General features: G+C 46.0%; 4 protein-coding genes across 10 annotated transcripts; 3 read left to right on the forward strand and 1 right to left on the reverse strand.

Moving 5' to 3' along the window:
- Positions 1-16555: 16555 nt before the first annotated feature.
- Positions 16556-27085, forward strand: CHRNA2 (cholinergic receptor nicotinic alpha 2 subunit). Its single transcript, XM_058549828.1, has 6 exons — positions 16556-16628; positions 17635-17786; positions 18250-18294; positions 21801-21910; positions 24704-25715; positions 26883-27085. The coding sequence occupies exons 1-6, from the start codon at positions 16556-16558 to the stop codon at positions 27006-27008; spliced, it is 1518 nt and encodes a 505-aa protein (XP_058405811.1). The 3' UTR covers positions 27009-27085.
- A 2110-nt stretch (positions 27086-29195) lies between these two features.
- Positions 29196-156776, reverse strand: PTK2B (protein tyrosine kinase 2 beta). 3 transcript variants are annotated; one of them, XM_058550457.1, is made up of 31 exons: positions 156645-156776; positions 92794-93034; positions 66269-66447; positions 65683-65770; positions 64382-64461; positions 56338-56400; positions 56105-56159; positions 55537-55677; positions 55076-55150; positions 54359-54460; positions 53487-53604; positions 52837-52876; positions 52363-52409; positions 51393-51443; positions 50821-50918; positions 49946-50030; positions 49616-49716; positions 49230-49345; positions 47602-47702; positions 47325-47414; positions 46231-46435; positions 42565-42673; positions 41208-41273; positions 39558-39683; positions 35125-35271; positions 34869-34904; positions 34469-34493; positions 32934-32980; positions 32129-32266; positions 31772-31852; positions 29196-30113 (listed from the first exon to the last, which is right to left on the reverse strand). In XM_058550457.1, exons 2-31 carry the CDS (start codon positions 92995-92997, stop codon positions 29898-29900), a joined length of 3030 nt encoding a protein of 1009 aa, XP_058406440.1. In that variant the 5' UTR covers positions 92998-93034; positions 156645-156776; the 3' UTR covers positions 29196-29897. The 3 variants fall into 3 exon arrangements, with proteins under 3 accessions (XP_058406440.1, XP_058406441.1, XP_058406443.1); XM_058550458.1 differs by lacking the exon at positions 156645-156776 and adding an exon at positions 155025-156000; XM_058550460.1 differs by lacking the exon at positions 39558-39683 and having other exon boundaries at positions 156645-156775.
- Positions 156777-168625: 11849 nt separating this feature from the next.
- TRIM35 (tripartite motif containing 35) lies at positions 168626-195288 on the forward strand. Its single transcript, XM_058550468.1, has 6 exons — positions 168626-169128; positions 183412-183507; positions 187041-187271; positions 190262-190284; positions 191137-191255; positions 192858-195288. Exons 1-6 carry the CDS (start codon positions 168694-168696, stop codon positions 193433-193435), a joined length of 1482 nt encoding a protein of 493 aa, XP_058406451.1. The 5' UTR covers positions 168626-168693; the 3' UTR covers positions 193436-195288.
- Positions 195289-219680: 24392 nt separating this feature from the next.
- STMN4 (stathmin 4) lies at positions 219681-243888 on the forward strand. Of its 5 annotated transcripts, XM_058550471.1 has the most exons (8): positions 219681-219807; positions 236572-236662; positions 237750-237845; positions 238538-238618; positions 239052-239260; positions 240103-240294; positions 240988-241041; positions 243283-243338. In XM_058550471.1, the coding sequence occupies exons 2-7, from the start codon at positions 236650-236652 to the stop codon at positions 241006-241008; spliced, it is 612 nt and encodes a 203-aa protein (XP_058406454.1). In that variant the 5' UTR covers positions 219681-219807; positions 236572-236649; the 3' UTR covers positions 241009-241041; positions 243283-243338. The 5 variants fall into 5 exon arrangements, with proteins under 5 accessions (XP_058406454.1, XP_058406452.1, XP_058406456.1 ...); XM_058550469.1 differs by lacking the exon at positions 240988-241041 and having other exon boundaries at positions 243283-243888; XM_058550473.1 differs by lacking the exon at positions 238538-238618.
- Positions 243889-288358: the final 44470 nt, after the last annotated feature.

Genomic DNA, 288358 nt, shown 5'->3' on the forward strand with positions numbered 1-288358 from the left:
CTCCTAATTTCCTGTGTTAAATCTCTTTTTAAAATAACTAGAGTGATTTCTGTTGCCTGCCTAATGCAGTATCATTTATGAATACGTACGTATGTTTGTGAAAGTAGCAAAGTGAGAGCAAGGACACACAGAACTGGATTTTATAAATCCCCCTTCGAGAAGGAAAATAAGAAACTTAAAATATAAGCCTCCACGTTAAGATGGGAATCATCTTTGGTTAAGTGGAGACTATGACGCTATCACATGGACCTTCATTTATTTAGGGACAATAAAACTAGGAGATTCACCTGGTCTGGAATATTTTATAATACTTGTGAGTTACAGAGCTTCCTGGCTGAGTCGCTCAGGCAAAGATCAGAGGTCTAAATTGCATTTTACTGTGCTCTGCTCCTTCTCCTGGGTCACATCTTCCCTGTGTTTTCTGCCACCCAAGGTACAGGAAGATAAGAGCTCACTGAGCTGGGCTGTGAAAACTGGGTGTCTTTTTGAAACGTAAATCCTAACCCTTATGTCTGCTAATTTAAATATTTATAGAATATGTTCCAGATGATAGCATGGAATTATAAAACACAGCTAATGTAGTAGTGAAAATTCAGAAATTACACCTCACGTCGATCACTAAATTTGTAATGAACTTACAATGAAGTCATTAGTTTTGGATTTCCTGCCACCACCCACTCTTTCCCACCTCCTGCTTGATGTTGGTTTTCCAACCCTGTTTTAAATCTTTGTTTAATTCCTAGTGGTTGAGAGAGGAGTTCGCACTGCTGCTTCTCTCGCTGTAGGTGTTTGGATCAAGCTTCAGGTTGTCTCTGGCAGTTTTCTAAATCCACATTCCACCTGAAGCTTTGACTTTCTTTAATACAACAAATAAATTTCTTTAATTCGTTCAATAAATGTATATTAAGCAGCTGTTACGTGCCGGTGCTTTCTAGGCACTTGGGATTTGTTGGTAAATAAAATAGACAAAAATAAGGACCACCAAGAAGCTTCCATTTTAGTGAAATGATGAATTTAAGGAGTTGCCACTTGCTTCTGGGGCCATGAGAGGAATGAGGCTGGGAATATTTTTGGTGGCTACTTGCCATTTTTCTTATTTACCGTGTTTTTTGGCTGCCCAACATCTATAACCTCTTCCTACATTTGGAAAGTTCTGCCCTGCAGTGGGCGTCTGTCAGTCAGAGATGCACAGTGTCCTTCAAATGTCTCTCTACTTTGATCTTTCTTACATTGAAACACCACGTTTCCCAGCCTCCCTTAATACTGGTTACATATATGGGCTCTGCCAATCAATATTCTTGCCTGAGATTTGAGTATGGGAATGAGCAACCTGAAGCAACAGCTATGTGAGCTGGAACTTTCTTCCAGTTATGGCAGGAGCAAAAGCATCTAGCTTTTCTGGGGATGCTGAGATGGACCTTCTCCAGTCTCATCCTGGGTGTACTTGGTGTGGATGGGGTGGCAGGGTGGTGGCTTCTTTAAAATTGTACCATGGCATAGATTGCTGTCACTGCATTGCCCTTGGCTGTGTAGTCTCCAAGCCTGCTTCTCTGGTCTTCTCTGAGATTCTGTGAGTTATCAATATCCTATAGTAAGCCCCTTTCCGCTTCTATAATGGAGAGGAAGTTCTGTGGTTGCAGATAAGAACCCTGTAAGATGTATCTATCTTATGAATCTGAGTAGAAGGAAGAGCTGCTTTGACTATATAATCCGAAAATGCCATATGCTCACTTTCCAGCCCGCCGTGAAGCTAGGGTGAAGGCCTGTGAGCTAGGCTCAGCAATCAGATGCATCCAGCCCAGACTTTATGACAGGAGCTGGTGAGGGGAACAGGGACAGAGGAGAAGGGTTTTGATAGGTAGTTTCGGGGCAACAGCAGCATCCAGGGTCCCCAGCTGGCGGGGATGGTGCAGGCCCTCTGGCCTTCAGCATTCAGCGACAGCAGCAGCAGCAGCAGCAGCAGCAACAGCAGTGTCCTCACCAGTCTGGGTTGGTGATATGATTTCACTGTTCACCTTCACTACTGCTTGTTTTCCAAGCTTGGTTCTCCAGGCTCCCAAGGGGCCTCACCAATACCCTGTCATTAACTATATTCTCTGTTTAAATCAGCCAGCGTAGGCACCTCTCACTCCTCATCAATTGCCAAAACTCTTCTAATGTGCCTTCTGGAAACTTCTGGAACTCACTATGCCCTCTGGAACTTCAGATTCATCATCAGCAAAATCCATTGTTTCCCAAACCTCTTTTCTATTCTCTTCTCCTTCTTGCTCTGTTTGAAGTCTGGCTCTCCCCTCAGGCACCTGCTTCTGCTCTTCTTCACTCCTCCCCTTGTACCTCTGGGCGGGGAGTGGGATAGATGTCCTTTTTAGTCCCCATCACTGCTCCCAGATCCTCCCTGAAGACTCACAACGGTAATATCGCCTCATCAGACTGTACCACTCTCCACCCAACAACTCTACAACTCATCTCTAGTCTGCTCTCTCTTCTCATCTCTCAGAAGACTCTACGACAAATTCCTTTCTCTACTCAGTCTCCCGTGCCTTCTCCCCCATCCTCACTCTCAGCCAGTGTCTTTGCTTCTTACTTCATTGAGAAAATCAGAGCAATCAGAAAACTGTCACCAACTCCCACTCCTCCACTGACCCACCTACAAGTACCTGTGGCTATTTCTACTCCACCTTCTCTCCAATTACACTGATCAGCCGCCTTTGCTCCTGTCTAAGGCCAATTATTCCACTGAGGTGTTAGATTTGGTACCTTGTAAGCACAAGGACAATCTCCTCCACCTTCATCAATAGTTATCTCCTCTATTGGATCATTCCATTCATGTGTCAACCATTATGGACTGAATATTTGTGTTCCCCCAAATTCATATGTTGAAGCCCTACCCCACAATGTGATGGCATTTGGAGATGGGCTTTTGGGAGATGATTAGAGTTAGATGAGGTCATAAGATGGGGCCCCTATGATGGGATTAGTGTCCTTATAAGAAGAGATACCAGAGCGCTTGCTCTCTTGCTCTGCACATGCACAAAGAAGAGGTCGTGTGAGCACACAGCAAGATGGTGACTGCCTACAGGCCAAGAGAAGAGGCCTTAGAATGAAACCTACCTTGATGGCACCTTGATCTTGGACTTCTCAGACTCCAGAACTGTGAGAAATAAATGTCTATTGTTTAAGCCCCCCAGTCTGTGGTATTTTGTTATAGCAGCTCGAGCTGACTAGGACACCAACAGTCTGTAACTTCACTCATTAAAAAAATAAATAAATGTATTGAATGTATTGAACCCAGATTTCCCTCCAGCTACTGTCTCGTTTCCCTCTTTTAAAGCAAAAGTCTGTCAAAGAATTGTTTCTACTCATTCTCTGTAAGCCCTCTTGGCCCATTCTCCCTTGAACTCTATTGCATCATGCTTTTGTCTTTACCATCTTGCTGAAAATTCTCTTGCCAACATCATGAAAAACCTCTACATTGCTAAATCCATAGGTCATTCTAAGTCCTCATAGTACCTGACTTAGCAGCAGTGTTTGGCCCAGTTGCTCATTCCTCTTCCTTAAGACACTATCTGTACTCAGCTTCTGGAACCCCCTCTTGCTTAATTCACCTCATCTTCCTTTGGCTGCCCCTGTTTGGTTTCCTTTGCCAGTTCCTCCTCATTTCCTGAGTCTAAATTAAAATCAGTCCTTGGGCCTCTTCTCTACTTTGTCTACAATCATTCTCTTGGTTATCTCAACCAGTCTTCTCTTCCCTAAACTATTCCTCCTGGAGTCTTCCTCATATGTGACCCTCTGGCCAGTCAGTTGCATGCAAGCCATGTGGGGGCTCACCAAGGGAGTCTCAGCAGGCAGCTGTGTGCAGGCCATATGGGGCTCTGGTTTCCATGTCAAAACAGCTGCAGAAAAGTGATTGCCAGGCTGAGGCTGCAAGGTCCCCTGGCCTGTGCCAGAAATTGCAGGAAACCTCTCTCTCATCTTCCTGCAATGTCCCTCCAGTGCTCTCTACTGAGAAAGCTTAGCACTGTGCACCCTTTAAAGGAGAAATGCTTAAAGAATCATATATTGAAGGTACAGTCAAAGATAAGAGGCGATGCGTGGATAACCAACCAGATGGCTAAAACCCAAGCTCAAATTTTGATTCTGTGATTTGCCTGATTATTGCATCAGTTTAATTCACAGCAAGACTCATCATGTACCAGATAAGCCAAACGTTCTTCATGCCCCACCCTAACCACCCCTCACTGCCTCTAGACATGAACCAGGGTCAGGTCCCCACATGCCCCAGCAGGCAGGTTCCAGGGACAAAACTGGGAGGAGACACAAACACACCTCAAACCTGCAAGATTCTGCTCATGTCCACAATCTGGTGAACATGCATAGAAATGGATTCTCGAGGTACTAGACCAAGGACAGAAAGTTGAAATAAGATTTGGCTGACTGACGGGGGTACATTTTCTAAAGATTTTGGTTTAGTCTACAAGTGTGAAAAGCTGGGAGTGTGTATTAGTGAGGGTTCTCCAGAGAAACAGAACCAATAGGAGATATACAGCTACATATGTAAGAGGAGATTTATTGTAGGTATTGGCTCAGCGGTTATGGAGGCTGAGAAGTCCCACAATCTGCTATCTGCAAGCTGGAGAACCAGGAAAGCCAGTGGTATTATTCACTTAGAATTGAGAGTCTGAAGGTCTGAAAATTGGGGGTGGGGGACAATGGTATAAGTCTTGATCTAAGTCTGAAAGCCAGAGAACCAGGAGCGCTGATGTCCATAGGCAGGAGAGGAGGTCCCAGCTCCAGCAGAGAGAGTGGATTTGTCCTTCCTCTACCTTTTTGTTCTATTCAGGCCCTGAACTGAGTGGATGGTGCCCACCCACATTGGTGAGGGAGATCCTCTTTACTCAGTCTATTGAATCAAATGATAATCTCTTCTAGAGAATCCCTCACAGACACACTCAGAAAGAACGTTTCACCAGCTATCTGGGCATCCCTTAGCCCGGTCAAGTTGACATATAAAGCTACCCATCACAGAGTGGTAGTAACAGTTTATTCAATTGGTAGTGCATGAAAGGGACTATGAGATAGCAGAAATTAGTGCAGCAGAATGGAAGACTAGGGGAGATAGGAACATTGGAATGGACTTTTTATGTATGACCTGCCACCTTCCACCTAATATGAGAAAGCTCACGAGTCTCTCCCTTCTCCAAGGCCTTGAGAAATACATTGGTGTGGGAGGACTATCATCTTGATTACAGGAGTGTGTGGGAAGTGGTTTGGACATTGGGTTCCAAGATTTGAGTTGAGAAAACTTCTCAGTACATGACACATCATTATCAGTCTTGGGAGGAAGAACCAAAAGGAAGCCTCCATAACAAAATATAAATAAAATCAATGCCGTGTCTCTGGGGGAAACACAAGAATCAGGACCACCATCAAAGAACAGAACAATGCAGGAATGGTAATTTTGATTACCACCAAACTCTGCCTAAGATGGACGGGTCTTGTAGAATGTCAATGGATTGTTGTAAACTTAATGAGGTGACACCAATTACAGATGCTGTTCCCAATGTGATCCCTACTGCTACCACTGCCAAATGCCCAGCTCCCCAGCAGCAGTGACAAACCCTGAGCTCCGGATAGGGTGCCTGAGCCCAGAGGCTCAAATTATTCACCTAGTGGCAAGCTGATTACATTAAACTCCTTCCACGATGGAGGAGGTAGCAATTCGTCTTTTATAGAATAGATGCTTCTTCTGGAGAGTGGGTAGAGGGGAAAACTATAAATACCAACTCTAACCTAATGATCTTTTACGACAATGAGGGCTGTGCCTGCCTATGTTTTTCTTCCTTACTTTGTTATTTTGTTTTATTTTCTGCCCATCCCATTACTTTATATGCAGTGTGCTTTTGATGAATATTATGATTTACTCCATAGGAAACAGAATTTCAAGATGACAATGTGTCAGGATTAGAGCAAGAATGGGTATTGCCCAGAGAGGCTAAGCTTGGAGCCTGATGCAGGAGATGATGAGACTTAGGGCTATGTCCCTTTGGGGTTAGCATGAGCACTTTTATTTCTGTGAGGAATGGTTGCCTTGTGTTAGTGTTCTGTGTTTTCTTACACTCTGTATTTGTCCAGTTGGCATCCATTACTCACAGGGCCAAACTAATGACCAAAGCTGTTTACATCTCCCCTGTGACCCATCTTTCACGTACATATAAAAATCATATTACAAACCCTCCAGCCAATCCCAAGTCAAGACCTCCAACCACATCCTTTATCTCTCTCTCACACACACCAAGCCAATATTCTCCCTGCACTAAGTCTCCCCAGGGCTGGGTACCAGACAGCTAGAGACCATCCATATACCCATAGCCTGCCAAAACTATTCAAACCATCCAATCCTAAGCTGCTTACCCCATCTCGTCTTGTCTTTCCTACAGAAACTCTAATAAATACTCTGGGCCATACTTTCTCCTTTGCCCTTTCTGCCCCTTTGCTGGCTTTGGTGCTTCTCCGTGTGGCCCTGCATGGCATATCATGACTCTTGATTCTAGGGATCTGTGAATATAAACTTCTTCCTTCATGACAATCATTCCCATGTCTGCATGTCTTACCACACCTGATTAAAACAAATTCCGGGTACAAATTTTAGAACAGTTAGGTGTAAGCATTATTTTTCAACGTATAATTATGGAAAATTGGGTGTGCATTGATGTTAGGAGCCAAAAAACTAGATTTTGGGGAGCCTTCCAGTATTTAAACTTCTTTCAAGTATTTTGGGAACGTTCCCACCTTGAAGGTGGCAGAGCTTGCCTTCCACATAGAAGTTCAAAACACCAGATTCCTGCTTCCTCAGTCCTTCTTGTATCTAGTTCATGGACACATGGTTAGTCAGATGCGTCCGTCCTGACCTTTGTCTCAGGAGCTGGTGACACAAAGAAGCAGGGATAGAGGAGAGTTAATTCTGGCAGGAGTGGCAGCAGCAGCAGGAGTGGCTGGTTTCCAGGGACAGCAGTGACCGCAGTACCAGTGACAGACAGCGCAAGGTTTTCACCCAGTTCTGCAGCATCAGGGCCCACCATCAGGTGATGGGTCATCATTTTGCCTCAGTCTGGCTGATGTGTCCCTTGTTGTCACCTGTGTTCCACGCAGGTTCTCCAGCTTTCTAAGTGCTTCTGTGAACCATCCATTGTCCTTTAATAAAATAATTTTCTGCTTGAAAATTAATCAATAGGTTTTTATTGCTTGCAACCAAGAACGCTGATTGATACAAGCTATGATTATTCTCTTTCTTTCCTTTTTTCTTTTTTTTCCTCTTCTTCCTTCCTTCCTTCTTTTTTCTCTCTTCCTTCCTTCCGTCTTCCTGTCTTTTCCTTGGAAGAATGTATGCATTTAATACTTATATAACAAACTTATATACTTATATAAACTTATATAATGTTTATATTATGTGTACTTATATACTTACATCAGCAAACGTATACACACACATACACACACATACATAGAGACGTATATACGTGTATACATGCACATAAATATATATTAATGTGAAAGTAAATATGGTGAAATGTTAACCTTTGTTAATTTGTTAAATATGGATAGTAGGAATATGGGTATTTTCTGATTTTTTTGTATTTTATGTCTTCTAATTTTCTGAAAAGATAATATTAGCAATCATATACACATGTATAAATACATATATGTTTATATGTGTGTATATGTATATAGTACTATTCCACTATTTTAAGTCCTTTATTTATGCTAATTCATTTACTCCTCATAACAAACCTATGAAGGAGGAACCATTATTCACAACCTCCTTTTATTTCTGAGGAAACAGAGAGTTTAAGAGAGCTGCCCCAAATCACGCAGCTTTTAAGGAGCAGAGCCGGAAATCAAATCCTGGCAGTCATGTCCAGGGCCCTTTGCTTTGAACAAAATAAGGGATGAGATAGCAAGTGGCTTAAGAGGGAGGCAGAACCCAAAGGAAGTGTTTAGGATGGAGGATGAGTTTATTTAGGGCTGAGGAGAAGGAACAAGTGAGAGGGAGAGGTGAAGATGTGAGAAAGGCTGGGGATGTTGAATAGATGGGTGCTGTCAAGATCACAGGTCATGGTTTGCCATGCACAGGAGGAGGAACAGGACTCCTGGTCCGATACCAGAGAGGAGGAAGCAAGGGGTTGGTTTATGGTTCGGAGGAGGGTGACCTTGCTTCTCTGCGAAATTGAAGGCAAGGTCAGTGGCAAGGAGGCTGAGGAGGTGACAAGCAAGCTGCAGACAAACCAGGTGGCAGCATGAGTGACGTGGTGTTCCTGCAGGAGGCTGGCTGGGGGAGAGGAGGTTCCTCCAGGGAAGAAGGGGAAGGAGAGAGCTGTAGGCTGGCTGTCCAGTGGCTCTGTTCTTGGTCCTATTTTATTTAAAACTCCACCGCTTTATCAACAGACAGACCCAGGCCCAGGAGATTCCCCAGCTGTGGGTGAGGTCAGGGGGCCCAGGCAGGGATCCTGAAGCACAGTGTCCTTCAGAGTAAAGAGCAAAGCATCCTAGTAACCGGACAGAGGAAAAGCAAGTCTGTTGTCTGTCTCGACTGGACACAGAGTGAATAGTCACAGGCTCCTCCCCCTCCCCTCCAGAGAGTGTGTGTGTGTGTGTGTGTGTGTGTGTGTGTGAGAGAGAGAGAGAGAGAGAGAGAGGAGAGAGAGGGAAAGAGAGAGAGAGAGAGAGAGACACAGAGAGAGAGAGAGTGAGAGAATGAGAACGTGAGTTTGTGTGCTTGCAAAGCCAGTGGTCCCTCCTGTGGACTGGCTCGGCTTTTACCTTCAGAAGCCTCTGTGCCAGGCTCTCCATGACGCCCTCCTCAGTAACACCTGCATGAAGCCTGTCTGGCTGCCAGAGCTGGAAGCCCAGGCAAACGGACCTGCCTGCAGAAGTTGTCCAGGCTCCCCAGGAAGCCAACCTGACTCTCAGAGTCAGGTGTCCCTCACCCGCCAAGGTGTGTCCGGACCCAGCATCTTTTTGACCATGAAATGAAGTCACCCAGCCTTGCTCTGCACCTGCCTCTGTGTTTCAGGGGGACTTTTATCAGCTGCCCAGGACCTCCAAGCCAAGCTGGTTGTCTGATTTTTTGAACGGCCTGTTTTCTTCTGTGACAGGCAGGTAAGAGAAAGGTGCCCCTAAGGCTTGTGTTGGGGACATTGGGGTGTGGGGACATTGTGAGGTTGAGGTCAAAGGGGTACTAGCCAATTAACAGCTTCTGGGTACTCAGGAGGGGGGTATGTCAGAATGCTGGAAGTCACTTGCTCCTAGAAAAATTTTAGTCTTCTGATTGTCCCTGCTGGGGCTGTTCAGAGCCCAATGACAGTCAACTTCTCCCACTGGTGAGAGTATCTCAGTCTCAGGAGTTATCAGCTTTACTATATTGAATCTGCTTCTATGTCTTTATTGTTACCATGACTCTTTTGTCACTTATTTACTCTTTAGTAAATATTATATATCTTTTCATGAAGACTAACACACTGACTTGGTAAGTAGCAAGTTCTTCATGGCTGGGGTTTTTCTGAGGCTGGAATTTGTGGAGAGGATTCTTACATCAGCTGGTGTGGCAATCCAGATGACCTTTAAGATTCCACCCAACCTTGAGATGTTAAGCTTCTGCAGTTGATCAGTTTATTGACCAGAGCAGATATAAAAGCTGAAATATGCTCTCTCTCCCCTAAGCACCACTACTGAAATTATTTGGAAGGAAAAACAGTATCATTTCCTCTAATCAGGGGGCTTTCTTTGGGTATTGACAATTGTGGGAGAGTTGGGACTTCCATGCTTGGTAAGCGGGTGGTAGATGGCAGAGAGGGGCTGCTGGGATCTAAGCAGGCTTTCTGGAGAAGGTGGTGATTGTGGAAAGAATATAATGTGGTCTGGTGGGTGAGAAGTTGAAAACCAGCTACAGTAGGAAGATGGGCAAAGAAGCAAGCCCAAATTACCTTGACGTCAATGGGATCAGGATTCAGGAGTTAGGTGAGAGAGGCTGAGGTGGGTTGGGGTTGGGGGGTGGTCTGGACATCCTCGTACATCAGAAGTGATCCAAGCTCAGTGGGGATGCTGGTATCTAAACCCTTCACACAGGAAATATTGTTTGTAGGTTTCTCTGTGTACCCCATTCCCCCAGACGCACTTTACAAATAGGGACATCAACCCACAGCCACCCCCTTCCCCAAACCTGCCAACACAGCCACTTAGAGGATCAAAGGGTCCAGGGCTCTTTCCCTTTTACTATCTTTCTAACGAGAGGTGGAAGGTTACTCTAATTACTGACAATTACCTGGAACAATTTCTCCTTTGGTTTCCAGTGACAAATTAATGAAATTATCATAGTGGGCTAATTACAAGGGATGTCAATTTGAGGCATCTTGCAGCAATACATCCTCTAGAGCAGGCTGAATCTCATTTGCACATTCTTCCAGAGGGTCCAGGATGTCTCGCATTAGATCTTTATATGATGCAATTTCAGCATGTGTGGATTTCTATTTCTTTTTTCCTAGTCTCACTAATGGGGAAAAAAATCTTTCTTTTATTTAATGCACTTGGTTGGAAGGTGAAACAGATCATATAGCCTTGGGATTTGTGGCCATAGTATTGGTTGGAAGGAGGAGTGAGTGAATCTGCACACAGATGAACCTCCTAGAACCTTGGGTCTAGGTGAGCCTGGCTTTGGGGTGGGGCACGTTTCCCTTCTCACCAGCCATCTGCCACTGACCTCGGTTCTGATAGTTGCTTAGCAAGGACAGTTGTGGTGCTAGGATCTGTAGAACACATCAAGCACTGGCGGAGGTGGCTCTACAAAATTGCCCTCCTGGCTAGTGCTCCTGGGTGGCATTTTACCACATTATGCTTTAGAAGCTGAAGACCTGACCTTGAGTCCCCACTTTATCACTTTTCAACTATGTGATCCTGAGCAAATCAGTTAACTTTTCTGAACATCAGTCTTTTTTTTATTTACATAAAAGGGATAATAATATCTCTTCCCCATACCCTCCTAGGGGTGGTATGAGGCCCAAATGAGGTCAAAGGTGCAAATTTCCTTGTAAACCTTAAAACTACACAAATGCAAATTGTTCTTCAGAAGATCTTCTAACAGTTATCATAAAGGAGACGCTGGAATCCTCCTTCTTGCACCTGCTTGGCTCTGTTTTCTCTCAGCCAGCTGAAAACAAAGCAGTGAATCTTCATGCACATGTGATGGTAGAGATGAACGTCTCTTCATTTTAACAAGCAAACAAAACTTTTAGATGGGGGTGGCAGTGGGGGTCAGGTAATATTTAAGTCACTGACATCCCCAGGTAAATTAGGAGGGCACGGGACACGCGAGGATCCTAAGTCCTCCAAGGCAGAGGATGAAGGAGAGAAAAGGAACCAGAAAAACAGCCCTGTGATTGTCAGGTTTTGAGTGAGTGCAGAGACAGGGAAAAGAACTCCACCCACTCTGCAGTTGCCCCTGGGTTTTAATGAAATTTAGTCTTTGGTGGCAACACCAGGATCTCAGTTCAACTCATTCAGCTCAACTCAATGCAACTCAACTCAAGCATCTCTCAGGTGCTTACACAGAATCAGACTCAGCGAAGGACTTCCCAATGTGAGGAGTTGTAAAAAGCTTGGAAGGGACCGTCTGGGAGCTTGGGGCCTCTCTGCATGGCTTTCAAACCAATGGGATGGAATGAATTGAGTCAAACTGCACAGCAGGGGTGAATGGGCAGGTGAGAGTCTAGAATTTTTCTTCCTTCTGCTCCTCTCTACCGTGGACCCCACACGGCCGGGCACGCTCAGTTCTCTGTGCCTGATGCCTGGCACACTGTTAGCTCTGTAACAGATGAGGAAGTGGAAAGATGAATGAATAAACAAAAGAATAAACAGTTGGATTATGGGAACTAATGTTTGACAGTCTTGCCCTCTAAACTAAGCCATAAGCCTTGATTTCCATGGACTCTTCCAGAACCCTCTTCCTCCCCGGGCACCTTTCACAGGTGGCCCTACATACCTGGAACCCACAAAGTGAACCCCTGCTAAGTGCAAGGGGTGGTGCTTGGGACTGGAGATAAAAGACGAATAAGACACAGTCCCCACCTCAAAGAGCTCACAATAGGGACTTCTGCTTTTCTCCAAAAGACCCTGTCAACCTTTGTCCCAACTTGGGAGCCCGCATGAGGAGTTCAGTCCTGGGATCCTATTTCCTGGTCTCATTTTTGCCTCAACCCTAAGGTGATTCCTTATGAACACAGCTGACTTTTTTTTAGATGAGTTTTGGATATTTATTACCTGTTTTATTCCAAGTATTTTTTAATGTGTTAGAGTACACGTAATTTACCATTTTAACCATTTTTAGGTGTACTGTTCAGTGGCATTAAGTACATTCACTTTGTTGTGCTGCCACCACCATCCATCTTCAGAGATTTGCATCTTCCCCAACTGAAACCCTGTCCCCGTTAAACAATAACTCCCCACTCTCCCCTTCCCTCAACCCCAGGCAACCACCATGCGACTTTCTGGCTCTATGAATTTGACTACTCTAGGTAGTCAAATAAGTGAATCATACAATATTTGTCCTTTGGTGTCTGGCTTATTGCACTTAGCATAATGTCTTCAAGGTTCATCTATGTCCATAGACGTATCAGAATTCCATTCCTTTTTGGGGTTGAATAATATTCCATTGTATGTCTAGATCACATTTGTTTATCCATTTTTCCATCGATGGACATTTGGTTTGCATCCACCTTTTATACAGTTGACTTTGGTTACTTGCACTCCACTCAGATGGAGGAATGGAGTCTCAGATCTACACGCATTTTGGGAGATGAGAGGCCCCTCCATCATGAGATAGGGGAGGGCATGTAAAACACACAGCAGACGTCACTGCCCAATTAAAAATACTTTATCATATTTAATACATACTTATGATAGGAAATTTGAAAAATGTAGAAAAATGTCAAAAAGAAGTAAGAATTACCTTTAATTGCTGCATCCAGAGATAACCCAGGTGATCTACATGTGCGTAGAAAAGATGATCAGAAAAGAGCAAGATGGTTGTTTTAGTTCATGGGCTGCTATGACAAAAATACCACAGACACGTGGCTTACAAATAACAGAAATTTATTTCTCGCAATCTGGGAAGTCCAAGATCAAGGTGCTGGCAGATTCGACATCTGCTGAGGTCCCTCTTCCTGTTCACAGCCAGCACCTTCTCGCCGTGTCCTCACATGGTGGAAGGGGTGAGGGAGTTCTCTGGGGCCTCTTTTATAAAGGCACTAATCCCATTAGCGGTGGCTCCACTCTCATGACCTAATTACCTCCCAAAGGCCTCGCCTCCTAATACCATTAGGGGAAAGGGCTTCAAGATATGAATTTGGGTGGGGGCACAAACATTCAGTCTACAGCACTGGTAATAACAGCTTTCTCCGGAAATAGATTAGCTGTGCTTGTTTCTGCTGTGATGGGTCTGCTTTAGGGAAGCCCCCAGGAGCCAGGGCCCTGCACTTGTGAGGGCCAGAGCCCCCAGACCTGGCCGCTGCAGCTCACCTGTGCCCCAGGAGCTGTCGAGACCCAGGCAGCGGCAGACGCTGCACAAACATTATGCACGATGTGCAGGGAGATGTTAGCTCACGTGTATATAAAGCTGCACTCGCATCTGAGAGCTCTGCCAATGGTGCTCCAGCGTTTGTTTTTTGCACAGAAGCACCTCCAGAAGGGGGTTGTGTATGGGGTGCTATCTACGGAGGAAGCTTCCTACTGCCAGGATTCCCTGCTCTACCCCCCTGGGAACCCCAGGGACCGCTTCTGGGAGAGCTGTGGGCTGTTCTGTCTCGGTGCTCATTAGATGTTCCAAAACAGCCGCCTTCTGGGCACCATTGGCCTACTCTACTTGCTAGCTAGGGTTTTTGGGGCCGGGAAGGAATGAAGAACCCCTGAGAGAGCTAGGACTGCTAAGTGAGGAAACCCGGGGCAGGGGTGAGGTGTGGTGTGGCGTCCAGGGTAAGGGTGGCTCGCTGTCAGGGACCATATTCTCCTGAGTGAACAGGAGATGAATGTAATTGTCAATCTCTAACGAGTCTTTGAGTTGAAACTTTCTGAGAAAATTGATCCAGGAGGACCTTCTTCCCCCAAACACAGTCTGGAAAAGCCTGTTATAATAAATATGTTCTAGAACTTCCAACACATTGAAATTCACGTCAAACCCCTCCCACACCCGCTCTTCCTCCAGTTGGCACAAACCATCAATGTGCAACGCCATCGGGTCTTTGTGCCTGATAACCACAGCAGCCACTGGCTCCCTTACCCCACCATCTGCAGTTCTCAGGAGCTTTCGTGGGCATGATTCCATTTGCTCCTTGCCCCTGTCCTGAGAGGTGGGCAGGGCAGAGTGAGCTATCCTTATCTTACAGATGAGACAAAATCCCAGCAGGGCTGAGTGCCCTGCACAAATCTGCTCAGTAAGTGGTGGGGCCAGGGCTCGAAGCCACATTCACAAGCTCCTCTCCACACAGAGGGCAGGAGGGGGTGGAGTGACCACCTGGGGAGACGTGGAGCACAGGTGACGGAATTGCTGCTGGAAGAGCTGGGACACAGTGGCCTAGGGGGTGAGAATGCACCGGAGAGAAGAGGTTTCACAACTCCATCAGCGATAGTAATGATTCCCCCATGTGCTTGGTGGTTATGTTTTTAGAGCACTTGCACTTATATTTTTTTCTTTTTAAATTGTGATAAAATATACATAACATAAAATTTACTGTTACAGATGCTTAGTACATTCACGATGTTGTGCAAGCATCACCACTGTCTAGTTCCAGGATATCGTCATTGCCCAGCTGGACGCCCTGTGCCCCATCTCTGCACTGAGAGTCAGTGTTACATCTCGACGACATGGCCGGTGCCTGACACGTAGGCGTCAGCTGATACAAACACTGTGTGCCTGAACACAGACCTCCCCATCTCCGAATAGGGAGGGTTGTCAAAAAAAACCCAAAAGCTAATGTATGTAAACTTTTTAGAGTAATATTTAGTGTATTATTAAAGTGACACACATTTTAAATCACATTCGCTCTATATTAATACATTAACTTAACAATATGGCTTTTTCCTGACCCTTCCCATTTACGAAACATTCAACACTTCACTCATATCTTGACATCGTGTCTTTCTCATCACTAGAACCAGTTTTGGAATCAGCTGTCCATGTCTGGCCTATATCATTATCATTGTCCCTACAGTCTAAAGAGAGTTGGCTATTTCTTATTAATCGAGAAGGTCTTTATTTTTTTTTTTTTTTTTTTTTTATTTTTATTTATTTTTTTTTTTGTGAGGAGATCAGCCCTGAGCTAACATCCGCCAATCCTCCTCCTTTTTTGCTGAGGAAGACGGCCCTGGGCTAACATCGGTGCCCATCTTCCTCCACTTTATATGGGACGCCGCCACAGCATGGCTTACCAAGCAGTGCGTCGGTGCGCGCCCGGGATCCGAACCAGCGAACCCCGGGCCGCCGCAGCGGAGCGCGCGCACTTAACCGCTTGCGCCACCGGGCCGGCCCCGGTCTTTATTTTTTTAATAAGCTTTTTTGAGATATAATCCACATACCATAAAATTCACCTTCTTAAAATATACAATTTGGTGAATTTTATTATCTTCAGAGTTGTGCAACCATTACCACTAATTAATTATCCACCGCTATCTAATTGCAGAACAGTTTCATCACCCCAAAAAGAAACCCATGCCATTAGCAGTCACTCCCTTTTCTCCCTTCCCCCTAGACCCCTCAAACCACTAATCTGCTTTCTGTCTCCAAAGATTTACCTATTCTGGATATTTCATATACATGGAATCATATAGTATGTAGTTTTTTGCATCTGGCATCTTTCACTTTGCCTAATGTCTTCAAGGTGCATCCATATTGCAGCATGTATCAGCACTTCATTCCTTTTCATGGCTGCATAGTATTCCATTGTATGGACATACCATGTTTTATTTATCTGTTTACCAGTTGATTGGGATTTGGGTGCTTCCACCTTTTGGCTATCGTGACTAGTACCCATAATCTTTTATTGACCATCTTTTGTGGTACGTTTATCCCCATTTTACAGATGAGACACTGAGGCCAAAGCAAGGGGGACTTCAATCTCGTCGTATGCTCTCCCCTATCCAGCAGGTCAGGGCTTATCTTAGGGTGCAGTAGCTGGTTGACCCTAGAAAAAGAGGTAGATGCTGGTTCTTCAATGAAGCCAGGGAGAGGTCAAGAGTCCTCAACTCCTGGGAGGCCTATTTGTTCACCTTTCACACCTCTGTAGTATGTGAAGAACAAAGGTACATCGTGTCAAGGATGCACAACCCTAAGAACACTTTCCTGGGTTTGCTCAGGTTCGGCAGTGAGAGGGAGCCACTCGAAATCCAGCGGGACCTCTGCTGTGCCAGCTCCTTGAGGCCCTGCTGGAGAAACAGCTGGAGGTTCAACCCACAGCAGAGCCTGGCCTGCCCTCCTTCTGATGTCCAGGGGCAGCCAGACCCCTCTTCTGAAACCATGGACCTCTCCCACTCTGCACACCTGCCCGTGACGAGGCTCGGCCTGTGGTTGCTCCATCTGATCCCAGCAGGTGAGTGGGTGTGATCACTAGGACGTCACCTCACCCCGTGAGCTCACTGCCGCACGGGGGAAGCTTCTGCAGGGGGGCTCGTGGCAATAGCCCAGGCTGCAGGGGACTCGTTCCACAGTGAGAAGGTGGAGGGGCACTCACAACTCTGACACTGGCAGCTGGTCACCCTGAACCTCCCCGAGCTCAGTGTTTCTCATTGCAAAACGCCAAAGGTCCTGTGAACCTCCAGGGCTACTGTGGGGACCACACGAATGACAGTTTGTGGGATACAGTAGCACTGGGGATACAATAGGCACTCAATACACCGCAACTATTGCTACGGATGTGCTTGTCTGGGTTTAGAGCAGTGGTTCTCGACTTGCTCGGGCAGCAGAACACTGAAGAGGTGAAGCTGTTTGCAGAACATGGTGAAAACAGACATGAATGATTCCATCAGACAATTTTGGGATGCTGCCTAACTAACAGGAAGGAGCAAATGCCAGTGGGTTAAGAAAAAATAGGGGAGATGCCTGAAATGGCAGAGGATTTTGTGGTTAGCTAGTGGTTCACTGACCAGTGGATGGGAATGGCAGGCCATCGTAATGCATGAAGCCCTGCTCCCTGCAGTTCACCCCACAGGGTCCAGGGGTCTGCCCCATCTTGCTGTCCCCCTCGGGGCTCCTCAGTTCACAGCGGAATCTTGTCTCCAGGTCTGACTTTGTCCCCACCCCCATGCCTCTGCACCGTCTCCAGCACTTATTTCCATGCCTCCTTACCTCGTGGTTGCAGAGTCCTTGACATCTCTTGAGCTCCAACCATGTGCTGGTTGCTTTGTTAAGCTCTAACATACATTATTATATTTAATTCTCAACAATGTTTGAGATAGATTCTGGATTAGTGTCCCCATTGTATAGATGAGGAAACTGAGGCTGAGTGAGGTTGAGTGGCTCTGATTTGATGGGAGAGGGGGCCCAGCCCCCACCACGATGGACTCCCGGAGACCTCACTCTTCCCTCCTGTCCCACAGCATTGGCGCAGCAAGCCTCCCAGACCCAAGCCGAGGACCGCCTCTTCAAACACCTCTTCAGGGGCTACAACCGCTGGGCGCGCCCAGTGCCCAACACCTCGGACGTGGTGATTGTGCGCTTCGGGCTGTCCATCGCCCAGCTCATCGATGTGGTGCGCCTGTCCTGCCATCCTCTACCCCCTCGGAATCAGCCCCAGACTGCGGGTCCCTTTCCCGGGATGCTCCCTCCCTCCCCAGCACCAGCCCTTCTCCCTCTGGGCCCCACAGCCCACCACATTAGAGCATCATCCTTTGGAGCCCAGGGGTGCCACAACTCCCTCCCACTCTCTCAGCTCTGGAGCCCCTCCTGAGAAGGCATTGATTGGCAGCAGTGGGTTTTCTAGATGACCTGCTTGTTCCACTTGACACCAGCCCAGAGGGCCCAAGTGGCCTGTGCGATCCTGAAGAATCTGGTGGCAGTGTCAGGAAGGGGTGCTGGGTGGGCTGAGCTTACAGTATAGTGTAAGAGGTTCTCCCGGTGAGTGGGGGGCTGGAGTCAGCCCATCCCACTCCCCCCTGTTTTCTGGGGCCGGTTCCAGCACTCTACTGTTCTGACTCTCTCCTGCTACTCCCCAGGATGAGAAGAACCAAATGATGACCACCAACGTTTGGCTAAAGCAGGTGAGGGCCCTCCCCCGAGCCGAGGCAGGAGCGAGGGTGGGAACCTACTGACCCCAGGCCCTCCCAGGACTCTCTCACTGACACAGGAGTTTGAATTCACAGGTTACCTAAGAGTTGCCGCTTGGGACGTTCCCAAAGCCAGCGGGGTGCAGACTGCTTCTCGTAAGGGGCTGAGCTCTCGTGTGGACAGGTTCCGAGCCCAGCGCTTGCGAACGTCAGCTGCGGGAGCCAAGGGGTCCCCTTTCTGGTGGTGGGCATTTCCTATGTCCCTGCTACCATTGCAGATCAGCTCGTTGAGTGGTCACTGAGAACCCCTGGGAGGTTTCATTCTGCTCATTTTACAGCTGAGGAAAGCAAGAAGCAGAGTGCTAGAAAAGGGGGCCCAGGTGTGCCCCACTTGGATGCCCAGTCTCCTTCTATGGGAGAACATTGAGTATTCCATGTCCATGCTGCCTAACGAACTACTCCCAAATCTACCAGCTTAAAGCAACAGTTGATTATATCTCATAGTTTTATGGCCCGGAGTTTGGGTGATTTCTTCTGCTTTGCCTGGTGACTATGGGGGTTACTTGCTGGTATTCGGTGGTGGATGGTCTGCTCTGGAGGGTCTAAGATGGTTTCATTCATGTCCATCCCTCAGTAGGGATATCTGAAAGGTTCTGGAAGCCAGACCCAGCTGGGCCCTTCTCTTTCTCCAGGCACTCTCAGGGTCTCTCTGTGTGTCCTCTCCAGAAGGGGAGTCGAACTCCTCACTTGGAGGCTCAGGGACTCCAGAGCAAGGGTCCTAAAAGACAGGAAATGAAACTTCTGGTCTCTTAAGGCTTGGAAACTGGCCCAGCACCAATCATGGCAAAGAATGTGTGGCCCTCTTTGATTTGCCACTCTTGAGGGCAGAACACGGGGCACAGGCTTCACTAGAGCCTGAATATATTCTCTCTCCCTCTTCATCCCCTCATGCTCAGCCCGGCCCCTTCCTCAGGCCTCAAAGTGGAGGTGATGGGAGAATATGAGAAAGAGGACCTAGCCCTCTGCCTACTTTCCTCCCACTACTTCCTCTCCCTGGCCCCCCCGGCAACCTAACCATCCTCTGTCTCAGAGATTGGCATGCAGAATACCACAACAATCAGAATTTTGATTGACATCTCTATTTTGAGTTTTTTGAATGAAAGCCAGGTGTGCCATTCCTGGCCCCATAGGTCCTGGAGGGTGTGGGGCTGTATGCTGGCTGTTCAGTTTTTATAACTGGATGCTTAGGCCTAAGGCATGGAGCAGACACCTCTGACACTGTTCACCCTGGAGCCGTTAGGGAGTCACAGGGCTCATCTTTACAGATGTGCAAACTGAGGCCCAGAGCAGTAATGGGACTTGGGAAGCCACATAGTCCTGCAGTGAGGGGCCAGACCTAGAATCTGGGTTGCCATAATTGTCCCCAGGGGCCAGTCACCTCAGCTTCAGGGGCTGGGGCAGGGAGGAGAAGAAGGAGCCCTGGAGCAGGAGGCAGGCCAACCAGTGCTGCCTCTGACTAGCCTGTGATGCTGTGCAAATTACTTAACCTCTCAGAGCCTCACTTTCCTCATCTGGAAAATGGGGATACTACAATCTATTGCCCACACTAGCAACCTGTTGCCAATTAATATAACCCAACTTGGTGGAGATGTACCCCAAATTTTGGTTGAACCTGAAAACTTGACAGATGATGGACTGGGGGAAGAGGATAAATTTATGAAGACCAATCCCTTTCAAAATTGTTCAAAGTCAATGTTCTGAGAAATCCTGACAATTTTACAAATGCTTTTATCTTTCTTATTTTGCAAGTCTGGCTCCTCTGTCCACCTAAGCCTTCCTGCAAATGAGCAGTCAACAGCACTGCTAGGCCAGCAGCTTCCCAAGCATGGTTTGGCTACCAATGGCAGTTTTGTGAGATGATTTTAGTTGGCTCATAAACGTTTTTGTAATAGTCACATATTTATATTTTAGTAGATGTTTTCAAATGATGTTGGTTTTCCAGTAATATCAGTGATATAAAATTTAAAAATGTATGTAAATTTAAAAACAGTGATCCAATTTAAAGGAAAATACTAAGTAAATGATAATACAGTGCACATATATCGGCAAAAATTATAAAACTGGAACTTGAGTGCTTGCTGTTAGTGAACACCGAGCTGGAGCAACGCGTTTCCTCTCCTGTGCCTGCTTCCTGGAAATGCTCCTGGTTCCCTTCACTCCTTCCTGGATCCCTCCCCAGCTTGATGTGTTTGTGTAAATGTTACACAGTGATCCTTAGAGTGGAAAAGGTATCATGCATGGAGTCTTTTGCACAAAAGGAAAATGGCCCCTGGAATTCAGGCAGGCTTGGAGTACGGGAGGCCAGGGTCCAAACCCCAAGGCTGCCACTTACTGGCAGCATACCCTCCGAGCCTCCCTTTCCTCACCCTAACCTGGAAGATTGTTGTGAAGATTAAAACGAATGACCTAAAGGGCCTGCAACAAAGCTGGCTTTCTAAATGGTAGTGGCTATTATTTCAATTATTAGAAGCCCCTGTGAGGCAAAGGACAGCCTGTGTGTCGACAGCATCATTATCTGTTGGGGGTAGTTGTTCCTTTTAGGTCCAGAAGAGACATGGGAAGTCCTCCTGGAATTAGGACCAGACACTTTAGAGGGAGGAGCCATTTTTTCATTGCTTGGATACACACTTAGTACTGAGCATTTACCAGGGGCTTGGTGCTAGAGATGCAGAGTGAAATAGATGTTGTCCCTCACTGCAGGGAACTTACAGAGGCATTAAATAAATAAATATGCAAATCCACGTATAATCACCACTTGTGATAATGCCATAGAGGAAAACTTCAGAGAGTGAATAATACTCACCCGGTTTTGGGGAGAAAACAGATTCTCTTGGACCTGCTGGTGGAAGCCCAACTGGGCCCAGAGCATCCCCTCCCTGCTGGGACTACTAGGGGGCGCTCTGGAGCACAGTGTGAAAGTCACTGGCTGACTCTCTTTTCTCAGCTGTATAACTCTGACGGGTTGTTTTAGCTCTCTGATCCTCAGTTTCCTTATCTGCTAAATGGGGAAATATCTCCATTGGCTCGGCATTCCCAACCTAGCTCTCCCACTGAGGCTCTTCCTAGACAAAGGGTGTAAAAAAACTTTGTAAACTGTGATGCACTAAGAAATGTTGTTACTACAAATGAGTGAGGTGGCCTGCGGGGGTCGTCCAGCTAGGGAGCCCAGAATGAGGACCAGAGGCAGGACTAGGGTGACCTATTGCCTGGGTTTTCCCCGGGACTTCGAGTACTGGAGGTTGGTCGTCTTAGCCTGGACTCCCAATTCCCAGCTCAGAACCCCACCCTGGCATCCTGGCCCTTTCAGTTCTGTGGGGCTGGGTGAGGAGCTCTGGGTGCTCCTGAGTCCGGCTGCTAGGGGATCCCCAGGCTGTGCTAGGTTTGCCCCGATGCCCCCTCCCTGGGCAAGGCCATGACATGACTCCCCTCCCCACACACAGGAGTGGAGCGACTACAAGCTGCGCTGGAACCCGGCCGATTTCGGCAACATCACATCCCTCCGGGTCCCTTCAGAGATGATCTGGATCCCCGACATTGTCCTCTATAACAAGTAGGAAGTGGCTGGGGTCCTAGATGCCCCTGGGAGGGCCCCTGCCAGGGGCGGGGAGAGTGAGGCTGGGCTGGGTTGGACTTGCAAGGTCGGCCCCCTGTGTCTCAGCTTCGTTGCCTCCCTCTCAGCTCCTGCTTTGCTAATCCTCGCCCCCTCCACCTTTTCTCCACCTTTTCTCTTGATTCCTCTCTTTCTTTCACTTTGTTCTCTCACTTATACATCATAATTTATTGAGCATCTACTATATATCAGTGCCTGGCGCTGTGCTAGTGGGACACAGATTTGCCAACACTGAGTATTATTTGAAAAATGTGGTTGGTGCAGGCTCTGAAAACAGTGCCTAAGGGCTGGAGTTTTGCAGGATGGCAGTGTTGTAGAAACAGGTAAGCAGCATCCCGGGGAGCAAACTCACTTGCTATGGGTCTTTGAAAAAAATCATATTAATTAGAGTTGCCTTGTATTCGAGACCAAAAAGGACCAGTCTTTGAGCATAATGACTAGCAGCTAATAAAAGGCAGGGAGTCTAGAGAGAGCAGCAGTGGACAAAAGAAAAAAAATGTTGTGTTTTTTGATAGAAGATATAGAGATCTATAGTTTCATTTGTGTGTTTGGTATCAGGTAGTTCTTCACATAGAACTCAAGAACTTAAAATTAAAAGATGTTTGGCACTACGTTCTTCTAAAAATTCTTTCTAAAGTGGGGCTCTAAGGAGCACTAGTTCCTGGAGATATATATAGCCATGAAAAATGGACCTGTGGTCCAATACTTTTGGATAACATTGTATGTCATCCTTCTTCCTCCCAGCCCCAGTCCTTTGGAGAATGTGAGGACACAAGAGCATTTTAAATGTTAGAAGTTGTGCAGCCAAGAAACCCACTTAGCCCAGCACTTCCCAATTCATTTGACCCAAGTTTGGAAAAGCTATTTTTAAACCATAAAATAAAGGAACAAAGATCCACTTCTGGAGTTTTGGTGTTTCTAAAGGGATCAGAGGGAAAGAGCAATGATTCCTTCGCGCTGCCCAGTCCTGTTCAGGCCCAAAGCCCTCTCATCGAGCCACTGCAGACACACACTCAGCACGGATTACCTGGAAGGTCTGAGGCTGCAGGGGCCTAGTGTTTGCTGCTGCAGCTGGACTCACAGACCCCTCACCCCGTATCTCTGTGCCGGGAGCCGGCATCCAGGATCCTTCTAGTGGCTACTTCCCGTGCATCTGGCAGAGGTCAGGAGCAAAGTCTTAGCCTCGGATATGACCTGGAGTTTTAGGATTGCCAATGCCAATATGGCTCTGGCAGTGTTACTTCATTATAACAGGAAATTCTTTTGATAGGACAAAGTTCCAAACCAAATTCTTGCAGCCATTTAAGGACGAGTCTGCTCCACCCAGACACTCCACTCCCAAGTTAATAGTTAATAAAGATCTGGGCAAGTTAGCTTTCCTTCCTCACAATGGGGCGCATGCTGCCATCTGGTGGTGATTATGTGTGATGACAAAAATGCCTTTTTAAAAAAATTTAACCTTTTCACCTGATCTGTTAATTATTCTCAAAGTTCCCGTTTCCAACCTGCCTATATCCCTGGCCTGGAACTTCTCCACGGGGAAGAAGTCTCTCTCCCTGTGTATTCTTCTGGCTTCCTGCCTTTAGGATTGACCGTGGGAACTGGAGGGGGAGGGACGGCAAAGGCGCTGAGCCCACTGCGCCATCTCCCAGGGGGAATCTGGGACTCAGGCTCCCAGGAAGCCCCTCGTAACTGGTCACATCTGTTCCCGTGTCCCCAGCGCCCCTACGGGCCCTTAAACGCCTAGGTTCCACGAGGCCGCCAGCCTCACCTCCCCCCACTCCCCGCCCCGCCCCCACGCCCACCCCCACTACCCGCCCTTCCCCGCCAGCTCCCGGAGCCCGAGCACACTCTGTGAGTTTTGTCCCTCTGCTCCTCTGTTGCTTATTCCTCCTGACGTTCTGGGAGTATGCTCTCCACACCAGCTGTCCACCAAATCCTACCGTCGGGTCAAGGCCTTGCCCAATGGAAACTTTCATGGTGACCTTGCTCACTCCAGCCAGAAGGGAGTCCCCTCATAGTTCTTGGGGACCATTCAGTGCTGTTGCCAAACTGCCTCCCTTGCTTCTACGGTTTCGGGGCTGCCTCTCACTTCCTCATGGTTCCTTAAAGGCAGGCATGACTCTCACATTCCGTCCCCTCACAGCTCCTGTAGAGGCCCCCATGGATGCACTGGCTCAGAAATGCGTGCTAACTGGATGCAGTCGAGGAGGATCTTCCTTCCCCAGCAAAGATGTTAGGTCTCATCTGAGCAAGGAACTAAATAGCCCAGGTGGAAAAGACATGACCCCCAGCTCAGGGGCTTAGTCACCATCTGCTAGGAGGAGAAAATACACTCATAAATAATCACCCTAAAATATTACATGAATACAAACAGAAAACCAAACTACGTATACCCCATGATCACAAATATGTAAAAATGTTATATATACGATCCATATGACAATCAAATATATATGATATATATATAACATCAAAACGTTAGTAGTGGTTATTTTTTAAATTCTTGGTACATTCCTATATTCTTCAAAATTCCTACTTTTGTACTTAAAAAGATGGTGTCTGAGAAGACAACTCAGGTAGCTGTAAATGACTGCGCTGGGAGAATCTTACACACTTGCATAAAACCCAGCAACTTGGCTGGGTCTGGCTTTGTTATCGCCGCTTGTGGCGAGCAGCTTGGTTTGGGCAGGTGGGACATGCAGGGCCCTCCAACTCCTCTCCTCTCCGCAGTGCAGATGGGGAGTTCGTGGTGACCCATATGACCAAGGCTCACCTCTTCTCCACGGGCACCGTGCACTGGGTGCCCCCGGCCATCTACAAGAGCTCCTGCAGCATCGACGTCACCTTCTTCCCCTTCGACCAGCAGAATTGCAAGATGAAGTTCGGCTCCTGGTCGTATGACAAGGCCAAGATCGACCTGGAGCAGATGGAGCAGACGGTGGACCTGAAGGACTACTGGGAGAGTGGCGAGTGGGCCATCATCAACGCCACGGGCACCTACAACAGCAAGAAGTACGACTGCTGCGCCGAGATCTACCCCGATGTCACCTACTACTTTGTCATCCGGCGCCTGCCCCTCTTCTACACCATCAACCTCATCATCCCCTGCCTGCTGATCTCCTGCCTCACCATGCTCGTCTTCTACCTGCCCTCCGACTGTGGCGAGAAGATCACCTTATGCATCTCAGTGCTGCTCTCACTCACCGTCTTCCTGCTGCTCATCACCGAGATCATCCCCTCCACCTCCCTGGTCATCCCGCTCATTGGAGAATACCTGCTCTTCACCATGATCTTCGTCACCCTCTCCATCATCATCACGGTCTTTGTCCTCAATGTCCACCACCGCTCCCCCAGCACCCACAGTATGCCCCACTGGGTGCGGGTGGCCTTTCTGGGCTGTGTGCCTCGGTGGCTTCTGATGAACCAGCCCCTGCCACCCTTGGAGCTCCATGATCCCCCAGATCTGAAGCTCAGCCCCTCCTATTGGCTGGAGACCAATGTGAATGCAGAGGAGAGGGGGGATGAAGAGGAAGAGGAAGACAGATGGGTGTGTGCAGGTCATTCATCCCCCTCCCTGGGTGTCCTCTGCAGCCATGGTGGTATCCACCAAGGGGCCTCAGGGCCTAAAGTAGAGGCCCAGTTGCAGGAGGGTGGGCTTCTGCTGTCACCCCGCATACAGAAGGCACTGGAAGGCGTGCACTATATTGCTGATCACCTGCGGTCCGAGGATGCTGACTCTTCGGTGAGTTGGGGCTAGGTGAGGGGCCCCTCCCCTGGGTGACTCTATCAGCCTAGTAGGGATCCATCTCACCCCAGGCTCTTAGCTTGGGCCTACCCAGTCTCCTCTGTGAGGGCCCATTTCCCTCAGTCATGGCCCTTGGGAGTCTGGCATAAATGGTGAGGGAGAACATCTAGTTGGTAGCTCTTAAAACATTTATTGGCAGGGGGCAGAATAGCAGGCAAGAAAGCCCCAGCTAAGCCTAACTGGGAGACAGCAGGACAGAGAGGGGGATCTCAGACTCGGAGCTTCCCATGCCATCCTCATGGCAGCCATTTCTCACATTAGCCTCTAGGCAGTGGGGAGGGGCAGAGGAACGTGGAGGGAATATCACCAGGAGAGACCAAATAAACCAGGCTGCTACCTCGTCGGCCTTCCTCCTTCCACATGATGGTCTCCTCCTCCTCCTCCTCCTTGTTCGTGGGCTCTGGGCATTTTGTGAATGTCACTATTCACTCACGAACCCTGAGGAATCTTGGTTGTACTAGGTGGGCTCCTCTCCCCGGCCCCTGCTGTGTCCGGCATTGTTAGGTGAGCAGGCCCCTGCCCAGGATCACAGAGTCCCTCTGATCAACCTTGAGAAGGATGAAAGCCTGGGAGGTTGAGTAGATAAGAAAAATTAATCATTATCTAATCCGGGAGCAGCTAGGAGTCCAGAGCCACTAGCCTGGGCTGTGAGCCCAAATGCCCCTCCCCACCCCGCCAACCTTCCCTGGGCCTCGCCTACCCTCACCTACCTTCCCCTCTCCATCTCCTGCAGTGGGTGGGGAGGCAACACGGGGCCAGCAAAGTCTTCACCATTTGTAACTGCCGGGTGTTGCATGTAAATCACTGCAGGTCCGCTGGGAGGGTCCATGCCTCTGGGTGGTTCTAGAACCTCCTTGTGTCCCTCTAACCTCCCTTTCCTGGAACTTGAGAGCCTGTGGAAAGGCTGGGACAGGATGGGAATCATTAGGAGAGGTTTTGTTTGAATTTTAGGACAACCCTGCTCCGCACCCTCTACCTTAGTTTCCCAAGGCGTCAGGGGGCCACTGCTGCCCCAGTGAGGGCCTTACAGGGGCTGCACATGGGGGGGACACTTCCCCTTTTCTAAGGCCTGGTCTCTGTCACTGAGCCCATTTCCACCCACAGGTGAAGGAAGACTGGAAGTACGTGGCCATGGTCATCGATAGGATATTCCTCTGGTTGTTTATCATCATCTGCTTCCTGGGAACCGGTGGCCTCTTTCTTCCTCCGTTCCGGGCTGGAATGATCTGATTTCACATCTTTGCTTTGGCCCAAAGGTGGCACTGCTGACTATCTTTACCCGCTGCCGCCCCTGGAGTACGCCTTTGGGGTCAGCACCATCTGACGGTAGGCATCTCTCCGGGGAGTCCTTGCTCTGGCCCCATCATCCAAGACTTCTTGGAACAATTCACTTGACGTGAGTGTACTCTGTGCTGAGAATCTGCTGGGCACAGAGCCCTGTTTTGGACACTGGGGAGCTAGGAAAAGAAGGAACTTGCTCTGCGGAAGGTTGCAATATGGTGGTGACAATGTGAAGCTGTGTAAGATTCTCCCAGAGGAGCGACGCAGAGTCTGAATGACAGGAGGACAAAGCATGGGGAGCTGAGGACCAAGCATGGGGAGCATAGGGGTGGGGCCAGGTGAAGAGGCACAGACCTCAAGGGAGCGGGGGATGGGGAAGGTGGGCAAGGGTGCCAAAGGGGCAGAAGGGCTGTGAACAACATTTTGGATTCAGGAATGAGCCCAAAGTGTCAGGGAGAACAGCCAGGCTGAGGTGGGGCTCCAGAAGGGGGGCAGTGGGAGGAAGTTGGAAAGGCAGGTGGGGTGTCTTTAAACCAGGTGGAGAGAGGGGTTCAGAGTGTGAGCTGCCTGGTCTAACAGTGAAGTGTTAGAGGCTCTTCCAGAAGGGGAGGAAGGGGGAGGCAGGGCTGCAGGTGGGGCCGAGGTGGGATGTGTGGCTGGATGTTGGGCCATCCAACCTGCCTGGAAGCTCTTGTGAACCTCTGGCTTCCCCTTCCCTTTAGCCCCTCACCCTTCCCTGCTGCAAACTGGCTCAGCACCTGCTGGCCCCAAGAGGTTTGGCAGCGCCGAGCATCCCTGTCTGCAGGGGCTCCATCTGTCCTCAATGTGCGTGGACAAGCCGGAAAGACATCCCTGGCCGTTCTTGACCCACTTCTTTCTCGCGGCTTGCTGCCTCCCTCCCTCCGCAGGGCAAGAGGTGGCCGGCATTCAGGATGATTTTCCTGAGTGGCTGAGGAGAATGAGTTGGGTTGCTTTGGACCCTGAGACTGCTGTGTACATGCAAACACTGCAGGACCTCCTCCCTTCCCAGCCTGCCCTCTCTGTCCTTCCCAAAGCCCCACGACGTCTTCTGATCGCTCTGTGCAAGCCTGTTCTCGCACCCTGGAATTCAGCAATCCAAGGCTGTCAGCCGCCTGCGGGAGCCTAGAGGAGCTGCCACCCCACATCTCGCTGTCAAGCCTCTCCCCAGCTCTGTCCAGCCCCCTGGAGGGCGGAACCTCAGCAGCTAACGGATACAGGCACTGGGTTCTCCGGACAGAATGGAGACCTTGGACAGGAAGTCAAGTAGGGTGAGCTTCCAGTTTCCCTTCGGACTTTGAGTTTCCTTCCTTCCAACCCCCCACTCGCCTCTCCCTGACCCCGGAGAAACCCAAGAAACCCCAGCCCAGGCCTCCACTCCTCAGTTCTCTCCCAAGACCCCCACTCAGTGGCCCATTCTGGTTTCTGGCTCCTCTCTGCTCCTGCGAAGAGTCCCCTGCCTGCGCTCTCCTCCCTCCGGGCTCTCCCGGACTGGATCTCCTGGTGCAGTGACGTTCGCTCATGTTATTCCATCTCCCATCCGTCTTGCATGTGAGTAAAGAGATTAAATAAAGCTGAAGCTGCTGCTCCTTCAGCTGTGGGCCTCCTCAGCATCCCCGGACCACCCAAGCCCCCCAGAGCCCTGGTTGTTTGGAGCCAGCTGGGAGAGAACCACTGGCATTCCTCACGTGGCCGTGAATGGGGCTGCCCTGTCCCCCACTGGAAAATCACTCTTGGGTTAGGTGCCAGGGCAAAGGGCCAGAGCACACACTGCCCAGTGTCACACATGCAGCCCTGGGGTTGAGCCGCGGCGTCACCCTTGATCTGTGCCCAACAGGAGCACAATTGATTTCTTCCAGAGCTGTGGCTGGAGGTCACCGTTCCCCAAAGAGCAGGTCAAACCAACAAAACAATCAAACCACAAAGCAAATGGTACGATTTTAATTCATCCACAAGTCAAATAGAAAGAACATAAAAGAGTATTCTGCACAAACATGAGAGAGAGGGAGGGACGGGATGAGAAAGGGGGAGAGAAAAGGAGGAGTAAGAAAAGGCAGAGAAGGAAGGAAATGGGGCAAGTAAGGGAAGAAAGAGAAGAGGGGCGAGGGAGAGAGCGGATTGTGGTCCAAGTCCTGTTTTGGCCTCGTCTCTCCCCTTCTCCCCGACACTTGACTTGTTGACCACACAGCGTCCTGTGCTGGGACTCCCAATGGCTTGTTCCTGGATTGTGTCCCAGGTCCCCGCTCAGGGGGGCACATGGCTGTCAGTCCAGACCAAACTCACATTAAATAAATTCCAATATACACTGTACAAGAAAGCAAGGTCCATCCCTCATCTCACCAGCTGCCCACTCCCAAAAGAAAGCCCCTCCCCGGCCCCTCTGTGCATGGCGGGGGGTGGGGGTTGACCTGGACCTCCATGGGTGCAAGAGGAAGGAGAAGGAACAGCTTCATTCCCAAATTGGTCTGCCATGTCCATGCATAAAGCCATCGTGGCCACTAGGGGCGCCAGTGTGACCCCCAAGGGGCCAGGCAGGTATGAAGAGGGAGAGGCCAGGTGGCAGCAGCACCCGCTCTGAGACCTCTTTGTCACCGCCTGGTGTCTACAGCCCTGAATCCCGTCTGTCCAGCTGCAGCCTGAGCAGCAGAGTCTGGGGGTCGGGTGGGGAGAGGGGGTCGTGCAAAGTGGCAAGGGAAGAAGGACTCCCCTCTGCCTTCCCCCTGAGAAGACCCACATGACCGAAGGCAAGGCAGGGGCTGGGGCAGGGGAGGTACACGACAGGCGGGGCGGAAGACGCAGGCAGGTAGTGCCCGCCCTCCATCACTCTGCAGGCGGGTGGGCCAGGTTGGCCAGAACCTTGGCCTGGTCCACGGCATCGAGCAGGTTCTTGGCGTCCACAGCTAGGGTGTGGGAGGCTGTGAGCATCTGCCGCTTGCACTCCTCGCTCAGGGAGGTCACGGCATTTTGCTGGGCCAGTCGCATCTTATTGATGAGCTCTGCCAGGTCCTTGTTGAGCAGTTTCTGGGTCCCCTCAATCTGTAGAAAGAGTGCACAGGAGAGGCTGGGAGCCTGAGGGGCTGCAAAGTCTAGACCTGGAGGATGAGGAAGCCACGAAATTGTCCACCTGGGCATTGGCCGAAGCAGTCAGAAGTTCTCAAGGGGGCAGGTCAGAGCTAGGCCTGGACTGAGCCTAAGGCCCCATGCAGGTTGGAGCCAGGTCAGCAAGGGCAGGAATTGCAGACATTTCGGACCCCAGCCCAGTCTGATCCAGCCCCACAGACCCTCCTCCTTTCACTGCAACATCCCCTTGCGCTGGCCCAACGTGAGAGTGACTAGTCAGGGGTCCAGTGTGTTTATTCATTTGTTAGCTGTCTACTGTCATATCAGGAGATCGAGACGGTGGTTTGGGTAGAGCTGTAGGGTTTTGTGTACTGCTGTATCCTCAGGCCTAGTGCACCACTCAGCACATACTCTGAGCTCAAGTGAAATGAATGACTGGGCCATCACGCCAAGGGCAAGGGGCGCTCACGCCAGACAGGATGGCCGGCCTGGGGCTCCTCTGTGGGCTGCTGCTACCACCCACAGGGAGGCCAAGAAATGCCCAGACTCTCCTGTATCGTCCTGTCTTGAGCAGTCACAGATAGTGGGGACAGTGGTGGGGTGTGGTGGTCACCTGTGCCACATCACTGGCCACTGGGAGACAGTAGATCAAACTACAGCCTGGCAGGGGTTGTGGGGTTCTACGACTGGTTTCCAGACAGACAACCAACAAATGTGCAGAGGCACCATATCAGTTTCGTATTGCTGCGGTATCAAATTACCACACACGTAGTGGCTTACAACAACACAGATTTATTCTCTTACTGTTCTGGAGGTCAGAGGGGTCCTATGGGGCTAAAGTCAAGGGACAGCTGGGCTGCATGCCTTCTGCAGGCTCTAGGGGAGATTCTGTTCCCCGCCTTTTCCAGCTTCTAAAGGCTGCTGCCTTCCTCGGTCTGCGGGTCCTTCCAGCAATGGCATCATTCCAACCTCTGCTTCTGTCATCACGTCTCCTTCTCTGACTCTTAAAAGACCTCTGCCTCTGGCTCCCTCTTACAAGGACCCTTGTGACTACATTGGACCCAATCAGATAATCCAGCATAATCTCCCCATCTCAAGATCCTTAACTTAATCACATCTGCAAAGTCCCCTTTGTCATGTAAGGTAACACAGTCACATGTTCTGGGGATTAGGACGTGGATATCTTAGGGGGGCATAATTCTGCCCACCACAGGTACCATCTCCCTATAGGGCACCAAGACTCCCATTTTGGTTTACAGTGATAGTTTGTTTCTCACTTAAATAAATAAAATGAGATCAAATGATCAGTTAAAGAAACCTTAACAGCTATTTAGATAACACTCTCACCTTAACCTCAGGATGGCGGGCAACTAGATAAAAGAGCGCAGGAGGTGGGGGAAGGTGTGTCCTCCTTTGCATATCATCAGGAATTGAGAAGTCACTAAACCAGGACATCAGCCTCTTGTGGTACCTGCTCAGATATGCTGTCAGAGCCAACTGCTTAAGGCCCAGCAGGCAGAGATGAGGCTGCCCAGTGGCCCTCATGAGCCTCCTGTGTGGAACACAGCTGGGGCAGGTGGAGGTGACGGGGAGAAGTCACAGCCGATGGCACTGTCTGGCGTGGAGACACTCACCTCTGTCCGTGAAGATGATGGCAAGGAGGGCAGGAGATCGTCCACACTCCCGATGAGCTTCCGCAGGGTCAGGCCCACGTTCTGGGAGAAAAAGGGGCAGGGTGACTGTCACCTTTTTTTTTTTTTTTTTTTTTGAGAAAGTCATGTTTCCCTTGAGAAGAGCCCTCCTGGGATGGTACCTGCCTTCCGAGGCTACCTGGCACTAAATTCCCTTTGACCACCTTGCTGTAGTGGGGGTCTTCCTGGGAAAGGCACCTACTGGGCAGACAAGGAAGCTCAGCCCCTCCCCCCTTCCATCCAGGGCAGGGATGAGCAGCCTGCACCTCCTTGCCCGCGGCTCCCGCCGCCGGTTCTCACCTTCACCACCACCACGTAGCCCTCGGGAGGCAGCTGGCTGAGCTCATTCTTGAGGTCTAGCACAGCCCGCACCAGCTCCATGACATTGAGGTACACCAGGTCGTCAGTCCGATCCAGGTTGGCTGTGGGCTGGATGGACTGCGGGGAGAAGCAGATGGCCGGAGAGGAGGGTTGTGAGTCAGGGGGACACTACCATCCTTTCCCGGGCAGGCACTACCGGCACCAGCTCAGCCCCCAGCCCAATGTGAAGACTCTTCTCTGCACAACAGTGCCCTGTCATGGGGAGGCACCCCTTCAGCTCCAGGGCAGTGGTTCTCACGTTAGAATCTGCCAGGGAGCCTTAAAGAAGACGGGGGGCCGGCTTCACACCAGACCAACTGAACCATCGCCTGGGCACAGGGGCCAGGAGGTTTGGAAAGCTCCTCAGATTATTCTAATGGACAGCCAAGGTTGAGAACAGGGTGAGGAAAACCAGACCTGTCTCAGGCTGCTGGAGGCACAGGGTGGATGCTGGACACCAAGAGGAAGGGGAACCACACCTTCTGCTCCTAGGGCTGGACCAACGAGCTTTCCTCCAGGTCGGGGAGGGGCACGGAGGATGAGAGACTGGGCTTCCCCTTGCTTTTTCCTGGATTAGCTGTGTGGCCTCAGACCAGGCACTTCCCTCTCTGGGCCTCAGCTCTATGATGAGGACACTGGACTGGATTATCTCTGAGGGCCTCTACAATCTTTGCAGTCCATGGTCTGCCGTCTTGTGGAGCTCTGATTCCAATGTATTACCAGCTTTGGCAGAGCCAACACATACCTGCGCGCCCAGCCGCGGTGGCTTCTGTGGGGGTCCCGTGAACTCCGCTGCAAGGGGGAGGGAGAGTGAGTGGGGGAAGTTCTCAGCACCCTGGCCCTTCCCTTTGTACCTGCTGACAACCAAGTCAACCCCCTCTCCTCTACTGCCAGGAGACCCAGGGAAATTCAACCCAAATCCCAGGAAGAAGGTGGGGAAAATAAACTCTGGTGCCCCTGGTCCCCGTGTCATCAGGGACAAGCACTGCGGTCCATCTTACAGAAAGAAAAAGCCAGAATCGCAGCAGAGATGGAGTGACTGGTGGGTGCCCCAGCCCCTGCAGGTCTGTGCTCCCTGCCTTGGTGCCCCGGACCCTGGAGACAGCACACACTCTGGGCTTGACAGTCTGTGGGGAAGAACTTCCCTCTGGCAAGGCAGCGGGTGGCTGTGGACCCCCAACCATGGTGCCACAGCAGCCAATGGGGTAGATCTGCGAGGATTGCCCAGTAGTTTGCTTTGGGCCTTTGGGGGTTAAGGGGGTGAAACGGCAGCAGAAGCACACTATTCACCCCCTACTTTGATAGGCAAAGACACCATAAGCCCTGTGGGGCTGCAGGGAGAGTGAGCCCCAGAGTGGAAGTCAGGAGACCAGTTCTACTCTCACCTCCACCTCCAAAGAGCTGTGTGACCCGAGGAAGCTCACTTACACTCCCTGGGCCTTACTTTTCATCTGTCAAATAAGAGGGTTAGCTCAGAAGGGAACTGGAGCCAGTGTGCCTGTGCTCAAATCTGAGCTTTGCTGATTACTAGCTGTGTGACTTTGGATAAGTTACTTAACCTTTCTGTGCCTTGGTTTCGTGTCCTTTGTAAAATGGGCATAATAATAGATTGTACCCATCTCATAGAGATGCTGCAAGATTGAGTTGACGTTTGTGAGCAACTTGGGCCCGGGCGTGTCTTGGGTTAAGTTCTCTGTGAGTGCTGTCATTGCCGTCGGTCGCTGTCACCATCACCATCACCATCACCACCACCAGCCCCAGTCCTCCAGGATAATGATGATGAGCCTGGCTCATGGCTGGCTCATCCCTCCCCCCCTTCAGCTGAGGCTTCTGGAAAGATCCTGTGGGCTCAGCTGCCCCTCTTTCTCTCTTCCCTCCCTCGGGCCTGGGGAAGATGAGCATCAACTGGGAGAGGCGGGTGGAGCTGCTTTATTTTTCTCCATAAAGAGTCTCCGACAGAGTGAGTGGGAGATAGGAAGGAAGAAAGAACCACCAACTCTTCCAAATAAATGCAAGAAGGAGATAAACTGGGAAGAGGACTGAGGACAGAGAGAGATGAGAACAGGCACGAGGCAGGGAGAGGGTGGGGGCGACAGATGGAGTGGAAGGGTAGATAGCAACTCCAGAACGGAACCTCTCCTCACACTCTGAATTCAAACCAGGCAGACATTTCCTAAAACTGCAAATAGACTCTGCTGCTCTGCAATAGGCAGTGGGCAAGTGGCTCGACACCAGATGTGAGAGGAAACTCCCACCAAAGGGCAGGGCGTGAACACTTACTGTAGCCGGCCTCCTTCTCTGGGGTCTGGCAGGAAGAAAAGAGAACACGTCACTAACGTGGCTCTGGGGACAACGCACTCCCCCTTGACTGTTCCCCACCCTCCAACTGTGCATGGAGAGGTTTAGAGCTCACAGGCGCAGGGGGCTCCGGGGAGCTCCTGGCCAAGTGTGACCCCAGGGCTGGGTCCCTCCTTTCTAAGACGCCGAGGGGGTCCTGTGGCAGAAGAAGGCGGTGCTGAGGGTGTAGATCAGGTGAGAGCTCAGGAAAGAGGCCTTGTGGGGATCAGAGGAAGGGGGAAGACGCGCTCCCAAGGCAGGAAGGAGGAGATGGGCAGGCCCAGGGTGCTGGAGCCGGGGTTCCCCGGCCTTCACTCTGAGGCAGACTCTCCCAGTGACTTACCAATGGGGACTTATCGTTCATGTAGACCATCGGGTCCTGCAGAGGAGGAAACCAGAGCACAGGACTTAGGATTCTGGAACTAACAACCCGGAATGACGGAGAGCATTCACTCTAGTCAGCTGGGGAGGCGGCAGAGGACACCAGCCGACATGATGACACGGACCTCTCTACCATCAAGCGTTTTTTTATCAAAATGTGTCCAGCAGCGCTGCAGAGAACGGGGTCCCTTCCCACCCAGGGCTCAGTGGCTGCTCACCAAGGATTTCTCCTCCTGCCTCAGCCACTGGGAATCTTCCACCATCTGCTTCTGCTGCTTGTCCAGGATCTGCCGCATCTTGACCCTCTCGGCCTCCCACAGCTGCTGGGCCTCTTCGCGGCTGCTGGGTCGGATGAAGTCCCCCTCCTGAGAGGACAGCGGGGAGAGGGGACGATGCAATGAGCCCAGTCCCCAGACTCAGGAGGGACAATCCTCCGAAGAGCCACAAGCTTTGGCCTCGCGGCTGCTTTTCTCTTGCAAAGTTGTTCTTACATCCACAGCCATATATGTGGACAGTTATTATGGGGCCCGTCAGCCTGAAGCACAGGCCTGCGTAATGGTGTAATGCCAAACCCGAGGACACGTTGGTTACCATGCACTATATCCAAACGGTTACACAATCTGTTAACATGGTTTTATTTTCAAATTACTGCCCTAATGTTATTTTCTCAGTTGGCATTTGTCATGGTTGCTGTCACTTAATAAATTTAGAAAAGCGAAACTAGCCCTCTGGAAAGCCTGGGGACTCATCTCCACCCAATCACCACGGCGGCAGGTCTGGAGGCTTCGAGAAGCAGTGGTGCTGCCTCTAGCCCCACGGTGTGCAGTCCCGCAAAGCTGTCCACGTGGGGCAGAGCCTGAGAGAAGGAGCAACAGCATGCACCCGTGTGGTCCTGCCTTTTTATTAAAACATACTCTTCATTGAGATAGCAGCTTGGGTTATTCAGCCAAAGGTTAAAAGAAATACAGGAGCTAAGAGAAAAAGTGGATAACAAAATTTCCAGAAATATAGACCTATAGACAGGCCATAAATGCTTCCTCCCCCCCTCCCTTTATTAATCTAACTCTTGTTTTAACTATCTGTGGGGCTTTGGACTTGTTGCTGGTTTTACCCGCTGTGTCTTAAACAGAAGGTGCTGCATGTTGTCTCTTACTTCCTTTCCTTCAACCTTCCCCAGGGTTCGTTTATTTAATTACCTGCTCAGTCCCTTCAAACTGTTTTCCTCTTTTCTGCTGCACACGATCGCCTTGGCTGCCTGGACTCATGAGTGTTCTTGGCATTTTTTGGATTGTGTAAAACTTAGGGTGGCCTTTGCCAGGGGTGGGACCTTCCTAGGACCTCCAGGCGAGCATGGCCCTCAAATCCCTTCCTAGGAAGCGACCACTTTACATATGTCACTTGCATCAAATGCTAAAAATTACTCTCTGTCTACTTTAACAAGACATAATCTCTGCCAAGTCTCTAAAAAGATTTTCCCCACTAAACTCTCTAAAACACACTTGGATATAACAGCACAGTTTAAAAATAGTTACATTGGGATGTTTTCCTTAGTGCTCATTGAGCTTCAATTACCTCTTTCAATTTCTAACTATACTTCTCTCCACAAGTTAGATTTCTTGCTGAAATGTTCTTTGTTCCTTAATCTAGGCAACAGCTATTTATTAAGAAACTACTATGTGGCAGCTGGCTGCTGGGAGGGCAGTGACGGTAACGTGTGCAATGTCCCTGTTCTCATGGGGCTAAGTAAACAATAGCTAGCCTGGGTTTTCTCAATCTCAGCACTATTAACATTTGGGGCCGGATAATTCTTTATTGGGGGAAGATTTCCTGTACATTGTAGGATGCTTAGAAGCAACTCCACCCACTAGAGGCCTATAGCACCCCTCCCCAGTTATAACAAAAATGTGTCCAGTCACCGCCAAATGCCCCCTCGGAGGCAAAATCACCTCAGTTGAGAGCTACTGAGTTAGACCTTATTTTCAGAAAACAAATTTCAGAAAGTAAGAGTATTTTATAATTATAGAATTGATAAAAAATAAATAAGATTTATTTCACAGAGACTGATGCTCCAAAATGAGGGAATTTTAAGGCTATAAATGTCCCCAGTTAAATGCCGACACCTGCAAACACTATGGTACCACCATCCCAGGCTCCTGACAAATGGTGACAAATGGAAACTAGCATCAAGCATTCTGAATAGTGAGTTAGGGACCTCCAGGTATAAGAAAAATGTATGGACTGAGGAAGACTAAAGTCAATCCCCGTGGGAGGAGTGACCAGACTCAAGAAGACACTACGTACTTTTGTAAATTCCCACCACCCAATGCTTTGTATGCCCCAGGTCTGATCACCACCTTACCAAATATTTCAACATGTCTTGGGAGATTTGTTCCTATGTCTTCCAATTTCACAATAAAACTCAATGAGAAAATGAGATTAAAAACAATTGAATGTCTTTAAGGCTTACTTGTCTGAAATGTACCTCAGATATTCTTATCAGGCGATGGTTACTTACATTGCTGGTCGCTCTTAAAAGGAATCATGTCTTAGTGGCTTTCTAAAATGACTCTCACAAGCTGTGACACTTTCCATCCTTTGTCTACCCGCCATCCTGCCGGCCTTACTTCCACCTGCACAAGCACCCTTCCTCATTCTAGCCAAGCAGCTCCTGCACCTGCCCTGTGGTTTCCCATCACTCAATCTTGGCTCCTACCGATGCCTCTTCCTCTTTCATCCCCTACATCCCAGTTTCTTCCCGTTCAAATCTTCCCCATCCTTCGAGGCCCAGCTGGAAAGAGTTGTTCTCCTCTCTGAATTCTCACTGCACTTTTGCCGTATCTCTGTGTGCTGCTCACAGCTTTCTGGCTTGCACTACAGCTAAGTGTGCACCTGGTCTGTTCCTTCCAGCCACCTGTAAGCTCACCGAAGGCAGAACCGCCTTGTTCTCCCTTCAGCACCGAGGACAGCGCCCAGCAGAGTGTCTCTGCAAAACGTACAATTTATTGAATTTTATTATTTTAAACCTCAATTGTGAGGTCCTCAAGAGGGAGATTGCTGCCATCCTGACTCTGGTGTGGAATCTCACAGGTTCCCAGATGAGTCAGGCAATAGACTCAGTCAGTAGAAAAATTGTTTTTCTGGGAATATCATCTCTGATTTTTGTTAAATGCTTTCAAATGCTTTGCAGGGAGCCTATTACACCTTTTCAGCATTTTACCGGAAGAGGCTTTCTCAATGTTTCTCATGTATACCATATAATGGAGTTATTTTTAATTTTTTATTTATTTATTTAAAGAAATGCTCATTATGTTCTTTTAGGTAGAGTTTCCTTATGGCAAGTACTTCTAAACCCCTGACACAAAAGGTCTTTTTCCTGCTGCACAGTCTGTCCTTATGGAACTGAACAAAATCCTTATGGTGACACAGGGATTAGACAAAGGCAATGCCACCCTTCAAATGTGCAAAATAGCTTCTTTCTAAAAGGACACATTTTAAAGCAAAACTCACTAAAACTCAATTAGTTATGAATAAAGAATCAAGGGCAGGAGGGTAGAGGAACTGATCACAGCCTAGATTATAGTCTATGCTTAAAAATGTAGTTTTATTATTGTTAAGTATATGCTAAGATATAAATTGGTTAAATGAATGTAAAAGAGAAAAATGAGCTAGGTCAGGGAAAAATTTATTCCACAATAGATCTTGCTGCCTAGAATTGTAAGTTATCTAACTCATTTCAAAATTTTACTAAATTAAGAATAATGATACAGAAAATATCAACATACTTGCCTACATTTTCTAAATCTATTGTCATAAACGTAGTTTTTCCAAAAATGTTTAGATATCATGTATATTGAACCTGAAGTATCTCGCATCAATACAGAGTTAAAGCTAGAATAACAAGGGTTTCAGTCTGTTTTGTCACGTATCAAGACTCAGTTTAGTAAAATACATCGTGTTCATAGCAATTGACCACATGGGCTATTTACATTGAAGGAGAAACAGGTGGCAACAAGTGACAAGTGGGCAAGCAAAGGCACTTTTTTTTTTTACAAGACTTGACAATCAGAAATTAGTCCATGAAGTACTCAGGGCCTCATCAGCAATTCAAAACACAGAGGGGACAGGGGAGGGTGGCTTAGCTCCACTCTAGCCCCTAAGCCCCTTCTTGTACAGTAGCAACTTTTACAAAAGCAGCAGGAGTGGCAGCCACAAGGAAGCCTTTCCTTTGACTGAAGAGAGATTTAGCAACCAAAGCAATCAGGCAGGAAGGGCAGAACAGGGCAGAACGTCCAGGAACTTTTATTCTCTGGCACCATTAGGCTTGGCTGCCCTCTGCCCACAAGCCTCTACACTACCCCTAGGGCTCAGGAAGGGGGCAGATTTTACATCATTCACCACAGCACCAGAATATGGACAGGGGAAGGTCTGGATCCAGCTGGTGTCCTCAGGAGCAGAGCCTGGCTTGGCCCCCAGCCTCTGATGTGTTTGCAAAGGAGAGGGAGTCAGAGAGCCCCTCAGTGACCTGACTAGTTCATGGAAACATGGAGGGTGCCTCCTGAGCCTGAGGACATGGGGTGCCAGGTGTCCCCGGCACCTCCCTCCAGCAGCCTCCTCAGTCCAGGCTGGGACCCAGCATGCAGAGCTCTCTTACCCGCATGCTGTGGCGCTTGAAGACATTGTGCCGGTGGAGAGGTGGGGTGTGCAGCGAGTTTACAGGAGATGGATACTCCATAGGGCTGGTGAGCGTAGGTGAGCTGGCACACAGACCCTCAGGGACCTATTCAGGAGAAGCACAGAAGCACCAGGCACAGGGACAAGGCAAGAAGGTGGACAATTAGCTGCTACAAACACAAGCACAAAGAAGTGATACATGAGAACCATGGAAGAAACAGGACTTGCTCTCCAGGAGCTAAAAAAGAACTTGGTACGAGGGGCCGGCCCCCTGGCGTAGTGGTTAAGTGCGCGCGTTCCACTGCTGGTGGCCGGGGTTCGGATCCTGGGCGTGCACTGATGCACTGCTTGTCAGGCCATGCTCTGGCGGTGTCCCATATAAAGTGGAGGAAGATGGGCACAGATTTAGCCTAGGGCCAGTCTTCCTCAGCAAAAAGAGGAGGCTTGGCGTGGATGTTAGCTCAGGGCTGATCTTCCTTCACACACACAAAAAAAAGAACTTGGTATGAGCATTTCATTGGCCTTGTTTGAGAGACATGGTGGAGCTACATAAACGGCTCTTAGCTAGGAGTCAGTGTAGCCAGTGTGGGCTCTTATTCATCTAACAGCCCTCCCCGTGATGCTCTGCATACGATGGGTCCACACGTGTTACAGACCTACTGAGAACATGTCTCCTCCCTCAGGACTCTTCAGAAAAGAATTACATTTCATAGTCATGTTACAGACTGACACATTGATTAGTCTACAGATATGTGTGTGTGTATTTTTAAATCAGTATTTTAAATATCACAAAAGGGTATGTTTTTTGGGGGGGGCATTGCTTTTATCTTCTGCATCAAGATTTTTTCTTCACATGAAGAGGAATTACCTGTTAGTTCTTGGTTGGGCTTGTTTTGGTACCGGGGTGTTTCCTTGAGAAATCTATGACCATGGGACACCACCTTTCTATAAGGAGCACCAAATAAATAGACATTGTTCCTATTGGTTGACATGCTCCCTTACTGAGCAGCAACTCTGAGCTGAGCGGTGTAAGAGAAGAAAAGAGAGCGACCTGGGCTCCCTATGACTGAGATGCAAGAGAGCGACACAGGACAGAGACATTCTGAGAGCGGGACCCAAAGCTTGGAAGCTCCCGTGCTTGGTCACGATGGAGGTGAGAGGAAAGCTCAGGTGGAACCCTGCTCTCTCTTCACTGGCCAGCTCGATTTTGGCCAGGGCTCTGTGGGAAGCCCCAAGGAGCAACTCCATTCTCTGGGGAATGTCAACTGTCCCCAACTGCCTGGGATTCCTTCTCAGAAGGCTCCGCTCAGGACAGGAGGCCAAGGAGGCCTTGGACACGAAGAGGTAGCTGTAGGTAGGCACAAGGAGCAGCAAACACTTGGACACATGGACTGGACTTAAGGCACATCTTAGCTGAGGACAGCTTGGTAGAATTGCATTTTGATTCTTTTGATCTCTAGGTACTCTGAGTTCAAGTTCTTTTCTGGATACCAAAGAAGAGCCAACACAGGTCATCTCCATTACCTGAGTAGGTGATTGCTGCTCCTCAAAGGGACAAGAAGGGAAGTGCAGGAAGGACCTAGATGAGGAATGGCCCCAAACTTTCCCAGCCCTCTGGTTACATGTTTACCTGGAATTGCAGCGTGGGAGCCAGAAGGTTGGTTTGTGGAGGGGGTCTATACTTGGGCCGGCTGGGCTGGAGACAGAACACAGAGATGACTCAGGCCGTGTCTCTCTCCTTGAGCGAGCATAGCTCACCAAGGGGAATATCAGGTCGGAGACAGGTCAGGCTTGTTCAGAATGAAGGGGAGATGAGGGGCAAAGTTATCATTAAAATCATTTGCATCCCATTACAAGCACCCATTACATGCTGAATGGTGATAAGGTACAAAGAGGCCAGCCTCTCTGCCCTCCTGGGGGCATCGTAACTGGAGGGGTTACCAATCCCTGTGTGTGTGACCTCTCTGGGTGTGGGAGCACCTGCCATCAGCAGTCGAGAGCCACAGACATCCAGAGACAGGAGGTCACTGAGGGCTCAGGCACTCCCAGCATCTTCATGGAGGAGATGAAGCCTGAGATGGGCCCAGAGTGAGGGGAGGAGCGGGGCATGCCAGGCCAGGGGGACAGTGAGAAAAGGCCCTGGACCAGATAGGGCTTTGTTAGGAACTGAATATTTGTGTCCCTCCAAATTCAAATGTTGAAGTCCCAACCCCCAGTGTGATGGTATTTGCAGGGACAGCCTTAGGGAGGTAATTAGGGTTAGATGAGGTCATGAGGGTGGGGCCCCTAAGATGGGATTAGTGTCCTTATTAGAAGAAGAGAGACCAGAACTCTCACTCTCTCTGCCATGTGAGGACACAGCAAGAAGGTGGCTATCCGCAAGCCAGGAAGAGAGCCCTCATCAGATACCACGTCTGCTGGCACCTTGATCTTGGGCTTCCCAGCCTCCACAACTGTCTGTTGTTTAATTCACCCAGTCTATGGTGTTTTGTTATGGCAGCCCAAGCTGACTAAAACAGGCATGGTCCCTCAAAACCCACTCACTCAATGGTGTGGCAGCAGTGGCAGCAGGGCACTGGCTCCTAAGCCCAGAGATGGCATGGAGATATGGACACAGAGGCTGGATCTAAGGGGCCCGAGGACACTCCCCATTCGTGTGCTCTGAGGGGGATCTAATCTGTCCCAAAAAACACCAGAAATAAAAGTGCTCTGGTCTCTTGAGGGAAAGGTTTCCAGGGTGATTCCCTGCCCCAACCGCCCCGCAGGTGCCTGCTGTCTTGCCGTCTCAGATTCCACCTGCCAGGGCACTGCTGTGGCGGGGGCAGAGTTCAGTGATGATGGGCGGTTGGGCTGAAGGGCTGAGAGGACTGTGGGGGCACATCCTGCCTATGCTGTGAGGGGGAGTTACCTAGTCAGGCCAGAGTGAGCCAGATGGGGACCCAGCTCTGCTGTGACTCACGGACTGACGAGGCCAGGGCTTGGCTTACCTTGGGTGGGGGTTCCTGGAAGGCTGTGGGCTCCAAGATTTTGGGAGGTCGGTAGTGAGCATTCCTCTCCTGCTCTGCATCGATGTCTTTCTCCATCTGATAAATGTCACTGCCAAAGAGTCAGGTCAGATAAGGAGAGGAAAACAAGGTCAAAAATACTCCTGGGGGGGTGGCCTGGTGGTGTAGTGGTTAAGTTTGCGTGCTCTGCTTTGGTGGCCCATGGTTTGTAGGTTTGGATCCCAGCTGTGGACCCACACACACCACTCATCAAGCCATGCTGTGGTGGCATCCCACATACAAAATAAAGGAAGACTGACATAGGTGTTAGCTCAGTGACAATCTTCCTCAAGCAAAAAGAGGAAGATTGGCAACAGATGTTAGCTCAGGGCCAATCTTCCTCACCAAAAAAAAAAAAAAAAACAAAAAAACTCCTGGGGGCTCCTCTCTGCATTTCACCAAAGCCCTGAGAGGCCCAGAGAAGGACCGCCAAATCCCATTTCCATCTGCTCTGCAGAGTGGACTGGCGAGATCCGTCTGAGATAGGTTGGGATATGGACCCTGAGGCTGCCCCCACACTGAGGTTGGGAGGGTCACAGGAATGGATCCATGGTGGGAAGAAGTCCTTGGAGAGCCAGTCCTTGCCCAAAAGGGCAGTGGAAGCGTCTCCAGCTCACCTCCCAATGCCTCTTGTCCTCCTGTGCCTGCTATTGGCATTGATCGCTCACGTAGATTTCTGATGACCCAGACAACTTCGTGACCAAGGCCTGCGTTCTCCTGTTTTTCATTAAACCTCCTACCAATGCATTCCTGGTGTGTGCTCATGGGAAAATGCTGTGATTCACTCCCAGGTCAGCTATGGGCATGCTTCTTGCCTTTCTTACCCAATCCAGTGGTTCCCAACCTGGGAATCACAGACCCCAGAGGACTCTGGAGTGATTGCAGGGGGTCCATGACTCCATATGTTCATACGTGCACCAAGCATTGTCTATAGACCAAGTATTACATACTATGGAAATAAATTTCTAGGCCCAAGATGGAGCTGCTCCTGCCCGGGTGCCACGTCAGCAAACTGAAACTCAGAGAACTTTTGTGTCCCTCTAAAGGCTCTGCTTGACCAGAAACGCAGTCTGTCCAGTCGGCCAATCCCCAACGCCAAGCCGACTCTAGGTTTTACACTTGCTTTCTTGCTCCTTATTCATTTTCTATTTTTCTCTTCCTTGCTCCTTATTCGTTATCCTATAAGAGCTTCCCGCCTTCTACTCCATTGTGCAGTTCTCTGGACCCTTGGGAATGGAGACTACCCGCTCCATGGAGTGTTAAATAAAATTTGTTTGTATCACATAAATTGTCTTATTTAATTATTTTTAAGAGTACTACTGAATATATAATATTTGGTATTGTGTTTTCAGATATGTATACATTATACTGTGTGTAATAAAAAATTCATTATACAGCTTACTACATCTTGTCAATCAATAGATTCCAAAAGTGTAACTATTGTTACATGGAGGAATTCTCAAAATTTGACATTAAAAGGGCCCTTCTTACCCCAAAAGATTGGGAAAGACTCATCAACTCCTTTCTTAACTCTAGTGGAGGACTGTCAGGCTGTGGCTTGAGGGAGATATCCTGGGGTCACCGGGGTCTTTGGGATCCTTCAGATCACACCAGAAAAGCCTGCCCCTAACTCCATCCATGTGAGGGATCAGCCTGGTACCTCTAAGGGGGCACACCTCTCAGCCCCAGGAGAGGCCCCCTGTCACAGCTCCCCATGGTTCTCAACCCCCAGAGTGAAGTAAGACCCCTACCCTCATCATCCCAGAGCTTTTGCCCTCTCAAGTTACATCTTTCGAATACTTTTCTCCTGGAACCCTTTGGCTTCTCTAATCTCCCTTATAAGGGACCAACAGATGAGTCTAGAATTAATTGGGAGTGTCGGTGAAGGGATAGACAGGAACAGAGAGGCTTTTCAAGCTGGAGGTCTTGCAGACCATGCTGGAGCCCTTGCTCCTACAAATACAGTGTCCTTCCCTCTGTCCCAGCCTGAGCCTTCCCAGCAACCTCTCTGGGAGGCCTCCTCCCAAGGCAGTTTCCAGTGGCTGTTTTCTTGCCCTAAAAAAAGGCCCACATGTTGACTACAGTGTTTAAAGCTGCCGTATTTAACTGAGCACTAGATTTCCTAGAGCAGGATCAGCAACTTACGGCCCACAGGCCAAATCAGCCCCCACCTGTTTTTGTACGGCCCCAAACTAAAAATGGTTTTTAGTTTATAAATAAAAATATTTATAAATAAAAAGAAGAAAATATTTTATGATGTGAAAATTAGATGAAATTCAAATTTAAGTGACCACAAATAAAGTTTTATTGAAACCCAGCTACAGGGCCGGCTCTGTGGCTTGATGGTTAAGCGCGCACGCTCCGCTGCTGGCGGCCCTGGTTCGGATCCCAGGCACACACCGACACACCGCTTGTTGGGCCATGCTGAGGCCGCGTCCCACATACGGCAACTAGAAGGATGTGCAACTGTAACATACAACTATCTACTGGGGTTTTGGGGAAAAAAAAGGAGGAGGATTGGCAATAGGTGTTAGCTCAGGCTGATCTTCCTCACCAAAAAAAAATAAATAAATAAAAGATAAACAATCAATAAAAAAAAAAAGAAACCCAGCCACACCCACTCATTTATTTATTGTCTATGGCTGCTTTCGAGTTCCAGCGGCCGAGCTGAATAGTTTCAATGGAGACTGTACGGCTGGCAAAGCCCAAAATACTTACTATCTGGCCCTTTACAGAAAATGTTTGCTGACCCCTGCCCTAAAGGACACCAAAAGAAGTCAGACCACCCAAAGAGGAGCTGATGGCAGGCAGGCCATCAAGGAAATGGGGGACCCTCTAAAACATGCTCGGACAGCACCCATCATCTGGGGACTTCTCAGTCCCCAGGGAATAAGGGCTCTTGGGCAGCTGAGGCGGATCAGCCCCCCAGGCCACCGATGCTCCATTCAGAAGGGAGAGGTGACCCTGGGTCATTGTCTTAACAGTCAAAAATCTCTCCCTTCCCTGCTCTCTGAGAAGAATGACCTGAGGTGGCAGGAGAGGCAAAAGGGTGCTGTTGGGACAGCCGGTCGCACGCCCCAGGCCAGGCGCTGTAAGGTGCCCCCGACACTCTGCAAAGAGCATGCACTTCAGTGACAGGTGGGCTCAGTCTTTCTGTTCAAACCCCAAACATATTTTCCGAGCTCATACTAGGAGCAAGGCACTGTGCTCGGTGTTGAGGGATGCCAAGATGAGGGAGGCTCACCCATGCCCGCCGTGTCCCTGAGCTCACACCTGACAGTGAACTCAGTTTCAGCGTCTGTCTCTGACGGAGCTGCTGGGCCTCTGTAACACGTGTGGCCCGCGCTCCTGCTGCAAGGACCGGCTGACTCCACTGGGACATGTGCTCTGAGTCGGTCAGAGGGCAGGTCCCGTGGCAAGTCCCAGCCCCGCCCGTCACTGCCTCCTGCGAGGCTCCGCCTCTGAACCTGAATTCTCTTCTCTGGAGGCGGGAACAAGGACACCACCACGTCTTGTCTAGGGAAGTACGTTGTAAACCTCTAGGCGCAGAGGAGCCTCGCTCTCAGGGGGCCCTGTGCCCGCAGCCCCCACCCCTCGCTCCAGGCTCACCTGAGGCTGCACACGAGCTCTGTGAAGCGGGGCCGCTCACTGGGGTCATAGTCCCAGCAGCGGGTCATGAGGGTGTAGAGGACAGGCGGGCAGAGGTCGGGCTTGGGCAGCCGATCTCCCTTCTCGAGCACCCCAATGACATCCTTGTTCTCCAGCCAGAAGAAGGGCTGCTTCCCAAAGCTCAGGATCTCCCACATGCACACGGCTGAGGGCAGGAGGGGAGGGTCAGGACCCGCGCTGGGGGGGACTCGCACCTGGAGAGGCCAGTCCGCCCTCCCCAGGAACAACCCAGTGGCAATCAGCACTCGGTCCCTGCCGGGAGGGAGTCCCGTGTTCCCTGTCTCCCCCTCTAGCATCCCTGGGGTCTTGCCCACCTTGGTGGTCCACCGAGGGACCAATCACCTGCACTGTAAGTGAACTAAGCCCCCTCCCCAGAACCTCTCCACATGGAGCTATTAGGGCTCTGTGGGATGAGGAGGTGGTAGTCGAAGGCACTGGGATCACCAGTGCCTTCTCTTAGGAGGGAGTGAAGCCTCCATCAGAAAGCCAGGTTGGAAGCCCAGCACCAACACTTGCTGCCTATGTGATCATGGGCAAGCCCCTGCCTCGCCTGAGCCTCAGTTTCCTTATCTGGAAAATGGGAGTAATAATGACGAGATTTGACTGGGGCAGCCTGGAGAACTGAGAGGGATAATCCACACTGCTGGGTGCCCGGTCAGGGGCTGTCTGTCTATCCCTTGGTTTTGTTCTCACCTCTCCCCGTACCTCCTTCTCAGAGCAAACCTCAGCGTTTCATTTGAGGGTCCCCTCCCGGGTGTCCGCACATAGTCCTTGGGACTGGTTGGTGGAGGACACGTTTGTCTCAAGAGCCTTTTCCAGGAAGATTAGCCAAGACTGCCCAGGCTAGTCCTTAGTCCGTATCACCGCCAACCCACCACTGGTTTCCCTACTGTGGGACTTCTCCGTGGCTGCAGCAAACAGAACCCTTGCAAGCCGGGGTGGGGGTCCAGACCCTGCCCCTGAACCCCCCGTTAGCCCAGTCATGGAGGCGAGAATTGGAACCCTTTTCCACACCCTCCTGAAACTCCACTCACCAAACATCCAGACGTCGCTGGCCGTTGTGAAGCGGCGGAAGTTAATGGACTCGGGGGACATCCATTTGATGGGGAGCCGCGTCACAGAGGCTTGGGGTGGGCAAAGAGGTTTACAGGAGATATTTAGGGAAGAAAGATCCAGAATTATCCAGAAATACAGCCTATTCTCCAGAAACCCAACGACCTGCGGACCCTTGACCAGAGGCTTTATTCTGGGATTTTGGCTTCAGCGACCCCTCCAGGGGCAAAGCAGAGGCTGGAACACTGACCCCCTCACCTTTGTAATACTCCTCATCCTCAATGTACCGGGAGAGGCCAAAGTCCCCCAGCTTCACACAATTAGCGGAGGCCACCAGGATGTTTCGGACAGCGATGTCCCTGGAAGAAGGATGCAAAGACAAGGGAGAGGTGGTTCAGAATGCTTCCGAGAGACAGACAGACAGACAGACAGGTGGACAGAGAGATGAAGAAGAGTGCTGGCCAGGGACCAGTCTCTGGAGCAGAGGTGGGCAGCTTCTGTCGGTTAGCAGTTCCCTGACCTGGCGAGTGGTCCTGCCGCAGCCCAGCTCAGGCGGAGCCTAGGCCTGCCCTGCAGCCCGCCACACACGAGGCCCTTTGTCGGCTCCCAGCACACGCTGAGCTTTCTCTCCATCGGCAAGTCCGCAGCACTGTGTAGGCTTTGTGGTGCCACAGCCGCTGCAGCATGTAGCTGACTCCCTGGAGCACTAGGACAGCCAGGAGCAGCGCGTGGGTCACGAGAGAGAGACCCGCAGACCCCTGGTTCAGAGGAGGAGCCCGGGGCACGGGAGCCGAAGGAGCCTGCTCAGCACGTTACGGGCGGGGAACGAGGTGGGCCCAGGCAGCCTAACTTCAGAGCTGAGCTCTCACCCTCCTGGGGGGCATGCGCTGACTTGGTTTACCTCGTGTTCCTGGCTTCACTTCTAACCCCGAGTGGTTTGTCTGCTTGCTTCTCACAGGCAGGCTCCACTCTATCATTTGTCTTTATTATTGAAAAGAGGACTTCAGAGCAGGACAACTTCACACAAGCCGACAGAAGAACAAATCTATTGTCCCACCACCTTTGCCCCCAGACCATTTACTGCCTGCGTCTCACCCTCCTGCTAGGAGGAAAGCTCCACAGGAAAGGGATTTTGTCTGTTTTGATTGTGACTTTCTCCCAGAGCCCAGGACAGTGCCTGGAGGCACCAGATAGGACGTCCATACTATTTGTTGAATGAGTGAACGAATGAATGAATGAATGTTTACATCCCCCAACGTTGCTTTGCATGGATCATCCACAAGGCTACATATGGGATGTCAGTGGTGTTAGTTTGAAGAATTCACCCGCTCACCCCAGTGCTCTGAGAGCACCCCCTCTGTCTCCCCCAGGGGACCATGTCCCCCGTGGCAGGGACCTGCTTTGGAACAAAGCCAGGTGAAGGGGCCAGCTCCACAGCCAGAGGGAGTATGGACTTGGCAGCCCACGGCATGCTGGGGACCAGGGCAGGGGCAGTTGCACAGGCTGGAAAGGCTCAGACCCCAGGATCTTCCCGGCATGGCCCTAGCCCCGTCCCTCTTGCCTGGGCCTGTGTCACCAAATGCGCGAGCCAGAGGAGAGCAAGTGGGGAAGCCATCTCCTGGAACCCACAGGGAAGCAGGCTAGAATGCATTGAGTTACGATCAGACACCCAGGACTTGAGATTCGCTCTTAATAACAATCCTGTTAAGTACATAACACTATTTCCACTTCTCAGATGAAGAAACGTTTCCTAGAAAGCACTCTAGTTGTCACATTGGGTAGGACCAAAGTGGGGTTTCAACACTGGTCTGTGAGGCTCCAAAACCCCGCTTTACCCCCGACCTCTCCAGGATCAGGTCACGGGGCCCAGCTCCTCCCCAGCCCACCTGTGGACACAGTTGATGCTCTCCAGGTAGGCCATGGCCTTGCAGACCTGCAGCGAGTACAGGACGAGAGTGAGCACCTTCAGGGCGTTCTTGTTTCGCTCCAGGTAGTGGCCCAGCTGCGGGAAGGGGAACGTGCCATCAGGACCCCAGCTCGGTCTCAGCCGCCAGCCCTTCCCTGGGGCGCAGGGGTGGGAGGGAAACCCAGGCTGGTGAGACATTCCAGCAATTTCCTCTACAAACGGTCTCTGGGTTGTTTCAGCTGAAGACAGAAATCAGGAAGCTGCGAGTTAAGCGCCCCTCCACTCTAAATGCTTCCCACCCGGAGGCCCTGCTCAACAGTGGCCCAGCTGTCATCGCAGGGTTCCTCTTCTGTCACCTCAGCTCACCTCCCCGAAGGGATACAATTCCATGATGATCCAGGTGGGCTCCTCTTCAATGATGCCGATCAGCTTCACAATATGCGGGTGATCGAGATTCTTCATGATCACTGAAATTGGGGGCAAGAGGGATGGGCGGGGGGCTCTGAGGTCCAATATGGGACACGCGCGTTGTTGTCCCAACTGGGAGAAACGGAGAGTGACACCCCTCCTCCGGATGTGGGTCCCAGAGCTGTTCACGGCCTCCTCCTGGGTTCCAGGCCCCCCGTCTTAGAGGCCTGTGAGCCTCAGGGGTCCTTTCCAGCTCCCGGGGCCGTGGCCTCCTCAGGGGATACCCACCTGCTTCACTCATGAACTTCTCCTTGGTGTCGGGAGCGCAGTCCTTCTTGCAGGTCTTGACAGCCACACCGATTTTCTCCCCTTTCTGCAACGAGAGTGTGTTCAGGGCCCTCGGTCCGGCCCAGTGCTCAAACGAGAGCGTCCCCTTCCGGGCATCACATGGTCCTCCCACAGGCTTGGCTGCCAGCCGAGGGAGGACAGGTGACATCCGGGCTCCTGGTCTCTGCACAGCACATTCCTCCCCCTTCCTTCCTCTTTCCTCCTCTCCCCATTTCTACCCCGTCCCCCCACTTCTCCCCTCTCCCTTTCTTCTTGATCAGGGTCGGGACTGGAAAAGACTTGCAAGAGGCCCCTGGCTGTCCAGATGAGGACGCTGAGGTTGAGAGGCCACGTGGTCTGCCCAATGTTAGGGGCTTGTGTGGAGCAGGTGCAGGGCCATCATCAGACGCGGCTCCAGGTCTTTTCCTCTCTTTGTGGTTGGTCTTTACATTTTTGCTGCCTCCTTCCTTTGGCTCTGCCTTTTCCCCAGGCCTGGCAGAAGCACCACCACACAGGCAAACCTTGTCCTGCACCATCGGCGGCCTCGAGACTAACTCTGGCCTCAGATCTGGCCCTTCCTTTTGTCAGAACTGCATTCTCCCACCAAGAGTCGGTCACCCCCCTCCAGGTGCCACCTCTATTTCGACCCCGGTATTTCTCTCCTTCTTGGAAGTGACTCCCATTTCTGTTGCTCCCTTGGTATTTCATAAATACTGCAAATGCCAAGTGGATGAAATCCACACATCATGGCGGCTCCCTCCACCCCTAGAAAATTCAAGCTCTTCTCTCATCCTACAGAGAAGAAGGGGAGTGTCAGGAAAGAGTCTGGAACTTACATGATTTGTGTAGACACCTTCGTAGACCTCCCCAAAAAAGCCTTCGCCAAGAATACAATTCAGAACCACATCTTCCCTGGTGATGCCATACTGTGGGCCTGCGCAGATGGAGAAAACAGACAGTCCTAGAGCTCTGAGACTGGTTGGCATCCCCTCAGGAATCTGGGTGTTTGCAAGCCCTAATGCCAAGCTCTGTTCCCCTCTTGACCAGGTGTTACCAGACTCCCCAACAGCACCTCAGCCAAGATACAGGCGCTGGACTGGGAAAGGGGGTCTAGAACATTCCATTGTCTCAGACCCAGGGAAGAGCCATTGCCCTGTTCCCTCTGAAGGCTCAGTCCCATGTCCATGCTCTTAAGATCCCCACACACCACAGGCACACAAGAGGTCAACAGTGTGGGCATACAAAGAATGATCTCGGCTTTCATATCAAAGGTGCCTCATTCAGGTTTGTCCCTGTATCAGGCACACATGGGAGAAGACGAAGGAAGGAAAGAAAGTCCCCCTGCATCTGCACAATGTCACTTCACAGAGCCCTGGCTGTGGTCAACATGGTGGGGTCAAGGACCTACCTCCCGGCCTTCGCAGGGTCTCGTCGGGAATCTCTGCGTAGATGTCTGATTCTGCAATGACAGAAAGAGAACGTCCCATGGGCAAGATGCCCTCAGCGGGCTCCACCAGGGACAGGTATGTGGCTCTCACGTGCAAGCCAGTGGAACCAAGGCTGACATCCCTGGAAGCGGAGAGGGGGCAGCCAGGTGAGAGAACAGCCTCCTGTTCCAGGCTTCAGAGTGGCCACAGAGCCTAGGGTACCTCAGCTTGAGTCCCTGCTCACTACTGCTTGGTTGTGTTATTTAGAGCAAATTGGTTAGTCTCCTTTAATCTCAGTTTCCCTTTCTGTGAAATGAATGTTTCTGGAGAATGTAGTAAAGGTCGAATAAAATAATACCTGTTACATATTTAACACTGGTTTGGACTGAGTGTTTACGTCGCCCCCAATTTCATATGTTGAAACCCTGACCCCCACCCTGTCCAGTGTGATGGCATTAAGAGGCGGGACCTTTGGGAGGCGATTAGGTTTAGATGCTGTCACGAAGGTGGAGCCCTCATGATGGGATTAGTGTCCTCATAAGTAGAGGAAGAGAGACCAGAGCTCTCCATCTCTCCACCACATGAGGACATAGAGAAGGCGGCCATCTGCAAGCCAGGAAGAGGGTCCTCACCAGGACCTGACCATGCTGGCACCTTGATCTTAGATTTTCAGTCTCCACAACTGTGAGAAATAAATGTCTGTTGTTTAAGCCATCCAGCCTGCGGTGATTTGTTATGGCAGCCCGAGCTGACTGAGACAAACACGGTGTCACGTACTAACTGCTCAATACATGTTAGCTATTAGGAGTAACGATATTTTAAGCTATCATTGAGAAGTCAGAGGGAAAGTTCATTTTTCTGTAACTTTGAGGGAATCCTTGACGACGTCACAAGAGCAGGTGGAGGAGAGTCTCTGGGTGTGGGGAGAAGATGGCAGACGGGCAGGCTTACCTATGCTACAGCTTTCTGAGAGGTGGGACTGCCGAGTCTCCAGGTTTCTGTAGGAGGAGATGGGAGGGCAGGAGCCAAGTGAGCTCAGAGCCTGGCAATGCTCCCCCAGGATCCACAGCCTCGGCCCACTCTCTCCCACCCACAGCTGTGCTGTGCCGCTGTCTGCCTGGAGAAGCAGCCTGTCCTGATGGCAATAACATGGAAGCATGTCCCAGGCTGCCAGCGGGCAGGAGGGAGGGGACAGCAACAATCCCCCCTAAGATGATGCCAGTGGCACAAATTCCCTGCAAGAATTTACTGGGAGAAATTTACTGGTGAAAAATTGTCACTTGTGAAATGCTGGGGTTCCAGCGTTCTCCCCTGGGGCCCAGAAACCAGAAACCATGGGGGTGGAGGCTCCCTGTTTGTTCTGCCTTCTCGGGGCAGACACAGCTTGAGTGCAGGGCCTGTTCCCTGCCTTCTGGTTGTACTCACAGCACGGGGATCTGGGGCAGGCTGTTTCGCTTCTCACCATCTGGGGAGAGGGGAGGAAGAGGGGGGGCTGGGACACAGGGTCCTGGAGGGATGGCTGACCTCGCTGCTCCTATGAGCCAACACAAGGGAGCCCCCTCCCCACCATTCGGTGCTCAGTGACGGTCAGAGTGGAGCTGGGTCGGCTTTGGCCTGAACTGGAATCCTCCTTCTAGAAGAAATTCTCAGGCTTCCTCCTGCCACTTCCACATGTTCCAGCCCTCTGGAACCCTACTTCCCAGAAGCTCCCTCCCTCCTGATCTCATCCCCCAAGCAGACACACCAACACAGGAGGGACCAGCCACGTTCTAGCAACAGCTTTGATCTTCCTGGGGCTACAAACACCTCTCCCCCAGGAGCCGGCACCCATGCCGCCCCTCAGCCAGCAGGGCCAGGGTTGGACAGACAGGGCCAAGGCCTGGAGCTGAGGACCCAGGATGGGACCACAGGGAGCATCATGTCAGGAGGGGCTGGGTGACACCTCCCCATACTTCCAAAGCCTCTTCATTCATATATTGGTCAATGGCTTAGCTTCTCCCACTCTGCCTTGGGGGCGCGGCTCAGCTGTGCCGCCATCTGCCCATCAAGCCATTTGCCTTTGAGTGGCAACGCACCTTTCTTGGGATGGATGATGAGAGAGCCTTTGTGCTCCCCCTGCAGCCGGCAGTAACCATCTACGAGGTCAGCCATGTTCTCCGCCTCTGCCAGAGAGGAGGTTTTGATGGACAAGGACTGCAGAGAAGAGACCAGGCAAGGATGAGACCCCAGGGCCTTGGCTAGAGTCTACCCCAAAGGACTGGAGAAGACATGGCATATTCGGAAGGAGCAGGACTCTGCCACCCACCACATCCTATGGGTTCCCTGCCATGGGGCTCGGCTTGCATCCTCCATAGCCACCAGAGGGCGCTCTTGTCATCCCTCCCACTGACCGCCCTAAACTCTAGGCAGGCCAGTTCCAGGTCTGACTTATTTTGGTCACCGAATGCACAATGCTTTGTACCTAATAGAGGCTCAATACGTAAGAGCAGAAACTGAGAAAAGGGAAGAGGGAGAGAGAAAGTCAGGGAACAGATAGATGAAAGGAGAGATAGACAATCTGTCTGCAGTCTGAGGTCTCTCTGATTCTTCCGCCTATAAAAAGCTCTGGGTCCCTGAGGTCTTTATTCTGAATCATTGCTCACCTATTCAGAGTTAGGCCTCTGATTTGTACCTTGATTTCTGGTCACCTTAACCCTCCAAGAATCTTCCCCAAGAACTTCTATCTTAACAATTTTTTTAGATAGCTTTTCCTCCTGACATGTTTTCCTTATAATTTATCATCACCCTGGTACCTTGTCTAAGAACTAGGTGCAGTTTTCTTAACAAGATCCCAGAAGCCAGGGAACCCCTGGCTTCCTGCCCACTCTGGCCAGGCTGGCCTGAGCGAGAACTCCCAACCTGCAGTTGTACCCCTTGTTTCAGAGGTCAGGTACCCAGAGATGCTTACCTGGGGGGCACCTTCGATGCCCAACTGCAGTACCGCCTGGCCCTCCTCCAGGGGCAGGCACCTGATGGACTTGATCTGCTTGAACTCGGCCAGGCAGGTGGGCTGTGGGAAAGGAGGGGTCCCTTCAGACCATCCCACTCCTGGGATTAGGCCATGCAGATTGGTCAGTACGGGGGGTATAATCAGGAACTGGGAACTGGGAGTCTCTCAAGGGGAGGAAAAGGGAATCAGACTACTAAGGCTAGAAGGATCATCTAGTCCAAGCATCTCACTTTGCAGAAAGGAAAATGAGTCTGGAGAGAGCCAGGACTTGCCCAAGGTCATATGCCAAGTTGGTGGTAGAGCCAGGACTGGACCCAGGTCTTCTAAGTCCCAGGGGAACGATCACCCCATTTTGCCAGTGAAAGTGCAACTCTTTTATCTGAGCCAGAAGAGCAATAATAGTGTCCTTCCTTCTTCTCCTCCCCCCAAACCACCCCTCCCCTGAAACAACCCCCGTCCCTCAGCCCCTGTGCAGAGGATAGTCACAGAGAAGTAAAGAACCATCTGCCCCCACGCTGTTACCCCAAACACTTTCTACAGCTACTCATACCAAGGGCTTCTGCTCTCAGCTATGGGGCAGGAAGAACTGATGGGGCAGGCCCCGGTGGGAGGCAGGAGAGAGGGAGGACAGCTCTGCCTGGGGCTGGGCGGGGCCTGCCCCCAGTATCCCTCTACCTTTGCATCTTGGCTTGTCAGCTGGCGGATGCCTTTAGGGCCGATGACCAGGTCCACAGTAATGTTCCAACCTTGCTGGAATAAAAGGAGAGAGGGAACTGTGGCCCCAGCTCTGCCTTGCCCATACTTCAGAAATTTGCAAAAAAGCTCACTAGGTTAGACACTGTCTCCTGGGCCCTCCAGCTCCTTCTATCCTTAACCCCCACCATACAGATTACCCCCTGCCCAACACCCTGCCCACTCTGTCCCGCTCCCAGAGTTGGAGCCAAGATTTCAGTTCCCTTCCTCGGGCCAGTAGATTAATGTTAGTTGCATTTTAGGGCACGTCCATGAGGCCCTGCTGCTTGAGAACCTACAAGCAAGCTAAGCTCCTTCCCGGCCCCCCAAGGAGGCCTTCTAGCCCCCTTTCCTGAGAGGCCAGGGCTTCAGGTCAGGGGAGAACAAAGAGGGCACGCCATTACAATGAGTTCACAGCGGAAGGTCTCCTGGTCGATGCTGGCGAAGCCCGCGAGGGTGTTGAAGAACTTCATGACGCACTCCTCCTCCCGGAGCGAGGCATACTGCTGGAAGGTCTGCTGGATCATCTTCCGGAACTGTTTAGGCTGCGGGGAGATGGCAGTGGTGGCGGGCCCTGCTCCTCCGAGCTCTGAGTCCTCCCCTTAGGATCTCACTGAAAGCCCGCCCACTGCTGTAGGACGGTCTCCAGGCCTCAATCTGTTACTTAAAGCTGCAAACTGTGGTCTCAAGGGAGGCTCCCCATAGCCCTGGGAGGGAGGCAGGGGAGGGAACACCCCCAGTGCTCAGGCCACAAAGCTAATTGGCCTCCAATGTGGTACAGAGCCAGGTTCCCTGACTCCCAGCCACAGGAAGGGCCCACTGGATGCATTCAATGGTCCAATGTCTGGATGGCCCAAAGCAGCACAGACACCCTGGCTTCCCCGAGTACCCTAGCCCCATTCCTTTAGCTCCAGTCCTGGGGACCAGCACGAAGGGGCTCTTTCTGGGCCCCTCACCCACTGGTTTCCTCACCTTTAAGTTCTCCTGCATCTGCTTTGGGAAAAACAGGTCCAGCCCCACTTCCTTCCTGGAAGAAGGAGAAAAAAAGCAGCATTTGACTCCCCCTCACTCCCAACCCTGGACTTCTGGCCAATCGGGGAGAGGCGAGAGGGATTGAGGACCAGGAGACGGGTCCTGCCTGGTCTGGTCTGGGCTGAGCAGGAAAAGCCAGGCAGCAGGAGAAGCAGGGCGGTCCCAGCACTTACTCCAGGAGCTCGAAGTTGGACTTTTTGTCAAGTGCGTTGTGGGGCATGTCCTTGAAGAACCGCCTGGAGAGAGAGAAGTCATGGAGAGGCTGATGGCTGGAGAAGGAGGCCATCAGAGGCGGATCACCCAATGCCCACACATTGGCCTAGAAGCCCCCTTCCTCTGCTAGATGTGGGAACCATGGGGAGGGAGAAAGTTAGGGGAGTTAAAAAATTCAATATTTAGAAAACTGTGAAGAAAAGGAAAACCAACAAATTTCATTCCTAGAAAAGACTCCAGCCCTGTGCTCTCAGAGGCCCAGCTCTGGGACTTAGACAGAGGAGGAGATGGTGGTTCTATCAGCGGCCTCTAAAAACAAACGACCCAAGGCAGCCAACGCTCAACCTATCAGCTTCAGAACACCCCCCTCAACCTTCAGGCTCTGGGTGCCCTTTGTGATTTCTTTTCCCCTCATTTGCTGTCTCTGAAATATTACATATGTGTTTGTTGGTGTGTTCATTTAAATAATTGTTAAATGTAGTACGTACAAAAACTTTAGAACTTATGGAATGGAAGAAAATTAAAAATAATCCATAATCCTAACACCAGGGGTGACATCTATTAATTTTTTAATACATATTCTTCAAATCCCATTTCCCCTTAAAATGTGTGCCTTGATGGATATTTTTATGTATTATTTATTTACAGCAACCATTGTTCAAGCAGAGACTAAATAGCCAACGTCTCCACTTGTGTCATCCTCCCTTCCCTGCCTGGATCACTGTGTCTAGTAATTTCTTTGACTGTTACAGACATTGTCCCACTCTTGATCTTACATTAGAGTAACTCAGTGTTCCTTTAGCTCAGGTATCCTTTAATGCATCCAGGAACAGCTTTGTGCTACTGACACTATAAGCAGATAGGCAAGTAACTTATGATTCAAAAGTTACTATGAATTTAGACAATTCACCTGTGATTAGAAAATAGTAAGAGTAGGTCCTCATCACACACTTTATTTTAAATATTTATTCTAGATGGATTAAAGGGGTAAATGTAAACAATAAAATCATTTTAAAACTAAAAGAAAATCTAGGGAAATATTCCCAAATCAAGAGATTGGAAAGAACATCTAAAGCATGAAATCATAGAAGAAATTCCCTAGAAAAAAACACATAATGTTATATCCTTAATAAGTTTTAATAAGTGGTGTTTTTGAATATATTGTCAGGCAAGGTAAGTAGTTATCTTTTCATAATTATGGTCTCAATTTTAGAAGAAAAAATGCATTGGAAAAAATCAGACTGGATCTCCCAGGTTAATGGAGGTTATCTCTGGTTAGTGGAATTCCGAGTGATTTTAGTCATTTTTTCCCCTTTCCTACATGTTCCAAATATTCCACATTGAACAGGTATTACCCTTTTCACTTGCAAAAAATTTAAGGCCATGAGGTTAGTCAAATCATCGTAACACAGAGGTTTTCTGGCTCACCACCTGCTGAGGTGGCCCCTCCATACCTGCACACCTCCTTGGTGGGAAGTTCTTCTTTCCCTTCCCTTCCTCTCGCTAGGCTCCTGCAGCCATGGAGACTAAGCTTAGTCCCTTTCTTAGATGTCATATATTTGAAGGCAATTATTTTATCATCACTTCTCTCGTCATTATGGTCCCCTCTCTTCTCCCAACGCCCCCTCCGCCACACCAGCTCAGCATCCTCAATTACAGGTACTTCAGCTGCTTCACTCAGACAAGAAAAAGTGAAGCACAGCCAGAATGAGAAAGAAAAGAACAGCTATGTGGTGAGACGGGCACAAGAAGACAAGTGGTTCTTTCTGGTTGGGGCGTGTTGAGCTGTTTCAAATGCCAGTGGTTGGAATGGAGGGAAAGCGAAACATAAAAAGTCTCTTATATAAAATTTCTCTTATAGAATCAAGAATGAGCACATTAAAATGAGTATTAAGGACTAACAATATTTAATGATGGCTCAGTAAATATTGTTGAATTATATTTTACAATATTGAAATGTATTTCTAGCCTATTTCCTTCCAAGAAAAGATGCAAGGATACAAAGGTTTAAAACATATTTAAATAAAACAGGGCTAGAAAGAAATCAGGCAATGAGATAAATGAGATAAAGAATATGCCAAACCTGTGGTTTGGGGCTTGGTTGTCCTGGCAGCCAGGGTAGAAGACCTCATTAAGTGCATAATTCATCAAGAGAAAACATTTACCATAACATAGAGATTTCATTTTTTAAATTAAAAAGTTTGAAAACCAATGATTAAAAGAAAACTAATAATTGCAATATTCATTTTACCAAAAAAATGAGAAGCCAATTTTATATGGTTTTCTTTCTCCTGTCACAATTTTGGTAAATACCAATGTATAATGTTAAGGCACAATTCAGTAAATGTGATTGTTGGAGGGCCTAACTAAATGCGGTTGGAGTATATGGCCTTCCAATGGTGTAATTCAGTGGTTTTCAACCAAAGGCAATTTGTCATTCTTTCCCCAGCCTGGAAACATTTGGCAGCCTCTGGAGATCTTTTGGTTGTCAGACCTGGTTGGGAGGAGGGGTGGTCCTAACCAGCATCTAGTGTGTAGAGGTCAGGGTCTGAGATGCCGCTAAATATTGTACAATGCACAGGATGGCCCCTACAACAAAGAATTATCCAGCCCCAAATGTCCCTATTGTTGAGGTTGAGAACCCCTGGGGGCTTGATCCAAGGACAGAACTTAGGAAATTAAGAAAAGTGGCTCTCCCTAACCCCACTTCTCACTACTGGGTGTCTGACAGAGCAGGACCCCAGATGCTACCTGAGAAGGAGTATTCAGGCTGGTTAAGGACAGATCTGCACTTCGGAAACCAGACAACAGGTAAGCAGGGATGACATTCAGTTATAGGACATCAGAAGCCTATCCAGGATTCTCCCCTGAATGGAAGATCTTCCTCCTACTACTTCTACCTGAAGAGTGCTTGCAGTGAAGATCCAGAGTTTCCACATGGTCAGTCATGGCAGCTTTAGAAAGTTTACTGAGCCAGTGTTACCTGCTTGCCCTCCCATTCATAGAAAGCCTCAGAACATGCCTGTGCAGTGTGGATTACAGACAACGTGGCCATTCGCAATTCCTGCTAGGTTGAGTGAGCTGCAAAATGTACTCCTAGGTGACTGAACAAATTGGCTTGCTGTATGCAATTATTTCTTTCTAACAGAATAAGTGTTGGCAAATGTCTACCAGGGAAGAGGATTTTAGATCTTTCAGGGTTATCCGTTCATCTAAGTGTGTACGGGGCTCTCATTATGTGCCAGGCGAAGGCAACACCAATCCCAACTTCAAGGATTTGATAGGATTTCAGAATCCAGTGTGTGGAGCCAATCAGTGTAGGACAGAGCGATGCCTCAGTACAGTGGACCCATGTAGGGCAGGGCAGGTGGGGTAGGCATGGGGAAGGGAAGGCTTCAAGATGGAGAGACCCTTGCATTGGTTCCGCAGCAAGAGCCTATGGCCACACTGCTTATTATCAACGCTTCACAGACGTGCTCTGAGGTTTTCGACAAATCGAGAGGGTGAGCAGGCAACACTGGCTCAATAAACTTTCTAAAGCAGTCAGAATAAAGAAGAGTTTACCATGCTGAAAAGGGGAATGAGAAGAGTGTGCCAGACAGACGGGATGCATTACCCACTGAAGGGGTGAGATCTGCTTCCCAGCCTCAGACTACAGCAGTCTCTTAATATCACTTCTGGTTTATGATAATTGTTGAATGAATGAATGAGCTTTGAGACTAGGGATGGCTGAAAGAATTCTGAGGACGAGGTTATTTAAATAAGTCTTAGTAAAAAAAAATTGGGGTTGGCTAAAGAGAATGGTAAACAACTTGGAAATGAACACTGAGGAATTAAAAGACATGAAAAATGATAGCAATTTTAGAATGATTAAAGAGGTGGTGAATGGAAAATGTTTTATTAGGAGAAAGGAAACTCGGGTAATATACCTAGGTCTTCTCAGTCTCTTGAAATCCAGCTTGCCCAACTCACTCCCTAAATCGCTGATTGCCCTTCTCTCATGCATTGAAGATCAGTTATTGTGTTACTTTTGGCAAAGGTGCCTAATCACTCAAGCGTGTCATGATCTGTGTGTTTCTAACGTTTGGAGCAGTTGAACATATTGGGATGTCCAGAGAACCCGTCACCACTGCTTATCAGACGTACTGCTCTCTCCAGAGATTGAGCTTCACAATCTTCTGTGCTGAGCGTCATCTCAGCTGCTGTCAACAAGCTCCCTATGATCCCCAACCTGCCCCAGCTCTCATCATTGAATGAGGCTGCACCTGTTAAGAGCACTGTCTCGTGCCTGGCTGGTCCTCCCCAGCCCAGGTCTGCCATTTTGACTGACACCAGGTGGACGGGGGTGCCTATGGGCAGGCACAAGCCCATGACTGATACCCAGGTAAGGACAGCAGAAAGCAAAGAAGTATCTACGCAAAATCCAACTGGTTGTGTTTTTCCTCTAAAACGCAATAGAAATATTAACTCATCACCAACATTTATAAATTAACTATGAGACAAAACGCCTTTTGAAGCAAGCTGAGGGCTCTTTCTCTAAGCTTTACTTATTATCAGTTACTACTTAACTACTATTGGGTTACATGTTCACTCTGAGTTTTTAGGTCAGAGTGTTCTGGGGCTCTGCTGGGGGTGGGCAATGGTCCTGGACGTCTCAGGTGAAGGGGAGGCTATTTGGTTCCTCATACTGGGCAGGTACTAATTTCTAGAATGTAGGCCATGAATTTCACATTTTTAACTTATAGAAGGACATGCAGATAAAATAGTATATTTGGCATTTATAAAGCCCCTCCAAAAAATCAATAAAAAATTAATTAGGTATGATTGCAATAATATGACATTCTGGAAAAGGCAAAACTATGAAGACAGTAAAAAGATCAGTGGTCGCCAGGGGTTGAGGGGAGGGAGGGATGAGTAGGCGGAGCACAGAGGATTTTTAGGGCAGTGAAACTACTCTGTATGATATTGTAATGGTGGATACATGTCATTATACACTTGTCAAAACCCACAGAATGTACAACACCGACAGTGAACTCTAAAGTAAACTATGGACTCTGGGTGATAATGATGTGTCAATGCAGGGTCATCGACTGTAACACGTGTACCACTCTGGCAGGGATGTTGATGGTGGGGGAGGCTGTGCATGTGTGGGGGCAGGGGGTCTATGGGAAATCTCTGTACCTTCCACTCAATTTTGCTATGACCCTAAAACTGCTATAGAAAATAAAGTCTATTAAAAATAAATAAATAAAAATACTAAATAAGGATATAGAGAAAAAAATAATTAGTACAAATAATGAGTAACTATTGAATAGTTCTGTCTCTATCATTTTTCTAAGTACATTAAATACATTAACTCATTTATTCCTCATAACAATCCTATAAGTTGCTACTATTATTATCATTCCCATTTTACAGATGAAGGCACTGAGACACAGAGAAGTTAAGTGACTTGCCCAGTAAATGGAAGATCCGGCTAGAGCTCGAGGCAGCCCAGTCAGACCCTCTGCTGTTCATCGTTATGCCCAATTGCGCCTCCAATCACTCATGAATTGAGTCCATTGAGGATTCATCTCGCTAACTTCATATCTTGTGCATATATCATACTTCTTTTAGCCAGGAAAGAATACATTTTTTTTTTTCTGGAGACACCATGTATTTGTAGGCAGGTGACAGAGTCAATGATGTTAATAGAACATGGGACTTTTGCCCATGATCTGCAGGTAGCCTGCACTCTGGAACCTTTTTAGGAAAAAAATCACAGCCCTGGAAAATTGTGCATTATTGCTTGATTTTCAGAAATGTGTCTGTCTCTTTTGCTGAGAAATAGTCATAATTTGACTTTAAAATAGTCCATGATAATGTGTAGCTTTGTAGTCAACTTTAAAAATTATAGGTTTGAAAATCTTCTATTAAGCTTACAAAATAGGTGTTTTCCAATTCCTCTCCCTAATATCACATAACCTGTACCTCAAAGGTCAACCCGTAAGGAAAGGAACATTTATCTGACTCTGTTCCACAGACTTGGGAGACGTGAAACGACATGTCTCTGTCATAAAACAAGCATAGGTTTTGGAATAATCCCGAGGTGGTAAGAGAGCAGACACACTCTTGACGAGACTATAAACGGAGCCAGCCAGGGCAGCTCATCGGGTCCTCCAGCGCATTTAGCACAGTGCCTGGTGCCAAATAACAAAAGTTGTCATTATTATGATCAATAATTGTTTGGGAATCATTTGAGGAAATAAGAACATGAAATAGAATGCCAAAGGGTCGTCTCTATGCCGCTATTTTACTGTTTAGTGATGCTATTTTGACAGGTGACTTAAATGAGTGGAGTTTCAAAGTGATACTAGAGTCCCAGGTCTGACATCCACGAATAAAGAGGTGAAGGGAAGCTTTCGAGCTGTCTAATGCCAGAGGGTGGGTGAGACTGTGGGATTCGTGTGACGCAGGCTATTGGAGCTGCGGTGGTTGTGGAAGGCATGAGAGGTCACGTGTAATCAGGTAATCTTCACAGGCAGCCCCCGTTCCACCAGCACGGAACTCCCAGGACCCCCCTGACTGCGGCGAGGTGGTCTGTCCTCCAGCTGCATCGGGGCTGCAGACATCCTCTGCGCGCAGGACCCCAGTGTTCCCTGGCTGAGACAGAGTCACCAAACGGAAATGCAACGAGGAGCCCCCCAAGGCTGTCCTTGACCTATTCTGTCACAAATGAGATAAAAGTGGGACCTCCCTTCCCATCCCATGGCCCTCCCTGGGGACCCCTCAGCACTCTCTCTGAGACCCAGGAATTCTGGGAGCCAGAACTCCTCAGTGGCCTCCAACCCTGCAGAACAACAGCAGAGTTCTACTCTCTATAACTTTAAGGTCACAGACAGGGTCAGGACTCACCCGGAACCACCTTTCCAGCAAACCAGAAGTAACCCTTCCCAAAGGTTTCCTTGACAACAGTCCTGAAAGTCCTTCCATCAACTCACATGAGGCTTCCTGCATCCAAATCACCTGGGGGGCTTGTCAAAAATGCATATCCTGAAGTCCCACCAGACCTACTAACCCCGTTTCCAAAGGAGGGGCTAGGGAATCTCTAGTTTAATAAACTCCTAGGTGATTATGATTTGCAACCAGATTTTGGAACCACTGCTCTAAGACACAGAAGGGGTACAGAAAAGGTGATTGGAGGGTGCAATGGGCCAACAGATGTTGAGGGATGGTGAAACTGAATGGTGCTGCTTTGGTTAAGAAAGTGCTAGAACACAGGTTTAACATCACCCTCCTCTGCCTCAAATGCTCCCAACAGCCAAGAACAGGCTTATTTCTTAGACTGTCACTCAAAGTCTTCCACCATCAGCTCCAAATTACCTCCCCAAGCTCATCTCCCACTATCCTCCAGTCTGTTTTTTGTCTTCCACTGAGCCCGGAATGCATGCTCTCTGGCTTATCTGCTGATGGAAATTTTTCTCCTTTCTGGAGCAGTTCAAATCCCCTCTTTCTGATACCCTTAGGCAGGATTAATGGCTCCTATATGTACGTCCGTTTGGCACATTTTCATTTTGCCTTGTATTATGATCAATTGTAGACACATCTGTCACCTCCCAAACACTGTAAGTTTGAGGGCATCTCTGGATGATCTACTAATTCTAGACGTATTTATTAGTGCCTACGGGAATTGGAGATGCAGCAGTGAAGAGTAGAGATGGAAATCCCAACATTCGAATATCTTCCAGAACCTCACCTAGAGTTCAAAGAAACATTTACTGAATCCCTTCAACAACAGAGAGATGGAAGAAACAAGCAGCCTGGAGGCAGGAGTGTGGCAGCCACAGGAAGACAGGGCATACCAACCAGAGAGGGAGCTGGCACTTCTATCATCAGGGCCTTCCCCTCTCTTGGTCACCATTTATCCCCTACTGGTTCTCACACCCACTCTTGCTTCCCACCCTGCAGGAAAGTCGGAGCAGGCCAAGAGCCCAGCACAGGAGGGGAGGCCTCGAGGCCACATACCTGAGCTCCAGACAGCCCAGCTGCAGGGCCATGCCCTCGCTGACCTTGCTGGCGTATCGTTGCATGTAGTCATTCCGAAGCTGGTGGGGAGGAAGGCCATGGTTCAGATTCACCCCTCATTGCCCGTTTCCCTGAGCAGAGGCCCCAGGAGATGGTGGGTGCCTCGAACACCATCCTGCCGCCCTGAGCTGTCTCTCAGGCACCCCGCCGTGCACAAACGCGGCACATGGGGAGCCGAAGAGCAGAAGAGGGAGGCTCACTCTCACTCTGCCTCTGCCTCCTCCAGAACCCCAGGCAGTGCTGGTCATGCCTCCACAGGCCGTGGCCTTCGGGTTTTTGAGGTGCTTTCAGACACGTTCTCTCATGGCTCCATGAAGCAGAAGTCCAGAATCCCCTCCCCAATGCCTCGTTTTGGAGATAAGGACACAGATTTTTGGGAGGGGTCAGGAATTTATCCAAAGCCTTGAGGGGAAGTAGTGACAGATATCATCCACTGTACAAGACAAGTCTGGCTTGGTCTCCAGCAAACCAGGAGGGACATACAGGAGGGAGCTAAGACCAGACAGAAATAATGATGGCGGCTCACACTGACCCGGCATTCCCTCTGGGCCAGGTCCTGTGCACTCTACATGCATTGTAGCCAGCGGTGTGTTGGAGCAGATCAAAACAGCTCATGAATGCCAGTTATTAAATTTTCCAAAATTTTGCGAGCTCATTGATGTCATATTGTTAGTTTGAAATAGGCCCTGGTGGGAGTATTTACACCATGGAAATTGGCAAGTGCTGCAAATCAGGGATCTTTTCTTCAGAGAGCCGGTTTACCAGCACACTACTAACGATATCATATGGTCCTCACAACAACCCTATAAAGTAGGTATTATTATTATTATCCCCATTTTATAGAAGAAGAAACAGCTTCATGCAGGTAAATGACGTCCCTGGGGATACCACGTTAGTAAAAGGCAGAGCTGGGCTAGAAACCAGGTATGTCAGATGGCAGAGCCCGTGTGCTACCACCACCACCTTCTCTTTGGACCTGCTCTGCCTGCCTCACCAGCCAGGTCTCCTCGGCAGTAAATAGCCACCTGGAAAGTCTGAGAGGAGCTGTGCATATGGGGTGGGGTTAGCAAACACTTAATTATCTGTGAGAAGCAGGGTTGCACAGCTGACCAGGGACCAAAGAATGTCCCCCAGAGAAGTTTCCTGGACTGGGATCTCCAAAATCTGGGCTTTGTCTTTCCATCTTCCTAGGAGAGGATGTGTAACATGACCCTGGGGACAGGGAGATAAAGTACTTTTACCTGTTGGTAAAAATAAAGCAGTGTGGTCCTATCTTCTTTCAGGCTCTCCATGAAGTCCTCTGGCAAGTAGCGGATTTGAAGGTCATACCTGGGACAGGAAATTCAGACTCTCTGGTTGACACAGGGAAGCTGGTCATGCAAAGGGCTGCCCATGGGGCTCCTGGCCGTCCATTCAGGACTTGCTCCTTCTTTCCCTCCTCTGTGGTTGGGTGGAGGATCATGGAGGACAGAGGGTGGCCAACAGGAGGTGATCAGTGCTAGTCCTGACCCTCCATCTCTTCCCCCTCATGGCAACTGTTTTCCTTAGGTTCACAGAGCAGTCTTTGGCCTGCCTCTCCACCTTCCCACCCTTCTGTTCCTCCTTCTCCACAGCACCAACAGCCTCCTAACTGGGGGTGTCCCTGGATATCTGTCCTGTGAGCCCATGTTAGGCCTTGGCAAATACATGCATTGGATGCCTAAAATGCCAATCAGATTTTCTAGAATATTATCAGAGGTTGGGAAATACTCCAAGGAAGGACCCCCCAGGGCCTCCCCACTCCGCACTCATCTCCCCCCATTTAAGAGCCCAGGGCTCCTCTCCTACCTCCACTCGGCTTCCACGTGTAGACACTCATACTTGTGCTGCACCTCACCCACCGTCATCTGTGGGTGCAGCCAGTGGATCTCATCCGACTTCATGTGCTTCAGCCTCAGCCCGTAGCACTCAGCCAGCTGGATGTTGGGCCCAATCCGCCCGCTCAGCAGGATGGAGGCAATGACCTCCTACGGAGAAGAAGAGAGAGAGGACTCAGAGGTGCCCCCTTCTAGGCTCCCATAGTCATCATGAAACCCCCGAAAGTGTGATTCTCTAGGGTGGGATTCCATCCTAATGTTTTATTTACCTCTGATTCTCTAGCACTTAGTGCAAGTCAGTACACAGTGGGCTCTATCTGCTGAACGAAGAAATTTGCAAAACGAGACAGAGACAGAGGAACTGAGGGGGAGAGCAGAAGTGAAGGAGAAAATGCAGCAAGGCAAAGAGCATGAATTCTATGCTTCTGCATTTTATTCCCACCAAACCAATGAATAATTACTGAGCATCTGTCATGTAAAAGGCACCCTCTGAATGGTTTCCAATTCAGCCAGTGTTACTGAGGGTCTGTAGGATGCACTCTGCATGCATTATTTCATTGAATCTGTACACACAGGGGAGTAGGTGTTTTCTCCCCTTTTGGCTGATGAGGAAACTGATGTAGGTTACACAGCTCATGGAATTAAGCTGGGATTTTCAACTCTGGGCCAGTGGACTCTGAGGATTTTTACTAGGCCAAGCTGCTTTGTGGGATGGTGGAGCTGGGCAAGACAGAAGGACAGGACACACATTAAGGGATTAATTGGTGCAGTTCCCACATAAGAAACACGGCCACAGGAAATAGAGTGTTGACAAGAAATTAGGTGTCCTCCTTATTCCTGCTTTCTTCTTGACCAGAAGTCAGCCTGCCCCACAGCCTGATGCCATGGCTTTCTGGCCTAGAGCCAGAGCTGGATTAAGAGGAGGTCCATTGGGTAGCTGCCTGGAAGCCCATTTATAAGGCTCTGCCTGGTCTTGAGTCACATCAGTTCCAGTCTAACTCATGTTTCTCATGCAGTTCCATACATAACTAGTGAATCGAGCCCACTCCTGGTGGAGCAGAGAGTACCCTCAAAGGCAAATTAAAAAAGTCTCAGGCACTCACCAATGTCTGTTGAATATCTTTGCAATGTGCGTGCCACCAAGCCTACGTACAACCAGCCTAAAGACTGAACAATGCATAGCGGGTTGCTGTCTGACCAGGAAGACGAGTGACACTGGATTATTCAGAGTTTATGTTTTTGTAACATGGCTCCCCAGAAATGATTGTCTAATTGAGTAAATCAAATGTAACCAATTCCTTAATTGGAACAAAAACAAGAGGTATACCATTTTTCTTAGAAGAAAATCAGTTGCTTCTTATTTTCACGAATAAAATTTCAAACTAATATTTAAACAGTACTGTTTTGAAAAAACACCAAATTATTCATCTGCTTGGGCACCCACATGTCTTGGTCCAGCTCTGCCTCCTGCCAGCTCTGTTCAGCTCCGTGGAGTTGTGAAGCTAAAAGACCCTAAGCCCGAAAAATCCCTCCACCGTTAGGAAAGCAAACGCCCATCTGAGCAGTCAACTATTGCTCTGTGAGATAGATGGGGAAACCGAAGCACAGAATGCACGTATTAACGGTTATAACAAATCAGCACAGGAATCAGAACTGTGACCCATCCTGGGATGGGGAAGAATGCTGTGATCAATGGTATCTACAGTGAGAGGGACACAAATAAGAAGAGCTCAAGCCTGTGAAGTTGACCATTTTGTCATTTTTCCCACCCATTTTCCCTGCCACTGACCCTCTGTACTGCTCTGGCCACTCGGTCATCCTGTTGTAATATTCAGAGCCCCCATGTCACTCCTGAGCCTCACCTAGAGTCCCAGCCTTTGGTGTTTTTAAACTTAGAGCCTTCCCTGACCCAGCTGAAACTTATCAGCCCTATGTCTAATTTCCCCAGGGCTGGGACCCTGGAAATTATTGAAAATTTCAAACTATATGAAGTAAACAGAAGTCAATAGAATAGTATAATAAACCTGTGTGTACACGTCACCCAGCTTCAATAATTACCAATTCTGCCATTCTTACTTCATCTATACCACCACCTATTCCCAACCCATCCCTGAACTATTAGCACTTTTTACAGTTCTTCTTTTAAGGTAAAATTTATTTACAATAAAATGCACAAATTTTAGCTATACAGTTTTGACACATGAATACAACTGTGTAACCCACATAACAATTAAGACATAGAACTTTTCCAGACTCCCAGAAAGTTCCCTCATATCCTTTCTCAGTCAACCCTCATGGCCCATTCCCAGCCCCAGTTCCAAGCAACCATTTTTAACTCCCACTTTAAATTAGTTTTGCCTATTCTAGAACTTCACATAACTGGAATCACTCAGTATATATTCTTTTGTGTCTGGCTTTTTGCATTCAACATAATGTCTGGGATTCATCTATGTTGTTGCATGTGTATATATGTATATATATCAGTAACTTGTTCCTTTTTATTGATGAGTAATACTCTACTCTATAAATAAACCACAATATGTTTATTCATTCCCCTGTTGCTAGATACCTGGGCTATTTTTCATTTTTGGCTATTGTAAGTAAAATTACTATGAACATTAATGTACAAGTCTTTTTGTGTACATATGTTGTCATTTCCTTTGGATAAATACCTAGGAGTGGAATTATTGGGTTAAAGGTAGATGTATGTTTAACTTGATAAGAAACTGCCAAGATTATTCCATTTTATATTTCTACTGTTATATATGAGATGTCTTTACACCACATCTTCACCAACATTTGGTGTTATGTCTTTTTAATATTAGCCATTTTTGTGGGTATGAATAGTATCTCATTGTGCTTTTAATTTTCATCTCCCTGATGACTAATGATGTTGAGCATGTTTTCACCTGCTTATTGGCCATTCAGATATCTTTCTTTATGAAGTGTTTGTTCAAATCCTTTGCCCATTTTTTTTTGTGTTATCTTCTTATTATTGAGTTGTAGGAGATCTTCATATATTCTAGAAAAAAGTACTTTGTATATGTTTTATGAATATTTTCCCCAGGTGTGTACTGTGCCTATTAATCATTCCTTATCAGTGTTTTTTGATAAAGTATAGTTTATCAAAATTTTCTTTAATGGTTAGTGCTTTCTGCATCCTATCTAAGAAATCTTTGCCTGCCTCCAAGTTGTGAAGATACTCTCCTGTTTTCTTTTATAAGCTTTACAGTTTTAACTTTTACTTTTAGGTCTGTGATCCATCTTGAATTAATTTTTGTATATGGCGTAAGGCAGGGATCAAGATTAATTGTTTTCTCGTATAGAAGTATAGCTGCTCGGCATTGGTTGTTGATTTTCCTTTCCCAATTGAATTGTTTTGCTGCCTTTGTCAAAAATCAATTGGCCATATAAGTTAGGTCTATTTCTGGACTCTCATTTCTGTTCTATTGATCTTTGTCCATACTATGCCAATACCACACTGTCTGCATTTCTATAGCTTTAGAGGTGATCTTGACGTCAAACAGCATAAGCCCTCCACCATTTTCCTCCCAAGGTTATTGTGCTATTCTAGGTCTTTGCATTTCCACATAGATTTTTGAATCAGCTTGCCACTTTCTATTTTAAAAGTCTGCTGAATTATATTTGAGACTGTATTAAATCTATAGTTTAGTGAGGGAGAATTGACATCTTGACAGCATCGAGTCCTCCAATCATCAAACATGGTATATCTTTCCATTTATTTTGCTCTTCTTTAATTTCTTTTGGCAATGTTTTATAGTTTCCAGTGTATAGGTTTTGTAGGTCTTTTGTTAAGTTTATTCTTAAGCAGTTTATGTATTTTGGTGTTCTGCAAATTAAGATTTTCTAAAAATTACCTTTCTATTTTGGGGCTGTCCCCTCTGTGGCTCCCTTCTTTCCAGGATTTTCCCCAATCTTCTGGCTGCTCTGCTCTCTCCAAGTTCTGTCCTCTGACACCTCAAGCCAGTAAGGCTGCAGCTTTCTGCTCTTCCTGCCCCTCTCAGATGGGAAAGTGCCCTCAGGCAAAAAGTCACAAATTTACAAATCTCATTAGTTGCAGTTCGCCTCTCAAGAACAGATTTCCCTCTAGTTCCTGCTTGCTATGGTCACTCTGCAGGGCTTTCAAGATAATTTGCTTTTTTGTTTTGTCTAGATTTTATTATTGTTTTCTGCAGGAAGATTAATCCAGCCAAGCTATTCCACCATTTTTGAAATTTCTGCGCTATTTTAACAAAAAAAATCTGTATTCTTTGCAAACTGGAGAGGGTTGGGTAGCAGAGATCTCCCTTTAAGACACAGACAGCCATAATGCAGCATAGCAATAGCCCGAAGTACAAGCTCTGGTGTGAGACTTCTATAGTGAACACTCCATCCATCGACCACTACTTAGCTAGATGTCTTTAGACAACATATGTAAGCTCTCTGGATTCAGTTTTCTCATCTATAACATAGACAAAATGACAGTACCTATTTTGAATGATTTTACAAGGATTAAACTAGATAAAACTCCATAGGACAGAATATGGCACAAGGTAAATACTCGAAAAACGAAAAACGTTAGCGTTATTTTGACACAGCAATCTCTTGTAGAGTCTGGTGTTTTGTAAAAACAAGCAAAGATTGGAAAAACAAAACAAAACTGTGGGTTCCTCTTCTTCTACCTTTTTATCTCCTTTTCTTCTTCCTTCCCCTGGAGGTTGTAGTTTGGCCAGGGATCAAAGTAGTGAAGCTGAGGTGTTGGCAGTGGCTGCAAAGCCAGGAGCAGAGCAAAGGAGGAGACGGGGCCATGGTGGAGATGTCTGGAGTAGTTAGGAGATTGGTTACACACAGGGGGATTGAGCAAAGGAGTAAATATTCTGAGGATAATGGGAAATGGGTTTCTTATTGTTGGAGAAAGTACTTGAAATATGGAGAGGGGAAGGCTAGAGAGCACCCTCAGGTGAGGGATTGGAACTGGAAGTATTGGGGAGAACTCATGGTTCAAGAGAGAGCGAGAGATTAGGATCAATGACATTCGGGTAATTACTTGCATACCTAGCACAGAGTCTTTTCAAATATCCTTCTCACTAAAAGGATCAGGGCTCTTTGGAGAAATGGCTGATTCCAGGGCTGAAACACAGAAAGCACAAGATAAGCCTAGAATATCTTTTTTTGCTAGAGAAAATGGAAGTGTTTAGAGAATGTTGGGGATATATAACAAGGAATCAGGATCAGCTTAAAGGCGCTGGAGTGGGCCAATCTGGGATAATCTAAGCATTAAAATATATAATGATAGGAATGGATTACATCCCACTGGATAGAATCTAAGACAGAGAGAGAAATAAATAAGTGGGGGAAAAGGAAATGTTCTTTCTTATAGCAGAATGCCAACTAGTAAATGTAGAAGAAGGGATGGAAAAAGAAAATCACCATTTGGCCACAAACTCAGTGTTGGTTCATTCAAGTACAGTTCATAAATGGATGATAAAGCTGGAGGGTGGAGGTCTGATGATGAATAGGATACTGACATGGTCTCAGTGTATCTCACCTCAGACACTAATCAAATACAAAGGAAAACCTGGCAGACACAAATGACCAGGTCCTCAAGGTAACCTCACCAGAGTTAGAACAGGTAAACAGAGCATGTCTCCCACCTTGAGGCACTGAGAAGAGCACAGCATCATTTCTGAGATATTCCTGCCAAGAGTTCATGGCTGAGTCTAGTCATGAGACCCAGACAGATAGAATAAAAGGCCTGTACTCTTTAAGATTGAGGAACATTTCCAGATTGGAGGAGACCAAAGAGATATGACAACTAAATGCAATGTCTATTCCTGGACCAGATAGGAGAAAGAGATATTATAGGGACAGTTGGTGAAATTTGAATGGTCTCTATGGTTTGGATGGTAGTATAGTAGCAATGTTGACTTCCTGATTTAGATGGTCACAGTATAGTTCCATAGGAGAGGGTCTTTGTGTGGGAGAAATAAACACTGGAGTATTTTTGGCAATGGAGCAGTATTGCAATAACTTGCTTTAAAATAATTCAGAAAAAGAATAACGATAATGGGCATAATGTGTGTGTGTGCGTGTTTAGGAAGAGCTAGAGCTACTAAACATGGCAAATGATACATTTGAACAATAGAGGAATCTGGGTGAAGGTGATATGGAAGTTCTTTGTACTGTTCTTTCAACTTTTTTATAAGTTTGAAATAATTTCACAATAGAGAGAGAGAGAGAGACTCTGGTGAGGGAGATTCCTAGCCATGTGAGAGGTAAAAAGGCACCATATCAAATGGATGAATGCAGATTTTCATCAGGCTAGACAGCGCCTTGCAGCTTCTCTTCTACTCAGAGTCTCTGCCAGGGGCCAGACTGAAACCAGCTCTTTGTTCTGTGGTTGGTGAAACTCTCCAGGGCAACATTTGTGCAAAAAGCTTGTGCAAATATTTTTCTATCTTTCCTTCTAAAAAGCAACCAACTTCTGCTGTAGGGGTGGTGAGGTAAGGTTAACTCTAGATCCTTGGGGTGGAAATTCGTGAAGAGACTCTTCATCCAACAGATTTTCATAGGAAGATTGATTTCAACTTCAGGTTAGGAAGAACTTGGGGGTTTTCTAAGCATGAAATGCACTATTTGGGAGGCTGCCTGGTGCTGAGCAGATTTTTACCAGGGGGGCATTCTTCCTGGAAGCGCAAACCTGAGGCTCCTGGGGAGAGGGAGCTTTACTAAATGGTACCTCCACCCACCTCCGCTGCTGGTTACTGATGAAAGTATGTTGAATAATAAAGAATCCATCTGGTCTTTGTCCTTACTTCTGGGGAGGGAGCCTCTGAACCTTTGGGATTTCCTAAGTGATAGGAGTGTCTTTGTTATTCATGGTGGGCCCCTCTGACCACACCTGAGTTTATGCTAATAAGGTGACTCAAGGTGGCCCCTGGATAGTTTCAGGAGGGGGCTGGCCACACCAGAAAGAAGACCAACCATGTGATTAGAGGTTTGGAGCATTGAGCCACATGATATCAGCTTGGCCTCCAGGGAGAGAAGGAGGGCTGGAGATGGAGTCAAATTATGTGGCTAATGATTTAATCAATCAAACAATCAATTAATCTATCATGCCTACATAATGAAACCCAAAAAACACACTCTAGACACCAATGCTCAGGTGAGGTTCCTGGTTGGTAATGCACATCAATGTGGCTGGAGAGTGATGTGTTCTGAGGACACAGAAACTTCATGTTTGGGACCGACCCTCCCAGAGCTCACCCTATGCAACTCCTCATTTAGCTGGGTCTGATTTGTATCCTTTACGATAAAACTGTAATCATGAGTACAGCACTTTCCTGAGTTCTATGAGTTGTTCTAGCAAATTATCGAACCTGAGGGGGTAGCAGGAACCCCTAAATTTATAGCCAGTTGGTCAGAAGTGTGGGTGGCCTGGGAACCCCGGAGCTTGCGACTGAGGAGAGGTGTCTTGTGGGGGACTGTGTCCTCAACCTGTGAAGTCTGTGCTAAGTCCAGAATTGCATTGTGTCAGAACTGCATTGCAAAGTGTGCCAATCCTTCACGCATATCTGGGGAGAAATAAGGTTGACAACCACAGGTGACATAGAAACTTTGGAGTCACACAAACCCAGTTCTGACACTGGGTTTGTGTGACTCCAAACACACAACCCATCCTTCTAACAGGATGACAAGCTCCCGAAGCCATTGTCTCCTTTCCACTGTTCTCTACCCTGGTCCTATGAAGCTGCAGAACGGTTCCTTCATTCAAACCATCAGCAACTATCTAGGTCATACCCACTCTGCAAAGCACAGTCTGGAGCCCCAGTATACACACACACAGCCCTCACTCAAGGAGCTTCTATTTAGTCGGTGGCAGGAAGAAGGTGCCTTAAATTGAGGGGACACAGAGTAGGTTGGGGAATCAGTTTAAAAGAGGAAAAAACTTTGAGGTTTGACAAGATCTCCCTGTGAAGGCTTTTGTATCAGCCCCGCCTCCCTCACCCTTCGCGGTCTTTTCACTAATAATCACACAGCTTCTCAAGCAAATGGTGGGAGCCGCGAAACCAGCCCTCTGCCCGTCGCTCAGGAATTGTCATCAGTGAGTCAATATTTCTCTCTCTATTAATAAAACACTTGTTAAAAACAGCAGTATAAGATGTACTCACTAACCTGCCATATGTAACATAATAGAAAAAAAAGCTGTCTTAATTTTATCACTTGCTGTTTAGATAAGTCCAGGATTCTTTTTGGCTACAGGAAAACCTTTCCTTCCGCCCACATGAGGGCTACTGAAAAGCAGGCCCTCAGACTGCCCATGGCTCTCAGTTTCTAAGGCTTTCTTGCAATTTCTATGGCTTCTCTTCCTGCTTGGCTCACAATGATTTACTTGCTTTATCATGCAGTGTGAAGACCCCAAACTGCCTTTGCCTCTCTCCCTATTCTCGGGTGTTTCCTCTGACAGGTCAGAAACAAAGAAGGGGTAGGACTCAATGCTTGTCCCATGCCCAGGATAATTTATTTCCAGAAAGAAAAAGGTCACTCAAGCAATTAATTACTCAAACCACTTTCTCCTTTATTGGTACTCGGCACATTTTCTTTTTCCCATTTGAAATTGATTTTTATATATAGTGTGAGATATGGCTTAAAATTAGTTTGTTTTCATGAGGATATCTAACATTAGCTGACTATATTGGGGCTGTTTCTTGTCTCTGTGTCTGTTCCGTTGGTCTAATAGGCTATCCTGGTACCTCAGCCACATTTTATAACTTCTTTAGTCATCTCTGTTGTCTGACGATTTTCTCAGGCTTGCCTGTTTTTTTTTTTTTTAATACAACACTTAATCTGTTTGGTTTTTTCTTGAGCTTATTAAACATACTTCATGTTAGTGGCTGGGTTTTTGACAACATGACAGCTGAGTCCCCAGCCCTCCATCAGAATTGCCCACGTCTCGCATAAGGTCATATCCCTTTCTGAGGGCAGCCTGCCCCCAGTGACTGGTCACTTTAGGGGTTTAAAGTCCCGTCCTTTCATCCCAATTTCAGACAGCTCTGCTGGGCCATCCCAGCTCCAGCGCTCCTGTGGTGTGGCGGCATCACGCCCAGCCTCTCGCTCTGCCCAGTCCTGCCTCCATCAGGCCCCCGGCAAGTTTCATGAGTGGTTCACCCACACACTTCCTGCCTGCAAACCTCCACCTGAGGCTCTGGCCCTCAAATTGCTTTCCAAGCTTGATTTAACTCACTCTCCTTACTCTTTGCTCCATGAAGACAAAGTGCTCCTTTTTAAAAAGATGATTGAATTTAAAATTTTAAGAAATTAAAGCCTTAGTTCAGAAAAGTCTTGCCTCAATTCTATTTTGAGATCGAGGGCAAATTCAAACAGGTGATTTTTGTTGAAAAACCCCATTGGTTCCTCATTTTCTATAAGCTAGGATAAGAGCCAAACTCCCCAGCACGAGGCACAAAAGGCCCTCAGGAATTTTCCCCCATGGGTTCTTTCCAGCCTCCTCTCCCACTCTCAAGGGGATGTGCTGTAAGCTCCAGCCTCCCAGAATTCCTCTTTCTTCTCCAAGCACAGCACGCTCTTCCTGCCTGGAGGATGCCTGGTGCCCCTCTCCCTCTTCCCTCCCCTCCCAGTGAGCTGCCAGTTATCCTCTAAGGCCCAGGCAGCACTGTGAGGTCCTCTGGGAAGCCCTCCCTGACTTGCCTTGACAGGGCTTGTTTCCTCCTAGTAAGATACTGTTCTGGGTTGAATTGTTTTTTATGGTTGAATCCCGCCCAAAAAGATAGGTTGAAATCCTAACTGTCAGTACCTTAGAATGTGACCTTATTCGGAAATAGGGCCTTTATAGACTAATCAAGTTAAAATGAGGTCATTAGGATGGGCCCTAACCCAATATGACTGTTGTCCTTACAAAAAGGGGAGATTTGGACATAGAGGGAGACATGCACACAGGGAGGATGCTGTGTGAAGACGGAGGATCTGAGTGATATGCCTACCAGCCAAGGAGCACCAAAGATTGCCACAAACCACCAGAAGCCAGGAAGAGGCGAGGAAGGATCCTTCTCCCACAGGTTTCAGATGGAACACGGCTCTGCTAACATCTTGATCTCGAACTTCTAGCCTCCAGAACTGTGAGACAATGAATTTCTGTTGTTTTGAGCCACCTTATTTGTGGTACTTTATGTCAGCCCTAGGAAACTAATACAGACACTTACCAATTAGAACTAAAATAACTGTCCATGTTTGTCTTTCTAACTTTTCAAGTCCAAGGTCAGAAGCCAAACCTTACATACTATAATACTATCCCTGACTCCAAGCCCAGTGCCTGGCACAGAGTGGGTCCTCAAATATCCGAGGAATGAACGAATGAGTAAATGAATAGGCACTAGCTCTCTGGATAACAAGTCAGGATTATGAAGGATGGTGACCCGCAGTCAAAAATCTTCAAGAGATCAGGAGTGTGGTGATTCATGATAGAGGCTTTGGAGTCAACTGGATCTGGCCACAGCTCCGTGGTGTTGGGTAGGTCATCTAACCCCCATTTCCTCATCTGTGAAATGGGGGAAAATACTCCTTCCATTATGGGATTTTTGGTGGAATTAGATAACATGTAGTATAAATAAAAAGAGCAGATATTACATTATAAGTACATGGCACTGCCCCCCTCCATCTTCTAAGGAGGTTTTTCTGTGCATCACTTAACTTTTGAACTTCTGTGGCATGAACTTGGTAATGCGGGAGGTTGAAGCAAAAAGATCTTGATCCAGTTGGATTTGACTTACCCCGGAAGAAGCGAAGAGTGACCAAGGGAAGAAAAAGAATGAATCTTGAAATGAGCAATGGAGGGGGAGAAAGATAAAAGCCTTCATGGGCTGGATTTCAGGAATTTTTGAAAATGCAAGTAAAGATATTTCCAGATAGCAGCCAAGCCAACTTGATATTAAGAAATGGATATGAGCATTTTAAGAAATATTGCTATCTATCTTAAAGTGATCCCCCAATGATGTTTTTGCACCCCAAAGAGATTACAGCAAAGATTTAAATTGATTTTCAATTCTTTTTAGATGATGGATTAATATTTTTTGGAATGTGACCCCACTGAGTCTGGCTTCAGGAAAAAGCAAGCTGGCCAGCTTTATGTGGGTTATAGATACCTAAAGAGCTGAGCATAATAGTTGGCACAGAGTAGGTGCTCAATAAATGGTGGCCATTATCATGATGGGCAGGCAAGGGAGAATGGTCAAGGGTCAAGGGTCAAACCAACCTGGGTAGTTGGATTAATTAACTCCAGAAGTCTATAATTGAGACAAAAATTTGAAAGCCTGAAATGGAGTCCAAGGGTCGCTGGGCCAGAGACTCCTCAGACTCTCCCCGCTGGAGTGGGAACTGGTGCCGTGGGAGACCCCCTGCCATGGGAGTAACTGACTAAGTGTGGCTAAGGGAAGAGGAGGGAGCCATGGTTGCCAGTAACTTCCAGCAGCTGTTTAGTTCTGCAGAAGGAGTACAGGTGGTGGAAGAAAGCAGTCTCTGGAAAAGGGATCTGAGACTGTTTCCAAGCTGAAGACAGGCCTAGCAGCAGCAGGCAAGCGAAGCGTGATAAATGAGCCTTGTGGGACGTCAGGTTGTGGCCATGAAGTTGGCTGGGAAGAAATAATGCAGAGAAAAGTGACTTCCTTCCGCTTGGGCCAGAAGGCCATGAAGGGTTTCATGTTCCCAGGGCGAAAGCTCACTGCAGCAGGCTCCTTCCTTTTTCCCTCTGCTACAAGTGGAGACAGGAAGTAAAACTCTGAAAAAGTGCAAACACATGTTGCAAAGGCGACAAGAGGCCTTCTCTTTAAATGACTTGAACAGAACATAAGAGGTGTTTCTGAAATATAAAAATATTTTGTTAAAAATAAGACTATTCTGTCAACTGTTCGGATTTACTAACAAACCACAAGGAAGGGCTCTTGATGCCAAGCTGAGATTTAGGAGGAAAGAACATTACAGATCAGTTAGGAAAGTACCAGGTGGACTTCATGTACTTTGAAAAAGTACCCCTACTAAAATACCTCTTAAAGTGATGACTTTCTGATTCATTTGTGTGACATGTAGCGACCGCCTCAGGGAGGGAGGGGTGAGTCATGCGAGTCACTTCAACATGACTGATGAAGTTTTATTTCTCACATAGGGTGACGGGTTAGGGGGCTTCATTTCACTATAGTGCTCCATAACTCTCATCAGCGAGTCTCAACGGCACCGTTGGCACGTGGGGCTGGACAATTCTTTGTTGTGTGGGACCATTCAACACCCACGGCTGCAGCCCACTGAATGCCTTGCCCCGAGCCCCAGTCAACCTGTCAATGATAACGTGACAGCCAAAAAGGAGGCCCCTACACATTTCCAAATGCCACCTTCCAGGAGGTGTGGAACAGCCCCTGGGAGAAATGCTGACTCATCTATTCAGTACCTATTTTCTTCTGTGTACACCAAAAGTTACATGAGAAAGCCTCTCAATGCTTCCTGTCCATGCATTCAACAATGACAGACTGAGCATCCCTCGTATCAGGTCCCATTCTAGGTGCTGTGGACACAGCACATGAGACAGAGTCCCTGCCCCGGGGGAGCTCCCATCATAGTGCAAAGACAGATACCAAAGGAATACATGTGTTATACGAGGAACCTGAAAAGCGCTCACACCTTTGACTAGTTCTTTGCCTGGGAGCATGCTATGGACTGAATGTTTGCGTCATCCCCAAATTTATACATTAAAGCACTAATCCTCAATGTGATGGTGTCTGGAGGTGGGGCCTTTGAGAGGTAATTAGGTCCTGAGGGTGGAGCCCTCATGAAGGATCTTAGTGCCCTTTTATAAGAAGAGACCAGAGAGAGATAAGCTCTCTCTCCACCATGTGAGAACACAGCCGGAAAGTGGCCGTCTGCAAAACAGGAAGGGGGCCTTCACTAGAACTCAACCATGCTGGCTGATGGTGGACTTCCAGCCTAAAGAACCGTGAGAAATAAATTTCTGTTGTTTAAGACACCTGTCTGTGGTATTTTGTTATGGCAGCCAGAGCTGACTAGGACAAAGCATAAATGGAAGAAATGATTCAAAATACAGAAATATCCTGTGTACAAAGAAACCTATTGTAGCAATTTTTAAAATAGCAAAATCCCCACAACAAGCAACCAATCCAAATAGCTTGAAAAGGGCTGTGAAAATGATGGTAGCATCACACAGAGTTTACACGCTAGTTTTTAAAATTGTATAAAAAGCTTGAAATAACTTTTGGAAAATGCTTTTATTATAATAAGTGGGAGGTATAGGATATATGATCTTTATTAAATATGACAGTGACAGAAGCAGAAACAAACAAATCCAGAATGAAATAGATCAGCATGTTCATAGTGTCGTCTTGGGGTAGTGCAATTATATAAATATGTTTTTATTCTTTCGGGTTTCCTGTGTTTGAACTTTTGTACATAAGTGGTTTTGTACGTATGTAGTAGTTAAGAATGGCCACAGGAGTCAGAAACTGTTTCATCTCTGATTCGCTTTGTGACTTTGGGCAAATTAACTTCTCTCTTTGGTTTCCCCATTTGTGAAATGTAAATATTTTCCCATCTCATAGGGTTCTTGTGAGGATTAAATGAGATAATGCAAGTAAAGAGGTTAGCGTACTGCCTTGTGCACAGTAGTGCTAAATAAAATGCTATTATTATTATTGAATGAACATATGTTCATTTTATATATTGTTAGATTTGATTTGCTAAAATTTTGTTGAGGATTTTTGCATCTATGCTTCTGAGAGATATTGGTCTGTAGTATTCCTTTCATGTCATATATTCAGTTTAAAATTGTAAAAAATCTCTTCAAAAATAAATGTTTAAGTTTAGCTGTTATGATACACTTGGTTTTGCAGATTAGGCATAAAAAATCATGGTTAAATGACAGGAGCAGACATCATTTTCCAACTTGAGACAAATGATGTAGCTTCTGCCTATGTGCTTGGCTCGTGTGCTACCAAGAGGACACTTCATACCCTACTTATAGGCTCAGCTTTTAAGAGATGAATAAACTCTCTGTAAAATATAAAACTCTACAATTAAAATCCTGACTATTTGACAAAGGAGCTAAGAACATACAATGGAGAAAGGAAAGTCTCTTCAATAAATGGTGTTTGGAAAACTGGACAGCCACATGCAAAAGAATGAAAGTGGACCATCTGCTATCGCCATTCACAAAAATTAACTCAAAATGGATCGAAGACCTGAAGGTGAGACCTGAAACTATAAAACTCATAGAAGAAAATATAGGCAACACACTATTTGACATTGGTCATAAAGGAATCTTTTCAGAGGACGTGCCTACCCAGACTAGAGAAACTAAAGAAAAAATAAGCAAGTGGGACTTTATCAGATTAAAGAGCTTCTACAAGACAAACGAAACCAGAATCAAGATGAACAGACAACCCACCAGCTGGGAGAAAATATTTGCAAAACATATATCTGACAAGGGGTTAATCTCCATAATATATAAAGAACTCACACAACTGAACAACAAAAAAAACAAACAACCCGGCCAAAAAATGGGCAGAAGAAATGAACAGATACTTCTCCAAAGAAGATATACAGATGGCCAATAGGCACATGAAAAGATGTTCAACATCACTAATCATCAGGGAAATGCAAATCAAAACAACACTAAGATATCACCTCTCACCTGTTAGAATGGCTATAATCACCAAGACAAAAAACAACAAATGTTGGAGAGGAAGTGGAGAAACAGGAACCCTCACACACAGCTGGTGGGAATGCAAACTGGTGCAGCCTCTATGGAAAACGGTATGGAGATTCCTCAAAGAATTAAAAATAGAAATACCCTATGATCCAGCTATCCCACTATTGGGAATCTATCCAGCGAACATGAAATCAACAATCCAAAGAGGCTTATGCACCCCTATGTTCATTGCAGCATTATTCACTATAGCCAAGAAGTGAAAGCAACCTAAGCATCCCTCGACTGACGATTGGATCAAGAAGATGTGGTATATATATACAATGGAATACTACTCAGCCATAAAAAAAGACAAAATCGTCCCATTTGCAACAACATGGATGGGCCTGGAGCGTATTATGTTAAATGAAATAAGCCAGAAACAGAAAGACAAACACTGTATGATCTCACTCATATGTGGAATATAAACCAACACATGGACAGAGAAAACTGTATTGTGGTTACCAGGGGCAATGGGGGTAGGAGGTGGGCACAAGGGGTGAAGGGAGACATATGTATGGTGATGGACAAACAAAAATGTACAACCAAAAATTTCACAATGTTATAAACTACTAAAACATCAATTAAAAAAAAAATCCTGACTAGACAGTAAATGTCACAGGGCCAGAGAGAAAAGAATGGCCAAAATTCACTCAGGTCTCAATAAAAGTTAAGTTGAACAGATACTTTGCCTTCTAGATCCTAGAAGCTCATATGTGAAAGATGTAGCCATAAAAATAAAATCTACAACTCTACAGATGCTCAAATGTTCACATGTTTATTAAGCTCATAAAACTTAGACTGGAATTTTAGAGCTTTAAGTAAATTCAGAGATCACTTAAGTTGACTCTGTTTTTAAATAAAGAAACTGAGACCCAGGAAGGTCAAGTGACTTTCCCAGGGATATACAGGGAATTCTATTTTAGACCAGCGGAATTCTATTAACCCTCCTACACTTCGTCTTCTATGAATGCCAATCTTCCTTCCATCAACTTCCTATTTGGTCTTTATGTCAAGTGATCTAGGAGATTACCAGTCTCCTTTGAATACTCTCTAGGCCTCAGTTCATTCACTTGTTCATTCATTCATTCTACAAACATCTACTGAGTACCCACTTTGTGTTAGGCTCTCTGTAGGCACTAGGGATATAATGGTGGACAAGACAAGAGCCCCCGCTCTCCAGGAGGCCACCTCTGCTTAGAGACTGACGAGAGGCAGTTACTATACAGCCTGTTGAGTGCTGGGATGAGGGAAATTGGAGTCCTATGGCGCCACCTCCAACCACCTGCTGCCCCTCTACAGACCTTCTCTTCCCTTCTGCCCCATCCAGCCTTCTGTCACCCTTTCATAGACTCTTACAGACTCTGAGTATCTTGTGAGTTCTCAGACCTATAACATGGTGGGGTTCCCTACCATCCAGGTGACTGCTGATAATCCTTTCCAGAAAGTGTGAGCCAGATGAGTTTCTTGCAGGCAGAGGTGGGTCCTTCGGGGCAGTGACTGGTCCCAGCACCCCTGAGATTGTGATTTAGTGAATTTGGGATGGGACTTGGAAGCCTAGTATTTTAAAAACTCCCCAGTGACTCAGATCATCTGCCTCATCTGGGAAGACTGATGTACTCGTTATATGAACCAATCTGCCTGCCCTATTCGTAGCACCTCTTGGGCATTTACTGCCACAGACCCAGGACCCCACCCCTGTACACACCAGGTTAATCAGAAACTCTCTCTCCCCTGCCGGAATTTGGAATTGAGACATGGAATTCTAGCCAGTCTCTGTTGTCTTTATAACTGGAATCTATCCATCCACCCATCCATCCACCCATCATTAAATAACTACTCATTAATGTATTCAGCAAATTGGGGAAACAAAAGCAAAGTCCCTCTCTCATGGAGCTTACTTTCCACTGGGGGGGCAAACAATAAATAAGCATACTAGCATCTCAGGTTCTGACAAGTGCTAAGACAAACAAAGCAGGTAAGGGCACCAGAATGACAGGGGGCTGCTGTGTTACATGGAGTGGCCAGCAAAGTCCTCTCTGATTAAGGGGCATTTGAATAGATCCCCGGAGGAAGTAAGGGAGAGGGGTAGCATTATGGGGGAAGAGCCTTCTGGGCAAAGGGACAAGATTTCACAGAGGCGCTAAGGTGGGCATCTGCAAGGCCCCAAGGCCCCAATGTGCTTGGTGCACTTGAGTGACTGTGAAGAGGCCAGTGGGGCCAAAGTGGAGGGGGCATGGAAAAAACAATGGGAGAAAAGGCAAGAGAAGGACAGGCCAGCACTTGGCAAACTTTTTCTATAAAGGGCCAGGTAGTAAATATTTTAGACTCTGCGGGCCATATGGCTTCTGTCACAACTACTCAACTCTGCTCTTGTAGCTAAAAACAGCCATAGACAATACATAAACAAGTGCATGTGGCTGTGTTCCAATAAAACTATTTACAAAATGAGTGGTGGGCCATATATGACTTGTAGGCCATTGCTTGCTGACTCCTGTTGTAGGCCAAGGTAAAGACTTTGGATTTTATTTTGAGTGAGACAGGTAGCCATTGGAGAGTTTAAAGTAGAGCAGTGATGTGATCAAGCTGTACCGCAAATATATCCCTCTAGCTGACCTACGTTTTGAAAATTCACCATGGCCGCTCCCTGTAGAATGGACCACAGAGGAATAAGGGCAGAAGCAGTTAGGAGGCAAATGCGTTATTCCAGGTCAGAGATGCTGATGGCCTGGACCAGGGAAGAGGCAGTGGAGGTGGTGAGAAGGAAGTGGTCAGAATCCAGACATGTTCTGATGGTAGGGCTGACAAGATTTCCTGATGGATTGAATACAGAGTGTGAGAGAAGGAAAGACTTCAGGAATGACTCTGAGGTCTATAGCCTGAGACACAATTAACTGAAGGAACAGAGGTGCAAATAATGGAGCCGGGGAAGACTGGAGGAGAACAGAGTTTTAGGAGAGAATTACAAATTCAATTCTTCACATGGAAGTTGGACGTCCAGGGGAGATGGCACGCAGGCAGGTGGATCTGTGAGCTGGAGTTGTGGGAGGAGATCAGAGCCAGCGTTACATATTTGAGCACTACTGGTTAAAATCAGAATTTCAAGCCATGTGACTGGATGAGATCACCTGATGAGGGACAAGGGACCAGCCTATGGTGACATAGCCTGACAGCGTCACAGGAAACATCATGCCAGGGCACAGGCAGGCCACAGGCTGCCCAGCAACGGAGAATCCCTGAAGCAGTGGGGAGAAGTGGTAGACTTTCATCAGCCCGGGCCCCGTGGACATTTCCTGACACTTAGCCTTGCCTCAGTGTGGGTGTGCATATGTGTGCAAAGTGCTCACGCTCACTTGCATTCTGTATACATGGGTCTGTGTACGCCTGAATGGGGGTACCAGTGCCAGACACTGTGATCCTAACTGACGCTGTAGTGAGTTGAATGGTGGCACCAAAGAGATATGTCCATGTGTCAACCGCCGGAACCTGTGACTGTGACCTATTTGGAAAAGGGGTCTTTACAGATATAATTAAGTTACAGATCTGAAGATGGGATCATTCAGGACTATCTGGGTGGCTCCTAAAGCCAATGACAAGTGTCCTTATAAAAGACACACAGAGGAGAGACACATAGAGAGAAGAGGAGAAGGGGATGTGGAGACAGAGGAAGAGCCTGGAGTGATGCAGCCCCGAGCCAAGGAAGCCTGGAGCCACCAGAAGCCGGAAGAAGTGAGGAGCGTTGTACTCTAGAGCCTTCGGAGGGAGCTCAGTCCTGCCAACCCCTTGATATGGGACTTCCGGCCTCCAGAACCGTGCGAGAATACATTCCTGTTGTTTTAAGCCACCAGGTTGGTGGTAATTGTTACAGCCACCCTAGGAAACAAATACAATAGCTAGACAGGTTCAGAGTTCTCAACACACCTACGGGATAATTTTTAAAAAGTGATTGAAGAACAAAATAATAAAAGTTAGCACAACTTATCACTCTGACAGCACTCACTTTGACGTGATAAAAGCTTCTATCGAACAAGGACGTTCAGCAATACAACTGCCAGATTAAAAATAGAAACGTAAGCACAGGCACCTGACTGCTCATTTGTCGATGTCATGAATCTAGGCACACAGATAAATAGAGAGTGGCCCAGAACACAGCGCGTCTGCCTTGTATTGGCCTCTGCAGGAATCTGGGGGTGGGTGGGCCGGCCTGGTGAGCGCACAGAGGAAATGGGGAGGGGTGTGGAGAGGAGGAGGTCCCTGTGAATGTCCTCCTTTTTATGTCACTGTGAGTGTCTCTGTGGTATTGGCTTGTGGTTTCCTGGCTGAAACCTTTCTTCTCAGGTTTTTAGGGACTTTTCTCATGTATGGGGGGCTGGCCTTGTATGGCTTCATTTGTTGTCTTTAGGGTAATCTTTCTTTTAGAAACAGCAATTTCCCAGGACAGGCAATCATGCCTTCCCTTCCTCTTGCACCTCAACTTTGTGGTCTTGCCCTTAGAGACATCTGAAGGAGGGCAGTAGGGATTGTTCTGGAAACAACCTGAGCCAATGAACTGCGGGCTGTAGACTGCTCCTTTGACCACAAGGAGCTGCTGGCCCCATGTCTCAGTCAGCTCTGGCTGCTATGACAGAATACCACAGACTGGGCAGCCTAAACAACAATCATTTATTTCTCACAGTTCTAGGGGCTGAGAAGTCCAAGATCAAGGGGCTGGTACATTCGGTTCTTAATGAGGGCTCTCTTCCTGGTTTGCAGACAGCAGTCTTCTCTCTGTGTCCTCACATGGCAGGGGAGAGAGCTCTGGTCTCTTCCTCTTCTTATAAGGACACTAATCCCACCATGGGAGTCCCACTCTCATGACCTCATCTAAACCTAATCACCTCCCAAAGGCCCCCACCTCCTAAAACCATCACACTGGGGATTAGGGCTTCAACATGTGGATTTGGGGGGACACAAACATTCAGTCTGTAGCACCCTGTGTCTGGATAAGTGATAAGTTTAAACTCAAAACTAACTTGGATGAACGTCTGACGAGTATAGGGCAGGGACAATGGGTCACAATATCTGAAATCTGCTTCTTTGGGAATATTCTGGAATGTATTATTTGTATTGAATGTATTCTGGAATATATCAGGACTGGACTCTTCCCTCCTCATACACCAGGTAAGCAGCACCTGTGTGCTACCCCTGCAGCCTGGAAGCCCTGCTGTGAGGGGAAGGGACACAGCTGGACAGGGCGGGAAGGGCGCAGGATGGTTCAGTCTCTGTCCCTCCTGGGGCTGTAAATGTGGATTCTGAGTGGGGCAATGCTTCGGGGCAAAACAAAGATGAATCTTGAATGCGGCTTTTCAGCATGACTGAGGCTGGCTGAAGGAGAGGGTTTGGATGTGCGGGCCCTGCTGGCACCCTCGGAACCATACCCTATCACAGACAAGTGCCTGCTTTTCTGTTTAAGGCCCTCCTATGTGAGACACAGATGGTCCGATGATGGACAAAGATGGGCCCATGCAGAGACTGGGTCATCTGGGGGCAGCCAGAGAGAGAAAACACCATGAGCTAGCAAGTCAGTGTGCCAGGCAGAGAAAGCAGTGCATACGGCACTTAGAAGTAGGTGACCATATAATTTCCCTCCGAATCACAATGCTCTTGAGATTGGCAGGGGCACTGCTAATAGTCATCCCTGGACAGCGTGTGTAACTAGCACTGTCTGAGACAACACGGCATGTGGTCAACCTACCCAGAAGAGAGCGAGAGAAGAGGAGAAGGAGAAAGGAGAAGGGAGGGAGAGAGCAGGAGAGGGAGAGAGGGAGAATGGGAATGAAGGAGGGCCTGTGACAGGCAGAGAGACGCCCTGTGTGGGCACGTCTGGGTGGCACTCTGCTAGTTGTTTACAAAGTGTTATCTTAACCTCTTTCCCAGACAAGCAAATTAGCATGTTAGAGAAATATATAACGATATAAGCCTCCGCTTGCTACAGAGATTCAGAGCTCCCAAGCAAACACAATTTCCTATGAATATCAAACAAAAGGGAAATGGAAAATCAAGAAGAGCAAAATACATTTCTCATTCGGCGTGTTGCTCAATTCTCTCCAACGTCTGTCTAATCTCTGTTGGATCCTAAGCACAAGGGCCAGGGCTTATTCACATAGCTTTCAGCAGCACAGAGAAATCATCATAAGGCTATTACACTCACACAGAACGAAGTGGAGAAGAAAGAGGAAACATGAGATCAGCAAGTACGCATGGAGCAACTATGTTTTGGAAATGTGCTACTACCTTGACTCTGCCAGGGTGATCCTCAGTTGCTTCTATTTGACCAGACACAGCTACATGGGGGTGTCAGAATTTCAGGAATGTTCTCATGGAAGGGCCAGTGCTTGGCAAGTTTGAAAGGACTGGAAGCTTTTTGGGGACAGAGAGGATGGTGAAAGAAGATACAGAGCTGGAAGTAGAAAAATCCATCAAAAGATGAAGCTCAGCTAGGGAAGGAGAGTACAAGAAGAGGTCAGGAAGAAGAAGGTGGGAGGGGCCACTCCAGGAGGGTCTCAGGCAGGGGAGCTGCATCTGGACCTACATGACTGGACACAGCGTCCACAAACAGGCCCTGAATAGTAAAGCTGTTGCTTGATGTTTGAACCCAGCTCTTTTGAATTCTGTGCTCTCACAGAACCTCTTTCTTCCTGTCAGAGCACTTGCCTCTGTTTGTAAAGGTTCATTCATTAGTGTTAGTCAATGTGAGGCTCACTCTTGGCTTGGAAGCCCCACGACAGCAGGGAGCGCTTCTGTGTTTTGGGGTACGATGACACCAACAGGCCATAACCAGCATGGTACCAGGTACATGGGGGCATGCAACAAATATTTGTGGATGGATGATGACGTTATTCAGGACTGTCATTAATGATCTCACCCACAGCCATGGCTTCAACCACCACCCAGCGGCTGACAACACTCAAATGTCTACCTCCAGCCCAGTTCTCTCTTCCAGAATCATGTATCAAACAGTCTACTCGGCATTTTCACATGAAAATGTTAGAGGATCTCGATTGCCCTTGACAGCTTCCAAATTGAACTTGTGAACTCCCCACTCCCCAACTTGTTCTCCTCAAGTGCTCTTCATCTTAGGGAGTAGGACCTTGTCCACCTGAACCAGGGCTGCCGTCCTTGACACCTCTTTCTTGTTTATTCTTGCATCTCCTGTCCATCAGCAAAACCTTTCATTTCCATCTCCTAAATTCTCTGGATTACACTCACTTCTCTCCATAGACCATGGTGGTTAAGAACACAGGCTCTGGAGGTGGGTTGACTGGGTTCGAAAACAGACTCCACCACTTACTAGCAATTTGTTTAACTCCTCTGCACCTTGTTTTCTTATATATAAAATGGCAATAATAATAGTATGTGCTTCATAGGGTTCTTTTGAGAAGTCAATAGGATAATGTATATAATGTGTTTTCACAAGTGCTAGCTGCTATCATCACCACTACCATCACCACCACCATCAGCAGCAGCATCACCATCACCACCATCATTCACCCTATCATCACTATCAACACCACCATCATCATCACCATTATCATCATCACCATCCCTACCACCAGCATCATCACCATCAACATCAGCAGCAGCAGCAGCAGCACCATCATCACCATCTCCATGACTACAATCCTAATCTAAGCTACCATCATCTCTCAGCTGGATCACTGCAATAGTCACCTAACATCTCCCCACATCTATTCTTGCCTTTCTCCAATCTGTTTTCCACTATGTAACCCAAGTGATCTTTTAAAAATGCAGTTTCCTGTCATTCACATGTTTAAACTATATCATGGCTTCCCACAAGAGATGGGGTAAAATCCAAAATTTTTAACATGGTTTAAACAGCCAGCCTTGGGAGGGGCCAGTCGGGTGGCGTAGTGGTTAAGTTCACATGCTCCGCTTTGGCGGCTCGGGGTTCGCAGGTTTGGATCCCAGCGCAGACCTTCATACTGCTTATCAAGCCATGCTGTGGCAGCATCCCATATATAAAGTAGAGGAAGATGAGCATGGATGTTAGCCCAGGGCCAATCTTCCTCAGCTAAAAGAGGAGGATTGACAACAGATGTTAGCTTACGGTTAATCTTCTTCACAATAAATAAATAAATAGCCAACCCTGGGCATCCTTTAGCCTCAAATCTGCCATGTGCCATCCCACTTCAGGACCTTCACATGTGCTGTTCCTTCTGCTGGTAACACTGCTCCTCTTGCCTTCTCCTCTTTCCCTCCCTTCATGATCAAAACGTCTCTGAAATGTTGGTTATACTCACTACCTCCACTCTCCAACCAACTGTACAATGGCTTCTGCCCCCATCTCTCCACCGAAACTGCCCAGTAAAAGGTCATCATGGCACCTGTTGCTGAAGTCAATGAATCTATTTTTAGCCTGATCTGACTTAACCTTTCTGAGTGTGTGACACTGCTAACCACTCTTCCCTCAAAGTTTCCTCTGTCTTTATCTCCCCTGCCTGTGCTCTCGGCTCTTTTCATCTTTCTCTGGCTGATTCTCCTTTTTCCTTCACTTGCCCCTCTTTCTCTATCGGCCTCTGAGAAGTTGATTTCCCAGGGCTTCCTAATTGGAACTCTCTTTCTCTTGCTCTACTCATTCTCTGTGGGTGATCCTATCCTTTCGCGTAGTATCCATTGCGTCATGACTCCCAAATCCTCATCGCTAGGTCTTTTCTCCCTCCTGAGCTCCAGGCCCACGTTCCTCTATGGGGTGTTTCATGCACACTTCAAAGACAACACACGTGAAGCCAAAATCTCAGAACACCCTTCCTTTCTCTGCTGGGATCCGATGAATGGTACTAACACCCATTCAGTTGCCCAAGCAAAGGCTTGAGTCATCCTTGTCTCCTTCCTTTCTCTTCCTCCTACATCTAGTTAATCATCAGGTTCTGTTGACGCTGCCTCCTCAGATGCACTCAGAGCTGTCCCCAATGCCACTCCTCTAGTTCAACCCTCATCAGTTCCTGCCAGCACCATGGCCACAGCTTCCTCATCCATCTCCCTTTCACCAGCCTTTCCTCTCTCCTGCCCTTTCTGTATTGCTATCAGAGTTTAGGGAAAACAGATTCCTAAATGATTTTCCAGAGAACTAGTGGTCCAACTTTTAAAAGAAGGATTTCTTAGGCAAATAAGAAATGGCTTACTTAAGAAATCATCACCTCTGTGGCCCTTTCTTAGTGATCCACCATGCATATCACCATATTTAGGTTCTGAGAAGTCCTGTTGCAAAGGAATTTATTCAGAATTGTTTAAGCAAGCATTTCCCAAACTTCTTTGACCATAAAACCCCTTCTCTAAGACACACTTCATAACATCTTGCAGGACACTATATACTGTTTCAAAACACAAATTTGATCATCTTACTTCTCTGTTTGAAGATATGACAGATGAGTGGATAAATACTAAAAGAAGATAACTTGAACTTTATTCTATGGGCAATTAGAAACCCTTGGAGATTCCTGAGCAGGGTAATGACTTAGTGTCCACACAATCAATAGCTTCCAATGATTGAGCTCCTACTATACGCTTGGTGCTTCTCATCTATCATTTCCAACCCTTACAACAAGGCTGCAGGTGGGCATGATCCCCAAGTGAGGAGACTGAAGCCAGGTTGGTTAAGCGTTGGGTCTAAGGCCATATAACCAATAAGGGTAGAGCAGTATCTGGCTCAAGGTCTAGGTGGCTTTTAAGCCATGGCTGTTTGCAATAAGCAGGTGACATTTTGCCCGCAGGACAGATTGGAAATAGGAAAAATCGGAAGGCTTGGACGTAAATTCCTAGAAGGCCATCACTTCTTTCTTTGTTCTTCTCTACCCCTGTTCTCACATCCCTCCAGATAATGCCTCAAATGCTGGCCTTTCTTCTTAAGCTTGGGTCCCACTGCCCTTTCTGTAGGCCCATTGTAACTTTTCCCCATAAGCACCCAGCTAGACATCAGATAGCTTCAGGGAAGCCTCTCCCCTGATTAAAAATGGTTGTTTCTCCTTTTTTAATGGAGCGCTTGTCCAAGTCCAATCCCTCAGCCTGATATTCCAGGCCCTCCCTTATCTGCCATCAACTTTCCTTTCTGATCTTGACTTTAGACACTTTTCTAAATATAACCCATGTTCCAGCCAAACCGAACCACTCACTATTTAGCAGCCTCCCTGACTTTGTTCTTGCTGTTCCCTCCTCTTGGAAAGCCCCCTGCTCTCCTCAGCTGCCACTTCAAATCTACCTGTCCTTCAGGGTCTCTTTCCACCGTGACTCCACAGAACACTTCCTAATCTGGAGCAACAAGATGCTCTCTGGGTTTCAGCACAAAAGGGCAAAGAGGTGCCCTCAAACTTGGAAATCAGGTTAACTTCTGAAAATTAAACTAGTAAAACCCACAGTGGATGGCGTCAGCTACCTGCAAAGATCACACACCCAAAGGAAGACTCAAGAAGGAGATAGTTAAGGAGAAATGAAAATACCCTCCTGGAAGAAGGTACATAGAGCTTATTCTCAGGACACAATTGTACCTACATATCTGGAAACAGAAGATGAGCAAACGAGGCCCTGATCAAATCAGTTACAGGAAACAGAGGGGGTAAGCAAACCACAGTCAATTGTGATAACTGGCCAAGGCAGTGACCTAATCTATTCTATCCTGCTCTGGTGCATTGAAGCACAGCATGTGCTCTAATAGACAAAGGCAGCCCAAGGGATGGACGTGGAGAGGCTGCTGCCAGCATGGACCAGAAGAGACACTCACTGGGTGATACTGACTTTTAGGACAGGGGAAGGTGATGAGAGGATTGGAGATAGTTCATCTAGCTTTCTTAGACCTGGTTAGGTTTCCCAAAAGTCCCTTGCTTTCTTTGTGCAAATTACAAACCCACCAAGAAACCTTTTGAGAACCAATTTGGCTTTCTTTTGCATCATCAGAAAGGAATATTCTGGGCAGTGGAAAGGGATATACTCATTGTATCTACCTCAAGGGGTTGTTGGGAGGGTTCACTGAGATAATGTATATAGAGGGATTGATACATAGTCATTGTTCAATAAATGTAGGTGTTTAAATTCAATCAGTGTGATGAAACTCTGCTTCTGATGAAAAGTTCTTATCCATTTGGTCAAGGTGAACTGGCTTCCTGGTGTCTAGGTGCCCTGATGACGGTGGGCTCCTAGACCTGCAAATCAGATTCTGTGACCCTGGATGAGAATGAGCCAGCTGAAGTATTGTCTCAGAAAGGGCCTGGCACCCATCCCCCTGGTCTGGGGCATCTCTACTTCATTATCATCCTCTAAGTCGCCCCCTTCTCTAAGCTCCCAACTCATGTCTTATACATTTTTGTTCTATTTTCAATGCAATCACTTGTGTATCTTTCTAATTCCAAGTCTATCGGAGTGTAAACGCTTTGAGAGTGGGGGCTCTTACATCCCTTGCAAAGCCTCAAATGTCATAAATATTTAATGAGTTGAATCAAAGACCAAGCAAATGATCTGGGATTCAAACAAGGCTATAAAATTTGTCTCCCACGCTACTCACGAAGTGGGCTGCAGACTCCTGGAGAGGAAGCCTGGCCCTGTAGGCTGAGAACATCTCTCCTGGTGCCCCAGCCTAGGAGTAGATATAGAGGGCCTGCTAGGCTGAAAGAGGGCTACTCAGCTGCCCAGGAAGGCAAGGGAGAGACAGACAAAGAGACAGAGCAGGCACTGCCCGCCACACTCACCCGGATCTCGGTCTGCACTGTGCATTTAACCAGCTTGAAGTTCTTCCCGGGGTTGAAGCTGTTGCTATAGAAGCAGACCTTGAGGATCCGCACGTCTTCCTTTTCCACATCTGCTGGCACTGCCACCGTGGGCTCGGCGGGGCCTTCCGGCCGACGTAACGTGCCTACCTTCACTCGGCTCAGGGGCTCGGACACCCCAGACATCCTCTCAGACGGCAGCTAGGACCGGCACATCGCAGTCCTGCAGAGACAGCAGAGGGACAGCCCTGAAATGAGGCCGTGTAGGCCCACACGCCGCAGCCCCCAGGGACAGCACCCACCAACCTCCGAGACCTACGGCAACCACACATTCTCCTGTTCTAGAAAACTCCCCTTAAAGGCGTCTGGCTTTCTCGACCGGGGGAAGCTGAAGCACAAAGGAGCAGTTTGCACAAAACTTCAGGTATAAAGCCCCCTGGACCTCGAGCTCCCAGGCTGAGCTCTCTCTTCCAGAAGCCCCCTTTCTCCATCACATTTCTCCTCCCACACTGGCTCCTAAGCAAGGGGCCCACACTTTGCAAGCGCAGCTGTGAGAGGAGGCGGCCACAGCATGGTTCCAAGGTACAGCTGAGCCCAAAAAGCGAAGAGAGTGACAGTAGAAAATAGCAGGAGAGTAACAGGGACAAGGGGAAAAAGCCGAGAAGAAACAGAATAGGAGAATGGGTGGCCTGGAGGGCAGTGGAAAGGAGAAAGCAGGAAAGGACCCAGGTAGAGGGCCAGGCTCTTGGCTGACAGCTTTGTCTGCCACCACCCGCAGCTGCCAGCCCAACTTTCTGGGCAGGAGGCCTCAGTCCCACAGGAATTCATCGTACAGCACATCATTCATTGCATACAGGAGAATTCAAGAGGATCAGCACTCCAGAAGCCCAATTTGGGAGGTCTTCTGCCCGGGGGTGGGGTGGGCGGGTGGGGTGGGGAAGGGGCTGTGCCTGGCCGCTAGAAGACCCAGCCCAGTTCTGATGACAGTTTGGTTGACACATATAGATGATAAGAATCCTAGGAACTTTTAGTTCACACTGAATCTCAGCAAAACTGGTCCTGGCATCTTGATCCAACACAACTCTAGGGTTTACTCCCCACTGGGCTAAAGCAGGGGTGTCCAAAGGAAGCAATGGAAGTTCTCTCTCCAGACTGGTGGTGTCAGCCTTGGCTCCACACTAGGATCCCCTGAGGAGCTTTCAAGAAAGCCTCTGTGCTCAGAGACTGCCACTGAGTTGGTCTGTGGGGAGGCCTGGCATTGATATTTTTAAGTTTCCAAAGATTTTTCTAACATTCAGTCTGGGTTGAGAACCACTGTTCTAGACTAAGCTTAGCTCTCAATCTGAACCCATTCTTACAGAAAATATCTCCCTTCTAACAAGCTATTGTGATCTTAGGAGGATATTCTTAGATCAGGAATTAGGGGCAAAAGGATGGTGTTGGCAATGTTAAAATACAAATGTGGAGTGATATATTTTAGAAGTAGAATCAAAGTCTATGTTCATTCATTCACACTGTGCTGGGCCCTAGAAAGTAAGATGTAAACAGTCATTAGCTCCAAGGAGTCATTCCTTTTGAAAAGCCAATGTGTATTGTGAAGACATGAAGGAGATGCTGTGTGGATGAGGGAAGGAGCAGGACATGTCCCTTCCATTGGTGGCAGGCAGACAATGGGCAGAGTGCCAATCTGAGTCCACAAGGGCAGCCAGAATTTGGGACAAGATAGATGGAGAAAAGAATATCCAGTCTGCTTTATTTTAGAGACTAATATGTATATTCTAGAAGCATCCATGCCATTTTTCAATAAATGTCTGCTCAACAGTTCTTTGTGCCAATACTCTGCTCTGTACCAGGCATGTATCTCAGTTTCCCCAGACCCTCAATAAGGAATCCAGAGTAAGTAGCTTGAGAGGTAACCCTAGGAAACTCACACGGGGAGTGGGAAATGTGTGACAGGGAGAGGAAGAGAGTCACAGCAGGGTTATCAGCTGAGTTATCACTTGGGTACCTGCAGTGCAGTCCCGCAGGAAACTCTGGGAGCCAAGAAAGAACACACGCTGTGGAGCTCCTCCCCCTTGGGAGGGGGGAATCTGGGGTATTTATACACCACCTCTTACAGTCATTGTTTCCAGCCTTTCTAGCCAGTTCTGCACAAGGGCAGAGTGGACTGGGAGACAGAGAAAGTCCTCAGGCACAAAAACGCTGACACTGGCAGTAGACGTAAGCAGGAGAATACTGGAATGGCAAGGCCCAGGGGATATCAGAGGGAACAATGACAGATCTGCGATAGGACGCAGAGATGAGGGAAGACTGTCTTGCTGCTAAAGAACATACACTCTAGTCGTAGAGACCCACAGCCATCTTATATATACAGGTAAGTAAATAACACACACATAGCTGGGCCCAGATTCAGGATCTGCTGTGTCTATTGAGTCAGGGGCCCTGTAACCCCTGGGCATCTGTTTGTATAAACTAATTTTCAGGCAGGGGCTTCATGAGGCAGTTTTGTGAAACAGATATCTGGGGTAGGAAGGAAATGGAGGGGAATATGGTATCTGTCCCCAGGGACTAGATCCTACCAATGGAAGCCAAAAGGCCTACATTCCAAAGGCCATTTGGAAACTAGGGGCACAATCAGTGCTGTCATGTTGGCCAGTGGGAATGTGGACTCGCAGCTGGGAAGAGGGCATTATACCCACTCTATAGGTTACACCATGTGGCTTCTGGGCATCCACATTGAAGGGGATGGCGTGTCATTCAGGAGAGGCCCCCCCAGCCCAGGCAGCATTCTCACCCAAAGGGTGCTGGTGCCAGTGAGCACACAGGAGACACTCTCAGAGACTCCCTGAAGTACTGGGGAAGGGTTTGAGAGTGAATAGTTAAGTAGAAATAATATGTCAGTAAAATTCAAGAAATCTGGGTGGTGCAATCTGGGAAACTCCATTTTCAGACAGTATGTGTGTCACTGACTGAAAAGTAAAGGAGACAAGCCCTCTCTGAAAGGCAGAATGCAGGAGCAGAGATAGAGCCAGTGAGTTAGAAACCTTTGCCCAGGGCAGAGACCAGGGCAAAGTCCGGCAGGGGGACAGGGATTGTAGCTACAGCCAACGGTACAATGAAATGTGGTGCTTTTAAACTTGCGGAGCCAAGTGCATACAAACAGGTAACGAGGATGGGGAGCAACACGAACTCTCATTCATTGCTGGTGCAAACTTTGGAAGACAGTTGAGTGGTTTCTTACAAAACTAAACATACTCTTATCATATGATCCAGCAATTGTGCTCCTTGGTATTTACCCAAAGGAGCTGAAAACTTATGTCCACACAAAAACTTGTACATGGATGTTTACAGGAGCTTTATTCGTAATTACCAAAACTTAGAAGCAACCAAGATGTCCTTCAGTAAGTGAATGGATAAATAAACTGTGGTGCACCCAGACAATGGATTATTATTCAGTGCTACAAAGATATGCTCTGTTAAGTCATGAAAAGACATGAAGGAACCTTAAATGCATATATCTAAGTGAAAGAAGCTAATCTGAAAAGGCTACTTACAGTATTATTCCAACTATATGACATTCTGGAAAAGGAAAAACTACAGAGACAGTAGAAAGACCAGTGGTTGCCAGGGGTTGGGGAAAAGGAGAGATGAATAGGGGCAGTACAGAGGATTTTTAGGGCATTGAAAATACTCTGTATGATATTATATGATATTATATTATATATGACATGTCATCATACATTTGTCCAAACTCATGGAATATGGAACACCAAGAGTGAACACTAACGTAAACTACCAACTTTGGGTGTTAAGGATGCATCAATGTAGGTTCATCAATTGTAACAAATGTAGCACTCTGGTGAGAGATGTTCACAGTGGGGGAGGCTGTGCATGTGTGGGGGCAGGGCGTATATAGGAAATCTCTGTACCTTTCCCTCAGTTTTGCTGTGAACCTGAAACCGTTCTAAAAAAATAAAAGTCTATTAAGAAAAAAATGTAATGATGAGAAACCACAGCCTGATAGTTGACCCCCTTACCCAGCCTGACTGGGCAGTGTCTAGCCCACTCAGGAGCCGGCCCCCACCTCTGCCCTGACCAAAGAGAAATACTCATATCCTACACCTGGCTGAGTGCAGCCCACCCAGACTGATGCCATCAGCAACATGCCCAGGGGACACTGGTTTCTTATCCCCATCAGTTCTTCCTGGCTCTTGGTTCAGGAGCCATCACTCACAGTGGTCAGCATGTTGACATGTTTTAGCAAAATCATTTCAGTCACCCAGGATCTACCTTTACCTTCAGCCTGATGCAAGTTCCTCAGGTTCGCCTTTAGTCCTTTGCAGCAGTAACTTCGAGCTATTTATTCCAAAAATAATTACATTTTAAAAACTTTAGGAGCCAGCCTGGTGGCATAGCGGTTAAGTTCACATGCTCCGCTTCGGCAGCCCGGGTTCCACAGGGTCGGATCCTGGGCGCGGACCTATGCACTGCTCATCAAACCATGCTGAGGTGGCATCCCACGGAGAGCAACTAGAAGGATGTACAACTACGACATACAACTATCTACTGGGGCTTTGGGGAGAAAAAAGGAAAAAAGGAGGAAGATTGGCAACAGATGTTAGCTCAGGGCCAGTCTTCCTCAAAAAAAAAAAAAACTTTAAGAGAAACATAAATGCTTTGCACAACAATCCTGAGATGGGCAGGGATGATTATGCCCATTTTACAGATGAGAAAACATACTCCAGAAATTTTAAGTCATGTAGTCAAGGTTTCATGCTTGTTCAGTAGCAAACTTGGATTGCAAAGCATATTTGAATCCAAGTTCAAAGCTTTTCTCACTCTCCCATCTGCCTTGGAAGAAGGTAGGATCTCCTGGTACTACTGAGGTTGGTACAAACCTGCAATAAGAAATGTGTCAACCCAGCACTGAATATCCCTAGTCCATGGGGAATCCTGAGGCCCTCCTGGCTCAGAGAGCATTACCCCTTCCCAAGCTAGGACTTGTTGTGAGAGGTCCTGGAGAGACTCAAAGGTTTGTTCAAAAGACCCCGCCCCAGAAGGGTAGTGCCCACATCTCCACTGACACATGGCAACCTCCTCAAGGGCACCCACAACTCCCATCTGTCAGTACAGATCTACCATGAACTGCTGAGGGACCCTGCAAAACTCTCTGAAGCAAACCCACCAGCTGGGAGAGAATATTTGCAAAACATACATCTGAAAAGGGGTTGATCTCCATAATATATAAAGAACTCACACAACTGAACAACAAAAAAACAAACAACCCGATCAAAAAACGGGCAGAGGAAATGAACAGACACTTCTCCAAAGAAGATATACAGTCGGCCAATAGGCACATGAAAAGATGTTCAACATCACTAATCATCAGGGAAATGCAAATCAAAACAACACTAAGATATCACCTCACGCCCGTTAGAATGGCTATAATTACCAAGACAAAAAACAATAAGTGTTGGAGAGGATGTGGAGAAACAGGAACCCTCATACACAGCTGGTGGGAATGCAAACTAGTGCAGCCTCTATGGAAAACAGTATGGAGATTCCTCAAGGAATTAAAAATAGAGATGCCCTATGATCCAGCCATCCCACTAGTGGGAATCTATCCAACGCACCTGAAATCAACAATCCAAAGAGGCTTATGCACCCCTATGTTCATTGCAGCATTATTCACGATAGCCAAGAAGTGGAAGCAACCTAAGCATCCCTCGACTGACGACTGGATCAAGAAAATGTGGTATATATATATAATGGAATACTACTCAGCCATAAAAAAAAGACAAAATCGTCCCATTTGCAACAACATGGATGGGCCTGGAGCGTATTATGTTAAGTGAAATAAGCCAGAAAGAGAAAGACAAACACTGTATGATCTCACTCATATGTGGAATATAAACCAACACATGGACAGAGAAAACTGTACTGTGGTTACCAGGGGCAGTGGGGGTAGGGGGTGGGCACAAGGGGTGAAGGGAGACATATATATGGTGATGGACAAACAAAAATGAACAACCCAAAATTTCACAATGTTAAAAACTATTAAAACATCAATAAAAAAACAAATTTACTCACTGAAAAAAAAAAAAAAAACTCTCTGAAGCAGAGTAACTGAGAGGTGTGAGGCAAGGAAGGCCTTAGCCCTCCGTCTTCAGGGTCTTGGAGAACATGGCCCCCAACTTCATGCACAGACTTCTCTCAGTCACTCCCCCGGCTCATGGCATGAGTTACTTCACCTCTCCTGGCTTCATTTCCTCACCTATGAAATAAGGATAATGCCACCTGTCTTGTTTTCCTTAGAGAAAGACTGTGAGGATAAAGTGTGAAAACATAAGTGCAAGTCCGTTACAAGCAACAAAGCAGGACACAAATGGAAGTCTTTATCCTCATGGCGATTACTTGCCTATTTTCCAAAATCTTGTCTGATTATCTGTATTCCCCATATCTTCTTCCTCTTGCCAGTGACTATCCAGGAAAAAAAAAAATTCTGATTTGCAGCACTTGCCAATTTCCGTGGTGTAAGTATTCCCACCATAGCTGATTTCCAGCTACCAACATACATAGAACGCAGAGTTAGGAAGAGATGAGAACAATCCACTGACTCTAGCTACGGTTTTTGACAACAGAACTTGCCTTTTCCTCTAGATTTTGCCTGATTACTTGAATTTCTCATCAACAGCTTGTCTCTCACTTTTGATGTTCACAAAATCCTCTGACTCAACTTGTGAGCCAAAAGCCCTGTCCCTTTCTCCAGTCCAGACTTGGACTCTCAGCCTGGCCATCCCATTTCCCTGCATCCTGGCCTGCTCCAGACCCTCTGAACAGTGTCAGAGGAGAGAACATCCCGCCCCACTAGTGAAAACCCTGGCTCTGAGCCATCATGGGCTCCAGCTTGCCTCTCAACCCTCAGATCTGCCCCAGTCAAAGTCAAAGAATAACAAACACAAGGAAATGGGCTCAAATTAAAACAGGAAAAGTTTTTGATTGGCTATAAGAACATCTTGGCCCAAACCTGTAAAGGGTGCTAAGGGAGGCTGTACAATCTCTGAGTCCCTGAAGTCTTCAGGAAGAAAATAAATGACACTTTTCCTGAATGGCAAGACATTCACCTGCCTGAAGGAGGGGGAACTGAAGCAGGATTTAAGTCTCCTCAGGTCCTCTAGGTTGTCACTGCATCCAGGGCTGTGTTCCTGGCATGGGGACGATGTCAGGGTTACAGGGGTCAATATCACAGAAAAATACAATCTTTCACTTGAAGACATTGTAGGGTAATGTCACGTCTTACTGAATACACGCTGTGTGCCAGGGCGTTTATGTAAGTAATCCCTAATTCTCTAGAAAATTTCTGTAGGATAGGTAATGTGAGCCTCATATCCCAAGAGAGGAAACTGAGGCCTAGCAAGGTGACCTTGTCCAGATCACATGACTGGTAAGTAGCAGAGACTTAAGGCGCCCATGTTGCCTAATTCCGAAGTGCATCGTGAGTAACACCCCAGACCTGTGCGGTGTGGCAGCCCCGAGGACACGAGTTTTAAGCCCAAGTTTGAATGAGTCAGATGTGTGCGCCTTCTCCCTAACATCACGGTGCCTTTGTGACTAACGGTGCTCTTTCCATGCTCCCTCAAATCACGGGCAGAACTTTCAAAGACTAGAGGGCTGGTGTTATTTCCCGCCACTGTGCTTAGGAGTTAGTGCCCAGCTCTGCCACCACTGGCTCTGATGCCTTGAGACATCAGGCATCAGGCCGGATGCATCAGAGTTCCCAAACAGCAGTTGGTAGGTAGATGATGGCCTTTGATGGTGTTTTCCCATGTCCATGGGAAAAATAAAGACACCGTAGAGAATTCATCATAAAGCTCAATGTATTCCATTTGAAGGGCAGCCTTTTACTCTAACATTATATCTTTCCACCATTTTTTTAGTTTTCCAATGCTCATTCATTTATGAAATGACAACGATAGTCTTTGGCAATTGACATCAAAGCTTGGCCTCTTGGGGAACCAGACATGAGAGCAAACGCTGGAAGTCCCAAGGGTAAAAATTGTCTTGAGGACTGAAAGCTCTGCCTGTAATTTAGGGAGCATGGAAAGAGCAGCATTAGTCAGAAAGCATGATGGCAGCGAGAAGGTGCACACATCTGACTCATTCGAAGTTGGGTTTAAAACTCGTGTCCTCGGGGCCACCATGCCACACAGGTCGGGGGTGTTACTCACGATGGACTTTGGGGTTAGGCGACATGGCGGCCTCATGTCTCTGCAGCTCTTGTCCAGGAGTGTGATTGACAAGGTCACCTCACTAGGCCTCAATTTCCTCTCTTGGGGTATGAGGCTGATTACCTATCCTGTGGAATTTTCTGGAGAATCAGAGATTACTTATGCAAACTCCCTGGCACGTGTATTTTTTTAAATGCCTGTGACTTGGCAGAAGAAAGAATCAGAAACCCATTACCAGTCCTCACTTGTAAAAAATTAAACTGGCCTATTAGCCCAGGATCAGGTGGTTGTGGCGGCCCCTTCTGTCTCCAGTGCTCTGAGGCTGCCTTTCCACCAACACCCACCTTCCTCCATCCACCTGCCCACCTGAAAGATCCCCCCACCTCCTACTCTTTGCTCATACACAGGACATCGTCTGTCCCGAGAAACCCACAGAAGCATGGAAGGAAGCCTCCCACAGGACAGTCAAGACGCCAGCCCTTGGGATGGAGCAGAAGCCAGAATGTCACGAGATACACACTTTATTTCCACTCCGTCTCTGAGTCACTTCCTCTGGCCATTTCCACATCAACAAAATGGAGAACACATGCCTTTCCTCTGCAAGGCCCACTGAGAGCATCCACTTAACTAATTAGCAATGACCTTGCAGTCTCAGGGAGCCAGGCCTGCATTTCTGGGCAAGCGGGGCCCCACTGGCTCCATGCAGCGCCCCCTCCCCAGCCCAAGCCCTTTCAGCCCCCAGTTCCCGCAGGGCCAGTGTTCTGTCTGCTCCAGAGCCGCCCAATCCATCATTTGGTCAAGCCCTTCCCCTTCTCTCCAAGCATCCCTCCCGATTACCTTGCAAAGGAAGGAACCGGAAAGGTTGTGATTATTGCCAGCTATGATTCAATGTAATTCAAAAACCGTTTATTGAGACTCCACCACACTTTCAGCTTGCCGCCTCCGCACGCATTACCCACTCAGGATCATTCTGTCGCCAGCACCTGCCAACCCAGAGGCCAGCTGACGGGGGGCTGGCTCTCAGGGGGGCGGGAGGGGAGCAACAGGGACACATTACCCTGTCCTTCCTGTTCTTCCTTGTTAACAGAACCTCCGTTAGCCTCCCCTGTTCATGGACTTTGATCCCTGCAGATTTTTCTTACCTCCTACGTGCCCTCTGGGTTCCACTGCTCCCTCACACTTCAAAAAATCACACTCACCTGGCTCCTCATTTGCCAGGTCATGAGTGATTTTGGCTGACCTGTTTTCCTCCTTCCCTCCTCCTGTCCTCCCTTTCTCTCTCCCTCCTTCCATTTTTTCCTTCCTTCCTTTTCCTCTTCTCCCCTTCCCCTCTTTTCACCTCTCTCTCTCTTTCTGCCTTCCTATGCTTTGAGAGGCACACCAGACCCTGGAGATATGAAGATAAATAGAAGAGGGAAGAGAAACCCTGTCCAATAGAGACTCATAATCCAGTAAAGAGGAAAAAGATGAAACAGAACAGCCACAGCATGATCGGGGGTCTAATAGGGGTCTAAGCTTGGTGCAAGAGGAGCACAGAAGAGGACTTGCCTACGGGGCCCCGGGATCTCAGGAAAGGTGACACAGCAAGATTGGGAAACCACATGACATGTTGCAGGGCTGGTGAGGAAGGTGGTGAGGGGTTATTGGGAAATGAGATGAGACGGTGGCAACCTGCTAAGGAATTTGAACTTTACCCTGTGGAGATGCAGATTTTCATTTTAAAAGTATAATTCTGGCTATAGGATGAAGCACAGGCATGAGCCAGGAGGCAGCAGGAGCAGTTTGAATAAGGCCCTGGTACGTGTTCCACAACTGGAAATCCAGGGCAAAGATGACTTGATTTGTAGCATCTGCCAACTTCTCTGGTATAAATGCCTCCATCATGGCTGATTTCAAGTCACCAACGTGACCTCACTGCAAGCGGACTTGGGGAGCAATGGGTGCTGTCAGCTTGAGAGAGCTGGTTCCGGCACACAACTGCCTGAACTGTGAGAGGTCCGGGTGGGAGGAGGGCAGATTTCAGGGTCACTTGCCTCAAGCCCACCTCTGATGCTTGATGTCACCTGGTTCCAGCAGTACTATCACCACTCAGAACTTCATGACAGCAATATACAAGGTGCACAGAAGCACAGAATTCTAAGATGTGCTCCTTCCTCCAAGGAGCTTCTGTTACTCTCCAATCTCCAAAAAGTTGTAAGTTTCAAAACCACACTCTTCGTCATCTTTAACCTCAAACTATATTCTTCTCCAGCTTTTCCACTTTGAGTCATGGCCTCAGTCTTTTCCTTCTCTCCCAGCCTTCAACTCCAGCAAATCTCATTTCCCTCTCTGAGTGTGTTACAGAGTTGGTGTTTGAGCAGGGAAATTTGGTACCATGATGAATCAATGCTTTAGTTGAGTATCTGAGTTCTTCCCCGTTTTCTTGAGAGGTTAATGAGGAGGCCAGATGGCAAGCAGGTAAATTCATAATTGGTCAATGGTGTCTCCCGGTGACTGCTGATCCAGTGTCCATCTTAACCTGAGGACCAACTGCTGTTTTAATTGGCCTTTGTGCACACCCTTTATTTGGCATTAAGGAGTTTGTGGTTATCAGACAAGAAGCACCAGGCTGAGCATGAGATTGGTGGAGATTGTGACTTTAATTGCAGACCACAAAGGACCCTCGAAATCCACACAGGCTGGAAAAACACACCAAGTGTAACAAAACGCAAGTGGTGAAATGTGATAAACGTGAAGTTCTTCATAGAGATTTAGAAAAAAAGTCTCCCTGAGTCTGGGATGAAGAAGACGTGGTTTAGCAACAGCATGGATTAAAAAAAATGGAGTTTAAGCTAACTGTGAACTCACTGTTAGTCACTATGATACGAGTGCCAAAAAAGTTAATGCAGTGCTGGGGTTCCCTAACATAAGGATGGTGACTTTTTCCAGGGCTCTGCAGAGATGTGACCAACTCTATGGCACTGCCAGCCCAGGGGCCCCACGGTTTGGGAGGCTGTGTTCTAGGGCAAGGACCTGGGAGCTTGGGGACCCTGCCACACGATACCAGCCCCGAAAACTAAAGGGGTCCTGGGAAGTGAGGACGGGATCGCTGGTTTCAAATGGTTGGAGGGCTGCTGTGCAAAAGATAGACCCAACTCCTTCATCCTAGGCAAGGTTTTAAAAAAAGTGCAGCAGACAGACAGAAGGGCAGAAGGTCTTTGCATCTGCAGACCCCACTCTGTGCATCCCTTTCTGGAGTGTCTGCAGCCTCGCTATCTTGCTGGCATCTCCCAAGGCAGATTTCACTCCCACTGGGAGGGTGAGGAAAATTAACCGAGCAGCTTGCCCAGGGTCACCTTTGCGAAGTGGCGGAGGCAGGACCAGAACTCAGATTTCCCATCTTAACCCAACAAACACAGCCTATAGCCCAAGTCTCATCAGTGAGCCCACTGCTCTGGGCTTTGTCTCCACACGTCAAGGTTATCTCTGTGCCAGTGAGCACAGCTCAGATGAACACTGCTTTTCTGATGTGGCCCCAGAATTCTGATCAAACAAAAGCTTACACATAAGCCTATCAGTTTCTAGCCATGCAGCACTAAAAGGAATAGTGGCCTTTTGATCTATTAATATATATAATAATGATGGCGAAAGAGAATTTTATTGTTATTTTTTATGACACATTTAATAAGCAGAAAAAAACTGCTTATGACAATAAAAAGAAAACTCAAGCACCTTTTTTCTCAACCAGAAAGCACAAACCCAGGTCTAACAGGACAGGCACTGTCTCCCTCATCTATTACACCTTGGAAACAACCAGAACATCCTCTTGAACAGGCTTCTCCACCTGCCAACCCCCAATCTGCTACTCTTTGCAAATCCAGTATACACTACAAATTTGCTTCATGTAAACAGATATCAAAACCATTAAACATGATGATGTCCCCCCATCTGTACACGGCAGCAATCAGCTTTTATTTTAATGTGAATTGGATAAAACAGCAATTTAGATGCCCCATCAAGCAAACAGGATGCCACCTCTGTGTGAAAAGACTTGGGAAAATTAAAAATTGATGGAAAAATCCTCTGCAGTTAAAAATGCTAATGAAAACAACTTTGAGGTATCACTACAAGCCTAATAAATAAGCCAAGATACCTAGAGAAAAATAATAAAATCTTATGTTCATGGGCTTGAACTGAAACTGGTACAATTGCCAATTGATTCAAAACTGGCTTTCTGAAGAGCAAGCTTGTTAAATATAAAACAACTCCCAAGTATGACCTGGTCGCCCGACTTTGGGAGATGCACCCCACATATCTAAAGCGGGGGGACATAGGTCATTTGCACAAAGATGTTTGCAGCTATACTATTTATAAGAGTGAGAGAATGAAATCAGAACAAAATGCTCAGGGAAATGCTTAGGGAGAATTCTAAGCAATATTAATAATAAACTCTATGATAAAAATACGAGCAGCAGTAACATGAAAATATTTATATAAAAATGTTAAGTGACAGGGAACGGAGTTTACATGCAATTATAACTACATAAAAATGCATCTGCATTTAGAATTACATACAGTTAAAAGATTTTAAGTTCTTTTACTGCTATATTGGTTAAATAAAGAAAAGAAGTGGCTTCCACAAGGATAGAAGCCGGCTCTCTGTCTGTCTCAAGCTCCTCTGACAGCCTTACTTTTGTATTCTCCACGTGGCCCAGAGAGTGGCCAATCCTCTCACCCCAAAGCCACACTAGAGAGCAAAGAGGCCCCTGAAACTGATATTTCTGGATCCTATCCAAAATCAGGATTGAGGGTGAGTAGGGTGGAGATGTATCTCAATCAAACCTGCCAAGAGAACCCTGGGCTGACAGAAAGTTCTTCTCAACTCCAGACAGTCCTCCAAGACCAGAGTGTCCAGCAGTGCCTCCGGGGCTTTGCCACCCTGGGACCCTGATTCCCTCTCCAGTCTGAGACCTTGAGCGCGTGTCCTCTTCCTTCCTCCACCCCTGCAGGCCCAAAGGGCCCACTTCTGAGAACCAACAGCAGTTAACACAGAGCGCTTCCCTCAGCCGACCCTGGGCTGGCCCTTCACATGCACGATGAGCCCATCACATCCTAACAACAAACCTAAAAATCAGGTACTGTTATCACCCATCTCAGGCATGAACCACAGAGGCTGAGCAAAGGGACTTCCTGAAGGTGACACGGCAAGTAGAGAGCAGAACTGTGATGGAGTCCGGAGCGGCTGCAGGTGTGGGCTCTTTACTGCCACAGCCTACAGTAACCTAGAGTCTGGGACTGCCTGTGGCGGAGGCCTCAGCCCAGGGTAATGTCCTTCGGGGCTCTGGTTTCTAATGGCGAGAAGAGTGGGCTGTTGAACCTGAAATATAACCTCAAACAGCACTTGGTCCTGTGTTCTTCACCCTGACTGTATGCACATGTGCCAATAGGTGTATTGACAAACATTCTCTCCTTTACCAAATTTCAGTCAGGCTCCTCTGAGGCCTCTGCTCAACTAGGCCTGAATTTCAGCTTCTGTCTCTATCTATGTCGAGTCCAGCTTTAGCAAGAATCCTGCTAAGTGAGTTTAGCCAGAATTCCCCACCTTCTATAGCTGATTCCCTCTGATCAAATTTCTCACACTCCCCTACCCACCGCCTCATCCCTTAGGTAATAGCTGATCAATCTGGCCTGCCTTCAGCAAGAATCTTATTAGGTCAACTTAGAAAAAATTACCCTACCCTTCCATCCACTGACCCCCACCCTGCTCCTTGGCTATAAATCCCTACTTTTCCTTGTTTTATTTCAATTTCTTTCCCCTACTGCAAAACTCTCCCTGAATAAAGTCTGCCTGACTATTCTTTAACAAGGGTCTGAATAATTTTTCTTTAACAATATATACATACATGTATGAGTATGTATATATCCCAAGCCTTGGTCCCGCCCTAATGAATGGAGACCTCTGGGGCTGGGGCTCAGCCACCTGTATTTTTTAATAACATCCTAGGTGATTCTGATACAGACCCAGTGAGGATGGAGCCCTTGTGTCACTGGTGAGAACTGAGTTTCAGAGAGACAAAAATGTGAGGACTCTTGGTAGGAACCCAGGTGTCCCAATTCCCAGGCTGCAGGCCCCCCACTACCAGGGGGTGTTCGACAAATACGCGGTGTGGCGAGGGGTCTCCGTGAGCTACAATTCTTAAATGCAGGACCTTCCCGGGTGTCTCTGAGCCTCTTATTTCAGAGCGCAGTAGTGGTTTCTGCTTTAATTTCTTGTTACCCAAGTCCATTATTAGGAAATGGACAGGAAGAGAAGAAACAGCTGGTTTCAGTTATTTAGAGCTCAGAAAATTTGGGGGCACTCTTGTCTTTAGCACGCCAGCCATGGTAGTTCCAAGGTAGGGAAACCTTGAGTTCAGTGGCAAGAAATCCCCCAGCTTAGGGCTTTTCTCCACATTCTTCCCAACCACTACTCAAAATAAAACAAAATAAAATACAGAGGGAAAACCCAACCCAAAATTTCCTGAGCCTGAAAGGTAGCAAAATTACTGTTATCCTTTTAAAAGAGCCACGGAAGAAAGAGGTCTCATGGACCCAAAGTCAGAGGGACTAACTCAGAGCCAGGTGGCCAGGCCAGGCCAGGAAAGAACCGACCCTTAGGGTTCCCTGTGGGTCACAATTTGCGTAGGAGGCCTTGAGAATGGGAGTTTATGGGCAGAAAATTCAGCACTGTGCCATCAAAAAAAAAAAAAGGAAAGAAAGAAAAAAGAAAAAGCATAGTATTTCCCCATAGTTCTGTCCTTCTCAGCCAGGTACAGAGCTTCATTTATAAATTAATTCCTGTCTGTCCTAAGAGATAATTGATATGGAGACTACTTAGGCATATGCAATTAAAGTAATAGAAAAGCTCCAAAGATTATATGCATATTCACTACACAAATATGCTTCTATGGTTACAACTGGGTTGTAAGCAGAAGAGGAGACAGAGAGAAATTAAAACCGTTGTAGTAGAGAGATAATTAAGTTTTCCCTTTAACAGGTTTGGTTTCAATGATAAATACTTCTCAAGAGTCACTTCGGCTACCTCTCTAGATACGTTTGACCCGAGCCTGAAAATAATGAGGACCCCACTGCCTGCTTCCAGCCCCAAGCACTGATATTCCCTAGCAGCCAAGAAGGGAATAGGGGAGTCAGAATCCCGGGCTCCAGTTCTATAGAGATCAGGAGTCCAGCTCCGCACCACCCCCACCCCGTGTCAGATATAAGTCTATGTTTGGCACAACGGTCCTTGGCCCTTTCTTCCTTTAGCTCTCTTTCATTGAGGTTTCCGAAGCACACAGGAAGTCAGAAAAAAGAACAGCAACCACTTCTCCACAGCTTTGCCTCAGACACGGGGTGGGGGGAGAGAGAGCATAGCAGAAAGTGCCGTGTGACATAGGAGAGACTAAGGGAACCCGTGCTGGGGGTCCTCCCCTGCACCACAGGGTGGAGGTGGAGCGAGCAGGAATGGGGGGAGGGCAGCACAGGGGTTATGTCCACATCCAGGTCTTCAAGAGTTCCCAGGGGAACCCTAGGCTATTACTTTTCTCTTTCTATTGACTGAGAGTTTTCTGGTTACCTTATGTACACACACAAAAGCTATAGCATTTAAATTCTTTTGAATCACATTCAACTGCCAGAAAGATACTTAGATAACTTGGCCAAGTCACCTCACCTGTCGAGACCTCAGTTTTCTCATCTAAAAAGTGAGAGGATTAAGTAAGAGGAGTGTGTTTCCAACAAAGTCTTGAGCATGAATATTTCAAACTGTTAGAAGTGATAGCCTGGTGCCTGAGGTGGTTTAATTTTTCATTGTTTGTCTGGAAATGTTTTAGTGTTTGCAGAACCCCCCAAAATACCTTTCAGGGGCCCTGAATTCCACATTAAAGCCGCTGGACCACATTGGACGCTTCCCAAATTGCCCTCGTGGACCTAAAATTCTGATAGCTAAAATCATTAGCCACAAGGAGAGACCCTGGGTCATTGAGGGAGAAATGAGAGCGCTGAGAAAAAATGCAAGGGCCAGGAAAGTAATCAGGAAGAAAGGAGAAAGAGTGATGTGGGATATTGATAAGGAAAAAAACATAACAACTAAGCTTATAAACTCATTGGTGGTGAGAACCAGAGGTGAAGGGACTTATAAACGACCTGTTTTTACCTCCTTTGTTTCACAGATGAGGAAACTGAGGTCAGAGGTGTCACGTGACTTTCCCAAAGATGCAGAGCTGAAATCTTGATTGTGAGGAACAGAGCAGGGACCCTTTGATGGGGTACAACCACAGGACTGAAGGGCCGAGTCTGTCAAGAGGCTGATCTTACCCAAGGTAAATCCCCTGGTGGGTTCGAGAATCCATGTGATGCCATATGGAGTGACCATGCAGATGATGCCAGCCACGTACAGAGTTAAACAGAGGAGGAAGAGGCCTCGGTCTTCTAGAACCTTCTGCACCCGCATCCAACATCTCTCTGGTCTTGACCTTGCCCTGTCAACTGTAAACTGCCCTTGGGGAGAGGCTTCTTCCAGACTGAGCCAATGTGCTTGCGTGCCCAGAAAGGGAGTCTACATTTTAACGGCAGCCTAAAGAAGAAAGGATCTGCCCTCCACATGCAGTAGCAAGTGACAGTTCACAAAGCATTTGCCCTTTCTCCTTCCTCCTCTCTCTGGAGGTACTGCTGGCCCCTTACAGGGGAGGGAGCACTGGCTCAGAAAGGGTTAAGGCCCACACTCAGCTGGAGGCAGAAGGGGGAGGGGGAGCAAAGGAGGCCTTCCAGGAGAGGAAAGTTTATATCACACTGGGCATGGAAGGAGTCCACCTCTGGAGGTCTGTCCTGAACCAGGTAACTCATCTGGGACAAATCCTGTTACCTCGCTGAACCTCAAGGTGCTCACCCACAAAAGCTGGGTAAGTTAATACTTTCTTCCTGAGAACTGGTGTGAAGATTAACAAAAACAAAAGCACTTGTTAAACGCCACATCTCCAACATCAAGCATTGGTCATGATTACAAATCATCCATGATCCTCTGGTTCCTTCAAGTGTCAACACAAACACACCAATGACAGGGACTCATTCTTGTCAAAGACAACTCATTTGTTCCATTTTTGAACCATTTTCAGTTCTGGAGAGGTCTTCCCTATGATGTGTTAAAGGAGTTTTTCTACAACTTCTACTGGCAGGTGCCTTGGGATCTGCCAGGCATGAACCGAGCCCCCCTGACCCCTGCTTTGCACAGCCAGTCCTGGTTCAAAACACAGAACTAGAAACATGAGGGTTTTGGGGAGGCTCACAGATCATTCCACACCATGAACACCTGCTGCTCGCACACATTTTCACGCTCGCCTCGAGAAGCCCATAGAAATCAGTTTGGATGAGCTATGCTGACACCAGTGATGGCAACCAGGTGCCTCCAGAGGCCACTTAGCCTCCCAGTGGGGGCCCTGGGAGGGCGGTCAAGCCTCCTCGCGCCTACCCAGACTTGCCTGGCCTGAGCCTGCCCCGAAGCTCCCAGCTCTCTGGGTCTAGCCTTAGGTTCTTAGGATTTTAGAGCCGCATATGGGCTTTGAAGCTCACACATCCCCCGACCTTCTCCTGTGGCATTGTAGTCACAGATGTGGCTCCTGTTGGACACTCAGTCCATTCTGAACTCTGGTCCCTGCTTGTCCTTGAGCTGAGGTGGCAATCACACCCCTCTTTGTCCCCATGGCACTGGCTAAGCAAACTCACCTCCTACTCATGGGTTCTATTCTTGGCTGTCAACATCATCATCACCATTGCCATCATTTGTCAAGTGCCTAATTGCACATGGCTGTGTGCCAGGTGAGGGGAATGAAGAACCCAGAACACAGGCTGCCTGTGTGCTGCTGTGGCCCACGGCCCTTCTGGGAATGAACAGGTTGTGTGGGCAGAATACTGAAGCAGACGTGGATGGACATGGTGCACGTATTATATACAGCTGGGCTCTCCAAAGGTGGGGAGTAGGGCCAAGTGCATAAGTAGGGGCAGGGAGGGGGGAAGAAGAGGCCCACTATGGAAGAGGCAAGAGGAGCAGAGGAAAGAACAGCCCCAGGAGGCAGGAATCCTACGTTGAAGCCCTAACCCCCAGGACCTCAGAATGCATTTGGAGACAGAGCCTTTAAAGAGGAGATTAAGGTAAAATGAGGCTGTTAGAGTGGGCCCCAATCCAATCTGACTGATGTCCTTACAAGAAGAGGAAATTTGGATGTACAAAGAGACACCAGCCACATGCAGAGAAAAGACCATGTGAGGACACAGCGAGAAGGCAGCCATCTGTAAGACAAAAAAGAGGCCTTAGAAGAAACCAACCCTGCTGACACCTTGATGTTGGACTTCCAGCCTCTAGAACTGTGAAACAATGTATTTCTGTTATTTACACCACTCAGTCTGTGGTGTCTTGTTATGGCAGCTCGAGTGGACTAACCCAGGCCGGAGATCCAGGTTCTGGTTCCACCCCTTCTCTACCTGTAGCTGTGAGCTTAAGAAGTCATTTCAGCTCTCTAGTCCTCCACTGCCTCTGTGGTGTGGTGCTCATAATTCACCCACATGGACCAGCCCAGATGATCAGAACACTGTAGGATTTAGAGTCAGAAGGGGTCTTGGAGATCACTCTGTCCGGTGGTTTACAAAACCTGTATGCTCCTCAGGGGGAGACTGTTGCAAATACAGGTGGCCTAATACAGATTTATTGGTCAGAATGAGTGGGTGGGGCAAAGGAACAGGAATCTTCATTTTAAAAGGAAGGATGACACACAGCAGATTGGGAATGACTGGATCACAGTTGATAAGCCTGATGCCAGGGAGGGAAATAAGCTGCCCATGTCAGACACTTTGGTGCAGGACAAACAAAGCTGGGACCCAGGTTGCATTCAGCTCTGAGACCCAGGCTCTAGGTCTTCCTTGTGCGTCCAGGGCAGAGTAGGGAAGAGTCAGAAGCCTCGTTGTTTGGCAGGGGCTGCACTCCTGACCCCACATATTCCTACTGTCCTGGGAACCCCAGATGCTGCAGGCTAGAGGCATTTCCTAGTCCATGTGATCCTATCATGGACTCTCATGGATGAAGACTCCGCGGATGAAGACTTCTCTGAGCAGACTCCGTGACTGCTCCCTCCAGCCCCTTCCAACCGCACAGAATGGCCAAAAGAGCACCAGGTTCCAGGCTCTGCTCTGCAACTAACCCTGAGACTGACCAAGTTGGTTCACCTCCACAGGCCTAGGTCCTCTCTGTACAAAGAGAGAGTAAGGCTGGACTCTCAGGTCACTTCCAGCTTGTATGTGCTATTTGATGATAGCACCTCAGGGCAGGAAGGACACGCAGACATCACCTTGTCTGGTGCTCTCCTTCTGGTGCACCTGGACAGACTGATCCCCTCAGTGGGCAGGGCCTTGCAATAACTGTGTTTTCTAGTTTCTGTATTTGGTGCTTTGACCTCTGGGGCCTCGTTGACCCTGGAGGGACTGCTCCTCCTGTGCCAGCCAATTCTTGAGAGCCTGCCTTTCATGCGCAAACCAACCAACCCAGAGCCCCACCCCTAATCATCTAGGTTATTGGAGTCTCACACTCTGGGCCACTATCCCCCTGCCCTAATCACCCCAGGGCCACGTACCAGACAACTAGGGACAGGCCCTGTGCCCCAGAGCCCACCGAAATTATTCAGACTAGCCAGTCCTAAACCTGCTCACCTTGTTCACCTGTTCCTTCCCAAGGAAACCACAGTCAAGGCTCTTGCCCACATTTTCCCCTTCTCTCTCTGCCCCCTGACACACCCTGGGGCTTCCCAGTGGGGGGCCCCTGTGTGGCTGCTCTGCCTCCTTTTCTAGGGACCTGAATATAAACTTTTTCCTTCATGAGTCATCTCTGCATCTGCGTGTCTTACCATATCTGCTTAAAACAAATCCTGGGTCCCCTCAATACAGGCCTGCCATGGCCTGAATCTCTGGGCCTGTGTGCAACCACTTTTGCAGTTCAAATCTCCTCCAGTCTACCTCCTGTGTGCCACACAAATATTTTCACTGTCTATGTGTACCACCCATGAAAAAGGTTTGGAACCCCTGATCCAGTCAGCCTCCAGTCTAACAATCCAATCCCCTCTGTAGCCCCACTGCCCCCTCAGCCATGGGGCCTTCCTGCCTTGTGCACCAGGCCTTTCTACTTCTAAGGAGCTCTCATTGCTAGAAAAGTCTGCATTATGCTCACCACAAACCTGCCTTCTTACAGCTGTTGGTCCCTGGTTGGACTCCTGCTCTCTGGGGACATTCAGAATTGGTTTAATGTCAGTCAGTATGACATCCTTCCACTACTTAAAAGTAGCTCTTGGTTACCCTAGAGGCATTTCTTCTCCCATCTAAACATCCCTGGTTCCTTCATTGTGCCTCAGAAGTCGAGAGTTATGTTTTTCATGATTCTGTGGCTCTAGAAGATTCCATCCCAGGGCCCATCTCGGAGGGTCAAGCTTGAAGGAGAAGACACTCTGACCTAAAAAGATGCCTGAACTTCATGTAACTACTTCTCATTTTTCATGAGATTTTGATTGTGAAATCTCAAATTTTTACGTATGGGTACAAACTTACAAAACATGGCAGCTACATGGAGCTGCTGGTCCTCTCCCAGTCACCGCCCGAGGCCAACTCCCCCGGGACGGCTTGGCTAGCCCCTAGCTGGAGGAGGGGACAGAGTTTTCCCACCCTACCCACGGCCCCTCAGCTGGCGGTTGCCATGTCAGAACGGATGCCTGATCTCTACATGCCTACTTCCTTTAGTTTTTCATGAGAAGCTGGAAATTCAGATTTTTAATGTGAACTCTTTAATTTTTAAATGTTGGCATAAATTTACAAAACATAACGTAAACTAACAAAAACATGACTGCTGATTGGACGGAGCCCCAGGACAACGAGTTTGCATCCTGTCCCAACTCCAGCTGGGGTTACCCTCCCCCTCAGGACAGGGTGCTCACTCAGCTCTTCCCCAAGGGCCTTCTCAGCTACAGCATCCTCCAGCCATGGCTCTGTGTGCTGGTTAATTTTATGTGTCAATTTGACTGAGCCATGGGGTGCCCAGTTATTTGGTCAAAGATTATTATGGGTGTTTCTGTAAGGGTGTTTTTGGATGAGATTAACATTTACACCAGTAGATTGAGAAAAGCAGATTGACCTTCCTAATGTGTATGGGCCTCATCCAATCAGGTGAAGGCCTACTAGAACAAAAGGCTGACCTTCCCCTGAACACAAGTGAGTTCTTCTTGCCTGACGGACTTTGAAGTGGGGCATTGGCTTTTTTCTGTCTTTCAAACCCAACTGAAACGTTGGCTCTTCCTGAGTCTTGAGCCTGCTGGCTTTTGTACTGGAACTACACCATTGGCTTTCCTTGGTCCCCGGCTTGCCATTACAGATCTTGGGACTTGTCAACTTCCACAATCATGTGAGCCAATTTCTTATAATAAATCTCTTCATACATATACATATATATATATATGCACACACACATACATATGCATCATATATATAGGATATATATGCATATTTATAGGAATATATGTGTATGTATATGTGTGTGTGTGTGTATCTCCTATTAGTTCTGATTCTCTGGGAAACCCTGATAATACACTCTCCTCAACCAAAAGAGAGCTATCAATCGAAGGAAGAAGCTATAGATTTTATCCAATGAAAACACCTTTTCTGGTTCTCTGCCTGACCGTTTATACCACATTTCTAGTGTTGAATAAATATAATAACAATAACAACTACCAGTTATCAAGCAGTTTTTGTGTGTCAGTCATGGCATTAAGTAATACACACACACACACACACACACACACACACTCCTTCTTATTTAACACCCTGGCCCCTTATCAGAATATGTGAGTCTCACGAGGAGGACAGGGGCTGTACTAGTCCTTCCCACCACTGTATGCTTGTGCCTGGACCAGTGCTTGGCAACAAGGAGGCACTTAATAAATTACGCGTTGAATTAAGGAATGAACTGTTCTTTAAATCGAGACTGTTAATATCCTCATGTAACGGATGAGGAAATGGAATCTCAGAGACACTAAATAACCAGCCCAAGGCCACAGGGCTAAGAAACGGTGGAGCTGAAACACACCCCCAAGTTGTTTTGAGTTCAAAACCCTCTGCCCCCTCCCAGTGCACACGGAAGGGCCAGGCCCGTCTCCAGTGCCCGACCTCGACATTCACACCCACGACTCTCTCCGCCTGTAGGAATGCCCAGGTGGCCCCTTCCCGGCTCAGCACCCCTCACCCACACCACACCGACAGCTCTGCTGCCAAGCCGTCCATTGAGGTTTCTAAAGACCAATTTGAGAGTCTAACCACAGTTTCATCTTTAAAAATAAGACAAAAGCAAGAGAGGAAACCCACTGAAGGGGTCTTGGCTCACCCTCTTTTCTCAGAGTTGCTTCAGGTACCGGAGACCAGCTGGACTGACGCCCAGGCTGAGAGGCCAGGCCATAGAGCCACTGAGGGGATGCTGACCGCTCTTAACCCTGGGTAGGAACATGGTTTTGAGGAAATGTGCACAGTTTCTAGAAACTACCACCTCCTTACATGCTGCCTCTGTAGCCCCATGTGGGTCACGCCGCACAGCAGGCTGGCCGATAAAGGACTGATGGGGAGTGGAGGCAGGTAAAGCTCACCAAAGGGGAAACGCAGCAAGCACAGGAGAGGGCAAAGGGCGCGGGCAGTGCAGGGGTGCTCCAGATAGACCCAAACAGAGGGGAGAGGCTTGCACAATCATGGATGTACCATCAGACCCACATGGAGGAGAAGGCACAACGAGGGATGATTAATAACTTGCTCTCGAATGTGGCCACATACACAAGTCTCTTCATGTGCTCCTTACTGACCAGACCCTCCCACCTACAGGTAACCAGAACGATCCCTGATTGCCTTGCTCCCTCATGGAAGCCACTGCGGTCCACAAACACACTGGGTACCCCACATCTGCTTTTTCTAAAGCCAATAATAGTTTGATTTCTCTTTCTGTCCCTGCAGCATCCAGCTCCCATTTCAATTATTTCAGTACAACAAGTATGTCATTCCAATGATAACATAGTGAGTTACGAGGAAAACTGCACAGTCAAGGTGTTATGGCTCCTACTTAAATCCCAGGAGCTCCGAGACCCTGAGCACGGCACATCCCCAGTGGGACCTCAGTCGCTTCATCTAAGCACGAGGGGCTGGACCAGCTCTCACATTCTTTGGCTTAAGTTCTTAATATATGAACTCTTGTGCCACTTGACATTGAGTTCTTGTAGGCCCTGGAGCCCCCAAGCCTAGCACAGGGCCTGGCCATAGCAGGGGCCCACACATGCCTGGGAGGGGGTCCTGTATAAGATGGTAGAAGGAGGGCTGCAGGGCAGGAGCGAGGTAGAAGGGGTCTTAGGGCAAGGCCTTTAAGAAGAGGGAAGTGGAGGCTGGAAAACACTGGGGAGAGGGAGGGCATAAAGAGGAGATGATATTCTTTTCTTTTATCCCAGTATCACAGCTCTGTTCATTCTGAGAAACAACCAGCTGCAGCTCCAAAATAGATATGCTAAGAAACGCCTCTAATGACAGAGAACGCTGCTGCGGGAACCAAGGTTAGAACAGCCCTCTTCAGGGGATGGAAGCAAAGAAAAGCCTGGAAGGGAGACACTCCTGGGTGCTCTTTCCACTCTCACTGTGCCGGCTCCCCCTCCTCCTCCCTCTCAGCTGAAGGCAGTAAAGGTTCTTTCCAGAGTCGCCAGGGCACGAAGCTGACGGATGACAGAGCAGAACATGGCCCTGCAGTGGCTCGCAGGCCCCCACGAGAGTGGTCAGCTCCTCTCTGACAGGGGCTCCCACAGCCAGGCATGACAGATGGCTCTCTTCTCCCCAGACCTGAATATCATTTCCAAGCAGCTTTTCTGAGTGCAGGAGAGAGAATGAAACAACCCGATAGAACCAGAGGGTTTAAGTGCTAAGAGTTTGTGTGTGTGCACGTGCAGGCACAAAGATAAATGCACCAGGTGGAGTTAGAGAGGCAAGGAAGACTTTATTTAAGACTATTGCAATAGGGGAGAGAGATTGAACTCATCTCCAGATACAACAGGGGCAGCAGGGGCAGCAGGGGGTTGATAGCCTATGGGCAGAGTGAGGGAGTCAGTGGATGGAAAATAGCTAGAGGAACTTGGTTAGGTATCAAGGGTGGGGAGATTCTTGGCAGGTCAAGGATGAGGCCTAGTTGAGAAGAGGGTTCAGGAGAGCCTGACCAAAGTTTGGTCAAGGAGAGAGTCCTTGTCAATGAAGGGAAAGCAGAGAGATCAGTAGTTTTGGGAAAGAGCTGTTCTGCTCCCTTACTTTCCTTGGAAACAACCCAGCATAAGCATCAGCTCTGATAACAGCACTAGACCGTCATCCACTCACCCCATGGCAGAGTGAAAGGATGGTCCAGCTGCCTGGAACTGGTAACAAGGGCAGTGTGGTCTGGGCACACAGGAGGCCAGTCCCCGAAGCAGGTCCAGCCTGGGCCTGACTCCACCTCGTCCTGTTCCACGGAGCCTTCTTTGTCCCTCAGCTCTGGATAAGGAGTCAAGGAGATACTGACAGGAGTTTCCCAGTCAACACCTACTGCACTTACACGGGACGGATATAGGGTGACCAAGGGGGAGAGAAGATCTTCCCTGGGGACCACAGCCTGCCTCCTGCCTAGCTGGACATCTGGCTGAGAACGGACACTGGGACAAGCAAGACACCTGCATGCCTGATTCATTCAGTCCCTCACCATCCCCAGTAAAACCAAGTGGATCCAGGCCCCTTCCAGGACCCACGTTTTGGAATTTTTGTTTAACTGCCCAGCATGCCAGGTCCTCCAGCTGCCTCCCTATATACCCCCTAGAGGGTCTCTCAGGGAAGGTGGGCTACTCCCAAAGCCAAGAGGGCCACTTAGTCAGGCTTCACAGCACAAACGGTCCTTGACACTATTTCCAAGTGAGTCCATTCATGCAGTCACTGTGTGTGTGTGTGTGCGTGTATGTGTGTGTGTGTGTTTTAAACAATTAATTGGCGAAAGTAAACACTTAAAACAATCATGATGCTTGTTGCCCTATTTTCATCTTTCTTCTTCTTTCTTAATGCAGAGAGCCTCTAAAAACCAAAGAGGTCCCGGATCTCTCCAGAACTTTAGACTCGGTTTCAGGAAGCTTCTACCTCTACAAACTGAGAATTTAAGCCAGAGTCCAATCTCCTCCTCGCCCTCTTTCCTCTCCTCTCCACCCAATGTCGTTTCTCAGCAGGCTGCTGCTCACCACTCCTCTCTGCACAGTCTCCCACCCCACCCCCACCCTGCAGCACCCTCTCCTCTCCACACACACAGACCCACAGACATAAACACCCCCTGACCACTTGAGCTGGAGCTCTGAGCCAGCAGGGTCCTCTCCCACCCTCTGTTCTACGTGCTCAGAAGTTTCAAACTGGACTTCCTGCCTCTCTCGCAGATACAGGCTCAGTCGCAAGCAATTTGCATATTGTGAAGCCTGACCTGCACAGGAACCCTGCTCAGGAACTGTCCCCCTGGGAGTGGGAGGTTAGGTAGTGAGGGGGAATGCAGAAGGCTAGAAGTCTCTGCCATTCCTGGATGCCTACTCTGATCTGGGCCTGGAATGGGCTCTGTAGGACTTTTGGCAGACCCTAATCTTGCCAGCTGAAAGACTTCCTAAACTTCACTAAGCCAAGGCTGGCCTACCACCACAAGACCCTGGGTGCCCAAATCTAGAAGCTGGATGTTTCCTGGAAAGACTGTGCTGTTTACACATGAAACAAACTAGGTTAGCATAAAACGGATGGAGCTGCGCTGCGAAGCAGAGGGGTGGGAATTAGTCCGAAGCCCTAAGGGAAGTAGCCAGCCTCCTCGTGGGAGAAGATGAGGTGCACTAGCAAACACCTGGGATGGTGTCTCATGCAGCTGTAACAAAACAGCACAGACTGAGTGGCTTATAAATAACAGACATCCATTTCTCACAGTTCTGGAGCCTGGAATCTGAGATCAGGGTGCCAGCATGGTCAGGTGAGGGCCCTTTCCCAGGTGGCAGATTTTTCATTGTATCCTGACATGGTGAAAGGGGCAAAGGGGCTCTCTGGGGTCTCTTATAAGAGTACTGATCCCATTCATGAGGGCTCTGCCCTTATGACCTAATCACCTCCCAGAGGCCCCACCTCCTCATACCAGCACCTTGGGAGTTAGGTTTCACCATATGAATTTGTGTGTGTGGGGGCACACATTAAGATCACAGCAGAAGGAGAGATTGAGGAGGTGGGAGGACCTGAGGGGGCGTCTGACCTTAGGGAGGTTGAACTAATTCTAGGATCAAGATGGGATGGAGTCCCCTGAGATTTTCTAGACTGTGACTTGTGTCACCCTAGCCATGATTGCCTCTTTGGGTTCACATTTCCTGTCGATCACAGGAAGTGGAATATCAGGTGAGTCTCTGTCGTATTTGAAAAAGAAACTGAGAAGTTTCCTTGGAACATCTGGAATGTGGCAGAGTAAAGAAGAGATGAGGGGGGTGGTGCTAGGGCTGAAGGCCAGAGGTCTCGTGTTTCTGGGGCAGTGCCAACGGGAAACATTATAAAAACTGAAGGTATGATTGGTGTCTGGAATCCTCCTCTCAGGACTGCTAAGTCTGCAGTCCCTCATGAACTTATCTCATATCCTAAGGGAAGCTTCTGAGGGTCCACTTTGTGACCTTCGACAAGAAGGTAAATTTCCAGCAGTCTCCCTCAGTAGGGGCATCTCAGGCCTCCCTGGTTTTAAGATGTGTGCCTCCTGCCTTCTAGGATGAGGCATAGGTTATTAGTAATAACAACTTTAAAATAATAGCCATATATTGGGTATTTTTAATGTGCCAGTTACAAATATTAATTCTCAAGACAAAGCAAACAGGTTGGTACTATTATTCTCCTGCCATGTTATGTGTGGGGAAACTGAGGCATGGTGCGGTTGCAGTAATTCTCCCGATGTCATGGAGCTAGGAAATGGCAGGTCTATCTCTTACTTCCTTATTTCTACCACACTCTATCTCAAGGAAACAAACAGGACATTGTCACATTGTGGAGGAAAGCAGCCAGGGCTTTGGCACGTCCCTGTTCTAGGAAGTTGTTTCTTTTCCCATAGATATCATGTGCTGCCCCATGCCAGGGTTAAGTTAATGTGCGCAGCCTCTTTCCCAGGGTCCTTCTGCGCTCCTCAGCCTGGGGCTGGACTGCAGGGACTGTGATTAAAATCAACTCAACAAACATCACTGAGTACCCCCCAGTGGGCGGACGGAGGAGAGAACACAAGGTGAAGTGTGATGCAGGAACTTACAACCAGGTTGGGCAGACAGACATGTCCACAAATTAATTCCACACGGGAAAGTGTGGAAAGTGCTACAAGACAGACACAGATCAAATTACGCAGGCGGAGCAACAAAAGAGAAAGGATTTAACTTCACCTGATTGGGAAGGGCAGCATCTGAGCTGGGCCTTCAAGAAAGGATAGGTTTGTAAACAAAGGAGGTGGGCGGGGAAGGTTGTCAGCAAAACTTAGAATGAAGTGGGCAAGACAGCAGGAAAGTGAAGGCCTCCTTAGGATTCAAAGTGTCGATGTGTGTAAGGTGACCCTACCTGACAGCTATGCATAAGATAGATCTGCAAGGAGACACCCCGGGGTCAGCAATTTGCTGGCTGACGCACTGATTTAGGTAGGAAGAATTAGTCTCACCCTGGATGAGAGGTAACAATAAGGGACAGATAAAGGGAGACATCTGAGGTGGAATCCACAGAACTTAGTAGCCGATTGAGGGAGGAGCTGATGTCACCTACAACCTTCTCCAGTCAATGGGAGCATGGTGAGGCTATTCGTCAAGTGAGAAGTTGAGGGGGTTGGGCTGGAAAGTTCCATTTGGGGCTGGGGCCATCCATGGGTGGGTAGAGAAAATGAGAGGGTCAATCACGCTTGCTTAACAATAGCTCAAGAATTCACGGGCCTGACTCTGTTTGGTCTCTGTGGCATTGACTGCAATGTCTCCCATCCTCGTGCCGCAGTATGTCTGCCTAAGTAAGGTTCCTTTTTGCGAAGCCCACTTCAAGTTCCATCTCTGTCATGCTTTCCTTTCCGTCACTCAATAATATGAGCTCTTGTTTTCTATTCACCACATCTTGCTTATTATGAACATGCAATGCTCACTCCTTTGGACCACAGGTTTCTTGTAAGCTGGGAATAGCACCTTCTACACTTTTTTCCCTAGCTTTATTTAGCACAGACCTGGAATATATGGAGTAGACCATCATTCACCCAGGAGTATGGGACTGGATGGCCCAGGCCCCATCCCCTGGGGGACACGCTCTGCAGCTGCATGGGGCCCCTCCTTGCTCGCCCGTGGGATGCCCCTCGCAGCTCCTGGTGGAGGAGCTAGCAGCATAGCTCTAGCCCTTACTAGGTGTATCACAGACACAGTTCCAACTATTCTGAGCTTTGGCTTACTCCTCTGTAAAATGGGATGATAACATAGCTGTTTCAGCTGTTGCCATAAGGATTTAACTCGAGACTGTATGTAGGGTGTGTGGACAGCTTGGGGGCTGGCATACAGGCTCTCCATGAGTTGTGTCAGGGACAAGAGGGTAGGCTCTCGGTCTAATCTTAGCCCTGCAGTAGCCTGGGTATTTCCTTACTTCCTCATCTGTAGCACAAGGGAGAGTAATCTTGACCCACAGGACTGGGGCTGGGTGAGATGACCAGTAAGAATTCACAGAAACATGTAACAGAAATGCTCAGTGACTGTACCAGCTCAGCACGTGGCTGACATTCCTGGGGCTTCTGCCAAGAGCCGCCACACAGCCTACCCCAGGCACAGGCGCAGGCCAGACCGTGTGCCTCTGCCCTGCTCAAGGAGGTCTGTGATGAGAGATGGAGACATGCTATGGGAGCACTGTGGAGTTGGAAGAAAGGGCAGAGCTAGATCCGCATCAGACTCCCAGAGGCTTAGAGTGGGAAGAGCTGTCAGAGATCGTGCAGTCCAAACTTTGGCTCAGTGCAGGAGTTCCCTCTTGGCCATCTTCTGCTTGAATTCTTTGAGTGATAAGGAACTCACTACCTCAAAATTTTAGCAGCCTGTTCCATTGCTCAGAGCTATAATTATAAGAAAGGCTTCTTTTACATGCAGCCCAAATACACTTTTCTGTAACTTCCTGGGTCTGCCTTCTGGACACACACATAACAAAACACATGTCCCCGTTCACCTAACGACCTTTCCGTACCAGAATACAGCTCATCTGCTCCTCCCGGTTTTCTCCAGTTTAAACTGCTTCGAGTCCTTCACACAGTCCTCACAAGACTTGATCTTCAGATCTTTCATCTCCCTAGATGCTTCCAGCAAGCTCTTTCCCATTAGTTCAAGATGGGGCCCTCAGGAGGGGTCCAAGACGGCAGAAGCACCACGGCCTGATAGAGCGAGCTGGCCTGTACCCCAGTTCCTACCCCAATAGGAGGTTCTCCTGGGGTCCGTGGGACACCCTGTACTTTCACCCATTTTCCGCCGTGGGGGGGCAGGAGTGGTCGCTGTCCTTGGAAGACCTGATTCCGGAGCCAACCTCACAAGAATTCCACTCCGACTCTGGCCACCTGGGCATCATGTGTAGCCCTTGTCACAAAGAAGTGTGACAATGCTGGCAGGGCACTGACATGCCAGCACTTACTGCGCTTCTTCCCATCCAGTGGTTCTAGACGTCACGCGGGAATGGCTCTTCGCCTGCACGCTGACTCCCGTCCTGCTCTGACAGAGCTCCTCTGAGAGAGAAGCATTAACTAAGACAACCAGTAATGGGCTTGCGAGGCTCATTCCCCCTGCCCAACCACAGCGCTTATGATAACCCCGCTAGCCTCCCCAGTGAGGGGCGGGCTGCCACAAAGGGGTTGCCTGCAAGGCCAAAGGGTCCCAGGGAAGCACTGGTGGGGGGAAGGTGAGGGGAAGGCGGAACAGTTCTGGGGGACGGTGGTGGGAGTGCTGGTTTCCCAAAGATGTCAGGGAAGGAGGGATGAGTAGTGACCGAGTGGCAGAGAACAGGATGAAACAGACTGTCCCAGTCCCCTGTTTCTCCCAAACATCTCTCAGGAAAAACACAAAGCCTCCCACAGGTAATAAATTCACCCCAACAATAAATTACTACCCGGATGCTGCTTCGAGGTTGAGGGTCCAACTCTTCAACCCTGTTCAATCAGACTAGCCCAGTCACAGGGGCGGGGGGGTGGACACTGAAAGCCTGTGTCTCTCCAGCAGAAGGAAATGACACATCGCTGCCATGCTGAGAGGGAACCTTTGGCTGCGTGAATCACGCCCAGGAAGTGGAAAGGGGAGAACAGTTTGGCTGGGAGGAGGGCGGGACAGGGAGGGAGATGAGGCCCTGGGAGGCAAGGGTTCTGGCACTGCCAGAGGCTTCACTTTTCAACCCTGCCTCCAGGGTTACGAACTGGCTCAGCAGAACGACAGGAGGCTCGGGCCAGACCTGGAGTGGAACAGGCCCGCCAGGGTGGGTCAGCAATCTGCGTCCATAAAAGGAAGTTCCAAAGGGAGACCAGGGCCTCCCCTTCCCACCACCCCGACCCCGGCCGGTTAGTAAACACCAAATAGGCACACGCCCAGCTCCTTGTTTCATGACCATTTCATGACGCAGAGGTTGCATTTTCTTGGCACACTGGGCAGTGCTGGATGCAAAGATGGATCTGAGGGTGAGAAACACTCCAGAGGGAGGGTATTGGATCAGTGGGGTCATCAGTGACAGGAAGTAGAGGTGGGGAGGTGAGCGAGGTGACTGGGTATAGAGGCCCAAGGGACTGTAGCTCACTGGAGACCTAGAAACACAGGGCAGCTGGGGCCTCAGCAGCACCCACCTCCCAGGGGAGACTGTCTGCAGTCTCTGTGTCTCCCAGAGACAGAAGGGTCCTTCCAGCTACCTTAGTGCAAACTCCTAATGTGACAGAGGGGACCTTGCTCCCATGTGCCCCTTACCCATGGTCCCACCAGGAAGTTGGAGGGAGAGCTGGGCTGTGGCTCTCCCCACCCAGGGGTCTTTCCTTTAAAAAGCTCAATCCTCCCCACCCTTCCCTTCCTCACCCCACTGGCTAGTTGAACGACCAAAACGTTTTATTTCGAGAACAATCAAGGGCACTTTTTCCTGGTTGTCATCTAGAAGGAGAAGAAATCCTTAACTCTAGACCCAGAGGACAAGAGAAGTACAGTTTTAGCCCCCTCCCCCATCTCTGCTTGTCAAAATACACCAGGTGCAACATTCTGTAGACAAGTCTTTCACATCCTTTTTTGTTTTTAGTTCACAGCATATATGGCATCATTTTGGGGTAGTTCACAGCATATTAAGGCATCATGCCAGGGGAAATCCTGCTCCTCCCAGCCCCCCACCATCTACCCCACATCTATCCCCACCCCTGTAGGCTTTAATCACTATGGGCTCCTGCTACCTGGTCAGAGAGAAAGTTAAGCTCCCAAATCAGACCGGGCTCACACAGTGTAGGGGGAGGAAGGGGGAGGGAGCAGGAGGGAGGGGGAGGGAGGCGGAGGGCCCTGGTGACAAACCTGCTTCTTGCAATTAAACCCTCCTTAGGCTGTCCTCTGGCCTTTGTGACATCTTGCTTCTCCTTTCCTGACCGTTGGCTGAGTCAGACCCCACTTAGAGCACCCACTGCCGTAGAACAATGTGCCTTTCCTTAGCTGCAAAATTTGCCGAAGTTGCAAATTTATGTTTATCCTTTAGACACCTGATTCAAGCCTGTCTCCCCCTTTGGATGTTCCGTTCTGAGAGGGCAGGACGGAGGGATTCTCTTCACTCAGTACCGTAGCCCCAGAATCTCGTTGACTCAGTGACATCTGCTGACTGAAAAAATGAATAGGAGCTTCCGCCACTATAAGACGAGATCGTATGATTCAAAGTCATTGTGAGAGACCAACCTAATGTAGACTGGGCCCGTCCCTCTCCAAATGTGTAGAAATGCTGGACAAAACATAACAAAAAATTCTTAATCACACCCAAGCTGGAAAGAGGAAATTCTCAGGTATCAGAAGTAGAGCGGACTCCCACCCAGAGCAGCGAGTGGGAGCTAACGCTCTGAAGACCCAGGAGCAGGGGCTGGGGGTTATATCCGCACAGGGTGGTGTCAGCTGGCTTCAGATCCCTGAGACGCAGGGACTGAGCACAGAGAATAAATGGCTGTCCTGACGCTATGGTGGGCACTGGAAACACTGCTCACCAGCCCACAGAGGTGAGGAAGTTTGACCTCTACCTGGGACCCAGCTGGAATAAAAGAAAGAAAGAAACTAAAAACCAAAGCCTATGCCATTCTACTTATGTGCAGTGGGAATTCTAATCCAAGTAACAAAATAAAGACAAATCAAGAAATGGTGACAGGTGATTCAGGCAGAGGAAAAAGCAAAATTCTGTAGAACATTTCCACAATCAGAAATACACGGGAATTACCCCTCCCCACATACACAGACACGATTCAAAATTACAAACCATACAGGCAAACAACCAGCCTTGAGGAAGGCTCAGCCGATGCAAATTACAGACTAGAAAACAGAGAACTGGTGTTAATAGAATAATTCAGGACTTTATAGAAAAGGCATATTTGAAATATTTAAATAGAGAAAAAAAAGGTATTAGAAGTTCAAGATAATAATCCTAATGGCTAAATTTGGGAGGGAGAATTTTGAAAAGAAGGTAGTAGTAAAATACCGGTCTGTAATAGCTTGGAGGATGGGAGGAGGAAGGCGCAAGTCAGTGAGTGAAGTCCTTCCACCTGGGGGCGGAGGATAACTACGTTAAGGAAGGGTAAACCTTCAATTCAAGCCATGTGTTAAAAATGAGCAAAAACTATTAAAATAATAGAATGGTAATATAAACTTCTAAATCAGGAGGGTGAAAAAGGAGGAAATAAAATAAATACAATCAAGCCAATGAAAGGCAATAAGGTGGGAGAAAGGCAAAAATAAAGCATGGCAAATAGAAAATAATATAGTAGAAATGTACTAAATATATTAGAAGTCTTAATAAATAAAAGAAGCTTAAAGTGCCTGTTAAAAGACAATGACCCTCAGACTCAATTTTTTAAAAATTCAGCTATATGTACTTTACAAGAAACAAACCTAAAAGATTAAGACATAGAAAAGTTGAAAATAAGGGGATAAAAAAATATATAAATCAGAGAATTACTAAATGAAAGAAAGTTGATATTAATATATAAATTAATTAATAATATATAAATTATTAATCTGGGGGCTGGCCCCATGGTGTAGTGGTTAAGTTTGGTGTGCTCCTTTCGGTGGCCCAGGATCACGGGTTTGGTTCCCAGGTGCGGATGTACACCACACATCAGCCATGCTGTGGGGTGACCCACATACAAAATAGAGGAAGACTGGCACAGATGTTAGCTCAGGGCAAATCTCCCTCAAGCAAAAAAAGGAAGATTGGCAACAGATGTTATCTCGGGGCAAATATTCCTCAGCAAAAAAAAAAAAAATCTAGATTTGAAGAAAAAAATTAAGAATATGATTATGAGAGTGATTTTAAAAAGGAAAAATTCACCAAGATGATACAATAATAAATACACCAAAACACAGAGAATTAAAAATATACATCAAAAATTAACAGAAATACTAAACGCATTTTCTCCTTCCCAATTTCATGTGGGCAGAGCTCTACAGAACTGTGCAGAAACCCCTGCATTCAGCTCTACTGAACCTACAGGACTGAGCCATGTCCACAGCACGGTGCTGCCCTGGGGAATTCAGATGGTTATAAGCAGTCCATATAACAGGGGAGCAAAGAGAGGGGATAGTGAGAACTAATGAAAACACTGACATCTACCACTTTTAAGATATTATGCTAAGCACTTACACACCATCTCAGGCAACCTCACAGAAATCCAATGAGGTTGGGTTAGTAACCCCAATTTGCAGAGAAGAAACTGAAATTCACAGATATTAAGTCACTTTTTCAGACATCACAAGACTGGTAAGCAATAGAGCTTGAATTCAGACCATCCATCGGATATAATCTCCATGAGGCCAGGGACCATTTTTACCCTGTATCCCCAGTATGTAACACCAGGCCTAGCACAGATCAGACACTTGATAAATACCTGCTGCTCCAGATGGAATGTATGCATCTCCACCAAACTCATATGTTAAATCCTAACCCCCAAGGAGATGGTATTAGGAGCTGGATCCTCTGGGAGGTGATTAGGTCCTGAGGATGGAGTCCTCATGAATGGCATTAGTGTCCTTATAAAGGAGATCCCAGAGAGCTCCCTTTCCCTTTCCACCACGTGAGGATACAGCGAGAAGACGGCTGTGAACCAGGAGGCAGGCTCTTACCAGACACGAATCTGCCAGTGTTTTGATCTTGGACTTCTAGCCTCCAGAACTGTGAGAAATGAATATTTGTTGGGTAAGTCACCCAGTCTGTGGTATTTTTGTTATAGCAGCCTAAACAAAGACACCTGCTGAATAAATGAATGAATTCAGATAATACTCCAAGCCCGAGCTTTCTTGATTATGCCAGAGCACTGGCTCTGCTATCTGTCTTGATCCTAGCTGTCTCTTCACTCCACCCAAATCTCCCCTCCAACACAGGCTTCTCTCTCCGGTCTGTCTACCTGCCATTTCTCCTCCCTCATCCAGAGTTGGCAGAGGAGAGAGAAGAAAGCAGGGCTCTCACAACATGTCCAGCGGGTCTCGCAAACACAGCCACACTCCCTACAAGCTGCTGGTTGGGAATGATGCTCCCCACAGTTGCTGAGGGAGAGGGCAGGCATAGGGTGGTCCGATGCATTGGAGGTTTGGGAGAAAATGAGTTTTCCATTCTCCTCTGCTGTCAGTTGCTAGCATCATCTCCCTATCCTATGTGGCCATGAAGTGATGGGGGAACCATGAGGTATTTAAATACCAATTGAAATGGACCTGGAATGATTTGAGTCGTGAGAAAATTCTTGGGGACAGAAGTGTCATCAGGCAGAGGAAATTTAGTCTGTAGCTATTTTTTTTAACTTTTTATTTTGAAATAATTAACAGACTCACAGAAAGTTGCAAAAATAACACCCAGAGTCCTGTGTAGCCTTGACCTGTCTTCCCCTAATGGTGAGATCTTTAGTATAATATCAAAACCAGGGGCTGACATTGGTATAACACTTGATTCTAGTTCACCACATTTTACATGGATTTGTGTGTGAGTGTGTGTGTGGTTCTGTATACTCTTATCCCAGGTATATGATTGTGTAACTACCTCCACAATCAAGATACAGAACTGTTCCATCACCATGAAAAAAATTCCTTGTGTTACCCCTTCATAGTCATACTTACCCCCCCATCTCTGCAACTACTAATTTGTTCTCCATCTCTATAGTTTTCTCTTTTTAAGAATGTCACATTAATGGAATCATACAGTATGAAACCTTTTGAGAGTGACTTTTTTTTTTCACTATGCATAATGCCCTTGAGATCCACCCAGGTTGTCGCACTTATCAATAGTCCATTCCTTTTTATGCTGAGTAGTGTTTTATTATAGGGATATACCAGTCATCCATTGAAGGACATCTGGGTTGTTTCCGGTTTTTTGCTATTGACTGTAGCTCTTGAACAAGAGGGCTAGTCCTACTTCAGACTGCAGAGCCCTCAGAATTCCTGGTGAGCAGCCAGGATCTATCTCTACTCTCAGTTACTACGTGCACACAGAATGGCGGGGAAAGGACTGCACTCCTTGAATTGCCTTTTCAGCTGTGGCTCATTCCTACTGATCCTTCAAGTTTTAAGTGGAACATCATCTGTTCCAAGAAGTCTTTGTGTTGATAACTATCTCTCCAGCTCCTGCAGCTCCCCATCCTCCCACATGAGTCCTTTGCCTCTGTGCCTCTAGCTCTGGCCCAGGACCCAGTATGCTCAATGAGCATTTGTTGAGTCAGTAGATTGACAACAATGCTGTCATCACAGTCATTTTCTAAGCCAGGTCATCCCCACCTGTGATTACAACACTTTCTTGAAGTAACATCATAAAGAAGGATGGTCATCATCCAGTGGGCCACATTTTCTTACTTGAACAATGTTGTAACTCTAATAAAGTTGAGACCACCAGTAGGGTCCTTAGGTGGTTCCAAGGTTTTGCTATTATAGATAATACTGTAATGAACATCTTAATATATCAGTACATTTCTACAGATCTGATTGTTTCATTAGGAGAGAGTCCTAGAAGTAGAATGACTGAGCCAGAGGCAGAAACTCTTTTTTATCTCTGAGTAATGTTGCCAAGTTGCCTTCCAGAAAGGTAGTTGTTGGTGTAATAAATTACCACAAACTTAGTGGCTTAGAACAACACAAATTTATCTTGGGAAAGGTCAGAAGTCCTAAAATTAAGGTGTCAGCCTTCTGGAGGCTCTAGCCTCTTCCTTGTCTTTTCTAGCTTCTAGAAGCTGCTTGCATTCGTTGGTTTCCTCCATCTTCAAAGCCAACAGAGTAGCATCTTCTACTCTTTTTCTCTGACTTTTGCTTCTGTTGTCACATCACCTTGTTTGACTCTGACCCTCCCGTCTTTCTCTTATAAGGACCCTTGTGATAACATTAGGCCCACCCAGATAATCCAGGATAATCTCCTGATCTCAAAATTCTTAACTTAATCATATCTGCAAATGTTCTTTTGCCATGAAAGTTAACATATTCACAGGTTATCAGATTAAAACATGGACATCTTTGGGAAGCCATTATTACGCACCCACCAACCGAGTGTTAAAGCATTAAGACTCCTTTCGAACAAAGGCAAAGTATAGTCTGTAGAGTTAAGAGGCAGAATCAAAAATAGCCATTTACTCTGAGAACACCATTCACTCAAGACTGAAGGGCAAGGTGGTTTTTCAATTTCAGACATATGCAGTACAATAAAAATATCATTCTTGAAAATCAGGGCTGATTCTGGGGGAAGACGGTCACTAATACTGACATCTTCAAGCCCAGGAAAGAAAGAACAACCAATAAACGTGTGAATTGGTGTGTTACATCTTACAAGCAGGCCAACATGACCAGGAAGTCCAGCTCAGTTATCTCTTTCATATAACTGTTGTCAAACAGCCCAGTAGTGTGTAAACGGTTTATTGACATATAATTCATGACCTTGCCGCCTGTTCTTTCTGCAAAGTTTTACTTAGTTCTCAGGTATTTTGTAATTATACATTGGCAATTCCCAAGCACTTTAGATGTCACCATTTCCTTCCATTTCTCTAGTTTAATGCTCCTCCCAACAGACACGCAAACCTGCTAACCACAGATCACAAACTGCTACATGACCAAAGCTTGCAAATTTATTGCAGGGGACCTCAATTGCTTTGTCTGCCTGCAATGCCTCTTCCCCCTTCTTCAGAGAGTTTCACTTGCTGTCTTTGCAGGGAACTCTTCCTCCTCCCATGGCAACTGGGTAGTTCTGGTGGAGGCTGCCCATCATGGTAGACCATCTCTTCTACCTCCTCCCCCTGGTCTGGACCACAGGATGGGATGCATTACCCAAGCTCTGGCACACATGGCACCCCACCCTCCTGGCTGGGGTGATTGGTCCAGCAATGGACCCATGATCTTAACCAAACCAATCAGAGCTCTTCTTTGGCATTTTTTAAACTTTAGCTTAGGGAAAGAAGCTTTGTCCTGTGGGTGAGAAGGCGGTGGACGACAGCTTGGACACAATTAGCAGCTACGCCCTCTGCCTTTTATTTATTTATTTATTTATTTTTAATTGATGTTTTAATAGTCTATAACATTGTGAAATTTTGGGTTGTACATTTTTGTTTGTCCATCACCATACATATGTCTCTCTTCACCCCTTGTGCCCACCCCCTACCCCCATTGCCCCTGGTAACCACAATACAGTTTTCTCTGTCCATGTGTTGGTTTATATTCCACATATGAGTGAGATCATACGGTGTTTGTCTTTCTCTTTCTCGCTTATTTCACTTAACATAACACCCTCCAGCCCCATCCATGTTGTTGCAAATGGGACAATTTTGTCTTTTTTTATGGCTGAGTAGTATTCCATTGTTTATATATACCACATTTTCTTGATCCAATCATCAGTTGAGGGACACTTGGGTTGCTTCCACTTCTTGGCTATAGTGAATAATGCTGCGATGAACATAGGGGTGCATAAGCCTCTTTGGATTGTTGATTTCAGGTGCGTTGGATAGATTCCCAGTAGTGGGATGGCTGGATCATAGGGCATCTCTATTTTTAATTCTTTGAGGAATCTCCATACTGTTTTCCATAGAGGCTGCACCAGTTTGCATTTCCACCAGCTGTGTATGAGAGTTCCTGTTTCTCCACATCCTCTCCAACATATGTTGTTTTTTGTCTCGGTGATTATAGCCATTCTAACGGGTGTGAGGTGATATCTTAGTGTTGTTTTGATTTGCATTTCCCTGATGATTAGTGATGTTGAACATCTTTTCATGTGCCTATTGGCCATCTGTATATCTTCTTTGGAGAAGTATCTGTTCATTTCCTCTGCCCATTTTTTGATCAGGTTATTTTTTTCTTGCTCAGTTGTGTGAGTTCCTTATATATTATAGAGATTAACCCCTTGTCAGATATATGTTTTGCAAATATTTTCTCCCAGCTGGTGGGTTGTCTGTTCATCTTGATTCTGGTTTCATTTGTCTTGTAGAAGCTCTTTAATCTGATAAAGTCCCACTTGCTTATTTTTTCTTTAGTTTCTCTAGTCTGGGTAGGCACGTCCTCTGAAAAGATTCCTTTATGACCAATGTCAAATAGTGTGTTGCCTATATTTTCTTCTATGAGTTTTATAGTTTCAGGTCTTACTTTCAGGTCTTTGATCCATTTTGAGTTAATTTTTGTGAATTACACCCTTTGCCTTTTGCAGAATTTGTTCTGAAAGAATGAAGCCAACACGCAGCGAGAGCCAGAGGGGCAGACCCAGAGACACTTGGCGGCGTGTAAGTCCCCAGCTCCAGTCGTCCCTGAGTTTAGCTGCCTCTTGAATCTTCCTTTAGTTTGGATATGTGAGCCAGTGATTCCTCCTTGGGGTTTCTGTCATCTACAGCTACAAGAGTGCTGACTCTGACAATACCGGGTGGATGGTACCTTCCTTTTCTCACTTCTTCCCTTTTCTGCTGATGCTGCATTTCTTCTGCTCTTGGGAAACATCTTCCAAGGCCACTCTTGGTCAGGTCTAAGCGATTGATAAAGTCTGATGAGTTGGAACTCCCAGGCTATTCATCCTCAGGCAGCTGAACAGTGGGAAATCACACCCCCAAAGCAGCATCCCCTTAGAACAACCCTACCACCAAAGTGCCCATTGCTCCAGCGCTGGTCTTGGTCTGATCTGCCATTTCAGGGTAGATATGGGGATGCGCTGTAGTGACCAAAGTATGAGTGTGTCTGTGTGTGTGTATGAGAGAGAGAGGGAGAGAAAGGTTGAGCACGTGTGAGCGAATGCGTTAGAGGCTCAGCTTACTTACACTCAGAGGTCAACATGTACAATTAGGCCAAACTGGGCTGTTCCTATCCCATCAGAAGAAAGGAGGGAGAAAAATCCTACAGCAGTTTGGCAAGCAATGGGCACTGCATCCAAGATGTCCTGGCAAACAGCAGCACTTTCTTGGACAGAGCATGCCATCCCCAAAACAAAGGGTGACGTCCTGGCTTGACATGGTGGCTCTCGATCCGCCCCATTGCCTTCCTCTCAGACATCTAATAGCCTCCAACATTAACAGCCCCATGGATGTGTAGCTCACAGCAAATTTGTGCTATAGACCTTCTGGGCCTCTTTTGTAGTGGGTTCTAAACAAATATTTTTGGAATTAAATCCCCTTTAATCCTGAGACTAGATCAGCGGTCCTAGGAGCATGCAGTTCTCCACTTCTCCGTCTCCTTGAGATGCCTGAGGCCTCAGCTGGCTTAGGGGAAGGAGACCCCATGCCCCTGCTTCATTGCCTTTTTGTTGTTATTGTTATAGAAAATCCTGGGAATTTTACTATCCCCTTGAGTTCAGAATAATGTGCATCCAAATAAATTAAAGCTCCTATCTTGGTTGACTCTTAGAGCCAAAACAAGTTCACAAGTGTGGGCTGGCCCAGATGACCCATCCGTCCCCTATGAACGTTAAGTATATCATATTCTTGCTCTGACAAGCATTTAGAAGAGGAGAGGTAATTGGGAGGCTTTTCCTGTCTTTTGTTTTCATTGTTCACAGGAACACATTTTGACCTTGACTTGGCCTTCTGTGTATCATGCATATGCTGGAGACTACAAATTCTATAGATGAGTAGGTGGATGAGAAAAGCGCTTTGGCAGTTTGTCAAGATAAGTGTACAGCACTTTTTTTAAAAATGGAGGGGGTGGTGAGACACTACCCATATTAATTGGTGAGCACTTTGGAGGCTGGGAAGGGTCGGAGATCTCAGTGCTCAGACGAGCAGAAGGGAGCTTCTTCAGCTGGGGAGAGGAGAGGCGCCCAACCAGTGGGGCCCCTGAGTGTGCCCCCTGAGTCACCCATGACGGGCGCAGCAGAGCACTGTCAGCTCCCTGCCCAGGGGAAGTGGAGCCCAAACAGCAGATTGAGTCATATTTATCCAAGAGCTTAGGGGAACAAAAGCTGTAGACAGGAGCCTAGGCGGGGGATGGCATTCACACTGCTTGTACCACCCCATTAACAGTGTTTCTCTTTCCTCAAGTGGATGGGCTGCGTGGGATGTGGGTTAAGAAAATCAAACACAGGTTCCATTTTCACATTATCCTTCCGAGGGTGGTTTTAACCATGTAGAACCAGGTGTGTTTTGAGAGATTTGCTTACAACTGACATTTTACTTTATTTTATTTATTTTTTATTTTATTTATTTACTTATTTTTTGGTGAGGAAGATCGGCCCTGAACTAACATCTGTGCCAATCTTCCTCCACTTTGTAGGGGACATCGCCACAGCATAGTCTGAAGAGCGGTGTGTAGGTCCGCACCTGGGATCCGAACCCATGAACCCCCGGCCGCTGAAGTGGAGTACACAAACCCAACCACTACCCCACCAGGCTGGCCCCCCTGACATTTTATTTTCAATAGTCCCCATAGAATAAGTCTATGTTTTTTTGTGTGTGTGTGAGGAAGATTAGCCCTGAGCTAACATCTGTTGCCAATCCTCCTCTTTTTGCTGAGGAAGATTGGCCCTGGGCTAACATCATGCCATCTTCCTCTACTTTATATGTGGGACACCTGCCACCACATGGCTTCATAAGCGGTTCATAGGTCCGCGCCCGGGGTCCGAACCTATGAACCCCGGGCCGCCGAGGCAGAGCATGCGAACCCAACCACTAGGCCACTGGGCCAGCCCCGAGTAAGTCTATGTTTTATTCAAAAGAGAATGCTTATGAAATTACCCTGGAGATTGTAAAATGCTGATAATTTAAAGTTGAGTTTTAAACTGGGAAGACTAATTGGCAGCATGATTACATTCTTATTATAAAATATCTTTTTGGAAACCTAGTTCTGGCTTCAGATAGAATCTCTCTGGGACAAGCAGAGGAATAAAAATCAACAGATTTGGAGGCTAGGCAAGTTCTGTTTCTACAGTGTGACAGGTCCTTAGGCAAGTCATTTTCCTGTTTTCTTATTTTTGTGTTTTTATTTGAAAAGTAAAAGAAGCAATGGAGAAAATAACAATCACTCACATTTCCACCATCCCAAATTAACTACTGTTAACATGTTAGAGGCTATTTTCTCATTTGTTAACACAGGGGTTAGACTGGGTGATTGCCAAGGTCCCTTCCAGCTTAACATTCTCTGGTTCTATGACTAATTATTCCATGAGTCCAGTCATAACATAGATCAAATCTGTCTCCACACTGTTCCCCCACCAAATACCTGTATTTTTAAAAAGTTAGTGGTAATGTTGTTAACCGTTGACACTTGTGCTGTATCCGACCTCTTGCAAGTTTATTATGAAGCAATAGTTCCCAACTTATTACTATTTTTTTTTTTTTTTGGTGATGGAGATTGGCCCTGAGCTAACTCTGTTGCCAGTCTTCCTCTATTTTGTATGTGAGCTGCCATCACAGCATAGCCACTGACAGACCAGTTGTGTAGGTCCACACCCAGGAACTGAACCAGGGCTGCCAAAGCAGAGCACGCCGAACTTAACCACTAGGCCACCAGGGCTGGCCCCCAACTTTTTAATAGAAGCCTCTATTCATCTTTCCTCTGAAGTCATGGGATTGGGGAATGGGTAGCAATCAAGTCCCTAAGTGAAGTTGCACCCGTCTCCCCAAAGGGCTTGGAAATAGATCTTCCGAGCCAAGCCAGAGCTTTGAGAGTTGCTGGCATCATCCACCTTTCCTGCTGGGATCCTCTTTATAAGGAGACTCTATAATTGCCTGGGGGAAGTCTCACTGAAGAGAATGCAAATGTCTCTGGAATGTTTGTTCATCCTTGGCCAGACTTCCAATCATCAAGATTTCAATAACATCCAAATTCTATTTGTCGGTCCCACTTTTATTTAACTTGCTATAAATTACTGATGTTATACGCTTTAATATCTCTTGCTTCAAATATCCTCCATTTGCAAATTCAGCTCTTTTTCAGGCCACTACTAAACACATAACCACCGTGGAAGGATCCATGACATAAACTTCAAACACCTACACTAGTAATTGCTTCCCCGGTACCTCTATCACGCCCAGGGCATGTTCTGACTCATTTGTTTTCCTTATTGAAAGGACAGAGCTATATATATTTCCAAGTCAGAACTAGAAGCCTCTAGAACATTCCTGGGCTGAGGTTTTGACTAGGTGATAACCAGTCATCTTGGTCATGGGGCCCCAGGGATTAGGGAGTGGAAGTATCGCTGCAATCTATTCTTACAGCCACAAGACAAATACTGTCTGTGCAGAAGGATTTGGTTCTGTCCATTGAGGCCTTGGAGAGGAGTGACTGTCATCTCTCAGTTTGCTACAATTTTAGGATTTAAGAGGGTTTTAGACATTTTAGAATCCAATTCCTTCATTTTACGGGGGGGATAATAGGACCGGGTTTGTCGAAGATAACTCTTATCTCTAAAATTTGTAAAACACCTTGAAATGTGTAAAGGATATTGACACCTATTATCTCCTTTGAGCTTTACAGCAACTCTGTGCGTTAGACAAGTCAGGTGTTCTTAGCTCTGTTTTACAGGTGAACAAAAGGAACCTCAGGGCTGCTGAGGGCAGGACCCAAGATCAGACGTACCAAGTGGTCGACTTAGAGCCGACCCTCCGCACCCCGACCAGCCCAGCATTCTTGTCATTGCATGGCGCTGCCTCTTGGGAATCCAACCAGAAAGCTGGTTTTCACTTGAGGAAGAGTAGGTTCCAAAGGAAGAATAATGAGGTAGAGATGGAAGGAGATGAACAGAATAGTTAGAGTTGGCAACTGCATGCTATATATTTTGCTGAGTTCTTTCTGTTACTTCATATAACTGTCATAATAGCCCAGGAAGGGAAATATTCCAGCCCTCTTAGAAAAAGAAGACTTGGAGAAGCTAAAGAAACTTGACCTAAATCACATAGTCAAGACAAAAAAAGAAAGGATCTGGAACTGGAATATATATCTTCAGACTCCAGACTCTTGCCTTCTCTACTGCTTCATGCTACACAACACTTGGGAATTCCAAGTCACACGATCCAGTCTCTGATGAGGACACCAATAGAGAGCAGGAAGTGGGCCTCAGTCCACTTGTGTGGTGTCTGACCCAGTGGTCTGAGGCTGGGATGTAAGGGACAGGAATTGGGGAGGGACATGGCTGATCTGAGGAGCGGGGGGCTGTCCAGCAGCATGGAGGAGCATCTGAAAGGCAGAGGTACCAGAGACTGGAAGAACAAGAGGGCTGCAAGGGGGTCATAGTCACAGGGCAGGGCCAGAACATTGAAGAACAACCTCCAAATAGAAGAGACTGTGGGGAATGTGGTGGCTGGGGGTGACGTGGGCTTCACGCAGGGCAAGGATGCGTGGGAGCAGAGAGGATTCTGCACGCTGCCCTGCCTGCATCACAGGCATCCTGAGAACAAGTGCAAGCGGAGATATCCGGCCCTTCAAGAACCACCTACCCAGCCACCCCCACAAAGACATTACCCAATGCCAAGTAAAAGCTAAGCAGCAACCAATTTGAGCCCCCGGACGATGAGCCAATATCTCTGGAGCATAATGCTGGCCACCTCTGACAGTTACCTTCCTCTTAGTTGCAGAGAGAAACCAGGGAACTGTTTGTATTGTGTGCAGTGCTCCACGGACAGCGCTGGGAGGTGTGATCACACTTCCCTTACTGGTTGCTAAGCAACAGCATTAAGATGCTGTGCAAGCCTGATGCTCTAGGAGGTATGTGTGTTGGAGTGTGTGCATGCTGGGGAAGAGCTGCAGAGTGGAGTGGAAAGAAAAGTAGGTTCTGTTGACTTTGCTTTGACTGAGGGATCTTGGCAGGTAAAATTTAGGAGAGCCCTGTCTTGCAGAGGGAACATGGAGGAGACTGCAATACTCCTGAATTGTGGGGAACAAATGAAGAAATATTTGAGTATTCACAACACAGGAAGAAGATCAAGTTCTATTTAAAACTGTTTTCCCAGAGCAGTATCTCAGAGGAGACAGGTTTCACGCATCTAGTTTCATTAGTTTTCAACTTCTGGGATATTTTGTTGTTGTTGTTGTTTGTTTGTTTTTTTTTCCATTTGCTACCCAGTTCTTATTTTATCTAGAGGTAATTTTATTTATCTAGAAATCATTTTATCTGAATTGAAAGGAAAAGCACCTTTGGTTTGTGAAACTTGAGGCCTTTCTAGTCCACGTTGCTAGGGTGGAATGCTGTTGAACCAAGCAGAACGGGCTGGTTCAAGAGAAAGAGAATTCTCTGTCTCTGTGGGTGTCTCAACAGACTGGACAAACACTTGGCATGAGAGCTTCTTGGAAGAGTGGCCTTAAAATAGAAGTGGGGGAGGCAGGGCAAGAGGCAGCAGGAACAAAGGCATGAGAGACAAACAAAAGGGTGTGTTCTGAGAAGACTAAAAACAGCGTAACCAGATGAAGGTGGAATGTTAGGGGATGAATTGTGTCCCCTGCAAACTCATCTGTTGAAGTCCTAACCCCCAGTACCTCAGAATGTGACCGTATTTGGAGATAGGGCTTTTAATGAGGTAGTTGTTGTTAGCGCTCTCAAGTCGATTCTGACTCCTAGGTACAGCAGAGCAGAACCCTGCTCAGTCTTTTTGCGCAATCCTCTCACCTTCCGGCACTATATCAGCCAATGCTATGCTGCTATTCATAGGGTTTTTACATTTAATGAAGTAATTAAGGTAAAATAAGGTCATTCAAGTGGGCCTTAATCCAACATGACTGGTGTCTCTCTAAGAAGAGGAAATTAGGACAAGGACGTGAACAGAGGGAAGGCGATATGAGAATACTGGGAGAAGACAACCATCTACAAGCCAAGGAGAGAGGCCTCAGAAGAAACCAACCCTGTGGACACCTTGATCTTGGACTTTCACTCTCCAAAACTCTGAGGAAATAAATGTCTGTTGTTTAAGCCACCCAGTTGGTGGTATATGTTATGGCAGCCTAACCTGACTAATACAAGAATGATGAGAAGCAAAGTTGGGAGAGTAGATTAGAATCAAACTGCAGAGGAGTCCCAGGACCAGGACAGCCAGGCTGAGGAACTCAAACTTAAAGGGATTTGAAGATGGGTTTTACTTAGTAAGTTTAATTAGAAGATTTCTAAACAAAAGGTCCATTTTGAGAGAGGAAAGGCAGGAGTCCACAGTGACGAAGAGGCTGGGAACCAACTAAGAGGTCTTGTTTCTTGTGCAGTGTTATGTCTACTGATGGCCATAACATTTTAAGATGGTGACAGAATAATTTATGCAGAAGTGGAGAACCAGAAAGGCAGGGCAGCTGAAAACCATCTCATGCAACGAAGAAGGGAAACAGCTGTTTATGTTAAACCAGGAACAGAAAATAATGGCATGGGTGGTCTCTATCTTTGAGAGCTATCCTACTGAAAAACAGTGATTCTTCTGGGCTGTTGCAGAGGGCAGTTCTAGCACCAGTGGGTGAGTTTCAGAAGGAGTTCAGCTCAGTGAAAGGAAGAACCTTCTAGCAATAAGAGTTTTCCAACAATGACGAGTTCTCTGGATGAGATATTTTCCACAGGTGCTCAAGGAAAAGAAGACCTTTCTCCATGAGAAGAAGTTTGGACTAGATGACTTCAATAGTCTACCCACTCCTTCCCCAAATAATTCTTTATTCAATGAGGTCATTTCTGGTCCTTTGGATATTCCATTTTTCTGTAGTCAAAGGAGACTCTCCATCACTTTCCCCATTACTCACAGTAGCATGGTGAGCAGAAAGCAAGTAGTTCTATGAGAATAGAATCAAAATAAGGATCCAAAGAACCTCTTTCTTGAACTCTTTCTTCCCCATCTGCAAATGGGCAAACTACCTATAATATATACCATGGTCTTGAGTGACCAGACTTGTAGCTAAATCAGGTTCTCCTCAACTTTGCAATCACAGCGAATCGATTTTTAAAAGATACGTAGAGAACTTATCAAGTGCCAGACATTGCCTAAATCACAGACAGGGCTGAGAGTGGATTTAAGAACAGGTAAGACTGTCTTATAGTGCTCACTGAAACTGCGAAGGAGGAGGGTGCCCATTGTCACCCAAGGCCGTGTGCTGGGAGACCAGGAAGAACAGAGCCCCTCATTCTGACCATGTGCCAGAGGAGATCAGGAGGGCCCCACAGAGGTTGTGCAGTTGAAAGCTGACAAGGATTTCAAAGGATGAATAAGAAGAGCGAGAAAGCAAGAGGGAATGAGGAGGATTTGGGCAGAAGAAACAGCTCTTGGCAAAGATGTGAGAAGTGAATACCACTTTGGGGACCTAGGAGTTTGGGCACCTTTGGTACGGTGTGTCAGGTAGGCTCAGTCACTTTGTAGCCGGTAGTGTGAGCCTCTCCCGCTTCTCCAAGTTCCCCACCATAGCCCAGAGCCCTCACTGTGGCCTCCAGGGTCAGGAGCTCCTGGTCTCCTCCACAGCAGCTCTATATACATTTTTACTTGATTCGCCTTCCCATGTATGTGTCAACTCTGTCATAGGTTTTGTTTGTTTTTCATGCCTGGATCAACCGTATGTAATAGAATTTGTCTACCTCTTGTCAACTTGTTTGATCAGAAAGTCAATAGAGCGGTTACCAAGTCCTATCGTCAGAATGTCAGGTCTGCAATCTGGGGAAAGCAACCGCTTCCCTCTGTGAGCAGAAAAAAACATGGCCCTGGCTGAGTTTGCATTTGCAGGGTCATGGGCCTCTGTTCCCATAGATCTTGTTCTCCAAGCCACTAAAACCCTCATGCAGAACAGCCACTCTGTCCCCCAGTGGTGGGCGGCTCCCCAACTTCACCACTCAGGCTTACCCACATGTCAACATGGGCAGTCCTGCCCCAAGGACATAGCTTGGTTTAAACACGTGTAAAAGATGCTGAGGTTTCTATTCCCTTAGGAGATGGTAACAGAGTTCCTCCAGGAGGAAAACTGTATTTGTTTAGAAATATGCCTGCTATGGTCTGAATGGCTGTGTCCTCCAAAATTCACATGTTGAAATCCTAACCCCCAAGGTGGTGGTATCAGGAGGTGGGGCCTTTGGGAGGTGATTAGGTCATGAGAGTGGAGCCCTCATGAATGGGGTTAGTACCCTTATAAAAAAGACCCCAGAGACCTCCCTTGCCCCTTCTGCCATGTGAAGATACAGCAAGAAGACAGTCGTCTGTGAACCAGGAAGCAGGCTCTCACCAGACACCGAATCTGCCATTGCCTTGATCTTGGACTTCCAGCCTCCAGAAATGTGAGAAATAAATGTTTGTTGTTTATAAGCCACTCAGTCTATGGTGTCTGTTATAGCAGCCCAAACGGGCTAAGATAATCCTCCACTAAATCACTGCAGTTAGAAGATGAGGCTCAAGGAGCCTGGGCAGGTATATTTTGTTCATTGCTCTGGAAAACGAGGAGGAAAGGACAGGAAGGAGGAGGCGGAGGAGACAGAGAAAGAGCAGAATGCGACAGGCTCTGACCCTCCCCATAACACTCTTCTTCCTCCCTCCAATTCTTCAGTGAATCCCACAACATCACAAATGGTCTGTGTGGTCGGACTTCTTGGGGTAACTGGTGAAGGGGCTGAGTTCTGTGCCTTGGGGGGATGTGACAGAATAATATCTGACAGCACGGAGGTGGCAAGAAGCACCAGGAAGTGAGTCTGGAACTGGCAGAGGTCCTGCGGCAGGACCTTGGCTGGCACTGGCTGTGGAGCTGGGGTTTCTGCCAAGTGTGATCAGACAGACAGGGGCAGGGCCCCATGTTACGTGTATTTCTGTCTTCTAATAGCATATGCCATTGACAAGAACAATTGCTAAATGTACTGAGTACTTATTACGTGCAACGCACCAATGCTGAGTGCTTTCTATATGTAAATATTATCTCTTTTTAATCTTCGCAATATCTCTTTAAGGAAAGCACTGCTATTATCACCATTTGGCGGGTAGAAAAGCTGAGGATTAGAGAGGTTAAGAATGTGCTAGAGGCCACATGACCAGGAAGTAAGGAGCCACACCTTGAGTTTGAGCACTTGCTCCTAAGCACTATGAACACTGCCTGCTGAGACACCATGAACTGTGTGCAAGCCCACGTTCCTCCGCCTCCTCCGGGAGATTCGACTGCCCCATATCTAAAGGAGCAATAATATCAGGCCCAGGTTTGTTCCGGGAGGGGCAGAGGTAGGAAGGGGAGGGTATGGAGTTGGGGGATGGTACACAGATAAGTGAGCAGACATGCTTGCCATTTTCCGGAAAAGTGAAAGATGGGGTCAAGAACTGAGTCTAGGAGTCTTTTCTTCAACTTCAGGGCATTTTCCTTTAGTCACGCCACTCGGCACTCAGAGGAACAGAACAAAAGGAGAAAGGCTAGAAGGCAGGCGACAAGTTTAATAAATAAGGTAGAGGTTGGAGAGGGGCCTACAAGAACGCCTCTGTGGAGAAGATAAGCTACGACCTGTTCAAGGCGCATTCTGTGAGCTGTAGGTCTCCTCTAGGGTGACCCTGTCACTAAACAACAGCCAAGGGCAGTGGTTCCCAGAGATGGCCCTGGGTCACCGGGCCTCCTGTGATTCATGTGGGGTCCTCAGGTCGGGGGATGTCACCAGCCTGGAGGGCCTCAGTGGCTTCATCTGAGAGGAATGAGGTAAAACAGCAAGAACTACAAGACAGTCTTGGGGGAGAGGAACTCTGTCTGGAAGTTTTTTGAGTGTTGAAGAGGGCAGAGTGAGGGCTTGGCTGCATGTCCACTGAGAGATCTGGAAGGAGCAAATCTGGAAGAAGTACACGAAGGTGCAAAAAAACAGAAGGATCAATCATAAAATGAAATTCTTAAGGCTGACTTGGATGCCAAAGGCAGCACATTTTTTGCCTGAGGAAAACATTCTTAACACAGCTGTGGGGGTGGTAGTTCCCTAAGTGATACAGATTAGTAATCAAATTATTTTTAAGGCTGACAAGCCTATTGACAACTCTGGCACCCAGCCATCCCATCCTGTGGACGGGGTTCAGCAAATGCCTTCTCTTCTTCATCTTCTCAGACTTTGGGGACACATTTCAAGAACCAGCGGCTGGTGAGGGCCAAAGTAAACAGGTCTTGGTTTGTTTTGGTTTGTTTTTCAGACCTTCACTGTGATTCAGCACACTGATTGAACACCTCCTCCACAATTCCCACTGAGGGGGGACACAGGCACCATGACTGGGATGTCCAAGATTTATAGCCTAATTGGGAAACACGATGTCATGGGCTGAATGTCATGTCCCTGCAAATCCATATGTGGAAGCCCTAACTCCTAATGTGACTGTATCTGGAGAGAGGGCCCTTATGGAAGTAATTAAGGTTAAATGAGGTCGTAAGGGTGGGCCCTGATCCCATAGATTTACTGTCCTTATACGAAAGGGAGGAAAGACCAGAGCTCACTCTCTCTCTCTCCTCCCACACACAAAGCAAGAAGGTGGCCACCGACAAGCCAGGAGGAAGCCCCTCACCAGAAACTGACCATGCTGACACCTTGATCTCAGATCTTCAGCCTCCAGAACTGTGAGAAAATAAATGTCTGCTGTTTAAGCCACCCAGTATACGGTATTTTGTTATGGCAGCCAAGCTGACTAAGACAGAGGGCATACATATTATCAACAATAAAATAAGGCAGAAGGAAAGTCCTATCAGAGTCAAGAAGAGGGTTGTAGGGACAGAGAGGATGGTGAGATAAAGCCAGACTGGGGGTGCTAGGGAGAAGGCCATGGCAGAGGTGGTCTTTGGGTTAGGGCCTGAAGGGCTCAGAGAGGTGAGAATTTAGGAAGCCTGGGTGAGGCAGTCCTGACTGAGAGAACACCATGGACAAAGGCCGTAATCTGGGAAAGTCCACTGAGCACTCAGGGGGCCTTGCGCAGATGAAAGGTGGGGCCCGATGGTGGAGGCCATGGAGACACAATAGGTGTTTTAACCAGGGTGGGCATCAAAACCATTTCTGGAGTATTAAGAAGAAAGCAAAGCAAAACCAAAAAAGGAGGAAATGGCTGCCTGGGTGTGCACAAACAGAGGGATCTAATATACACCTCTAAATAACAGAATCGGCTCCACATCAGTGGTTCTTAAAGTGTGGTCCCTGGGCCAACAGCATTAACATCACCCGAAAACTGTCAGAAATGCAATTCTTGGGCCTCACCCCAGACACAATACGTCAGAAGCTTTGGAGTTAGAGCTTGGTAATCTACGTTTTCAAAAGCCCCCCAGCTGATTCTGACGGCACTGACATTCAAGAAGCACTACTCTGTGCTACATTGGAGGATCTAGGTTGCTTCAGGAATGTTCTCCAAAGTATGTTTATCCTGGGATCAGGAAGTTCTCTTCCCACTCGTCTCTTTTAGCAGCTGATGAGATCTGGTGTATCGTGGGTATGGGAGACCATCTCTAAATTAACCTTTTTTCTCAGATCTCTTCCCTAAAACCTCCTCAGATCTGAACAAATGTTTACTGAGTACAAGTTTCACATCCTGACATTTGCTGGAATGTGATTGGGAGACAAAGGTGCAGGAGACAAGGTCCCTGCCTCCCACTATTCCATTTAGCAAGGCATGTACTTGTGAAAAATAATTTTATCTCAAGATAACATGTGCCTGGATGGTACAGCCAAGAGCTCCGGGAGGAAGGGCACTCAGGGAAGGTGGAATGTGAGTTTCTGTCCTATGTCCAATCCCTTTCCCTCCACCAGAGTCTTCTAGGACTGAATATCCTATATGCTCCATAATTCCTGTGGAATACCCTATTCCTACTGTTGGGGCAAAAATAGATGCCTAGTTGCCCCCTTGTTTTCCAGGTAGGTGTCCTCTCCATAGATTCCTCGTTCCTGTAGACTCAGCACCATCTTACCCTCCTCACTTGCCCCACTGAAGGCAGGTTGGTTCTTGCTGATCTGGCCAAGGCCCTCTCTGTTTTCTCTGCCCCACTCTCCACTGCACATAGATGTACACAGGAAGAAGGCAGGAAGTGGGCTCTTTCCCGGGGCCAGCTCTGTGGGCCAGCCCTCGCCACCACTCTCTCTGGCCAGTGGCAGTGTGGTTAGCTGGGACACTCAAGCTGACAGCAGGAACTCCAGGCCATTGGCACGGCCCTGCTGGCAGCCCTTGGTCATGCCCAAGAAATGCTTGTCTGCGGGTCTCTGAGCCAAAAGCTTCTCTGTGCTTGGCACGAGAGCTGCTCTGACTGGGGTCCAGAATACTCTTTTCCAAAACCAAAATCTGACTCTCTTCTCTGCTTAAAAACTCCTATACCTATAAGATATGCTATCTTATATATCCTATAGCCTCCTGTGGCTAGAGAATAATGTCCAATGCCAAGCAACCACGATAAAGGGCTTCTCGGCATGCTTCCTGCTTTATTTCCACTACAGTCCCACTGGAGCCAGCCTCCCTGAGCTGTTCACAGCTTCCCCACAGGCCACACTCTTCAGTGCCTTCTCACCTTTAAGTATGCTGTCTTCTCTGTCTGGAAGAGCACCTCACCGCCCTTTCTCCGCCTGGTACACTCCCATCCCTTCTTCAAAACCCTTCCTAGCATCACCTGGCTTGTGAAGCCTTTTTAGCCTCTCCGTGGTAAAGTTGGCAGCTCTGGCCTTTGTGTCTCTACGGCACTTGACCCTCCTCTTGCAGCACACCTGGTTTTACTGCGACTGCGTGCACTGCTCTCACCCTGAGGACGGTCTCTTGTTCACCTTTGTCTCCCCAGTGCTTGGCCCATAGTAGGTGCTAAATAACGTGGAGCTGGGCTTCCGATGCACCGTCAACGTCACTAATCCCACTTCCTAAAAAAAGGAAACACGACTTCAAGGAGGAAGAATGTAGACTCTCCTTCCTTGCAGAGGTTTAAACCCAAGGGAGACACCCACCTGGGGGGACAGCTTAGACTCAGCTCTGTCCTGGTACAGAAGGAAGGACTGTGTTCCTGTCACTGGAGAATGCTGGGATCCTCTCTAGGAATGGACTAAAACACTGTGGAAGGGACTCAAATGCTTCTCTGACATACTCAGACCTGAACCCCGAACTTCCCTTACGGACCACCATCAGCAAAGGAAGGACTCCAGGCCATGTCAACACTTCCTTTCACTGTCCCTTGCTCCCTGACCCCAACTCCAATCACACACATTTCAGAGTAAACTTCATGGGACCCTGCCTTTCTGTGGCTGCCATGAAGGCCTTTTTTTTTTTTTTTTTGGTGAGGAAGATTAGCCCTGAGCTAACCTCTGTTGCCAATTTTCCTCTTTATCCTGAGAAAGATTGGTCCTGAGCCAGCATCTGTGCCCATCTTTCTCTATTTTATATGTGGGACGCCTGCTGCAGCATGGCTTGATAAGCGGTTTGTAGGGCCGCACCCGGGATCCAAACTTGTGAATCCCGGGCCGTGGAAGCAGAGTGCGTGAACCCAACCACTACGCCACCGGGCCAGCCCCCATGAAGGTCTTTTGAAAGAGCAATATCATCTGTCACTTATTCCCCTCCAAGGTCTGAGCCTTTAAAAGCCACCTCTCAAACTTTTGCTCATGTCTCTGTCACTTCTTTATATGGCAGACCACAGCCTCCATGTTGCCCTCTTGCCTGCTGTTCTTTCTCTTCTCTCCTCACTCCTATCCCAAAGTCCAGAGTGCTACTCTCCAGCTCACGTGCATCTCTGAAGAGAAGACCACAGGGGAAGAATGAAGGGACAGTCTCTCGCAGAGGAATTTGCTGGTGAATCACTAGTGAGCTTGTGGGATGGATCAGACTGTCCCACCCCAGAAAGGGGAGAAGGAAAGGCCTCTAGTGCCAGCCCACGCACGAGGCACCAGCAACCCTGGAGTCCTCATACTGGTGGGAAGGACGGTAGAGGACTCAGGGCCTGAACAGGGCAAACCCCAAGAAAACCCTCATGTCAAATCATGTCCCTAACGGTCCTGCTCCAGGGCCTCATAACCCGGAATCAAATCCTGCCGTGGTGTCACGTGACCTTTGGGTTTCTCAACCACCTCCAGGAAACCGGGGTGACTCAGCTTCTCCCATTTTAAAGGAGGATGATAAAGATATTCCAGACAACAGAAGACACTTGTTGTTTCCAACTTGTAACTGCAAACCTGTTTTTTAAACAATTTATACACGTAAATTAAAGACCAGTGCTGGATTTCTTGGCAGGAGTGGACACTGATGTCAAGGTGCGAGTGAAGTGTTGAATGTTTTGTAAACAGAGAGAGTTGGGGAAAAGCTATATTTTTAATTTAATGCATTATTTTTATATAGCATGTGATTTAAAATGTGTGTCACTAAAAATAATACATTAAATATTACACTGAAATGTTGACATATTCACATTACCTTTTTTTTTAAACAACCCTCCTTATAGTGAGGCACACATATGTTCAAGCACACGTTGTATACATCAAATGCCGACTGTGTGTTAGGCACCGGCTGTGTCCTCAGGATATAACACTGACTCTCAGTACAGAGATGGTTCTGACCTCAACAGAGCTAACAGCCTAGTTCATCTGAATTAAAATGGAGTTGAAGTTTGAGGTCATTTCTATGAAAAGTTTGTAAAACTGATTACAAAACCTAGTGGGTCATTCTTAATACTTGGGGGGCCATAGGTTCCTGGGAGCTCAGATGAAAGCGCTGGACTTTCTTCCCGTAAACATGCGCATTTGCTCAGAGGTGAAAATTATGCATCTTTTCTCAAGACTTGCTTGTATACAAAACCCCCTACCCCCAGCACATACACATGCCATGCCCCAGGTTGGATTCCTCACTTTGAGATAATTCTTTACTGACTCCATTTGAATCTGGACCCATTCTCTAGCCCCCATCACATGTAAACAATGGGGATCTCAAGTACTGGAGCCTGGAAAGGATCCAAGATGATCTGGGCCCCAGGAGATGCAGGGAGATGTCCCCAGGGACAACCGAGGAAGGGGGTCAAAAGGCCCGGCAGGCACCTGCCCTCCCCACTTCAACCATGGGAGGGTCTACTTTTACATGCTGGGTTTTTGCGTAAGATCCATTTTGAAGAAAGATTTCCACTTGTTAACAAGCCCCCAAACCCCCTTACTGTACAATTGAAAACCCTGAGGCTTGAAGAGGCTTACCCAGGTGACTCACCCCAGATCACATGGAGGGGCAGTGACAGAGCAGAGGGCGAGTGACCAGGCCCAGGGCTCCCCATCCCAGGGCAGTGCTCTCTCTGTCCTTCGCCTCCCCCTGCCAATGAACACAGGTTGGCGGCTAAGTGTTTAGCAAACAGGTGCAGGAAGGATTTTTCTACATAGACAGTTGGGTGAAGAAAGAGGGAGAAGGCTCAGTGGCTCATTGGGGACAACGGAGGGCCACCCTCTGGAGATGAAGGTGCCAGTGTGGACTAAGTGTTTTCAAATCCTGGACTGCAGAAGCCAGAAGGCTCCGAGTGCAGTGATCATGGCAAGCCTATGCCTGTGCACAGGTGGGTGGAGTCCAGGTCCCTACAAACTGCCAACCTCTGCCTTGCAAATCTCTCTCCCATTTTCCCAAAGCAATGTCACCCTCTACCAAGGCTCCCTGCCTTTTTTCCTACTTCCTGTCTTTCTCCTGTCACTCAGTCTGGCTTAAATGGGCTCAATAAACAGGAGGTTCAGGGAAAAGGGAAAGACAAGGATACAATGGATTAGAGAGACCCAGGAGTAGCTTACTAAAGGGATTATCCAGCTCCTGCTCTAAATCCTGACTCCTCTCTCTGGGCTCTGGGAAACCTCCACTTTCTAGAGAGGCAAGGAGAGCAGCCTGACCCCTGGGGGAGAATATGGCCCCTGCTCTGTCTCAACTGGCTTCGCCTCTGGCTCAGGTGAGCCAGTGAGTACTAGAGAAGGAGGGAAATGGAATCACCCATCCTTGGAATTTGAGGGAGTTAGGAAGGAGAATAAAAGGAAAAGCACCTCCCTGCCCCAGATGAATTTCACACTGGGTAGAACTGATAAATTCTGGGAGATCAGAGGATGCAAAGAAGCCCTGAGGAGCACAGGTTTCCCAGTGGCTGGGTCTCCAACTGAACGTGGAGGGAGGAGTCGGACTGGGGAAGGAGGAAGGGGGTGGCGCTCCAGGCAGGACACAGGACTTGCGTAAAGGTTCGATGGCGAACAGTGAGCAGACTGGGCTAGCTGGGGTGAAGGGCTTAGTTTGGAAAGCATAGGGGAGTTAGATTAGAAGGGTAGACGAAGGTCAGATTATGGAGGGCACTGAATAGTAAATTTAAGGGAACTGGATTTGCCTGGAGGCACAGGAGCTTCGGAGGAAACAAAAGTTAGGAAGGGGAAAGGCTCTTAGGTAATGTTAGGTGATATTAGATAATTCAGCTCAGGCTAGAGTTGGGCTGGAGAGAAGGAAGGAAGGAATGAGAGGCATGAAGAAAGAATCTGCAGGATTTGTGATGGGTGAGATATGAGTGGAGAAAAGCAGAGAAGAGGAGAAAGGGAACTGAACTCTAAGGTTTCTGACCTGAGTGTCTAGAAGTACCAGTGCATGAACAGCAGGGATGCCTGAAGGAGGAGACGGTTTGGTATGAGAAAATGATGAGCTTAGTTTCCGACATGTAGCATTTAAGATGAGTTACTCGAGTGGAAACGTTTATAGACTCTTGGAAGTGGAGGACTGAAGCAAGGGAGGAGGGCCAGCCTGGAGGTAGAGCCCTGAAATGACGAGAGTGGATGGCAGCAGCAGACCTAAGTGCATGTTGCTCCTCGGTTCTGCCATCCAGAGGCTGCCACTAGACTTCTAGACAGGTTGATGTTTAGTGCATACCTAGCAAAGATGAAGTCCACGAGAAAGGGCTTATCTGTGAACCCAGAACACCGAAGAAGGAGAGGATTAAGGAGAATGGCAAATTACTCATATAACCTAAACAATTTGATGCTCCCATAAACCCTACATCTTTTAAATTCACCTGAGGACCAGTTCGAACTCAGAACGTAGAAGCCTCCAGTTAACCAGCAGATACTATCCAGGTCCCCCAAATCATCCTGAATTACATAATTTATCTAGACTCTTAAAACATGAACTATTATAACAGTCTCCTACACACTCCTCCTCAATATCAAGTTCTCTTCTCTCTGGTCCACTTTACACGCTGCTGCTCAAATCTGATCACGGCCCCTTCACTTAAGCCGACATCTCAACAGCTCCCTGCACCCTTCAGAATAACGTCTAAACTCTTCAGCCATTGTGTTCAAGCCTTATCTTAGTTCACCCTATCTTTGTTGCCCTTTGGCACCCTTGGCTCCTCCCAAAATGAGTCATTCAAACCATGCCTTCCCACCTCCCTGCTTTTATTTATACTCTTCTTTGACCAAAACCACTATCCCAAGTTTCCATGGTCATATCCTACTCATCCTGTCAGAGATTTTCCAAATGCCACTTCCTCCAGGAAGCATTCCCAGACTCCCCATACAGAAGTAATCTCTCCATCCTCTGACCTCATAGCACTTTCTTGGTGCCTTTTTTATGGCACCATAAGTCCCCACCTTGTCTTACAGTCACTTATCTTGATGTATCATCTCCCTTACCAGACTGTTAACAGTCCCTCAAAGGTGGGGAAAGAAGATTATACTCTGAGAGTGATGGGGGTGAAGAAGGGGAGAAATATTAAACAAACGCCTAGAAGGAGTTACAAACGAGGAAACAAAGGCTCCGAGGGGTTACATAACTTGGCTAAGTCACACAGGTAGAAAGCTACAGAGTCAAGACTGAAACTCACATCTTTCTGAACCAAAACTCTTCATCTTTTCAGGGACAGTGTCTGGTGGTGTTTTACGGGGCATTTTCACACAAGTCAAGTATTTCTCTCAACAACTGTATCAGGGATGCGGAACGATTTTTTCATTTTCAAATGAGAAAAGTCAGGCTTGGAAGAGCGAAGAGTCTCATTCAAAGTCACCCAGTAGCAAGCGGAAGACCTCAACTAGAGCGGGTCTCCCGACCCCTGTCTTTCCACTTACCAGGCTGGCAAACTGCCTGAGCAAGGGACTGCTCCCTGCGTCGGGCTGGGGCTCGGGACAGCCACTGCCTCAACTGACATCACTGTGTTTCAGCCGAAAGTGCAAACAGCAGAGGGAACGTAACCGGATGCTGATAAGAGGGCCTTCAAAGGTGGCAGAGCATCAGATCTCTTGTAACCTGCCTGGAGCAGGAACTGGGGGTGGGGTGGGGGTGAGAGTGTAAACCTCACCTGAAGGGAGAGGAGCTGGGTTCTCGCTCCAAATGCTCCTGGAGAACAAAGAGGGTGCTTGGGCTAGGGAGGAAGTGGGGGGGTGGGGACAAACTACATTAATTTAGAAACCAGAAAAAGATGCGATGCTCCAAGTGGCGAGGACCAGAGGAGGGACCGTTTGCCACAGGCAGGAAAGGGAACTCCCCCGGAAGAGCAAGGCCCAAACTCTGGGCAGAATCCCCAGCAGGCCAGAGAGGAGCCTCCTGGGCCTGCGTGTGGCCCAGTGGGATTGCAAAAGCTGGGGGAGCTGAGAACCAGGCAGAAGACTCTCTGAGAAAGAAGCGGTATGAAAAAGGGGGACAGTGGTCTTGGTGTCCTCAAAGTTGTTGGGAGAATTGGCCTAACTGAATGGAAGACTACCCCACGAGACAACAAATAAACCCAGTACCAAGTTCTAAACACTGGGCCAGGTGCATTCCTATGAGCCCCCCGTCTGGTGAGCAAGGGTGCCAGATTCCGTGTGAGTGGATTTCAGGACATAAAAGGGAAAAAGGGAACTGGAGAAGAGGAAAATGTTAGTGAACTGTCGCCAAGACAGAAAAGGGGAAGGCTCATCCTTCTGCCTTCTGCGGCTGTTGGCAGTGGTTGATCTTAGTTCTCATTACATTGACCAGCTGCCTCATAAAAGCAGCAGTCGCCTTAATGCTGGGAATAGGTAGGGGTGGGGGAGACCCAGACAACCAGGAGCACGTCCCTTCCTGCAGCCCACCCATAGCCTACCTAGAGGGTCCCTTGGAAACCAAATCCTGCCCTCCTATCAATACACCGTTGTGTCTAGGTAAGAAGTGCATTGGAATATGCAGTCTCCAGTCTGCTCTCTTAATCAAACTGTCATCATGAGTAATAATTATACTTTGGGAAATAGCAGAGTGACTCAAAAAGCCGTCCCCTCCCCCTCTGCCACCCCCTCGCACAGCTCAGAGTTTTAGAAGTGAAGCCACCATTTTCTCCTGCCTGTCAACTCTCTCAACACCTTAAATGACCATTCGGACTCTGGTGTCTGCCAGGCAGTAGTAGAAAGTCTCTTTGCTGGCTAAAGAGCTAATTAGGCCCGGCTGTCCATCAAACACAGTGAATTGGGGGTGGGGTGGGGGGCAAGAAACAAATACTATTGTATACTTGATGCGTGTCAATAAGACCTCACACTGAGAAGACTTCTGCCCCTCAGGAGATGGCCTCTTTTCTCAGGAAAAAAAAATGATGCTTCCGCACCAGCTCAGATTAACCATAAGTGTAAAAATACGACAAGGAGAGCTAACACTTATCAAACGCCTACTGTGTGCCTGTTAAAGGACTGAATGTTTTCTGTACAGTTGAGGCCATTATTAAGCTGGTGCATAAGGGCATTTGAGATGTTAAAATATTGAAATAGTCCATGAGTTGGTAAATGTCCGCTACCCCAGCCGCAGGACGCCTGCCTCCTCCACCCCCTGGATTCTCCGGGGCCCTGGCACAGCACGGGGCCACCCCGATCCTGCTCAGGGCATTGGCCAGGGTCAGTTCTGTTAGATCCCTGCCCCTACTTTAGAGGCTGTTAACGTTTTGAATATCACTCCTGGTATACTCTCACACTCACAAAAAGCCCTGCTGTCATCTCCATCTTACAGATGAGGAAGAGAGGGCTGAATGACTTGCCCAAGAGGCCCAGAGCTGGAGTTGGCACTCAGGCCAACTGACCAAGCCTGGGTGCTTGACCACCGGACCACCAACCAGGTGACTGGTGCAGAGTCTGTCACCACTATCCTGCTCCTCCCCCTTTACCCTAGAACTGGCCCAGAGTCTAGGAGGAAGTCTTGGTCATCGGGCCAGCAGAACTTCTGTTAATCACCACCCTTCCAGCCCCGAGCACCTCAGCACTTGTGCATCTGTACTCCAGCCACCCCGGTGGGACCCGTTCAGAGCCCCATTCACCTGAGAGGTCAGGGCTACATGGTCCCAAGCCCATGACTCCTGGGCAGGGGAAAACTAGGGGCTGGGAGACCTACCACACGGGGTCCACCCCAGGGTACACTCCCTCCCCTCCCGTACCTCACCATCAACTGTACTTGTCTTTCCAGTACTCAGGACACACGGAGCTACTGTCATCACCATGCGGAGCGGCCTGCTAAGAGATTTCCACTTTTCCCAGGGTCCTCTGAACAAAGGGAAACTGGTGTAAGCTGTGGTAGGGAGATCTAGGCTGACACAGGGAGGAGTTTGTGTCCATGAGGGATGTGTGACGCTGGGACAGTTGCACACAGCACTCAGTCCCTGAAGATCTTCTGTAAGTTGGATGCTGCTGAGTCTAGGATAAATTAGGACCACTCTGGCTCGAGTTATGGGATGAAAAATGTCCCCTGAAGAAACTGCTCGGTCCCAGAACTGCACCCACATCAACAGTCACTAGATGTGGAATGCTATTTCCCTTGAGACGGTAATAGGCGCTCCCCCATGCCCCTGCAAGGGTTCTATAGTTAAATTTAGGGAATGCTATTAAGCCCAGTGATACAGAAGTCTTTTCTGCAGGACTTAACACAACCTTGACCCTGCAAATACATGTGACGAATCTCCAAGAGTTGCTCATTTGAATGTCTCACCACTGGAACACCTACAACTGTCTCATGGCATAGAGTTTCTCTGAACACTGTTGGGCAAATGCTGCTCTAAAGAGCTGGGGACAAAATGTTTATCACTGTGCCGGGGGATGGGGAGATTCAGCCACTGGAAAGAGGGACCATTTTTAACCCAGCGGTTCCCAGAAGGGAAACACACTTTCAATTTCCTCTTTCTCTTAACAAATTCTTAACTCCCTCTAGGTTCCCTTTCAGGAGGCCCCTAATTTGCTTTCACAAATGCTCCCATTAAAGTCAGAACCCGGCTCACAAGGCACCCTTCCTTCCTCTACCCCTGAGCTCTATTTCTCTAATAAGGTTCTCACTACAGAAAAGGGAATAATGAGAGCCAAATTTTATGGTGCATTTGTCTGTGCCAACCACTGTGCTAGGAGTTTACGTGGATTCTTTCTTTTAATTCATTCACATTTCCCTTCAGTTAATTCTCCTTTGAGCTACTCCCTCTCCCCCGACCCCCACTGTCCTCCAAGAGGAGACTGGGCATCTCCTCCTTGGAGCAGGTCACCTGGGAGGGACCGGCAGAGCTGAGGGAGTGATTCAGCTCTCTCTGCTCAGGGGCTAACCCCTCTCTCACCAGGAGCAGAACCCCACCACGTATTTCCCCTGGGACCTCTGAGTGCTCGACAAATAAAAGCGGAAATAAATGAGCTCCAAGCACTTTGTGGAGGCTGCTCTGGTCACCTCTGTGAAGGTGTCACAGAAATTAACATCTACCACTTTGTCTTTAGCACTCACTAGCCGATTTACATACATTATCATGGACCCTCTCACTGCCTGGACAAACAGATGTTCCTGTCCTCATTTCAAAAAAGGGGTTCTGGGGCCCCGTGAGCCCCACAAGCGGGCAAGTGGCCATGCTGGGATTTGAATCCAGGTCCACTGGGCTCCAAAGCCCAATTTATCTCTGAGGTACCATCATCCTTGAGCTGCACAGACGAACAAGCGACCAAGGAATTGATTTTTTTTTTTTTTTGGAAATAACATGGTCAATCAGTGAAGGAGCCCAAAAGTAGAATCCAGGAGGACTGGGTACAAGATAAATATGTCCTGAGACTGCTCTCGTGGTGCCTGGGCACTCCCCACCCTTCACTTCCCAGCATAGCAGTACCCTCAGCTTCTCCTAGAAGAAGGTTGCTGGATAAAATACCCGACACTCACTTAACTTTAAATTTCAGATACACAATGAATAATGTCTTAGCATAAGTATGTCCCAAATATTGCATGGGGCATACTTATATTTGAAAAATATTCATTACTTATCTGAAATTCAAATCTGAGTCTCCTGTATTTTTATTTGCTAAATCTGGCAACCCTACCCTGGAGTCAGAGGCATGCTGGGAAGTCTCATGCCTGGCTCCAGGTCCTAAGTGCTGCTCCCACAGGAGTTGCCATGGCAGCCTGAGCAGGCCCTTCTGGAGCTCTCTACTTACCTCTCCAGCTCCACCTCGCCCCTGCACTCTCCACGCTCTGAACACGCTGAGCTACTTTCAGTTTCCTGGCTGCGTCATGCTGCTTCTGGCCTCGGGTCTTAGCATTTACTGGGCTCTGTGCCGTTCTTCCCCTTCGTCCTCTCCCTAGCTAATTCTTATTGATACTTCAGGTGTCTGCTTAGAGCCACTTCTGCCAGGAAGCCTTCCCAGACACCCCTGCCTGTCTCCTCCCACAGCCCTCCAGCACTGGGTTGGTTAGTACCCTGCCCCTTCCCACTGAAGCACCACCACTCATCGCACTGCGCTGGAGAATGGGGGCTGGTCACAGGCACTGCTGTCTCCCCACACCCAGCACTAGCACCTGGCCTCAGGTAGGGAGTCAGTAAGTGCTTAATGGAGAATGTCCTGCCAGAGCTGGGTCTCTTGAATGTGGCTACTTCCTTCCTCCCTTCCATCTTTCCTCGCTTTTTCACTGCTGCCTCCTCTTCTCCCTCCCCGCAGAAGAGTTGTGAAATGCTGGGCTTAGGTCCACCACAGCATTTCTTGGCCTGGACTCAGGCGAGGAGGGAGCAGCCATGGCATGGAGGGGCCTCCTCAGCCCCGCACCTGATCGCACCACACCAAGTGCACCTGTCACTCACATCTAGCTATAGGTCAACGGAACGCTCTTCCTCCTGCGGCATCCCAGGGAATGCCTCCTCTGTGTCCAAACTTTTGCTCTCCTTCTCCCTCTGGCCTCTTTAAAGGAGCCTAACTGAACTGAGCTCCAAGTTTGGGGTGTGGTGAGACGCCAGTGTCAGATGGTTGAGGGTTAGGGCAGGTGGTGGGGCTCGGTGGGCTCAGAACATCACCCATATGTTCCCTGTTCACCCACCCAAGACTTTGCCCACGCACAGCCTGACAGTAAGGGAAGGCAGCACAGAACTTAACGCTTTAGTGGCATTCAGAAGGCACTTTCACAAAGAACCAGTGTGACAGCGAGTGTTAACTTTAGTCCCCACAACACACACACACACACACACACTCTCACTCACTCACACACACCAGAGTTCTGCCTCTACCCCCTTGCAGAGCTCTGCTTGCTTCCAGTCAGGACTTGATTCAGAGGATGCCCTCTCAGGGGGCAAAAAGCCAATAAATACTGGGGCAGAGCGTTGCATGGGAGTATGACCAGGGTGGCGGCCCTGAAGGGCATGGGGAGAGGGGAGAGAGCTGGGCGCAGGGACAGGCTCTAAGGCAGGAGTTCAAGTTGGATTCTGAGAGCCTTGGTTTGTTGCTCTCTAATCTGACCTTTAGAGGGAGGCAGCCTCTCCGTGCCTTCTCATCACCGCCCCCAGCCTCCCCAGTCTGAATATGTTAGGAGGACAACGAGGGAGAAACACATTTTAGTCTCAAATTAACTCCAAAAATAGAATCCCTCACCCCCTGCGGAAGGCTAGCAAGCCCCGGGCGAGCACCCCACCCGCAGCTACGACTTCTAGGTCCGTGGCTCCTATTCCAGGAACTTCCGGTCCCGTCCAGGTACCCACAACATCGGAGTCACCCCCTCCAACCCCTTCCACCTCGTCCAGCCTTCAACTTCTGGCTGGCGCTCAGCCCCGATCCCGGGAGGGGACTCACACGGAGCGAAGCGCCGACTCCGGCGGCGGCTCCTCGGCTCGGCCAGGTGACGCGGGGGCTGCGGCAGGTAAGGGGTTCGCGGCCGCTCCGAGGCCTCCGCTGAGTAAGAAGGCTGACAGGTTTGTGTTTTCCCCTCTCCTCCTCGTTAACCACACCCCTGCTGCTCTCCTCCCCACTTCCTTAAAGGGTGGGGTGTGTTGTCTGTGGTGCTGAGTGTGTGCCTGCTCCAGCCTCTTACCATAAACTCTGAAATAGACGCCGCCCGCCAATTCCCTGAGCTGCATGTGCCCACCTGGGGGGGCATTTCTGCCATCCCCCCACCCCAAATGGGGTCTTCTGCTGTTGTGTGCCCCCTGTGAGCAGCTGACTGCCCAATTCCTGCCACCCCTGCCTCCTCCTCCCACTCCACTCCCGGACTTCTGGAGGCCACACTTAGAGGCTGGTGTTTTTCCTCACTAGCCTCCAGGTATGTTTCAGAGTGGGAGACTGGACTTGCCTCTCAAACTCCGAGCATCTATGTCCCTTCTCGGCTCTCCATGTCCTAAAGTGGCCCCAGGCCCTTTTCCAGGTCCCAGGGATCAGGTGAATATCACCAGGGGCTTTGGCAGAACTGGTCTGGGTGCCTGCACTGGGATAGGGCAGGACCAGGGGGCGGCACAAGAACAGTCCTAGACGCTGGGCAGCCTTTTCCCAGCTCATCTCCACATGCACCCACTTCACTGCCCAAAGAGGTTGGTTCACCTCTTTACTCAGGCCACCAGAGCAGTGAGATTTGAGGCAGTGACTGAAGGGCACTTAGCAAAGCAATCCTTTTCCCTATCACTAGAAAGATTCCAGCCTTTCTCTTGAGTAGGAGGAGATGAACTGGACTTAGCATAAGGTCAAAAAGCTGGTATGTACTCAGTGTCCCCCATATCTTCAGAGTTCCTCTCCAGAGCCCTTATCTCAAATTTCTTCTCTGTATCCTGTGAAGGGTTAGGATCTCTCATAGTTCTAGAGGATGCTATTCACAAGGTCATCTCTCAGGATGGCGCCCTCTGGAGTTGTGCAGCGGCACGTGACAACCTGGCATACACAACAGCCCCTGTGACACTCTCTCACCCCCTACCCTTGAACTCAGTGGATCAGCCACTCCAGGAGAAAAACAGGAAAAGCCATCATTTGGTGAATATGTCTAAACGCCAACCACTGTGCTAAAGAAGCACTCAGCTTACCGGATTTCATTTAATTCTCCCCATTTTCTGAAAAGAAAAGCAAGACTTAGATTAATTAACACATCCAAGGCCACAAAGCCAAAAAGTCAATGTTCCTCAAAGTATGGCCAGTGGACTACCTGTAGCTTTTAAAATGCAGATACCTGGACACCACTCCAGGTCTACGGAAAATCAGAATCTCTGAGCCTGGGACCCACCCACTCAAACATGGCAACTTACAACCCAACTATGGGAGCTCACAGCCATCACTGCTGGAGCTCCCCTGTGTTCATCCTGGGCACCAATTCGCCCTGTTCCCAGCACTCACTTGAAATCTTAGAGATAATGCTCTTGCCTGCAAAGAAGTCAGAAGACAACCAAGTAGGTGTCAGGGAGACCTTGGCCAGGGCTTGAGGCAACAAGGCAAGTCGGACAGGTAACCTGCAGGGAGAGTGTGGGGGAAGATGAGGAGGCTAACTGACCACACTGCAAGGAAACTTCGGAGGGCTTCAGAAAGTGGCTGGCACCTCCGTATTTCCGCACTCGGGAATGAGGTGATGAAGGGCGAGCGGTGTGAAAGTTAGCTACCTGCATGAGTTGTTGAGGGTCTGTGCTCGGGTGCTGGCAGTGGGAACTAAAGCGCAAAGCAAATCCAGGCTGGTTTAAGAAAAGGTGAGTTTGTGTGTGTTGCCCCTCTGTGGCCAAACTCAAGAACTACAATCTCCCCAGGCCATAATTCAGGGAAAGACAAGTTTTCAGATAATTCAAAAATTTCAGAGGTTGCTGAATTCTTAAGCAATTTTTTTTGAAGCTCCAAAACCTAGCTCCTAGAATTGTAGAATCATAGGTTTTATTTATGAAAGAGACCTTGAGAAACTCCCTGGCGTGGCCAACTCTACCTTCAGGTCTCCTTATGTTCTGTCCAGTGTGGGAACTAAGGTGACAGGGTCACACATGTCTGCCTGTTACCTGCCTTTAAAAAAACCTATCAGAAACGCTTCCAGGAGCCTAGAATTTTATATAAATGCTCTAAAAAAGTTCTACCCATGGCTCATTGTGGGTTAGGATAGTGACCTGCCCCAGCGGAAAAGCAAATTATTTCCCTTCTGTCGACTTCTGTCTCTGAGTCTCAAGTGGAGAGAGCGCTATTGTGGGAGGCCCTGGTTGGAGAGTGGGGGAGGAGGGTGCGACTGATTCAGCAGGAGGAAAAAACTGTGAGGAAAAAAGTTTCCATTTAGATGTTCCACCCTGACCCCAGGCTCAGGTCTTCAGCCGTGCATCATATTGCTCCGCAAGTAGATCCCCTTCCAGTCTTCCTCATGAGTGTCAACGGTACCCCGGGCACCAAGTGTTAAACTCTTGACTCCCCCTTCTCCTTCCTTACCCCATACTCATTCAGTCTCTAAGTGTGGGAACCCTTCAAAGTTTCTTTCCAATTCAGTGTTTTCTTTCTAGTCCTAGTGCCTCCACTCTGGTTCATGTTCTCTTTGTTTTATGCCTGGACTCTTGTGAAAAGCGTTCTCCTAACCTGCCTCCCAGTCCCACCCCAAGAGGAGTTGGGACTAGAGCTCAAAAAGTAGTCTGAGCTGGTGATGAACTTCCAGGTTGGCATCTGAAACCACAGGAATGGATGAGATCGTCTGGGGTGGCAGTAAGAGGGAGCAGAAATCTTAAGGTCAGGTTCTTGCCAGGAGCAAATTTAGTGAAAAGGCAAAAGTGAAATGGGGTGGGCTGATGACTAAACTGGAAGTGAAGCCATGGAGGCAGCATGCGCCCATAACTCTTTTGAAAAGCTTGGCTGAAAGGGGAATCGAGAGACGGGGGATGAAGGAGAGGGTAGTGGGTTGAAAGAGGCCGTCTGCCATTTGTTTAAGATGGTAGCTAGTACAGCAGGTTTAAATGCACATGGGAAGAATCCAGTCAAAAGGGAAGACGTAACCCTGGGCAAGTGAATCTATCTCTCTGAGCTTGTATTTCCTAATCTAGGAAAGTAGAAGAGTAAGTACTATCTGCTCTACCTATCTCACAGGGTATTGTGATGCCCACACTAAGTGATAGGTACAAAAAGCTATAAAATGCTATAGCTATTATTTTTAGAAATGATAGGAATTAGATAGGGTAGGATTAGTAGGGAGATATTACACAGATATCTGTTATATAGACACAGTTTGTCAGGTGTTCACTGTGTGTCAAGAACTTTCATCCATCATCTAATTAATCTTCACAACAATTTGGTGAGGTCGATAGTAGTATTTCTATTTTGTAGAAAGGAAAAGGAGGCTTGAAGAAGGTAAATAATTTGTCCACAGCTGCCCAGGTGGTAAAGAGCAGAGCTGAAACCAAACCCATCACTGGCAGGGCTGTGATGGTATGTAATGGGGTCTCTCCATTATGGATAATAGAATGAAATCGCATAACATAAATTTACTATTAGAATAAATTTCATTAAAAAGAATAGTGTGGTTATAAGTGTTCTGAAGAAAGAAAAAACTTGTGAGCATAAGGACTAAATAATTGAGGTCCTTCATCACCAAAGGACATCTATCTCTAATTAAACCAGGTACCACCAGATTAACTAAGTGGACCACAATTGAGGCCAAAATAAAGAACCCAAAACCATGCCCTTGACTTCAAACGAAACTTTTATTCCATCCACGAAGGCACTGCTGGTTGTCCCCATTTCTTCCCTTAAAACAGAGTCCCTGATTTTTAGCTGATCGTAGGCTGCCAAAAATAAAGACTACATTTCCCGGTCCCCTCGCAGGCGTGAACATGTGACTAAGTTCTGGGCAATGGGTGGTGAGTAGAAGTCACGTGTGTGCAGCTTCAGGATCACGCCCTTCAAGGGAATGGGCACGCCCTCCACTATTCCCTTTTCTACCTCCACCTGATGAGGGGACCTGGAGCTGCCATCTTGGTCTGTGGTGCTGAGAATAGCTCAACAGCATGAGAGATTAAGCCTGGGTCCCTAATGCCATCAAGTCACCAAGCTAGCCCTAGACATGGTCTGGACCTAGTTGAACTTTTACACGAGAGAGAAAGAAACACTTAAATATATCAGGTTATTGCACTTGAGGCTTTTCTGTTACCATAGCTTAAATTGCATCCTAACTAATATATCATCATTTAGCCTATTTTCTTTTATATACAAATTAAGGCAGAACCTCGATTTTCTCATCTATAAAATGGGAATAATTTACCTTACAGGGTTGTTGGAAAGACTAGAAATAATATATGTAAATATCCTTGCTTGTGCTAAGGCTCACAGGTAACAAATGGAAGGTATTATATGCTGTTGTAACTTTTAAAAATGTGTTTCTGAAATAAGAATAATGGTTGATTTAAAATACTCCATAATTGCCCCCCCCCAAATGTGGAGGGGAGAGGTGAAATAAAAATAGCAAAGTTGACAACTGACATAAGCTGAATGATGGGTATGTGGGGGTTAATTATACTGTTCTTTCTAATATGGTGTTGGAAAATGTTCATAGTGAAAAAGTTAAAATAAATAAAATCTTTCCAAAGAGGAAAAAACGGATTCCTGGACATAATCCAAAGTGGATCTCCTTGTGAAAAATAAAACCATATTAAATCCATTGAGAAATAATTTGGGTACCAAAGAGGGAGGGCAGATGGAGAAGGCAGAAGTGTCCTTATCTTTCCATTAAAGAACAGCAGTGGGCAGAGCCTCAGTGCCACAGAGGCCAGGCAGTTTCCACAGCCCTGGGCACTGCTGTCAGGCCTTCCATAGCTCCCCAACGTGGCCACAGGACAGTGGGCTGCAGGATGCTCCTTAGGCCTGCCCTGCTGCCCTGCTTAGTGGAGCCTGCCCTGCTGCCCTGCCCACTGAGTCAGCTCCATGACTTCTGTGACTTTGGCCTTCTTGACTCTCAGTCCTTTACCCCTCCTGTGAGTGAGCTCACGGGGTCCCCCACGGCCCATGAATGAGCTCTGAAGAAACAGAGTGACTGTATGAACCTTGTCTTGCCATTGTCAACTTTTGCAATTCTAACAAATGTGGCTATCTGCTCCTAGCCCACACTACGATGGAAGCATCAACTAGGAAGTGAGAGCAGGCTGCTACAGGCAGATTCATTGTGAGTAGCAAAAAGAACCTCTTAAAAAGAAAGAAACAAACAAAAAATGCCTAGCAGATCCAAGAACCCTCAAAACACAGGCATCTGTGGCCATTTACAGAACAGAGACAAACCACCCTCCACACTTCATTAACTCCTGAGAGCACCCCTTTATTACCCAGCACAGCACAGTAATTATTGTCTATTTTGGTAAATCATGAAGAAAAGTTTAATTATGTTCTGTATCCTATATTTTAGAGAAAAAAAAGCACACAATATATTTCAGAAAAATTTCTATTCAAAATGTTTGCAATAAAATCATTAGGTGCTTCAAGATAAATTTCAGGAACATGAAAAATCAGCTTAGATTTCATTTTGTCAAATTGCCAAGTTGCCTGTCTGTACCAGCATATTTACCACCCTGGCTCCTTCATAATGAACAGCAGCAGTGTGTAACCTTCACTGGAGTCCTCCAAACGGGGGGTTAAAAGCTCAAATGCTTATAGACGCAAGGCAGGGAATGTGAGGGAAGTCTGGCTGGATAGGGACTGTGGCAAATGGAGAACAAATGTCCCTCCTACAGGGAGCAGCTGCTATTTAGCTCAAAAGTCTACTGCCATGCAGGAGAGGAAGCTTAATGCAGCAATGTAGCCAGATCTTTCTTTTTTCCAAAGCAAAGGCAGATAATGAACTATCTGAAAAGGAAAATAATTCCATTTACAATAGTGTCAAAAAGAATAAAATACTTAGGAATGAACTTAACCAAGTAGGCGAAAGACTTGTACACTGAAAACTATAAAACGTTGCTGAAAGAAATTATGGGACACAAATAAATGGAAATATATCCTGTGTTCGTGGATTGGAAGACAACATTGTTAAGATGTCAATACTACCCAAATACTACAGATTTATTGCAATCCCTATCAAAATCTCAATAGTGTTTAATAAAGACATAAAAAAAATCCATCCTAAAATTCATGTAGTATCTCAAGGGACCCCAATGGTCAAAACAATCTTTAAAAAGAAGAACAAAGTTAGAGGTGTCACGCTTCCCAATTTCCAAACTTATTACAAAGCTACAGTAATAAAAACAGTGTGGTACTGGCATGAAGACAGATATGTGGGCCAATGGAATAGAATAGAAAGCCCAGAAATAAACCCTTGTGTATATAGTCAGATGATCTTCAACAAGGGCGCCAAGACCACTCAATGGGGAAAAGACAGTCTCTTCAACAAATGGTGCTGGGAAAACTGGATATCCACACACAAAAGAATGAAGTTGGACCCTTCCCTTACACCATATATAAAAATTAATTCAAAATGGATCGAAGACCTACACATAAGACCTAACTGTAAAACTGTTAGAAGAAAACATAGGGGAAAAGCTTCATGACATTGGATTTGGCAGTGATTTCTTGGATATGACATCAAAAGCATAAGCAACAAAAGTAAAAATGGATAAATCGGACTACATCAAAATAAAAAATTTCTGTGCAACAAAATCAACAAAGTGAAGAGGCAACTTACAGAAAGGGAGAAAATATTTGCAAATCATATATCTGATAAGAGGCTAATGTCCAGAATATATAAAGAACTTGTACAACTCAACAACGATAAAAAACAGCCTGCTTAAAAAATGGGCAAAGGACTTGAATAGACATTTTTCCAAAGATAATATCCAAATGGCCAAAAGGCATCTGAAGGGCCGGCTCCGTGGCTTAGCGGTTAAGTGCGCGCCCTCCGCTGCTGGCGGCCCGGGTTCGGATCCCGGGTGTGCACCGACGCACCGCCTCTCCGGCCATGCTGAGGCCGTGTCCCAGATACAGCAACTAGAAGGATGTGCAACTATGACACACAACTATCTACTGGGGCTTTGGGGGAAAAGTAAATTAATTAATTAATTAAAAAAACAAAAACAAACAAACAAAAAACAAAAGGCATCTGAAAAAATGTTCAACATCACTAATCGTTAGGGAAATGCAAATCAAAACCACAAGGAGATATCACCTCACACCCATTAGGATGCCTACTATAAAAAAATAAAATAGAAAATCACAAATAGTGGCCAGGATGTGGAGAAATTGGAATGCTTGTGCGTTGTTGGTGGGACTGTAAAATGGTGCAGCCACTATACAGAACAGTATGGTGCTTCCTCACAAAAGTGAAAATAGAATTACCATATGATCCAGAGATTCCCTTTCTGGGTGTACATCCAAAAGAATTGAAAGCAGGGTCCCAAAACGATATTTGTACACCCACATTCACAGCAGCATTATTTACAATAGCCAAGAGGTGGGAGCCCCCCAAGTGTCCATTGACAGATGAATGGATAAACAAAAATGTGGTATCTACATACAATGGAATATTATTCAGCTTTTAAAAAGGAAAGAAACTCTAATACATGCTACAACATGGATGAGCTTAGAGGACATTACGCTAAGTGAAATAAGCCAGTCACAAAAAGACAACTACTGTTTGATTCCACTTACACGAGGTATCTAGAGTAGTCAAATTCATAGAGACAGAATGTAGAATGGTGGTTGCCCGGGGCAGGGGGGAGGAGAGGACGGGGATTTTTGAAATGGGTACAGAGCTTCAGTTTTGCAAGATGAAAAGTTCCGGGGACTGGTTGCACAACAACGGGAATACACTTAACACTCCTGAACCGTACACTTAAAAATGCTTAGGATGGTAAATTTTATGTTTACTTTAGCACAATTTAAAAATTTTTTAAATGAAAGAAAAAAAGTAAAGTAGAAATCTTTTTTTTTTTTTTTTTTTTTTTTTTTTTTGTGAGGAGATCAGCCCTGAGCTAACATCCGCCAATCCTCCTCTTTTTTTTTTTTGCTGAGGAAGACGGCCCTGGGCTAACATCGGTGCCTATCTTCCTCCACTTTATATGGGACGCCGCCACAGCATGGCTTACCAAGCAGTACTTCGGTGCGCGCCCGGGATCCGAACCAGCGAACCCCGGGCCGCCGCAGCGGAGCGCGTGCACTTAACCGCTTGCGCCACCGGGCCGGCCCCGAAATCTTATTTTTTATGTGAAATCTCCCAATTTGCAAATGTTGACAATTGTCCTGAACCTGTAGTTGCCTATCTAACGGTGATTTCCATTTCTTTCATAATAAATAGCTGAGTGCCAAGTGTAGCTCAGTGACCACCCCTCCACCACGTGACTCAGGTAAATCCTCATTGGTTCAAGTCAATCATAGTGGTCTTATTCCCTTGGCCAGCCATGAATTTAGAGGTGGGCATGGAACCCAGTTCTGACCAATAAGATGTGAGGGGAAGTCTCCTGGAGGGTTTTAGGAAAGGTTTCTTGGCTCTAAAAATGAGACATACTGGGGAGAAACCTCCCCATTCTATTTCCGGACGTTGGTTCCTATCAGGGTAAGATGCCTGGCGCTGCTACAGTAATTTTCCAACCAAGAAGCAGCCATCGGCAGACCAGAAAGATGGGAGGAATCTGGGGTCTCAACATTGTTGGGTTGGACATAGGCTTTTTGCCTCCAGACTTTCTGTTATGTGAGATAATCCATCCCCTCATTGTTGAATCATTCTGAGTTGTATTTTAAAAGTGGCAGCTTAGAAGATCATAAACAATACAGAGAAAAAAAAAAAGCCCTTGGAGCAAATAAAAGAAGTCTGCAGCTAAATCTGACACAGAAGCCAGCGATTTACTACCCTAGGTGTTTCCCTAGTCACTTGTGTTACCATCATTTCTTAGGGAAGTTCTCCCTGCATTATTCAAACCAACTCAGTGCCTCCACCCTCCTCTTTTCAGTGTTTTAGGCCTCAGAGAAGGCCCAAGCATCACCGAGTCCCACGTCAAGCATCAGACTATAGCAATTTCCTCAAAGATTTCCTTGGTAACTCTGCTAACAAACTCAATTATGTCTGCATCTCTGGTTGCCTACTTCCTATTGGAAATGGTTCTTGCTACTGCCAGCTCTGCAACTATTGCATTCAGCAGCCATCCTCCTTATCCCTATAATATTCTTTGATATGAAATGTGCTTTGCCTGATACTAACATAGCCACTCCAGCTTTCTTTGATTTGTGTTAGCATGGTATATCTTTTTCTATGCTTTTATTTTTTTAACTTATTTGTATGCTTATATTTAAAGTAGGTTCCTTTTAGGCAGCGTATATCTGGGTCTTGCTTTTTTATCTAATCTAACAATCTCTGCCTTTTATTTGCACTAGCCACTTTCTAGTCAATTGCTTTAAAAAGAAAAAAATAGAAGCCGTTCTTCTTTCTGCACCTAGAAGATGTTTTTTCCTAACACAACATTTAAAAAGTAGTTGTCTGTCATTCCTGACATAAATTTACATGATGATAGCAGGGGATGTGGAAAGGCGGCAGCGCCCGGCAAGGATGCCTGGGGTACGGGATGCAGCAAGTTAGAGACTGCGAGAACTGTGAGTAGACTTTTGCAGTAGTTTATACAGAGGACCTAACTTCAGGGTCCTCTGAAGAAGGTCCTTTCTACTGAAAGAACCAACAGAAGTTGGCAACAGCTTGGTTATAGTCACCACGATTTCTCTTTCCCGGTCTGGTCTCTGGGTAAGTCCTGGTTACCCTCTTTACTGAAATTATGCAAAGGATAAAAAAATTTCAGAGTGTCTGAGCTGGTAAGAACTTGGAGCATTTAGTTCAATCTTTCCTTTTATAGTTGAGGAAAAGGAAGTCAGAAAAGTGAATTAATATGTCCCAGGTCATGCCCCTGGCTAGTGGTGGAGTTTAGAATAAAACCAACTCCTTTCCGGATTTCCAGAAAGACTGGAGAACCTTATTGGTTTAATGTTAACCTTTGTATTCTACTTAAAGCAAAAAAGATATATTTAATTTCTACTCTTCATCCTTGTTTTGATTTGTAGCCCCACTCAGTCTGAGAAAAGCAACAACAAAACAAACAAGGAAAATCTTATGAGAACAGAATGAAACACAGATAGCAAAACAGACAGATTCACAGAGCAACTGGGACACACAGACAAGATAACCCAGTGAGAGAAAATGAGACTGAAGAGACAAGATTTTCCAAGGGGGTGCCTGGAGTGTGGGGTTATTAGCCCCATCGTGTGGCCTTTTTGGAGATTGCCTCTAAGGTTAATTTTTGAACCATTAACTATGACTAAGGACCTGACGACTTGTTTGGTGAGTAGATCTAGAACAGTGGGTCTCAAACTTTGGTGTGCCTGAGAATTGCCTGAAAAGGGGGTGAAAATGCAGATTCCTGGGCCTTTCTCCCAGAGAGGCGAGTAGATCAAAGTGGGCCCAGGAACTGTGCTTTTAGACAGCTCCCCAGATGACTGCAGGAGGACCATGAACCACGTATAAGAAACACTGCAGAAGGCAGTAAGAATTAGTGGTATTCATCCCCTTGGCATTTGTCAGGAAAGGACTATTCTGAGGAAAAGTCTGGAAGGAAACTGTCAAGAACTATAAAGGGTCTGAGATTGTAGCCTACTTGCAAACTAACAAGTTAGCCTGCCACAGTTTCATGAATGCTGGTAGATGAGACTCCTGGGTTAGAGACAAAGGATGGTTTATTACTAACAGTGATAACAGCAGTCAGAGAATCATTACTTGGGGCCAGTTTTCTGAGCCCCAATTCTCACAAGCCTAAGTGATGAGGGCCACAGTGGGTTGCATTATAAGAGAGTAACTCAGAGCTTAAGGAACCTGAATCTTTTATAATGGAGACCAAATCTGCCAGATCTTTGCCTGGAGGAAGACATTATTTCTGCCTTTCAAGGCTATTCGCCATAGAAACAGCCTTGAAGAGATATTCCAAAAAGGCAGGCAGTGCCTCTGCTCGCATATAGGAACATGAGACACAAGAATTGTCTTCCAACAGAGACCAGGAGTGGAAGTGTGTCAAGGGAAAGGAATCCTACATCTGAAGGCTGTAAAGTGCTCAAACTGAAGCAGGAACGGGGAGTTGGGGAGACTCAGGCCTGCTATATCAGGCAGGAATCCAGCTTGGATTCTAGTCCCCATAGCTAACTTTGCACAAGTCCTTAATCTCTCTCTTTTAATGAGGACCTGTTTCATATCATAAGCACTTTCCATATTTATTTCACTTTATTCCTCACATCTCATGGAGACAGATATTATCGCAATTTCACTCAAGAGGAAATATATTTTGAAAGATTGTGACTTGCCTACTTAACCACGGGACAAGAATCGGTCTTCTCAGAGGTCTTCCCACCATGCCCTTCCCTCACCCCTTTCCTCCTTACCCCAGGGAGCAGGACTAAGACTGGACAAAATAAGTAAACAATTAATGCAAGACTGGGGGCAGATCTTTGGAGAGGCACTATAAATCCTAAGTGGTGAGAGCACTGTAAGACCCGCCTCTACTTCGGAACCAGGAAGGGGAGAGCTCTCTCTTTTCCTACCTCGCGGGCCTGAGATTTCCGGGGATCAGTTAAGGAGAGGGCTTCTAGACTTCCCTTCCCATATCAAATCGGAAATAGGTTTCCAGTGACACGCAAGCCCTACGCAGAGCTGGGTAGTTCCTTCCTCGCTAAACTGGGCCACCCTGCCGGGTACTGGCGGGGACCGCAGAGCACGTGGACCGGCCCCCGGTCTTCCGGGGTTTCCCGCGCCGACCGGAACTGGAGCGGAGCCTCACGAGCGCCTCCCGCGCGATTGGCCGGCGCCGCTGTCGCTCAGCGTTCCGAGGGGGAAGGGGCTGGGCGCCGCTCCCCACAAGGCGGGTAGGAGGGGCCGGGGCGAAAGTTGGGGGCACGGGAGCCGGCGGCCGGGGCCATGGAGCCAGGACCGGCGGTGTCCCCCGGGCCTTACCGCTCCTTCAAGGAGGAGCTGCTCTGTGCCGTCTGCTACGACCCCTTCCGCGACGCCGTGACTCTGCGCTGTGGCCACAACTTCTGCCGCAGCTGCGTGACCCGCTGCTGGGAGGTGCAGGTGGCGCCCACCTGCCCGGTGTGCAAGGACCGCGCAGCCCCCGCCGACCTGCGCACCAACCACACCCTCAACAACCTGGTGGAGAAGCTGCTGCGCGAGGAGGCCGAGGGCGCGCGCTGGACCGGCCACCGCTCCCCGCGCCTCTGCCGCCTGCACCGCGGCCCGTTCAACCTCTTCTGCCTCGACGACAAGGAGCTGCTGTGCTGCTCGTGCCAGGCCGACCCCCGGCACCAGGGCCACCGCGTCCAGCCAGTGAAGGACACTGCTCACGACTTTCGGGTAAGAGCGGCAGTGTGCGGGAGTGGCTGGGCGCGCAAGTGGTGGCCGAGGCAGGACTGGAACCCAGCACCCCTGACCCCGCCGCTCCCGCCTGCCAGAGCTGTGTGCGCCCAGCCCTGCCCCTCTTCCTGCTGCCAGCTTGCTGGTGCCTTCTCAGGACCCTACCTCTCTGACCCTGGTAACCTACTGAGGCTGCCTTCCTCAGGGCCGGCCCAGGGGGCCTGAGATGGGGGAAGGGTGTAAACAGGAAGTGTGAGAACTGGGGTTACATGGTGTGCTCGAGCCAGCCCCGCCCACTTCTGACGGCTGAGGCCATACATCCTTTATACCAATGTGGTGTGGCCTATGAGAAGCCCAGGTGTGGGTAACGCTCAGGTATCCTGGAGCTTGCCATACTCAGGTTAGAGGTGCGGGAGCCCAAGACCTGGCCAGGGACATGGAGCCTTAAGATCTCCCCAAGTCGGTAACCTAACTTCCCAAGGTGCTGTCATCTATTGTATAGCTGTGGGGAAGCCTCTGGCCCTAGCCAGCTGGTTTATTCTGGATCATTCTCTCAGCATCCTAATGCCTAGAGTTCCAGTAAAGTAGGGGGCAACTTCTAGGGCAGAACTAACATGGAGAATTCTTTGGTTTAGGAAGGAAAAATGATCAGAAAGCAAGGATTAGCCAACTCAGGAGTTTTCAGAATTTTTGACCTTAGCCCTAATAAGAAATACTTTTTTCTTTTGTGACCCAGAACACCCATATGTATGTATCAGTGAAAATGTCTGTTGTACTCTGGCATTTTCTGTTGTTTTATTTTTATTTATTGTTTTATTTTAAAAGGTGCACAGGGAGTGAAACACTAACTTCTTTCCTCACTTACTGATACATGGGTCAGACCCACAGTTTGGAGAATACTGGTTAGCTGGTAGGAAGCTGAGTGTTTTGAAAAGGAGGCGCTACGAGAACCCCCAATGCCTAGTCTCCATACCCTGTTTTAGTTAGTTTGTTTTTAATCCTTTCTTAAAAAATATCAGAAGTTGATTACAGTTCCATATACATTTTGACAAAGTTCAAGTGAAGAGGAATGTCATCAGTATGCATGTTTGAACACTACAGTAGCTTGCCAGAGGGATAACCCTGTAACTTCTGTCACCTTATTTAACAGTGGTCCACAACAATGCTCTTTCCCATTTCCACTGGCAGAAGTGCCAGGTCCTGTTTGGGACAGCTAAAGTAAGTGCTGGGCATTGTGGGAACTGTAGGGAGGCACCATGGATCAAGTCAGGACTAATCACCTTGGGGCTGGCAGAGGTGCAGATCAGGAAGATGGGCAGGGGTCAAGGCCAAGAGCACTAAGGCAGAACCACCAGGTCCAGGCTTAAGCCAGGATTCCAGATCAGTGAGCCAAGTGCCAGAAAGCGCATATGGCCTAATGACAATTTTCTGTTTATTCAGCAGATGCCTTGTACTACTAGACCCTGGGAATACTGCAGAATACAGATAAACAATATTTCATACCTTCAAGAGCTTCAAGCAGAGACCTGAGGGATGAGGAGGTGTTAGCCAGGTGAAGAGGGTGAGGGAGGGTATTTCAGGCAGAGTCAGCAGCATATGTAAGGGTCCAGAAGCGGGGAGGCCTGACTTTCCAGGCACCGAGAGTTTCAGAGTAGTTAGAATGAGGGTGGAGATGCAGAAGGAGCCAAGAGGCCTCAAGTCCTGGTCTTTATCCTAGAGACTGTAGGGAGCAATTGGAGGGTTTTAAGCAGAGGAATGATGCTGTCAGATCGATGGGCACTCAGAGTGATGTCTGCTGGGGTAGGGAGTCTAATCCTGAAAGATGTGAGGAGAATGCAGACCGAGAGTGCTCAGCCTGGTGCAGGGTGGAACTCATTCGTGTGTTAGACAACTAAGTACCAAGGGCCCGTTGTGTTCCAGGACCTGTTCTGGGTGCTGAGGTCAGTAAGACAGCCCTCGCCCCACGGAGCTCACATTGTAGTGGGGGAAGTCAGACAGCAAATACACAAGTTGTAGTTCTGGATGATTGGAGTAGGTGGTGGTTGTGGGGGGAGCAGTATGGGAAGGCTGAGGAGGTGGGAAGGGGCTGAGGGGGTTTCCACTGTGTGCTCTCTGGAGCCCTGAAAGCTTTTAAATAGGGATTTTGTGATGAGATGTGTGCTTCAGCAAGATCGCTTTGGCTACCGTGTGAGCAATTCGGCGAATAAAATAATCATACCAGCCAACACTTTGACCACTTACTATGTGCCAGGTGCTCTTAAATGTTTCAATGGCAACAAATTTAATCCTCATAAAAACCCTATTAGGCTGTGTATTAGGTTCCTACTGCTGTTGTAATAAATTGCCACAAATGTGTGGTAGTCCCCCTTGTCCATGGGGGCTACGTCCCCAGACCCCCAGTGGATGCCTGAAACCTCGGATAGTACCGAACCCTATACATACTATGTTTTTTCCCATACATACATACCTATGGTAAAGTTTAATTTATAAATTAGGCACAGTAAGAGGTTAACAGCAATAACTAATAATAAAATAGAACAATGATAACAATATACTGTAATAAAAGTTACCATAGATCTTAGCAACCTCAGTATACCATGTTTTTCTTTCCTTTTAAGTCGAGAACTTTCACCTTTTCACTTCAAGGAAGCACTTTACTGCTTCTCTTTGGCATATTTGAGTTGCCAGCATCACTACTGTTGCGCTTTGGGGCAGTTATCAGGTAAAGTAAGGCTTACTGGAACACAGCACTGCGGTACCCTCACAGGCAGTCTGATAGCTGAGATAGCTACTGAGTGACTAACTGGCTGATAGCGTATACACGGTGGATATGCTGCACAAAGGGATGATTCCCATCCCAAGGCATGATTCACCTCCTGGACAGGAAGGAGCGGGACAGCGGGAGATTTCATCACACTACTCAGAACGGCGTGCAGTTTAAAACTGGTGAATTGTTTATTTCTTAAATTTTCCCTTTAATATTTTTGGACCACTTTTTTGACTATGGGTAACTGAAACCACGGAAAGCAAAACCATGGATAAGGGGAGACTACTAAAGTGGCTTAACACAGCACAGATTTATTATCTTACAGTTATGGAGGTCAGAAGTCCTAAAATCAAGATGTTGGCAGGGCCACATGCCTTTTGGAGGCTAGGAGAGAATTTATTTCCCTGCCGTGTCCAGCTTTTAGAGGCCCCTTCCTCCATCTTTAAAGCACGTCATTCCAACTTCTGCTTCTATTGTCCCATTGCCTTCTCTGACTACTACTATCTCCCTCTTACAAGGACCCACCCAGACAATCCAGGATAATCGCCTCATCTTAAAATCCATAATTTAATCACATTTACAAAGTCCTGTTTGCCATATAAGGTAGTACATTCACAGGTTCTAGGGATTAGGACGTGGGCGTCTTTGGGGGGCCATTATTCAGCTTGCTGCAGGGAGGTACTACTCTCCCCACTTTACAGACAGTGACACTGAGTCTCAGAGAGGTTAAGTAACTCTTCCAAAGTACACAGCAGGTACTGTAGAGTTCACCTGGGGCCTTGTTCAGCCCCTAGTCTGGTCATGGACTTTGAGAGCAATTTCTCTGGTCCCAGGGTAAAACTTTCCCTGCTGGTCCTCTGTTCCGGGAGCTGAGAGGCAGCTGTGTGTGTGTGTGGGTACTTAGAGGCTGAGCAGATAAGGACCACTGTCAGTGGGCTGACAGTAGGTGCTGACTGAGTGCCCACTGTGTGCCAGGAGAGGAGAGGGCAGTCCTAGCCCCTGCCTTCTTGGAGTCAGATAGGCATGGTTAAGTAACAATCACGTGAATAATTACATAGTTTTAGACTGGCGTTCCTGTGAGGGACAGGACAGGATGTGGCGGCCCGTTGTAACAAGGAGGCCTGCTCTCGTCTGATGGTGTATGGGGAGGAGTCTCTGAAGAAGTGATTTTGCAGACACTTGAAGGCTCAGAAGGCGTAAGCTAAGTGAGGGGCAGCAAGCAGTGATGGTGGGCTGGGGGGCAGGGCATGCAGCAACCAGAGATGTCCTGGATGAGGAATGAAGGTGTCCAGGACAGATCCTGTAGGACACTGTAGGGCATGTTAAGATTTGGGATTTTATCCTAAGTGCAGTGGGGCAGGAAGGGAAGGACCAATAAGATTTCAGAACATGCTATTTGTTTAAACTAGAGCTATAAAGTGTGTGGTGGAGCTTCAGGGGACCTAAGGAAATCCTCTAGTTTAGTGTTTCTCAAACTTGAACAGTGTAAACGTCTGTCTTAGAGGGAAAAAAAATTCCAACAGTGTGACTTAAATTACTGTATCAGGTTCCTTATATACAAACACAAAACTAGTGTGCATATCTTTTGCTTATACCATATGTAGGCAATGAAACCAAAAGAAGTTTACAGATTAAGTACAAACAAAATTAAAATCAATACAATTCTAGTTAAAATATTAATACAAAGTTTTATTTTGCTAAAACTAAAACCCTGCCTCTGGCTGGCTATGAGGCTTCTCTGGCAATACTTGGGTACCCCTCTACCCTGTCCAAGTGGTTACTCGATTTGCCAGCCAAAATTTCCGTTTGAAGAACTGTGAAACTTCCCTCTAATGTAATTGGCCTTCCTTGTGGGTCTAGAACATGCCTCACCTATGAAGTGTATTTCTGTTCTTTCCTTATTGGCCAAGGCAATGAAAGTAGTGTAGCCTGGTGTCGAGGAAGTTGTTAACAAAATACAAATGCTGGTGCTGAGTGGCAGGAACCGAAAGCATGTGTCAGCACTGTTTATAAGGTGACTCACAATAGGCTTCTCTTAGTATTTTTTTAGGTTATCATTCAATGAAAACACTAAATTAAAACACTCATGGAAAACTTGCAAATCCTCCAAATACATAGACCCAGAGCCATGGGGGTCCGTGAGACGATTACCTTTTACTAATGAGGAAGTGAAAACTTGGAGAGAGAACAGCAACTCATGCCAGTTACAGGGAAGGAAAGTGGTACACCAAGGATTAGAACTCAGGTTTCCTGCCCCCAGGCCAGCGTTCACGCTAGTTTGCATCTTCAGAGCAGACCTGCCCTGAACCCCCACCAAGTCCCAGGCCTCTGAACTGCCCTGTCCAGACCCCTTTCCTATCCATCCCACAGGGCTGGCATGACAGCCATTCCCTGCCCTCCAGCCTCTTCCTGCCCCAGCCCAGCCCCTTCCAACTTAGAATTAGGGGGGTTGGGGTTACCGTCTTAGAATCAGTCTGGTCAAGTCTAACCTAGGAGTATTCCAGGTACCTCTTAAGTCTTCCCCCTTCCATTCTTTCCTGCTTTTTCCCAACTACTCACCCCCATCCAGATCCCCCCTTATGGGCCAGGCCCTTCCAGATCCAGGTTGCACTGGAGGACAGCTTTTGCCTGCTTGGCTAGGCGTTTGCCTAGGGGCATGATAAGGTCTTATGAACACTGCTCACTGGGGCTCCTGAGTTACGGGGCCCCAGCACTAGGCCATGATAGACACCTGCGTCTTAAGGAAGGCTGAACACCAAGGGGAAAGGAAGAACGGGCAGACTGGGTTGAGATGGATAAGAAAGGGATCTGGATGAGATCAGGGTGTCTCGGATGCATTTATGCTATCCATGTAGGAAAGCTGGAGGGGGTTAAAGGGTAGGTGAAATGGGTGAAGGGGGCCAAAAGGTATAGACTCCCAGTTATAAAATAAATAAATCCTGGAGATGTAATAGTTAATAATAGTGTATTGCATATTTGAAAGTTGCTAGGAGAGTAGATCTTAAAAGTTCTGATCACAAGAAAAAGAAGTTTGTAACTATGTGTGATGATGGGTGTTAACTAGACTTGTGATCATTTAGTAATATATGCAAATATCGAATCATTATGTTGTATACCTGAAACTAATATAATGTATATCAGTTATATCTCAATTAAAAAAAAAGAAAGCTGGGAAATAACCTGAGGAGAGTTAAGTTACCTGGCACTAAGCGGTACTTGATAGTGATAAGAGCTCACACTTGCCCGGTGCAGTCTTGTAAGCACTAGACGTGGATTGACTTGTTGGATCCTCACAGCCATCCTATAAGCTAGGCAGTATTCTCGTCCCTGAGGTGCAGAGAAGTTAAGGCACTTGCTCAAGATCACCTGCTACTAAGTGGAGGAGTTGGGATTTGACCCTGGGTGGCCAGGTGCCAGAGCTCAGAGCTGCAACATCAATCTGCCTGAAATCAAATGTTTGAAATATATAGGAAAAAAGACATGAACTAGAGACAGATGCTGGGAAATCCTGGTGATCCGCCAGGTAAACATGGACAGAGAAAACTGCATTTTTCATTTTTTATTTATTTATTTTTTTGGTGAGGAAGATTGGCCGTGAGCTAACATCTGTGGGCTGCCCCTGCAGCGTGGCTTGATGAGTGGTGCGTTGGTCTGCGCCCGGGATCTGAACCTGTGAACCCTGGGCTGCCGAAGCGGAGTGTGCTAACTTTACCACTACGCCACTGGGCCATCCCACGTTTCATTTTTATGGTGAAATTTGAGATGCCGTAGAAACTTTCATGCCTTCATCTTTAAGGTGAAGAGCCTGACAGCCAGAGAGAGAAAGGGCTTTTGCCAAAGGTCTCACCAGTGGTTAGTGACAAAGACAAGGCTGCAAATCAGGTCTCCTAACTTTCAGTCCTGGAGGCGATGTGGCGTAGTGGAAAGGACGTGGGAACATGGGCGTTCAGTGCACTCATTGACTGGGCAAGTAGTTAATTGAGCATCTGCTTTGTGCTGGGACCTGGGGGTATGCTGTCGACCCTTGTGGAACAACCATCCATTCCTTCTGCAAAGATTTACTGAACACCACTGTGCTAGGTGAGAGGACCTGGGCATTAGGACCTGCCCCCAGGAAGCCTGCAACCTTTCCAGGAAAGTGAGGCGATTATCCAGGGTAAGTGGGATGACAGAGGTGTACTGGGGAGCTGTGAGAGCCCACAGAGATGCACCTGAACTCTACTGGGGAGATCAAGGTGGCTTCCGGGAGGAAATGAAGGGGGCCTGAGCTGAGTTTTCACGGCCACATGGGGATAGTTGGGTGAAGCAGCTGGGGATTGGTTAGAAGCAACAGACTGTATAAGGCCTCAGAGGACAGAAAACCAGGCTCGGGCCAGACAGCCCTGGCTTTAGACATGGCTCTAGCACTTTGATAAGCACTTGCAGGAGGCATGTGATGATCTTGGGAAATAATATTTATTCTTTGTTTTACCCTCACCCTTCCCACTTTCTGTTATACCTGTGATAACGAATATTTTGGGTAAAACAATTTTGTAAAATCCTTAGGGTATTAAATATGCTATTGAAATTTGCTGCTTATGGAATCAAATTGTAGTTTTTTAAAAAACTATGTAGACTAATCAAATTCGGAATCTTTTAGTGTAAATAAAAACTTCCTATTTTGTGTGTGTTTATAATTAAGTCATCTTGAATGTTATAATTGGAAGACAAAATCAGAGCCCGTTGCTCTCCGGGGCTTGGAGACTGGGTGATGTTCCAGGTGTGTCGGGGTCACTCAGCTTCCCCGTGGCGGTGATGACCGGATTGGCCCTGACCAGCCTCCACCCCCAAGCCCCCACCAGTGAGCCGGCAGTCTGCTGGTCAGGCACTCCTTGTCCTGTAGGCAGCTCCCTGAATGGTGGTCCCCTGTGACACAGATGGGTTTAGGGTAAAATCAGAATATCAAAGGCAAACGTGGAAAGTATATTGTTTAGATTCGTTTGAATTCACACTTTTACATGTAGTATTTTCTAGGTCAACCATTAAATGCATAGAAGGGAAAAAACTGGAATAAAAAATGGTAAATCTAAAAAAAGGCAAGAGAAGGAAGAAAAAGAAATACTGAACAAGGACAACAAATAGTACAGAACAAGAGTGTAAATTTAAATGCAAATATATCAGTAATTATGTTAAATACTCCAGTTAAATGACAAAAGGTAGACTAGATAAGAAAAAATCCAATTTTGTGCCACTTAGATTACTTCAGTAGATCAAAAAAATACATTTGATAAAATTCAATATCCTTTTGTGATTAAAAAAATTAGCAAACTAGGAATGAAAGGAATTTCATTAATCTGATTAAAGGTGTCTACCAAAAAACTTTTAGCAAATACCATATTTAATGGTGAAATGTTGAAAATTTTCTTATTGAGATCACAAAAAAGACAGGAATGCCCGTTATGACCAATTCAATCCAGTTTTGTGCTGGAGTTCCTAGCCAATAAAGTAAGTCAGGAATCATAAAAGGTATAAGGTTTGGAAAGAGGGAAACAACAGTAGCATTATATGCAGATAATATGATCACGTATGTCTGCATGGAAATTTCTGTTGCATAGAAAATAAAAAGATGCTACAGATAAATTATGAATATAAATGAGTTTAGACAGAATGGTGGTTGCAAAATCAAGATTAAAAATCAATTGTAGGGGCCAGCCTGGTGGCGTAGCAGTTAAGTGCACGTGCTCCACTGCTGGTGGCCCGGGTTCGGATCCCGGGCGCGCACTGATGTACCGCTTGTCAAGCCAGGCTGTGGCGGCATCCCATATAAAGTGGAGGAAGATGGACACAGATGTTAGCCCAGGGCCAGTCTTCCTCAGCTAAAAAGAGGAGGATTGGCATGGATGTTAGCTCAGGGCTGATCTTCCTCACAAAAAATTAAAAAAAAAAAATCAATTATATTTCTGTATGTCAGTAGCAAATAGAAAAAAATAAAAACTGTTTACAGTAGTATAAAAAATTGGGTATCTAGGAATAAATGTAACAAAAAGTGTGTAGAACTCTGGCAGGGAAAATTACAAAACTTCATTGAGAGACATCAGAGAAGACAAAGTAGCAAGATGTACCATGTTCATAGATTAGAAGAGTCAGTATTTAAAAATGTCACTTATCCCCAAATTGATCTGTAGAGTCAATACTACAATCAAAATCCCAACCTGATTATTTTTGTGGAATTTGACAAGCTAATTCTAAAATTTGCATGAAAACTGAAAGGGCCAAGAATTGCCAAAACATTTTAGGAGATATCTAGTAGACATCAGTTTATTTTATAGCTATAGAAATTAAGACTCTGTGGTATTGTCCAGGATGGGCCAGAAAAGCAGACCAGAGAACCTAGAAACAGATCTGTATTTGAGGTATGATAGAAGTGGCCCTTCAGATCAGTGGGGAATGATAGTATTCTTAAATAATAGTTCTGAGACAGCAAGCTACCTGGTCACACCATTCACAAAATAAACTCCAGGTATCCACATTAGACCTAGATGTGAAAGGAAAGCCATAAAGCTTTAAAAAAGTAATATAGGAGATTATTTTTGTAACCTCAGGTAGGGAGGTATTTCTTTTTTTGTGTGTGTGAGGAAGATTGGTCCTATGCTAACTTCCGTTGCCAAACCTCCACTTTTTGCTTGAGGAAGAGTGGCCCTGAGCTAACATCTGTGCCAGTCTTCCTCTACTTTGTATATGGGATGCTGCCACAGCATGGCTTGATAAGTAGTGAGTAGGTCCGCGCCCAGGATCCGAACCTGCGAACCCTGGACCGCAGAAGTGGAGCACGTGAACTTAACCACTCTGCCACCAGGCCGGCCCCAGGGAGGTATTTCTTAAACAAAACCAACGAGCACTAATTCTAAAGGCAAAGACTGATAAATTTGACCATACTTAAATTAAGTATAAGCGATACAATGGAAGATACTTGTTATACATCTAATCCATAAAAGACATACATTGTGCTTGTATAATAAATTCCTACAAACCAGTAGCAAAATTGCAGGCAACTTAATAGGAAAATGGTGAAAAGACTTTAACAGATAATTAAAAATAAAGATCCAAATGGTTAATGGTACAACTGCTTTGGACCATGGTTTGGCATCATCTGCTAAAGTTGAAGAAACGTGGACCTGTGGCCCAGCAGTTCTACCCCCAGGAATATTTTGTAGAGAAACGAGTGTACATGTGCACCAGGAGACCTAGACAAGCATGTTCATACTATTTGTGTTACTCGAAGATTGTACGTGACCTGACTGTTTGTTAACAGAATGGAGAAATGATTGTGATATATTCATACAATGGAATACAGTGCAACAGTGAATGAGTAAACTTACAAACAATAACGTGTTTAATCCTACAACCCTTATGTTAAGTAAAGGAAGCAAGACACAAAAGAGTACATATAGTATGATTTCATTAAATAAAGTTCAAAACCAGGCAAAGCTAAAGATATAATTTAGGTTATGGATGCATAATAGGTGATATAAATATAAAGAAAAACAAAGAAATACTATAAAAATTAGGACAGTTGTTTCCTCTGACAGGAAGAAGGGGATAAGATTGAGAAGGGACACATCCTGGGTAGTGGTTACAGGGGTGTTCAATTTCTACTTATTTACGAGGTTGCACATTTGTCTTTTATGCCAAAGAAAATAAATTGCCAACAACAAAGGAGATTGAAAGGTAAAAAGTAACTCATTAAACCTGAGAGAAATTAAAAGGAAGGAATTTCCTTTCAATGAGGAAGGAAAGCTCTTGGTAAGTGACAAGAAAAGGCTAAAACTTCTCAAGTTTTCCTTTTACAGGCTTTTAAAAATTTGAGGTATAATTTATATACAATAAGATGCATAGGTCTTATTTTTTTTGTGTGTGTGAGGAAGATCAGCCCTGAGCTAACATCCATGCTAATCCTCCTCTTTTTGCTGAGGAAGACCGGCGCTGAGCTAAGATCTATTGCCAATCCTCCTCCTTTTTCTCCCCGAAGCCCCAGTAGATAGTTGTATGTCATAGTTGCACATCCTTCTAGTTGCTGTATGTGGGACGCGGCCTCAGCACGGTGGGACAAGCGGTGCGTCAGTGCGAGCCCGGGATCCGAACCCAGGCCGCCAGTAGCGGAGTACGCGTACTTAACTGATAAGCCACGGGGCCGGCCCCGATGCATAGGTCTTAAATGTTCGGTTGGATGAGTTCTAACTATTACACATCCCCTGTCCTGCCACCCTGAACAAACCGTACAACATTTCCATCACCGAGGAGAGCTCGCTCCCTCTTCCCAGTCAGTCACCAAGAGGCAACCACGTTCTGATTTCTCTCGCCTTCGACTGGTGCTGCCTGTTCTTGAATGTCACATAAATGGAATGATACTGTGTGTACCCTTTTGTGTCTGGCTTTGTTCCTCCCAAATAGTACATATATTTTTTGATTCACCCATGTTATATGTATCAGTGGTTTGTTCCTTTTTTTTGTTGCTAGGTAACTTCCCATTGTGTCAATATACCGTAATTTATTCATCCATCTCTTGTTGATGGCCATTTGGGTTGTTTCCAGTTTTTGAATATCCATTATTGTTTTAAATGTATTGTTTAGTTTGACATTTATGGGAGGAAAATTTCATTAACATGCTAGATTATTTAAGGTATTGGGCCAAGTGTTGACAGAATTATAAGCTTTTATTCTCCAGAACTAAAGAAAACTGACAACGTTTGATAACAACAAATTTGGAAATAAGATGACACATTGAGAAACACAAAAGACAGCTGGACAAGCATGGTGGTAGCTCTCTTAATGAAAAGGGGTGTACAGTCTTGTGGCTAAGAACATGGCCTTTAGTGTTGGACGGTCCTGAGTACACATCCTGGTTCTGCTACTGTCTAACTGTATAATTTTGGCAAGTTACTTAACTCCTCTGGGCCTTATTTTCTCCTCTCTATAATAGGAATATAGTGCCTACCCCACAGGAATGTAAGAATTAAATAGAATGATGTTTGTAAAGTGCTTAATTTAGTGCCTGTGCATAGTACATGCTCCATAATAACAGCTTGCTAGTAATAATATAATCATTGGTTGATCTCACCAGCTAACATCTCAGAGAAGGGCCATTTTAGGGTTGGTCTTTGCTGAATTAAACTGGAACTCTCCAAGTGCTTGAAGAGTTGGGAAGGACAAGGGACTGTCCCCCCTCCCATCTTCGTTGTCCTGTAACTCCCAGCCATTGGAGTTGAGGAAGAGGGTCGGCCGTGTTGTTTGGAGCCAGCACACTCCTGGGTAAGGTGTGGGGGCAGGTGCTTCGCTCCTATTGCTCACACTTCTCTGGAAAACCACAGAATTGTCCTTTTGGACTCCACTGCATGACTTTGTAACAAAACATGTCATCCCACAAAATAAAACATTAGCATGATATTTCAGTGGTCTTGTGGGATGCTCATACTGTTATTCTGTTGTTGAGGAGACACACCTTAGAGATGATGTACTACAGAAAACGATGTTTAAAAAATCTGTTAAATATTCTCAGGAAGAACATAAAAATGACCAGAATGAGTAGAAAATAAAACAAAACCTGCAGAAAATGAAATCAGTCATTGTTTTATTCTCTGTAGTCTAGCAATTAAAAGGATGGGCTGTGGAGCAGGACAGACAGGCTAGTTATCTATTGCTGCATAACAAATTATTCCAAAACATAGTAGCTTAAAATAAAAACTGTCTGTTATCTCCTGGTTTCTCTGGGCCAGGAATCTGGGCATGACCTAGCTGGGTGCCTCTGCCTCAGGGTCTCTCGTGATGCTGCGACGGAGGTGTTGGCTGGGGCTGCAGTTCGCTTGAAGCTCAAGCAGGCCGGGATCCCCATTCAGGCTCACTCGTGTGGCTGCTGGCAGGACTCAGGTCCTCACTGGCTCTGGGTTGGAGGCCACCCTCAGTTCCTAGCCCTGTGGGCCACTCCATAGGCTAGAGCACAGCATGGCAGCTGACTTCCATCCAGGTGAGCAAGCGAGAGGCGAGAAAGGGCATGCACAGGGTTTTTGTCCCCTCAATTCAGACGTGACAGCCTATCACTTTTGCTGTATTCTGTTGGTTAGAAGCAAGTCACTAAGTCCAGCCCAGAGGGAGGGGATTCTACCAGGGCGTGGATACCAGGAGGTGGGGATCACCAAAGTCACCAAGGTCATTTTAGAGGCTGCCTCCAACAATCCGCCCTCTGGCCCCAGTGATGATTCATGTCTCTCCCACCTGCAGAATACACTCACCCCCTCCCCAGATCCCTAAACGTCTTATCCGTTACAGCAGCAGCTCCAACTCCAGAATCTCGTCTGAATCAAGTCCAGGTAGGGATGTGGCTTTTGAGCACAAATCTGTATTATCTATTGCTGCATAACAAATCACCCCCAAATTTGGCAGCTTGAAACAACAAACTTTCTTATCTCACAGGAGGGAGGAGTCTCTGGGGGCCAGCTTGGAGACCGCCTTCCACCACTGTCTAGGTTCACATCCGTGTTCTGCCACGTACTAGCTGTGTGCCCTCAGACTAGTCACTTCCCCTTTCTGTGCTGCAGTTTTTTTAGTCTGTAAAATGGGGCTAATAATATTACTCACCTAATAGGGATCATGTGGTGATTAAGTGACATCATTTGTAAAGTAATTAGCACAGTCCCTGGCAAATAGTAAATGCTCAATGAATGGTAGTCATTTATAATTAATGTTATTAGAATTATTTTGATTATTTTTATGAAGAATAAACTTGGAAAGCTTTCTCAGAATGTGGAGAGAGAAGAATAAAGATGGAGAGAAAGTGATAGGCTTTGGATACAAAATGTAGCAATTCAACCTAAAACTAGTAGTGGTTCTTCGAGGAGTCCAAGGAGGTCAGAGCAATGGTTAAAGTTTAAAAAGCAAAAACTACTAAACAAAAAGTATTTGAGCCTGCTGATTACAGTATTTCGTGTGATCCAAGCACTATTAGAATATTGGGATACGGTAGGGATGCAGGGAGACGTGTCATTTAGTTAAGGCCCAGTTGGGTTGGCCCCATAATCAGACCTGTTTGTGAGTGACTGCAAGCCAGTTCAGTTCAGAAAGTCTCGAAGGGAGCCTGTGAGCACGTTGTCTCTACAGTTACGCACATAGCTCAGGGATTCACGGCTGGCCTGGACCAGCTCTAGGCCTGAGCAAGACGCCATTCTATGCTATGCTATGAGCAACTCGAGAGGAAACAGGTCTCTTTACCTCCTCAGCCCTGTCTCCCCATCTGTACCAGAGATAAAACAAAGGGGCCGGGTTAGAGGAAATCTGAGGGCCCTTTATGCCGTAAATGTTGGATTCCAGGTGAGGGCTGTACTTTCTGCTGTGCTTTGCAGCGCGTGGCTGGACCAGTTCAGTAAATGTGGTTGACTTGTGCCCGTGTTGACGCGGAACTGCAGTTGTGAATTTGGTATGTTGTCCTCCCTGCCTGGCCTCCAGCCCTAACCTGCCTCCGTGCTTCCTTCTTGTTCCTCACGTAGGCCAAGTGCAGGAACATGGAGCACACGCTTAGGGAGAAAGCCAAGGCCTTCTGGGCCATGCGGCGCTCCTGCGAGGCCATCGCCAAACACAATCAGGTGAGTGAGTGCTTGGGCTGGGTGGGGAGACTGGGGTCACCCAGGGTAGTGCGGGGGAGAGGGCAGGGTGGGTTGTCCCTGGCCTGGCTGTTGATGCAGGGTCAGCCTTCCCCAGCCCTGATGGTCTATCACAGCCATGTCCTCAGTTGCTGATTGTGGCTGCACTGCCATGGCGTTTTTAAATACCTGGGGATGGCCACACCAGCAGCCACAGGAGTGGCTTAAAAAGCCACTTGTGCCGTCTGCACTGTGGATTCAGACTAACTTCAGCTCGTGCTGCACTTCACCATCTACCCAGGTACTCAAGCCAATGATGACCTGGGGCTCATTAGTTATTCCTCTTTCCCTCTTGCTCCCTGTGTCCACTCCATCAGCAAGCCTGTGCCCTCTGTCTCCAAAATAGATGATGTCCATCCAACACTCCATTTCCACTGCCACCATCCCCCTCCAGGTCACTGTCGTTTCTCACCTGGCCTCCTACCTGGGCCCCAGGCTTCTGCTCTTGTTCTGCAATCCACTCTCCATGGAGTGGACTGACCTTTTAGAAAAATACACCGATTGGGTCATTCCTCTGCTTAAAACTGTCCAGTGGCTTCCATCACACTCTCAATACAATCTAGACTCCTTGCCACGTCCTCCAAGGCACCCATCCCAGCCCTGCCTGCCCCTCGACTTCATCGCCTCCCATGCGTGGCTGCACTCTCTCTCCAGCCACACTGGCCTTCTGTCCTTACGTGAGCTAAGGCTTCTCCCCAGCTCCTGCCATGCTCAGCATCTTGTCGTTAAAATCTCAGCTCAAATGTCCCCCCGAGAACGTTCCCTGATCACCCTACCCAAAGGAGCCCTCCCCGTTTACTTGCTATCGTATCTCCCTGTTTTACTTTCTTCATCACACTTCACTACCTGTAATTAACTTTTTGTTTTCTATTTATTTTTTTATCTCCTTCCATTAGAATATAATGAAAGCAGGGCACGCTAGTGTCTAAAAGAATTCTTGGCACACAGTAGGTGACCAATAAATGTGTGTTAATTGAGTGAGTGAATTGGCCCTCCTCCATCCCCACTCTTGTTAGACGTTGGCACCCTCTCTTCACCTGAGTCTGGGGTGGGTTGGCAGCCTGGTTTCTGACTGGTTATCTGGCTCTGCTCCTTCGCTTCCTGGGCGAGTGCTTCTAATAATTACTGCTCAGGTGGACTCATCCCACCCTCAGCTAAGACACCCCTGGCTCAGTCTGCCTGGCATTCCCCTACAGAGCCGGCCAGGCCTCCAGTATCTGTGTGTCCATGGGAGAGGATTAGGCTTGGGAAAAAGCCTCATCAACATCTGGCCAAGGAGTTTACCCCCAGCCACAGAGCTGGTGGAACAGAGCAGAAGAAAGGATTGTGAAATGTTGGTGGTCAGGGCAGTAACCACATAGCAGACCTACTGTCAAATCCAAGCCGTGTTCTCCAGGCAAATCCCTCACCCCTCCAAGCTCTGTACAAAGAAAACAAGTCCCTCTTACTAGGATTTTTTTAAACGTTCAGATGAGATAATGCATGTGAAATGTCAACAGAGAGAAGTCATTCAACATTTCTCATGTCTGGGCCGGCCCCGTGGCTTAGCGGTTAAGTGTGCGCGCTCCGCTGCTGGCGGCCCGGGTTCGGATCCCGGGCGCTCACAGACGCACCGCTTCTCCGGCCATGCTGGGGCCGCGTCCCACATACAGCAACTAGAAGGCTGTGCAACTATGACATACAACTATCTACTGGGGCTTTGGGGGGAAAATAAATAAATAAATAAAATCTTAAAAAAAAAACATTTCTCATGTCTTAGAGACCAACAAACTGATGTGAGAGTTATTTTTCACTGTTTTCAAAGAATCATTTTGTCATAATATTGTCAGAGCCATAAACACACATTGAACTCTCAGTCCAAAAATGAGATCACTAGCCTGCCGTGGCGAGGGCTCACTTTTTGAGTTGTCCTGCAGTCGTCGTGGAATCCTGGGGCTTCGTCTCTGTGGTTTCACCTGATTTCCTTGGTGGCTAACGCCGTCACCTGGCTGGCCTTGTGTGGGACTGGAGTGGTGTTACTTGGGGAGTGTCCACGTGTCCAAGTGACGGCACCTGTCTGCCCATCGTAGGCATGTGGAACTCTTAACGTGGCCAGGTGTGACGATTCCAGATTCTAGCTGGAGTAATGCTTTTCCTCCAAGTCCACTCAGGCCAGGCTGATGAGTGGATGGAAGTTTCACTGCGAGGCTGCCATTGCCAGCAGTGCGGGGTCTGGAGCTGGCTTTGTACAACTGGTTTTTCCTGCCTGCTCTGTTTTTTCTCTTCCTGTGTGATGAGAATCATCCTGGACTTCACTCTCTCTCCCACTATACGTTATCAGTCCTTTTAGTCTGACATTTCAGCCGTGCCATTTGCTCTCATTTGCATTTTTTCTCATTTGCATTGGTAAGTTTGTACATCCTTTCACAAGTATAATAGCCATTTGCGTTTCTTCTGTATGTGCCAGTTCACATTCGTTTTTCTTAGAATATTTGTCTTGTCTCCTAGTGGATTCATAAGAGCGCTTTGTGTATTAAGAATAATAACAGTCTGTCATATGTTGCAAATAATTTCCTAGTTTGTCATTTGTTTTTCAATGAATCATTTTCACTTTTTTTGGTCATTTTCACTTTTTCATTGAATCATTTCATCATCATATCATCAAAGCCGTAAACATACACTGAACTTTCAACCCAGAGATGAGATTACTAGCCTGCCGTTGCTGCAGCTCACATTCTGAGTTGTTTTTCCAATAGTCGTCTTAGAATTGTATTGATGTATTTAACTTGATCAGTAGTCTCTTGCCATACAAAACTTCTTATTTTTATATGTATTCAGTTATCTCATTCTTTCTTTGAGGCTTCTCGGTTTCATATCATGGTAAGAAAGGTCTTTCTCCTTCCAAGATGAGAAATATTTCTCTGCATTTTTTTAATTACATTTATGGTTTTGTTTCAACTTTTAAAAAGCTTTTTGCAGTTATGATTAGGAGTATGCATATTATTAATAATTCAGTTTTAAAATAAATACTTCCTACTACTCTTTTGGTAAGCCTCTGGATCAGACAAATTTGAAGTCCTAAAATTGGAAGGCAAATAACTTTTAAAAGTCGTTGCCATTTGCGACAGTTCCTGTCTGTGATTCATGATTTCCGTTGCTGTTGTGCGACCTAAACAAGATACAGAATATTGTATGTTGAGGAAGTTGTGGGACTACAGTTGTCATCTAAGCAATGATTTTATTTTTTTTATTTTATCAGGATAACCTCATTATGATATTTGACATTTTAAATTTAAACTTATAAATTTGTGCTAATAAAATTGCATCTATAGTTTATCTGTTGGGGTTTTACATATGGATTCTTTCAAAAATAGAGTTCCATTGCTAAAAATCTGGTATTTTTAAAATTTTTAAAAATCTAAGTCATTGGGTCAGGTGATGGCTGAGGTTCCCTCTGTGTCTGACCTTCTGTGGCTCCCGCCCACCCTCTGCTGTAGGTGGAGGCTGCCTGGCTGGAAGGGCGAATCCGGCAGGAGTTTGATAAGCTTCGAGAGTTCTTGAGATTGGAGGAGCAGGCCATCCTGGATGCTGTGGCCGAGGAGGCGAGGCAGAAGCAGCTTCTGGCCGAGGAGAAGATGAAGCGGCTCACGGAAGACACAGAGGCTCTGGCCCATGAGATTGAGCGGCTGCAGATGGAGATGAAGGAAGATGATGTTTCTTTTCTCATGGTGAGCAACTCATCTGGATTCAGTGACAGGGACCAGATGTTCAGGAGCCAGTGGGCAGCCCGAGACCAGCAGCCCTGGCCATCCCAGTCTTCCTGTAGCTCCTGGATACTGGGCTGGAGGAGCTTACAGATTGGTGCTCTGCTGTGTCAAGAGGTGGAAAGATTTTAATCAGAACAGGGTTCCTTGAGGGGCTCTTCATTTCTCTCTGCCTCCCTCTTCTTTCCTTCTCCCTCTCCCTCCCTCTCCTGCACTTGCTCTTGCTCTCTGTTTTTTTATTTCTTCTTTCTTTACTCCTTCTTAATATAATGGAGTACTTTTTTAATATACTTTTTATTTTGGAATAATTTTAGATTTATGGAAAAGTTGCAAAGATGGTACAGAGTGCTCCCGTGTACCTCTCCACCTAGTTTCTCCCTTTGTTAACACCTTACATTACCTTCTGGCATGTTTGTCCAAACTAGAAAAATGACATTGGTGCATTATTATTAACTAGACTCCAGGCTTATTTGGAGTTCACCAGTTTTTTCCGTTCATGTCCTCTTTCTGCTCCAGGATCCAATGCAGGGTCCCACATTGCGTTTAGTTGTCAGGTCTCCCACTCTCCTCTGGTCTGTGATAGCTGCTTATTCTTTCTGTTTTTCCTGACCTTGGCAGTGCTGAGGAATACTGGCCAGGTATCATGTAGAATGTTGCCCCAATCTGGGTTTTTCTGATGTTTTTCTCATGATTAGACTGGGGTTATAGGATTTTGCAAAGAATACAAAATGGAGTATTTTTAAATTATACAATTATTTAAGTATGATGTTTTGGTATTCTCTATTATTTTCTTAAGAAAAGGATGACTCTATTCTCTCTTTAAAAAATATATTTAGTTTATTTTCTTTTTTCCTTTTGTTCATTTCATCCCCCACTCTCCCATCCCCCTACCCCCCGTGAGTCACTGGGTCTTTATAGAGAAGTTTCTATAACTGGAAAGCTAGTTTAGAAATCGGTCAGGATAATGAGTTCTTCTCTACTTGGAGAACAGCTGAACTTTCTGGAGGGGAGTCTTTGTAGAGTGGAGTGGGAAGGGACAGGGACGTCCTCCATTTGGGCAGGATGTCACATTCTGGCTGGGGACCTTTGTGGGTTCTCCACCTCATACAAAGCTTTGAACCATGATGTCTCCTGTTGCCAAAATGCCCCAGATTATAAAATCATTTAGTGGGTTCTGAAAGCTGGATTCCTTGCTATTTCTGTTTAGGAAATTGGGAGTGTCTCTTGCCCAGTAACCAGTGTGCTTTCAGGATGGTTTTGTGACTTTCTCTCTTTTTTTATATAACAGCTTTATTGAGATATAATTCACATACTATATAATTCACCCATTTAAAATGTACAATTCAGGGTTTTTTAGTATATCACAGAGTCATGCAACCATCACCACAATCAGTTTTAGAATGTTTTTGTCTCCATAAACGGAAACTCCATCCCCTTTAGCTGTCACCCTCCTGTGCCCGCATCCCCACCACCCACAACAACCACTTATCTACTTTTTGTCTCTATAGATTTGCCTATTCTGGACATTTCATAGAGATGGAATCATTCAATATGTAGCCTTTTGTCTGGCTTCTTTCGCTCAGCATAATATTTTAAAACTTCATCCATGTTGTAGCATGTGTCAGTACGTGGCTGAATAATACTCCATTGTATTGAGCCACTGCATTTTATTTATCCATTCAGCAATTGGTGGACATTTGGGGTGTTCCCACTTTTAGCTGTTATGAACAGTACTGCTGTAAACATTCACATACAAGTTTTCATGGACATATGTTTTCATTTCTCTTGAGTATGTGCTAGGAGTAGATTCGCTGAATCATGTGGTAACTCTAAGTCTAGCCATTTGAGGAGCTGCCAGGGTGTTTCCCAAGCGCCTGCCCCATTTTTCATTCCCATCAGCAGTGTGTGAGGACTGTAATTTCTCCACATCCTTGCCAACACTTATCTGATGTTTTGATTATAGCCATTGTAACGGGTGTGAAGTAGATCTCGTTGGGGTTTTATTTTGTATTTCTCTGATGGCTAATGATATTGAGCATCTTTTCATGTACTTGTTGGCCATTTGTATATCTTCTAGGAAGAAATGTACATTCAAGTCTTTTGCCCATTTTTTAAATTGGGTTGCTTGTCTTTTTGTTGTTGAATTTTATGAGATTTTATATATTATGGACACTAGATTTTGATCAGATATGTGATTTATAAATATTTTCTTCCATGTTGTGGGTTATCTTTTCACTTTCTTGATGACATCCTTTGAAGCACAGAAGTTTTTTCATTTTGATAAAGTCCAATTTATGTGTGTTTCCTTTTGGTGCTTGTGCTTTTGGTGTCATATCTAAGAAACCATAGCCTAATCCAAGGTCGTGAGTTTTATAGTTTTAACTCTACATTTAAGTCTTTGAGCCATTTGGAGTTAGCTTTTGTATATGGTGCAAGGTGGGAGTCCAGCTCCGTTCTTTTCATGTGGGTATCCAGTTGTCCCAGCACCATCTGTTGAAGACCATTCTTTCTCCATCGTGTGGTCTTGGCACCCTTACACACAATCAACTGACAGTAAATATGAGGGTTTATTGCTAGACTTGCAGTGTCCATTGATCTATATGTCTGTCCTTATGTTAGTATCACATTGTCTTGATTGCTGTTGCTTTTACTAAGTTTTGAAATCAGGAAGTGTGAGCCACCAACTTTGTTCTTCTTTTCCAAGATTGTTTTGGCTATTCTGGATCCCTTGAATTTCCATATGCGTTTTAGGATCAGCTGTCAGTGTCTGCAGGGAAGCCAGCTAGAATTCTGATAGGAATTGCATTGAATCTGTAGACCAATTTGGAGAATATTACCATCTTAACAATATTAAGGCTTCTGATCTATAAACTTGGAATGTATGACTCCTTTTGAGGTCAGAAACTTCTACTTATTTTCTATGTTTGTGTCTCTGTGGTTTTTTTCTCTTTCAGAAACACAAGAGCCGAAAACGCCGGTAAGTTGCCATGGCTGGTGGAGGGGAGGGGAAGAGCAGGCACAGATACCAGGGGTGCAAACTCCACTGGCTCCAGGGCCAGCCAGGTAATGAAGCCAGCTGGGTGTTAACACAGAGGGAGTGGTGGGGACTGGCCAGGTGGAGAGAGCCCTCTTTCAAGGCATGCCACTTCCAACTGCACTGGTGCAAGGTTGTTTGCTTGAGTGTGGAGCATTACCGGTAATCCACGGTGTGGGAGTGAGTGTGCCATCCTGCACGTGGCTCGTATTTCTCGGGGTCGTCCTAATATTTAGGCTTGTTTCTTGGTTAGCCCTCTCCCTCTGAAAGCCTCAAGACACAGTGGTTTGTGTTGCCGTTTGTTGGGCAACACAAAGCCCATTCAAAGCAATGAATAAAGAAGAACTGTGTCCCAGTCAGAGCTGTACAAAGATGGAAGAAAGTACTTTGAGCAGTAGTGAGTTCCCTGTTACTGGAGGTGTTCAAACGCCAGTGACACCTTCAGACTATTGGACTAGAGGATCCTTATGGTCCGTTCTGACTCAGACATCGCATAAGCAGATGTGTAAGTGTGATTTCTGCCCACAAGGATGGAAACTGTGTCTGAGAACCTTCTATTTATGTGTATGGGGCAGGCTGAGCCCAAGTACTGAATCATGAAGGGGTATGAGCTGCCCAGTTGGCTCCTCGCTCATCTCCCATCAGAGCCCAGTCCAGGTTTGTCTTGGGCAAGGTGGCAGGGAATTTAGGCCTGAGGCAAGGGAACAAGTCCTGTTGCCTGTTTCCAGCTGACCCAGTCAGGCCCAGGATGCATGGCCTTGGCCCCACCCATCAGGCCCAATTCTCCCTTTCCAGCCTCTTTTGCACCATGGAGCCAGATCCCGTCCAGCCGGGCATGCTCATCGATGTCTGCAAGTACCTGGACTCCCTACAGTACCGCGTCTGGAGGAAGATGGTCATGTCTGTTGAGTCTGGTGAGTGCGGGTGTGGGTAGGTATTACTGGGGTGGGAGCACTTCATGCCAGGCAGAGAGCCAGCTGAACTCATTTCTTCCCACCCCATCACACCTCCTCATCTCTCGACTGATCCCTTCTCCAGCTTCTTTCAGACAGGTCCCTGGTGCCCTGTCCACTCCTGGCCCCACTGCTCAAACCCTCCAGGCAGAACTCCTTCCTCTTTGGGTCCTGATACCCGGCCACCTCCTCAGAAAGGGAAGCTGGCTTCCCTCTCTCTTCAGAACCATACTGTATATGTAATGAAAGGCCTCCTCAGTTCAGGATCACCTCTCCCAGGGTGATTCCAGCCCATGTGAGTCACTATGTCATGCACTATAGACTGAGTGTTTCTGTCCCCCCCAAATTCATATGTTGAAGCCCTAACCTCTGATGTGATGGTATTTGGAGGTGGGGCCTTTGGGGGGTGATTAGGGTTAGATGAGGTCATGGGGGGCCCCTGATAGGATTAGTGCCTTTATAAGAAGAAACATGAGAGAGCTGCTCCCTCTCTCCCATGTGAGGACACAGCAGGAAGGCAGCCATCTGTAAACCAAGAAGAGGGTTCTCACCAGAACCCAATCACACTGGCACCCTGATCTTGGACTTCCAGTCTCCAGAACTATACGAAATAAATTTCTGTCGTTTAAGCCACCCAGTCTGTGGTGTTTTTGTTATAGCAGCACAAACGGACTGGGTCATCATGATTTTACAGGACGCAGGGGAATGTTAGTGCTTTCCTCAGACATCATGGGAGTTGTGTGAGCATGCGGGGTCCCTGCCTGTATTGGTTTCCTCTGGCTGCCATAACAAGGGACTGCAAACTGGATGCCTTAAAATGACAGAAATTTATTTGTTCACAGTTCCAGAGGCTAGAAGTCCAAAATGGAGGTGTCAGCAGGGCCACGCTCCTTCTGAAACCTAATTGCCGGCCATCCTTGCTGTAGCACTTTCTCCTTCATCACATGGCCTTCTCCCCTCCTGGGTCTGTGTCTCCTCTTCTTTTTTTTTTTTTTTTTTTTTTTTTTTTTTGTGAGGAGATCAGCCCTGAGCTAACATCCGCCAATCCTCCTCTTTTTTTGCTGAGGAAGATGGCCCTGGGCTAACATCGGTGCCTATCTTCCTCCACTTTATATGGGACGCCGCCACAGCATGGCTTACCAAGCAGTACTTCGGTGCGCGCCCGGGATCCGAACCAGCGAACCCCGGGCCGCCGCAGCGGAGCGCGCGCACTTAACCGCTTGCGCCACCGGGCCGGCCCCTCCTCTTCTTTTTTTGTAAGGACAATAGTCATATTGGATTAAGGGCTTACTCTACTCCTGTCTGATCTCATCTCAACTAATGACATCTGCAGTGACCCCATTCCCAAATAAATAAGGTCACCTTCGGAGGTGACCTTCAACATATCGTTTTTAGCAGGGCACAATTCAACCCATGACACTGCCCCTCAGCCAGGGCAGCCCCTCCGTGCACTGGGGCCTGGTCACTTGGTCACTTTGGGGGGGACTGGAGGCATCAGTTGGCGGCAGAAGGGTGGGATGTGAGGTTTGCTGATTTTCCCCCACTTTCCTCGTCTGCTCTCAGTGCCCTTCAGCTTTGATCCCAACACCGCTGCTGGCTGGCTCTCTGTGTCCGATGACCTCACCAGCGTCACCAACCACGGCTACCGAGTCCAGGTGGAGAACCCGGAGCGCTTCTCCTCGGCGCCTTGCCTGCTGGGCTCCCGCACCTTCTCCCAAGGCTCCCACGCCTGGGAGGTGGACCTGGCTGGGCTGCCAAGCTGGCGGGTGGGTGTGGTGCGGACCCGCCAGGACGCGGGCGCTGAGGGCCACTCGCACAGCTGCTACCATGACACCCGCTCGGGCTTCTGGTACGTGTGCCGCACGCAGGGGGTGGAGGGGGACCACTGTGTGACCTCGGACCCCGCCACATCGCCGCTGGTCCCGACCATTCCGCGCCGCCTGCGCGTGGAGCTGGAGTGTGAGGAGGGCGAGCTGTCCTTCTACGACGCGGAGCGCCACTGCCACCTCTACACCTTCCACGCCCGCTTCGGGGAGGTGCGGCCCTACTTCTACCTGGGGGGCGCGCGGGGGGGTGGGCCCCCTGAGCCTCTGCGCATCTGCCCCCTGCACATCACTGTCAAGGAGGAGCTGGACGGCTGAGGCTGGCCCCAAGTTGCTGGACACTGCCCAGTCTTGTGCCATGGTGCCCTTTTCTTTCTGTCCCTCTTCCTAAAGCCACACTCGCCTTGGTACCTCTCTACTGCCTGCCTTCCTGCCGAGTCATCCTGCTGACCTGTCTCGTCCTCTTCCATGGCTCCAGGCCCCAAGCCTCCTTTACTTTTGGTCCCTTCTCTACCCACAGTTGAAAGTCATCCAGGAGACAGCTTGCTGGCCAGGCTCTCCCCAGAGTTGTGGCACCTTTAGGATGTGAATTTTCTGAATCTTAACTCCAGGATTTCTGAGGATAATGTTTGCTTCTAGAATGGGCCTGTTTTAAAATGTAGGTTTTATTGTTATCCAGGTGGGGTGAGGCCAGCAGACCAGGAGACAGCTGCCATTGAAAAAGTAGTTTGCTAGAATTACCAAGAGGAGGGGCCGTGCCATGGGGGAGCCACATGGGGAAGTACCAGGCTTGGTCAGGAGGCAGAGGGAGTGAGGGGAAGGCAGGGGCCGGAGACTTTATTGTGGTTTTCGTGGGAAGGAACAGGCAAGGCAGGATGCAGGGTAGACAGCTTTCGGATCAGCAAGTTTGAATAATTTTGGTGGGCTCTGGGGCATAGGGGCTGCCCCTAGTTGTCTGGTACCCGGCCCTGGGGGGATTGGGACGGGGCTATTGGCCTGGAGTGTAGAAGCCCTGGGAGAGATGAAGGAGGTGGTTGGGGGATAGCTCTGGGTTTGCATCTGAAAGCTGGGCTCACAGGGGAGTTGTTTGCTCTCTCCAGGAATTAGCTAGCCCGGGAGGGGCAGTTTCCTCTCCATCAGTGAGGCCCCAGATGCCAGAGCATCAGAACTACAGAAAATAGGAAAATATAGTTAATACCGGGCTGCTGCCCTGGCTTCGGGGCAGGACCCAGGGCTTGGCTTGTCTCTCACTTTACACCACTATTTTAAAGCTGCTCCACAGAGCCTCTGGGGGCCCACACGGCAGAGGCAGGCTGTCCTTCCCATCAGCTCTAATTTATCTATTTACTCTTCTTGAATGATTTCACTTAAAAGACACAATTTTAAAAACCATAGTTTAGACCCATTCCCTCTCTTGAGTCTCAGTTTCCTCATCCGTAAATGAGATAGTAGGGCTGGAAAATGATGTCCTTCTGTAATTGCTGTGGCGGAAATTCCTCTGATTCATTCTTATAAAGGTATGAGAAGGGAAGGAAAGAGGGACCCTTTTTCAGTTAGGAAGGAAGGAAAGGGATGCAGTCTGGGGTTTTGGGGGTGGCGCCCTCAGGGAGACACTGGCGCTCACGGCCTTTCCTGCCCTCTAGTCTTTGCCGACCTCAGGCTGCTCATTCTTGCTCTGCTGCCTTTTGTGTTTTCATCCTGATTTCTCCCTCCACCATGCCCACAGGCTTGGATCTGCACCTTTTCTTCTCCACACATGCCTACAGTAGTTTTTAATTGTCAGCTCGCCGTGTCCAGGGAACAGCATGTTGAAAGGAAGTATTTTCCTGTAGGAGTGGTATTCTAATCCGGGGCACAGTCCTGAGCAAAGGCTCACATCCTTTCTCCTGCCTATGCCCCCAGTTTACAGAAATAGACATTTTAAACAGAAATGATGATTCAAAACTATAAATTGGTTATAAATGTGATATGTACATTGGTAGGGGCCACGGGGAGGCGCTCAGACTCAAAAACACTTTAAGGCACGTTGGAGCCAAACACATCTGAGGCCAGTGTGCACTTTCTAGGATAAAGTGTTTATCTAGCCATCAATTATAATTTCTATGTAGTAATCTTGACCTGAAATTATTTTGTTAGTTATAATAAACTTTTAAAAATGTTTTTTATTTCCACCTTACGCATTGGAAGAGTTTTTTTTTACAGGATAATTTGGATAGCCTAGGCCCCTTTTTATAAAAATAAAAATGATATTTGAGCTAAAGCCCACTTTCTCTTTTGATATTTTCCTTTCAGTGTTCTTGTAAGCAAAAGTTCATCCATGTTTTAGCATGTATTCGACTTTATTCCTTTTTATTATCGGATAATATTCTGTTGTATGGATATACTACATTTTACTCATCCATTCTTCATTTGGTGGACATTTAGATTGTTTCCACTTTTTGGCCATTATGAATAATGCTGCTATGAATGTGTGTACAAGTGTTTGTGTGCACATGTTTTCCCTTCTCTTGGATATATACATACCTAGGAGTAGATTTGCTGGATCATACGCTAACTCGGTTTAACTTTTAAGGAACTGCCAGGCTGTTTTCCAATGTGGCTGCACCGTTTTATATTCTTACCACAGTGCATGAGGGTTCCAGTTGTTCCATATCCTCACTGACATTTGTTATTGTCTGTCCTTTAACTTAGCCATCCTAGTGGAGGTGAAGTGATACCTCATTGCGGTTTTGATTTGCATTTTCCTGATGCCTAATGATACTGAGTATCTTTTCATGTGCTTGTTTGCCATTTGTATATCTTCTTAGGAGAACTGGCTTCAGATCCTTTGCCCATTTTTGATTGGGTTGTCTTTTTATTATTGAGTTGTAGGAGTTCTTTATACATTCTAAATACAAGTCCCTCATCAGGTAAGATGATTTACAAAACTTCACCTATTCTGTGGGTTGTCTTCCCACTTTCTTGAAGATGTCCTTTGAAACACAAAAGTTTTTAATTTTGATGAAGTCCATTCTGTTTCCTTTTTTCTTTCGTTGCTTGTGTATCCTAGAAATCTTACCTTTGACTTAAGGGCAATCCCTTAAGCCCATATATTCCAATTTCTGGATTTTGGCTCGGGCATGGGGCAGCTATCCTGTTGACAGGGAGCCCTGGTCCAAGGGGCCTTTCTTTCCTCCTTGGAACCTTCTCCAACCCTTGTCTTCGCTCTCGCTTGCCTCTATTTCACTCTGCCGCTGGTTACTGTATCCGGGCTAAAGGCAGCAGCCCACTGGGCAGCTCCCCTTCTCCATCTTCTCCCATCTTCAGTCCATCACGTGTGCTGCTGCCAGAGGCACTTTCCTTCAGTCTGACCCTGGCCCCCGAGTGACTCCACTCCTGCCTGCTCAGGTACATTCTCCAGGGCAGCATTTGGAGCTCATTGTCATCCAGGTCTGCCTCTGTCCCCAGAGTTCCCCGACTCCCAGCACGCACACAGCTCCCGCAGTCCGGGCTTCTCGGTTCCCTTCAGACCGGGCTACCTGGCTTCACACAGCTGCTGTTTTAATTGGAATGTCCTGACATGTGTTACTCTGTCGGTTCTGGTTAAATTGGCCCTACCTCTTACATGCTGCTTCTCCTTGGGCACACTCTTCACTTTCCTGAGCTCATGTCCTCGTAACAATGGGGATAATCTTCACCTCGTGAAGGTCTGATGCCACGGCCTGTGCAGTCCCTGTCCCTCTGTGCGCACTTCATAATGGCGGCCATTGGAAGCGTGCTTGCAGCACCGAAGGAGATAACGTAAGCTTCCCTCGTTGGCCTCCCTGGCTCCCCCTCACTTTCACGTCGGCTACCAGTTATTTTTTGGTCAGAATTAAGTGCACCACGGCCATCTCCTTCCTTGTTTCCTCCTGCTTGTGGAGGATGAAATTTCTGTCAACAGAGTTTGATTGTCCGTTTTTTTATCAGAATATTGGAACTCTGTCGTGAACCGCACGGTTAGTGAAGTGGCGGTGCCAGGATTCTTGGCACAGAGTGACCGTTTTCCCAGCTCCTTAGAGTTACATTGAGAGCCCCCCCCGCTGCCCCGACGGCTCCTACTCACGTTTGCCACCACTCTGCACACAGACTCCCCGCAGCCTTCCCGAATCCACCAGGCACTTGCCCTCCTCTGGGAGCTGCCTCTCGTTGCTTCTGCCTGCAGTGCCTGGTGCCCTCCCTGATTTGCCTTCAGTTGTCCTCAGCTCGGTGGTGCTTTTCGAGACCTGCCCGGGGCTCTCGGCTGCCGCCACACGGTGCTGTTCTGCTGGAAGGGCACTTGCGTGGTAGAACTGCCTCTGCTGCCCACTCTGCACAGAGACTTTTGAGAGCAGGAGCCACATCATCTTCACCTCTCTGCTCCTGGATCCAAGCATGTTGCTGCAGTGTAACAAATGATTATTGAACGTGTGAGCTGGAGCTTGGGGAGGCTCTCCCTGAACAGTCACAGACCTGGCTGCGTCTTTGGGAAGGAGAAAGTGGCCTGGAATCTGAGGTCCAGATTCCTGGATCCAGTGCCCACCGTATGATTTATGAGCTACCTGAGCCTTTCGAACCTCTGTGCCCTCATCTTAAATGAGGATCACAATGTCTACCTCAGGCTGTGGTGGGGATTAAGTGAGGTGATTTTGGGGTACAAATGATTATATCCTAACATGGTATAGACAATACAATTCTTCAGAAAGTGGGAGATTCTGAATGTTGACATTATGATTACATTAATGAAGAATCCCAAAGGAAATTGAGAAATACAAGTTCCATATGTTGGGAGTGCTCAGATTTCTTAAGATTTTAAACAAGGATGTATACATAAAACTTGTTTATGAAAAATTTCAATGACATGGGAAAATGGTTATATTGTACTAACTGAGAAAAATAGGATTCAGAGTTATGCATACAGACATGCAACAGACACAGTAAGAGAGGCGGGGTCGTGTCTCTAATCTGTGTGTATTGTCTGATTAGATAATCCAGTTACATGCTGTAAATTCCAAAGGTGCTAGAACAATCTCTGCCACTTCTCCCCAAACACTCAGGACCCCTCCTTGTGGGCCATCATATTACCATAAAAAAATCCTCCCAGGGGTATTGTATGCACAGCAGTATTCTATTTATGAGTATATTCTGGTTCCCCCAATACACTGTAATTTAAGAGCAGATACTCTAAGCCTGTATCCCTAAGCAACCCAACAAGAGGAGAAAACTCAAAATAAAGGATACTATTAAAATAATTTCCTCCCCTCCAGGGGGAGGTTTGTCGTGGATGTTTTGATGCAGTCAGTTTAACTGATGGGTTTAGCTTTTTGTTCTCGTTTAAATATTTCACGCTAGGGTTTTAAAATGGAAAAAACGAGTGGAATTTAGTTGCTCCTGACATTAGAAGATAAACTTTAAACCTGAGACGTCAACATGTGTTTTTAAAATCTCGGTCCTCTCAAAGGTATCCAGTGACCTGAATAGCCTAGTGGTTAGGAGGTTGGGATGTGGGATTGGACAGCCTGTGTTCAGACTCTGACTCAACCATTGTGTGACCTTGGGAGAGTTCCTTAACCTCTCAGTGCCTTAGTGTCATCTGTGAAAAATAGAGACAATCAGATACCTTAGGCTTAATAGAGATAATAACCTACCTCATAATGTGGCTATGAGATTAAATGAGCAAATGTGTACAACAGTTAGAATAGGGTCTGGCACGTGCTTAGCAGTTGAGAGTGTTGCTTTACCTGGCTGTGCTACTAAGTAGCTGTGAGGCTTTAGATAAAGCCATTCAACTTCTCTTCTGTGAACAGGGAAACTAGGACACTTGCATAATGTTTTTCAAGGTCTTTTCCAATTCTGACGTTCTGTGATTCACAATTTGTGTCACTAGCAAAAGCCTAGTGTCTTGCACACAGTGGGGACTGCTGGTTCAGGGTGCTGCTGTAACCAAGAACCTGGGTGTGGTACCAGGAGCTTCACCTCATGTTTTGAGTCTGGAGAAAAAGAAGATTGAAGAATCATAATGTTTGAAGTATAGAAAAGGCTATTTTAGAGAGGAGCAGGTCTTGAAAAATTGTTCCTAAAATTAGTAATCAACATGCACAATAAAACTGTATTGTGCTGTTCCAGAGATGGCTCATGTGCTTGTATCTGCAAGATTAAAGATGGTCACGTATTGACTCACATCCACCATGAATGTGATCTTAGCGGCAGCAGAGCTATCTGGATTGGGCAAAAGATGACTGTGGTGAAGATTGTAGCAGCTCCCTTCAAGGTTTCAAAAAGAAAATGCAGCTTCTTACACTGGCCTGTGCCACCCTTTCCTTTCCCCAGCCATGAGCGGAGGATGGAGCAGGATGGATCCAATGGCCATTGAAGCCTGATGCCCCAGGGCAGAGGGAAGCCCACCTGCTCTGGGTGCTGTTTGTCCTTATTTGTGGGTGTCACTCAGGTGGGTTTCTTTTGCCAGGGAACAGGCTGAGGAAGATGGGAGATTTTGGTTTCTATGGATACTGGGCTAGCTGGGATTTGCATAATGTATTTCAGAGACAGACAGTCTGGGAACAGTGTGGACCGAGGAGGAGCATAAAGGCACATGGAAACGAGTTGGGGAATCTGGTCGTCAGGCTCCATTTCAGCCCTCCTCTAGGGACTGGAGTCTGGCATCCTCCCCCACTCTCAGGAGACGGCAGCACGGAACCCTGAGCATGGAGGGAGGTGGTGTGTGAGCAGCGCCCCCACGGGGCACAGCGCATACTTGGGCTCAGCAAATGCTCATGCTCTTTGCCTTGGCCTTCATTCAGCTTTTGGCAAAAGGGTCCTTCAGTAACTCGATCTAGCGTGTGAAACTCCCTTGTTTACTTACAGACCATCTCACAGACGCCCTCTCATTTTAATCCCTGCTACCACCTGCCACCCTGTGAGGCAGATTCAAGAGGTCAGGAGACTTGTCCACGGTCATGTGACCTCACCAAGGTCTGGAGTTCCCATCCCCAAATCCCAAAACATGTTCTGGGTTTGCAGCAGTAAATGTGGCATAATTGAGGCAGTTCATTTTGCAACAGCCTGAACTAGGGAGGGGGAGTGGGGATAAAGAGGACAAGTGGGCATTAGAACTACTGGAGGAGGTAGGGTGGCCAGGCAGCATCGTGGAGGAATGTACCAGGTGATGGAGATCAGGAGTCTGATGGCTGCCAGGTTTCTGGCTTGAGTGGTGTGCTAGTCACTGAGGCCTGGACTAGAGAGCAGGTGGGTTCAGTGTTGTGTCTGTGGGACATTGGGATGAAATTATAGAGAAGGGCCTTAGATACAGCTCTGTAGCTCAGGATCTAGGTGGGAGATGCAGAGTCAGGAATCGTCAGCAGAGTTGTCTTGTTGAGTCTGGGCTGTCACATGGGGAGTGTCTAGAATAAAAGAAGGAGGCAGAGACAGAATCCTGGGGGCACTGACGCACTTTAGAGGTGGGCCAAGGATTCCGGGTTAGAGCGCCGAGGAGTGAATAGAGAAGCAGAAGCAGAACCAGGGAAACCAGGTGGTGTGACAGAAGCGAAAAATCACGTTGAAGGTAGAAGGGAGTGAGCAATAGTGTCAAAAAACCCAGAAAGTCAGGTTAAAATGGGGATAGAAAATAAATGACCAACTCCAGTTTAATCATGGCACAGCTTCTCTCAATATCAATGAAGACAGAAGAAAAAATGAAAATTCACGTCATCAACAAGAAGTAATAGATGACCAACCTCATGGCAGAAATTAGCAGGATTTCTAATTATAAAGGATAATTATAAAGCCAGCGGAGCCAGACTTTTAGCACCTACCCAGACTTTGCCTCTTGATACGCCAACCCAAGAGACATCAAAAGCTCATTTGTCCCTTCTTCTATCTCTTCTATCTCCTGTGTGGACCAGATGCTATGGAGGTTCTGATGTTGGACTTTTGGGTTCTAATGAGGTGGTCTTGTTTGTGCTGCAAAGTCGTGCCCCTGGGTTACTCCTTGCTTTATTGCCTTTTGCTCTCTGTGCCCCTGCTCTCAGCTGTGAGAATTTAAAAAGGAATCCCACAGATGACAGCACAGTGGTGACAGAGGAGCTTACTGAGATTAATATTTGTTGAGTGAATGCATATAGAAATAAATCAGTCTCCAAGGAGAAAGTGAATTTGGGAAATAAAAATTGAGGTTTGGAGATCCAGCCATTCTCTTCACTTGGAAATGATCTCTTCACTGTTGAGACTGAGGATCAGGGCATTATTTTAATTAAGGGGCTTTCCTTACATGTCCTAACCCTCTACTGTTCCCAGGCTGCTCTTTGAAGTGGCCAGGAATACTGTTTTCTTCTGTCCTTCATCTTGCCATCCCCATTCAGTCATGGCACATCCCAGAAAACAACGGGGCAGAAAGGAGGGGGAAGTGGTGGCAGCATCGTGCATCCCGGGAGGTGTAGTTCCTACAAAATGGGGGCAGAGATGAGAAGGACCCTTACCCGGGTGCAGGCGGGGGTTTGTAGTTTGGTGGTGTTTCTGTTTTTATTAGTCCACTTTTTCATGGTTTCAGGGGAGCTGTGGGCCTAGAAGATCCCACCTCCAGACAGCAGAACCACCCCACTTTGATGTTTGAGGGAAACTGGGAGGTGCTGGGAGCTGGGAAACCCGAACTTCCTCAGTTATATACACATCGTCACCTGAGTGGATCTTGTGTAGGGCCAAGGAAATCTGTGTGTCTTGTTACATATCACCTCCTTGAGGATGAGTCTGTTGATTAAAAAACAACATGGGTGCACGACAAAATACCACGGAACAATGGAGAAGAATCTTCTCAGATTCAGTGGGAGCACTTACCCCTCTAAAAGGCCATCTGCAACATCCAGAAGAAAACTTTGGCATCCTCAGTAAGGAGTCATCTCTATTTAAACAGGAGCAGAGAGAGCAAGAGGAGAGTTAGCCCAAATGGAAAGGGAGGGCGTGGGAGAGAGAAAGCAGAATTGAGGAAAATGAAAAGGTAGCAGCAGACTTGAAACCCAGAGCAGAGACAGTAAAGACCAGAATTGTAACTAAGACTGAGCACAACTGAGCAAGGAATGTGGAAGATAAACTTGAGAAACCTTGCCAGATGACAGAGGTGAGGGACATTTTTTTTAAGAAAGGAAAATAAAGATATGGAGGACAGAAGATAAAAATCCAGCTTAAGAATTGTAGGAAAAAATCTGAACAAATTAGAACCAAAATGACTGGCATGATTGGAGATTAAAGTTTGTATCACATTCCGGACAAATTCACGACAAATACTTTGAGTTATAGGATATAAAATAAACTCTAACATCCAGGACTCCAGAGGAAAACAACACAGCGAACACCTAGCTAAGTACAAAGAAATAAAATTAGTCTGTTACCAAAGACACAGACCGGGAAACCAGGTATAGAATCTTGAGCAAATCCCCTGAATTGTCTGAGAATTTTATACCCTGACAAGTTGTATGAAGGTAAAAAATGACATTTTCAAAAAATGTAAGGATTCAGAAAATAAACCACCCATGAACCCTACTTGATTGATTGATTATATAATTTTGTTGAAGATTTATTATATTGCAAGTGTCAAAAATTATTCTTGGGAGAGAATATATAATGTTAAATGTAATTTAATAACAATAATCAGATTATATAACTCTGGGTTATATTAACCAAACCCAAAAAATCTGGAGGCAAGGGAAGTAAAGTTTCATTTTCCTCTATTTTATATGTGGGATGCTGCCACAGTATGGCTTGATGAGAGGTGCGTAGGTCCACACCTGGGATCCGAACCAGTGAACCCTGGCCCAGCGAAGCAGAGCACGCTGTGAACTTAACCACTACGCCACCAGGTCGGCCCCCATTCTGTACTTTTGATATCGAGAAAAGTACATATTCAAAGGTTGCTAAAACACTAGGAGACTTTTAAAACAGCATATATTCCTTTCAAAACATGAAAAAAAATAGAAAGGAAAAAAGAGAGTGTATGCAGCAAGAATGAACACAAAGGAAACAAGAAGCCATAAAATTCCATGTAATAGTCACTATGTCAACAAATGTATTCCCATTAAAAAATTAAGATTTGCAAATAAGATTTCAAAAACTATAATCAACTGCTTATTAAAAAAAACCACATTTCACACAAAATCAGAAAAGGAATCCCAGTGGCAAGGAGTCTGGTTTCTAACAATATGTCCAAATGGAAAGAAAACAAGATTGGCAACAATAATTTCACACAGAAATTCAAAGGAAAATGACAAAATGGGATTTACAGGGCTATTTCATACTGACAAAAGCATCACAATACATAAGGCACGTTGTTGGACACACTGCAAGTTGGCTGCTGTCAGAACTGCCCACAAACCCAAGACAGACAGCTCGCAACAGAACCCACAGGATATCTGGTAAACTGAGTCCAAATGACCAGTTTATAAAAAGCAACACTTTTTATGCCAGCAATATCCAGCTAGAGAATATAATAGAAATGAGCTCTTATTCACAAAAGCAACTAGAATAACAAACTACCTTGAATGAAATTTTAAAACAGAACTAGAAAACTTGACAAATTAAAAAAAAAAAGATTAGGAAAAAGCAGTCGTACATCAACATACCTACGTATTTGGTTTTGAAATTAGACAAAGTGATTTTAATTTAATTTTGAATGACAAAGGAGGATTAATCCAAATATTTTGGGGGAAAAAATGGTCATATCACTAAGATTGCATTTCGAGGAAATATTCAGATATTGGGACAAGAATTTATGTACAGAAGATCCTTGTTCATCACTGAATTATTCAAATTTGGGAATAGCTGGAAATAATCTAAATATACAAGAGAAGAATAGTTTAGTAAGTTATTCCATATGCTGGAATACTATGAAGCCACCAAAAAAAAAAAAAAAAAGAATATTTAAAGACACAAGGAAATGCTTCCTTGAAAAAAGCTAAATTAGAAAAATAAACTATAATCAGTGCAACTCCAAACTTGTAAATCTATCATATTTTTGAAGTGAATGTCCAATATTGTTAACCATGGCTATCTTTGGATGATGTGTTTACATGTGACTTTTGTTTTCTTCCTCCTCCTCCCCCACTGCTCCTCCTCTTTTGTTTTCTAAAAAGAGAAAGCATTACACTTAAAATCATAAAAAGGAAGCATTTAAGAAGATGAGAGTCTGTTAGATGCGGCTATAGGTGGTTACTGGTGCCCTTGAAGCACGGTTTTATTTTCAGAACCGTCAGGCTATGAGGGGGAAGCCTGAACAAAGAGGAGACGGCGACACCGCTGGGCTGGGTCCCCAGAGAGAGGACAGGCGACAACAATGGGACAAACGGAAGCAATCGCATTGACTCGTGAATCCTCGATTGCTTTCAGCAGGACGCAGGGCCACCTGCTGAAAAACAAGCGGCAGAGGTGTCCAGAAAAAAAGTGATGAAGCTCTGGAACAAGGGGGCTCGGCGAGGAAGCCAGAGCGCTTCTACGAGCTGCCCGCCAAGGACCAGAATTCGCGGACTCGGAAGACACCCTGGGGCGGCGGACACCTGCAAGCTAGGCACAGCCGACGACGTCCGGTTCCGCAGGGCGGGGCCCGCGGTCCTCAGCTGGACACGCCCACCGAGCGGGCCCAGACGCCTCAGTGAGGCATCCGGGTCTTGAAGAAACTTTCTAATCAGGGACGCTACTATTGGCTCCCGCTGCTGGCATGATGTCACCATCAGCCAGTCTGAAGTCAGTTACTCCTCCCAGGCTAGGGAGTTCATTAGGAGTTAATTAACTCTTCCTAAGCAGTAGGGGCCAGTGTAACAGTGCCCGTCGCCCCTTTTGAGTACTCTTTGGTGGGGTAATGGAGTGAGGAGGTGGAATGGGAAATAAACTGAATAAGAGCAGATGGTGCCGGGTTTTGGAGATGTAATTTTTTAAGGTATAAAAGTAATGTATATTCACTCAGAAAATTTTGAAAAGAATCACCCAGAACTCCACTACCTAAAGAATTACTATTAAACATTTTGATGCAGTTTCTTTCTATATTTTTGAACTCAAAAGTGGGAGATTTTTATGGAAATTAACTCACTCTATTTTTGCAGCAATTTTTTATTCACTTACTGTGAGAATTTTCCTGTTATTAAATAATCATCAAATGCATAGTATTTAATGGCTGCAAAACTTTTCAACTAAATGGACATTCTGTAAGTATACCAAATTCCAGTATATAAATCTATGCTATCATTTTTATTGGCTGCAAGGAATTGTACTGTATGGATATATTATAATTTATTTTAAAAGTGCCCAGGTCACTATTGAAAATAACGCTGCAATGAACACTATTGTATATACACTGTATTGTAGGAGCCTTGTCCAATTAATTCCTTAGGATAAATTTCTGGAAGTGAAACTCCTATGTCAAAGATTAAAGTACATGTTCCCAGATTATTCTCCAGAAATGTTGTAAACGGTCTATGAGAGTGTCCAATGCTTCACACCCTAAACAAACTTGGGTGTTTTCAATCTTTTACATCTTTGATAATCTAGAACAAAACGATAGTCCGTGAATCTTTTTTTAATTCATTTTCTTCATTACTAGTGATGTTGACCGTGTTTTCATGTATTCCATGGCCTCATATTCTTTTCTGAATTATCTGTCGTCTTTGTTCATATTTATATCACGGTGTTTGTCTTTTGCAAGATCTTTAATTTCAACTTGGCAGTATTTTCTTGTGTCTCTTTTCATAGGTACATAAGTGGACATATACTTTTCTTTTCTTGTGTGTGAGGAAGACTAGCCCTGAGCTAACATCCATTGCCAATCCTCCACTTTTTGCTGAGGAAGACTGGCCCTGGGCTAACATCTGTGCCCATCTTCCTCTACTTTGTATAGGATGCTGCCACAACATGGCTTGATAAGCGGTGCATCTGTCCGCACCCAGGATCCAAACCTATGAACCCTGGGCCGCCGAAGTGGAGCGCACAAACTTAATTGCTGCGCCACCTGGCTGGCCCCTAGTTTTCTTTTACTATGCTGTTTTTCTCAGGCCTTTGTTTCAGTGTTCCGTTTGCTTCTGTAGTGCATCTGGACAGCTCTCCTATTTTTTCTGTGCTGTGGAATAGTTTATGTAGTATGTTCCTGGAAAGTTGAAAGAACCAGAGCCATTTTTGGAGATAATTCTTTGACCACTTTTAAAATGTCTTACATAATTATTAGTTCAATTCAATGAATCTATTATTTTCTTTATTAAATTTTAATTATTTTTAGTTCAAATAATTAAAGTTTTAATTAAAACTTTATTAAAATTTCTTTATTAAAATTTTAAAAATTAGTAATAGTCATTTGGGTACAAATGCAAAATTCAAAAGGAAGACAGTACAAGTTAAGTTTCTCTCTTTTCTCTGCCCCTGACCATCTACTTCCTCTTCCCATAAGCAACCACTATTACTGGTTTATCATGGACCTTTCCAGAGATATACTAAAAACAGGCACATTCTTTTTTTTTAAACCACAAAATAGTCACAGACTATAAATATCTTTATCTTGCTTTTTAAAAACATAATATATTTGGAAGATTGTATCTCATATAACACATATAGAGTTACCTCATTCTTTTTAAGACCTGTATATTGTCACATTGTATGGAATATATAATTTACTTAGCTACCTAATTTTCCAGGGAAATTAAGGTTATTTTTAATATTTACTATTACAAGTACTACTACAATAACTACCAAATCTGTGAGTTGTTTCCTTTTATTAAGCAAGCTTAGCTTGTTTGTAATAATTAGCGTGACAGATAAGCTTAGATTTAATCCTGTCATCAAATTTATATTATGAATTCTGTTTTTATTGCTTTGTCTGACTTTTTTATATTTTACTATGTGTCTGTGTTTGTTCGTGTGCATGAATGTGTTTCTTTTGAGAATTTGGAAGGATTTTATTTTGGCTCCAGTGGTTACCTCTCTAACTATAAACTTTATTTAAGCTGTTTTTATTCTTTGAAGTCAAAGAATGGGGTCTGTATAATTTTTGCTGTTTGTAATTGTTGGTGCTTTCTTTGTGGTTTTGTATATAACCATTTTTAAAAATTTTACTGTGTTCCATGTGGTAGTTTAAAAAATGTGTTCATAAATTCTTTGATGCTCTGCCTCTGAAGAGAGGGATCTAATTCCCCTCCTGCTAAGTGTAGGCTGGACTCAGCAACTCAATCCTAAGGGAAGAATAAAGCAGAGGTAATGGTATGCAACTCTGGAAAACAGGTCGTATAAAGGTACTGTGGCTTCCATCCTGGTTGCTCTCTCTGTCGTGGGTCATTTGCTCTGCTGCGTCTCCAGGACATTCTTGGAAGCAGATCCTCCAGCCCCAGTCAAACCTTCAGATGACCGCAGCCCTCACTGACACCTTGGCTGCAACCCCGTGAGAGACTCAGAGCCAGGACCACCCAGCTAAGCCCCTCCTGAGTAACTGACTCTCAGACACTGTGTCAGAAAATAAATGTCTATCATTTTAAGTTTTGAAGTAATATTTTTCACAACAATAGATGACTAATGCACACTATTTATGTTTCGCATTGAATTCTATTTTGACATAATATTGCTACTTTCATTTTATTTTTGTGTCCATTTGTCTACTATATATTGGTCCATCCTTTTAGTTTTAACTTTCTGTCTTTTTTTTTTTTAGATATGTCTGTAGTACAATAGTGAGATGAGATTTTTCAGATGTTGTTTTTAATAGAAAAATCTAAAACTTAACTTTACTATCAATCAGTTTTATGTGTTTTACACTTCTTTGTTTCATTTTCCCCCCATCTTTTGCTGTGTAAAGTGCATTTTCTTTGCATTTTTTTTCCTTGAGGAATTTGGTGAGTACTTATGTTATTTGTAGTTTTAGCAGTTGTTATCTTTTGTTTTATTAGAAAACATAACTAACACCCCCCACTCATTTTATGAAATTGGCATTGCAGATCAAAACCTGAGAGGGACATTATAAGAAAGATAATTATAGACCAATTTCATTCATAACCAAAGATCCCAAACAAAAATCCTAAACAAAGAGTGAACCAAATCTTATTTAAAAATAGTATAGGGGCCAGCCTGGTGGCACAAGTGGTTAAGTGCACACTCTCCGCTGCGGCAGCCCGGGGTTTGCCAGTTCGGATCCCGGGCGCACACCAACACACTGCTTGGCAAGCCATGCTGTGACAGCGTCCCATATAAAGTGGAGGAAGATGGGCACGGATGTTAGCCCAGGGCCAGTCTTCCTCAGCAAAAAAAGAGGAGGATTGGTGGATGTTAGCGCAGGGCTGATCTCCTCCCAAAAAAAATAAATAAAATAAAAAATAAAAATAGTATATATATATAACATAACCAGGTTAAGTTTATTTCAGGAATTTATTGCAGACTTTGCTTTTAAAGTTCAAAAATCAGTCAATTATTTCAACATATTAACAAGTGAAAAAAGTATATGATTATCTCAATAGATGCATAAAAGTTATCTCATAAAATTTAACAGCCATTCATTAAAAAATTCTTTGAAAACTAGGAATAGAAGAAAACCTTCTCAATCTGATACTGGCTATATACAAAAAACTTAGAGAAAACAATATACATAATGGTGAAATGTTGAAAGCTTTTCCCTTGAAGTCAGAAACAAGACAAAGATGTCCACAATCATCATTTCCATTTGGCGTCTTTTTGGAAGCCCTAGACAATGGAATAAGGCAAGATAAAGAAATGAAAGGTATAGGGATTGAACAGGAAAAAATAAAACTGTCATTACTTGCAGATGATGTGATTATTTTGTAAGTAAATCAAAACAATCCACATATAAATTATTATTAATAAATGAGTCGAGCAAGAAACTGGAATGTGAAATTTAACAAAAGATATTTTCAACAAAAGATTCTTTTCAACAACATTGAAAAATTAAATATTTAGGAATGAATATAACAAAATATTTGCAAGACTCTACGCAGAATATTATAAAACATTTTTGAAATAATTAAAGAAGGCCTAAACAATGAGAGATATACCATGTTCATGGACTGTAATATTCAACATTGCTAGGATGTCAGTTCTCCCCCAATTGGTCTATATGTACAACACAATCCCAGTCAAAATTCCACATGGTTTTCAAAAATAATATTGTGTAGATTGCAGATCCAAATGTGAAGGGCAAATAATGCATCTGGAAAGTTAAATATTTTCATGACCTTGGTGTAGGGAAATAAACAAGAAGCGCAGAAAAACCTAACTATAATGAAGAGATTGATGAACTTGACTACATTAAGAAGTTCTGTTCATCAAAAGAAGTCATTAAGAAAGTAATGAACCAAGCCACAGAGTAGGAGAAGACATTTGCAATAATATAACCCAACAAAGAGCTTGAATTTAGAATATATGAAGAAGTAGGGATGGGTTCTGGTATAGTTCTCTGCCTGGATCTGAGGCCAAAATGGAGACAAAAAAGAAACATTTTCACTTACCATATGTATTCTTTTCCAGTTCAGAGAACCAGGAGCCTGGGGTGGGATGCTGAGGAGGGAGGAAGAGCCCTAGTTATCACAACTGGGAGTTTTGCTTCTGTGCTGAAGTGTCACTGCTCTACATTCTGTGTGGCGGCCCCCATCAGGAACAAGCTGGGGCTGTGTAGCTGCTCACCTCTCTAGGGTGATGCACTGCTCTCTGCTTGTGCCAAGGTAACTGGGAACCAGAATTATGAATGACTTTAATCTTCTAATTTTGTAAATCCATATTTTAAAAAATTGCCACAGTGAACATGTATTTCTTTTAAAATTAGAAAACAAAACTCTAAGCCTTATAATAAAAATATGCAAAGCAACAGAATGGCTGTACAATGATGTAAAATGAGGACTATGGTAAAATCCCTCCTTTATTCAAAATATCTTCTCCACATTCATACTTCAGGATCTGAAATTTCTCCAGTATGCTTCCTATATTTAGGAATTTAAGAATTCCACTATCCCTCTGGGTTCCCCTTAAAAAATGCTAAATTCATGTTCAGCTCTCATGTTAGCTATTCTTAATCATTGTGTCTGTTCTGTGCTTTGGGAAACACAGGGATGAGAACAACTGTTTCCTAAGTCAGGGAAAGCCTCCCAGAGATGACACATGTGCTGGGACTTAAAAGATGAGTAGGACCGGGCGGCCCGGTGGTGTAGTGGTTAAGTTCATGCACTCCGCTTCGGCAGCCTGGAGTTCACTGGTTCAGATCCCAGGCACGGACCTATGGACTGCTCATCAAGCCATGCTGTGGCGGTGTATACAAAATGGAGGAAGATGGGCACCAATGTTAGCTCAGATCTAATCTTCCCCAGCAAAAAAAGGAAGATTGGCGACGGATGTTAGCTCAGGGCCAATTTTCCTCACCAAAAAAAAAAAAGAAAAGAAAAGAAAAAAAGATGAGTAGGAGCTAGCCAGACAGAGATGTGGTGGGTGGTCACCCCAGCCGTGGGGAAGGACAGTGAATTGAAATGGTCTGGTGTCTTTGGGGAGCCAATTATATTTTGTTGTAGCTTGAAAGGAGTTCAGCGTGTAGGGTGGTGTGTGTGTGTGGCAGGGGTAGGGGGCAGGAGGGGGCAGTGGTGCCCATGGAAGGCCTCGGGGACACACAGAGAAGTTTGGACTTTTTCCTGTAGGTGCTGGGGAGACACTGAAGATTTTAAAGGAAGGTCAAGGTATGATCAGGGCAGGTTTCCCCTCGTTTTCTTCTCCCCAACCCCCAGCCCAATGAGGTTATTCTCTGTGTGAGGAAAGGATGACAATAATGCCTTGACTTCTACAGCCATGATGCTCATTGCTTAAGAACTGCAGCTGCTCATGGTCCTTGGAGCATCTGCCTAGCAGTGTTGCTGGGAAGCTGAAGGCATCGTTGGAGTCCTCAGAGTCTCAGTGGCCAGCATGATGTCATGCTCAATGTGGCTTGACTCTCCTTCCCCAGGGACAGCATTCACTGTGCTGCTCTTGGTGAGCCTCTCCCCAAGCAGTGAGCATGCCTGCAGGCTGAGGAAGGCCGAAGGCAGGAGCTGAGATTCAAGCTGACACGTGCCCAGAGATGGCTTGTGATGTTTTCTGAACATTAAGCATGGGGTTGACAGTGGCTTCCACTCTCCATTTCTAGGTCAGCTCTGTAGGGCAATGGTGAAGTGACACAGTGGCAAGAAGTCCTTCTGTGCAAGACCTCTGAGGTGGGTCTGTTCCCTTTTGGCCCTATTCCCCCCCTACTCCTTAGCGTTCCTCAGAGTCCATGAGGGCAGACCTTAAATTACAATGGATTGTGTTCTAACAGTTCATCTGGGGGATAGTTGCCCAAAACTTGAAGCACATAACCCATAAAGTACTAAAAGTTTGCTTCTATTGCCTTGGAATGAATCCATCTACTATCTCTGTCCCCAAAAGTTTCCTTCTTTGTTTCCCTCTTCCTGTGATGTTTCCGGTACATTCTGGGCTCACAGCCTGCTGGGTTAATCTCCAACACCTGCATATGTGTTTTTGTCGAAATGTGCCACCCAGTCCAAGGAGAGAAGGCGGCAGACAGAGACGGTGCACTGTCTTCCTTCTTCTTTCCTCTCTCTGGACTCCTTAAGAGTCAAACTGATAGCCCCAGGAAGGGGCCTTAGATATGACCCAGCTCAACCCTCTCACCTTACAGGCTGGGAGCTTGAATCCCACCTCCTTTCTCCATCCCTAGGACCTAGGAGAACACCTAGGACCCCTTTGCCTCAAGTTCTGTGACCATATTCTTATGCAAAGATTGGGATTTCCAAGGCCAGTTCATTCCCTGTCATTTGTTTGTTCATGGTTTTTTTCATGCCTTCTTTAATTCCACAGTTTTTGAGATTCTGCCAGGCCCTGAGATCCATGCAGAGGATAACAAGCTAATAAGTCCTTGCCCTCAAGAGGTTCACATTCTAATAGAGAGACAGATAAGAAAAATATACCGTGAAAGTTTAGTGTCAACATTCTACTTGAGGCCAGAGAGGAGTCAGATGGGATGAGGAATGCACGGGGCTTCCCACAAGGAAGAAGGAATGATGACCAGAAGAGGGTGGGGCCTGGAAGGAGAATGAGGTCACACCTGCACTGTGTGGATTGTAAGCTCCTTGAAGGATTTTGGATCCCTGGATTTTGTTTCCATAATATCAACTTAACATCGAGTCTTTTTGCCTAGGTCCAACGCGGCATAGAGTCTTGGAGACAGAAGGCCTGGGTTCGTCATCTGGCTCCCTTACATAGCAATGTGACTTTGGCCAAGTCAGTTGACCTCCCTGAGACTCAATTTCCTCATCTGTAAAATGGTGATAGTCATTCCCAACATATAGGTTTATTTTGAAATTAAATGAGATAATCTGTGTTAAGAACCTGGCAGAGTACCTGACCCATGTAGGAATCAGCATGGAGCAGCTGTTCCTGGTATTGTTTCAGGCTGAGATTCCAAGAAAATAGGGCCAATCGCTCCCACATTCTGAAGTGAGAGTATGTAAGGGGAACTGTTTTGCAAACCTTAGCTGACCACCCTCTTTCAACCTACAAGAGAAGCTGGGAAACCAAAGGGCAGTGCTGGCATTAGAGGGAGGATTTCTTTGAGGAGCGTCATTGGGGTGCTGTGGGTACCACCTTCCTTCTCAATCCCCAGCTGTGCTTCCATGACCACAGAGAATGTAGGACATGCCTTTCTCTTACCCCAGGACCAAGGAAAGGAATTTTAGCGGACCGCCTGGACTACTTCCTGTGTGACCTCTGGAGCTCAGAGGTCATGGTGGGCTGGTTTCTGACTGATGCTTGAGGAATCAGCCTGGGAGGGTCCACACTTGGCTGGCCGCTCTGACGGCAGAGAGAGGCTGCCACATCACAAACAACCTGGGCCTGCAAGATTTGTCGAAACCTTGCAGGTTTGTGTTCAAGAATCTCCTGAGGACCAGATATTGCCTGTGTAATGAGCCGCCTGGAGCTGTCTTAGATTCTGCCCAAGGGGGCCACCTTGAGGGGAGATGGATCCTGACCTACAGAAGCTGGTGTGTCCCTCCCCTGCCCAGGGGCTGATAAAGCTTGGAGCAATCAGCTAGAGAGGCAGCCACCCCTCATCACAAGGGAACTGCAAGTCAGAGAGGCCAGAAATGGGGGGTGGAGGGCACTTTGAAGACCCCTCCAAAGTGCTCCAAGGGAAAAGGTCAGCTCTGAACACCTGCAAGGTCCTCATCACGACCGAGAGAGACATCCTCGGAAGAGGCTTCTTTCCCCTACTCACATCTCCGACCCCTTCATCCCCATCCTGGCAGGAGGGGAAGAAGGCAAGGCAGAAGGGTGGAGAAAGAGCTGACCCCAGCCCCAAACACCCGAGGGCTGGAGGGGGAAAGTGGTAACTTCTAACGAAGCTGGAGATTTTGATAGGACATGCTGATTATCGCCTTCAGGCTGCTTTGGGAGCTGAGACGAGTCTAAGCAGAAAAGTCGTGGGATTTGCCAGGATTTTTGTCCTGGAACAAGTGGTTGCCTCTCACAAGTGTTGGTGAGGATCTTACTATTAGAGTTCACTGAATACACCACTCAGTAAATCCAGTGCCTTACAAAAGCTGATCTCTGCCTGAAATGCCCTCCCCCTCCTGCCGTCCTATGGAAGCCCTGTTCCCTCATCCAAATGCAGGCCAGTCAGTCTCCTTTGGAGGGTCTCTCTTGAACCTCCTTCTACCTGCTTTCCTTTGTGGAGAAAGAAGGGGTACACCTGCTGGATTCCAGGAGGACATAACCCCTCAATGCCCCAGCTTTGGGGGAAGACGCTATCCTTTCAGTTTTTTTTTTTTTTTTTGGCCATTCCCACGTAGTAGTTTTTTTTTTCTTTAAATCACTTTTATTGAGATATAATTTACCAACAATAAAATAAAATCATTTTAAGTTCAATGAGTTTTGATAAATATATAAACTCATGCAATCACTACCACAATCAGGATATGGAACATTCCATCACCCCAAAATTCCCTTGTGTCCCCCTCAGATAATCCTCAGCCCCACCCAGCCCCAGGCACCCCCTGATCTGCTTCTATCACTGCAGATGAGATTTGTCTTTCCTAGAGCTTCGTATAAATGGAATCATACATGACAACTCAAGTTTAATCAAGAAAATCTCTCTGGATAAGAAAAAGTCAGTTTCTTTCTAGAAAATAAGAAAATGAGTTTAAAATGTGAATTTTTTCCTTCTAACAAGCAAACCAATATTGATTCTCTCTAGAAAGTAAACACACTGAAATATAACCATTTTGACAATATATTCCAACTAGCTCAACTTCTCTGTGCCCCACCCCATCATCCCTCCTTCGATTTATCTGCTGCCATTTCATTTGATGTCTTATTTATTTTGCTAGAATATGAAAATGCTATTGGCATTCTGCTTGTGGGTGTTCCTAATTTCCTTGGATTTTTGGATATGGATTGATTTTTCTTGGGCTAATACATCTTCAAGATTACTTGCTTGAATGTGGCCTATTCATTGATCTAAAATGGTTTTGAAGCTATTGAGCAGAATGAGGCAAAGCCTAAAGTACGTGGTGATGAAAGCCACGTTGGCTTTCTGTCATTGAGGTGGACTGTATGTATTTCTTCGACCCTTCTTTTTAACCTACCTTTATGTTCTTCCAAGTCCCTCCTGTCCCTTAAACCTCAATTCTGTAGGGAGGGGCAAGTTTGCCCTTTCCCCACTGTTCTCTCTGAGCTCCTGAGTGGGGCAAGGAGGGAATGTGCCAGGATGACCCAGAGGTGATGCCGGCTCCCTGTTCCAGCACCTTCCACACACACAGAAGCATGCAGCAGACAGAGCTGGACAGCTGGCTAGCCATGACCTTGGCTGAGGGAGCAGTGGCCCCCTCACCTCCCAGCCCCCAACTCTTCTGACGCCCTGTGTTGGAAGCATCACCTGTTAGCTCCCTGCTCCAACACCAGAGGAGGCATCTCTCCGGGGACTCAGCCCCTGGGAATTCTGCCAGGGAAGAGAGCCCCAGTGCTAGAGGCTGAGATATGTGTAAGGCAAATATTCTTCCTGTCCCCAGCTTTCCTCCCTCTTTTTTTGCCTAACTCAATTCAAATGTTCTGCCATTGGCAATTACCTTTGGTTCAAAGACATTTTTGCAATAAGCACAATATTGCCATTTTATTATTAGTCACTAACCCTGATGGAGTCCCCATGTGGCATGTCTGCTCAGCTCTCCGAGATGCCCCACTCTGAGAACAGTTCCCCTGCTCCATGCAGATTCTCACTATGCAACCCACACCCTGGCTAGGATCCTTGACATCAGACACGCACACCTGACTGAAATTGGGCCAGGTGGGTTCTCTTGCCTCGACATTTGAAATCAGGATTGAAAGAGGGCTAGTCTGTCTGTCACCTCAAGAACCATGGGATGGCCAGTGCTCAGAAAGCAGAGTCTGTCATGGAGATGGAAGGAAATAGCCTTGTGAATGGATGCAGAGGTGAACATGAGTGACCACCTGGTGCTGGGGTGGGGGGAGGCACATCCACAGACAGAGAAAGGGAGAGAGAGAGGGAGAGAAGGAGGGAGTGGGAGGCAGGGAGAAAGGGAGACAGGGAGAGAGAGGGTGAGGGGTGCAGGGATAGAGGGAGGGAGAGGGATGTGGGGGGAGAGGAAGAAAGCGAGGGGGTGAGCGAGAGAGAGGAAGAAGAGGAGGGAGAGAGGGAAGCAGAGAAGGAGATAGGGAGGGGAGGGAGAGAGAAAGAGAAAATGGCTGCCCACATTCTGTTGGCTTCCAGTTCCAAGTTCCAGCTCAGCTGTTCTTTTGTGTTGGTTTCTACGTGATATCCCTGTAAACTTGAATGACCTTCCTGTTTTTGCTTAAGGTAATTTAGGGTAGTTTCCTGTTAATTTGCAGCCAAGAGACTCTGAATAAGATGCAACCTGGTACCAGGAAGTGAAGTTGCGCATAACCACATAATTGGCCCACTTCAGGGCTTGGGAATGACAGGATTCCGCCATTTTGGGACAGGGAAGAATCTTAGTGGAACACAGACTGAAACAGCTGGTGAAACTGGTGTCAGTAGTTTGGGGCACTTGGAAATTTTCCTCCTGAGGCTGAGGCTTTAGGGGGCTCGAAAGGCCAAGCTGAAGGACGTCCAACTGTGCTGGCTCCTCGCTGGGACTTCAGTAAGGTGCATGGGAGACACGAACCAGTCTGAGGCGGCCTGGCTTGAAGAGGATGGGAAAACAGGTCAGTTATGCAACTCTGCTCTTGGAAGTCCTTTCTGCTTACAATATAGGAGCTGAGACCACTTCGGGATCATTCTCAGAATTGATCAGAGGACTGAGCTGTAGCACTTAACGCTCGGTGCAGCAACCTCCATCAAGAACTAAATGTGGTGCACCAACTATGGAACAGTGAGGTCCTGGCAATCAGAAAGAGGACATCTGGGATGCACCAGGGGCGTTGAGGAATCCTGATCCTTTGACACTTCTTCTAAGTCCATCTGTTGCATCCTCTTGCTGGACAGAGTTGGCGACACCTGACGCTGTGAAGCACACTTTAGGACCAGGTTTGGGATGCTCCATTGGGCTACTGAGGCGAAGCAGACTCTCTCCACTGCCCTCTACACCATTAGGTGAAATCCATTAAGCAGAGAACATGGGCAGCCCTCAGGTGTCTTTCCAAGAAACTGAAGCCCCACAGACATGGCCCACTTCTGGCTGCCAGCTTAGCAAGCTGGCTAGAAAAGGCTTCCAGCAAATCGAGTCTCCCTAAATTAAATCGACGGGCCACCAATGAAGGTTTTATAGGCTTTATGCTGCCAGGAAAACCTCAAGCCTGGAGAACAGGGTCTTTAGAGAGACACAAATCCACACCACAGGGCTTCTCATACGGCAGGTACACCCACGCCAAAGCTCAGAGGCTACCAGCTGGAGTCAGAAAGTGTCACGTGCCCCACAGCCAATTCCTCCTCAGTCTCCTCTGAGGGGTGGCCCTGGAGGACCCTGGACAAGGGCCATGTCCCCCGGGACAGAACGTGGAGTGGTTCTACTACGTAACCCTCGAGCTCCCCCAGGTGCCTGCAGGTGTCAAGAGTCAATGGACACGAGCTTTGTCAGATATCCAGTGACCTGCACATGACTGCTGTCTTGGAGGTCCCTTTCTTCTTCAATTTTAAGTGGGAGCTTTGTAGTTATAGTCCAGTCTCTCTCCCTGTGTTCTACATCAGATGAGACATAGAGGGCAGATTTCTATCATTTCCTCTATAGACTAGACCAGCTTGAGACTGACTTGGAAGAGGAAGAGGCATCATTTGGGTTGGGGCCTCAAAGGGAGGGGGTGAAGGTGTTCACCTTGGCAGGTATGTCTGTGCCATGTAACCCCACTGCCATGGGATGAGGCATGGACTCCCAGCCCAGACAGTCCTGTTGATTTTGTTTTCCTGGGAATTTTGCATTGAATCAAAGAGAGAGCTAATGGATTTCTCTGTGGCCCAACTACAAAGGATACCAGCACCACCAGAAGGCAACGGGTCCTTCATGGCTGTGAGGCAGCCCCGCGCAGGGAGAAGCAGAGACGGTGGTCGACAAAGAGAGAAGAAGGAAGCAGCTTTGCAAGGAGGGGAGAGAGAGAGACAGAGACAAAGAGAGCGAGCGACAGGGAGACAGAGAGATTGATTCCTGATTGCTTTCCTAGTTCTTGCTTCTTGGGAGGAGGTGTTGCACTTTTTGCTTTGGCTTCCGTGAAATATCCTTGACACTCTCCCCACCTTTAAAAAAAACCTTTTAATTTTGAAATAATTATAGATTCAGAGGAAGTTGCAAAGACAGTACAGAGAGGTCCCATGTACCCTTCACTGTTTCCCCTGTGGTTACAATTTACATAACCATAGTATAATATCAAACCAGGAAACTGACATTGGTACAGTGTGTGCCTTTTTATCACATGTACAAATTTATGTAACCACACTGCAATCAAGATATAGAGCTCTCCATCCCACAAAGATCTTGTTACTGCTGCCCCTATATAGTCACCCCTTCTCCCACCGTTCCTAATCCCTGGCAACTATCAATATGTTTTCCATCTCTGTATAATTTTGTCATTTTGAGAATATTCTATAAGTGGAAGCATACAGTTTGTGACCTTTTGAGACTGGCTTTTTTTATTCAGCATATTCCCTTGAGATCCATCCAAGTCATTGTGTACATCAGTTGTCCATTCACTGTGGTTGCTGACTAGTCTCCCATGATGTGGATGGACCATGATTTGTTTAATCGTTCACCTACTGAGGGACATTCTGGTTGTTTCCAGTTTGGGGCTATTACAAATAAAACTGCCATGAGCCTTGTGTACTGGTTTTTGTATGGACATGTTTTCATTTCTCTGGGAATATGCCCGGGAATGCAATTGCTGGGCTGTATGGTGAGTGTATGTTTTGTTTTTTTGAGAAACTGAGAGACTATTTTCTGACGTGGCTGTACCATTTTACATTCACACCAGCTCTGTGTGAGAGTTGCAGTTTCTCTGTGTCCTCGCCAGCATTTGGTGTAGTCATTTTTTTATTTTACCTGTTCTAATACGTGTATGTATATCTCATTGTGGTCTTAAATTGCATTTCCTTTATTGCTAGTAGTGTTGAACATTTTTTCACGTATATATTTGTTGTCTGTATATCCTCATTGATGAAATGTCTCTTCCCATCTTTTGCCCATTTTCTAATTAGTGTGTGTGTGTTTACTGTCAGGTTTTGATGTAAATCCTCTTGTTTTATTAACAAGTTTGAAATGGGCTGCTGTTACTTGCAAACCCCTGGGTAATCTACTTTTGGATTTAATGACAATCATAACAATAGCCAACCTTTATTGAGCACATACTTTGTGTCAGGCACTGTCCTAAGTGACTTACAGGTTTTGGCTCACTTGATACATGTTGTTTTTATAAACAGCACATGTTATTGTTCTAAACATTAACCGCCATTACAATTCAGTTTACAAATAATGTTCAGCATAAACAAACAGCTTTGGCAATGCAACTTTGCCTAAATTTGAATTGTCTGAGTTTATTTGTATTTCAGTTAATTGAAAAAGTGAAAGCCACTTGGGTCATGTGGCTTTGATGTCACAAGGGTGCACAAGTCACAATAGCCACTCTTCAAGTGAAATGATGGTGTTTACAGTTTAAAAAAAATTACAAACACACGTATGTTTTTATTTGTTTTAAGTAAATATCTGACAATGTTCAGTTCAACACATTCTACACAAAAAGTCCCCCAAACTTTAGTCTCCTAAAATAAAGGCAGAAAATAAATGCCCATTTACATTATATAGTTTAAAAAACCTTATTGGTGTGAGTGAAGCAGACAGGCATGCAGTGATCAGATATCTGAACTGCTGTGTGAGGCTAGGACCATATTTCCTGAGGTTTGGAGAGAGATCAGAGGTTTATTGAGGGCCCCAGGGTGACAGTGCAGTTGGCCCCACAGTGGAACTACCTCCCGGTTGGGCAGAGCCCCTTCTGGGACTGGGCACGCCCCTCTGCGCCGCTGGGGCTGTAAGTGTGAGTTATTGGTGAGTCCAGTCATTGAGCAGGGACTGCCCTTGGTTGCCTGGCTTCTGGATAATCAGTCATCCACGCTCCTGCTTCTAGCCACACTTCAACATCAGCAGGAAGATGCAGAGTCCCGATTCCCGCTGTCAGATGGTCATGTGTCCACCCTGGAAGAGGTAAATGAATGGAGTCCCCACTGTGCAGCCAGGCAGCACCTGGGGATTCTAGGAATGGCTGCAAGAGCCCGTCCAAGAGTCATGACCACAGCGCAACCTGAGCTGTGGAAGGTGGCATCAGCAGAGCGACCCACGCTCCTTTGACTAATGTCCAGCCGCTGCATTTGGATGGACTGATCACAATCAGCTGGCTCACCCACAGCTGACACAGCAGGCCCGGGACAGCCTCTGCTCACCCACCTTCCTCAGCGCAGCTCACGGCAGCTTTGGACATTAAGGTGTGAGAAACAGGCTGCCAAAACGCCTTCCACCCCTAGGAACCTCCCAGCTCTGACCTTGCTGAGTCCTCTCCCGGTTTTGGTCTCTCCTCACCCTTTATCCTCTAAACTTGATGCTTGGCACTTTTCCTACAAAACCCATGTTTCTTTCTTTGTTCCATCACCATATTGCTTTATGCCCCCTCAGGGAAGCCCTGGGACTCTCCCGCCCGGTGGTGAGGCCCCAGGGGCGGTGGCTCCACCCACTCTCCCTCTCCCCAGTAGTACTTCCCTCCGCCAGAAAAGGTCAAATCTAGGCCTCGCCACTTAACAGCTAGGCTGTTTGCAAGTTACCGTTCCCATCTGACTCTCTTTCTTTTATAAATGGGGCGGCCCATCTCTGTCTCACAGGACTGTTGTGAGATTTATCGGTTATATCTTACCAGGGGTTGTGGGGAGAGGGAAAGGGCAGTTACTGTTTAATGGGGACAGAGTCTCAGTTTGGGAAGATGAAAAGTTCTGGAGATGGGTGGTGGTGATGGTAGCACAACATTGTCAATGTATATATATGTGGCCCTCACAGCTTAGTACTCAAATGGTAGCTGGATGATTCTAGAAATGGGGCAGCCCTGCCCATACCCCTTCTCCCCGACCCTGGTATCTGCTCTCAGGTCCTGAGGTCCTGTCCCTCCCTCCCGGGCCCTTGTCCCAGCCCCACCCTCCTGTCAGTCAGTTAGGGGGACTCAGACAGAGGCTCCCCACCCCTAGCAGCAGAGGATCTCACATTGGCTGCCATCACCATGGCAACGCACTGTCTCCTCCCCCCGCCCTCACTTTCCCGAGCCGGCGGTTTTGTGGAGTTCCGACTACTCCGGGCTGGGAGGGAAGAGGAGAGCGCCACTGCGGGAGGGGAGGGAGGCTCCCTTGACTGCAGAGGTGGCCACACGGTTCAGGTCTGCTTGGCTTCCCGGTTCCAGCCTGGTATGCAGTGTGGCCTCTTTTGTCTCCGCACGTTGAGGAACCATTTCGACATCCTTACGCACTCCTGATCCCTCTGAAACGGGCCAGTGTGGGGCCCGAGTCCTGGGATAGTGATATGTGGCGTGCATGATAAGTGTGTTGTTCAAACAGAGGAACGGTTTTCGTCCTGCTCCCCTTGCAGCGCTGCTGGGAGATTACACGATAGAACCAGTGCGGGTGAGCTGGGAAAACTCCCAAGGCTCTCGGGGGTCATGCGTGATTCTGCCCACCTCGGTGTGGTTGGCCAGAGGGGTGGAACCTAACAGGCACTCCCCCCTGTGATGTGAAGTGGGGAGTTTGGAGCTATGTGTCTAAATGGGACCCCCGGTGAACAGCACAGGCACAGGGCAGTGAGCCACCAACCAGTCGGTGCCAGCTCTGGGTGCAGGCAGGGAGTCAGTGTCAGGGCCTTAGAACCCACTTCCTCCCCAGCACACATCCTATACATGGACAAGCTGCGATGTGCAAATGCTCTCCGGTGCTCTTGTAGTTTAAAAACATAGTTTAAAAGCATTGGCTGAATTCAGTGTAACTTTTTGTCTTTGTGTGTGTTCTCAGTCAACAGGGGTGTGGTGGCAGAGGGTGAGAGTCCATGAAATTGATTGTGGTTGAACAAATCCTCCTTTAAAAGGGTGAGGTGATGAAATTCTGACATGTGCTGCAACATGGGTGACCCTTGAGGACATTATGCTAAGTCAAATAAGCCAGAAACGAAAGGACAAATATTGTATGATTTCACTTACATGAGGTAATACATGAGGTAATGAATTTGCTAGAATAGGCAAACTCATAGAGACACGAAGTAGATCAATGGTTACCAGTTGTGGGGAGAAGGGAAGGGGAGTTAGTGTTTAATGGGTACAGAGTTTCAGTTTGGGAAGATAAAAAAGTTCTGGAGATGGGTGGCGGTGATGGTAGCACAACACTGTGAATGTACTTAATGCCACCGAACTGTATACTTTAAGTATACATTTTTAACCATTTTTAAAATGGTAAGTTTTATGTTATGTATATTTTACTCCAATAAAAGAAATTTACCCCTCTCCAAAAAACAGGCATGAGGCGAGGCTGGGTGGTGGAGCGGTCTGTAGCTGCCATGGCAGTGTGGGAGGAGAACACGCTCAGGGAGGCTCTGATCTGGAGAAGTGTTCTGGAGAAGGGGGCTCACTCCCTGGGCTGCCTCGTCCCTCAACTGCCTTGTTCTGCCACCTCCAGCTGACTGGCTGAGGGTGAGCAGGCTGAGAAGGTGTCACAAGGGACTCCCTGCCCCCATTCCCTGAGGGAACTAGAGAAGCCACCACGATGACCTCTCATCGCCTCAGGGTTCCACGTCATTTAGGAATCACAGGGTAGTGATGACCCTCAGCTTCAGTCCCGGTCTTCCTCCATCTGGAAGGCCCGGGTAGGCTGGGTGGGCTGTGAGGACCCACTAGTGCGGGTGAAGTTGCCACAGCAGTGGTGTGGCCAACATCACAGCGAGGTGGTGAGAGGGAAGCCCTGCTCTCCTGGGACCCCTGTGCAGCGCCCTCCCCAGCTCCAGGGCCTGCAGCCCCTCCTTGCCTTCTGAGTCACTGTTCAAACCCACCAGCCCTTCTGACAGAGCTGGAAACAGACACCAAGCCCTCCGGGAAGCTATTTTTAGGGTTCAGCTGTTCTTTCTGATTTCTCCTTTAGACTCCATATTCTCCCACCCCCAGATCTGCAAGAGCTAAAGATTCTGGAAGTCATTCATCGTTCCCCCTCTCCAGGTGCTCCCTCTAACCGGGCGGCTCGGCTGCGAGCTCGAGCTCTGTGCCTTTACCCCCACCCTCCCTCTTTCTCTCTGCAGCCCCACCCTCACCCTCTGGTTCCCCAGCTCCACAGGCAGCATGGAAAGCAGGCTATTTGTCTGATATCATCTTCCACTCCCTGGCCTGCTAAGAGTTACTCACTCAGGCAATCCCTGCTCCACCAGAGGAGATTGTCCAATTGCCAAGCAACCCACTGTTGGCCAATCACGGCGCTCGGAGGTGATGTCATGGTGAGAGCCCAGCAGTGGTGCTGATGAGAGAGAAGCCCAGGGTACCACTAATTGAAGGAGTGAGGAAGCGAGCAGCTCGCTTCTAACTGGACTGCAGGTAAGTGGAAATGAAATGCAAATTATTTGAAGCCTTTCAGACAAAAGACAAAAAAGCAAACAGCTGCTGCAGAGAGGAGAATCGAGGGGTCTGGCATCTATTGTGTCGCCATTGGCTTCACTCAATCAATTAAACTTTGTCAAAGCCTGGGGGACTTGGGATGAGGCGCAAAGAATGGTGCTCGGCAGAGGGGCGAGGGTGGGCTGCAGGCGCTCCTTCCAGAGCTGGGAGACAGAGGACGGGTGGGGATTGCCGGGGTCTCTTTCGGGTCAGATGTCCATGGTGAGTTCTTTCTGCATAAAAATGTTTTGTTGCTGAGGGATAAAGGTTTTGTTCAGAGTCCTGCTTCCCCTGGAGCCGGCTCTGACCCCTGGCCCCCTCAAGCTAGAAGCTGCCCTGGTCTTGCATTTCCTTTCTCAGCCACAGCTGTTCTCGGCTCCCCTTCCCATTTGTATCATTCTTTTCCTTCTCCTCTACCTGCACTGGGTTACTTTTTTCTCTTGGTGCTAAGGATACAATGAGATCACCGCCTCTTCCTCGCCCCGCCCCGCCCTGAGGTCAACCTGATCCTACCTGGGCAGGGCCAGCAGCTGGAAAGCTGCAAACTGCGGGAACCCACTGCCACGCCCTGGTCCCTGCATGTGGCCGCTCCGGGCGCCTCTTTGCTCAGCCCACCGCCCTCCCAGGAGTTTAGGCATTGTCCTTTCCTCATCCCTGGGACCCAGGGATTTGGTGTCCAGCCGCCAGCTCCGTCCCCACGTAGCAGTGCTGTCTTTGTTTTATTCCTCCCAAGAAGACACAGTCAGGTGTGGAGGAGTGCCATTGTCCTGAAAAAGGGCAGGTCTCCAGAACCCCTGGGAGGCTCAGAAATGTGTCCAAACACCCTGGGCAGGGAGACCCCCATGTCCCAAGGCCAAGAGAATAGTAGGAGGGAACGCCCAGCGGTGGCCTGCCAGAGTCCTGCGGGGCGGGTGGGAGGTTGAGAGGGAATGTATGGGAATCTGTCTCTGCTGAGGCTGAGGCCCCCTCCAGAGGGAGGAAACCTCTCCCACAGGCGGGGAGTCAGGGTGCCACAGGGAATGAGATCATCTGTCAGAGGAGGAAATAATCACAGTGCTGGAGCGAGCAGTGAGGGAGCAGAGGGGAAAGGTCTGATCAGCAGCTCCACAGAAGGGAGCTGGTCTTTCAGAGACCCTGCCCTATCCTGTAGGGCCAGCCAACCCCCCCAGCTTGCCCCAAACCCCCATCTTGCTGCTAGAAACTGTGTTTTTACTCCTCCTTGAAGTCCACTTATCATCACCAGCACCTGAGCACCTGTCAGCGGGTCCCAGGGTTTCTGCAACAGGTTTGGAGGGGGTGAGAATCTTTAACTGCTAGATGGATCCACCATAGAGCATTGTAGGGAGTGAGTTCCCCATCATGGAAGCATTCAAGCAGAAATTGGATGACTACCCAGCAGGGTGGCTATAGAGGAGATTTCTGCATTGTGTTGGAGATTGGTCTAGATTAATGTTTTTCAAATTGCACATTGAGACCCATTAGTGGATTGTGAAATCAATTTTGTGGATTGTAATTGGTATTTTTTTTAATGAAATGGGATAAAACAGAGCAGAAAATAAAGAACATATCCCATATAGTAAATAATGTTTCTCATACCATTTTTTAGTTGTGTATATATTTATAAATATAAATACATTTTATCTATTTATAATAAACATAAATAAATATGTTTATAAATACATATATTATTATATTTTATATTTATAAACAAATATAAAGCATATTTATATATTTACGTTTATAGTTCAGTTATGTGTATATTTACGTGTATGTATGTATGTGTACATATCAGTGACCGTATATATGTATATATATGTATATATATATGTATGTCAGTATCATGACATATACATATTGGATCATGATAAAAAATGTAGTTCTTTGTTGTGGGTCCCAGTAAAAGAAAGGTTTGAGAAACATTGGGCTAAGTGACCTCTAATTAACTTTTCTAACTCTTATAGGACTGTTAGCCTATGGAAAACTCTTACAAGACTGTGAACTTCTTTTATTTTTAATTGTGGTAAAATACACATAATATGAAATTTACCATTTTAACCATTTTTAAGTGTACAATTCAGTGGCATTAAGTACATTTACATTGTTGTGCAACCATCACCACCATCCATCCCCAGAACTTGCTTCATCTTGTAAAATTGAAACTTTGTCCCCATTAAACACTAACTCCCCATTCTCCCCTCCCCCTTACCCCTGGCAACTACCATCCTACTTTCTGTATCTATGAATCTGACTACCTTAGGCACCTCGTGTAAGTGGAATCATATGGTATTTGTCCTTTTGTAACTGGCTTATTTCGCTTAGCATGATGTCCTCAAGATTCATCCATATTGTAGACTGAACTTTTTGCAAGGAGAACTGTCTCGTTCATACGTGTCCCTATTACCAGGTACAAAATAAGTGCCCAAGGTAAGGGTCCAAGTAGTCTTGTTTCAAATGGAAAACTACATTTCTTTAGGGAGATACTTTGTTCTAAAGGACCCATCAAAGATAGAGAAGCCTGGTCTAATATTGTCCCTCCTGGGCAGGTTGTTGAACAGACATACTATTGGCAGTGGGGTCATGGGAGTGTCTTGGATTTTTTACTTAATGTCTAGATTTCGTTTTGGCTGAGTAAAAGAAATCCCAGGGCCAAGTGAGGTTGGCTGCCTTCTTTCATCTGACTAGGCCATTTTAACCACATTTGCCCTATGGGAGAGAAGTAAACAGACTGATAAGACTTAAAGTAGAGCAATAAAGATTAATAAACTGACATCCAGAGAGTAAGGTAGAAGAACAGGAAAGAGGGACACAGAGCAAGGAAGGAAGGGAAGAGAGAAGGAGAGAGCGTCTACATTACACCAACCATAGAGAGAGAATGGGAAAATTCAGAGCTTTTATGTTCTTGATTTTAAATAATTGGATATTTAAAAAACCAAGATCATAACCAAAGAAAGGCTTAATTTTTCCCGAACCCCTAAGATCCTGTAGCCAGACCCTTTTGATATTTTTACATTATATTCCTGCTTACCTCGAGATTCTCATTTGGAGACACAGAATTCCCAGAAATTTTGAAGTCATGAGTGGATAGAAATAAGACTTTTTTGGGGAGGGGGAGATAGAAATTTTGGGGGAAAATTATAAAACATGTAAAAATGTCCTGTAGAGAACCAAACGCTCTCCCTCGCTCGCTCTCTCCCTCCATCTCTCTCTCTGCCTCTCTCTCCCTCCCTCCGTCTTTCTCCCTCCCTCTCTCTCTCCCTCCCTCCCTCTCTCTCTCCCTCCCTCCCTCTCTCCTCCCTCTCTCCCTCTCTCCCTCTCTCTCTCCCTCCCTCTCTCTCTCCCTCCCTCTCTCTCCCTCCCTCTCACTCTCCCTCCCTCTGTCTCTCTCTCTCTCCCTTCCTCCCTCTGTCTCTTTCTCTCTCTCTCTCTCTTTTTAGCTTGGGAAATAAACATGCACATGTATAATTTAGTTTGCTTATTAAATTAGAATTTGCTATGTTTAAAGATGTGATAGTCTGTAAAAGGTTACTTTTTCTGTTTTTCTTTGGGGAGGAGTAAAGACAAAAAAAGCTCTCTTGCCATTTTAAAAAGCATTTTTTTCAGGTTTTTATGTTTTTAGGCCCACTAGGAAGACAGGGAGACACACAGATACAGGTACACTACACCCGCCTCCCCATACACACCCCATCCTTCTTCCCCACCAAAGCTCACTGGTCTTTTTTATCAATTGAAATTCCCTTAGCGTCCTGCTGTTGGAGGCAGGTGGTAGGAAGGCAGAGGACAGAACAGATCAGAAGGGGTGGGAGCCTGGAGGTGGTTGGTCTAATTTATGACAGGGTACAGACAACCTGGGAGTTCAGAGAACAAACCAGAGATTGTGACTCCAGAGAAAGGAGCTGAGCACAGGCTTTAGGGTGAAAGACCCAGTGGGGGAGGGGCTGGGCAGAGTGCAGTGCCAGCGGATCATGTGGGAGTCCGTGCCCAGAAATCCAGACCAGCTAGGGAGCAGGGTTCACACCGAGTCTGTGAGAACAGGTGGACAGGCTCTGTCTGCTGACAGCACAAGCACAACTTGACTACTGATCCTGGGACAGGTCTGTCTGTTTTCTGCACCTGCCACCAAACCAGATATGGAAGGACTCAACAAGTACTCTATGAACACTTCCTGGAAAAAAAATTACTCCAGAAGTAGTTTAGCTAACCAAAAAATTTTATCAAATTAAAGAACTCAAGTACAAAAAAAGATATGGTATTGATAATGGTCATGAAGAAAGAAAACACTAGAATTTAGAGTCATTGTCTAGTTATAATCAACATGTTTATAAAGCTGAATGCAAATGGCGACTCTCTTGAGGGTAAGGAATATGTCTTTCAAATGCATCATTGTATTCCTTCCCAATACCTCGCATCGTGCATGTAGTAGGTTCTCAATAAATATTTGTTGAATGAATAATGTAAGAAAGAAATCAGTAATCATAATCCAGAACTGAAAATCCAGATCACTGTGACAAAATCAGAAGGTTTGTAGTGAAAGGAAGTAAAAGTATACTAAATCTCTCATCTCACACACAAAAAAAACCATTAGATACTGTTTTATTCTTAATGTAGTGAAATATAGATATAAACGATTTTAACTTATAGATAAAAACAAGATTTGAAACTTACAAAGCATTGGCAAAGAATGAAAGAACAAAGAAAACGAGAGTAATATTGCAAAAGAGAAGAGTCTCCCCTTAGTATAGCTAAATGCCGGCCAGAAACCCGGCTCTCCTCCTCCTACTTAATCTTGAGAAAGGCGCCGGACCTCGTGGGCCCTCTGTCTCCTCATCTGAAAAAGGGTGGGAAATGGAAATGCTGGAGATCTCCATGGCTCCTCCCATCTATGGACACAGAGCTTGACCCTTGGAAATGTCTACAAATCCATTGCTTGTTCTCTGCTGATATGAAAATGATTTAATTTATTACACTTCGTAGGTCATTTGTGTGCATTTTAACATGGACTTTCGGAGCAATACCTGATGCAAAAGGGAGCTTAATGGTGAGAATTTTAAGCACCAGGGCCACTCGTGGTTGGGAGGCAGAGTTGGAGCGAGCAAGCCTTTGTGCGCCCTTCAACCACTCACCCTAGGCAATCATCTGTCTTGCTTACATTTATGCTTGGCCTTGCATATGAGGAAGTGCCATAGAACTTTACTGGAAACAGTATGGGCTTTGATATAAAAAGACTTTAGTTCAAATCCCCTCTTTATCATTTTCTACTTGTATGACGTTGGGCAAATCAAGTCACTTACCTGAATTGATCATCTGTAAAATGGTACCTATTTCATAGGATTTGAAGAGAATGAAATGATAAAATATATATGCTCAGATTACAACTATGTAAAAATGATAGGCATAGAAAAAAAAAAGCTAGAAAGAAATGCCAGTAGCAAAAAGTAGCAAGATGACAGGGATTTCTTTTCTCTGTCACATAGATGTTCTGAAATACGATGTTAATATGTTTGTAATTAAAGCACTGTATATAAAATGCATATATGCCTCTATACGCACTTGACAGTGCCTGGTAAACTGTAAAGCTCTAAGAAACATTCCTATATCGTGTTTAGGAGTGAGATTACAAGGGCTTGCTCTGTCTGCCAATGCTTCCAAGTGCTTTGACCCCTGACTTCACACAGTACCTGGGTCACAGTGCCTTGCTCTCCATCTGGTGACACTGAATGGAAGTCCGTGCCCTTAAAGTTGACTTCTAATATGTTGATTCCTCTTTATATATTAAATTGAAAATAAAAATAGCCCAGAAAGTGCCATCACTGTGATATTTGGGACTGTCGGTTTTCCAGGCTTAATTTCCTTCTCTGGCTTGCCTCTCAACGTAGCTGCCACAACTAGGAGGGGCTCCCCAGCCTAGGCCCCTAGAGCCCTGCATTTGGCAACAGGTGACCCCTCCTTGTTTCCTGAAAGTGCAACTGAAGCTGCATTTGTAAGCCTGTTAGGAACTGTCTGGAAGCTGCTCTTGACCACGGTTCTCACCATCTGTTCCTCTGTAAGCCCTTAGAGGCAAAACTGGGGGCATGGGAATCAGACAAGCACCCCTTCCCCAAAGGCAGTTAATGACGCACTATTCTGCTTTGCCCAGTTCCCCTCTGTTCGTCTCACTAGTCCCTTCTCGGCCTGAGCTCTGAAACCCACTCCTTCTCCCTTTATAACATGGTCCATGTTACTGCCAGAGAATTGCTGAAAGCCCGCAGAGCATCTGCGAAACTTCCGGAGGCTCCAAATTCCCACCCAGGGGACCTATTTCGCTTTTTCATCATCAAAACCCCTGTGGTTTTTTTAGGACCTAGCCGAGGGCTTGGCACGGACTTAAATATTCAATAAATATTCTGGAAAGAATAAAAACCACATTCATGAAAAAATAATTTCTCTCTCTCTCTTTTTTAACCCAAATAAGGCATATGGCTGCCAATCAGAGCCTTCTGATCGGTACAAAATAACCAGGCTTACTGTAAGGAGATGATATGATTCCATGACATTTAGGTAGCTCATGCAGCTTATTTCAGGTAAACATGTAACTTCAACAGGACTTTTAAAAATCCTGATGATAGGCACGGATCTAAAGAGCCACCTCCCTGTACTACTTACGATCAGGGGACCTGCATCAGAACTCACTGCTTCCATGCCCTGATTCTACGCCAGAGTTCCTATATTGTCGCAGAACATCCTTGCCAGGGACCACTCTATTCAAACCACTTGGATATGCATGAGCTTCTTATCCCTCAAAAGCGGGCCACATGGGATTTGACACCTCCTGATGGCATTATCTGGGCATTTCTTGCAGTGACAAATAAAATGCTTGCTCCCTTTGGCCACGTGGTCAGTCAGAGGCATCTCAGGAGGTCAGGCGTGCACCCAGTAGACGGCCATCGGGCACCTGAGAGGGTGATGCTCTTCTCTGTTGACGCCTAGTCATTGATGGCATTACAGAAAGCCTGGGAGCATGGGTCACCACTTCTGGTCACGTAAAAAGTTCCTTCTGCCGTGGTGTCCCTTCTGCATCCCCATCTTTACATTGCTGCTCTGGTGGCCCCCATGTGGGCTGTTCCCTTGATTCTGGTATGTGGGAGGAGAGAAGGGATCAGCACGAAGGGGGAGGGAACCGACACTAGAATCCAGAGGCTTGGACTCTGGTCTCATATCTGCCACCAACTCAGTGTGACCTCAGGATGTCAGGTCTCTGGGGAGGAGGGTATTGGCATTTTGGAAGGGACAATTTTTCGTTGTGTGGGATTGTTGTGTGCAATGCAGGACATTTAGCCTACCGGGTGCCTGCCCACTGAATGCTGCAGCATCCCCAGTCTAGTGACCATCAGAGTCCCACGTGTTTCCCGGGAGTGAGGCTGCCCCTAGGTGAGAACCCCTAGCTAATGATCACCAGTTCTCTCCATCTCTGACATTCTGAGGTTCTAGGGGAAACTGGGGGCTCTGATCTCTTCACTTGAGGCATTTTTCCCCACCACCATGTCACCACGAGCTCCCTCTTCAGTCAACAGCTTGATTCTAGACCTTCACTATCAGCTGCCTTCACTCCCGATCAAGACTTACTCCTTCTGCGTCTCATCTCCTGAAGGCCTGCCTCTCTGCTTGGTGGGGTTTTCACTAACTAATTTATTTGCCAATTACGTTAATGGTTCAATCCAGCAACAAAAATGTGTGCTTACTTGCTTTTCCATACACAGACTCTTAGACTGTGGGAAATGTATGGATCAGTTTGCAAACAGGGAAACAGTACTGGGTGGGATGCAGACCGTCCGGGGTGTAAGTCATTCTAGCCAGGTCCTCATCACTTTGTGCCTAGTCTCAGCTTCCAGCCTTCCCCTCCAAATCTCTTCCCCAAGCTCATGCTGCCAGATGAATCTTTTTGTACTAGTGGCGTAATCAAAGACAGAGATGGGCTTTAGAATGAAAATCCCAGCTCTGCCCCTTACTACCTGTATGACTTGGTGTAATTAGCCTGACTCTGCTGAGCTTCAATTTTCTTCCTATGAAAGAACCTCAGAGAATAAAGTGAGATAATATCTATGATTTTCCCAGTACCAAGCAGGTGCTAAAGAAGTGGTAGCTATTATTATTATTGTTGTTATCATCAGCATCAACTTTTCCTCTCTCTATTCAAAAGATGTCAGTGGCTTTCTAATGAATAGAAAATAAAGTACAAACTCTTTCCCTGGTCTGGAGGTCTTGGATCTTCTCATTTCCGTTCTAGCAACTGGCCCCAATGCATCTTGCATGCAGCCTAGCGGGCCTTCTTTGTTCCCCAATAAACCCAGTCCACACACCCAGCACACAGTCAAGTTCCAACACCACTGCAAGGTTAGAGGCACTGTAGAGCCTGAATTGCTTAATAACCTCATCACACTCTCACCTCTGCCATCTGAAGCTTGAGTCCTCTTGCCACCTACTATGCTGGATGGATAACTGACAACACAGGGACTGGGCTGCCCAAGGAGGCTCTGCCTCTCGACCAACCAGTCTGCACCCATCAAAAGTGCTTGGGGGTGAGCACTGGGCAGGGGCCAGGAGGCTGCCGTCCTGAGCTCTAGCTCTGGGTCTGTGGTTATCTGCTGAGTGATCGTGACACATCCGCCTTTGGTTGGGGACCCCTTTGATCTTTGCTACCACTGGATGAGGTCAGTTTGCTGGTCTTCCTTAGTGGCTACCCAAGGCCTGGGATTGGCCTCTGCCTTAACAGAAAACAGGCGTAGAGCCTCTGGGAGGGCCACAGGTTTGCCTCAATGCGGAGCTTTGCCTTATGATGCTCTGGTGTCTGATGTCTTGGAGGGACTCTCCCACTGATGGGCCTGACCTCATGCCTCCTCTGACCTCTGTTGTCTCTCAGTCTTTATCCTGCCTCCTCGAATTCCTAGCATTCTGTCCTCTCTGACCTTGGGCAATGACACCCCTTACTATCCTTCTCTGTCAGTCCCAGAATAGGCCTGGTGGCCACATTCCATTGCAGGTATTTTGCTGTGGCATGACAATATGACCCAAACTTCCAAGCCATTTAACAGATTCCATAGCACTGTGAGAGGATGGTAGGGCCAAGGCCTCCAGACTAAGGTTGGTTTGTGGGCCCTTGGGTTGATTGGACCTGCCTAGGAGAATGGCCTGAGCTGTGGCTGTCTAAGATGGGAGAACAGGGCCTAAGAGCTGTTCAGAAGGGCCTCCGGCCATGGGTTAGCATAACTAGATCTTCCAAGTGGTGTGTGTCCAATCTGAGTCTAACCTATAAGACAACCTGGAGTCCTCACACAGCCAGGCTAAGCACTGGGGAGGAGGGTGTGACCAGTCTCACCCAATGCTGATGCCACAGGTTAATTAGGGACAAAGTCAGGCTCTCTGCTGTGGCTGCCACCACCCAATGGCTTAGGACCCCTTTGCATTGCTGGGCCCTCCATTAGAGTCTTGCCCTCTCCCCTCCCCTCTTATATCCTTTCTTAGAATGTCCCATGGGCAGCAGCATCTTTGGGGTCTTGAGAGCAATAGAAATGATGTGACTGTTGGCATGAGGATGTATAAGGGCCCCATGTACCCACAGGTACATGTACACAGATTATCTTGAGGGACATATCAGACCATGTATAACCATGGTAGCTGAGACAAGGTGAAAGAATCATGAGTTTGAACCCTGGCTCTGTCACTTACTGAGTGTATTAGTTTCCTTCAGCTGCTGTAACAAAGTACCACAAACTTAGTAGCTTAAAACAACAGAAACTCATTCTCTCACAGTTCTGGTGTCCAGAAGTCCAAAATCAAGGTGCCAGCAGGTCCACACTCCCTCTTGAGACTTTAGGGGGGGATCCTTCCTTTCCTCTTCCAGCTTCTGGTGGCTCCAGGTATTCCTTGGCTTGTGGCTGTGTTACTCCAATCTTTGCCTCCATAGTTCACGGCCTTCTTCTCTCTGTGTGTCTCTCATCTGCATGTCTCATAAGGACACTTGCTATTGGATTTAGGTGCCACCCAGATAATACAGAATGATCTCATCTTGAGATAATTAAATCTTCAAAGACCTTTTCCAAATAAAGTCACATTCCCAAGTTGTAGGGGTTAGGATGTAGACATACATTATTGGGGGACACCATTCAACCCACTATGCTGAGTGACCTTGGAAATAAATGTCACTTGGCCTCTCTGAGCCTTAATCCCCACATCTATAAGATAGGGATAGTAATTCCTATGTCACAAAGTTATTAAGAAAATTAAAGTGAAAGCATTTGTCACATAGTAGATGCTCTATAAATGCACATTTTTAGTTATGCAGACTCCAACTCTGTGAAGCTAACAGTTCTCAGTTACAAATCCCTTGGCCGTGCATACCACTTCCCATCTCTAGGATGTCTCCTTTTGCCTGCCCTGGTCTTCCTTCTCTGTCTCTCTGACCTGTGTTCTCTACCTGGTTGCACAATATCTACCTTAGATGTCTTCAGGCCAGACTGGCTTTCCCTTTGTCCCTAGGACCATGAAGGAACCAGCAGTTAGCATCTAGTTCCTTCACTGACCACAAGGGAAGAGCTTATAAGTTGAAAGACCTGGATCCTAGAGCCAGCTCTACCACCAACTGGCTGTGTGACCTTAGCCAAGAGTCTTAATTTCTCTGAGCCCCAGGTTCTTCATCGGAAAACAAATCTGATGATGCATGCCTTGTCAGCCTAGCCCAGCCTCATGTGAAGATCATCTGACATAATGTAGGTGCCAGGAACTGTAATCTGTAAAGTGCTCCATGAGTGGAGGGTCTTAATTATCACTCTCAGCTTAGGCTGAGGGGCATGGTCTCTGTCTCCAGCTACCCGCTCCTACAGAAAAAGCCAGCTCAGTCCCCCTTCTTTCTCAGGGTTACCTTCTCTGCTTCCCCATCACCTGTTTGGAGCCTCGCTTCTGATCCATTACCCAGGTTAAAGTCTGAGGCTGCTCCCTCTCCTGGCAAGGGCTGACTCACTCTGCCAGTCGTCTCATCAATCAGCCTGGTCATGAGTGGAGGTTGTGTAGAATGGAGACTCATGACCACAGATGTCGCATCCCGGCACTCAGTCCCCCTCCCTGTTCCGGGACTAGCTGGTACTGTCAGGATCAGCTTGACTCCGAGGAGAGAGGCCCATTGTGCTGTGTCGGGAGGGACGTGGAAGGGGCCTCTGGCTCCAAAGCACAACAGGAGCGGACCCCGAAGACGCCGCAGGGAACAGAGCACTGGAAGGCCAGTTGACCCGGCTTCAGATCTCCGCTCTTTTACTTTCTAACTGATTGACCCTGAGCATGTCACACGAACTCTCTGAGCCTCAGTTTCTCACCTGCAAATGGGGACGACAGTCCTTCCTTGCAGGGCTGGTGAGGACCACAGGTGATGACTCTGAAGCAGTGCATGGCACCTGGTGGCTACTCTGATGAAAAAGGCAGAGGAAGGGAAACTACACTTATTAAGCACCTCATTTTTGCTGGATGCTGTAACATGCTTTTCTCATTTAATTTGTACAACTCTGTGCGGAATTAAGCACAAGTTAGACACGTCAAGTGACTGGGGACAGCCAGTAAGAGAGGTGGCGTCTGTTTGACTCCACACTGGTCTAGCCCTAAAGCTGGAGCTGAGCCCACGGCTCCCGTGGGCTCCCTGCCCATCCCAGCCTGTGTGGACTCTGGTCCGCAGAAGGAAAAACACCTTGTTAAGGAAGAAAAGCGTTCTAAGTCAGCCTCCAAGTCCCTTCACCTCGTGAGGATGCAGACAGTGGAGCTGTTGGCTCATGCCACCCCTCGCTGGCACAGTGACCGCTGAGGGCAACTGTATCAGGGTTCTTCAGGGAATCCACCGATAAGGTATTTATAGATATATAGGAGGGGTTTATTATGACAGTTGACTCATGCAGTTATGAAGGCTGAGAAGTCCCACGATCAGCCACCTGCAAGCTGCAGGCCCAGGAAAGTTGGTGCTGGAGTTCCAGGCTGAATCCGTAGGCCTGAGAACCAGGAGCCCCCATGTCTGAAGGCAGGAGAAGATGGGTGTCCCAACTCAAGCAGAGAGAGCAAATTTGCCTCCTCTGCCTTTTTATTCTATTAGGGCCCTCAACTGATTGGATGGTGCCCACCCATATTGGTGAGGGTGACCTTTACTGTCTATTGACTCAAATGCTAATCTCTTTTGGAGACACCCTCATAGACACACCCAGAAATAACGTTTTACCAGCTACATGGGCATCTCTTAGCCCAGTCAAGTTGACACAAAAATTAACCATCACAGTGGCCACAGATCGAGTTGTCCCCACGACAGACGCTCACTGCAGGTCATTCCTCTCTGTTGGATAGCAGCCTTCAGTGGAGCCCCATTGCCCATTGTCCCCCAGACACTCCCTAATCTTCTCCCTCCCTGCCTCTCCTGTTTTACCTCCCCCTCCTCTTTCACTTTCTGGTCCAACATCAACCAGCTTGAGATCCCCATAGACTCTGAGCTTTCTTACCCCCAACCCTTGCACGTGCTGCTCTCTTGGCAGAATGCCCTCCCTGCTGTCTCCTGCCTAATTCCAACTCATCATTGAACTCTCAGTTCAGGTGCTGCTAACACCGTGGGGCCCTCCCTGGCTCCCTAGGCCCCATGATGGATATGGAGCCCTATCTCTGTTCTCCCACTGTAATCCTGCATACTGATGTCTGTCTCTGCACTAAACACATGATGACATCATTCCTTAATAATGCTCATCCCTTTTCATAGTCCAGGGTTGTCTTAAACGGCGTCAAGGAGTCCTTAGGACAGTGGTTCTTGTGGGGGAGAAGGAAGGGAGTGTGGAGGCATCTGAAGAGGTATTTTGACACCCTCTGTCCAGTTTCCTCTCACCCCATATCAGAATGGGCTGAGTGAGAAGGGCTGGGGTGGGTGTAGGGAGAAATTCAGGATACACAGCTATTTTGTGAACATCTCCCAGGTGATTCTGACTTAGGATTTGTCTCTCGCCCTAACCCTTGCTTTGGGCCAGGCCACTGAGCTGCACAGGGAGCCATTACCCCTGATCCATACAGTTTTGGAAAACCCATGTTTGCCCACGCAGGGGGCTTGGGACCAGGAAATCAATTACGAAACTATCATTAGCATATGGAAATTGAGCTTGATTGGGGTGGTGCGGAAGAGGGGGTTGGCGTTTGGAAATGGAGAGCTGGTGTGGAGAGCGGCTGGAGGTGGGAGCAGACGAGGTACCTCCTGGGATTCCCTCCCCGGGTGTGTAAAGACCTTCCTTAGAGAATAACCTATCAGGGGTAAAATACTCTCTTTTCCTCAGATTTGTGACAGTGTCCTGTGCTGTGACAGACCTACTCTGTGACTTTTAGTTGGATTCATCTCTCACATTCCAGAAAACATGACCCTTGCTGGTAGGTACAAAAATTGTTTATGTGATGGGCACCATGGCCTAGGGTGTTTCTGTACACTCATAATGTACTTACAGATGCACAGAAAAAGAGAAAAAACAGACAGGAAATAAACCCGAGGGTTAAGAGAAGTTACCGCTAGATGGCGAGTGGGATCACAGCTAAGCTTTGCTTCCTTGTGTTCATCTGTGTGTGTTCTTAAAAAGTTTTTACAATGCACATGTATTATTTTTGCAGTTCATTATGTTTTCAATCTGTAAAAGCACATGACGGGGGAGCACCGGGCACTGAGCACCGGGGGTTAGCTGAGTGCTGAGGGAGCCTGAGCTTGAAACAAGATGCGCTGGCCCCAGGGCGGTGCGGCAGCCATGCCAGGAGCAGGGAGCGCTCGCTAGGGCCAGGGCTGGGGTGGGCTGGACGTCAGCACAGCAGCTCTAACCCATGCTCTCCAGACACAGAGAGACTAGATGCTGGGGGGGTGGGGGTACTACTCCAGGCCTCACAGACACCAGCCCCTCTGGCTTCGACCCTGTGCTGGGACGGTCAGGGGAGGCTCACAGCCTGATCTGGCCACCCCGTGAAAGGCAAGACCAGAGGGACGGTGGTGAGCTTCTTCACCCTTCAGGGAAGCACTGCCAAGTACTTTGAGTAAAATGGAGTGTAGATTTCCTGCACCCTGGAGCATAAGAAATGGACTATCCTGGGCAAGTGTGGGGAGACAGAGAGCTGGGTCCAGGGCACGAGGCTGGGGCAAAGGCGCTGATGCTAGGGGTCTTTACCTGAGGGCATTTTACACTCAGTACTACAAAGGGGAATGATGTACTGGGGGAAAGATGGTGTCACCTGGATGTTCTAGAAGGCTCAGGTTCTAATAGGAGGGCAGAATTGTGTCCGAATCACACACAGGAATCCAAAACAGGGCTGCCTGGGGCAAAGTGGGCTGGATCCGCAGCCAGGGGTGGGCCTGGGTGGTTCGGGTGCCTCTGTGGAGCCCAGTGACCCCTGACTGCTCAGCCGCCCAGACTCTCAAGGATGCTGGCTTCTGAGTCTAGGAGGGGTGGCCATCTTCATGTGCTGGGTGTTTCCGCAGCCTACAAAGAGAAGATGAAGGAGCTCCCACTCGTGTCCTTGTTCTGCTCCTGTTTCCTGGCCGACCCCCTGAATAAGTCATCTTATAAATATGAAGGTAAGTGAGGGCCACATTTGGGAGAGTAACGGGTGGAGGGTTCCTGCGGTTTGTATCCATGAGCACAGCGCCCCCTACCCCGATTCCCTGAAACTCTCTTCCCCAATCACCTTTCTTTTCCCAGAGTCAGTAAAATCACCCGGCTGATTCTGAGGGTCTAAGCCCCCTGTGAAGGCAGGTGTCAGGCTGCGGCCTGGGCACCAGACAGCAGTTGAAGGTCTGATTCAGACACTCTGCGGAGTGCTCTTGATCTCAGCTGTTATTTATTTGTTTAACAAATGGATGCTGTGGAGTGTGCAGAGGTGAAGCAGACAGAGATTCTGTCTTCAGGGAACATCTAGACTAGAAGAGAAGACAAAATGTGGTATAAATCACTAGATTCCACAGTCACCAGGTCTCCTCAGTGAAGGGTAGAGAATGTTCTGGGAGAGTCCAGAGGTGGGAAGAAGACTTCCACCTGTGGCCACCCAAGGAGGCTCTGTGATAGCCATGCTGCCTGGGACCCGCGACAGGGTCCCAGGACACCACGTCCCAAGAAGCTGGCAGGGAGCACTGAATGGCCATGTCCTGATAGGGGGGTCGGGTAACATGTCACCTCTCAATTTCTTGGAGGTTAAAAGGAAGGGACGGGTTTGGTCTGGAAATGAGAGGTGGGAGTGCTCGGGTTGCCTGAGATTGTTTTTTCTGTTTAGGCTGGTGTGGGAGACAGTGTAGGAGAAAAGATCAAAGCCAGCGGAAAGACAGTGCTGACTGGAGAGAAAGAAGAGAGCAGGGTAGGAGGGAGCAGGGGAGAGGTGTCAACAGGCCGAGCCATCAGATTCGTGGAGGGCTGAGGAGCGGAGGGGTGGTGGGTGGTGGGTAAATGCACCCTGCTGGCCACCAGAGATGACAGTTCCAGCAAGAGCTCATCTATGGGAGGAGGCTTGTGGCAGCAGCAAAAGCAGAAGCAGTTGCTCAGCCGTTATTATACCTCAGATATCCTGATACCCCCATTCTTGGAGCCTGAGACCTTACTGTGGCTACCAACTCCTCCAGCTCCAGCAGAACCCATGACCTTAGTTGCCATGCTCAGGACAGACCCAGAGCCCTAGCCATTGGTTTGCCTTGGGGACCCCAGACCTCCCACGTGTGTATGCATGTGTGCATGCTTTGTGGGTGCCCATGCAGTCCTCAGGGGGTGAGCGGCCCCTTTTCTGCTCTCTGCAGCAGACACGGTGGACCTGAACTGGTGTGTAATTTCCGACATGGAAGTCATTGAGCTGAACAAATGCACCTCGGGCCAGTCTTTTGAAGTCATCCTGAAGCCGCCCTCCTTTGATGGGGTGCCCGAGTTCAATGCCTCCCTACCCAGGCGGCGAGACCCATCACTGGAAGAGATCCAGAAGAAACTAGAAGCAGCTGAGGAGCGAAGGAAGGTAAGTGCTGTCCTTTCTTCCCTCTATCTCAGTATGACGGCGAGGGAGTTGGAGAAGACAGGTGGTGGCCCCGAGCTGGGGTCAGGTCACCACCAACCTACAAATATTTAGGCAGCACCTCCCAAGTGCAGGGTGGAGAATGAGGCACCATTGAGGGAAACAAAGAAGTTAAGTCCCTAGTCTCTAGGAGCTTACAGTTTGGCTAGGGGATAAGGCACTGCATTACATACCTCCAAGAGGTGGCCCTACATGCACAGTGACAGGGATAAGACATTGACAAACACTAAGGATTAGGGAAAGTCTCGACAATTAAGGAAAGGGCTCCTTAATTGGGGGAGGGGCAAGAAGGTCGTGGTGTGGGGTGTTTCCACTCCCTGGCATGCCTTCCAGGTTTCCTATTGATTCTTTGATGCCATCTTTGTGTAAACTTTTCTTCATCTTTCAAGCAGAAAATAATCTTCTCCTCCCTTGAATTCCTAGAGCACTTCCTCTCTACCTCTTAAGGCATATGTCACATGCTGGTCTGGGTCAGAGTTATTTATATATGTCTTATCTCTACTAGACTTTTTTCTTTCCCAAGTTGCTAGAATAGTGCCTGGCACATAGTATATGGTCATTTAGTATTTGTGAATGAATGAATGAATGCCTGATGGCAGTGATAAAAAGGGAACTGGGGGTATGATGGGAGAATCCAGGAAGGATCCTTGCTTCCTGCCAATGGGTCAGGGACCAGGCTCAGGAAGGCATGTGTTCTGGGTGTGGAGCTCTTAAGTCATGATGATAAAAATACACCCTGGCATGCTCACCTGTAAGGACCTCTTTCCCTCTTTGTGCTTCCCTAGTATCAGGAAGCTGAGCTCCTGAAGCACCTGGCGGAGAAACGAGAACACGAGCGGGAGGTGATCCAAAAAGCCATTGAGGAAAACAACAATTTCATCAAGATGGCTAAGGAAAAACTGGCCCAGAAGATGGAATCCAATAAGGAGAACCGGGAGGCCCACCTTGCTGCCATGTTGGAACGGCTGCAAGAGAAGGTAGGTGGTCTCGGATCAGAGAGGAGACTCCTGGGACACTCTCTTCCTTTCATGGCAAGTATAATGGGCCTATATATCATTTCAGGGAGCAAGGAGCCTCGGGCAGGAAAGGGGATATATCTGTTAGGCCTGATCCTTAGAGAGTTCCAAAGGATGATTTGGGAAGTCATAGGCAAGAAACACGAACTGAGCTTTGGAATTCCTTGGGGGACGTGCTGCACAGCTACACAATGGAAATTTCTCATTGTATTAGGGTAATGAGACCTCTTATCTCCTAGAGAAAGCCTGCCTAATGCAAGGGAGTAGGGAGAGGCAAGCAGTTGTACATTCCTGGCATCATCCTTGAACAGACTGATTGGATTTAATGAAAGATGATGACTTGAGCTCTTGGCTCTAAGCCAAGGGCATGATGAGCCAAGTTGCCCATTGAGCAGGAAACATGATTCTCTCCAAACTTCTTGATATAGACTGAGTGAGTCTCCGGTCTTTCCAATATGCTACCTTTGGTCAGTAAACCAAATGGTGTCACCTAAATAAGAGAAACGTGATAGACTGGGGTTGGTCTCGTGTGTCAGCAGAATAACAAGAGCCCATCCTGCCGAGAACATGCTGGCCTCATTTCCTGAGCCTCAAGGCTGCCCCAGTTTCTCCTGCAGCTCCTGGGAGAGCTCCAGCTCTGTGTTTTATTTCCAGGAGCCGCCTGCTGCGCGGTGACTCCCGGGACCCGATCGGTGGCCTCATCCCATGGTGAGCAGCGTGGTCCCCGCTCCTTCCTGCCCATCCACCTAGAGTCTCAGGCCCTTGGCCACAGCTCATAGAAAGATCTGGTTTCTTCACAAGGGATCTGGATGTTATGTAGGCCCTGCAGCTGGCCAGCATGTGGCAGCCCCTCTGCTCTTATACCCACTCCATCCTTCTAGGGGCAGCACGGCATCCACCAAGTATCAGATGGGAGGGAAGTGTTCTGGGTCTGATTTCAGGCTTTGCCAGTTATTGAGGGATGACTTGGAGCAAATTCTTGCAGAAAAAAATCTGGGGTTGGGATAGGATAGGGCATGGGCCCTCAGGCCATACCCAAAACAGATAATTGCAGCTAGAGCCATGATATGGTATTTGAAAGACTGCAGAACACTTTGATTTCCTCATACCCTTATCCTCACAAGTCCATGAGGTAAGTAGCACAGGTGTTATCTTTATGTTACTGATGAAAAAACTGTGTCAGAGAAGGTCAAATGACTTGCCCAGGGTCGCACAGCTACTAAGTGGTAGAGCTGGGACTAGAACCCAGTTCTTTGGCTACGAGTCCAGGTGGCTTTTTCAACGCCTGTCTCAGGGAGATCAGCCCACAACCATCCTGCCAGCATTTTGTCAGAGAGGGGCTACTGGAGGCCAAGGAAAGGGATTCCAGAATCCTAGGGGTCTGCCCAGTGAGCTCACCTGGGAATGGAGGTAGATTCTGAGGTGGGGAGATTGGAAGGCCTGCACTCTGGAGTAATAGCTTTGCAGGTGAGGTGAGACTCAAAGAAGCAAGATGTCAGAGCAGACATTTGAGTGGGCCTCATTCCCCTGGGATCTTGACCCCTATTCACCCTTGCCCAGGGGTGAAGTCAAGAGGTGGAATGAGAGATAGGTGTGTGGTTTCTGCCTGCCCCAGGCCAGGGACACCTTCAACAGTGCCTTCTGTGTCAGTGTTTGTATGGGTCACTGACCATCTGCACCAGACTCACCTGGTATAAAGTTTAAAACTACAGATACTTGGACCTCACCCCAGACCTACTAACCCAGCTCTCTAGGGATGGTGCCTGAGGACCTGCAGTTTAATGAGCTTCCTAGGTCATGCTGATTCGTAGCAAGGTTGAGAACCACTGCCCTACACACACCACTCCCCACACTCTCCCCAGGGCCATGGAAAGTTCAAAGGCCTCTCCAGGGACAGATTTGTAGTTCAAGGTATATCCTGGAACCTGGACTGCCTCAGTGGGTCTACACCAGGCTGATTCTTGATATCTGGATGTGATGATGCCAGAGTCTGGCAGAATATTTACTGAACACCTGCCCTGTGGAAGGTGCCACAGTAGCAAGTGCAAGACAGAAAGAAGAAAAAGGCATGGTCCCTGTCCACAAGGAAGTCCCTGTCCGATAGAGCACCCAGATACATGCACAGTGAGCAGGGAAGTAAGGCAGACTGTGATAAGCCCTAGAGGGGAACACTGAAACTATAGAATTCTAGAGGGAAAACAGCTTCCCATCCATGCCTCTCTCTCTAAGACCAGAGAACTGAGGCCTGATGGGTGAAGTGAGCTCATTAAGGCCACACAGCTGGTGGGCCTTGGAAGTCATTTCCCATCTTTTGGCTTGATTACGCTGTGAAACAGAAGAGAGCCCCCTTACAACACTTGTAAGAAAGTCCACTTTTTGGAGTTGGATAACATTTCCAAAAACTCTTGAGTCAATTTAAACTTTAAGAGCCGTCATCTTTCACCAGGGGGGTTAAGAAGACTTTCGCTAAGGAGATGGACAAGAAAGAAAAGCAGCAGTCAGGTTGCGTGTGTGTGTGTGTGTGTGTGTGTGTGTGTATGTGTGTGTGTGTAGGGGACACCTACAACGAGGCCTGGCTGTTCTACCTGCTCCTCTAGCAGCTACGCTAAGCTGCCCCTTACATGAACTCCAGCAGCATATTCAGTTCAAACGCCAGGATTGCTAGGGGAGGGAGGGAGAGGCCGGTGGGCCCTGAGGTCGCCGTGACGGGGGTCCCCACAGGAGGTTGGCCCCAGTCTGTGAGCTCCCTGGGGCCACACCACAGGCCCACACACCTGCCTCCTGCAGGTCTCACCTGCCACCTTCCACCCCTTCCCAGGAGCCTTTGCAGACCCTGCTCTTCACTTCCTGTGACAGCCATTCTTTGCTTTGGTTCTCTTAACCCTCATCCTCCCTTTTCCCCCTGGGAAACCTTGTGTGACCTGCCCTTTTCCCTCCTTTCCCTCCCAGGACAAGCACGCGGAGGAGGTGCGGAAAAACAAGGAGCTGAAGGAAGAGGCCTCGAGGTAAAGCCCAGAGGCCAAAGAAGTTTCCAGAACAGCCGGACAGCTCCAGCAGCTCCGCAGTTCCCGAGGCAGCCTCGTCCGCCGCGGCTGCTCTCCCAGCACTGGGGTTTGGGGGGAGGGGGGTGGCCAGGGGCGTTTCCTCTGCTTTTGGTGTTTGTACATGTAAAGAATTGACCAGCAAAGCCATCCTATTTGTTTCTGGGGAACAATGATGAGGTGGGAGAGGGGAGAGAAGGAGAGAGGTTGGGAAGGGGAGATGGAGAAGGACTCATGGACATTGCAACCCAGCCCACCGCAGACTCAGGGCGTCTTCGGCTTTTCTTCACAGTGAGCGTCCAGGCCCCATGTTGAGGGAAGGTGAAAACGGGGCAGTAGAATTCCAGTGAAGGGCAGAGGCCTGGGGGGCGGTGGCTGCAGGGCGTGGCAGGAGAAGCCCAGGACGGGGTGGGGCCTGGAGGTGCTGCTTCCGCCCCATGCCAGGCGGGAGGAGGTCCCGGTGTGTGTGTGTTAACCATCATCTTTTGATCATCATGACCAATGAAACATTTACTCCAAGTCTCCAGTCCTTTATTGCCTGAATTTGTCCTTTGGTTGATTGATCGAATGTTCTTGAATTTGGCTTCCACGCCCATCAGGTGGCACATGCCCCTTGTTTTTTAGTCTGACCGTCACAGCATCTGAGGTGCTAGGTGAGGTGGGTTGAAACATGCCAGCCTTTGGCGTAGTTTGCTTTTGCTTTTTCTTCTTTTTTTTAAAACCCCCTTTGTGGGTTGTCCTTTATTGGATTCAGTGCACTGGATTATTGAGAAAATAAATCCAATCTTCCTTTCCATGGATTGACATTCTAATACGGTCCCCAGTATGCATAGTAAAAAGGAAGTCCTCCCTGCTTTGGGGCCATGGGATTCCAGGTGGTCACAAAAAGCGAGTGAGGAAATAAAATATTTGCTAGTAGAAAGCAGAGAGGGTCATTTCAGACCCAGTTGTCACCTTCTCCAGAACAGAGTCATGACTGGGAAAGGAGTCTCCCTCTGCCTCTCCCCTGCAGCAGGAATTGGGGGGCAGTCTGTGTGGACAGGGTCCCAGGGCATCTCCACACCCTGCTCCACACACTGTGAGTTTTGTACAGATTTGTAAATAAACCGTTTGGTATTGCCTTCTCCCCCTCCCCGCCAGTGGTACTGCAGTTTAGCTTCATTTTAGAATGAGATAGCAGGAAGGATCAGACATGATGATGATGATGATGATGATAGTAGTAATAATAATAATAATAATAATGGCATCTAACACTTGGCACTTACTAGATGCCTGGCTGTTTTCTGGGCATTTATATATATATTATCTCACTTAATACCTACAGCAACCCTGCACGGTAGGTCCTTTTATTATCCCATTTTGCAGACAAGGAAACTGAGTTATAAATTTGCCCAAGGCCACACAGATAATAAGTAGGGGAACAGGGACTTGAATTCTGGCAGTTTGCTCCCAGAGTCCGAGTTCTTAGCCACTGCACTATGCTGCTTCTCCACATTCCAAACTAGGATACAAGTCCTAGGATAGTGTTTCTCAAACTGTGAGTTGTGACTCATTGGCGTGTGAGATCAACTTAGTGGGTGCCACCCAACTTTAATTTTTTTAAAATGGGCTAGAATAGAAAACAAAATATCAAAGTGATCACAGGCAATAATGCAGGTATTGTTCTATGGAAATTGTGTTTCAATTTTATATTTGAGTATGTATATTCTAGGTCAGCATGAAATGTCTTTCTTACTGGGGGTTGTAGTCACTTTGAAAGTCACTGCCCTGGAATGAACGTGGTGACCAGAGCTCCAGCCCCAGGGGAGCAGCACAGAAGCTGCTGTGCTTGAGAAAATGAGAGGCTGTGGCCATGCCATCCAGAACCGCCTGCTTCTGAGAAAAAGGGAGACAAGAGTGGCCTCAAAGGTATATTCTCACAAATTTACCCCACCAGCATCTCTGTCCTCCCATTGGAATACCCAAGGCCAGGAGGAAGGTCCATTCCCACCACTCTCTTTGACCAAGGAGGAAGGTCCATTCCCACCACTCTCTTTGACCAAACGCCTGCAGTTACCATTCATCCCCTGATAAACCACATAGACTCATACCTTCATCCTTTGCACATGCGGTGCCCTCACGTGGGTTGCTTTTCCCTGCCTGGTTGAGTTAATTCTTACACATTCTTTTAAACTCAGCTCAGATATTAAGTCCCCTGACTCCGTCGTACCTCTTACGTGCTCTGATTACTGTGAAACTGTTTACGTATCTTTCTCCTCTATTAGGCTTGAAGTTCTTGAAAATAGAAACCAGTTTTACTAATCTTTGTGTCCCAGGCAGTGGCGTCTTCAGAGTCCCTGCATTGGATGTGACTAGGGGCAGCAGTCTGGTTGAAAGAAAGGCCAGGGTTCTTGTCTTGAAGCTTCATTGGTGTAGCACCCTCTACTGTGTATAACCCAGAAAATATTGTCAATTGCACATATCGAAGAATGGAGGTGGCTGATCCAGATTATGCAGGAGACTAAAAATCGTCACCAGGACACCCCCTGGGCCCCAATGCCTGACCCTGAAAAGTGAAATCTCCAATTATATGCTCAGCATGAGGCCAACTTCCAAGCATCAAAAAGCAATTCCTACATTGAAAGCGTTTACAAAACAGAGACACATGTGGGACACACATGAAATGACCAAGGCAACGGTTCCTAAATTTTCAATTAATATCAAAATCCCTCTGAGAGCTTGTTAAAATGTACATGTCTTTGCTTTGGATGTTTGTAAGTGAAAATAATTGACCAGGCTTATCATCAAAGAAATATTATCTTTTGAGGGTGATGCCTCAGAACCTACATTTTGACAAGCCATTCTCCAGGTTTTAGGGGTGAATCATGACTACAGTGTGAGTTCTGTATATTTGAGAACTAAACCATTGGCACTATCTCCAAGGGGAAGAGGAAGGATAGGTTGCTGTCAACTGGAGTCACTGGAGAAGTTGTCACAGAGTAGACAGCGCTTGAGGAGCCTTTAAGGACAAGCAGACTTTGACAGAGAGGAAGAGGCAGGCAGGAGGGCCAGCCTGTTGATGTGGGTGTGGGAGCCATGAACTTTGGGCAGTAGCTGCAGCCACAGAAGCAAATGAATTCATCATTCAAGAAGAGTATATGAAGAAAGGGCTCTTGGGATTCCCCTAATGATGTGGCAAGATGAGGAACTGGGGTCAATGAAGGGCAGAGTATCAAAGGCATATTTTAAACCCCAGGATCTCAAACCAGTGGTTTTCAATGAGGCAAGTAACGCCCCCTAGAGGGCATTTTGGAAATGTGCAGCATCAATTTTGGTTAACACAAGGAGGGGGCACAGCGCTTTCTTTGAGTGGGTGGAGACCAAGGATGCTAGGTGTGCGCTAAGAGAATGTCCCACATCACGCTCAACTTCTGAATGTGAGAAAGCTGTTTGTGATTATCTAAGCCCAGAACATAACTCAGTTTTACATATAAACACAAACTCCCTTCCACCCCCACCCTAGTTTAAATATACACTGACTTTTGCAGGAATGCAGCTCCTTAGCTTCACTGGTCTCTGGTCTTTGCCCCTTGATCCATCTCATTCCTCTGTGCTCTCTCCTTGGCTTCTGAGTCTGATTCTTCTCCATTCACTCTCAGTCCTTGGACTTGATTCTTTTCTCCTACTCAGCACCTTTTCACAGACAAAAGGCTAATTTGTACCCACTCTGATAAAACTTAAAATCAAACCTTGAAATAGTTATACTGCTTTCAAGTAAATTAAAGGCATGCCAGAACAAAGTCCAAACTGATTTAGGGGAATCCAACAAAACCCAGGACCCAACAACGTAGAATTCATAATGTGTGTTATCAAACAAAAATTTTTCAGGCATGCAAATAAGCAGGGTAATATCACATTTAATCAGGAGAAAAATTTATGGAAGCAAATATAGAAAGGACAGCTATGATGGAATTAACTGACAAAGCTTTTGAAACAGCCACTAAAAATATGCTCCGTATATTCAAGATAGTAATGGAAAACATGGAAGATATAAAAAAGGCCCAAATGGAACTTCTAGAATAGAAAATACAATATTTGAAAAAAAAAATACTCTGGATGGTATTAACAACTGGTTGGTTACTGTGAAAGAAAACTCGAAGTTGAAGACAAAGCAATAAATACTATCTAAAACTAAGCACAAAGTGAAAAAGACTAAAGAAATGAAGAGGGCATTAGTGATCTGTGAAATAGATAAACTGTTTTAATATATGTGAAATTTGAGTCCAAGAAGGAGAGGAGAATGTGGGGGGTGAGGGGAGGCATAGAGGAGATGGAGGGAGCAGAAAAATATTTGAAGAAATAATGGCTGGCATATTTGAGATTTCACAAAAAGTATAAGCATCGTATTTAAAAATCCCAAGCAACTCCAAGAAGGATAATTTTTAAAAAAACCACACCAAGACACATCCCAACCAAACTGTTGAAAAACAGTGATAAACAGAAAACCTTAGAAGCAGCTTGAGAAAAAAGACGTTACATACATACAGAGGATCAAAGTTAAGAGTGATAGCATGTTCTTGTCAGAAAATAATTGTGATAGGCTAAATGTGCATTCTCAAATTCCTGTGTTGAAACCCTAGCCCCCAGTACTCAGAATGTGACTATATCTGGGGATAGGGACTTTAAAGAGGTGATTAAGTTAAAATGAGGTTGTACAGTGGGCTGTAATCCAGTATGACTGGTGTCCTTATAAGAAGAGGAAATAAGGACACAGACATGTGCAGAGGGAAGAGCTTGTCTGTACAAGTAGGTGGCCATCTGCAAGCCAAGGAGAGAGGCCACAGGAGAAATCAACTCTGTCGACATCTTGACTTTGAACTTCCAGCCTCCAGAACTGTGGGCAAATAGATTTCTATTGTTTAAGTCACCCGGTCTGTGGTACTTTGTATGGCAGCCCTAGCAAACTAATACAATAATGGAGCAAAATCTTTAAAGAACCGAAAGAAAAAAACCCGGCAATTTAAAATTATATCTACAACAAAAATATCCTTCAAAAATGAAGGTGAAGTAAAGACTTTTATCAGATCATCAATATCTGAGAGAATTCACTGCCATTAGACCTGAACCAAGAGAAATGATAACAAAATTTCTTCAGGCAGAAGGAAAATGCTATCAGACTTACATAAAGGACTAAAGAGTGTCAGGAATCATAAATATGTGGGTAGATATAAAACACATTTTTTCTCATTTAAAAAAATATTTAAAGAATGTACTGTGGGGTTTATAACACATAGAAGTGAAATGTATTACAACAAGTCACAAAAGATTGAAGGTGCAAAATGGAAGTGTACTGTTGTTAAGGTTCTTACACTATAGGTGAAGTGGTAGATATTGTTTGAGATAGAATGAGATAAACTGAGAATGTATATTGTAAGCCCGAGAGCAAAAACTAAAACAACAATGACAACAACAATGAAGATGACAACCACAAAAGCAAAGAGATGTAGCTAATAAGCCAAGACTGGAGAGAAAATGGAATATTAAAAAAAAAAAAATCCAGGGGCCAGCATGGTGGAGTAGCGGTTAAGTTCACGCGTTCCGCTTCAGTGGCCCAGGGTTGCGGGTTCGGATCCTGTGCATGGACCTACTCACCACTCATCAAGCTACGCTGAGGTGGCATCCCCTATAGAAGAGCTACAACTCTGCAACTATGATACACAACTATGTTCTGGGGCTTTGAGGAAAAGAAAAAAAATAAAAAGAGGAAGATTGGCAACAGATGTTAGCTCAGGGCCAATCTTCCTCAAAAAAAAAAAACTCCAAAATAAGACAGGTGAAAAGGAACAAAGAACCAATGGTACAAGTGTAAAACAAATAGCAAGATGTTATATTTACATCTAACCATATTGATAATTTAAAAAGTTTTTTTTTCAGTTTTATTGAGATATAATTGACATACAGCACTGTAAAAGTTTAAGATGTACAGCAAAGTGACTTGACTTACACATACAACCGTGCATCACGTAACTACATTTTGGTCAATGATGGACTGCATATGCAGTGGTGGTCCCATAGGATTAGTACCATACAGCCTAAGTGTGTAGTAGGCTATGCCATCTAGGTTTATGTAAGTACATAAACATCTACGATGTTTGCACAATGATGAAATTGCCTAATGACACATCTCTTAGAATGTAACCCCATCATTAAGTGACCCACGACTGTAGTGTGAAATAATTACTGTAATAAGTTTACTTAACATCCCTCATCTCATATAGAAACACACACAGGAAAAAGATGTTTTTTTCCCTGTGATGAGAACTCAAGATTTACTCTCTTAACAACTTTCAAACATACCATATTGATAATTACATTACATTTAAATGATCTAAACACTCCAATTAAAAGGCATAGACTGTTACATTGGACAAAAAAGCAAGATTTAGCTATTTGCTAGACACAAGTAACCCACTTTTAATATAAATATAAGGATAGGTTAAAAGTAAAAGGATGAATAAAGATCTATCATGCAGCCACTATTCAAAACAAAGCTAGAGTCGCCATATTCGTATGAGACAAAGTAGATTTCAGAGCAAGGATTATTACCAGGCATAAAAAGGGACAATATACAATGGTAAAGGAGTCAATTTATCAGGAGAAAACAACAATTCTAAATGTATATGCATCTACTAACAGAGCTTCAAAATACGTGAAGCAAAACCTTGATAGAACTGACAGAAGAAATACTTGACAAACTTGACCAGCTGGAGCATTATACACAACAACAGCAGAACATAGATTATTTTCTCAAGTGCACACAGAATTCATCAAGGTGGACTATATTCTGGGCTATAAAACAAGTGTCAGAAAATTTAAGAGGTTAGAAATCATACAAGATAAGTTCTCTGATCATGGTGGAATTAAACTAGAAATTGGTAGCAGAAAGATATCTGGAAAATCCCTGGGAAATTAAACAACACACTAAATAATCCATGGGTGAAAGCTCAAATCACAAGAAAAATTGAAATATTTTGAACTGAACAAAAATAAAAACACAATATATCAAAAATTATAGGATGCAACTAAAGAAATGTTTAGAGAGAAATTTATATCTTTAAATGCCTATATTAGAAAAGAAGGAAGATCTCAAATCAATACTCTAAGGTTCCATCTCAAGAATTTAGAAAAGGAAGAACAAATTAAACCCAAAATAGCAGGAAGGAAAACATAAAGGTAAGAGCAGAAATCAATGAATTAAAAACAGAGAGGCAATAGCTAACAGAAAGAGAATAGCCGATTGTCGCTCTGGATGAAGTAAAAACCACAGTGCCCCACGGGTAATGTTGAGTTTGGCTTCCTTGAGATGCAGAGTAATGCTTCTCAAACTGGGCACATGATATGCAGGGAGATGCAAAGCTACAAGGTAAGAATTGCACATCTTCCTAGAGAATCATTTTTAGTGGAAAGTTGGGGAAAAACATTGTTGTTTAAATGTAAAAATCAAATATAATAAAAAATGTACCTAGATTTTGTTATTGTAGTAAAAACACGGAACATGAAATTTACCCTCTTAACCATTTTTAAGTGTACAATTCAGTAATGTTAATTACATTCATTGTTGTGAAATAGATTTACAGAATTTTTTCATTTTGCAAAACTGAAATTCTGTACCCATTAAACACTAACTCCCCTTTCCTCCTCCCCCCAGCCCTTGGTAACCACCATTCTACTTTCTGTTTCTATGAGTTTGACTACTTTAGATACCTCATATAAGTGGAATAATACAATATTTGTTGTTTTGTGACTGGCTTATTTCACTTAGCTTAATATCCTCAAGTTTCATCCATATTGTGGCATGTGACAGGATTTTCTTCATTTTTAAAGCTGAATAATATTCAATTGCATGTATATACCACATTTTGTTTATCCACTCATCCATTGATAGACACTTGGGTTGCTTCCACCTCTTGGCTAATATGAATAGTGCTGATATGAACATGGGTGTACAAATATCTCTTCTAGACTCTTCCTTCAATTCTTTTGGATATACACCCAGAAGTGAGATTGCTGGGTCATATGGTAATTCTATTTTAAATTTTTTAAGGAACCACCACACTATTTTCCATGGTAGTTGCAAAAATGTGCGTAGATTTTTGAGGGAAAACCAAGGTTTCCAGGGATTCACTTGCTTATAAAGGGCTAGCTCTGTCTATACCCCCACAGACTTCAAGGATCTGTTTTCACTCTTCTCTGCCATTAGGCTCACCTTAGTGGAAAAGTTTGGGAAGTCTTGGTGTAGCAGTTAAAAGCATGACCTTTAGAATCAGTGCACCCTGGATTTATGAATACTAGATCTGCTATTAATTATCTCTGTGACCCTTGGTGAGTGACTAAGCCTTTTGAAATCTTAGTCATCAATTTGTAAACTGAAGATTCAATCACTACTATGGTTAAATGCTCAGCACAGGGCCTGGCACACAGCTAATGCTCAATAAATAGTAGCTGGTGATATTTATCATTGTTCTCTGTCGTGACACTGAAGTTGGTTTCCTCTTGCTCATGATTGTATTATCATAAAATCTTTCTTATGATAGACATTTTCAAATATCGATCATGTCCACTCTAATTCTTCAGGTAAACTTTCCATGTACCTCCAATATTTACTTGTATGTGATGTTTACAGATTCCTCAAATTTGTTTCATTCTGCTATAGACGCTTTCTAGTAGGCCCATATCTCTCTTAAAATGTGATGCTCACTCTCATGTACTGCTTTTGTGAATCCCAATGGGTTTGACCATTTTAGCAAACCATTTGGCAATACATAAGATGACCCTTAAAAATGTCCATACCCATTGATTTAGTTACTTTCTTTCTAGGAATCTATTCTAAAGAAATACTCTAAAACACAAAGCTTTATCTACAATAGTGTTCATCAAAGTGTTAAATACATTATAAAAAAATGCAACTCATGCAAATGTCTAGTAACAGGAAAATAATTTAAAAAGTATGGGACAGTTATACAATGGATAGTTATAAAGAATTTTAATGTTTTAGGGAGCTTGATTCAGCAGCCCATATAAATAAAAAATTTTATTATATAACTTTAAGTGGAAAAAAACAGTATATCAAATTATACATAATTCAGTAATTCTCAACCATATAAAATTATACAGGCATCAGCACATCAAAATGCTAATTTACATGTTTAGTTTTTCATTCTTTTGAGGTCCTATTATGTATTAGGTATTGTGCAATGTTTTGAGGATACAAATACAAACACACAAAAATTTTTATTCTGGAATGTCTTGCAATCTAGATGAGATAAATAGAGTTTTAAAATATTGTGATGTATTTTGATACATATATTGTCATGTAATGAAGGTATATGTTTTATGAGTGAAGCAGAGGATCTCACTCTTCAGTGGAGTGGGGGGAGGGAGAGGAAGCAAAGCAGGTTACACAGAGGGATGGTGTCTGAGCTGGCTTCTGAAGGAAAGCTAGGAGAAGGTCAGGCAGGCAAAGGATGAGAAGAAACGGGTGGGAGAAGAGAGTGGAGAGCCTTCCAGTCTGAGAAAAGCATATGCAAAGTGGGAATGCCAGGTGGCATTCTGGAAGTGAGAAGTAGCTCCCTGAAGCAAGGATGTATGGTAACAAGGGGAAGTGCCAGGAACTGAAGCTGGAAGGATGGGCAGGGTCCAGATTCTTCATGTGGCTGGGAATGGTGGGAGTTCAGGAGTGCGGGCTTGGTCCTTGAGTGTTATGGCAGATTCACAGCAGGAGAGCAACGCACTTGTAGTTAGGAAGGTCACCCTGACAGCAGAGAGGAAGAGCTGTGACTAGAAACAGGGAGGCTGCTGGAGAAGGTATAGGAGGAGACCAGGCGGGGTGTGGAGGAAAGGATAGAAATAGGAAGAATCAACAGAATTTGGTGACTGAATAGAGAGATTTCCAGGTTTCTAGCTTGAGCAGGTGGACAGATGGTGGTGCTATCGTTAAGATGAGAATATGCGAGGAGGGGAAGGTTCAGTTTGGGGCATGGTGAATTTAAGATGCGATTTCTTTAAATAATCTAAGCTGATTTCTTGATTATAATTAAGTTACATAACTTGCTTATGAGCTGTTTTTCATTAACACCATTAGGGAGTAATGGGGCTCGGTGTTTAACAACCAAAGCTGGGAGAACAATCCTGCTAAAAGTAGACATGGGCAATCTCAGAAGCAGTGACTGCAATAATATTCTAGCACATGATTGAGTTAAATTTAAGTCCTAGCTATAAATACATGTGAAAATATATGCTTGGATGTGGAGTAACTAATTAATGCTAAGTGGACTGCACGTTAACTTGCCTTGAGCATAACTTCAAATTATAATGTCATTGCAGTTACCAGGAATCTGTTTCATGAGTACGTGTTTAGTTTGCATAATGAAACTTGAGATAAAGACCCCACACTTCCCAGCCTCCCCTATTGCTAGGTGTTGTTGGTTTACCGATTTCTGGCCAGGAAATGGAAATAGTACATACAATTTCCAGGAAGTGCTTTTAATTGGAGGAGTGTGCCCTTTTTCTTCCCTTCCCTGTCTCTGCTGGATTGAATGTGAGTTTGATGACTGAAACTGGAGCAATCATTTTGGATCCTGAGGTGGAAATGGGAAAAGAGGTGTGCATGGAGGCATAAGAGGGTGGCAGAAGCCTGGATCCCTAACACCATGGGCACCAAACCTACGTTAGACATATAAAAGAGAAAGACTTAAACACTTTTTTTGAGAATCTTTTTTTATGTCAGTCACAATTGAATCTAATCATATTGGATTTAATTTCTCTTTTTTTTTTTTTTTTTTTTTTTTTTTTGTGAGGAGATCAGCCCTGAGCTAACATCCGCCAATCCTCCTCTTTTTTTGCTGAGGAAGACGGCCCTGGGCTAACATCGGTGCCTATCTTCCTCCACTTTATATGGGACGCCGCCACAGCATGGCTTACCAAGCAGTACTTCGGTGCGCGCCCGGGATCCGAACCAGCGAACCCCGGGCCGCCGCAGCAGAGTGCGCGCACTTAACCGCTTGCGCCACCAGGCCGGCCCCTTAATTTCTCTTTTTATTAGTAAGGTTTATATAAAAGCTTTGTCCTACCTATGTCCTGAGATTATAATAATGCACTTAAAGCACTGGGATGGTGGCTATGAATAAAAGGACCATAAAGCTTTTATTCCATTGGGGAAGAACTATACACCACCAACTAAAACAACAGGTGATGTATTCCATTTTTGTTGTTTGCTCGGGGCACAGAAGAGGGAGTAATTAGCCCAGGCTGAGTTAGAGTGACATTTGAGCTGAATCCTCAGCTTAAGGAGGCTACTGTCAGGTACTGAAAGGGTGTGAGGAGAGGGCATTTCAAGGATCATACAGCATGGGTAAAGGCAATTGTATGCACAGCTTCTAGGCAGTGTTCTCTGGAAGGCTAGTGTGTTTAGGGAACAGTATGTTATCCAAAGTGTCTAGAACACCGTATACGGTGGGATTGACAGAAGATGAGCCTGGAATTGGGACATTGGGAAAGGCCCTGAACGTAAAACTAAGGAATTTGGACTTAATCTACAGGTAATTAAGAGCCGTCAAATGATCTGCAAAGATAAGAAGTCTACTCAGCCTGCTGTGGCAATGATCACATAGTTCCGCATTCAGAACATCAGTCTGTTTCCAACAAAATAGTGAAGAAACTACCTATAGAAACACAATATATTGCAATTGTTTTCCAAGGGACTCAAATAATTTTGGGGGCAAGAGATGGGAATTGAGGGAAAGAAAGAAGTGAGGGAAGGAGAGACACAGAGAGAGAGAGAGAGAGGGAGGAAGAGAGAGAGAGATGGAGACAGAGACAGACAGACCAAGAGAGACAGAGAGAATGCATGCGTGTACACGTTCAGTAGAAGCTCCAGATGGTAGATAAGGGATAGAAGAAAGCCTGAAGACTTGTCTCTGAAAAGATTTCAAGAAATGGAAGGAAGAATCAAGATGAATTCTGAAAAGTTTAATTAAGACCATAGAACATTTCTGCCTTAGGGAAGGAGAAAACTGTCGCTACACTTATTTGTAATGAGATCTTCACACTTTCTTTCTCGGTCTATTTTTATGGCTTCTCAACATGTTAATGGTAATAGATGTTAAACATCTTTTAAGTGAGTTTCAAGAAATGTTATGTATAGTATTTATAAAATTTCACTTTTATTCTTCATAAAGACAGAAGAAAAATTTTATAATCTTAAAGTTATATTTTGTACTGGGGACAGGAGAAGAACTCAGACATGTAGCGTCTACACTGTGCCTATTATGTGGCTGGCACTTGGCCTACCCACCTCATTTAGTTTAATCATCACCATAGCCCTATGAGGTGGGCATTATTGCACCCCTTTTACAGAGCGATTGAGGGGCTCAGAGGTTGAGGACAGTGACCAGGTTGTTTCTAAGTGGCAGAACCAGGATTTGAATTCCAATCAGCATACTACAGAACCCATGTTCTTTCTAAAACACCAAGAACATTCTGGCTCTGCCTTTCACACGCTGAGAGAACCTGGGCAAGCTGTGCTGCCTTAATGAGGTGAACTCAGTTATGCTTTGAATTCTCGAAGGAGATGCTTCTGGAAACCTTGAAATGAGGCACACTGGTTACTGCAGGCCAATTTTCTCATGGGAAGGAAATATAACACTTATACAGTTTTTTTCGTGTTGACAATTTTATTTGGATCCCTTGAATCTATGCAGAAAAGAGTCTTCTGAAGCCACTTGAAACGCTCTGACCTCAGGGAGACAGGAGGAAAAACTGAGCAATTCTAAGACACTTTAGGTCACTGAATGTCTTCACATATAAACCATGTGTTTCGATGAAAGGTCAGGAGTAGCAGGCTCTCGATCTGTATGGGAAGCTTTAAGAACGTGAGAATGCCTTGTTACTGTGCTATTTTTAGTCAGTTTGTTTCAGAGGCCTTGAATATCTCAAATTAAACAGGATACTAATCTGCCTTTTTTAACATAAAATTCAAGCAAAGTATCTGAACACTCATGATAATGTGCATTTAATTTTCTTATTTCCTCTTCTCCATGGTTACTTCATGGAATTGTCATACACTCGGAGGTGGACATATAGTATTCTGAGTATAAAGCTCTGTTGTCAGGTCACAGGACCCTGAAGTAGAGATAGGATATGGTTGGAAAATGCAACATCTTGTATTGCCCTACTGTCCAGAATTCAAGAGTTCACACCTTCTGGGATTTATCTTTTCAACTGGAACTTCTAATATCCCTTTTTGCAAAGCTCTTTTGCCTACCAGCATACTGTCCATCAGCAAATATATATTTCCAACCCCGTGCCTCCCCTCCTGCTGGAATGTGCTCCTCTTACCTCCACTTGCCTATGCCCTGCTCTCCTTTCCTGAAACAACTCAAATCTCATCTCTGAGGAAGGCTTTGTGGTTCTTAAAGTCTGCCCTTCCCTCGGAATTTATAATTCTGCTACTTCATGTTGTTTTTAATCCTCTAACTTAATTTATTTGCCTCTAATTAAATTATTTGAGACCAAGGGTTATGTCTTATACGTCTTTGTATTTTTAGCATCCAGCACTTAGTTGGTGCTTAGTAAATGCTTATGTTACCGCACCAGGTCCATTTTTGCCTGCCACCCAGAAAGCCAGTCACCGAGACGACGAGATTGCAGAGAGAGAGGGTTTAATCACAAGGCAGCGAAGTGAGGAAAATGGGAGAACAAGTCTCAAATCTGCCTCCCCAGAAATAGGGACTCAGGGGTATTTATGGATTAGGGGGCAAGGTGGTCTGCAATGATTGGAGGTGAGGAGAGACGAGGTAATTGATGATCTGTGCAAACATAGTCAGGCTTCACGTCTCTTCGTAGGACACATGTTTACAGAATGGCAGCATTAACATGCCCTGAGGGTGGAGTTCCAACCTCTTGCCATCAAAAGGGCCCAGTTCATGGGTTAGTGGTCTCAGTCCGGCCTGAAGTGGACAAGGGGTTCAGTTCCTGAAAAAAATAGCTCAAACACCCATTACCATGGTAACCCAGGCTCCGGGGAGATGTCATCTATAGGAACCTAGTGGGAGTCAGATAGCATATTGCCCAAACAGCACAGTTAACAATGAGTAAGTTTATCATGCAGATTTAAGTCCTCACCTTCCATTCTGATAAGTTTCTAGGTAAGGCCATCCCCCTCTTCTTCCTGGTACAGGGAAGATACATTTACAAATGGAGATTTTCTTTACAAATGTAAATGTCTCCTATAAAGGGTAATCAGAACTAAGAATGGGCTTAGCACGATCCAGGTACCAGAAGATGTCTATGGTAACAAACTTTTCTGGGGGCAGGCCTCCCATCCCAAACTCCTTTGGTCAGTTAGTGGGGGTGGGGGTCAAAATGTCATTCAGGCAGAGACAAATTTTGAGTTGGCAAATTCCAATCCCTCATAGTTATTAGCTGCTTAATTATCAATGGCTGTTTGCTGGTTTCACTTATCGATGATTGACAGGTCCTGAGGCAGCTTAGATCATGCCCCTGGGAGAGCTAGCCCTTTCAGCCGCAGGCCAGGTAAGAGAAAGTGGGGTAAGACTCTCAAAACCTCGACCTCTTTTCTTTAATGACCTCCGTATGACCAGCTCTGGGCACGACCTTCTTACTTCTGGTTTCTGCTCCCCTCCTTCCCGACAGTTTCTTTTGCTCACACATTGCCAAGCATTGTCTTCTCCTGATGCCGATCTTTTCAGATCCTGATGATTCAGAACAGGGGTCTCTGCTGTTTCCTGGCCGACGGACCTGGTGTGCTCTGGATGTGGTCTCTGAAATACCGGGACATCAGCTTCTCTGGTTCTCTGAAGAACTGGCAATTATTTTGATGCCTGTATCTCATCTGTAAAATGGAGATAATAATTCATAGAGTCACGAGAAATTACTGACAGAGTCTGAAGATTTATTATAGTACAAAAAATATAATAAGCACAATAAAATGTGAGATCTTACCATCAGCTTCCTCTGCCTTCCTACACTTTCTCACACCACCCCTCGCAGTTCATGTCCAGCCTCGTTTATCTGTTCTGTCTGGATCTAAAGAAGGAAATGTTTCAGTTCTTAAAAATCTCTTGTCATTGTCTTCTCACTTGCTTATTTTCTGATGAGAAGTCTGCTGCTATTTTTACCTTTGTTTCTCTACATGTGTCTTTCTTTTCTGGCTGCCTTCAAGATTTTATCTTTATTTATCTGCTTCAGGTTCTCTGAGCTTCTTGAATCTGTGGTTTGATGTTTTCCATTATTTGGGGGAAAATTTCAGTTGTTTTCCCTTCATTCTGTATGCTACCTACAAGAAACACACTTTAAATATAAAGACACAAAAAGGTTTAAAGTAAAAGAATGAAAACAGATGTCATGTTAATTTTAATCCAAATAAAGCTGGACTGACTTTCTCAAAGGCAGCCTGTGACTGAGTCTTGCTTTTCTACCCAATCCAACTATCTTGACCTTTTATTTGGGGTGTTTAGATGATTTTATATTTTTAAATAATAGCTTTACTCTGTATGTAATGTGCCTTTTTTTCTCTAACTGCTTTCTTTATTTTAATTTTTAATTGTGCTAAAAACACATAACATAGAGTTTACCATCATAACCATTTTTAAGTGTACAGTTCAGTAGTGTTAAGTATATTCTCATTGTTGAACAGCAGATCTTCAGAATTTTTTCATTTGGCAAAATGGAATCCCTTTACCCACTGAACAACTCCCCATTTCCCCCTCCTCCAGGCCCTTGGTAACCACCATTCTACTTTCTATTTCTATGAATTTGAATACTTTGGATGCCTTATATAAGTAGAATTGGACAGTATTTGTGCTTTTGTGAGTGGCTTATTTCACTTAGCATTGCGTTCTCAAAGTTTATCTATGTTGTAATGTGTGACAGGATTTCCTGCCTTTTTAAGGTTGGATAATATTCCATTGTACGTGTATATCACATTTTGTTTATCCATTCATCTATTAATGGACCTTTGGAGGGTTTCCACCTCTTGGCTATTGTGAGTAATACTGCTATGTATATGGGTGTGAAAATATCTCTTCAAGACTCTGCCTTCAATCTTTTGGACGTATACCCAGAAATGGGATTGCTGGATCACATGGTAGTCCTATTTTTACTTTTTCAAGGAACCTCCATACTATTTTCCATAGCAGTTTGCACCATTTTATAATCCCACCAACAGTGCACAAGGACTCCAATTTCTCCACATACTTGCCAACACTTGTTATTTATTTATTTATTTATTTTTGATATTAGCCATCCTAATGGGTGTGAGGTGATATCTCATTGTGGTTTTGACTTTCATTTTTCTAATTATCAGTGATGTTAAGCATTTTTTCATATGTTTGTTGGCCATTTGGATATCATCTTTGGAGAAATGTCTATTCAAGTCCTTTACCCATTTTCTAATTAGAGTTTTTGTTTTTTGTTGTTGAGTTATAGGAGTTCTTTATATATTCTGGATATTAACCTCTTTTCAGATATGTGATTTGCAAATATTTTCTCCCATTCTGTAGGTTCTATGTTCACTCTGTTGATTGTTTCCCTCGCTGTGCAGAGCCTTTTAGTTTGATGTAATCCCATTTGTCTATTTTTGCTTTTGTTGCCTATGTTTTTGGTATTATATCCAAAAAAAATCATTGCCCAGACCAAGGAAGACTTTTCCCTATGTCTTCTAGTAGTTTTATGGTTTCTGGTCTTATGTTTAAGTCTTTAATCCGTTTTGTGTTGATTTTTGTATATGGTGTGAGATAAGGGTCCAACTTAATTCTTCTGCCTGTGGACATCCAGTTTTCTCAACATCACATATTGAAGAGACTATTCTTTCTGCATTTTGTGTTCTTTGCATCCTTATCAAAGATCAGTTGACTGTATATGTGGAGTTTTATTTCTAGGCTCTCTCTTCTGTTCCATTGGTCTGTATGTCTGTTTTTATGCCAGCACCAGGCTATTTTGATTACTGGAGCATTGTAATATATTTTGAAATCAGGAAGTGTGATGGCTTCAGCTTTGTTCTTCCTGCTCAAGATTTCTTTGGCTATTTGTGTCTTTTGAGGTTCCATAGAAGTTTTAGGATTGTTTTATCCATTTCTGTAAAGAATGCCATTGAAATTTTGATAAGGATTGCATTGACTCTATAGATAACTTTGCATAGTATGGACATTTTAACAATATGAATTCTTCCAATCCATGAACAAAATGTGTTCACTTCTTATACTAGCTTCAATCACTGGAGCCAACCTCAGGCTCTGGAATCCTATTTTAAGAAGGATTCTAAAGGGGCCAGCCCGGCAGAGTAGTGGTTAAGTTTGCCTGATCCACTTTGGCAGCCCAGGGTTGACTGAGTTGGTGTCTCACATACAAAATAGAGGAAGATGGGCACAGATGTTAGCTCAGGGACAATCTTCCTCAAGAAAAAAGAGGAAGATTGGCAACAGATGTTAGCTCTGGGCCAATCTTCCTTAGCGAAAAAAAAAAAAAAGAAGGATTCTGAAGCTCCATCTAAACTGAGAGCAACAGAGCTCTATGACTGATTGGAGATGTCTGACATGGGTGAAGGAGAAGGAAGTAGTGAAATGCTTGCTGTGTATTTGAAATTGCTGGTTTAGGCAAAATATATCACTGCAATTTAGTATTGTGGAAAGAAGACGAGCATTCAAATCTTAGCTCTAAAATCGAGTAGCTGTATGATTTTGCGCAAATTAACATTTCTGAGCTTTACTCATGTGTAAAGTGGAAATACTATCTCGAGGAATTTTTGCTACATCTAGTGCTGATAGGGCCAGATTGAAGGCAAGAGCTGAGGGCTAACTTGAAGCTCCCTTCCCAAAAAATTGCAGAACCTAGGAAGAGAGCAGAGGAGACCCTGAAAGAACCCCACTAACACACCCTGTGTTCTTTTTATTTCACTGCTGGAACTTACCAGCATAAAATAATGCCTGTTTATTAGCTCATAGTTCTGTGGGCCAAAAGTCCAGCATAGGCTCTACTGGTTCTCTGTTCAGGGTCTCATAATGCCAAAATCAAGGTGTTGGCTAGGCTGGACTCTTATCTGGAGGTTATGGGAGAGAATCCACTTCTAAGCGTATTCGGGTTGTCAAAATCCAGCTCCTCCTGAGGTTCCTATGTCCTTGCTGGCTGCAGCTGGAGTCTGCTCTCTGCTCCTAGAGGCTACTCACATCTCTTCTTATGTGGCCCCTCTATCTTCAAGCCGGCACAGCAAATTCTTCTTATGCTTGAAACCCCTCTGGCTTCCCTTGTGCTTTAAAGGGCTCATGTCATTAGGTCAGGCCTATCTGCATAGTCTTAAGGTCAACTGATTTGGTTCTTTAATGTCTGCAAAATGCCTCTGCAGCATCACCTACATTAGTGTTTGAGTGAAGAACCCCATTCCTAGGGCATGGGAATCTCGAGGTCCATCTTTATAATTCTGCTTACCACAGACCCTAATTTGAAGGGTCAAGGGATATAGGAGATGGCAGGCTGAGGAACACCGGGGGCCACACGCCTCTTGGGAATCCTTTTGCCGGTGAAGAGCAACACAGTCAGAGAGCAGAGGGAGAAAGTGGTGGCCAGGCTCCCTGCAGTGCTCTGTCAGGCAGAAAGCTGGAGGGGCTGGGGGTTCCCCTGACACAGAGGACCGCTGCTGCAGGAAGAAAGCCGGGAACAGCCACTGGGGAGCCCCGGGGCGAGGTCAAACCAAGGACAAGATTTAATGGAGAAAGCTGCAACTTCACCAAAACAAGTAGAAGAAACTGCACAGCGCTAATTTTTTCTCCTAGGGCTCTGCATGGCCTTTTCTCTTCAGTCACCTTAGGCTGCTGTATCCCTGAGTGGTAACGTAGATTATTGTCAACCAGTCTTTTAGCTTATGAGCTATAATAAGGACTCTCCATAAACTAGTGGGACATTGAAAGGGTGCAAGGAGAATCTACCGATTCTAGGGCCAGGTGGAATTGTCCTTGCTCAAAGATGTGCACACAGGGAAAACCAATCCAAGACTGTGAAGAGAGATGAAAGTACAAAACAGGGCTTTCACAGCACCCAAGTTGTATAGGAATTCTTGGCATTGTTTTGAGAAATATTTATTATCATGGAATAGAGAAATACATTTTAAATAGCATCTGCTTTGCCTCTCAATAAAATTCAAGAAGCTATGGACCAAATCAAAGACAAAAGATAAGAAAACAGATTAATATGAAATGGACTGAAAAGAGAAAGAAAGAAATATGGGAATGAATATGCTATTGGGAAGTATTGAGGGAAAATAAAAATGCAAACCAGAATTAAGACATGTATTAGAATCAGTAAAATAAATAAATGAAACTCATCGTAAATAGATTATTTAAGCCAGATGTAATATAAGCCTAAAAATTTCACCCAGAATGCAGGGGAAAAAAAAGAAATAAAAATTTTAAAGTGAACAATAAATAGAATATACAACTTATTAACATGTATTCTTTTGGTACAGATAATGGATATTCATCTCAAACGAATTTAAGCAGCGAAGGGAATTTATGGGCTCACGTAACAGGGAGGGCTCAGAGTGCTTTGGCTTCAAGCGTGTCTCTAGACTGCTGCTCCACGACTGTCTACCTGGAATGTTTCTCCTGGCACTCCCGTCAGCTTTCTCCTCTACGGCATTGGGCTAAACATTGATTTTAAAGGGGATGTTTATTTACTTATTGACTCATTACTCATTAGCAGTATTGAATTCACGTAATGTAGATCTCAGAAGGGAGTCTATGGGGAAACTTATTTTCTAGAAATTAACTTCAAGACCAAACGTGATTCTGTTTCCACATTGTAGTTCCTACTTTTCTGTCTTGGCTTTCTATCTGCTTTAAGAATCTGCCACTGGGTTTGGGACTTTTTTCCATTGTGATAAGAAGAAAGAAGTTTATTACTGTGCAAATTCCGTGTGATCATGATACATTTCTTTGTGGAAATCGGGAGGATACTTGCAGTGAGAGATCCTGTCATTTCGATTGCTCCGTGTTGCACGTCCAAGGCGTCACGGAGCGCGCAGGAGAGAGTGTCAGCCACCAGGGGGTGCTCTTGGCTCTTGCTGTTTTCATTCTGGGAGCTTGAGCAATAGTTCTGCAAAAACATAGACTTGCACAAAAGAGATTGCTACACTAGAGCTCACACAATTGGTAATTAGGGAAAGGGTTGCTATGGTGATGGGGGGGGTCTTGGGATGTTTACTGCTTTGTAAGAGCCAGTGCCTATAAACTATCAGATTGTTTCCTTGGATGATAATGGCTGGCATAGCAAGGTCATGAAAATCCCCTGATTGTGCAAACTGAGGTGGTTGCTATTTTTGGATGTCGCTATAACCAGGGTTTCAAGAGTGACAGAATGTACTTCTTTTAACATGTTTATCTTATTCCACGTTGGATTTTTGACATTTTCCATATTTGTTTTCTCCCTATCACCAGCATTTCTCAATGTGTTTTTCATAAAAATATTCCGTGAAGAAAGACTTCATGGTCTAACAGGTTAGGGAAAGACTGCATGTGAATGCTCTTGGAGATTTGCAATACACACCAGGATATTAAAATCTATGTGAAATCCTGTTTCACTTCCAAAAAGTTGTATGACAACTGAACCCATTTTAACGGAATATTCATTAACACTTAGGGAATCTACCTTCATTTTGTTCCTAAGATGTTAATGAATATTTCGTTAAAATGGATTCAGTTGTAATTTAATATGTTTCTGTAGGTCTCCCCAACAAAGCGTTGAGTTCTTTTCTGTGGCACAGGCCCAGCAAAAGCTTAGTGCATAATGGAGTCTCTATAAATGTTAATTGTTGTTTATGGGCTCCTAAGAAGTATTTTTGAATTGAATTATCTATCCATGGATACTATCGATTGCAATTATTTTTTATAAATGGTCTCTATCCATAAGTTTTAGTGGGAAAATGAATCCAACACAAAGACATAGCCAACAGCCAACAGCCAAAGACGTAGCCATGGGCACACAGGGGAATGCTCTTTGTTGAAACCTGTACCAGGACACCAAACAGAAGTCTCCTGACTCCTTTCCCCTGGGTTACTTTATGTTGCTTCCATTGAGGAGGGTTCTTCTCCAAGCAATGTAGCCTCTGCTTGACTTTGGATTTAAACACATCTGGGCTCAAAAACCATTTTATGTCTCTTACAAGTTGTGTAAGAAGGGAGTGGGGGACGGTGTACCTCTGAGCTTTCATTTTCTTATCTCTGAAATGGGGGTAACAAAACCCACCAAATGGATTACTTTGAGAATCAACTGTGGGGCTGGCCTGGTGGCGCAAGCGGTTAGGTGCGCACGCTCCACTGTGGCGGCCTGGGGTTTGCCGGTTCGGATCCCGGGCGCGCACCAACGCACTGCTTGACAAGCCATGCTGTGGTGGCGTCCCATATAGAGTGGAGGAAGATGGGCATGGATGTTAGCCCACGGCCAGTCTTCCTCAACAAAAAAAAAAGAGGAGGATTGGCAGATGTTAGCACAGGGCTGATCTTCCTCACCAAAAAAAAAAAAAGAGAGAGAATCTACTGTGATAATGTAGGTAATGAAGCAGTAAAGTGTCTGTCATATAGGTAGGCACTCAATGAATGTTACTTCTCCCTTTACCTTCTTACTTTTTCCATTGTTTTCTTTTCTCCCTGTGTCACTGGCAGTAAAAAATGATGGACTCTAAGGCTATGAGGTGGGGATAGAGTAATGGTGGAAGACACTGCTATGGTCTGAATGTTTGTGTGCCCCCAAATTTATATTTTTGAAAACCTAATACCCAAGGTGATGGTATTAGGAGATAAGACTTTCAGGAGGTGATTAGGTCCTGAGGGTGAAGCCTTCATAAATGGGACTAGTACCCTTATAAACGAGGCTCCAGAGAACTAGCTTGTCCCTTCCACCATGTAAGGACACAGCGAGAAGTCAGCAATTTGCAACCTGGAAGAGGGCTCTCACCAGAATCTGACCATGCTGGCACGCTGATCTCAGACTTCCAGCCTCTAGAACTGTCATGAATAAATTTTTATTGCTTATAAGCCACTCAGTCTCTGGTATTTTGTTATAGTAGCCCCGTTTGGACTAAGGTAGACACCAAAATCTAGTACTGCACCTAAACATTTCACTTTTAAATCTCTACTCTTTCAAATTCCATGTGATAAATATTTGGAGCTGACAAATCCTGCCGCCTCCCTCTACCTGTTTTACATCTTTATTTCCAGCACATGTTAAGTGTTGGTTTTTTAGATTCACAGAACTATCTAAGTCTAGTCAGGATGTTTCTGCCGGCAGTGCTCCTAGGGGCATAGGTGGAGGCTTATTTCATTGTAAAATAGAAACTCTCCCAATTTTACCTTGTAGTTCATACTCACTAGCAAATTTTTGCTAGGTGATTAATTTTCATGTTCACTTGTTTTTCTGCGCTAGCTCTGGTCTCCAATTGCTTTGCAACCATTCACTCAGTTACCATCTTGCGTTGCTCCTATAATGTGGTCTGACTTTTCGATCGGTACTTATCCATCAGTACTTTAAAAAAAAAATCTTCTGTTGATTCTAAATTTACAGCTTCCTTTTGATCAAGCTTCTAAGTTATTTTATCTGAAGATTGACAATTGGCTTCTACTTAGGATATGTTAATTAACACATGAATATTTGTCTGAGATTTCACTGACGAGCAACACATCACTCTTTTTCATACCTAGTGGATCAGTTTAATGGCTTTATTTACCAGCCTAAATATGAATCAATGACACACACTTTCAGCTACTCCAACAGCTTATTTTACTACAGGGAGAAATAATTGTATAATGATTTTTTTTCCAAAGTCATTAATTTTTAGTTTTACAATACACAATCCTTTAGACACATATTTCAACTTTTATACAAATAATCCCCATCATAAATCAGAAAGAAAGATAACTGAGATCACATTCAGTTAGCTGTCTCAAGTTCAGGAACAAATTTACTGCAGTCTGAAAGAATTTATGGATAAAGATTATAAAGAAGCTTGATGTGTACAGATACATCGTACTCAGTTCTGACTTACCGTAAGTATTTATTTGTGAATTTCAATTCCTAATTAGGTGGGTTACTCACACAGCTGATTTTACAGTGTGGTGCCCAGCCCATGTTGTTACGTCTCCAATAAATATTAATTGAATGAGTCGATCCACTCATCTGTTACATTCATGTAATCATCTGTTACAAGTTCACATTCTCTTCCACTTTTTATCTAAGGCTGGAGATCCAGTTCCTTTGGTCCCGGGGAAAGGAAGGTCTTTCTTTCTAGACTTAGTTTGTTCTCCATTTTTCTTCCAAGCACGTTCTTACAATGACTCAATCCCTCCTTCAGTGGTACCCTGGATCTGCAGAGAGCACATCTCTGGTCTCTGGGTACACAGTACCCATACAGTCATTATAGTTGCAGCTTCTCTCCACTCCTCTTAAAGTTCCCCCACAAGGTCTTTCAACTTTCTAAGACCTGCCATGTTTTCCCTCCCAGGGTGTACCACCCAACCACCATTCCTGGATGGCCAGATGCCTCATCAGGGAGTCACTTATCCATCCACTACCTTCTGACCATTGCCTGGACTTGGAAAACATTAGCTTGGCATCAACAAAATCATTATTACTTTTTTAAATTGAGATTTATTTATTTTACTTATTTATTATATTTTATTTATTTATTTTATTTTATTTATTTATTTTTATTCAGTTCCTTCCTCTGTGATGTGGGAATAATAAAGAATTCTTCTTTATGAGATTATAGTGAGCATTAATCATGTAATATATGCAAATCTCCTAGCACATTTTAGGAGGCATTATTAGTATTCCAGGAATGTTATTTTTCTTCCATACTTCCATCCTTCTTTCCTTCCTTCCTCCTTCCATTTTTTTCTTTTTCCCTCCTTCCTTCTCTATTTCCCTTTATCCTTCCCTTCCTTCCTTTCTCCTTTCTTCCTTATTTTCCTCCCTCTGACTATAGATGAATCTTCTGGTTATCTCTGAAAACTATGCCTCACTTGTTCCTTTTCTGTTGTCTCAGAAGAAGAGGAGAGAGGGAAGAAGGAAAGAAGTCACAGAAAAATTTTCTAAGTATGAGAAAAAGTCATATAAAATCATTGCCCTAGGTAGCATTGGAGGGAGCTCATGGCTTTCCGCTATGTTCTATTCTCCCTCCCGTACTGAGAGCGTGGAGCCTCACTGGGGGCAAAAGGACACATTTGGGCCTTTAAGTTGGGAGTTGATGCTCTTAGGGGGGAAAATCAAAACTCAGCAATTCCTCCCACTTGGGATTGCTTCCTTGTTTTTCTTGAGTCTGTGCCCCTGTTTAGATTGGTTCTCTTTGTGATTCTTCTCTAATCTGGCTGATGTAAGATGGCTTGGTACCTCTTCTCACTTTTAAGAAGGCAATACCCCATGGTTCTCTCCATCTTGCAGAAGACAAAGCAGCAACCAAGGTGGAGACCAGAGGAAAGGAGACTTGAGGGAGACTATGTCTATTCATTAGGTAAAAATTAATGCTCTCCAATGCATCCAAATTAACTCAACTCAGCAGGGTATAGAAATATAAAAAAGTGGCTTAGCCAAAGTCCCAGCATGGATTATAATGTTCCTTTTTCTCAAATGTCCTCAGGGACAAAAATATATATCTTTTAGTGTCCTAATAGGTGTACATAGTTATGAAGGATGCTGGTTCAGGACTGGGTTCAGCATTCTCTTTTGCCTTAGGCGAGAAGAACTAATATTTGAGGAAAGACTTTAGCAGACCGAGGGGACTACTTTCAAAATAGAGGACTGGTAATTGGGAAGAAGGGTCACATAGGTAACTGAAACTATGACAATAACTGTCAATCATGTGAACTAAGTCCCAAAGAGCAATCATGGCTTATGCATTAAGGGATGTTCTCAAGCTGTTATCTGATATTAATGGGAAAATGATACATTTTGTTCTTTCATTCAAATGCTCTACAGTTGTGGGGACTGTGTCATGGAACTTGGGACTCGGGGGGTTTCCTGGGATTGTGTGATGGTAATTCAGATTACAGTGTGAATAATACTTATATAGAACTGGACGAAGAGGAAAAGTAGGTCAAAATCAGATATGTCTTATAAAGTAAATAAGATTATTGATATAACAAAGTCTTTTAGTAAAATATGTTTGAGTTAGTTCAGTAGTACAGGGAAAAGTGAGACTATGCGAAAAACCAGAAGTTGGAGTTGAAGAGGATAAATGTGATTGCCATTTTCATAGATGCTATGGGATAAGAGAGCTATCAGAGAGAGAATCCATGGATTGACAAAACCTTTGACGGTAGAACTCAGGAGGAAATAAATAGATAAAAGCAAATTTATGAGAGTTAACGTGCTTAAGGCAGAAACTAGGAAGTTACACTTAAGAAGAAGAACAAGGGGAGATTAGTATCATGGTGAGTGAGATAGGAGACTTTAAAACCAGCGTGAACCTTCCCACTGAAAATAATTAGAATAGCTTCATAAAAATAGATACACGAAGACACTGGAGAGCCAACCAGACAGTGAAGACTTCCACTTTTGGTCAAGATGGAGTATACAGGTCAGATTTACCCTTCTGCCTTGAAACACCTAAAAAAATGTACAAAATATATGAAGCAATGGTTTTCAGACATTGGAAACCAGGCAGTACAGGACAGTGGTTCCTGAGAGAGAGGAAAAAGGATAGGTGAGCCTTAAAATTTCCCTAGACTGGAGAGAGTTTCCCAGCTGCATTGCAGAGAGAGAAACTCAGTCAGAGCCCAGAGGTCTGTCTAGGTTAATGAAAGAGTTAGGGATATGAATATGCCAAGTCAGAGAGAGTGTGCACAGCCGAGAACTGGAGAAGGGAGATATGTACATAGAGAGATCGAGAGATCTTCAGTAGGTTCCTTTTGGGTCTTCAGTTGACTGTTGATCTTTGCATGCATGTGAGGAAACTACCCAACACTGGGGAAATATCTACTCAAGAAGAATACAGGGAACAACCCATGGACCTCCTAAAGGGCTGAGAATAGTTTATGTTTCCGCCAGCCAAAGTGGAAACCCGCATAATTCACTGGATATCCTGTAGAACACCCAGGAAAGTATTGTTTCAACAGAGAGGCAAAATTAGCCCTAGATAAAAGACTACATAAAATCCTACATAACGAAGCTTAATAACAAGCCTTGAAAGGATCAAACTATTTCCAAGTAATCTGACTGTGCCCAGAATAAAGGGCAAGAGTATTTACAGGAATACAAAACATCTAGCATGTAACAAGGTAAAATTGACAACAGCTAACATCCAAAAAAAAAATTACTAGGTATGCAAAAGAGTGAAAGGAGAAATGTCAATCTATAGAAACAGACCCAGAAATGACAGAGATGATGGAATGAGTAGATAAGGATATTCAAACAGCTATTAAACCTATATTCCATATGTTCAAAAAGGCAGAGAGAAATGGATCATGTTAAATGCAGTTATGGAAGATATAAAAAAAGACAGAAATCAAACTTATAGAAATGAAAAATACAATATCTAAGATAAAAAATATATGTGATGAAAAATTTATTAGAGGAATTAAACATTGCAAAAGAAAAGATTAGAGAACTAGAATTCATAGCAATAGAGCTATCCAAAATGAAACACACAGAGAAGAAAAAACTAAAAAAGAAGAACAGATCTTTAGGAAGTTGTGCAACAACTTCGAGCAACCTAGTGTACAGATACATTAGGCTTCCTCCTTCAGGGACGTCAATATATATGTTGGATATATCCAATGTATACATCCTCACTCAATAATTGATAGAACAAGTAGACAAAAAATCTGTAATTATATAGAAGACATGAATAACCCTATTATCAAAGCAGTGAAAACCAATAAGGACAAAATCTGCAGTAAGAAGGAAATGTATAGAGGTGGCACCTGTGGGCTCTTTTCTCTTGGTGGAGTCTGTCAGTTTCGGAAGAGATAACTGAGTGTCTGTGAAACCGAACAGAGCTTTTTACAGCCTCTTGTACCTAGGGGGCTACAAATTAGAGTCCAGTATGTACTAAATATGAGAGTCCCAGGAAACATTGTTTGTATTGAGATTTCAAGCAGCTACGTATTAGAAATATTGATAAATCAAAAATAAACTGGCATATACAGGGTTAAAACCCAGCTTCAAATAATTTTATTCATGAGATTGTCTTCAAGTAATCCAGAATTGCTAGTGTCCCTGGCTACTTGCAAGAAGCAATAGTAAGTAATCTCTGGAGGAATATAATAACACCCAGAAGTCCAACTGTCTGGTAAACAATAAAAGAATAACTAGGCTTATGAGGAGACAAGGCAATATGATTAAAATCCAAGATTAAAAAACAGACAATGGAAACAGATGATATGGCTCCAAATAATGGACTTATGAGGCACAGAAAGTTAAATAACCGTCTTTATTATATTCAAGGAATTTTACAAAAAAGGCTTTGAATTTTCTCAGAAAACTGAAAATTATACAAAAGGAACAAAAAGAGATTGTATAAGGAAAAAAAACAATAGTAAGGACTCAATGGATGGTTTAACAGCAGATTATATATAGTTAAAGAGAGAATTAGGGGGCTGGCCCCATGGCGTAGTGGTTAAGTTCAGCGCTCTCCTCTTCAGCAGCCCAGGGTTCACAGGCACAGACCTACACCACTTGTCAGCCATGCTGTGGCAGCGACCCACATACAAAGTGGAGGAAGATTGGCACAGATGTTAGCTCAGGGCTAATCTTCCTCAAGAAAAATAAAAAAGAGGAAGATTGGCAACAGATGTTAGCTCAGGGCGAATCTTCCTCACGAAAAAAATAATAAATAAAGAGAGAATTAGTAAACTGGAAGATAAATCAGAAAAACTGTCTAGACTGAAATAGAAAAAAAGATAGAAAATAGATGAGATGATTTGAGAGATATAGGGGGTACAGTGAAAAGTGCCAATATGCATATTTTGGAATCTTAGAAGAGAGATTTGGAATGAATAGGGTAGAAATAATATTTGAAGAGATCAAAGTTGAATAATCTTCCCAAGTAGATAAAATGATCAATCCATTGATTCAAGAATTAAATTGTAAGCAGTGTAGATACAAAGAAAACCACACTTAGGCACATCATAGGAAAACTGATGAAAAGTAAAGACAGAAAAAGACAGCTAACTTCCCAACAGAAATGAGAGATGTTGGAAGATAATAAAATAACATTTAAATGCTGAAAACATAGCTATTCTCCAGAAAGTGAAGACGAATGAAGACATTTTCAGAAGAACAATAACTACCAAATAAGAACAACATTTGAAGAAGGAATGATGACAGAGGGCTGTAAGGTGGATACTTTCCAGAGCTCGTGCAGGGCTGGGAATCATTCAAGTTCCCTTGAGACAGAGTGAACAGACCCCAGTGGATACACAGAGCATTAAGAAGAGACTCCAGAAGGGTCCCATGTCACATTGACTTTTTATCTCCTCCTGAATGTCTCTCACATGCACCTCAACCTTAGCCTATTACAAATCAAATGCTCAATTCCCTCCCCATCTCCCTAAAATCCCAGTCTTCCTCAGTCTCCCTCATCTCAGTAAGTGAAAAGAAACATCCTCAACTAGTGGCTCAAGTCAGATCTCTGGATGAATTCCTGACTCCACTCATGCACTCACCACCTACAACAGCAACTTCTGTAGTTGTATCTACTAGATGTGTATATTTAGTACCTTCAATTTTCTTCATCTCCACTGCCAACCTCCTCATCTCCCATATATCCCAGGTAAACTATCATTTCCCAGTTAGACCACTGCAATCAATCCGTATTTTTCTGGCCTACCTCCAATTCATTCTCCATATGGTAGCCACAGGAACCTTTTAAAAAACCTTAACTCATATTGTGCCATCCTCATAACTTGAAACTCTTCAGTAGCTTCCTATTGAACACGGAACATTTTATTGTTTACCGTGGTCTCGTCCCTGCAAACTTGGCTCGCCTCAGCTTTATCCCTCCCCCCACTCGCTGTGCATCAGCCACGATGGCTGGTTTTCAATTTCTCAAATGTGTCGAACAGTTTTCTGCTGTAGAAATTTTGCTCATGCTCTTCTGTTTACTTGTGTCCAGAAATTATATTCAAACATTTTTACATCTAATATGGCAGAGGCCCTCCAATCTGGCATGGACTACAGCCAATCAGAATGGATGTCTGGCTGTAAATGGAAATGACCACGTGTGCACTGGCCAACAGCAGCCCAGCGCGGACTCTGTACCCCTGCTCGTTATAGACAATATTCTTCCCCGTCTTTCGAGTCTCAGCTCAAATGTTACTCCTCAAAGAGGCATCCTCTAGTTCTCTGTTTAGACAGATTCCTTTTTCTACTTTATCATTCTATTAGCTATATTAGCATTTATAGATGCTATAAACGTAAAACAATTTTAAGAATTAGTGTTTGATTATCACATCTTCTTCAATAGATTATGCACTCTGCAAAATAGAGACCTCATCTGCTTTTTATTATTATTATTATTTTTTCTTAGCAGTATATACCCCATGCCTAGTATAGAACATAGCCAAAGTAAGTGCTCAATAGGCATGTATTCAACGAATAAGTAAAAATGAGTCCAGGGCAGGCTCACTCCACAACTTCAAAGCGTAAGCGTAACTGTGGGTCTGGGGTAGACCACCCTAGGAAGAGGATGTAGGACAGTTCTGGTTGATTTTTGTCTAGGTCTGTTGTGGGATCACCCCTGAACATACAGGATTTTGATCTGAAGAGTTTTGATTTGATGATGTTGGTCCTTTCTCCAAATTATCAGGTAGGTTTAAGAGACTGACCTGACACTCTAGGGGAGATCAAGGTATGGACTGCTGCAGCCGGGTAAACGGGGTCCTAAATGTTTTTACATTTTATGTTTACAAATAGATGTTTGTACTGCAGTAAGAGGAGGAAAGGCTTTCAAAGCTCTGGAGAATGCAGAAAGTTTACAGGGAGAGGCAGTTAGCAGAGGAAACACTTCTCACGAGCCTCAGAAGCATCAACAGTGTGCTCCACAGGGGACTGAGAGAGCCTTGCAATGGACAACGGCAGAAAATGAGCTTTGAGGGGTGGGGTGGGAATGCATGGCCATCAATTTGCTTGAAAAGTTAACATTTACAAGCGTGGATGTCAGACCCACAAGACAGAATTGTAGATAAAACTCATATTCAATGTATGCTGGGAACACGAGGACCCAAGGATAAATCTGCAGGAAAATCAAGAGTTTAAAATACAGGAGGAGTTGCGGGGGGTGTGTGTGTGTGCACAAAAAAGACCTGGAGATTGGAAATCCCATCTTCTAAAAATGTCTGACATTTCCCAGGAGACAAAATGTTGTAAGTTTCATATTCCAAGAGAAATAAGTTTGGACAAGTGGTGGACTTTGCCTCTCTTTCCTCCTGCTGTGAGACTATTATTTCTGCAGATAGTATCTTTAGGAAAGAGATTTTTCAACTGAATTAAATTTTTAAAAGTAACTTTTCCAGATTTATTAGAAAAGTAACATGTGTTTATTATATGAAATTTGGGAAGTAAAGATAACCAAAAAGAAGAACTAAAAATAACCTTGCCACTCAGACTGAAACTGCTAAAATTTTATTGCATGTCTTTCCAATCTTTGTTCTATGCATTCATACTTACCCCTGCACATGTATTTCTAAAAGTGGATCACTGGCACATACCATTGTGTCGTCTGCTTTTCCATTTGAAAATGTATCATTAACATCTTCCCATGTCATTAAATTTTCTTCTATTACAAAAAATTTTAATGGCTGTATTAGAACTCAATTATAAGCATCCATCATAATTTTAATTTTCAATTAGTATTTTGGTTGTTTCATTCTTTTGAAAACACACGTACAGATTTATGAATTTATATTTGATACAAAAACAATGATGGTATGCGTACTTATGAGGACAAGGTTTTTTGCATATGTTCATGGTTAATCCCTTAGGATAAATTCCTGGAAAAAGAACTGTTAGCTCCAAGAAAATGTAAAAATTTAAGACTTTGGAATATACTGCCAGACTACCTCACATAAAGGTTAATCCACTCTGCATTTACACTGGTGCTATAAGAAGGCCCTTTTCTCTATCCTTGCCATCCCAGGATAGTGTCATCTTCTCAAAAATAGATTCCAATAATTGTATTTCATTGGTTTAATTCTATTTCTTTCATTATTAGTAAAGTTGAGCACATTAAAACTAAGTTTTTTGGGACCATAGTTCTTAATTTGTGAATTGTTTATTAACGTCCCTTATTTATTTGTTTATTGGAATGTTTATCTTTTCCTAATTAATTTACACTTGCTCTTAATATTGTAAGGTGATTTTACCTTTGAAATTATTTTGGAAATATTTCTCCCAATTTTTAAAATTTCTTTATTTTTGTTTCTGTTGTTTTCTGATATTTTAAATTTTTGTTTAGTTAAATCTAGTATTTATTCCTTTAAGGTCTCTGCCTTTGGTTTAATGTTTAGAAAGTTTTCTCCTACCACAAAGCTATCTAAATATTTATCTGTTCTTTCTTCTGACTCTTTTGGATTTTACTTCCTGCCCAACATTTAACTACTTCATCTGGAATTCATTTGGATGTATGGGTTGAGGTAAGGTTCTAATTTTAAATTATTTCCAACCAGTTGTTTCAATACTATTTTTGAGTAATCCATTCCTTCCATATTGAAGATTCTGAAATGTCTTTAACACATGATGCATTCTTGTTCGTATATTGCTGTTCTGGGGTTTCCTTTTCTGTTCCATTAATCTATATTTTTATTCCTGTTCCAGTACTATTTTAATAGGTGTTACTTCTATGCTTTAAGATCAAGTAGAATAAGTCTTCTAAAATAATTTTCCTTTTGGTTCAAATTTATTATGGCTAATCCATGATGTTTTTCTTCCAGAAAAAAACTTTAGTGGTGGGTGGTGGGGAGCGGTGAATAGGCAGAGCACAGAGGATTTTTAGGGTAGTGAGAATACTCTGTATGATATTATAATGATGGATACCTGTCATTATACATTTGTCCAAATCCATAGAACGTACAACACCAAGAGTGAATCCTGATGTAAACTATGGACTTTGGGTGATTATGATGTGTCAATATAGGTTCATCCTTGGTAAAAAATGCATATTCTGTGAGTGATATGGTACATTTTGATAATGGGGAAGACTACGCATGTGTGGGGGCAGGAAGTATATGGGCAATCTCTGTATTTCCATCTCAATTTTTTTGTGAACCTAAAACCACTCTAAAAAAATTGTCTTAAAAAAAGATTTAACAAAATAAACTTTTTAAAAAAAGAGCCCCAGGCAGGATGGGAAGGAGGGAGGAAGTTGTGATGGAATTCTCTCTAGAACCTTCTATCAGCAACTAGCCCCTGAATACTCACTATATGAGGGGCACTGTTCTAGGCACTATGGGGTTTCAAAGGGTTGTCTTTGGAGCTTAAAATCTTGTTGCAGAGACAAGACAAAAACATATAAAAAGTTAAGTAAAAATAAAAGATGTAACTTCCATAACTATGAGATAAGTAAATGTAAATGAAAATCATTCACAAAAGAATTAGAACACCTCTTATTCTCAAGCCCAATAACTTCACAAGCCTAATAATGCTACACCAAAAAACACAGAAAACATACTCTCCTTCCCCACCCAGCTCCTAAGAAGGTGGCAAGTGCAGGGTGATGGCCAAGAGCAGGTGCTCTGGAGCAAGCCTGTCTTGGATTAAATCTTAACACTCTAACCTTTACCACTCCAGGTCTGGGTGATCTCGTGCAAGGTTCCCAACCTCTCTGTGCCTTGATAACCTCAGCTGTTAAGTAGGTAATAATCTCTCTCTCCATAGAGTTGTCGTGAGGATTAAATGAAAGGCACTTTGAGCAGTGCCTGGCACACCGTAGGGCCCCAATAAGTTTTAGTAATTATTATCTTTTCCACTCTCTTTTTTCTGTCATGAGAATTTGGAGCCAAAGAAATACTTAGAGGGTTCTGGGGTTCCTTCTATGCTATCACATGGGCTGTCATTTTACTCTCTAGTACAGTTTCTGTTATGACCTTCTATGTTGTAGATCAAAGAGAAGAGAAAATATCTCCCATATAGGTAAAGACACTTCCAGGAAATCGCCCAGGGGCATAACTGAATTTGGCCTTTGAAGATGATAGCCTGTGATTTTAAGGGAGAGAGGAGGGGTGGAGAGACTGCTACATTCTTGGGGTGATATAAGACAACCAGTGTCACTCATTGAAAACACCAGGCTGTGGAATGTGTCTTGAAGGAAATTAGGCCTCGCCGCAGACCCTGAGAGAAAGGTCACATTTTTTGTCATCCCTCAAGGACCTTGGCTGACAGAGCAGCTGCCATCTTGAACATAGCTGACCTCCGTGCCAGAGAGAACAGAGTGCTCTGAACACTCTCAAAACAGCGATTAAATGCTCTGATTCACTTCATTTTCTTAACTTGTTTGTCAGAAATATCCATAGCCAACCAAAAAGGGCCAAGAAAGTGCAATCTGACCATGTGTCAGATTGTGGAGAGTTAAAATATTTGGTGAACAGTTCCTTTCGAAAAAGCTGCTGAAAATATAAACATTTGTAGACTTGGAGTAGATTAGAGAAAACAAACAAAAAACCGCTTTCTAGATTTTCCAGCGACCAGAGCTCTTTGGTAGATCTTCATCATATATTCTCAATACGGGAGCCAGTGACGGTGGAAATTTTCTGGACTCAGTTGAGGCTAATGAGTACAGCTGATGGGGAGTGAGTTTGAAGTAGGCCAGAAGTGACCAGGTATTAATTCACAAGTTTATTGTTTATCACATTAATCTTTAGCCCAAAGGACTTCCTTGTCCCTGAGGGATGATTCGTTTTCCTCAGAAAGCCCATGGACCTTGCTGGCTATGGCAATCATATACCCTGAATTTTCTGTAACAATCCTGACTTTAAATGTTCAACCCATTTTCCTCAGAAACACATTTATATTTGTCAGACCATGGGTCCACAATTTTGGTAAAAAATGTGGTCTCTCTTCCAGAGATCCAGAAGATAGCCAGTTGTTTAGAGCCTAGAGGACAGGGAAGAGGCCGCAGCCTCCATGAATGAATGAACGAGCTTCTGACACCACACTCCAACGCTACACACTGTGGCACTACACACAAATTTAAAATATCCAGGAATCTCACTTTTGATAACTTGAGTCATTTCTACAGCCTGTCCTGAAGAAGTTCTCCAATCACTCCTCTTCCCTCTTTCATCAGATACCTGGTCTATTGGTCCTCTTCCATCAGTGGGGCCCTGTCCTCTGTATATTGGTTCACTCTCGTCTGTTGTGCGATTGTAATCACAGTGTCATACTGGAGTTGTTCTTCGTGTAACTGTCCTCCTAGACTGTGAATGCCTTCAAGGTAGGGCCTGGATAAACAAATCAAGAAATGAGAAGAAACTAAAGACCAAAACCCCTTTAAAAGGGCTTAAATGTGTGATTAAAATATCATTTAAAAATCTGTAAGGCAAATACGAGGAACTCAGTAAATGCTTGAATTAATGAATTTGTGTTTTACATATTCTTTCCTGAGGATTTCCTGTTTTCTACCTGCATGTTAAACTGATTGTTAAATAGAACACAGACTGATGAAACGAATAACTCAGCGAGCACAGCTGTCTTTACAGGCAGCTCTGCCCGTGCCCCACAGCACTAGACTGGTTGTTTTTAACAATAGCAATGAGCAATTTGCCCAGATTCAGCCTTCTCTAACTACTCCCCCTGTGGTCAGTGCGAGACATTTTTAAGGTGGCTGGTTTGGTTTCCTTCTCTTCGTGGCTTTTACTCCTTTTAGCACCCTTTTCTGACCTAGAAATATAATCATCCACAGACAAAAACAAAACTCAAACCCTCAATGTTTTAGTAGCAGCCTAGTCTAATGTGAACGCAGGAAGACCGACGGAGCCCGTCCTTTTCTCCCGATTTCTTCCTCTTCCGACCAGCTCCTTTACCTTCTTTAAGAACCAGCTGGGGGCCCACCACATCCCAGAAAGTTTTTCCTGATTTCTCGCTCTCTGGGTTTTGGGCTTCACCTGTGGCTTCCTGTATCAAGATGCAAAAAAAAAAAAAAAAAAAAAACCTTATAATTTTCCAGGTTCCTAAAAATTATATTGGAGATTTTATTGCAACTTGATAAAATTTATAGTCCAAACTGGGGAGAACTGAAATCTTGATTCATTATGTATTTTTTTTTAATAGTTTTGTAACATTTTATTTATTTATTTATTTATTTATTTATTTATTTATTTATTTATTTATTTATTTTTTTCCCCAAAGCCCCAGTAGATAGCCATATGTCATAGCTGCACATCCTTCTAGTTGCTGCATGTGGGACGTGGCCTCAGCATGGCCGGAGAAGCGGTGCATCGGTGCACGCCTGGGATCCTAACCCGGGCCGCAGGCAGCGGAGCGCGCGCACTTAACCGCTAAGCCACGGGGCCAGCCCTCATTATGTATTTTTATCTAGCAATAGTATGGCCTTTTTTCTGCAATTATTCAAGTCTTTTTTATGTCCCTCAGTCAAGTTTTATAGTCTTCTTCAAATAGGTTTATGGATATTTTGTTAATGTAATACCTGGGTATTTTTTTTTTTAAAGTTTTATTTGCATACAACTTTGTTTTTTTTGAGGAAGATTGGCCCTGAGCTAATATCTGTTGCCAATCTTGCTCCTTTTTTCTTCTTTTTTTTTCCTCCCCAAAGCCCCAGTAGATAATTGCATGTCATAGTTGTACATCCTTCTAGTTGCTCTATGTAAGATGTCACCTCAGCATGGCTTGATGAGTGGTGCGTAGGTCTGCACCCAGGATCTGAATCGGGAAGCCCTGGGCCACCAAAGCAGAGTGTGCAAACTTAACTGCTAAGCCACCAGGCCAGCCCCATACCTGGGTATTTTATACTTTATGTAACTATTATTTTTCTAGCTTGTTATTACTAATATTTTGGAAAAATATCCTCTTGTATGTATTTTGTAATTGAGCATAAACTCACTAATTCTTAAATATGTTTAATTAATTTGGTGAGGGATGTGGGTGTTTCCAGTTAGGCAATCATATCACGGGCAAATAATGATATTTTGTGCCCTGCTCCAATATTTTACATTATATTCCTTTTTCTTGTACATTGCACTAGCTAGAGCCTCCAGAAAAAATACTATCCAAGAACAATTAAAGTGGCCATCCTAATCTTGATCCAAACTTCAGTAGAGATGCCCCCAACGTTTCAACATAAAGTATAATATTGGTCATATGGTTGAGAAATGTACAGGTATGTTTGTCAAATTTAAGGAAATATCCACATTTCAGGTTATTGCAAGTTTAATAGAATTAAGAATAGATGTCCAATTTTGTCAAATGCCTGTGAGAATTGGTAGCAGCAATAAAACTGTGCCTTTCAGACCTCCTGCTGGGAGGGGAGGGGAGGTAAATGACGGATGGACCAGCTGCTGTGTTCTGAATCTACGGGCGTCATGCTGAGGCCACACGTCCTATGGGCTGCTCCCAGCCAGTGACTGAGGCAGCAGGGATACTAAAACAGTCTGGTGCCTGAGATGCATGGGGCTCCTCTGATGGTCCCCTTCCTTTCCTCGAGGACTCCCCACCAGCTTTGCCCAGACTTTCTTAGAACTCACTGTGGTCTAAGACTCATTCTAGCCAAACTTCCTTCCTTCCTTCTCTCTCTCTTCCACAGGAAGAGGCCCTGCCTCCTGGCCTGACGACATTCCTAGCCTCCTACCACTCCTTCCCCATTTGCCTCTACAGGTGTTTTTCCCCAGTGGATCTCTGTCTTCCACAGGCCCTACCTCCTGGCCTGACGACGTTCTAGCCTCCTACCACTCCCTCCCCATTTGCCTCTCCACTCCCATCTGCAGTGCCATTGGGCCATGGAGAGAACTAAGTGAGAAAAGGAAGAAAAGTGTCTGGCGACAGAAAGTCTTCAGTAAATGTTAGCATATAAAAGCATGAAGTAATAGGGGCCGGCCTGGTGGCATAACAGTTAAGTGCGCGAGCTCCGCTTAGGCAGCCCGGGGTGCGCAGACCCGGATCCCGGGCGCTGACAGGCACCGCTTGTCAAGCCATGCTGTGGCATTGTCCCATAAAAAGTAGAGGAAGATGGGCACGGAAATTAGCCCAGGGCCAGTCTTCCTTAGCAAAAAGAGGAGGATTGGCATCTGATGTTAGCTCAGGGCTGATCTTCCTCACACACACACACAAAAAGCACTAAGAGTTATATTTTATTACAATGTTTAATTCTCCTCTATAGATACATCCACTTTCTCCTTCCTAGGTTATATATTTGTGGGGTTTTTTTGTTTTTACTTTTTCTCTTCAGTAGACTTGGCAGAAATTTGTCTATGTTGTTCTGTTTTTCAAATAATCAGCTCTTGGATTTATTTATACATGTATTTAATCTAACTCATTAATTTAATAATTTTCATTTTTTATATTTATCAACTTCATCTTTCTTTATTGAAGTTTGTTTTGTATTCTACTTTATAACTTCATGAATTGAATTTTCAGTTCTTTTATTTTCATTCTTCCTTGTTCAGCAATGAAAATATTTAAGGTATTCAATTTTCCTAGGAGCATGTTTTTGGGGCCAACTCATTAGTTCTGATATGTCGGGTTCTCATTGCTGCATTTTGTCAATAATTGCTAATTGCAGCTTTGATGTGCTGTTTGATCCAGTAATTATGTGTGAGAGGATATTTTTATTTATATGTTGGTTATTAATTTCTATTACAATATTTTTACAAATACATGCTGTACAAGCTCTCCTCTTTTGAATTTATTGAAATTATTTTGTGGCCTAATATATGACAAGTTAATATAAATGTTCAATGATTGCTTAAAAATACAGGACAGTTTCTATTGCATAATTTAAAGTTTGCTATCCAGTATAGCTATTGAATCAACCTTATCAACTATATTACTTAGTCTCTGTAATGTTTTTCAGTTTCTATTTTTTTTTGTTATGTTAAATTTCCCCTTACTACTATTTTCTACAAATTTCTTTTTACATTTCTATTGTAATGTAATTTACTCATTCATTCATCCATTCAAGACTCTTTATTGAGTACCTTCTTGGTGCAAGGAACTCTAGTAGGCCTTAGTCTAGTAACAAAATAGGTAAGAATCCCTGCTGTCTTGGGACTTGCATTCCAGCAGAGGGAGACAGACAAGAAACAAGATAAATAAGTAAGACAAATAATGTGCTAGATGGGGATAAGGATTATAAAGAAAAATAAAGCAGGGAAGGAGGACAAACTATAGTCTGGGGGAAGGAGTTGCAATTTTGGATAAGGTGGCCAGTGAAGGCCTCACTATCAGGTGATAGCTGAGTAAAAATCTGAAGGAGGTGAAGGAGTCAGCCTTGCAGCTATCTGAGGGAGGAGCATTCCAGACAGAAGGAACTGCAAGTGCAAAGGCCCTGAGGCAGGGGCATGCCTGATGTGCTCAAAAGAAGTAAGTCAATATGCTTGGAGCAGAGAGAGCTAGGGAGAGAGTAGTAGGAGATGAACTATTCAGCACATAACATTCATGGTGTGTTCATTGTGAATTATACCTTTTATCAATTTCAAGTGGCCTTCTTGGTTCATTCAATGTTGTTTACATCAAATTCAACTTTGAAATTAATAATGCAACCTTTGTTTTCTTTTGGCTTATCTTGCACAATATGACCTCTACAAGGCCCTTAACTTTTAAACTTTTCGTGCTATTATGTTTCAAATGTGCCTCTTAAACAACATTATAGTTGGATTTTATTTTTGATAGAATTTAGCTGTCTACTTTTAATTTCTGAGAAGCTTTTGTTAATTGTCAGAGTTGAGTAAAATGGTGTAGTTGAACACCCTACCACTTCAAAGGCAAAGAGTTAAGTTCAATTATACACCCTCTTCCCTCCCAATAATATAAATAAGCATATAAATTAGGGTTTACATTTAGATGATATTGTGTATATCTATATGTCTTATGATTATCGTTAGATCAGAAATGACTTTCACTTTTACCCCATTCTTGACCCTTGCATCTCGATGGTGCCTGTACCCATTTCCAGTTGGCCTAGATTCAATCACACATACAACACACTCTCGTCCTTCTCTCTCTTTCCCTCCCCTGATGTTCTCCCTCAATAATACCCCTCCCCCCATTTACTCTAAAACATCACAGAGTGATTACAGAGTGTGTGGCCTCAGTTTGCCATATCCTTTTAATGCATTTTCAAAGTCAGTATGGTTTCCAGATGCGTCATCTCATCTGAGTTGTGTGATCTAGTTTGAACTGTCAACTTTACTCTTGGTATATTTGCCTAATGGAATGTTTTGAAACTCACTCCCTATACTGGATTAACGCTGATCAGCCAGTCCTTCTGGAGCTTTGCTACAATTTTTAATTTCCCAAAATTATCTGGCTTACTCACCATTCTATGCATGCACCACTCCCTAGTTATACAGACAGAGAGGGATACATATCCATCTATAGAGAAGTATACGTCCATACTTTATAGAGAGTTTAAACTTAATAGATGGAACTTAACAATTGTAGGCATAAAATGCCACCACATGTAGTTTATAATCTAGTTGGGAAAGTAGATATAAAAATATTTTAAAAGTTAAAACGGGGCCAGCCCGGTGGCGCAAGCGGTTAAGTGCATGCACTCCACTGCAGCGGCCCGGGGTTTGCCGGTTTGGATCTTGGGCGCGCACTGACACACCGCTCCGCAAGCCATGCTGTGGCGGCGTCCTGTATAAGGTGGAGGAAGAAGGGCACGGATGTTAGCCCAGGGCCAGTCTTCCTCAGCAAAAAGAGGAGGATTGGCAGATGTTAGCTCAGGGCCGATCTTCCTCACACACACAAAAAAAGTTAAAACAAAGGAACTACCAAATGAAGTTTAAGACAATAATAAAGCAGATGACACAAGGCAGTGTTTAGTAATCAAGAGCGTAGGGTTTGGCATGAGACAGACGTGGGTTTGAGTCCTGGCTCTGTCCTTTATTAGCTGTGTAATCTTAAATGTGTTATGTAATATTTCTAAAATTTAATTTTGTGAACTTATTATGAAAGTAATTGTAATATTCCTTTCATAGAGATGCTGTGAAGGTGAAATTTAGTAGAGTGGGCATTTTATACTGCTGACATTGTGGTTTTTGGCTGCAATAGCGTGATTCTTACAAGCTTATCTTTTGCTCTTTTTTGGGCAAGACAGTGACAAAACTTGAGAATGGAAATGGCTTGTAGATGGATTTCTTGATCTAAGATATAATATAATTTGGGGATTAATGTAAGTGAAATAACAATTCAAATCTTTTAAAAGAGCTTTTAGAGAATGAACAAAAGATATAAACGGACAATTCACAGAAGAAGAAATGAATATGGTGTTTTAACGTGTGAAAAAGAAAAGCTCAATTTCACTGATAAGAAAGAATATACAAACTAAAACTACACCAAGAAGCCACTTATCAGTAAGATCTGAAAAGATCCAAAATTTTTACAACGCTATCTGTTGGTACGCTGTAGGGAAATGGCCAGTCTAACACATTGCTGAAGGGGCTGCAAAATGGTACAACTCCCATGGAGCTGAATTTGGCAGCATCTAGCAAAGTAACAGAGACGTTGATCCTTTGACCCTGTAATTCTACTTCTAAGACTCTATCCCAAAGATACATGAGCAAAACTATAAAATAACTAATGCACAAGGTTGCACACTGCAATAATATTTGTAATACCAAAAGAATGAAGCACAGAGGACTAGTTTAATAAAAAATGACACATCCAGGGGTGACATCAGCAAGATGTCTGAGTAAGGCATCCCTCACTTGTATCTTCCCCTCGACAACAATTTGGCATCCATCCACAGACAAAAGTGCTTCTATGGGAGCTGTGGGATCCAGGTAAGAGATGTGAAACCCTAGTGCAGTCCAAGGATGAGAGAAACCAATTTGAGAAGACAGGCCTGCACCAAGCTGGCTGACTTGCTGCCTGTGGTCCCAGCTATAGACCTGGAAACACTTCGGTACTGCTGAAGAGTCAGCAGCAGCCCTGTTCGGTTTTGGTTCTGTCACCAGCACCATACATGAGGGACCTGAGAGGAGTCTTGCCCACTTGTGTGTCAAGTAATAGGTGTACAGACCTCAGTCCTAGCTGTGGACCCTGAAGTGGTTCATAAACCAGTTACAGCCCCTCTCAGCTGCAGTCTTGGAGCTCTTGGAGGACACTGATTTAGATGGTCACCCATGGATGAGAGAACCTCTGTGGAAGTCCAGGAGTTTGGCAGAGAAGTTCCAGCACATTATTGGAGCCAAAAAATCTGATATTGGATGCATTGGAGAGGGTAAGAAGAATGGTTTCACTTTATCTGCATCACCTCTCCTCTTAGACGGCACAACTCAGTGACAAGAGAGCCCTTCTGCATCCATGATTTCTCCTGTAGGGGAAAGTGAGAGCGTGAGTGAGCACCCAACTTGCCTAGCTGGCCAAGACACTGGCAAAAAGGCCCATTTCTCTCTTGCTTCATCCAGAGTGCTGAGCTGTGGGCTGCATGATGGTGGGGGGTGGGGCTGCAGTAAGTGTCTGGGAGAAGAGCACCCAGGGCTCAGAAAATCAGAGGGATGCAATTCTACCAACTGTGTCACAGACTCCATTGGGAGGCCCACCCATGAGCTGCTGGGGATTCCTCAACTGCGGATCCACACAACTGGCCAATGGGCACCTTAGCACTCCGCACACGTAACACACATACCCCACCACCCCATGTCTGGCTTTTTGTGCATTGGTAGGTGGCTAGTGAGCACATGCAGAAAGCCAGCCCAAATCTGTGGGCCTGGGAGAGACTACAAATGTGAGCATTTAAGACCACCTTTGGGAAAGCAAAAGGAAAGCTGCCTGACCTGACTTTAAGCCAAAAACAGTAAGAAGAAACAAAGAAGGTCATTATATAATGATAAAGGAGTCAATTAATCATGAAGATATAACAATCAAAAATATATATACACCCAACATGGGAGCACCTAAATATATGAAACAAATGCTAACAGATCTGAAGGGAGAAATAGACAAAAACACAACAATAATAGGGGACTTCAATGTCCCATTTCCAACAATAGATAGATCATCCAGACAGAAAATTAATAAGGCATGCTAGACTGGAACTACACTTTAGACCAAATGGACCTAACACACACATACAGAACATTCCATCCAACAGCAGCAGAATATGCATTTTTCTCAAGTGCACACATTCTCCAGGATAGATCATATGTTAGGTCACAAAACAAATCTTAGAAAATTTAAAAGATTGAAATCATACAAAGTATCCTTTCTGACCACAATGGTAGGAAACTAGAAATCAGTAATAGGAGGAAAACTGGAAAATTCACAAAAATGTCAAAATTAAACAACACACTCCTGAACAACTGATGAGTCAACGAAAAAATCAGAAGGGAAACTAATAAATATCTTGGAACACACAAAAATGGAAACACAGCATACCAGCAGCAGGTCTAAGAGGAAACTTGATAGTGAATAATTATACATTAATAAAAAAGAAAGATCTCAAATAAGCAACCTAACTTTACATCTCAAGAAACTAGAAAAAGAAAAAACTAAGCCCAAAGTTAGTGGAAGGAAGGAAATAACAGTGATCATAGCAGAAATAGTGAAATAGAGATCAGAAAACAATGGAAAGGATCACCAAAACTAAGAGCTGGTTCCTTGGGAAAAAAAAAAATGGACAGACCTTTAGCTAGACTGAAAAAAAGAGAGAGAAGACTCAAATAATTGAAATTCAAAATAAAAGAAGAGACATTACAACTGACACCACAGAAATACAAAGGATCATAAGAGACTGCTATGAACAATTGGGCTAACAATTGGATAACCTATAAGAAATGGATAAATTCCTAGAAACATACAACCTACCAACTGAATCATGAAGAAAGAGAAAATCTGAACAGACCAATAATGAGTAAGGAGATTGAATCAGTCATTAAAAACCTCCCAATAAAGACACCCCAGAACCAGGTTGTTTCACTGGTGAATTGTATCAAACATTTAAAGAAGGATTATCACCAATTCTTCTCATACTCTTCCAAAAAACTGAAGAGGAGGGAACACTTCCAAATTCATTGTATGAGGCCAATATTTCCCTGATATCAAAGACAGATAAGGACACGATAATAAAGAAAACTATAGGCTGATATCCCTGATGAATACAGATGCAAAAATTCTTACCAAAATACTAGAAAACTGGATTTAACAGCACATTAGAAAGATCATACACCACGATCAAGTGGGACTTATCCCTGGAATGCAAGGATGGTTCAACATATGCAAATCAATAAAAGCAATACACTACATTAATAGAATGAAAGATAAAAATCATATGATCATTTCAATAGATGATGTTGAAAAAGCATTTGACAAAATCAACATTCTTTCATGATAAAAACTCTAAACAAGTTGGATATAGAAGGAACATACCCCAGCATAACACAGGCCATAGATGACAATCCCACAGCTAACATCATACTCAACAGTGAAAGGCTGAAAGCTTTTCCTCTAAGATGAGGAACAAGACAAGGGTCCTCACTCTCACCACTCTTATTCAACATAATACTGGATGTCCTAGCCTGAAAATTAGGCAAGAAAAAGAAATAAAATTTCATTCAAATCAGAAAGGATGAAGTAAACGTGTTTTGTTCACTGGTAATATGATTTATATATAGCAAATCCTAAAAAGTCTATCAAAATCCTGTTAGAATTAGTAAACAAATTCAGTAAAGTTGCAGGATACAAAATCAACATACAAAGATCAGTTGCATTTCCTTAAACTAACAATAAAATACCTGAAAAAGAAATAATAAAACAATCCCATTTACAATAGCATTAAAAATAATAAAATACTTAGGAATAAATTTAACCAAGGATGTACACTGAAAATTATGACATTGATGAAAAAAATTGAAGAAGACACAAATGGAAAGATGTCCTGTGTTCATTGATCAGAAGAATTAATATTGTTAAAAATATCCATATTACCTAAAGCTATCTGTAGATTCAATGCTGTCCCTATCAAAATTCCAATGGATTTTTCACAGAATTATTTAAAAAATCATAAAATTTGTATCAAACTACAAAAGACCTGAATAGCCAAAGCAGTCTTGAGAAAGAAAACAAAGCTGGAGGCATCACACTTCCTGATTTCAAACTATATTACAAAGCTATAGTATAGGTACTTGCATAAAAACAGACACATAGACCAATGGAACCTAACCGAGAGCCCAGAAAAACTCATGCATTTATGGCCAACTAATATTTGACAAGGTAGTTGTGGAAATTACTAAAAGAAACCTTAACTAAATTGGAGTTGGAAAGGCCTGTAGGAGGAGCTCTCATGCCCTATCATACATCATCAATTACACCAAACAGAAAGAGAGGGACACTTGCATCTTGCACAGGAGGTAAAACTACTTTACTACTGAAGGAAGACTTCTCTCCCCACCCTGCAACAGCACAGCCAATGAGAAATGCTGCAGCTCAGCCAATGAGAAGCCATTGTGCCCTGAACTGCTACTTTCCCCCAATGGACTTTCTTTTAGAACAGCCCCTCCCTGCTCTCCCTTTTTCTCTATAAAAGCAGCTCCCTTCCTTTGTTTTCTGGATTTGCCTATGGTTTGCCATAACATGCACATCCTGAATCGCAATTCTTTTGGCTATTCTCGAATAAACTCAATTTGAGATAAAGTAATAGGCAAATTTGCTTTTTAAGTTGACAGAGTTAGGAGTACTCAATGGGAAAAAGATAGTCTCTCCAATCAGTGGTCTTGGGGAAACTGGATATTCACATGCAAAAAAGTGAAACTGGATCCCTGTCTTATACCACTCAC

Source organism: Diceros bicornis, chromosome 11 (genome assembly GCF_020826845.1).
Source record: "Diceros bicornis minor isolate mBicDic1 chromosome 11, mDicBic1.mat.cur, whole genome shotgun sequence".
Classification (NCBI taxonomy): domain Eukaryota; kingdom Metazoa; phylum Chordata; class Mammalia; order Perissodactyla; family Rhinocerotidae; genus Diceros; species Diceros bicornis.

Excerpts from the sequence above, each read along its gene's own strand:
- TRIM35 (XM_058550468.1), top strand. The coding sequence starts at position 168,694 with ATGGAGCCAGGACCGGCGGTGTCCCCCGGGCCTTACCGCTCCTTCAAG. Across the intron at positions 183,508-187,040 it reads CCATCGCCAAACACAATCAG|GTGGAGGCTGCCTGGCTGGA; the intron begins GTGAGTGAGTGC and ends CCTCTGCTGTAG. Across the intron at positions 191,256-192,857 it reads GGTCATGTCTGTTGAGTCTG|TGCCCTTCAGCTTTGATCCC; the intron begins GTGAGTGCGGGT and ends GTCTGCTCTCAG.
- STMN4 (XM_058550469.1), top strand. Across the intron at positions 237,846-238,537 it reads GTCATCTTATAAATATGAAG|GCTGGTGTGGGAGACAGTGT; the intron begins GTAAGTGAGGGC and ends TTTTCTGTTTAG. Across the intron at positions 239,261-240,102 it reads CAGCTGAGGAGCGAAGGAAG|TATCAGGAAGCTGAGCTCCT; the intron begins GTAAGTGCTGTC and ends GTGCTTCCCTAG.
- PTK2B (XM_058550457.1), bottom strand. The coding sequence starts at position 92,997 with ATGTCTGGGGTGTCCGAGCCCCTGAGCCGAGTGAAGGTAGGCACGTTA. Across the intron at positions 55,151-55,536 it reads CCTTCCGCTGTGAACTCATT|CAAGGTTGGAACATTACTGT; the intron begins GTAATGGCGTGC and ends CTTTTATTCCAG. Across the intron at positions 51,444-52,362 it reads CTCAGAAAGCTGTAGCATAG|AATCAGACATCTACGCAGAG; the intron begins GTAAGCCTGCCC and ends CTGTCATTGCAG.
- CHRNA2 (XM_058549828.1), top strand. The coding sequence starts at position 16,556 with ATGGACCTCTCCCACTCTGCACACCTGCCCGTGACGAGGCTCGGCCTG. Across the intron at positions 21,911-24,703 it reads GACATTGTCCTCTATAACAA|TGCAGATGGGGAGTTCGTGG; the intron begins GTAGGAAGTGGC and ends TCCTCTCCGCAG. Across the intron at positions 25,716-26,882 it reads CCGAGGATGCTGACTCTTCG|GTGAAGGAAGACTGGAAGTA; the intron begins GTGAGTTGGGGC and ends TTCCACCCACAG.